General features: G+C 38.1%; 4 protein-coding genes across 15 annotated transcripts; 2 read left to right on the top strand and 2 right to left on the bottom strand.

Moving 5' to 3' along the window:
• Positions 1 to 50,588: 50,588 nt before the first annotated feature.
• Positions 50,589 to 103,847, bottom strand: TMEM200A (transmembrane protein 200A). Of its 3 annotated transcripts, XM_021540724.3 has the most exons (4): positions 103,603 to 103,847; positions 93,517 to 93,637; positions 92,703 to 92,797; positions 50,589 to 53,761 (listed from the first exon to the last, which is right to left on the bottom strand). In XM_021540724.3, exon 4 carries the CDS (start codon positions 53,743 to 53,745, stop codon positions 52,270 to 52,272), a length of 1,476 nt encoding a protein of 491 aa, XP_021396399.3. In that variant the 5' UTR covers positions 53,746 to 53,761; positions 92,703 to 92,797; positions 93,517 to 93,637; positions 103,603 to 103,847; the 3' UTR covers positions 50,589 to 52,269. The 3 variants fall into 3 exon arrangements, with proteins under 3 accessions (XP_021396399.3, XP_021396402.3, XP_021396398.3); XM_021540727.3 differs by lacking the exon at positions 93,517 to 93,637 and having other exon boundaries at positions 103,603 to 103,617; XM_021540723.3 differs by lacking the exons at positions 92,703 to 92,797; positions 93,517 to 93,637.
• Positions 103,848 to 135,031: 31,184 nt separating this feature from the next.
• On the top strand, positions 135,032 to 176,780 carry SAMD3 (sterile alpha motif domain containing 3). Of its 3 annotated transcripts, XM_085575145.1 has the most exons (12): positions 135,032 to 135,163; positions 135,257 to 135,364; positions 136,104 to 136,293; positions 140,047 to 140,160; positions 147,773 to 147,958; positions 148,261 to 148,345; positions 155,369 to 155,536; positions 168,217 to 168,420; positions 168,793 to 168,964; positions 170,586 to 170,668; positions 170,909 to 171,121; positions 173,311 to 176,704. In XM_085575145.1, the coding sequence occupies exons 2-12, from the start codon at positions 135,286 to 135,288 to the stop codon at positions 173,350 to 173,352; spliced, it is 1,536 nt and encodes a 511-aa protein (XP_085431271.1). In that variant the 5' UTR covers positions 135,032 to 135,163; positions 135,257 to 135,285; the 3' UTR covers positions 173,353 to 176,704. The 3 variants fall into 3 exon arrangements, with proteins under 3 accessions (XP_085431271.1, XP_085431272.1, XP_077637885.2); XM_085575146.1 differs by lacking the exon at positions 170,909 to 171,121 and having other exon boundaries at positions 173,311 to 176,780; XM_077781759.2 differs by lacking the exon at positions 173,311 to 176,704 and having other exon boundaries at positions 170,909 to 171,353.
• On the bottom strand, positions 173,146 to 250,946 carry L3MBTL3 (L3MBTL histone methyl-lysine binding protein 3). Of its 8 annotated transcripts, none has more exons than XM_021540729.4 (22): positions 250,792 to 250,946; positions 240,854 to 240,965; positions 228,147 to 228,258; positions 225,883 to 226,042; positions 224,747 to 224,885; positions 223,344 to 223,428; positions 221,097 to 221,188; positions 218,514 to 218,618; positions 217,240 to 217,375; positions 213,687 to 213,778; positions 212,993 to 213,144; positions 204,517 to 204,593; positions 203,117 to 203,202; positions 200,865 to 200,975; positions 199,127 to 199,241; positions 195,884 to 195,986; positions 188,249 to 188,395; positions 186,692 to 186,856; positions 183,017 to 183,108; positions 178,333 to 178,496; positions 177,498 to 177,560; positions 173,146 to 175,030 (listed from the first exon to the last, which is right to left on the bottom strand). In XM_021540729.4, exons 1-22 carry the CDS (start codon positions 250,866 to 250,868, stop codon positions 174,887 to 174,889), a joined length of 2,529 nt encoding a protein of 842 aa, XP_021396404.3. In that variant the 5' UTR covers positions 250,869 to 250,946; the 3' UTR covers positions 173,146 to 174,886. The 8 variants fall into 8 exon arrangements, with proteins under 8 accessions (XP_021396404.3, XP_085431267.1, XP_021396403.2 ...); XM_085575141.1 differs by having other exon boundaries at positions 250,702 to 250,842; XM_021540728.4 differs by having other exon boundaries at positions 250,561 to 250,795.
• A 430-nt stretch (positions 250,947 to 251,376) lies between these two features.
• Positions 251,377 to 283,120, top strand: TMEM244 (transmembrane protein 244). Its single transcript, XM_085576218.1, has 6 exons — positions 251,377 to 251,442; positions 277,899 to 277,984; positions 278,348 to 278,421; positions 279,497 to 279,622; positions 281,126 to 281,168; positions 282,008 to 283,120. Exons 1-6 carry the CDS (start codon positions 251,377 to 251,379, stop codon positions 282,120 to 282,122), a joined length of 510 nt encoding a protein of 169 aa, XP_085432344.1. The 3' UTR covers positions 282,123 to 283,120.
• Positions 283,121 to 288,358: the final 5,238 nt, after the last annotated feature.

Below are 288,358 nucleotides of genomic sequence, written 5' to 3'. Positions count from 1 at the left end.
AAAACACCCTAGATTAGTACACTGCAATCTATCAGCAACAAGAATAATAGAGCTGAACAGAAGATTTGGCCAGATTTTTCTCTTTGTGTCCTCATGACTCCATATTTATGCTGGTTTGTTTCAGGGAAGGGAATAAGGAGGGCTGTCAAGAGGTTACAAAAGAGTCTGCTCGGTACAACCAACAGAAAATACAGAAATACTCTGACTGAGGCGATGGCAGCTGGTGAGGAAGTGGCTGATTAAAGGTAAAAGATGTAAATCCAAAGCACATCAAACTGCAATACAACACAAGTTCTGAAATGCTCCCGGTGCCAGTCCCACAGTGCCAGCACAGCCCAGCACATTCTGCAGGGCTCCAGCACAGAGCCACTCCTTCACCACCTTGCCTCATAATAGCCCCTTTCTCTTTACCACAGGAGCAGCAACTCTGTTTGGCATACACTTGGAGCTTGTGTGAGACAATTGTGTAAATAACAAAATTGAAAATATATTTTTCCTTCAAATAAGCTGTGAAAAGACCGAGCTGTGTAGGAGATGAATGAAAACAAGGGAGGCTTTGCTGTTTTATGCACTTAATAGCATAGCAATCTGTGAGGGTCATGTTTTCTATCAGCTGAAGGAAATTGTATACATCTACTGCACACTATTTAGCTGAAGGCATATTGCAATAGATGATCCTATGGAGGCATCTATGTATTCTTTAAATGTTCAGTTATTTTGAGTGTTTATGGTAATTGCATGTCTCAGGTTCAGTTCTGCAAGATGAAATACACTATGTGCATGATTGAGTTTCTTAGAGTGCATCGCTCTAATATTTGAACATGGGGAAATGAGTTGCTGATTACTTTTCAGTCATTATGTTTGATTTTTAGGTTTTGTATATTTAATCATATCCCATTCATTTAAATACTCAAAATTACTTTGTGATTTAAAACATGCAGCCAGATATGTTGGTTTATGCTTTATATCATGGCTAATATAAAAAACATAATTTTCCTTCAGTACTTTTCATTTTGAAGAGCTGTAAAACCTTATCAGAAGAACAATAATATTGTGGGGTTTTGTATCTCCTTCATTTTGCAAGAGTAAAATAATGTGAAATCTCTTGGCATCATTCCAAGTAATGTTTTTTTCCAGAATATGCATACCAATGAATATTTTATTCTTCCAACATTCTTTTTTTCTGCCTTTAACCACAGTAGGAATGGCACTATAAGTAGAAAACATATGCCACCCACATAATAGTTCCTTTATTATCTTGATCCTAATGTCAGTTAAAATTTAGAAATCTTCAGTTAGTGACCTAAATTCTTCTAAGCAAATGTTCTGATGAGGACTACTAATACGGAAATAAGTTTAAGGAATTCTTCCAGTATTAAGCATGTTATGCACAAAAATGCAGTTGTAGTAGTTCAAATCGGGACAGATTGAGTTTGGATTTTTTAATCACCTGTTTCACAAAATGAGGAAAAAAGTAATAATTCTGTATGCGCCTTATGAAGTTGTGCCCTGTTAATTAATTAATTTTTTTTTAGCTGACCACAGTAAAATCACAAGATCATAGAATCATAGAGTGGTTTGGGTAGGAATGGACCTTAAAGATCATCTAGTTTCAATCCCTCTGCCTTGGGCAGGAGTGCCATTGACCAGACCAGGTTGCTCAAGGTTTGACCTGACCCAACTTTGAACAGTTTTAGGAGTGGGGCACTCACAGCTTCTCTGGGCAATTTATTTCAGTGCCTCACCACCCTCACAGTAAAGAATTTTTTTGTAATATCTGGGAAGAGAAGAAGACCTGAAGTGCTCAAGCTGAGAGCCATCACTACTGACAGACTCTGCTACCAGCTCTCATTGAACAGTTCCGTTCAACAGGCAGCTCTGTTATAATATAATGCACACATATCTGTGCCCACTGGAAAGATCAGGTGACCACAAAAACCTCTGCTTGCTACACAGCATGTATACAAGTTTTCTCTGTATTTTGAAGAGGAAGGCGAGTCCCACCCACATGAAGATGCTGGGGAATTACCCTGGTTTTAAATCATTGGAAGTGAGTAGCACCACCAGTTAGCCTGGACTTTTAGGGAGGGCCCACATTTTGCTCAGTGGCAGTACAGATGGTATCTACAGGAATAGCAGTAAGGATTTGTCTGCTTGCAGCCCATGGAATGATCAGGCTTGCCTAAACTGAAGGAGTGAACAGCAATCTCATGAAATGGTTGTGTTAGCAATGTGTTTGTATATCTTGTCCATTTATTACAAAAGTAATTCACTTTCCTAAATGACTGGAATTACAGCACTGAACTGAACATTGACCATTACATGACACCAAAGCGCTTCGAGCATTACGTGAAATAACTACGAATCTCCTTTGAAGCCTGATGCCATGACATCCTACTGCATCAGTGCCATGCTAGGTGGGCTCTTCTGCAGGAAAGAGAGTCCCCAGCAAGCGATCTGTGATTTATTTTTGTCATTAGTCAACCCCACCAATGAGCAGTCTGTGTCTCTAGGTACTTACTGACAGGATCCAGTGCAGTGTACCTGCTCCACAGGTGAGCAGCACAAGTGGCTGTTCAGATGGCAACCTCTTCCACCCCCAAGTACTCCCAATGCTTGGGTATGGCAATGGGACTGGGCAAAACATAATCTGAGCCTAAGAGCTTTTGCTGCCTTTCAGCCAGTTGGCTTTCCTGTAGGGATATGAAGGGCATGCTTGCAGCGCTGCTAGCATCTCATCATTCAAAGGACTGGGAAATCCATGGAAAAGACTATCCATGATATGCAATAACTCAGTCTCACATTAGATGCCTGCCAATGAATATAAATGACCACCCACATAGAAAAGCTGCCCAGCTCTTCACACTCTTTTCTCTCTTTATCATCTGCTGTTTTTCAGAAGGCTGACCTGTCTCTGTGCCAAAAACTGCTCTGGATCCCATGCTTACACAAATATTACTGTTCTCAACAAAATTACACCATCCATTTTGATGAGTCTCTGAAGAGACTCATCAGGAATTTCCCCATCTCCAATGACTTGGGAGGCCTGTAGCTCCTCCCTGTAAGTGTCCCAGCTGTCTGACAAGCCCCTCACAGGGACCACTCCTTTAGGAGTCATCAATATTTGCCAAAAAAACACCACTGGGGAAATATGAGACCATGTAACACGAATTTCTGATACAGAACACACAGTAAAGTACAGTCAACACAGTGAACCTGGAAGAACGTGGTCTTCCCCATTGCAAGAACTAAGAAAGGTAGCAGAGACTTATGCTACAGATAGAGCTGAATTTACCCTGTTATGAAGAAATGCAGCAGAGGATCACTTGCCTCGACTTGCCGGTATCTGATGAGGATGAGACTGTGAAGACAAAGAAGATTATGTCAGTATAAGAATCTATTTCCAGATATTATGGCAGCCAACGTTTTGAAAAATGCAGTTGAAACAGCCTGACAAAATATAAAACAAACAGATGCAAATGTTTCAAAGCAAAATAGAAGTGTAAAAATTGATACCTCAATTAAAGAAATAAAATTCACTTCATGAAGTAGAATTTATTATTGTAGGTTTGGAAGTAAACATACAGATCCATGATTTTGTGCATAAACACAATAGAAAGGTATTTTTTGTGTATCCTTCTGAACTAGAGATTTTTTGAAATAAATTTTTTCAAAGTAATTCTGTGTTGCTATTTCCTACCTGTTCTGCAGAGTATCTGAAGTTGTGAATTTATTACTAAGTACATATTGTAGAGCTGGCAGATCCCCATAAGCATGAAATCAATTTCTATGTGCAATCATAAATCTTAGAAACACTATCTTTATTAGCAAAACAAATAAGTGAGAACTAATTTTGACTTTGTGTATTAGTACATCATCTTGGTTCTTCTGTATTGTTTCTTTCCTCCCCTACATATATTCTTATCAGAAGGTAAGAGCATTGTCTCTACCTATTTTTGTTCTCTAAATGCCACCAAATGTTTAGAGGAAGGATAAAGCTTTGTGCTTAGCACAGACTGAGATAGGCTTGTTAGCTAGTCAGCTAGTGACAGGTATTGACACGATTCCCAGTGAAAATTCAAGATGCTGGAACAGAAGATGAGGTGGAGATTCTCTGTTTCACAGAGTTTCACAGGGTTTCACAGAGGAGAGCATAGCTTCACACATGCTGTGTAGCCTGTGCCCCACATACAGCCCCCAGTGAGATACAGGAAAGGCTACTGAGAAAAGATGGCAGTCAGGAGCAGGGTGCTACAGCTGCCACAGGAATTCATGCTGCCTGAAGCTCTGTGTCTAAAGGAGGCAGCTGGAAAGGGGGCCAATGGGCCAGATGAGTCATTTTCCAAAGGGCTGCATTGAATCATAGACTGTGGGCTGAGTGTTCCTCATCTTGTAGTGATGGTTTGATTTCACCACAGGCCACTGAAGGCTGGATTAGTTTTAGCTTAAAAGAAAGAGGACAAAATGGATATTTATGAACTCAAAAGCATTGGTGTTTTTCCATGAGTCACCTGATTGGTGGAGATGGCAAGGGCAAAGTGATTTTGGTAGTGCTTCCTCACTAGTGTAGAGAGGCTTCAAGCCAAGCTGGGCACATCCCTGAGGTCTGTTTATGTCTGTATTTTCACTGCCTTTGCTATACCTGCTCTGAACTAATATTTGCCTTATCTGTTTCCAAAGATTTATCTGAAATTGTTTATCAATCAATATATCTGGCCTTCAAGTCTAAATTTAATAGAACACTGTTTAATTAACATTTTTTATAAATAATAAACATTTCAGTTGTTAATGAAGCCAAATACAAATCACACTTTATATTAAAGAGACAGAATTGAACACTCCAAGAGTGAGCACTGCAGTGGGCAATTCTTGCACTGTAGTTGTAGATTTGTTGTCTTGCTTTCTTTCTGTACACCTTAGGTTTTTCTAAATTCATTGCCCAGAAATCTTTTTTAATGTATAAATCATAAAATCATAGAATAATTTACATTGGAAATTATCATTGCAGGTATATCATATTACATCCTCCTTGAGAAAAAAAAAAATACAATGACATTCTCAAATGTCATGAGCATAATTAGAGTGTTTGTTTTTCCTTCCTCTATGCACAGAAAAAGGTTTCATCAGAACAAACTGTTTCTTTGTGATTGTAATTGAGGTCTGTAAATCACATCACATGCTTACCAGGACCATCCCATTAATTCCTTGCACAACTAAGCCAAACATTAGTATCAGTTGCACTACATAACTTGACTTCATTTGGAACTATAATCTAGCTTTTGTACCACTTCACTTTCTCAAGACTGGTTAATAAAGTGAAGTTCTACACTAAATACCTGGTCTTGCTAAAGTAGTTCTTTGCCCTCCTACATTTATGCTGTGAAATCTGCAGCAGAAGTAAATACTTTGATTCACAGTATTTGTGCTTCAGAATTTGAAATCATAATTTTAGTCCAAGGCTTCACCAAAGCCATGGTGTTCTTCTGAAGATGTTTCCCTAATAACTCTCTAGCCCTCTAAACACCCATACCACCAACAGCTGTAGCAGAGACAAACAGAGACTTGTTCTCAAAGAAAAACCCCAGTCACCCCCCAGTTGGGGTGTTTGCCTGCTCCTGTAGGAAGAGGCCTCCACGTGAATACTTCACCAAAAGCTGAGGGCAAGCACAGATTTTGAGAACACAGGGACTGTCAATAGGCTTATGATACAGGACAGAGTTGTGCAGCCACAGAATTATGATGATTTTGATCACATGTACAAGTCATCAGTGGTGCAATGGGCCCTGACACATAACTTTCTCATAAGCAAGTGAGATGCAGGAAACACCCTGTCTATTTGACCACCTGCATAAAATTCTTTTAAAGAAAATTTTCCTCTGATTTGTCTAAAAGTCTGTGGGTGAAAGTGGATGCAGTGTGACGTTGGAAAATACAGTTTCAGCCCAATACCCAACCCACTTTGCATGTGGGTTGCTCACATGCCACTGATCAAAAAAGAAAAAAAATTAGTGTCATGAGCCAGCTGGACACATCTTTTTCCCATCTGTTCCATATTTATTTATTTTTTCAACATTTGATTTACTGTTTAGTGTTTATATTTCTCTTATTTGGTACTCAGTGGAGAACTATAAAAAATCATCAATGTTTCCTTCTGTTCCAATCATCCTGGAATTCCCACAGCCAAACATGGCTGCAAAGCTAAGTGCAAGATCTGTCACCAAGCAGAACAATATTTTATTTATGTGCTTATAACACCTTCAGTAGCCATATATTTCCAAGCTATCTTTACACAGTAGCTACAACAGTAGCAGAATGTTGGAATATCTAATTTGACTTGGGAACATTCTCTTTTCCTTTCAAAGAATAAAGAAGTTTCTAACAGATTAACAAGTAGTCATAATTCTAAACCTAATATAAGAGGAATCCTAAATCCTCAAACCCTTTCTTCACTTCCTGCTTCAAAAGACAAGCAACACAATGAGTTTATTCTTGGAAAATTTTAAAAACTGAAGGGAAGAACTGGAGGGAAATGAATCCTAATGCTGAATGGGTCTCATAGGATGTTATTTTCAGTTCTGATTTAAGTCAGTCATTGCATCTCTGGGAATTTTCAAGGCTGCTAACCTGCTTTGGAAAGCAATTTCACTGACACAACCTCAATAAATTAATTTAGTTTTGTTCTTGAAAGACTGTTTCTTCATACTTGTTAATATTTGTATTGTAGCTCTGCTGCTGCAGGGATACAAGTAAAGATAACTGGGGGAGGAAAATAGTTACCAAGTTATCATTACCTTAATAAGCATTTAATGAATCAAAAGTACCCCTTACAACCACCCCTCCTGGCAGCACAGAGAGTTAGAGCCAGATCATCTTGTTCTTACTTGGAACAGCTAAATCTTAAGCACTCCCAAACATTTCAGACCAAGAAGCCCTAGGAAGTCTACACGCAGGAAGTGGAGTTTGAAGGGGCTGCAGGTCACGGTGTGTGGTCTGTTACCAGCTCTGCAGCAGCTCAGCAGCGAGCACTGTCACAAGCTCTACCATTTTTCTGGGTCAGGAATATGATCTAAAGTTAAAAGTTACCAGCACTGCAGGGAAATACAAAGTTCCCCAGAAGGAGCAACCACTTGAAGTGTTATGCTGCACATCTAACTTTGGCCATGTCTGCCAAGCAGACGTTTCAATACTCCACAGGCTGTTGTTTTGAAGACCACAGCTATGCAGCTCTTGCCTGCTGCCTCAATTCCTAATATAGGGGTAAGAAACTGCCTGTGCACAAAACAATAGGAAACAGACCACTTCTTATTTGCAATCTTACTGTCATGATCAATAAACCAGTTCTTGTTTTGCAATTTCACTTGGGATTGTAAATATTTATTGGAAAACTGCAACAGTCATCCCAACAGGACAAGAAGGATGATGGAGTTTACACCAACCATGAGCACAGAGCAGGAGGTGGCCAGAACAGCTGATGATTTTGCTATTACTATACACTGCCTGAGTAGCATGAATTCATAACTACCAGTAATATATAGTTCCTTTTTGTTATTTGGTTACTTTGTTATTTAAAACATAGTTATTGAAATCATAATATCCAGTTCATTTTTTCTATGAAGAACATAGGGCTACAGAACAACCCAGGTTTCCTGCTTTTCATATTGTGCAAAACAAAGTGTATTGTACTGTATTCCTGCTGTTTGCCTGATTTCCAAAATTTAGATTTATGATTATGTTCAGTACCAGAGGTAATTCACACGTCTATAAACAATGGTCACAGTACAATGAATTTTGGATTGAGCACCTTTCACTTAAAAACATCTGTTCTCCTGTGTTTCCTAAAAGTTTGCATGGTGTCTATTTCATTAAATCCCTTCTGTTCAGCATTTCCTATTTTTTTGGACTTCAATAACTTTCTTTCAGAAAAAGAAGACAGACAGTGGCACTGTCTGGGAAAAAAGCCAAGACAGACCTTTTAGTAACAAACTCAATGCTCCTGAGATGCATGGGAGCAGCAGTATATGCACAGCCAGCAGAGAGAGCAGCCTGGAGAGCTCTGACAGGACTGAGCTGTCCTCTTGGATATGCCAGCATCAAGAGGCTGAAAATGTCACTGAAGATGACTGGCCAAGAGAAACAATGCTAAGACAATTCCTAACCATTGGATTGCTGCAGAGCCTAACAATAAAGAGAGCTGGAGGAGCTGGACAGAACAGAAATGATTATAGGGCACGTGTATAATCCTGGACATCTTGAGAATGCTCTGAAAAGGTATCTTTGGCAAGTGCTTAGGGCAGAATCAGGCCCACTCTAATTTGTATCAGCTGCCTGGCAACTGCACACAGCAACATTCAGGAGACATAAGGCTGGGCTCTCTAGGACCCTGCTGATGTAGCCAGAGAAGCAAGTTCCACTGATTCATCTTTCTGCCTCTAAGCTGATCTCTGTCACAATAGGAGGGGATGATTTCAAGAAGTTCTAGTTTTCTCCATCTGATTTCATAACACAAAGTCACATGATATAATCAAGAATCTGTTTAGGAATAGAAAAAATACTTTTGAAGTAAACCTCTTCCGCTTTGTTATTGGTAAAGAGTCATTATCTTTGTGTATGTCTATGGCCCAGGAGTTAATAACATTATATTTAATCAGCAGAAAGCACTTTTGCAATTAATTTAATTTGAAACAGTATCTGGCTTTATAACATTGATTTTACACTTAATTGAGTTGATTGTTACACTGCTATAAAAGGACCACAGCATTTTATGCATGATTGTTGTTGTTAAAGACAAAACAAAGACTTACCCCCAGTATAGTTGCTACAGGTAACTAAGACAAAACTACAGAAAGCTGCAAAAATTAAAATCATAGAATCACAGAATAGTTTGGGTTAGAAGGGACCTTTATAGGCTACCTACAGCAGCCCCTCTGCAATGAACAGGGACATCTTCAACTAGATCAGGTTGCTCAGGGCCCCATAGAAGCTGACTGTGAACACTTCCAGGAATGGGGCATCCACAGCTTCTCTGGGCAACTCAATCCAATGCCCCATTATAAAAAAATATCTTCCTTATATCCAGTTTGAACTCAACTTCTTCTTCTTAAATCACTTCCTCTATACCCACCTTTCAAAACTTTCCTGCTGATCTTTATGACCCTTGTTATGAATGCAAGCATGATTGGATTTGATGCAAAGTGCTGGTGTTTTCTTCATTCTATATTAAGATCCAGCACCATTGCCATAAAATTAAAGAAAAAAAAAATTAAAACCTGGGAAAACTGGCAAAAATAAATAGTTCTTCCATGCAAAGCCAGCACCTTTGCTTCCCTCCCCAGATCTCCCTCACAGACTAGCCTAGGCAAGGCTAATGTGGTGAATCAATGTGGCTCACCCTGAGCACAGTGGCAGAGTTCAATGTACCAGATTATAATTTAGGTAGTTAAATCTCCTGCACCCACTTTAGCCAACTCGTGTAGGAGGTGTGAATGCAGGTGCAGGGAGAAAAATCATCAGATTTTATTCCATGCATTGTTCTTTATATCATTAAGGGGAAAAGTTCTATTATGAATTTTGATGTAATACATTTTTTAAAGTACACAGACACACCCCTAGAAGAATGGAAACAGTGATTAGAGAGGGTACAATGACAGAATCATGGTAATAAAAAAATGTCTAATTTATTAATACTTTTGAAATAGCCTAAATAAAGCTCTACTTATATGATCAGGCTTTATTACCAATTTAGTAATTTCTGTTCCAAGCTGTGTTTACTCATGTGTAGGAGCATTTTTAGGATCAGATTCTTTTGGAAGCAGAGCCTTTATCTATGCTATGTGAGTACACAAATAACTAAGAGTCAGGCTGTCTCTGCAGGCAAAAATCAGTGTAATAGGATATGGGGGAAATCTGGGAGCTTGGAGACACTGTTGTTGAAGAGAGACAAGCCCCTTTCTTCTCCAGAAGATGAGGATGCCACATCCTTGAGAGGAGAACAGCAGGTTGCGTGGTGGCTGGGAACTCCAAGGCTTAATCTTATGTCTCTCCTACTTCATTTTCTGTCTGCCAAGAGCTATTAGCCACACATGCACAAACAAACCAGGAATAGTTACCCATGCTTTTAAAAAGCTTGTGCTTGAATTGCTTCTTTAAAAAGCATATTTATACAGTCAATCAAAGCCAACAATATCTCCCAGCCAGTCAGTCGCACTCACTATTTCTTGTAAAATACAGCCTAAATTCTCCCCTACTCTCCCCAGACACCCCTCCCTCCCCACAGCAGAGCATTGCTGGTGGAAGCTCCTTGCCTCTGCACTCTGTTTTCTGCTCTGTTCAGGCAATATTAGAAATGTTATGCTCCATCTTGTCACTGGGGTGATCTTTCCACAGAGACAATGGCATTTCTCTTTCATGCAACATGAAGCCATGCTCAGTGATGGGGTAAGGAAAGAAAGTTTCAGGTACAATAATTTCCCATATAAATCCACTCACACATCCAGTGCAGTAGAGCTCTCTGTGGCTGTATCCTGCAGAGTGCTTTGTGCTGAAGAGCATCTTTGTGGGGTCTCCTGGGCTCCTGAAACATCTGCTGCACTTTGATTTTTAAAATCCTTTACTGGGGAGTAATTGAAAAAGTAATAAATTCATAGGTAGGAAAACACTGAGCAGTTTTCAGGACACAAGAGAATCACAGCAGGAACTGACTGAAAGTTTGATTAGGCTCTTTAGTCTATAGATTTTGAAACTCGCTAATTAATACTGAGTGGTGATATAGATTATTTAATTAGCCGTCTCCAATGAACTGCAGCTGCTGAATTTTGTAATGGAGTTATTCCTGACAAAATAACATTGCCTTTCTTTCTTAGCTCTTAGGAACAGAGTTAAGGAATACTAGATTTTAGTGCAAGGTTGCAGAGTAGCAATTCCAGGGAAACAAGCCTTCTCATTATCAAAGGCACTACAGTGCAGCCAGTTGCCCTGACAATGTGTCTAACACTGCCATGGAGAAGCCCAGCACAAGGTATTGAGTGGGTGTTTCATACTACTTGCTTATTAAAAACTTAGGATTTGCTCAAACTTCCACAAGGTCTCCCAGTTAGTGCCAATTGTGGTGATACTTTTGACCATGTGAGTGCTTTTCCTCCAGGAAATGGGGTTCCACTCCAGGTTTGAGAGGAGTCCCAAGAATAGAATTTCTGAGTTCTGTTCAAATTATATATTTACTTTGTATTAAAATCCTTCAGATATCAAACTTATAAAAAATTTATAATGAGGAAAACAATGATAAAGAATAATACCTAAATATATTCTGGTCTTTAAGATTACTTTTCAGAAAACAGAGGAGAGCAGTTATAGGGAGCAGTTAATATTAGTGACAAGCTGCAAATACGAGAATTTTACGCAAAGACACTCCTATCACAAATTATTACTTAAATTACTTGTCTGTGTTCTAAAAGCCATTTTGACTAGCCATAATTGGCTCTTAGTGCATGTTGGTATCAGTATCTGTTATTATTAAAATAAATCAATCCTCCAACGATATTGTTGAAAGAACTTTTTGCATTTCAAAGAGGCTTTGAGCAGCATTACTTGGGTTACTTCTGAAATTAACACATGTAAATGATGAGCTTTTTCATAGAGACAGAATAAATTGGGGTCAATGCAATTTTTTCTCCATTATACATGTTGGGAAACGTAAGAATGAGGGAAGACTGGGAACCTTCAGATGGCTTGGCATCATTAGCAAATCCTTATTCATAGAAATTGAATAGAAGGAAAACACAGAAACAGACTGAAAGAAAACTCCTGCATACATGCGTGCTATTGTGAGTTGCAGAAATCAGGAGTGGCAACACTGGAGACAGAGCTCAGAGTCTGAGTGGCCCATAAGCAATCCCCAGTGTGTGAGTGAGACCAAACTGATGTAAGTTTACTCCTGCTAACAAATTTTGGTGGTTTTGATGTTTCTCCCTTGAAGTTTCAGACCTCTAAGTGTGGACTGGGAGGTAGTATTCCTGGCAGGCAAGAAGGGATATTTTTTTCTTATTAGGGCAAAATCATTAGTGAAACATTATTAATCAGCATCTGGGCAGACATCCTGAGAAAGGCAAAAGAGAGGCTTAGCTATGCAAGTACAAATTGCTTGAAAGATGATTCTCAGAACAAACTTATTCATCCCTGGAACTCCTCTGCCCTCTCAATCCAGGACCTTCATAGCAAAGTTATTCTTGTAAAACACAAATTTCATCCTAGTTGCAACTGCTGTAAGTGAGTACAAGTAGTCAGCATTTGGGTCTCAAGGCCAAAGGCAAAAGACCTCTCTATTTTCCACTTCAGCTTGAAAATAGGATGTCCTATTTATTGAGTAAGTAGGAATATCAGTGATAGCAAGAGGAAGGTGGAACCTTTGTCAACATTCAGGGAGAAATGTTGGACTTATCTTGTTCCCTTGTTCTCTTGTATTCTTCTCTTTTTGAAAGAGAAATAGCTCTGAAAAAAAGGTAGTTTAATGAATTTGGGCCTTTGCACATTCACATCACATACTCCCTCTGCATTTAAGCTAAATTTGGCTCAGGTGATTGTTCAGATTTTCTACGCAACTAGTCAAAATAGTAACAGCTGAAAAGGAAAGATGAACAAACATTTGTTCTGCAATAGCTGTATTGTGGGAGGATGATTCAAAGCCCCCTATAATATTTTTTTTAGAGTATTGAGGGATACCAGATATTTTCAGCTTTTGAAACATTTCCATTCAGCATCCTTCTGTTGGATTAATGGTTTGTTTTGATTTTTTCCTTACAGGTTGTTCTGAAAAAAGTTGTGTGATGTGCTTTGCTTTAGAAAATATAAAATCAATCAGAGAAAAAGAAAATTGATGTTTCCACATACCCATTATATGAACTGGTCAAGTAAGTGGATTTATGCTCTGTTAGTAGAGAAATTGGAAGTTCTGTTTTAACTCATTGCATACAAACTTAGACTCTACTAGGATGGCCAGTTCTTCACACAGAAACAGCTCTACAGCTTGATCTGTACCTAAGCAAAACATAAATTTGATCTTTTGGGCAGCAAAATACAGGTTCAGTCATTTTGCTATATTATACCAACCACTTTGGATCAAACTACTAAGTAGATTTTTGTCACTTTGTTTTTCTTCCAGCTACAGCCATCACAGTGGGAAAACTCTGTAACATATCATCACTGCTGGACTTCTTACACTAGATGTTCTGAAAGAGAAATGCTCAAGCTATTATTCCTAACCAGAAAGAGATCTCTTCCCATCTCATCTCATAGTAACCCATCTGGTTGTTTATGCTCTTTTCCCCACCAGATCCTTTCACTGATCTAATGCTTGAAGATCTCTGTCTTCAGATAAGCGTGAGAAGCCAGAGCTGCTGTTTATTCTCTGATGTGGATTTTGATGGGGTGGAGTAAAGTTCAGGATGTTAAGAAAAAGCTGGGAATATGCATTCATGCTAAGTTTAGGCCTAGTGTCCTTCTACTGATCTGTAAATAGAGGAGCTTTATGAGGTGTCCTGAGCATCCTTCTGCAGATTGTACTGTTTTTTTCCCATCTGGGTTTGCAAGGAGCTAAACTGGGTTTTGTGTGTGACTGAACAAATACATGGAATTGAAATCATTGACATCTATTAGGCATAAAGACATAATCTCTGACTGGCCTGCAAAGTATGAAAGGCTGGGAGAGCGTTTCATGAAGGTAAATTTTGCTGTGTTTTTTTACTCATCTTGAGGCATTTCCCATTGGTTACTTCTATTAGTACTCTGCATTTACTTGTAATCTATGGTGTGCAACAGCCTGAACCCAGACAAGGTGAAAATCACAACCTGCTCAAGAAGAAAATTATACACTGAAGTTTGGCTCTACCAACACATCAGAAATTTCCACAATGGCAAATCTTGCCTACAGAGTTTTTGATGATGTGACTCACAGATATCTCTCCCTTAAACAATCTGACCAACAAATATCTGACTAGAATTCTGTCTAGATGCTGATGTACTTTAGCATTCTCATTGTTGAGACAGAAGATGCAGTTTTATCTTCCTGTCATAAAGGCAGATCCCTGGAAAAGGGAGGCTGTCGGTACCTTGATCACAGAATCTGAAACAAGCAGCCTGCAAGAAAAGAGGCTGGAGCTCTAAGACTGAAAAGGATTCACACTCTGGAGGAGACAAGAACACATGGCATTTTGTTATGTTTAGGACAATGGATGTGCTGAGCATGTGTTTCAAATTCTTAATACACAGTAACAAACTATTTTAAGGACAAATATTGTAGCTATTTTCTATACTTAGAACCTAGTCGGAGTGCACTGAAGATAAAGAAAAAATGTTCATGAACTTTGGAGGCCTTTGGATCATGCTCTTTCAGGATAGCAAACATCAAAACAACAGGTCATGTGTTTTAACTGTGCCCAGTGCCAAGGAGTTTTTCCCTTTTAAGACTTTTTGGAGTTTTTCCTTTTAAAATAAAGTCATAGAGGGTATCCTTGGAATGAATTTCCCCTTTTCTAAAACCAGACAGTCTACTACATAACATAAAAGACATTTTCAGAATTTGAAATGGGTTTCACATGTGCTGAGATGCCAGGAAGGTTATAAAGAAGGCTGCAGTGTAGAGAAATCTTGAGGTATGTCGACTTGTAGAGCAAACAAGAACACAGTTGCAATATCATTCCTTCCTCAATCAAAGCAGTGTTTCATTTTCACATCTTGATCTAGCTCATCTTCTCTACCAAGAGAGGAGGAATGGAATATAAATAATTAAAAACTCTGCCTTTACTACCTCTGGAAATGTAGGGGGAAATCCATTGAACATGCCTCTGTATGACAGCTGTGTTTTCCTCAAGCTCTCTCTTGAAGGAGGGATATCTGCAAAGCAGTAATATTCAGAAAAGTCCTAAGACAACACCTCAGAACCATTTCACCTGAAGTTGCAATGGTTAATTTTGCTAGCACATAGGTCTGAAAAAATTCTTTCCAAAACAAAGCAACATTTCATGTCAGGTTTATGTAATATCTCTAGTATGTTCCCTACACAGATAGTTGTTTCACTCCATCAACATAGGCTTTTTAGGGAATTCTAGTTACCACATTAAAGAAGGCAGTGGAAGTATATTTTGTTGTGATAAATTTCTTTTTGCTGGTTAAGCCCTGCCATGTGGTCAGTTCAAGGAAATTGCAACTGTTCAAAGAGGAATTTTAGGGTTATTTAACTTTGAAAACACCACTAAATTAACATGTATTTTTTTCTTCATCTTGACATAAATGCACACCCACGTATGAGAAGATATATTAGCATGACACATTTATAGAAAAGCCAGCTAGACATATTTGATTGCATCAACAATGATTCCAGTGAAAACAAACTAAAAATCAAGCTCACTTCTATCTTTTGCCTGTGTCCAGCTAATTGCATGAGTTGAACAGAATGACAGTTTGTAGCACTTATTAAACCCATACTTTGCTTGATATCAAAGAGAATTGCCTAATGCAACTAGAATGTTTCAGGGAAATCTTGACAGTTTTATCAAGAAACAAAAAAAAATTGTAAGCCACTTGCATCCATCATCACCCTGAAAACACATAACCTGTAGCTTGTTATCATGATAGTACCTAAACCACAAAATTAAATATTAACTCAGAATAAATTTGGCCTGAAGTGAAACACACTTGCAGCAAGCAACTTGGATCACAGTCTTGCTTCATAAGGTTTCAGGGTTTGCTAGATGACTATATAGGCACCTTTTAAATTTTACATGCATTGCATCTGTTGTCTGTGGGAGTAGAAAATAAATGTTTCAAGGCACTTGGTTACCTCTGAGAGGCTTTTTGTTGAGAAGTTAGCCATGTATTTATGGTCAGTTTATAACAGCAAGACAAATCAGGAAAGAGAAAGCCTTAGAACAGATTTGTCTACTCAGTGTAAATTAAGAAACACAGTTAATTTAGTATACAGGATAACACAGTATGCAGCATTTCTAACTTGGTGCTGGTGAAACTACTAATTAGAAAAATCTACTAATTAGAAAAATCACACTTTCTAATTACAACTAATGTAAATAAAATGTACACATATTGGTTTGCAGAAGAAAACATCCTGGGTAAAATTCTGAAGAATTCTGAACAGAAATTGTTCTTAGTGTTATTCTGTTTTTGAAGGCTTGGTTACCAACTTAACTACATGAAGAACATATTTGACCAGAAATTGCATAGTTTCATCCCTGAACATGATGTCAAAACTGAAAGATTTCATCTGATTTAAAAAAAAATAAAAATCAAAGTAGGACACAATTCTATCACAAGACCTTGCAGTTCATCAGGCAGGAAAGGGAAAATGTCACTAAAGTCATGTCATGAGAAACAGGACATGGTTTGACACAAGGAGTGCAACAGATCATTTGAATTGCAAAGAATTAAGGTTTTAATCTCTAAATTATACACACTGATAGTGATAGGATTAGAGCTTCTTTCTTAGGATGGTGTTAGTTTTCCTGTTACTAATAGAATTAATATTAATAGTTTGCAGATTTCTGTCTAGGACTAGTGCTTTGTTACATCAGATGCTACAAACACACACAGATACAGTGATAGTGGTCCCTCAGCTCAAATTAGTCTTCTTTAACCTGTTACTTATATTATTTTTCTTGTAAGTCAGCCAGTTCCTCAAGACAGAAATAATTTTATTTTTAGGATATCAGAGTTGAACTCTTATCTGAAGATGTGTCAGTAAATTATACACATTAATTCTGATTAATATCTAATTAAGACCTGATCTAGCACACCATAGAGCCCACTAATGGGAATCTTTACTTCAGACTGGGTTAATGCCAGAAATTGCTTAAGACTGGCTTATACCTAACATTTTTTGCTAACTATACCTCTTAGCTGTTTCATGAGGTAAGTTTTTAACCAAACTCCATAATTAGTTTTCATCATTCTTTTCCCAGTTTCACTCTGTCTATAAGAATAAACCATTGAATGCTAGAAAATTACAACTACAGTTTTGATTAGTAGGTTTGTTTAAATACAAGACCAAAGCATAATTGTTGCTGATAAAGTAAATGTTCTGTCTTATTAATAGAATTAATAGAGAATATGAGCTAGGTTTTATTTTCTTTCAAACCAAAAAGAAAAATGTATACTTCTTTCCATTTTGTTCCAACAAGTGTGAATATCCTCATTCGCCCACAATGGTGAGTGCTGGCATGGAGAAGCTGCTACTGGCAGCTGGAATATCTACATGCCTAAAGATGTTGCTGCCAGAACAATAGCTTTCTTCATATAGCCATGAGAAAATGGAGTAGATTAGATTATGACACCTGTTGCTGAGTCCCAGCATAATTAAAAATCTCAGATCAAAACTTTTACTTTTAAAATTTTAAAATTTACTACTGGCTGTAGTACCAATAATTGTGAAAATGGGAGGAATCAGGTATGGTGTGTTGAAAATGCAAATGCTACAGAAAGTGGCCTGCAGGTGGCTGAACTATTTTGGAAGGCCTGTTGTAATAACTACTAGAGCTGGGAGGAAACTGCAAGCACTCAGGTCTGCCAGAACTGTTTTCTAAGTTTTATGGATCCAGTAAGATAAGTAAACAGGAGAAGGAGTCAAGAGAAGAGGTAGAGATGGAAATGAGGCAGGAAGGCTGTATGTATCTGCCACCCTCCCAGATGCCCTTCAAACAGCAGTCCACAGAAGGCAGCTCCCTTCAAAGCCTTGCAAACCATTCAGAAACAGCTCTTACTGGAACCCTGCTTCTCTTTCCTTTGTGTACTTGCAGTACACTCAGCTGAAAAAGTAAATGGTTTCAAATAATGGCCTGGGGTTGGCTGGAGTTCTAAAAATGCTGGTAAAATAATACTCAATGCTGAGCAAATGTTTAAACACAGAAGCTTAAAATCAGGAAATGCTCTGTTTGTAGTCAAGCATTACAAAACCCACTTAATATGGTTGTTGTGGTAAGGCAAACTTTGGTGTCTAAGAAGACAGTAATGAAAGCTAAAATTTTACATACAAGCTAATTAGCCAACATGGGATTAATAAATTCCAGAGTTTCAGAGACTTTCATAATGAGCTAAGGCTTAGACACACTTTGTTCTATTGTATGATCAATACAAGCACCAGCACTGTTTCAAAAATCACAGCAGTATTTATGTACTTTGAATTCTCATTGTCAAAATTTCAAAAGGAACTAATTCTGCAGTAATGAGCACAACCTGAAAAGTTTCTTGTAAATTAGGTTTGGTTTAATCTGGAGAAGTTAGAAGAAAGTATCTATGACTACTGAGGATGTAGTGTGGCTAATGGTGGTTTAAAGATTTCAATTACAAAAATATTTGCTCAGTTCCAGATTTTGGGAAACATTGCAGCAGCAACTTCCTAAAACCATAAGTGAAAATCTCAAGGATGAAATCTGACTCCCCAGGCCATGCTAAGCAAAATGCTAACACGTATCAGTTAATTCTGAGCACAGGCTGTGAAGAGCTGAAGATGATCCCATTGAGTCAAATGCTTTGCAATTGCACGAAAAGGATCATTCTTGAGCTCTGACAATCAGGCTCCAAGTATGGAATATACAGATCATATGAGCAAATATTTTCCACAGAAGAGAGTGGTTTCAGTACACAAGAATCAAACCACTGGTTTGAAAACACCAGAGTACTGAATGAGAACTGCGGTGTCCCACTCTGTTAAAAAAAAATTTATAATGGTTAATGAAAGCAGCAAGACATGGAAGCCACATGGACATGTGTGAGGGCCAGAACAGCAGTGCACAGCACAGTCAAGGAGCTGATACATGAAATGGAGAAAAGCAGAAGAGTCTGAAGGGAGTTGACACTCACTGGTCAATTTTAGTTAGGTTTGACTTGGGAGTAAGAAGTGTCCAAAGAAATAACTGCGAGTAGTAAAGAGAAGCTGAAAATTACTTATTCAAGTGCAGATGAGGGCTGCAAAGGAAAGCAGCCCAGAAATCTCCATCCCTGTGTATGGCAGAAAGTGAGAGAAGAGAGCTGAAGGAGGGGAAGTCAGCAAAAGGATTAGACAAGGGGAAAGACAGGTACTCTGACAACTTTCTCTTTGAGGAAAGCTACAAGATTCCATGCAGCAAGAGAGATAGAAACAGAAAAAGAAGGGCATAAAAGAAGTGACACAAACATAGAAGAAAAACAGCAGACTACTACTAAACAAAGATGGCTGAGACTGAAGCTGCCCCCAGCTGCCCCTCTCCCTATTGAGGGCAGCCAGGCAGGGCTCAGCCAGGGACCAACCCACCACTTCCTGCACACCTGACCTGGTCACCAGACACCCTTGGTTTTGCCAGTCTGGCCAGCAGTGAGAAGGACTTGATGACTTCCTAAATTTTATGCTCATTCAAGGAGCTTAAAGCCCCAGGTATCTCTGCAATAGTAGCCTAAACTAGTCACAGTGTATCAAATAAAATCCTATTCCTGAAGACATTCCAGCTTAGTCATCAGCCAAAGGTCTTATGCCACTAATTATGAAAAATATAGCTGATTAACCATTATCAAATAATTTAAATTGATATTTGAAGGTTTAAAATGTGCCCTTTTATCAGAATCAGGATAAGAATATATGTTGTTTTAAAAGAGTAGGTAAAAGGTATTCAAGTGTGTTCTGGAAGTCTGTTACATAGCTTGAAAGCAGAATAGACTAACTCATGAGTCTGTGTGTGGTATTATTACTCCCTGGATTACTATCATAGCAAAAAGCACATTTCTCCCTGGAAAGAGTGAAATAAATTCCAGTACCCTTCCTTTAGCAGAAGTGTAGGGTCCTCCATTACTCCTGGAGTCATCACTTCTTAGTCAAAGACCTGCAAATAAAAACAACAGTTATAAATGGGGTGAGTTTAGATGAATTTTGACTTTACCCATTGCAGTTCTGAGGTGGGACTTTAAGGATGTGTCAAGAAAATTTTGTCTAGAAAGCACTTTAAATGCAAAGCCAACCAGATTCTCATCAGGTATTTTTCTTAAACAGTTTTTAAAGGATACTATTCTTTAAGTTTTTAAGTGTCTCCTGTGAAGTACTAAGCACTGTTAGTTTTCATGGTCATCAATTATTTGTACCAGTAGAGAAATTCAGGACACTTCCCTCTCTAAGTGTGAGAACCCCGGCCTTGCTTTGGGGCCTCATGTGGTGGTGAAATTCCTCCTCCAACCCGTGCTTCCAAAGAAAAACTCCGCAGGCTTAGCTGTTCGGTCTCAAGGCAGTTTATTGCTAGTTATCTAACAGATTATGTTCTTGGACTGCAGCTATTTGATCAGTGGCCTGGGTAGAGGCACACACACACCCTGACATCCTCTCTATCTGCTGTCTTCTTCGTCTCTCTCTCCGCCCAGGGCTGCTGCTATCTTTTATATGATATATTACGTATAACATGTTTACAATTATTCCCCAATACCTACTACCTACGTTGCCAAGTGTTTTTCTACTCTAAACCAATCTGTGAGTGCCAACATCACCAAGAACATGGAGGTAAGGAAGAAGAAGGAGGAAGAACAGGATCAGTCCACTTTCCTCCATCTTAGAACTTCTGACCCCCATGTACAAAGTGAAAACCCCCCTGTACATGTGTTAAAACCCCCTTGTACAATACTAAAAAAATTTCCCCTCTACTTTGTAACTACTTTTACTATACTATCTAACCTTTTGTGATTGCTTGTTCCACCTCCAAAGTTGGTAATTCATTCCATGGCTCAAACTCAAAATCACAGCTGTTTTTCAGTTGTCTGCCAGGGTCTAGAATGCTTTTGACCAAGGTCTGGAACCTCTAAAAATGTCTGAGAGACATTTTGAGTTCCCACATCTAAGGACTATTAAGGTCAGTGAGCAGCAGGAGATGGGTGAAGAGAGAAACAAATATAGGCAGAACTGCCACTGCTGATCTAGGCAGCCAGGTAGAGGGAGTAGAAATCTAACTACTAAAGTAGTAATTGTTAAGAAACCTGCTGTAGTACCCACTTCTTATAATATTAGTGTTACAACTTTGTGAAAATATATGGACTTCACTTGACACTGCTAACCCTATGACTGCTGTGTAAAATATTTAACCATCTATTAGAGCCTCCAAGGCTTCCACAGTCAGCTGAGAACTTCAGCACATTTCATTCATAGTGTATGAATTATGCATATAGCCTAAACCTCTCCAAAATCTTATTAGCCTTCCTATAAAGGTCCTTCTTGTTATCAGCACCAACGTTTCCATGGGTTTTATATGTGATGAAAGTAACAATGCAGTGTGAAACACATAACTACCTGCTAAAATTGATAATCACTCAAATTTGTGCAAGTGAAGCCTGTATATATAGAAGGAAAAGAATCTTCCTGCCAGCTTAAGAGAATGCCTGTGTTAGGAGCTCTGTAACTGCAAAAAAATCACAATTTTTCATCTTCTCCCTTCTAAATGTGCTTTCACTCATAAATTAATTTCTTAGTCTGTACAATTATTATTGCAAACCTAGTGCTGAGAATGCATTGTTGGGTTTTAAGCAGAAGAAGTTATCATTATGTGTCTCCAGAAGAAGGCATATGTGACTAAAATGCTGGCCTGAAGCTAGATTGTATGTACATAGAAATGGATCAATAAGATACCCAGTGTATTTATATTTTCTGTCTTAAACTAGAAGTCAAATTAGTTAAATTGAGAAAATTAAGAAGCCAGAGAGAGGAGTAATGGGTTCTGCTTTCTGCTGGAGCACTGATTCACAGTGGAATACCACCAAATATGCTTGAAACCATTATATAGAAATGGCTATACAGCCATTTCTTCTCCAAAACAAGTCTTTACCCCTCACACATATGTTTATTATTTTACACCTGGCTAGGTATTGTAGACATGATATTTTTTTAATTGACTGTAGCTTCATGAAGATTTGTTGAAGTTCAATGCTGGCATGAATAAAAGTTACCCTAGGAAAATCAAATAGTGTTTAAATTTCAGCCAGTTGAATGTGCACATTTAGACATGCTCAGATAATTACTTCTAGCCCTTATCAGCTTTATCAGTAAATAAAAAGTATTCTGTAAGACAGTATCAGGACACAAAAGAATGGAAAGTACTGCAAGAAAATAATTTTCATCAAGAAAATATGAACAAATTATTTCTGCACCCAAGTGATCTGTTGATAAAATATAATCGTATAGAAACCATGGTTTGAGCACTGACATCAGCCTCAGTACAGTTTATTTTTATTAAAGTCACTAAGGTTTCTCATGGGTGGACCACAAAACCTATTTAAACCCCCTTGAAAGTAGCAGCAGACTGCTCTTTGGAGCATTTGAATCATCTGCTGATGGCATTCTTCGAAGAGAGAAGATTAATTCAACTTTCAACTTATAAATCATAATTACATGGAAAATGTTTATCAGCCTTTAGAACACATTCTCATACTGACATATGGTTGTATTTCTCTCAGCAGTTTCCCTGCTATTTTTCAAAATAATACACAGAATCCTACAAATTGCTTTTTGTTATATATTTGTCATTGATATGAGTTCTAGGATGGCATTAGGAAACACAGAACATTGCACAAAGATTTGATTTCTCTTTAATATCCTATGTATCCACTATTTATGTGATTTGAGCTACTATCAAGATAGTACTATTCCATTACTCAGCAAGTGAGCTATGAGGAACATATGATCAGATTGCTGGATTGCTGAATTTTTCTTTGGCATTTCCAGTATTTATCATAATTATACAAAAAACAAATACTATAGAAGACAAGCAAATAGTCTGCTGTCACTCAAGGCAGGGAGAAAATAGAGAAGATGCTTCTCTAGTAATACATTAAAGTGCAGATAAATGAACACAAGTATTTGAAGAATTAACACTGCATATGCACTAGCTTCCCAGAAATTGATCTCTGTGTGAGACTGATGTCAGAGGGTCATGATAGGAATTTTGTTGATATAATGTTTGAAGAATTTCAGTTTTGATCTGGTTTAATATCTTTTGATTGAACTATGAAATTGTTTATATTTCAACAATTTGCATGCAAATTATGACCAAAATTTTGATATTTCTTGCTTTGACAAGGTGCATCATGTCACAATTAGACTCTCAGATAAGCTAATGTTTGCTGTATAGGCACTGTTGAGAAGAGCATAATTTGTAGCAAACATAGAAATGTTTATGCATTTGCCTAATTTTCTGCTACAAGTGGCCCTGCTGAGGCCAATGAAGCTATTCTCATCATCAAAGTTAAACATGCACAAAAATATAAGTGTTAACAGGGATCCAGGCTGCACTTAGACAGGAATTGACGGGGGCTTGGGATGAGATTAGAACACAGGTGTCAAAAGGTATCATATTCCCTAGGCAGAAATAGTTTTGGAATTGCATTTCTGAATTTCACCTCAGAGATGTATTTGCAACAATGAGAACATCCTTTGTGTCGTATCTATGTCCTCAAGTACAACATTTAGCAAGGCTGTTATGAAGATAAATGACATGATTTTTAAAAACACAGAGGGGAAAGTGAAGGGACTCTTCTTTCTATTGTGCAAGAGGGAAGAATTTGTACAGTATTCTCTGTGCTGGAGATTGACTTCCCCTGATTTTGGAGGGAGGAGAAGATGCTTTGGCCTTCATAAAGCCAGCAAATCTGTGACTTGTCCTAGTGGAAGCTGGAAGAAGAGCAGGCTCTTGTGAAGAAGTTCTCTGACTACATTTTCAACAAACTCCTGCAGCACATGCATGCCTCAGTGTGGGATCCTATCTATTAATTAATTACGTAGCTAAGGAAATGTGAGCACATGAAGAATAAATTGCAAGCCTTAAATTATGCTTGGAGACCTTAAATTAGCAAAATCAAACTTGAATATAGATCCAGATATGGAACACATGGCTGGCTTATCATTGTAGTTTGCATCAGAGCAACTCCACTGAAATAAATCAATAAGACCAGTGCATCTAAAAAGGCCATCAGAAGTGATCTACCACCCTGTTCTGCCATGGCCACATGCAAAATTAGATCAATGGTTGTATTAGTGGAAAACATCTAGGTAGATGTAATCTATTATGATTCATAATAACATGTAGACATTCATAAAAACATTCAGGATAGATACTTTATTCTCTTGAAAAAATCCAGTCTTCATTCTTGCCATAAAATATTTTGGTAGTTGGAAGTCTTACCAAAAGCAAGGGTACCTGATAAAAACTAAATTTAAGAACTTAGGAAGTTTTTTAGTACAGGAAGAAACTAGTCGTATTCTCCTCCAGAGAATTCAGCTTTCTTTGATGGAATTAAATTTAAAATTTGATAGGTAGAAGAAAGAGACAATGCATGGACTTACAGCCCTTCCTATGTGTTTGCTTTTTCACGAGTGAGATTTCCAGTTTAATGAAGAATGATATCAGCCAGTTCATCCTCTTCACGTGTAACTACAGAAAAATAGAGGTGAAATGGACTGGAATGGAGTGGAATGGCGAGAGTAATCTGTCCTTCTGCTCTGTAGTACAAAAAGATACACCAACACCATTCATGACAAAAATTAAGTATCCTTTTCTTAAAATTACCTCCTGCTGAAAACCTTTGAGCAGTGTCCCTTGGATACAGTGCCAGGGAAGAAAGTGGGGAATTCATGAAAAAGCATCAAGTAGACAACAAAGAATTGAGCAGCAGAATTTTTCACCTGAAAGTGAGAACAGGTTGTGACCCTTGGTTGCAACCTCTAATGAAAAGAAAGGAGTTGATTAAGAGCATGATGGTAATTCTTCCTGAATATTTTCAATGCAAAGGATCTCATGAGAGCAAATGATCCAGAAAGAACTCAAATTTCCAAAAACTTGGAGGAGCACTGGTTTTGCATATCTATTTTCTATGCAGATTTCTAGGCATTCTTTTCCTCTTAAATGTAATACATATCACACTTGATTCAGTTTAACCTGTCGCTTTTTATTCCATCCATGCTTTCAGTCTTTTCTGATGAGGGTTCTCACTGCTGGGTTCATTTTAATTAGACTTCATGTTTCACAACCACAGATATGCAGCGTATGTTTGCTCCTGTTTTCTTGTATAGCTATTAATTTCAGTGAGCATGTATTTCCTTGTATGAGCATGTAAGGAAACAATTTCAGTACATGTAAGACATCTACCACTTTTCTCCCACTCAAAAATAATATTTTCTTGTCCTAGCAGTCCAATGTGATTTGTTCTTAAAAAATCTTTTTTTTTTTCCTCATTATCTGCTGATTTTCACATGTGCTTTGCTTATTTATTAAAGAATTTTCAAGATATTTAGTTGACCAGAGACAAAGCACTTCTTTTTCAACTTCTTCAGAGGTTAGTACGTCTAGATTTTTCCCTCCTTTCAAAAAGCTACCCAAGAGCCACAGTTGTTCATGTCACCAACTTTCTGTCCTGAAATAACCTCTACCTGTTCTCAGGCTCTTGTAAATCTTGTAAATCTCAGATCTTGTAAATCTTGTAAATCTTGTAAATCTTGAAAATTGTTAAACAATTTGAAAATATCTTACAGAAACTAACCCAAGGACCTGAACTTTTTATCCAAAGGCTAGCCTGGCTTTATACTCTTTTAACTATCACACTATTTATATAAGTTGACTGTCTATGATTAGTCTTTCAAAAAGATATCAACTACGTCAGACTTCTTTCCTTCACCCATTAATATCATCCATCCATTGTTGAATAGCTAGAAAAAGTATTTTGTCTTTCTGTTAAGACTTCAGGTACCTTAAAATTAATTATTTTTAGCTTTTCTTGACCCGTCTCTTTGCATACTCTTTCATATCCTTCCATTTTTCCTTTGTTTACTACAACCACTTACTTTTAAAATTCAGCTTTCAAATATGATGCTGCTTCTGATTAATTTGTAATTTCTCTTTTTCCCTGTGTGGCAATTGCATAGCTCTTGTACAGTTAGATTAGTTTTCTATTACTTTTCCATTGCTACTCTCATTGGGACATTTAGCATTTGCAGTTCTGGTGTTACTCTTTTCTGGAACAATCAATTTCCCAAAATCTGGTCTGTCCAGCAGCTTCACTCATGAAGAATTCAAGCTGAAAGTCATTATAGTTACTTTGGTATTGTAAAATGTCTCCATCCTCTTCTCACTTGACATATATAAGACCACACCCAGAAGTGTAGGAAAACCAAGGCTATTTTACTTCTGATTCTGGATGGGGAAATGTCTCCTAACTGTATTCATGAATGGAGAGAAATATTTTAATTCTTTTCGGTATTTGAAAAACAGATAAGTGTGGAATAATTTTCAACATTAAAAGAAGAAATAAATCACATTGTGAATATTTGCATTGTAAATATTTCAGTGCTGAACTATTGAAGTTTCAGCACTGCAAAGTTTATGGTATTTCAACCAAATTGAGTATTGTTGTCAATACTAATGCTTTATGTAATTATGAGATAAGAGCTCATTTTGGTAAATGTGTCATCTGTCACAAATCACTGTTAAATTTTAAACTTTTCATGTATCAGAAATGTAAATGAAATGAAAATGAAATGAAAAATTGATCCTCAAGAACACAAAAAATAACTGAATTTTATGCTACTTCAATGATAATGGTAGAAGTTCTTTCAGATCTGGCACTTTTGAAGGATTAGATCTTTTATAAAAACATGCTAACATACAAGATTGGATATTCACTTTTTATTCATTGAGAGACAGAAATTGAATGACACCACAAGTGTTACATGTGGTGATGCAAGCACAGAGTATTTTTATTTTATTCATAGAATACATAGATTCTATGATGACAATTCTTTTGGGGTTTTGTTTGTTTGTTTGTTTGGGTTTTTTTACAATCTTTTTTTTCACAGTCTCTTGCGAAATTAACATTTTATTTTTGCCTACACTGTAAAACCTTGGACTAGTATTCTACTCACAAAGCTCCATTTTTGTAATGGATTGCAAAAATTCTCTCAGCACCAGCGGATATACTCTGCTTAAGTATGAAAACTGTTGATAGTTTGTATTACTCAGAGTGCCAGAGATATAAGTAATGTATGCTTTTATAAGATTACAAACAAACAGACACGAAAAAAAGAATAAAGGTTCTAAATATTCCAAACAGTTGTCAGTATATCTGTTTATGTTCCAGTGTAACATGCATGACTCCAGGAAGTGTCCTATATGGTTTTCTGTTCTCTCTTAATAACAAAGAAACAAAATAAAATAATCTCCTTCTTAGACTTCCATCAAGGACTCGGAATAAGAATTTGAGAAATAAAGAGTTATTTTTTCTTCAGAGATGCTCAACTATATTACACCAGGTCATAATTAAATCAGTCGAGAGTGATATCTCTGGAACACCCATTTTAAGTCAGACTGGTATTAATCATCTCCAAGGTGATCCCAGTTTCTATGGGAACTATGATATTTGTTTGTGTTCCTAGCACTGGCTGGTCGCCCAAGTTTGGCAGCCTCCTTATAGTAATCCAGCAGATTAGAATGTTAAGTCTCCATCATGAATTTTTCATTACTGCTGTCAGCATGACACTCTCCTTTATAGAAGTAATTACTAATTAATAAATCCTGCTCTGTATTCAGATGGGAAAGGTTGCCTATGCTAAACCTGCCCTTTTGTAACCAAGATGTTTAAACTCTTTTCAATTTTGTCAAGCAAAGAATGCTCATTTTTTCACTTTCTAAACTCTTTCAAAAATGTTTAAACTCCTTACCATTTGTTTTTTTCCCATTACTTTTATAAATAATTTCCTGCTTCAATTGATAACTTTCCTATGTGGGGATGCCATGAGTTGCTTCCCTTTTTATTTTGATAGGAGGGAAGTGGACAGACCTTATAAAATCAGTTCCACTTGATTAATGCAGAAAATCTGGTCTCCCTTCACTATGAAGCAATATAAACTCTCAAAGACACCTTCATTTTCATGGCAAAGTACAGAGGTATCACAGTACCTGTTGTCCTTATACCTTTTTCCTACAAAGAAACACTTACCATGAAGAAGTTGCCCCTGCTCTTCTTATTGTCATTTCTTTCTTTTTTGTTAAAGGGTTGGGTTCAGCATTCATACCTAAAGCTTGCTCAAGCCTTTCTTTTGGTCTGAGCCAAGAACAGAAGCTTAGAAGTCTTCTCACTATGAAGACTTTTTGCAGTAATGGCCCAAATCAATAGGTGAAGGATCAAGCCTCAAGGAGTGGAGATATTGGCCCAGGATCCATTGTGATTGTTCATCAATCCTCCAGGGACAGAAAATTCCAGAGTTCCCTGGCTCTGAGAGGCCCCACTCAGGAGGAGGTTGCGGGTCCAAGCCTGCTGTGGGCCAGGAGTAATTTTGGACTGGTGTCTATAAGGGCTCAAGAAAGTGGGCTTTAGTCACAACACTGTTTAACCTTGGCCATACTTCAGGCTGGAAACTTTCTTTGAGAATTTGAGAACAAAAGTATTATCCCAATTTTGCTGTTATTCAGGCAAAAAAAAAAGTTTCCAGGGCTGTTAAAAAAAAAAAAACAGCTAACCAGGAGCTTTCAAGACAGCACAAGTTCCAGACATTCAGTGAGAATCACTGAATCATTGTAGCATCACAGAAGAAAAAAGTGATCAGTTAAAATTTCAGAGACACAAGGGAAATAGCTGATAAAAGCATTGCTCACAAAGCTTTTACATAATTTGTAAAACCCTATAAATAAACACAGAGTTCTGAGAATATTGTTCCTTTGCATATCACAGAGAACTGACATAAATTATTACCAAAACCTCAGTTTTATTACCAAGAGTATATAATATTACAGAGTTTATAAGTACATAATTTACATTTCTCCAATGATGTCTACCACATATTATGGGGGCTGTTCTTTACTTCTATCAAGTATTCATTAGCAAGATTATTTTATACTGTAACAAATTCACAATTGTAATCTTCCTTTTGTTTGCTTTGTTTTCTACTAAAATACTTAATCAAAACAAGTTTGATTTAATTTGCCCTTTTACTTGGAAGTTTCAAAAAATGAAAAAAACAATAGTCCTATTGGGACTTAATCCAAGGATCCTGACTTAGTCCAATAACAAGTCTAATGTTATGGTATAATGCATTTCACCTAGATGTAAAAAGTAAAAAATTTTGACATTCTTAATTTGGAAAGGCAAAGCATCCTCACAAGCACAATTCACAGAACTTTGTGCTAGCAACAGCTCAGCCCTTAGCTGCATGTACCAAATAAATGCCAAAGGTTTGTACCAAAGTATTCTCAACATCAGAACTTCAGTCCAATCATAGCTACTCTAAACTTAGGTACAGTATGTGAGCCAGACATGCAGATATGATCAAGCTAGAATTAATTAAGATCTGCTGTGTTTTAACCCCAGACAGCAAGTAAGCACCACTCAGCTGCACTCTGTGTGATCCTTAGCGATACAGAGCATGCCATGAATAAAAGCAAATGTTGAAAAGAAAAACAAACTAGCTTTCAAGTTTCTCTCAGTGGATGCTACAGTATACAAATTAGAAATTTGGATTATTCTCTGCTCAGCCTACCATATTTTATGCATGTGTTCAGTAAAATACAGAGTTTGAAAACTCATTTAAGAGGATAGCCTTCCTCATGAAAAATGAAAAAACCTATTACATGAATAACTCTTGTTCCTTAGAGAAGTACCAGCTCTGTCTAGTTTCAAGGGACTTACAGAAGAAAGATAATCCTGGTGTCACAGCTGTTTAAAAATTTATGTTATCCACAGGGTGTGACCACTCTCTGCACACCTTTCATACAAGGTAGCCTTATGAAAAACAACCTTTTCTTGGCACATCTTCAGGGAAAGAAGCAGTTGTGAAGGGGATGATACCTAAGCTGCTTAATCCTTTCATAATGAATTTACTTTGTGTGAAGTATATCAGATGAAAAGGTCTTCAGAACTGTCTACCAGCCTCATAGGTATGCCCAAACTCCCATATAAGGACCTGGCAGTGTGCCTTGCATCTCATAACAAGCACCTTTAAAGACAACAGAGCAGTCAGCCTCTCCAGGAAGCCACACTTTCTTTCCTCTGCCATCAGCAGAGCTTGTCAGCTTGCCTTTGTGCAACTCACAAAGTGGACACAGCAATTTCCAGTATCACATCAACAGCAGTGTGTGAGAACAATTAAATTCAGTATAGATAATTGAATCTGCTCTCAAGGCTAACATAGCAATACAAGGCAAATGTAAAAAAAAGCTTTGGATGGATGCATTAACATTTGGGAGTTACTCTTCTTCAGAAATGCCAGTATCTCCGCATATAGAAAAACTTGTGTATAAATAAGATTATTCAGTATTTGTTTTTCACTGCTTCTCTCTTTAAAATATTCTGTCACCAGGGCAGTCAACAAAGGAAATATTATGAAATGTGGGGTTTCTAAGGTATCTCAGCAGTTAATAGTTTGACTGACATGGGAATCTGCAAACTCTCATGCACTCTTTTGAGAATGCCAGCTCAGAGAAGCATTCAAATATCTAAACTATTGCACAACAACAAGCAATGAAAAGGAAAGTCAGGTTTCAAACTCCACTTTGGGCCTAAACACATAGGTACAAAGAGAATTTAACTGGGATTAGCCTAGTTTTAGATTAGTAATGGCTAACCAGGTGAATATCTACCTACCACAAGCTTGGGTATTTGTCTGGGTATTTCTTTTCCAAATCAGTATTTTACAGTAAAATCATACATTATGAAAGAGCTAGTTTGCCTCATTGCAGTAAAAAGGTTTTGAAGACAAAAGCTGAAAAACTGGGAAAATAAAGTGGAATATTTTTTTTAACTAGCAGGAAGCCTGTAAGAAATGTTTCTTTGAGTATAGGACTTTTGGTGGGAGGAGAAGGAGAAGTTAAGATTTAGTTATTATTTATTTCTGTTCATGACAGAAAACTAACTTAAGATTTGCTTTTTTTATTGTGCTTGTATCACCCAAGAACTAAAAAGATAGATGGATATGTCATTTCAGTTCTGCAAGTGGAACTGTGCCAAAAAAGTACTAGATGAAAAATTAAACTCGCCACAAGCAACCATAGTGGTAATAAAAATGAAAACATTAAATCTTCTGCATATGCAATAAGACAGCCCAGATATCAGGCTTTTGTTCTGATTTCTTTCTTCCATAGGGATCTTTTACTGTTCTCAGTAAAGTCAAGCATTACATTACAATTAATGCAAATTTAATAAAACATAAAAATTAAACTAAAGACAACCTGGTGAATTCAACTGCCTGCTTCACCTGAGGCAAGGTCCTCACCCCAGGATGTGCCTAAGAGACCCCCAGGTCTTCCTGCAACCTCCTAGATAGCCATGTTTGCATTAATTAATTATTATACACATTACATTCTGCAATGATAGGAAGCTACAAAAGATTTGCAACCTGTGAAGTACCTCAGCAGGTGAACAGGTCATGTTTCAACATCAGCAATTTTAAAGATTTACTTGAACTATGGCAAAACATGGGGTCGTATCTATGTCCCACATCCTTGCCTTTTAGGAGGAGAAAAGGGCTTGTCAAATTTTCTTGTAGAAAGACTTGTTCAAGGCTTACCTTCCAGGACTAAATTTTAGAACAGTAGTATGCTGCTGAATTTTGTGTATAGGTTTAAGGCAAATTTTTGCCTTATATATATTGGCTTATAGCTTAAGGTTGTACCCTAATAATCAAACTTATATAGCTAATTAATACTGCACTTTTCTTTCAGTAGAGGTGCAACTAGATGTAGAAATGGAAGATGCAGGTCACAGCTACAGAAACGTGCTTCCACTGTCACCATAGCAGTATAGGTCACTCTAAGTTCTAGTAAATAATGCAGTGCCATGACCTAAATACAGTATATCACCACTCTCTCACTACTCTCCCAGATGGATAAACCAAATGTGCTAGGTAGACAGAACTCTTGCCCAGTGCTATTCTCAGTTATTAGATTATCACATATAGCTGTAACTTGTAATTAGTTTTAAATTCCCACACTGCTTAATTATGGAGAGTAATTTCCCAAGGTTCCCTTCCTTATACGCAGAGAGAAATAGGCTCCTCCAGAAGGTTAGAGGTGTTTTATTTGTGCTGGTTCACTTACTATAGAGATTCAGTTTTTCTTTGAATTATTAAATGTAAAGAGGCATTGGGCAACTTAACCTCACTTTCAAGTTTGTTTCAAGCACAGCTAATATATGTCTGTGTGTTTATGTGGAAGGGAAAGGGAAAGGTTTCACTCTCCATAGCACAGCTGTGTCACAGTAGTTTTGTATGACAATGAGTGTTAACTAACTTCTGTAACTGTCAGCAGGAGCTACTGATTCAAGAGCAAATGGCAAATTTATGAATGTTTGCCCAGAAAAGTAACATCCAAATCTGTCTTTTCTAACCACTTTGGATCATCTGTAAAAAGAGGGACAGAAATATTGGTCAGTTGGGATCCAAGTCTTGCTTTCATCATTATAATATGACTTATTCTTACATCTCAGCGTTCTTATGACAGAGCTATGTTCAGGGATGATAGAATACATAAATGTCAGGCTGAATGCCTAATAAGGGAATGTTGTCAGTGATAACAATACAGTAATGGCACACATCACTGAGAGAAATTAATAGCATAGTGGTTTGCTTTTTCTTTTAATTGTTTTTCATTTTAATGAAAGATTGAGTCTCTGCTTTCCATCCAAATCTTTTCACAAGTAATTGGTGGATGCAAACTTCTGTCAGAAGTTAATATTTTCCTATAGCCCTCAAACCAAAGTAGGCAATAGAACATTAGGCCTGGCATTTGTAATTAGAACTCTAATTACATAAAACCTTTTTGCCCAAAACCAGCAAGAAGCTGTTCCTACTGCTTAATGGGAGTAGTGCTCCCACCAGTCAATATTCTGGTACAGTATTCATTTATGTGAAAAGTCCATTGCTGCATACTACCCACTGTCTACTGTTACCCACATGTAACTTGAGTGGCAAAAATCCATCCAGCACTTTACGATCCTCCCAGCTTCCTTTAAAATTCTGCCTCAGCATAGTGCTTTTCATTTTTTAATAAGTATGTTATCAAGAATAAGCTAATATCAGAAGCAATAGGGAGCCTCAGCTGCAAGGTAGCAAATTCCAATGTTCTTTATACCACCACATAGACTCATAGAATCATTTAGGACAGAAAAGACTTCTGAGGTCATCAAAGAAAACCATTAACTCAGCACTGCCAATTCCATCCCTAAACCCCAAGTTCCCAAGTGCCTTTTAAATTCCTTCACCAGTTCCTCCACCAGTTCCCTGGGCAACCTGTTCCAATTCTTGACAAGCTTCTCAGTGAAGAAATTTTTTTTAATATTTAATCTAAACTTCCCCTGGGCCAGCTTGAAACTAATTCATCTTGATATAGAACCATAGAACCATAGATCCATAGAATACGCTGAGTTGAAAGGGACCCATCAGGTTCATCAAGTCCAACTCCTGGCCCCGCACAGGACACCCCAAGAGTCAAACCTGAGAGCATTATCTAAACACTTCTTGAACTCTGTCAGGCTTGATGCTGTCACCACTGTCCTGAAGTCTGTTACAGTGCTTGACCACCCTCTGGGTGAAAAGCCTTTTCCTGATATCTAACCTAAACCATACCTGGCTCAGCTTCATGCTGTTTCCTTGAGTCCTCTCACTGATCCACAGAGAGAAGAGATCAGTGCTTCCTCTGTAATACCTTTAATGCATTAATCTTTCTTGCCTCTTTATATGTTTTTCCCCCTATTAAATTCAATTAAAAAGTCTTTTTATCTCACTCTCTCAGTTCTATATCACTTCATTACTATTTGTGGATCTTACAGCCTGAGATGCCATTGGCAGCTGATACTGCTCACAGTTAAATACTGTGTTACTCATCAAAGTAAAATTTTTCACCCAGAAGAAAGAAAAATGGAACCAAATTAAACAAATACACAGAACACAAAAACAAGATCCCCAAAAAAGGAATAGCTTGTGCTGTATGGGCAGGAGGGAGAGCAGGGGAGGTATCTCATGATGCTTTCTTCTCCACATTGAATTTTGCCTCCTCTAATTACCTAAAGAAACAAAAACATTGGCAAACAGCATCATAACCAGTGTTTTCTCCACTTCCTATGTTTCTTTAATCAGACATAAAAGATTTTTAAAATATGTATCTATAAAAGACAAAAAGAGAAAGTAAACTTTTCTCAGCACAAAATAAAGGAGTTTTCTGGCTTTGGGAAATTTCACAGAGTTGGCCAGGAAAGAAACATATCTTCCCGAGACAATAGGCTCTGTAGCAACCAGTGTGTGTGTGACAATTTTATGTTCTTCATGAACAATGTTTGAATGTATGTGAACTGCATCAAGCTCATGCTCCCTCTTCTGTGAGCATAAAAAAATAAGACCATATTCTTGCCTAGATGGCTGCACCAGCCTGTAATATTGGCCAAGAATGGCCCTAAAAAATATTTGCACAAGAGTAGAAATGTCAGTAATTTTGCCTTTACTATTCACAGGTACCCTGGCTAAAGACTCACAGTAAATCTTTGCACCTGCTATTGCAGATCTTATGTTTAAATTCCAGAGTACATCTTAAACAGTAAAATTTAACCGAGACCTAATTTTTTAAGGTATTTAGGTTCCTATCTCTCCTTCCTGCCTTAAAAAACTAGAGTGAACCAGTAAATTTGGCTTCACCCACATACAGGAAATTATGCTTATACGACATCAGATCTGTAAGCACATTTCCAGTGGTATGTCTCTAAATTCCAGCTGTGTTCCCAGAGGCTCAGTAATGTAGAAAAGCTTCTGATAAAAAGTGCTGATAAAATGGAAAATATGCCATTGCAGTTCTGCTATAGCACTTGCACATCAAACACCTTTCTATGGCCTCTGCTGTGAATAAGAAAAGTATAGCCCCAAGCATTTGTCTTATCAGCATAAATATTAGTGTCTGAGTCACTTAAAAGCTCATGTTCAAAGAGATTGCAGAAGGGGTACAAAATATTAATTTGTTTGAGAAAACACAGAATAATATAGGAATGAAACTTTTTTTTTTGCTTAAGATCAGCAGTTGGAATGCTATAGATGCTGTCTAGTCAGAGTTAGGAAAATTGGCCAAGAGGGCCAGCAATTAAATAGTAGATCAGTGTGTACATCCAGTTAAACTATAAGGTGACCTCTTGAGAAGTTCATGCAAACACTGAAGAACAGCCAGTAGTGAGAGGGAGTCTTTGAGACAGGAACCCAGTGGCTCCATTCCTAAAAGACAGAAAGGCAATTTGCCATGGGAACAGCTGATCAGCTGATCAATATGCTGTCAAGTCACCTATTTGATTGTTCCTCACCCAAGTCTACTTATCCTTTATCTTCTTCCATAAGAACCATTCTTTTCAGTGATGGCTGTCCCAAGAGCCAGTATGTACATTATCCTTTCTGCCCCAGGGTCTCTCAACTATTTATGTAATCTATGTGATGTCTCATATAGAAAAAGGAAATTTTCTTCTTTCACCCTCTTCTGTTCTTCTGCTCTGTGTTTTGATTTGACAGTCACTGAGTTAAATGGTTCTTAGTACAGGTCTCCATTCCTGCCAAATCCTGCCATCAATCACTTCTGAGGAAGGAAGCAGATCATTCTGAAATCCAATTCTGAAAGAAATTCTTTTTATTCTTTTTTAATTCTTTTTTCTTCCCATCTCTACACAAAAACTACAAAAACTACACTGAAACCAAATTTCTCTTCTTTTCTGCTCTGTCCTTTATGTTCTCTTGTAATAACACTGAAGAAAAACAGCGCAAAAAAAAATTATTATAGTAGGAATCTATTTAGATACATCTACAATAATGTGGCTAATTAAGGTGATATAAATTCATTCACCCACTTGCCAGCTCCATATGCAGCCACAAGACAGATGCAGACTCACTGCTGGGATACCTATAACCTGGTTCACATTAGATGAACATGTATGTTTCCTTTGGGTGCACATGGGTTTACAAGAATCTCCCTGTTTCCACAAGGAGCTAACCTCCCATGAGCTCTTACAGCTACTTCAATTATCTCCAGGCCCAGATCATCAAAATAAAGTCCAAAAAAATCAAGAGCCACCCTTCAAAAAAATTCAGATACTTTACAAATAACTGCTTAAATTAAAAAATTTAAGCTTTTTTCCATCATTTTCTCTCTTGTGAATATTCAGAATATGCTCAAACAGCAATCACAGGAGTTTTGGTAGGTCAGAGGGTAAAGAATAAAGGGATTTTCTAGGGTTTGTTTTCCCCTCCAGTGAGAACATCTTTCTGACAAAGAACAAGAAAATTAGTCTCCAAATAGTGCAAGACTTACAATCAAACCATGACAATTGGCAATATATTTACAGCAGACAGTTCTTTGGCACCTACTGCTTTCCAGGACTCTTTCCAGAAGTCCTCAACCCCCCACTTCCCAAAATACACAATTTCCAACTCTCTACTGGGTCGCTGTCTTTGACAGAGCCCCTTTAGCTCTGTTCTGGGCCAGCTTGTACCCCTCCTGTGGAGATTCACTCCTGTGGCAGCTTTCTTGCTTGCTCAGCAGCCTGCCCAGTTTCTTGTCACCAGACTCCCACCTGGTTCATAATCTAGGGCAGCCAAGACCTCAGGCACTTCTGCTGTCTCTAGACTTGAAATCATCTCCTGATCCTGATTTTTTTCAGGCTAAGCTTCTGCAGTAGTCTGTGGTATCTTTGCTGATTCTCCAGGCTTAATAGGTGGGAGAGATGTAGTTACTCACAGAGTAGTTATCCCTGATGTTTGTCACAAATTTTTTCTGGGTTACAAGGACTGGGAGGAGAAATATCCTACCTCCCTTTTTGTCTCAGTTGCCTGCTTTCCCTCCTGAGGAATGCTGCTTAACTTTAAGGAAAAAAAAAATTGACATTTTCTGCAATTGGTCAGTTTGTTCATTTTTCCATATCATCCTGATCCTGTCTGGCAATTTTCCCTCCATTTGCCCTGGCAGTCTCCTCACACAACAAGCATCTCACTCCTTGGCTGGCTGCTGCAGAACTTCATGTCCAGTTCTATTTGTTACCTGCTGTGGCATTTGTAGAAAAATGTGTATTGAACCTGGCTGAATGAAGAGGATGTGAGAGACCAGAGGATTCTCTCTGGGCAGCTTCTGTTCCCAGCCAAAAAAAAAAAATGGAAAGAAAAGCAAAAAAATTGTAATTATCCCTTTATTTAATAGCTTTGCATGGAACCAAAACCAGAAATTCACCTTCATCCTTTTCTCTTTCAAAATAAGCATTTCACCAAAATTTCTACTTTCCAGTTACTTTATTTTGATATTTTATCACTTACTTCTCTTACTTTCACTCTTACTCAATATTTTACTATTGTCCTATTTTCATCAAAAGAGTGAAGGAGAATAAATATATTGCATGTTTACTAGGAGGAAGCAAGGATGATTCCACTAAATAGGAAAGCCACTACTGGAGGGGCCAACCTCCTTCTTCATCCTGATATATATCCAGAGCTGTAGTCACACTCCAAACAATCCTGTAGTTTTTTTTTTTTTCTGACAGTTCAATGTCTTTTATATTTATAATTGAGGCTTGATGATGAAATTTAAGTCAGATTCTAGACCTTGCCCTGAACTGCCAAGGTTTTCCCTGGAGGAGAGAAACTGTTCTGCAGCCACCTTCCCCATAACTATTGTTGAGTTGTGAGTCAGGTTTTTCTTTCAGGAAATCAGACAGTGCCAGGGAGCTATCTGGTGAGAGGCCTAAACACTAAGCAGATAATTTTCCATCCCGCATACAGTATTTAAACCAAGCAAAAAAGGAGAAACTTTACTGAAGGGACTTCTGTCCCTTTAATATGAGATGTGAGCAATGCCCTGTTGTTTAAACATAAGACGTTTTGGGGTTTTTTTTTTGACATTGCTTTTGAAATATTGCCAATAGCATCAGCTCTTAAGTTTATGAGTGCTCATAAAAATACAATTCTATGGACCCTATAAAACAGTTTCACTTTCTGGAAGTGCTACAAAGCCAAATTTCTTCCTATGCTCATTCCTCAAATAGCAAACAGAAGTTATATCTGGGATTCTATAAAGAGATCTTTAACTGGAACTAGCATGTTTTCAAGCATGCATTGTATTTGGGGGCACCTTTACAAGGTATCTGTAGCCTGAGGCTTGTGGTATCACTATTGTAAGGCACAGGCTATGAAGGACAAGCTGAGATTCTGGAACAGAGATAGAATGACATGGAAAATAAATTAACTCAGCCATTTTTGCAATGGAAAGGCTTTACTGCAAGAAGGAATGTGCCAGACACACTGCTCTGAGTTTTATGCCATGCCCCTGATATTGTTGCATTGCCTTAAGTACCTGTTAAATCCTTTCTTCCCCATGAGCAATGAAGGATACTGATGTTCCTACTGAAAACATTCACAGTTTGAAAATGATGGGCAGAGTCAGAAGGAAAAGACAGTTAATTTAAGCACAAAAATTGGAATGGCAAGTGTCTGAAACAGGAAGGCTTTAGACAATCTGCTGGGCAAATGTTTCCCTCTCATTTTCTATCTGTTAAAGCCAACCTTTCACTGTGATGGGAAATACAGAAAGGTGACAGAGCTAAGAGAAAAAGAAATATAAACCTCAATTTTGACCAATAAAACATTGAAATTTTGTTAATTAATTAAATTCTGCTATATCCAACCACATATATGCTGTGGATGTTCATATACTTTTCAATATGTTATTTATGTTGCTTGGGGAAAGCAAATGTTGTTTTCCTTTGAGATAACATTTCAGCAGTTATATATGTCCTTTGTCAGTATTACTTGAGTAGGAGAAAAAACAGATGGTTCCTTCACACTGAAAAAGGCATGTACTGCATTCTGAGCTTTAGAATGATACCCACAACCTTGAGTAACAAAAGAAACCTGAAGGAATTTTTTTTAAATTGGACTATGTTGTTCAGACAGACAAGATTAAGTAGAAACTATGATAATTTCAGGGTCTGCATCCTGCTAGTCCTGTAGGTATTTCTGATACTGTTTAACTTTTCCCATGTTAAGCAAAAGTCCAGAAACTGACATTTTCTGCAATTCTACTGGAAAATAAATGTCATTTTAAGATAGATGAATCAGTTGTAGTATCAGCTACTGGATTTGCAGGAGATATGGCTGACTACCATATAAAGATTTACATCAGTATCCAATACTTTATCATAAAACACATATTCTGAAGTTTCTATCACCTTTGTAAAGTTCCCAATGTACCCGATGTTCCTAGGATAATAAAACATTACCCGTTACAACTTAGTAGCATATATGAAAATAACTAAAGTGTCTTCAATCTGTTTTAGACTCGCTTATCACACTGACATTACCACTAACTTTAGTTCTTAATATTAGAGAGGCATTAAAACAAATAGGCTGCTTCAGCTGGATTTGTATTCTGGGAATACGTTCTTTTAAATAGAGCAGATGCTAATGATGAACAGATATGGAGAAGCCAACACCTTTATGAGGAGATACTGCCATTTTAACTTTTCTGGCCAGCTCCAAAAATTTAAAAAGAAACATGTTTTAAGCAGTTGTATGCAGGAAGGAGGGGGCCAGAACACATTTCTGCAACAGGTTCTGTTCTATAAATAGAAAAATGAGAAGAATCATTATCCATATAATTTATCCATTCTCCAAAATGGCATGCAGTTAGTTCTGTCAGATGGCAATATTTTTGTCTTTCCACTATACCAAACTTATTCAGAATTCATTCAAGAATGTGGTTTTTGACAAGAAGCATAAGTCTTTCAAAACCATTTTCATTCAATTTCTACAAGTTTTGTGTCAGAATTTCATCACAGAGAAGACAGTTTTAAAAGTTAAATAACTTTTACTCCTCTGTAGTATCATTTGCTTCTACAACCTTGAAAATGTAAGACAAAAGACTACACTGTCTTAAGGGGGAAAATGAGGAAAGGTAATGACAACACAAATATGTTTGTCCTCCAAATATCTGCAGCTTTAAAGTGACTTATAACTTACATCCTTATCCTAGCAGACACTCATTCATAAAGAAATTAATCTGTAGGCAATAAAAGCAAAGCACTTCACTAAACCAGGCACTGGGCTTCTTAGGAGGACATTCAGTTAAACATTTTTGCAGGTTATGGCTTAGCTTTCTGAACACCTAGAAATTCTCCATCTTCCTTGCCATATCACCAGCCTGGGTAATATAAGTAGCTACAGAGGATCTGTCAGCTTCAGCAAATAGAATTTTCCACTTCAAGAAAGCCAGTGTTCTCTTCACATCTCACTGTGCTCAGGTTTTAAGTAACAAAAATTCTTTCTGTCTCCCATTGCATGTTTATTTATTCTGAATCTATATTTTATTAAATACAAAAGCTTTTCCTAGTTAGATAACATAAAGAAATCTAGCCTGAATACAAGGCAGATTTTCTTTTTTGTAGGTACTAACTGGAAAATTAATGTTAGCTGGACTACATGATCCCTGTATGTGTTTGCCAGGAGTACTCCCACATTGCTTATCCTGGCACCTGGATGAAAATACTTTTAAGTGTTGATATCATCAAAAGCAAATGTGGAAAAACATCCTTGCAAATAAGGCTATCTGTGGCTAACTAATTATTTGTTTGGTTCAGTGAAAAGCAGCATTCTTTTTCTGAACCAAGTTTACAACCATGATCCAGGTTTGTGTACCCCTGTCACAGAGCTTTGCAAGCCTCATACTTGTCCTGTCTCTGGTGAAGCTTATACCTTATCCCTATGAGATCCTTTGCATCTGCATTTGAAAAGTAAGGGCTATGCCTGAAGCTTATGTGGTTATCTTTTAAATAAATTCTAGTTTTTATTCTGCAAAGCATTGTTTTCTTACAATGCATTTAAATGCCTTTCAAGCTGACAACACCTACATATGCTTGTAAAGACTGCTATCAACACATCTGAAAAGTTACAGTGTTTCTTTGCTGTGATATGCATTCCTGACGTCAAGGAAGGGAAGAAGGGAAACTATGTGATTGCATGGAATGTACTGCTTATGTTGATAAATATTCACTCTGTAAGGAGTCTCAGCCACTGATTTTCTCAGAGATCTGACTCAAAGGGGTTGCAAAACCGTGTTGGAAAATCCAGTGGCCATTCCCTTTTTAGCCACGACACAGGCATGAGTTCCAGGATGTCAAAAGGAAAGAGTGATTACTTGTTGCATGGGGAATTTGGAAACATGTATATTAATGATGTTTTATGCCACATATTAAGGAGATCATGTCTTTATAGGGTTTTCTTGCTTTTTGTCAATAATGTGTGTGACGGTTTGCTCCTCCCCTGCTCATGCCATGATCACCAGTGAGGGTTGTGATGGCTTCATCCAGCTAACTCCAGACTTCAGGGATGGATGGCAACACGGCAGACAGGGACTATTTCTGGAATAGTGACCCAGATATCTTGCTGCCATGCAAATATGACTAGAAGTCAATCATCTCACTCCATAAATAGAGGACATCCCAGGGCCCGTTGAGTTCTCCTGCATGGCTCCACACCAAGATCTCACTGTGAGCAGGGATGTCTCTGCAGGCTACTTCTTGAGGTTGAGACATTCTTTGCCGTAACAGATTCTTGGTAAGAGATCCTCTTTGAAATATTTGCTAAGGTGATACAAAAGGACTGCTTGTGTACATATAATCCTTTAGACATTAACTGTATGCAGGAAGGAGGAGGCAAGACCAATTCTGGATCTAGCTGTACCTAAACTTCCCTTTGAGAAGGAGTTTAGAACATAAAGGGGCTCTTCTTGAACTCATCAGGATGGACCCCCTGACAGTTTTGCCTGATCTTGTCTCTGTAGTAAATAATCAAATATACCTCACCATTGAATTTTCTAAAACCATGGTCACCTTTACTATCAAACTTTATTAAATCACTGGTTTATATCAATAAACATATTGCTACTTATCTACTCCCTCTACTTTCATATGCCCCTAGATGAGGAAAGGGGTTCACTCCATCTGCAAGTGTGGGATAAGAACAGAAATATGTTTGCAATTAACTTGCCAGCAACAGATCTCTTTTTGATTCAGTGCACTAATATTTAATTTTTCTAGGGTTCTCCAAAAATGATAAAATCAGAGATGTCACCTTGTTTTTTAAAAGTCAGAGAATTTAATAATATAGTAGCCTGAATTCTTTGTAACTCTGTTTGGTATTATTTTAGGCTCCAAAGTCCCAGACTCAGGATGTTAGACTGCTTTTATGGTTCTTTAATCTCATTAATAGATTTCACACTTTATGAGTTTCTGCTTTAATGATTTATATTGTGCTTACTTCCATCGAGGCAGGAACAAATAAAGGCAGCCCATCATTTTGGACACACGTATCTTCCTCTCCCCATTCCCTCTGCACCCTGCTGTTTCCTCTGATGAGCAACAAAAGCAGAATATTCTGAAGATCAGCTTTCAGATCGAATAGCAAACATTGTGTGTATATACATACATGATTATGTCTGTAAATTCATATGCATACATTATCTAGCACATTATTCAAATTAAATAATTTAATTTACAAAAATAAATCTTTCAATATGCTCCAGAAGTCAGTAAGACATTAAAGGGCTAAGGGATCCTTTTTTTTTTCCATCTGCCTTAGGTCTGGAAAGCTGCTTATAACATGAACTAATTAAGATCTGCAGATCTCTGAGGAGAGAGTAACTGACTGTTATAAACACTTAGTCATTAAAAAGCATCCAAACCTTCCTTTAGCAACAGAATAGAAGCTGAATAAATGACATACCAATAATATATATCAAGAAAGCTTTCTGCTCTCTTTTCAGGAAGAGATTGTGATTTCTGCAAATGGTGTGCTCATTCACAGAAAATCAAGACACTGGATGCTTGAAAGATGACAAGAGTACATACAGGCAGAAAATCACAGAGAGGTACTCCATAGATTCACAGGGCTTCATTACCAGAACGGATATTAGAAGCTACAGCCTGTTATGTTTCTAAAAACCATTAGTCTATTAATACTGTCCAAAATCATAATTCATCTGATTCACTGTGATATTACAAAGACAGGGTGAGTTGCACAATCAGTTGAGGCCCATCTGTCCTCTGGCAGTCTGGGATATAGGTGAAACTGCAAATATCAGGGACTTGTAAATGGCTTCCAGAAATGCCCTGACTTGTCCTACCTGCAAAAGGAAAGTGCAGAGTAAAATCAGGTATTAAGATAAAGCATAAAAAAAACTTGCAAAAAACCTGTCAGTCTTAGATAACAGTGAGATAGGTAACAATGCCACAAGAATAAAAGCATTCATTCAAAAACTCAGTGGAAAATAAACAAGTGAGGTTTTTTAGTAGAATAATCAGGACTGTTTTCTGTGACAAGCAAGAGCCCTCCATTTCAGTGTTAGTTATATGAATTTACAAAGTATAGTTTAATGAGAATCTAATGTCCATTTTATTAATTCTTAACCCCTCCTAATCTGTTGTATTCATCTGACTCCTCTATGCAATAATCAAAGACTGCTGCCATGTAATAAAATTATAAATCTAATTCTCTTCCTAGTCCTCATAAAGAGATAATAAAGAACACTTGTTTGCTGGAGGTAACACAATATGATCACATCATATATGAGAGTGCTTCCTGATGTTAAACTGATAATGAATTCTCCACGGGTGCCAGATGAGTTTAACTGTATTGTACCCTCTGTGTGATAGAAGGTGATCTTCATATATTTCATTCACATATTTTTATTTAAATCAATGAAGAAAATTGAAATACTAGCCACTGCGGTCAGACAGTAACCACAACAATAATTGCAGCAACATTCCTTTAAGGTGGAATAAAACTAAATATAATTATTTCCAAAAAATGCTAAAAAATTGCACCCTGGAAAGAGTTAGGTGAAGTGCTTCTGTATGGTGATAAACAGCATTTATGAAAGCATATCAATGAAAATACATGTTTAATAGACTCAGAAATGAACTTCTGTGACTATACTGTGGAAACTATACAGCTTATTACTGAAAATACTATATTCCATTGAGTCTCCATAGTAAAATTATACTCTCATCTTGGATAACAGTTCTGGCTCAATGTTTTCAGAATTACATTGGATTAATATATTGTAAACTTTCAGTCAATCCAGATAAATAGGTAGAAGCACAGGAATATTTTTTCCTGTGGTGACTCAATTAAAAAGCAGATAATTGCTAACAAAGTTAAATATTGTCTTTAACTAGAATTTTTACCTTTACTTTGTATAAAACTTAATTTCCCAGAAAAAAAGGACCGAGCAAATGGTAGTTGTGACAAATGAGCAGAGATTTCCCCAGGTACAAGAGCCAAAAGATCTCTACAACAAACTATCACTGTAGCCAATACTAACTGGCTCTTGTTAAACACTGCGTGCACTGTAGACAAGATGCCCCCAGAAACTCAAGTGCTCATGAGTTAATTGCTCATCCAATTAACTTCAAATAGAAAGGGTAAATTACACTGGAACTTCAAGTTAACTGTTGCTCTCTTTCAAACAAATTTTGACAGTTTCAGAAGAAAACTAGTTATTGAAGTCAGCTAGGCTGGTGATTTGGGTCTCAGCTAAGACAGACCTTTTTTAAACAAGCAGCACAGAAATGTACACCTCAACTTTACAAAGCTCCTGGAAATAACTCCATACCCACATGGATTAACGACAGTGTCACCAAAATGAAATTAAAAAAAAAAAAATCCACATCTCATGTGAGGCAACACAATAAGAAAATATATACTGCAGAGCAGTGAGTGTGGGAACACAGAGCAAAGCCTGAAGTGCCATGTTTGGCCACCCTTTAACTCCTTCTAAAATTAAACAACTCATGCCTCAAAATCACTCAAAGTGACAGGTTTGTTCCAGATTAAGCCTATATGCTAAGTGATTGCCTCATTTTTTAAACTAGGGTAACTGTATTAGAAATGGCAAAGAAGAGGTCACCAATAGCAAAAAACAGTCCTGGAAATGGGAGATAGGAAAGTGTGGAAAATGGAAGAAAGAAACAGTGGAAATGGAAGCTATGAAACTCCTCACCTATGAGAAAGCTAAATTCAAGGCCTGGATGCTCTCACAGTGTGAGGGCACATAACCTCCAATAGAGTAGACAGAAGAAATTGGCATGTGAAACACATTGTAGCAAGGGATTTCAGTAAGTCAACAGACCTGACAGAGGTAAAGCAATTGTATGATAAAAGTAGGAATCCTTTAAATTTATTTATTTATGAAATTGCAGATAGAAGGAGAAGTTACCTATCCACTTGCAGACCTGTCAGATACAGGTCATATGGAAGGCTTCAGAAAAATAAAAAATCAAGAAACTAAAGACTAGAATGAAAATAGGAAGCAGGGTAAGATGCAGAGTAGATGTGCCACACTAAACTGATATCTCTTTTTGAAATAATAATTTTCTGGACAAAACATGCAGTAGAGCTCATCTGCTCTGAGTTAAACAAAGCACACGTGAAATCATTACCCAAGGGGGAAAAGAGAATTTGGAGGAAAAATATGCTGAGTATCAAATGAGGAGGTGGCAGATTGGGCTGGTACAGTATGTATAAGCCTTCAGGGAGATAATCAATGAGGTTTTTAAAGGATGACATGAAACTGATCTTACCAGATGGTATTATTATCAGATCTATGGAAAATGTACATTTGTGCTGATGCAATTCTCAGAAGTCACTGAGGGTGTGGCTGAGCAAAATGGTTTTTTGAGGTTGGTAGTGCTCCTTTGAAATAAATCTCCAAGTTGGCCTCATGTACCACGCTTCAGCTCATCCCAAAGAGCGATCTCACAGCACACACTGGACTCCCTTCAGAGGCAAATAAATGAGAAGCTGTCATCCAGAAGCCCATAACATATTCCAATCATCAAAGGATGTTCAGTCCAACCAGCCCAAGCATGAGCTAGTCAAGTAAAGTCTCTAAAATGCAACCAGGATGGACAGTGAGCCCTTGGCAACAAGCATAGACCCACTCCTGTTGGGCTGCACTGAGTAGGTAAGTGTTGCCATGAGTTGTCCAATGGGCTGGAATGAAATGGAATATAATAATAAAAGTGAAAAAAACATGTAATTTAGAGGCCAAAAGCAGATACAGTATTGCCTACAAAGTAGGAACCTACTCTGAGAACAAAAAGATCCTAAACAACTTGGATGGTGAATCACAGGGATACTTCTGACCAATTAAGTGATTAATTTCTTTAAAAATATGAAAAACAAACCCCTAGAAACATCAATGTATTTGCACAGTATATGAGATTATTCCTGGAACAATTTTTTTTAATATTGAAGTCGTTGGCTGTTGCAATGAAATTACAGTGATGACAAGAATTGCCAACTGATAAGGGAAATATATTTACTGGCAACTCATAATTAATCTGCAGTAGTTTTCAAAATTACACCAGTGAACTGAAAGGCTTAGTGGGATTCAGAAATTGATTAGCTGTTTGTGAATGCTATCCTGAATAATTACACTAGATGGAATAAAAACTGGTAAGGGGAAACAATGGCTTTATGTTTTTTCCTATGGACAATTCACAGTGGTTGTAGACAACTGTCCACTAAAGCATTATCTACCTGAATTAGAACCAATGTAACATACAAATTTTTATGTAATACAGTGAGAAGCTTTATTTCAATTTCAATGAACTTTTTTTTTTAATTTGGCATAGAGGGGTGTGGGTCTCAGATTCAGTAAAAGAAAGAAACTGAGAGTTTCTATCCAGGCAAAAGCCTGGGAAAGAGCTGGGAAAGAATGTAAATAATTCTTTATCTCTCTTGTTTTTCACATTGTTTATAGTTAAGTTCTATCACTGTGCATCAAGCACTCTGCACAAATGGTGGTGGGTTGTTTTCACTTCAGAACCAATGGATTTGGTCCTTGCGGAGCTCTGTATAAAAGAGCGGTGCATTTTGAATAAAAGGGAGTTTTACTCTCAAAAGCCTTCTGAATCAGAGCCTCTTCATTCCCGTCCTGCCTCGACAGAGGGGAACCTTGAAGATCATCTAGTTCCAAGCTCTCTGACATGGGCAGGGATATCTTCAACTCACCAAGTTACTCAGAGCCCCATTCAACCAGGCTTTGAACACCTCCAGGAATAAGGCATCTACAACTTCTGGCAATCTATGCCAGTGCCTCACCACCCTCATAGTAAACATTTTTTCCTAATGTTTAATTTTAACCCACTCACTTTCAATTTGAACATGTGTCCCCTTGTCCTGCCACTGTGTGCTCTTGTAAATAGTCTTGCCCCATCTTTCTAGTATGCTAGGTTTGGGTACTGGAAAGCCACAATTAGGTCACCCTGAGGCCTTCTCTTCTCCAGGCTGAATAATCCAAATCTCTCAGCCTTTCCTCATAGGAAAGGTGCTCCAGCCCTCTGATCAACTTGGTGGCCTCCTCTGGACTCACTCCAAGAGGTCCATGTCCTTGGGACCCTAGAGTTGGAAGCAGCACTGCAGGTGGGGTTTCACCAGAGCAGAGCAAAGGGGTAGAATCCCCTCCCTTGACCTGCTGGCTGTTCTAAAATATAATTATTCTATCTCATTTCCATTCCTAATGAGACTTAGAGTTGTAGTTCTGCCAACTTTTACTCAAAAAAGTAATACTATTAAGAAATGGGCTTTACTGAATTTGTAAAATACTTGAGGTTTATTTCAGATACTGAATCTTGAAATATAAACCAATATGGCCATACATAGAACATGGATGAATTAATAAGTGTCACTTGAAAGTTAAACAAAATAGCTGTGATAACTGCAATCAATTTGCTCCCGAGTTTAATTTGAAAAGATTTAAACAAAGGGCATGAATTTGCCCTTGAGTAGCTAAATCATACTAATTGAAGCACTCCTACATTGTAATAGGCTATTTATTCCATTTGCACTTTCATATATACATGCACAGTCTTGCTAAAAGATTTATACTTGCTCATCACAATACCATATTTGGTAGGAAAATTAATTAAAAAAAAATAAAAAAATAAAAAAAAAATAAAAAGAGTGCTGGGAAGATGAAGGCAGAATTTCCTGGAAAGGATTAGAAAAAAGCTCATATAAAGAAATAATTTTAAATTATAAAACTAAAGCAATCCAGGAACTCCATAAGCAGAATGAAACTCTTCTCAGAGAGAAGCTGCCGAAGCAGGTTAATCCTATTTCCCAAATTTCTCTCAGCAGGAACTATAGGACCAGCAATGTTGCATTTTAAGAATGAGCAGAATCAACTTAGGATCTGAGAAAAGAAATATAATATGGTTGAAAAAAATTTATTTAGGTAATATAAGAGGCAGGACAGTTGTAGATGTCTATCTCCAAACCTGGCAACCTCAACAATTCTGCTCAGTTAATAACATAAAATTCCACTTTCTTCCAAAACCATAACGAGGGTGCCAGATCACTCTTCCATCTTTTACACAGTTCAAGCCTTAGGGCAGCCATCAGGATGAGTAACACGGTGCCAAAATCCTTCTGCTGCTGAGAAAACTCATGCTTCCCATCCATTAAGCTGTGTACAATTGAGCAGCTGAAAGCATTTGTCAATCCCTCCTGCTGCACTCGGCACTGCTCTGCAAGAAGAGTTTGGTTCGTTGCCTCCCAGGGAGAGTAAATTGGAATCACCAGGGAGTAGTTAAACTATCAGCCTGTCAAGAACCCGAGCCCTGTTTCAAGGATTTTATCCAGCAACCGCTTCATGTAAAATACAGAAGCAATCCTGGAAGAGATGGTAACCCAGCATTGTAACCCTATCATTGCAGAGTGCTGCTTTTTACTTCTGGATGAAATTTACCCAAAAAGTGTGCTTTGCTCAGGAGGAGCAGAGGTAACCATCAGTCTGATCCATAGGCAGTGATTAAGAAGCTTTCCTAAGAAGTAGAAACTACATTTTTTATACTCTTAGGCAGAGGAAGGAGAAAACTCACTGTTTTATGATCTAAATGATATTTTTGAGTTACTACATATAAAGGATGCAGAACCATAATAGGTCCTCTGAATAGATGTAAGGTTTAGCTTCTTATTCTAGGAATAAAGTTTTTGGTGTAGCTCCATAATTGTTTCCTCTGATGACAAAATTGTCCTGACTTTGGCTTTCTTTTCAGCCTGCAGTGTATCTGAGAAACTCACTGTGGGACTGCACATCAATAATGACAAGCAAAATTTTAAAATGCCATTAAATAGGCATATAAATATCCTATCAGAAATAGGCTATTTATAGCCTAAAGACACAGTTTAAGACATGCTTTTTTCTTTATCAGTTCCTTACTTGCCAATAGCATATGGCTCTTATTTTTGCCACTCTAAGGATCCTCTATACCCCTGTGTATTGCAAAGGGTCCAGACATCTTTGCCCCACTGCAGTTTCTGATGTCTGACTATGTTTAGGCCTCTTGAACATCTACATGTTTTCCCAACCTAAGCTTGAGTTGGAAACACCTAAGGAATATGAAACTATGCAATGTCCTACATGAACTCTGAAGTGAGGTGATCCTTCCCCTCTACACAGCACTGGTGAGGCCACACCTGGAGTGCTGGGTCCAGTTCTGCTCTCCTCAGAACAAGAATGACATGCACATACTGGAGCCGATTGTGTGAAGGGCCACAAAGATGATGAAGGGACCTATCAGGAATGGCTGAACCAGCTGGGACTGTTCAGCCTACAGAAGGCTCAGGAGGGAATTGTATAAATACCCAAAGGAGGCACAAAAGAGAAGGAGCCAGGCTCTGGAAAGAGTCAGGACAAGGGACAATGGGCACAAAGTGAAACACAGGAGGATGCCTATGACCATTAGATAACCTCTTTGACTGTGAGGGTGACCGAGCACTGGCACAGGTCACAAAGGGAGGTCGTAGGTCACTCTCCTTGGGGTTATGCAAAAAACATCTTGACACAGTTCTGGGCAACCAGCTCATGGTGAGACAGCCCTGCTTGAGCAGGAAGGGGGGTTGGACAAGATGACCTCCACAGGTCCCTTTTAACCTCAACAGTCCTGTGATTATCTGAATGAAATACTTCATTTTATGTTAATATGGGAACATTTTTGTAGTAGGTCTGTCAGCCATGAAGTTTCTTTATATGGCTCTATTTTGACAGCTTTACCTTGGTAAACTCTTCCCAAGTGAGTACATTTTTCAGTACTTACTATCTGTGGTAAAATTAAAAGCTCATCCCCTGCTATACTTACAAAGAACTACCATTCCCACATATGATAGTACGTGTAAAGTCTTTTAAGCTGTGATTTAATGTAGCTATTAAGGAAATAAAAAGCTTACGTCACTCAAGTCTTTAATAGTGTTTTCCATTTTTAGAAAAATATTTACTGCCAAACTAAAAAGAGCATGATGTTCTTTTTACACAAAATTTCTTGTAGCAAAACCACTTTGAATAAATTTCACATTTCATCAGTAAAAAAAGCATTCAGCCTTTCCATATGTAGACATGTCACTGAAATCAACTGCTCATGAAGAAGGATCTTGTGGCGGGCTAGTAATTTAGGCACAATGCTGTGTACAGTTACATGATACCCAATTATACTTTGGTACATAAAATTAGAGATCACAGAGGAAAAAAAGGGTCTTACAACAGACATGTGAAGAGAGACATTTTACTGCAAAAAATAGCAAATGTCTTAAGAACACAAACCAGTGAGTTATTAAAAGCTTCATAGCAAAATATTTAGCCAACTCTGTTACAATATATAGGCTTGAGGTTCTAACAGTTAACACTATGCCTCAACTCACCGAGCAAGTAATGCTCCTGATACATAAACACTGCGCAGCTGAAATACAGAGCTGAATATTAAAAAAAAAAAAAAAAAAAAAAAGAGACGGTATTTTATCCTTGATCTTTCATAGTCTAAGTAATTGAGAAATTACAACATTTTAACAAGCTTGATTCTTTTTGGGAAAAGCCATTAAAAATAATTCCTGAGTAATTAGGGTAAGTGAATATATCAAATCTGACCAATGAAGACCAACACCCTGTTTGGGTGAGCCTTGCAGCTTTGAAGGGACATTCTCTAGTGCGGCTGTAATGGCAGGATTGTGGCCTAAACACCAATGAAATACATGAAAACCTTCTGATATGTACATTCCAATTCTCCTTTTCTTTAACAATACAACTGTCAACTGTGAAGCTTGCTTTGCTGAGATAAACATTGTTTGAAATGTCAATTCCTTTTGCACAATCTTGTAGTGCAAATTGACATAGCCAAGCCTTTGGTAAACCATCACACCAATAATTATGTGAAATATATAAATCAAAATTTAGGCAAGGGGTTTTCATACTATAGTATACTTATTGAATTGTATGCTTTGTATCAGTATTATGAACATATAGATCTAGTTATTTAGCATCTTGTTATTGAAATGAGAGGCAATATATTCATTCCCCATTATTGTCTTCTGATGAAAGTTACAATATCATCTTATTATACATCATGTTTCTAAAATCCTGTTGGCATTCATCATCTTCCTAAGATTTTAATTGAATCTTTCTATTTTGAATTTAAAACTGCTGCCAATCAAAGTGGTTTAGAGATTTAGTCCCAGAAAAAAATTCAGATTGCTTACTTAATATATGCTCTTCCAGAAATACAGGATTAAATTACAATGGTTGTAGAAAGATTACTGTACAAAGCATAGTTAATTCACAACACTGGTATTCAGCTTGATCAATTACAGTGAATTCACAAAAATGGTTTTATTATATCCACTCTTTTCTATCCACCCACCCCAGTATGTAAACAAGTTTCTCACTATGACAATGGCAAGACTGCAGTTACTGAGATGTACTGCATGTGAAAGACAACACCTAGGAATAAAGCTCTGGATTTCACAATTCCAGTAAGTGCTCCTGTTCACTTCCCATTCTAGACCACAGGATAGACCATAGAACCACTGCTTTCAGTCTCTTGCAGTCTTTAAATCAAGAGAACTTACAGGCAAATTAAGCTTTTTTTCCTAATGTAGTCTCCTAGAGTCAAATTGGTGAAAAATAACATGCGTATATAGAACAAAAGAGATAGTGACTTGGGAATAATTGGAATCAGTAGTAAGAAAATGGTCCAAGCAATGACAATGTACAGTATTGCAGCCGAATGTTACTAAGACAAGAAAGTCTTGGTATTACAATGATGAAGATCTCTGTTCGCACAAGCCACTTTTAATGGGCTATTAAGCATTTGGTTAAGAACAGGCTTGTACTGTCTCACTGAAAAATGCTTTTTTAAAAAATATCATATGCTAGCTTCTAAATTGCAATTTAAATATTAAAATCTTGTTTCAGAAGTTCCTCGCTTCAGGTTGTTACTCAAAAACTCATCATGTTCAAAACTCAAATTATTATGAGATCTTGATATCATAAGAAGCTTTTCCTTATTAGTAAAGTCTTTCTTGGCTGCTGCTTGTGGCACAAGTAACCTATCCATTGGGTCCTCCTTGTTTTCTAGTTTCATATAGCCTTTACTGTTGCTCCGATCCAGTCTGGGCCAGCTGGGGTGTTTCCTTTGTTCAGCTTGGACAGTGAGCGTAGACGGACCCCTGTCCAAGTCCAGGGATTTAGAATGTGAAGACAGAAGATGCAAAGATGTGTTAGAACCAAACTGCTTCCTGGCAGCACCAGGAGATAAAAGCTTTCCTGAGCTTGGTCCAAGAGTCATAGAAGATTTGAAGGGATCAGATGGTGTGTCCACAAAGGAATTGTGTCGTGGCAGCAAGGAAGCAGCTGGTCTGTAGGATTCATTGGTATCAGTCAGTGGAATGGCCAGAGAATCCATTGACAGATTTCTAGACTGACTCCTGGTGATCTCTGAATCCTCACTTATGTTGTCTATACTGGGTTCATCGATAACACAGTTATTCAGTTTAATTACTGGCAGTGTGAAAGCACTAATGGAAGAAGATACAATGGATTTTGTTTCACACTTTATAGAGTTAGTGTTTTTGTCATCTGAAGCCTTGCTGGAGTGAGGGTAAAGTCCAAAGACTGAACCAGACTGCTCAGCCAGCAGAGGTGGCAGGAGACTACTAGTGGTCCTATCTTCATTTAGGGTAATCTCATCTTCTTCAGCAGAACTATCCATTCTAAGATTACTCTTGAAGCCAGAGAAAGGCGCAACTGTGTTTGCAGCCAGCCGTGATGCACAGGAGCTCCCGCTGTGCTGGAGTTCTGCTTCCCCCAACAAGCCAGTGAAGGCACCACTCAGCTGCTTTTGTTCCCTGATCCTCAGGGTGTGGATATCTATTACAGTGGAGTATATGTCTCTCATGTGTATTATTTTTGTTTCCTTGTCACGGTTTTCATGCAGAATGGCATTTGCACAAATGAAAATGAAGATTCCAATGCCCATAGTGAAAGGGCCCAGCATTTTCATCTTATCCGAGTGCACGTGCTGTTCAAAGAAGCGGAGCAGAATGCTTCCTTGGCTTCTCGGGGTCCGGGTTTCATTTACAGATGGATTATCTTCAGATCCTAACAGCTGTTCCTTCTGGGGCCAGTATCCAAGGATGGCCATTGCAATTCCAAAGAATGCGATAAGCACTCCCAAAACAAGAAAGAATCCCGATGGAGAATAGAGACGGATTTTGCCCCTGACAATTACCACATCTGTCCTGGGCCGGCGTCTAACGGGTTTCTTCTCCTCAGGAACTGGTACTCCAGCAAGATTTACATGTTGCTGAGATCTGGCAGAGTCTTGCCTTTTTAAGGCAGCCAGTCCTGTTATGACTCCTCCGGTTGCTATCATAGTTCTATATTGTGCCCTGGAGAAAGAAAGAAGCAGAAATGTTGAGGAAAGCAAACGTTGTCTCTACAAAACTAAATAGCTTTTTGTTAATACGCAAATATTTCTTGATAATTAAAACACTCCTGACTATAAAAAAAGCTACTACTATAGCTCCAGTTGTGACATAGTCGCAGTTTCAAGATTCCCATGGTATGCTAAAAAAAAAAAGATTTTCCAGAAGTCCTTTTTCACTGTAAATATAGAGAATAAAGCTTCCATCAGTGATACAGACAGTAAAGCTAGTGCTCTTAGTGATATATCAGGAATAAAGACAAAATATCCGTAAGTCTTACCAGGTAATTTATCTCTGGACTGGTCTGCAGCAAAGTCAAGAATGTATTATTACCTTGTTGATAATTTAAGCACCTTAGCTAGTAGTTCTTTTTAAAACTTCTGAGACACAATGACTGTGACTACAGTTCATTCTACATTTCCCCTTCAAGAGATCTTTCCTGATAGATTTCAGCATATATTCATACATATTTATTACAGCATTTAAATAAGCTTTTATCAAGTCTATTCAGATTTCCTGAGTTTCAGCTAAAGAATCAGTTTTGCCTTTTTTAATAATGCTGATCTTCACATATCTAGATATTTTTCCTCCTTTGTTTGTTCCTCTTGGACTACAGGTCAAAAACCTCATTTAAGTTTTATCAGACAATAAATTTTCATAAATTTCAAATTAATAATTTTCAATTTTCTTAGTTTTATGAGGTAATTTCATTTCATTTTATCTTACTTTGGTACCTGGTTGCCTGTTACATGAGAAACATTAACCAGCAAGGGTTTAAAAGAGAAAGTCATATTTGATAGTTTTTTTATGAGCAAACTTAACAAATGGAACAACATAGTTCAGGATAATTCTATTCTAGAAGGCATTTTTTATTCAAAAATCATTTCTGCGCTTAATTAACTAGTATTAGAATTAATGAGAGCTGACATTATAGAGTAAAATTAAGACACTCTAAGTTAGGTATGAAAAAATTATGTCCTCTTTGGTAGTGTTATTATGCTCAGAGATAAAGAAAGGATGACAGCCTGTTGCAGAGGAAAAGGCTCTGTGTCAAAGCCGGGGGCGGTTTAAGAAGCAAAACCAAAGTGGGACTGAGTGAACAAATAGAAGTGCTGCAAAGCAGAGGTAAAGCAAATTGGTGACTGCTTGCCATTCAAAGGCAGTAATTTTCATCAGGTCTCTCAAACTTGTAATTTTGTTTTAAATTTTAGCAGTGCACCTCTGGGAAAAAAAAAAATAGATTTCTTGTGTTAGGAGAAACAGACAGACTCTGTTATGATATGACACTATCACAGATTTCCAGCACTGCAAGTAGGTGTCACAAGCACATCTACAAACAGCAATCGGCCCAATCCACTATTTATGAACTGGATTAGGAAATTAATAAGGCATTTGAAATAGGTGGCCAAGTGGAAGGAAATTGGAAACAGCAATTCAGATGACAGACAGAGAGACTAACAACCTGAACTCCCTCCTTGCACCCTCACTATTAAAGGATAGAAGGCTTCCTCTCTTCCTGGAAAATCTTTCCTTTACAAAGGAAAGACTTGAAAAGGTCTAGGCTGATATGTATACTGCATTTTCTGAAGTTTTGCAAGAGAAACCATAATATTATTCCAAAAATCCTCAGAAATTTCACTTGTACTCTCAGGTTTCATGTTCATAATCTCTCTGGGAGATTTCAGACTTTGTAATTAATTTCCTTTTTGATGCTACCTGGACAATTTCCATAATTCAGTACAAATTAATGTCTCAAATGCTTCAAAAAAATATTTCTTAAGATAAATTTTTTTAAATACCTCAAAGAAAATTATTTGACATTGATAGTTTTTCAAAATTTCTCATGTTCTTACATGTTTATTATGGGTTTCAGCATAAACAAAAGTTTATTATTCTGTAAAACAATGTTTTGAATGTCTGGGCACAAATAAACAGGACTTAGTCATTACAAAAGATGATGTATTTTGTCATGACTCAATTAAATATAATTATTTTTCTCTATTAAATAAATTAAGATAATTACAGCACATCTTTACTGAAATGTAAAATCATTTAACTATAATCTAGTTTGTTTCAGTAATCTTTTACAATTGCCAATCTTTTTTACAATCTTCTACAATTCAGTAATCTTTCACAATTTGTTGTGAACAAGGAGTTTCCACATTTATGTGGTATTTTACAGGCACACACGAACCCACTCTGCTCCTTCTCAGGGCTGCCAAGGAAGTGCCCAGGTGCAGCAGTTTAGTGCTAAATTTACACTCTGCCTGTTGGCAGGATTTGTTATGTTGTGCACTGTTCTGTGCTTATCACAGCCACCTGAATTACACCAAAGGGTAAACAGAAAAAGCTTACATCTACTTGCTAAATATTTTAAACATACCTCTAGCAAAACCTCCCCTCTAACTCCAAAAATCAGAGCAAATAAAAACATGCTTAAGAATTACATCTTGGGGTATCTTTCTGTAGAGAGTTCTTATTTGCAAATTTTTGAAGAAATTGGGAAAGCATATCTCAAATTCATTATTACCTATTACTTGAAGGACAGAAATGGATATTTCTGAAAGTGAGAAAGAAAGTAAGATCTCTCAAGGCACACAGCTGGGTTCCAGACCATTCTATGATTCTGTGGTTTCAGGGGAACATATTCCTCTGTTCCTTTTAACTGCATCAGAAATCGGGCTCAGGGGAGAAAAAAGTCTGGCTGCCAAAACATACAAGTTTATTTTGTGCATAGGAAGAGTCTTGTTCCTATTTCTTGAGTTCACATCAATATTACTGTACTTTCTTTTACAGAAAAAAAAATCACAAATAGGTTTGTAAATAATAATTTGTAATAATACAATTTTGATCTCTTCTGCATCTAATAAAATCAATATTTTTAAAATACATATTGGTATGAGATGGTTTCACTTCATGCTGACAGCTTTACCAAACCAATTACAATGAAGTGCATATTAATACGAAAACCATATTTTAAAAAATGCTGTATTTATAATAGACCTTGTAGATACATATTATTTATTCTGCAAATCTGTTAAGTTTTGTCACATACCAGGCATAATATAAGTTCTGCTCATTAAATGCTGTTTATAATATAAATAGATTGGTGGAGTTCCACCTTTCCATCCTTGAGGGAAGCCCACCAGGAGTCAGAGGAGTCCCATGCCTCCCAGTGTCAGGCAATAGGAGGACACCTGGTGGATGAAGGGGAGTAGAATGGGGTCCTTATTCACAGAGGTAATAAAAACTCCTCCAGACCCCCATAACCTACCCAGGTGCCACTTCAGAACAGGTAGGAGGCCCTGTATCTAGTGGGTCAGCCAGAGGACCTAGAAGAAAATGATCTGCCCAGGGAGCCTCCCAATCACACTTTGCCTGTCAGAAAATCACCACCCCTGACACTGAGAAGAAAAGAAGTGCTGTCATAGTGGGTGATTCCCTCCTGAGGGGGACAGAGGGCCCCATATGTCACCTGGAGCCATCCCACAGGGAGGTCTGCTGCCTCCCTGGGGCCCAGGTAAGGATACTGCTGAGAGACTCCCTGGGCTGACTCAGCCCTCTGATTATTGCCCACTGCTGATGCTCCAGGCTGGCAGTGAGAGATTGAAAAGAGCAGTGTCAGGGCAATCAAAAGGGACTTCAGGGCGCTGTGTCAAGTGGTTGATAGGGCAGGAGCACAGGCAGTGCTCTGCTCAGTCCCTTTGGTGGCTGCAGAGCACAGAGCAACTGGAAGGAATGGATTTCACAGCAAGTTCTAGTAGCTCCAACTAACTACTCATTCCACTGATATTTATTTCTCTCTTTGACCTAAGAGGCCACCACCTTAATACCCATCTTCCCTGCCTGATGACCTGTACTGCTGCCAAGTAACTTTTTTTTTCAGAGATGGCCTAACTATTAAAAATCTAATTAATCTTTCAGTAACTATTATCAACTCTCAACTTGCAGTAAGCTTTAAAGCTTGAAGCTTCTACTTTCAATGCCTGAAACCCAATGCCTTATCGAATTTGTTCAACTATTTTGGTATTATATAAGTTCTTACTTCTACCTACAACTTAGTCTTTTGAATTAATGCAAAATAATTTGAATTATACAGAGATCTTTCACTTAATTTTAAATTCCCAGCAAAGACAGGAAGCAAACTTTTTTTTTCTCGTTTATTCTTTGAAAAATGACTGAGAATTATGTGAAATAATCAGAACTTTACATGTTATTTCCCTGTAGTTTAACTTGATGTAAAGCTTTCTGAACAGTTCAATTCTTGTGTATCAGCAAAAAATTAAACATTACTGCAGTAATAAGTAGTGTGTGAATCAGAATCTGATTTCTATTACTGCAACATTTCCTATCTGATTTTTTCAGCTTATTAAGAAATTTATTTCCCAGCAGTATTTGATTTGTTATCATTTAAATTACTAAATTTTGAATTTTAACAAGAACACGAATTTTAATATCAGGGAAAGTTTCTTTCACATTTGATAAACCTGGAGTCCCAGAAATGAAGCAGGTGACAGACTGTTTACTCATAAAATTTTTCTCATAATCAAGAATGCAAATGAGAAAATCAAAATAGAAGAAATAACCGAGTAAACAAATGAATATTAAACTGTATTTAACACATCTATACTTTCTCTTGATGAACAATATACATATCAATATGTTATCTCTGCATAGAAGCTGTCATCTGGTACAATCTGTTCTATTCCAAAGGTAGAAATATCCAATTTTATAGGCCCAAAGGGATTAATCATTCTGGTAGAGACAATACAGCAATAGCCAAACAGAGAGTAGCTCCAGAAGAAGCAGGGAAAACCATCTCAAATTACAATTTTATTTAGCAGCAGTTTTTTATTTAGCAGAGTTTAACAAGCAGCCCCTTCCAACAGCCCAGCACACCAACAAAACCACATTAAAATGATTCTCCCTTCTCCTATCCACTCATCAAAAAATGACCTGGCTGAACAGGTTAAAAAACAAAGCAAGCAAGCAAACACCATCTTTTGCATTCATAATTATGGGGCATTTTAAGTGCAATTTCATTGGTAATAGTTGAGAAGAAAGCAAGTGGAATGTGGCACTAAAAATCTTCGTAAATTCAGCTGGCATTTCAAAGTCATGCTAGCAAAAGCCAATAATGTGACATTTAAGACATTAAAGCTTTGAAATCTCCAGGTGAATCCAACCCATTTGGGTTCAAATCCCCTTTAATGGTGTCTCTTTTAGGTTGTAAAGGGATAAGCTTAGGGACTAATCACGCCCTTTAAAACTCCTGGCTACCAATCAGATTGTGGAAACAGGCCAAATTGTGCACAAAAAAGGAAAGGGAAGCTGCCCACAGGTCAGGCAAGGCAAAAGCACCAGGGTGTCCAAGTGGCAGCAGTAAGTAGAAAGTCCACTGCAGACATTAAAAGTGAACGTTCCCTAGATGTTGGTAGACCATGCAGCTGTATCCAACAGTCTGTATTTGCTTTACAATAGTACCATGTTAAACAGTCAAATCTTTGCAGTCATAACTGAAAAATAAAAGCTTGCTATTAAGGACACATCTGTTGGGAAATCTGAGGTCTGACAGTGATCCAGTTATTTTAAAAATCTAGATCTGGCAATGGTTTTCAAATCTGCACTGTACTGGTTGAAGCAAGACTACAGGGCCCCAGCAGTTACCCAGTTACCTCTGCAGAATCTGTGAAAGACAACTAGGCATGGCACAGCAGAACTTTTTCATTGTCCTACCGTACAAATTTGGGAACTCAAACAAACTAAGAAGGGAAAATGAATTTTTAAAATCAAGTCCAGGCTTTAATGAGAGTTACAAGATCTCATTTTTATATGAATTTTTATAACTATACTGTGTCATTTTGAAGCACACACAAAGGGTACTTTCGCATTGTATGAATAAAGGGTCAAAGCTCCTTTCCATCAAAGTGAATTGGATGCAAATTTCAGTTGTAGCAAGTATTTGAAGGAGACACATTGAATCCATAGTGGATATATCAAATACCTATTTGCACTCAAATTCATTCTGTTTCATTAGTAAATGTGGACCATGGCATTCTCAATCATGATAATTATGACAGTCCACTGCCTTGTACTAAAGCACAGCAAGGAAAACAAAAAGAATGCCTGTGAGTAACCTAATTTCCTAACCTAGCTTTCCTCAAGCTCTTACACTGTCTGCATAACAACTCAGTGGAGAAGTTATAAAATTGCATCAAATCACAGCAATTACAATAAGAAAGCCTTGAACCTCTATTATTTGGAGGGGGGGAAATGAATCCCATACCAAACCACCAAACTAGTCTAACAAAACTGTATGTAATTACTAGTAAGTAATTCTCTCAACTGGACAGGGACCAGACCTTTCTTACAGAGATACAACTGATCAATACCCAAGTCATCACAAGGATTCTGTTTCTGTTGGCAGTAATACAACCCTCTCTGTCCTTTGGAAATCTTTCTCTGCTTCAGAAAGTTCCTTCCTTTATCCAGTTTGCACCTCTTGTGTGTGTCATTGTCTCATGTCCTAAGTTCACCTGCTAGGTTCTGGCTTCTTGATCTCTCCTCTGTTCTGGGGGTTTGTCCTCCCAGAGCCTCCTCTTCCTCAGGGCTGAATCCCTGAAGAAGGATTCAGCTTCTCAGCTCAGTATGTTCTCAGAAGACAGCTTCAGGTCCTGGCCTCCTTGAAGCACCATGCTGAACTTGCTGCAATCTGCAAACATCTTTCTTCACACTTTATTAATGTGGAACTTCTGTTTTTGAAACCACCTGGGTTTTTATTTGGGTCTAAACAAACGTGAAATAGTAATAAAGCAATAACTAGGGAATTTGAACTAAAAATTGTGAACTTAGAAATACTGATAAATATAATTGTAGGGTAAGTGATGTGCCTGTTACTCAGCTTTGGGGAGTGCTGTGACTCCATACTTTAAATCACAGCGAAAAAAATCCCTTTTGAATTACTTCACCACTTACCATATCTGCCATATGCGTTAATTATTCCAACTATTTTCCCAAGGTCAAATGTAAGGTGAACACCCAGCAATACTGCATAAAGATGAATGCCTGAGCTGCTTATCCTCTTTGCAATTATTTCTCCTTCAGCTTGATCCTTTCAGTGGGTCACCTATTGTAATTCTGTGCAAAATCAGCAACATTCAATACTGGCAGCATTACACAGAGCTCGTTAGCTACTCACAAAAGCACAGAACACACATCAAAGAGGGAGAGAAGGAACCTGAGTTTCTATATTTTATTTTCAAGATGCTGCTCTATGACTTGGCCTAGATTTGGTCTGCCAGCTTTTGCCTGGCCCAGTTGAACTCACTTTTAAATTTCCATCCACAACTATGTCTACTGGCACACTGCAGTAGAGCAGGTGTGACTCTAGAGAAGTCGTGGATTTTACCAATGTAAAACTCACGAAACACGAGGTTGCTGCCAGGTTTCCTACGTCTAGAGCAGTTTTCCAGTCATTAGAGTGAACCAAGAATGTTCTCAGGTCACAAAACACCTGTCTCACACAGGGTAAACCCACCAGTCTCACCACTGCCATGTGTGATGTCCTGAATTCCCAGCCATCTCTCTCTATCTGCACCATTTTAATTAAAGTCCTAGACGATGGACTAAAGAAACACAAGATCTCAGGCACTGCATGTACTTATTTGTGGAATGCTTACATAACCTCTGTATCCACTGTATTAAATTATCAGGAAATTCAGAGCTGTAGCTTGTTTTTGGAAGTGTGCACCTATAACTTCTTTACTTGTGCATAAAAATTACCACTTCCGATGCACATATACATCACATCTTGTTCCAAAATCTATTACAGACTGACAGCAAAAAGCAAGGAGCTAAAAAAATACCAGGGAAACAAAAATGATAAGTAGCTTTATACTATTTGAAGAAAAGTTGTTTAAAATGCAAACGATAATTAAAGTCTTTTAATTTTCTTCCTAGAAGAAAAAAAAAATCCTCAGAATAAGCACACAGAAAAATAAAAACTGGATAACAAGGTTTTACTGCTGCTTTTATTTTCTTTCATTATCCACTTTGTGAGAGTTTTTCTTCTAAAAAACAGCTAGGATTTTTTAGCCTTATCTGAGCAAGGTGACAACTGCCCTTAATGACTGAAGTGACAAAATCTGTTTCCAAGCTATTTCAGCACTTTAGTTTGTGTAAACCCATTTTATAGTGAAAATCAAATGGAAGCAGATATTGGTTAGTTAGCCAAATATTCATAATTATTTTAGATACTTTCATCCATTCAAATTATTAATGTTCATATTCAGTACATGGAAATCCTGATTTATATATGTCTACAGGTGAGAGAAGTAGACTATTTTAAACCTTTTATGCCATGCAATCTGTCGCTTTCAGTATCAACAGAAAGTAAAGCATTTTATTGAAAATAATCACTTTAAAAGCACAAACTAATTTAAAATGTGTAAAAGAAGCAGGTAGATATTTATGCATTCGTTTTAATTTGGGGTTTATTTTAGTTTTTATATTTTAGACATCACCAAGAAGAAATAGGAGCCTCTTTTAGAAGAAATTGAAAATTTTGAGGTAATACTGTAGCCTATCAACCCTACAACTGAAATCCAAAATACACAGAACTAATCTAAATTGTGAAGCAAGTTCACACAATGCAGATCAGAGACCAGTTGTCAACCACAAGTCATTAAGTAAATTTTATAAAGGTCTCTAGATGTTTCTGAAAGACTGAATGTGTAAAGGCAGAGTAAAGGATTTGCTCTCTGTCATCCACTGCAAAGGAAAAGCATGACTAAACACTCCAGGGTTCAGCACTCCAGATAAGCTCAGTTTCCTAATAAAACATGAAACAAGATTGGAAATGTTAGGAAATACTTTAATTTTCAAGCCCTATAATTGCTGCTTCTTCAATTCTTACACACAAAATTTTGAATAAGACAGTGACTGACACTTGGTGTAGAAGTAAAAAAACAGCAATGCTGGGGTGCTCTGGCTACCATTTCACACTCACATATAATCCAGCTTAACTAGCAATATGTAACTTGATTTAGTAAAAGGCAAATTCTCCAGCCTGGACACACACCTAATGTAAGAAGCAAGCACCTCTAAAGACCAAACACCAAACAAATGTCCTTATCTGCACTACATGCTCAGTTAATCAAGTTAATTTGCAGGTTCTAACAACTGTAATTTCCCACTGCAAACAAGTCCAATGACTGTAAGATGAAGTAGCACCAGGAACAAAATGGAGCAGGTATTTCACAGAAGGCTTAAATAAAATCCATTAGATATGAAATCAAATCTGTTTGCTCCACAACTAAGATGTCTGAGCAACACTTTTGCCCTGACCTAGGAAATACTTCCTGTTCTATAAAACATGCAAACTCAAAGGAGCAGGAGTTAGCATGCCGTGTGTACTGTCAAAAGACCTTGCACCAATTTTTTACACATAAATAATGCAAGAGTCTAAATAATGCAAGAGTACCCTGAAGAGTACTTAGTTATCTATAATGTGTAATTGTGTTAGAAGATCTCAGTGCATGATAGAGGTACAAAAATTACGTTAAGTGCTCAACAGAACTTAAGGACCTAGGACCAAAAAGTAACAGTGAAAGCCACAGACCCAGTCCTGCTACTTGTTCATTAAGCCTGGCCATTTAATTTTAAACTAGTGGCCAAGATACTTGTCTGAGAATTGAGGTGTCCTGAGTGCCAGGCCCCTCCACCAGTAGGAAACTTCTTTCCATATCATTAGTAAAGTCCATGCAAGGTGCCTTTAGAAGGAGAACTGGAATCTGGGGTCCCTGAGCACCCCAGCCATAAGGTGTGAGAATTTATATGGCCAAGAGAAACATTTGCCATGGCACAAGTGTGGTCCTAAGCTACCATCACCCTCACCTTGTCTGTCATTTCCTTCTGAATTTTCTTCTGAAAACACGGGTCAGCGTTAGGATGTTTCATGCACTGAAGACCTTCATGCAAATTAATCTACTGTGCCAGGTAGCAACACAAATCAGCCCCTCCAAAGGTCTCTGTTGTTATAGCTGGCAAGGTCACAGTACCGCAGCTGTCACATTTAAAGACAGTTCCAGCATCTTAACACTAATTTTTGGTGATTCAGAGGTACAGGTGGACTCTCAATTACAATACCATTATATTCGTTCACAGGGGTGGAAAAATCATTGTATGAGGTTTAGGTTATCCTATGTTAGCAAAATCAATTAGGCTATCATATCACAGCTATTATTAGGATACTAATAATGGAGTGAACATTTTCTTGGATCTCAAGAATCCCACAAAAATAAGCAAACTAGTTAGTATGATGCTATTTCTAGTATGTCAACAATAGTTTCAAATGCTAGATAAAAAAAGGGATAGTCAAGCACTATTTCACAGAGAATGGAAAACATAGTTCAAAAATACTTCTGGAATACCACATAGTCCAAGTTTTTTGACCATTTATGGATGACACAGAAACAAACTATTAGTCAATTAACAATAAACCTCAATTATGTCTTCAACTGCAGACTAGAATGATCCTGCCAGACATCCACATGGGGGCATCATCAGAACCTGTAAGCATCCACAGTTGCTACTCAGCCTATTGATGAGTAAACACAAGTTAGAAAGTGCACACAAGAGCAGAAGTTTCAAGACACAGATTACTATTTCACATGTGTAAAACAGCAGAAATATAAATATGAAGCCACTTCTGTTACACAAATTATCCATCACAAACAAGTTCTTCCATAATTGTAACCAGCTCCATTATTACTTGCATTATAATAATGCACTCTCTTTGTAGTATCCAAAATCAAGGGTACTGTGAACAGAAGGAACCTACTAGGAGCAAAGTAATCTACGAGCAGTGAGATACTAAGAGAAAGACATGCTGAAACACTGTGGGCCAAATTTTTGGAACTGAATCTTAAGCTTTGGTAGCAGAATTCACTTACATGGGATACATAACTTGCATAGTAACTCCCTTTTTTCTTTTACCATCAAAAATCTGTGAATATTATTGGGGGTTAAAGCCAAACAATTCTGTTATAGGTAAAAAAACACATAACAATTCCTTGGTAGTACATGAAGAAAGTTCAGCTAAACAGAATAGAATAACTGCTACCTCCTCACTTCTACTTGCTTCCAGAATGTCCAAGTGTTGCTCACACATGGGACTTCACATACAGCACATAACTTGTGACCCTTAAAAGGTCTGCCTCCCTCACCTCAGACAGCTACACTCCATACTGCTGCCCTACATTTTAAACATACACAGCTCATCCATGGGACTGAGTCCTCTGAAATATGGCTGAATTTCTCTTAGTTCATTTTACCTCTATGAATCACCATATGCCTGACCGGCTATTTTGCAGAAAAACACCTCCCTTCAGTGTTTCCAGTTAGACTGAGTTCCTAACAGAGAGCTTGTGGAACAGTAAGCTGCCAGGACTTAGAAAAATTAGAATATTTCTCGCACATGAGGACTGATCAACAGTAATGCTAGCTAAGGCGTGGTGCCCTAGTTATGGATCTATTAATGGATGCAGTGCTGATAATATGCTGGCTTGTCTGCTGTGTTGTGCATTTTCAGTGCCCTCCTTGTAAAGCCTATATATCTGTGATTTAATATATTTGACCTACCCTGTAATTGCCCATGTAATTCAAAACATTATCTCAGTTGACTCATGTGATCATGACAGATGTCAACACTGACTGATGCTAGCTAGCATTTTAGTTTAGGAGATGCAAACTATTATTAGCATGCATTATAGGTTCCAATTGCTTCACAAAGACTTGTCATTTTTTTGCTCATTGAGGTCCTCATTTACTTTATTGTTACATCACCTCATGCCATTAATGTTTTACTTACTTTGCTTTAGCCTGGATATAGTCATTGTTAATTAAAGAAATAAATATCAGTTTACATTAATGAATGTTCTCCTGATTTAGTATAGTAGTATAATGTACAGAATATTAGCCAGTAGTATAATGTACAGAATCAAGCACTAACAAATTAGGCACATTTAAACTAAAGTGAATGCATAACCATGATTGTTTGAGGCACCTTGTTAAAAACTGTGATACAAATATAGAGAGCATAAACTATTAAGAGATGATTCCAACAAGAACTTAAAAGTCCAAACGACAGAAAATATAGTCAGGTTTTTCCAGTTACTGTGAAATTTAAATTTCTGGTTTTAGAATCTTCTCAGATAATCAAAGAACATTTGTAGCTATCAGTCAGTCTGGCATGTCTAAACATTTAGCCAAATTTCTGAACACATTGCTGAGGAGAAAAGAAAGCAAAGGTCAGTAAAACTTAGTAGACTACTGAATGACAACAGATACAGTATGAGTTACTCTTTCTTTTAGGAAACTACTGCAAGACTGCCAACTCTGTGTAAAACAAAACAGGAAGAAGAAATTGGGAGAGGAAGATTAAGCTGAAAGTGTAGCTACAGGAAGCTGTCAGCAGCCCACCATAAAGTTTTCAGTTCAGAGTGTAGGGGAAAGAGTGAAATACATTGACACCAGTTAATTACTGTCAGTAGAAGGCTAGCAACACATTGCCAAATTACTTCAAATAGATTTATTTAGGCAGTTAAAGCAACAAGCAAAAGCAACACTAAAATTATCTATGCATATTTGAAGGCATTCACTAAAATTCACAGAAAATATACAGAACACTTTTAAACAAATCTTTATTTATGATTCCTCTTTCCCCACAGTTGTGTTCAAAAGTCACAATTTAACACATGTTACTCCTAGAGGAAATATGGCAGCAGTGCTAATGTAAGTATGGAGTAAGAGGCAGCTTTAAAATATAGCAGACATTATGGAACAGTCAGGACTGTCCAGATTAGTCCAACCAGAGCATGCCTGAAGTGCAACCAGTCTCCAGTTTTGTGAGATGTTGTCATAATGTGCCGATTCTGAACACAGGTACTAAGCTCTTTCACTTTCTTATAAAAACCTCAAGGGCTTTGATTCTGCAGAAAAGGCACTTCCTAGAAAACCATGGGTAAAGTAAATGGGTTAGACAGCTAGATTAGTGTGCATATGTATATATTTATACAAGAGTTCAAATTCATTATGTGACTAAAATGTGAAAAGAGTAATTACTATTTTAATGACAACGAAAGAAGTGCAGTAACCTTACAGTAAGCCAAATACCTGATAAAGTAAAAGGACAACTGTTTTTTTTTCTAAAACTGTGACCAAGAATTAGCAGAGCAAATATCAAAAGAAAAAGGTTCTCATGAACTGAGCTTGACATTTGAAATAGTGGCTGATAGAGCTGCAAACATTGAGGACCACACAAAGTGAATAAAGAGGTAGAGGAGCATGCAGAAAGATGAACTAGATCATGCAACTATGCGCAAACAGCCTGGAATGTCAAAGATAGAATGTAATTTAACCAAGGTAAATGCCAAAAAAATTAAAATAACAAATGCAAACGTGCTAGAAATCAAGGAAAAAAATAAAACCAACAAAGATACCTATGCAAGCAATGAAAAAAACATGACAGATGATAATAAAATCAAAAGGGAAAGTAAAAAAAGCATCTGGTTATGAGAACTGTTTGATTTGTAGGAAATATGTAAGGTCTGTGGGAGTTAACTAGTCAGATACACTTGCAGCTTCTGGCAGATTTGGCAGCTGATCACATCCTCCAGGTTCAGCTGGAGGACAGGATTTTACAGAACAAGATTTTCCTTTTCCTTTCACATCACATCACTATTCTTTCTCTATAGAAAGGATCTACCATCACTTGCCCAGAGGCCAAAATAATCACTTCACTGGTGCTCTATTTAGACTTCTCATTTAGACTTCTCCTTTACTCTTTCATTTTCCTTGTCCTAGGGCATCAGTAAGACACCAGCAAGAAGCAAGAAGGCTTACTGCAGTCCTCTCAGAAGTCATGGACTGCTCCATGCTTGTTCAGTACAGCCAACTAGCACAGCCACCGTAAGACAGAGTGGGTCATAAGTGCCCCAGCCTCAGACACTTACACCACCAGGTTGCCCTGAAACACATGCATGTGGGTTCTCAGGCTGCCTTGCCATCCCAGGGTGTGGTTGGAAGAGAGGCACATCCCAACTGAGAGCATTCAGGATTCCTGCAAACTCTGATGCTTCTGCCTTTCAAATAACTGTGAATTTGAGAAAAGGTTCAACACAAGCCTTTGGCAATTTTTCACAGTTGAGCTGATGAGTGGGTGAAAGAATGGGTCAGAACAGAGGGCACTCAACATTTCTGTGGTAGCTAAATTCAGAAGTTGCCTACTACGTAATTTGAAATATAATTTCTTGACTGCCAGACAACAGCATAGACCATTTGGTATTTTTGTTGTTAATATTGGCAAATGTCTATTTGTTGCAATGTTTTATTCAGTATCTTTGAAGGATCCTGCTGCAAATTGCAACCATGAACAAACATCCTGAGCACTTAAGATTGGCTAAAAGCTGTGTCTAGATTTTTCACATGGACACCTCCATATAGTTCCAAGTCACATTTTCCAAGCTATGGAAAGATGCTTGTATAGTAGACCTCTATTACATGCTTACTGATAACATGTGGCAGTCTTCTGCCACTCAGACAGAAGGAGCCTTCGCTATCCTAGGCATAGTCAGTGACAATAATTGACGCTGATGGTTTCCCAAAGGCTGTTATTACATGCCTTTGCCATAACAGGAGCACAACATTCAGCTCATCACTGTCAGACATGCTGAAAGGAGGGAGACAATGCTAGGAACTGCTTTATTTAAGCTGACTTAAATATCCAAACACAAACCCAACTGCTGTGTACTCTTCCTAACTTTTCAGTTCATTATCGACATACAGATCCAGAAATCTAGCCTGGAAAATCTCCACCTGAGTAGCAAAATAATGTACCCGTTTTACAGAAAATTTGTGCATGCACATTATATGGATCCAGGATCTTAGAAGACAAACCCAGATGCATCTGCCTGCTTTGGGACTAGTGAGACAGATCTCTAAATTAGCCTGGAAGAAATTACTGCTTCTCCAGCTCATAGGTCTTCCCAAAGAAGACTCCCTTGCATGGAAGAACCTTTCTTGATTTAAAATACTCTCACTTATATTGAAATCATTATAGAAATGTGAGTAAAGAGCATTTTTGTTATCATCAAAGATTGACAGAACAGTTTAGGCTAAAGAAACCTTCAAGATCTTCTAGTTCCGACCACTCTGCTGTGGACAGGGACACTTCCCAGTAGATTCGGGTGCTCAAAGCCTCGTCCAACCCAGTTTTGAACACTTCCAGGGATGGTGAATCTACAACTTCTCTGAACAACCAGTTCCAGAGAATCACCATCCTCATAGTAAGTAATCTCTACCTTATATCTATTCTAAACCCATCCTCTTTCAGTTTAAAGCAATTTCCCCTTGCCCTATCACTACACACCCTTGTAAAAAGTCCTTCTCCTGCTCTCCTGTAGGCTCTCTTTAGGCACTGAAGAGTGCTACAAGGTCTCCTGAGAGCCTTCTATTCTCTCAGCCTGCATTTACTGGAGGGCTGCTCCAACCCTCTGACCATCTTTGCAGCCTCCTCTGGACTCATTCCAACAAGTCATTAATCATTAACAAATGTTATAGCATCATCATCATCATCATCCCTTGATGCCATAAATACTCCATGTGATCCTGCTCGCAGAGGATCAGTATCTGTAAGTAGATTCTAATTTTCTTTTCATCTGAGGTATGATATTGGTCATGCAACTCCTAAAGCACTACTCCTAAAGCATCACATAAACTGCTTTCAGAGTTGCTGGGACATCCATGTCACTCTAAAAGCCACAAGTCCTGCAACCACCGAGAGTTGGCCAGAAATTGAGTTACCAATGTGCCATCCAGCTTGAATATGTGCAATCCATACATGATGCAACAATTCATGCATGCTACAGCACCACACTCCTATTCTATTCTATTCTATTCTATTCTATTCTATTCTATTCTATTCTATTCTATTCTATTCTATTCTATTCTATTCTATTCTATTCTATTCTATTCTATTCTATTCTATCCTATCCTATCCTATCCTATCCTATCCTATCCTATCCTATCCTATCCTATTCCACTGTAAATACACTCACAAATAAGCATAGTGACACCTGTTCTTGGTAAGTGTCAAACCACTCTAATTGCATCACACCACCAAGTAACACTTGTTCTGAAAAAACAGTACTGAAGAACATTGGTGAAGTGCAGTGTAGCCCACAGAATATTTGTATGAAACCTTCAATTTTCCAGCACTTCCTGATTATCATTTGATTTGAGCTGTGTGACCCAGCTAAGCATTAACATTGATTTTTTTGATTTAATTACAGACACTCTGGCTTGGAGAGCTGTGACAAGCTGAAATTCAAATGAAAAGAGCTTGGCCTGGCCTCCTCCTAATACATGCTGTGCTGATTAATCCAATCCTGTTCTGATTTTCTGCAGTACAGGATATGTTTATCTATTCCCATTCCTTCACAATGAGAGCTGTTCATAATTTGCATCCCTGATTTACCACTGATTAACCATATGCCCACATCAGCTTAGTGTACTTCAATGAAACTGTTATCACAGAAACCTGTTGCTGTAAAAGGAAGAGGGGCAGTAAGAACAAGGCAAAGGGAGGGCAGACAGGAACTTGACCTGTGTTTTGAGGAAGATTTAGATTTGTATAGGCTGCAAAATATATTCTTCACAACATCTTTATTCTTATCCTTTTCTCTTGACAGCACATGGTTGCATTACAGCTCAATTGTTAAGAACCTTTATTTCATGGATAAAGTAAGTAGATTAAATCCATTCAGTGCCAACTCTACTGGCTTGTGGAAGCAGTAAGAAAGAGATGCTATTCTGAGCTAAAAAGTACTGACTCATGATTCTTACTGTAAAATCATAACCAGATCCCTCCATACCAAAACCTACTCTTTGTCAATATCTCAACGAAGTCATGTTCAGGAATACAGCTATAAAAATGACATCATCATCAGATTATCACCAGTAGAATTTAACAATCTATTTCCTCTTTATGGAGCAATTAATGCATAAGAAAGCTGAGGCCAAAATTTTGAAAAGTGATTCAGAACCTTTTTCAGAAATTACCTGGGAATCTTCATTCAAAATGGAAACTGAGTTCCCAAATTATTTATGAGGTTTTGAGAGTAGGCCCTTAGGGTCTGAACTTACAATGACCAAAAAGTCCCTCTTTAAGAATCTGAGCATTAGATCTTCCCAGATTCAATCTGTTACCTGGGCCATGGCTCTTTTTCTCTGACCCAACAACACAGTCTTCAAATTCCTATTTACTAATCACTAAGAAATTAAGTTGTAACTGTTTCCCTAGGGCAGCTGTTCCTTCCTCATTTCTGCCTTATTCTCCCCATATGTTAGTCTTATAAAGACCAGGATTTTAGATTTTCAGACAAGCTTTTAACTGATGAATTCCCGCCTTTGCTATCTGTAGATCAATAGGGCTTTACTGCCTAATAGTCTTTGTCAATGCAAAAAGGAGAAAAAGCATATCCAACAAGAATACAGAGGTTATACTGTTCACTTCCCTAATGTGTTTATAGGAATCACCTTGTCATGATTTTGTCAAAATCTTTGCATTTTTCACTCTTTATTTCAGCAGTCCAGTCTGCTTGGGATCTTGAGTAGTATATAAAAAGCATATTTAAAATATGTTAAATTCTGCATAAATTCAGTAGTTCCTCCTTTAAATTACAGTAGGCTTTATAAATCAAGAAGGCATGTTTGTGTGTATAAAAAACAAGCCTATTAATATATAAGATGTCAGTAAAATTGCTATCAAAGATTTACCAGTCTTTCGCTGAAAGGATCAAATTATGAAGACTTTCAATTTTGCTCTTGGAAAAAATGCTTCCTTGTAGTTCACAGCCCACCTGTGAACTTCTGAAGAAGTTTACTATTGAAAATTATAGTGGAGGGGGTAAAATAATAATATATCATACATGTACATAGAAAAGAATATTTATTACAATGTATGGTATTATATACAGGCAGCAGCAATAGTTTATTCAAAAGCTCTCTCTTGTCAGCAGTATATGTAATTTGTGGACTTAGCATCAAATGATCATCAAATGATTACACAAGTGCTACATTACTGAATATGACCATGCATTCAAGACTGATTTGCTTATGCAAACAGAAAATAAACATATTAATAGTGTAAACAAATTATATAAGTTTTTATTTGCCTAAACAGTCTGCCTTACTGGAACACTGAGGCTGGCCTCTCGACACAGTCCTCTTCATAGGAATCACTTCACATATTACATTTAATATTCAACTGCTCAGAAATAATTTTGTTCTTTCTCTATACAAAATCTAAAAGAAACCTATGCTTTGTATCATGTCAACATTCAGAATAACTTCTACAAACAGAGAATCACAGCACATTCTGATTTGGAATAGACCCAAGAATCATTGACAAGAATCACTGAGTCCAACTCCTGGCCCTGCACAGGACACCCCCAAGAGTCACACGCTGTGCCCGAGAGCATTGTCCAAACCCTCCTTGAACTCTGTCAGGCTGGTGCTGTGACCACTGCTTTGGGGAGCCTGTTCCAGTGCCCAGCCACCCTCTGGGTGAAGAATCTTTTCCTAATACCCAACCTAAACCTCCTCTGGCACAACTCCAGCCCATTCTCTCGGGTCCTGCCACTGGTCATGAGAGTGAAGAGATTGGTCCCTGTCCCTCTGCCTCCCCTCATATAAGGATTTTGAAGCCTACAATGAGGTCTCCCTTCAGTCTCCTCCAGGCTGAACGAAATTACCTCAGCCACTCCTTGTAAGGTTTCCTCAATTGAGTGAAAATGTTTCTTTGATTATTTTAAAAATACTCTCTCTTTAATGCTGTTCTTAAAGCCAATCTAAAATCTAGGGATTAATCCCATTCTTATGAAATTCTCTTACTGCCATTCTACCTGTTTCTCAGAGCCTTCTACTCCCAGCTGCTGTCAAACAGTATAGATGGAGTCCTGAAGAGCACAAGTCAGTCTTACATGGAGCGGCTTAGAGAATTGGGGATTTTAGCTGGAAGAACAGGAGTCTCAGGGGTGACCTCATCACCCTCTGAAAGGAGGTTGTACTGTGCTGGGGGTCGGTTTCTTCTCCCATTAACAAGGGCAGAATGAGAGGAAAAGGCCTCAAGCTGCACCAGGAAAGCTTTACACTAGATATTAGGAAAAACATCTTCACCAAGAGGGTAGTCAGACAAGACTACTGAGGGAAGTGGCTGAGTCACCAACTCTGGAGGTATTTAAAAGATGTGAAGACGTAGCAGTTAAGGTCATGGTTTAGTAGTGGACTTGGCAGATAGCTGGACTCTTGGTTGGATGATCTTAAAGGTCTTTTCTAACCTAAACAATTCTATGACTGAAGGGTATCTGAAGATGTGTATGTTAGACTGTGCTCTCTGTGGGGCAGACATGCTGTAATTCACTGTTCTTTTCCAAGCTGTGCAGGAGTGCACAACTGGTGCCCAACAGGTTGTGTACATCACCACCACTCACATACTTTGCATTCTCTCAATTCAATTATTCTCAATTCTGAAAAATTTTTAGTAAACAGGTGATTTTTAAGTGTTTTCTGTTACTAGTTACTAGTTCAGAAATTAAAGCAAATGCTCAGTGAAGGTTGCTTTTTGACACTAATTAGTAAAATTCCTTGAAAATATGTAAAGTGTAAGTTTTGTTTTACTTCCAGTAATTGGACAAAAGCGGTTTTATTGGAACCATCTTGAGGGACAGTTCTAAAACTGTGAGATCAGATAGCATACTGTACTCCTCAGGGATACATTATTAAAACAAAAGAAAAACTTTCAGCCAGTGAGATTTAGATAATCTGTGTGTGCTAAGCATAAACACAGATGTCTTCCTGAGTCACTGCCTGCATCCAGGCACCCCAAATTAACAAAAATTAAATTCTATCATCAAAGACAAAACACAGATAAAGAACGCACTGCTTACTCTTGTAAGCCAAATATCATATACTTAAGAGAATATCTGTTGCGTAACATCAATGAATTTAATTAGTTTGTTTCAATAGTGAATTTAATTATGTTGTTTATCTGTGAACATTTATGCAAAGATATATATCTTCACATTTGCATCTGACATGACTAATGAAAGTACAGTGTTTTGTCTGCAACTAATTCATTTTCACTTAATATGGCAATGACTGATTAATTTCATTTTCTGGTGTGGAGGCTATCCTGGAACACAGTCAATGTTCCTTCAGAACCTCTGAACTTAATTATCTCCAAATAGAAGGCAGAGAATTGGAAACAATTTTTCTCTCTCCTTTTCTCTTTACTTTAGCTCTGAAATTACCTGCTGTGTATCAGAAGATTTTTTCAAAGATTTTGGCTAAGCAAATGCTACTCTTATTGGTGCCCAATTCTCAACAAAAACTTTGCATTTGTAGGGCAAGTAAAATTTGTTCTGGAAATGTCTTTTGGGATTACATTTAGCGTAATTTATTTAAACTAAATTAGAAAAAAATCACCTACATTTATAGCTCAGGTCTTAATTTTTTAAACTGCATATGAAACTATGATTGGCTTCTGTATAAGTTTTAGATGTGCAAGGAATACAAAATTATATTAAAGGATAAGGGCCATATACTTAAAAAGTTTGACTCAATGATCCTTGTCGGTCCATTCCAACTTAGAATATTCTGTGACTTTGTGAATCTGTGATATTAAGTTGCTCCTCTCACAAGAAATAGTATTATGAATGCCAAATTACTAGACTGGTGAGTGTAATAAATAAAAAGGTCTTTGTTCATCAAAATGAGTGTTAAAGGAGATAAGAATTTGAACTGAGTAGGGAATGCAACTAGCATAGAAGACTGTGTAACTAATTATATACAAGTTAACTTTTAGGCCAAGGACAATGTGCAAGGAAGATGAGGAGCCTTCATTCCTGTGACCACCAAGGGCAGAAAAAAAGACCCCCTAACAACCAGTTGCACTGGCGCAGAGTGCATCGAGAGAAAATACATCAACTGGAAAAAAAAAGGGACTATAAAAACAAAAAGGTCAAAGGGGGAAGGTGCGCCGTGGCAGAGCAGAGGCTCCCTGGCCGCCCAGCGCTGTTCTTTTGCTTAATACCTCTTGCTTAAAAAATTCTTGTTAATTTATTTATCTATAATTAGCCTCCCTAGTTGAATTTGTCCATAACAGTGAGGAGATCTCAAATTTTGAGAACACAAATTTACAGATGTGTCCTCTCAGTATGCAGCAAAGATAGGTCTTTTCATTCAATTTCTAATTGTTTCATCTTTCCGAGACTTCTCACATTAATGCCAAAACATTTTTTCATTCCACAATTATGGAATGTAATCTCAAATTCTGATACATGACTGAAAAACAATAAATCAGGTATGATGGCTGAGTCACAAAAATCAAGATGGCTGTGACAGCACTGCATGAAATCCTAATTACTGACATGAATTGCAAAATTTGCACTAACTTATACAAGGAGAGACCTTCACTTGTCAATTAAAAGATTATTGTGTGGATATTCTGACACACTCCTTTCACACACACTACCATATTTTGCAAGCTATAAACGAACACTACATGGAAAATGAGAAAATGTAGCATGCAAGAAGAAAATTTTTCGAACAGTGCTAGCTTTCTAAAATAAAATATTATTATTTCTAGAGGATATCCAGCAACTTATGCACCAACTCAGCATCCTGAATTTTTAGTTGCCCAGGCCTGGTACCCCAGGAGTGATTGCAAAAAATGGAACAATACAGAGAATTGTTTAGATTTGAATATAAATAGCTTTTCACTTTCTCAGCAAAATCTTAAGCAAGCAAAGCTAGTTCTGGGTCAAACAACATTTTATTCTGTGTGTCATTACCAGTTTAAAAAGTTAATTTTCAGATCAAATTTTAATTAAATATACTTTTGTGAGGGGAAAAAAAAAGTTTCACTTTCCAAACACTCAAAAAATATTTTGGTTGCTTCAACTTTTGTTTTCAATTTTTATTACTTTAGCCAAACCTGTCAGCTGAATGTGGCATGGATGCCCACAGAAAGAGAGTTTTTTAATCTCTACTGCATCTTCCGCAAACAGTTTTAATTAGTAAAAGTGCTGTTCTAATATACATGTAGTATATCCTGTATTTTGGCTCCATCCTATTTCTAATTTCCAATAATGATTAAATAAAAACATGATGAAAAGAAACTTTGCAACAACTCTTCTTTCATGTTATTGTCAATAATATGAGTTGGAATGAAATGTTTCACATATAAAAGTGATTTCTTTAACCAAAATATTTCAGGTACAGAATGAGTCATAAATCACACTTCTGTCAAAAGAAAGATACACTTCATCTAGAACTGAAATTCATCTGATTTTTAAAAAATCTATTTATAAAATGTGATTCTGATCTTCACAAATTATGTTGTTCGTAAGAAACTTTTAAACAATACTCACACCATTTTTAGATTCATACATTACCAGCTGTCACAGACTGCAGCCAGGCTTGCCCCCTGAGGTTTTCCAAATTCTTGTCTTTGCTACACAACATCCTACAAGCCTGCCAAGAGCTAAAAAGCTGCTGCCCAAATCAAGTATATTTATTAGAAAAGTTTAAGATGTTTATTGCCGCAACCAGTTATTTTCCCTTAATGTATCCCATTTTCTCTCACTGAAATCTACTCTTGGTTGCCAAAACTTTTACATATTCCTGCTTGCCGGTTCTATGAAGAATGGATTTTTAAACAGTAGCCGCAAAGCTATTTTAAATCAGGAAGCTCCACCAAATGGATATTCTCTATGGGTGATGGAGTTTCTGAACTTTATTTTCACTACAGTATTTTGTCAGACAACATAGTACTTCTCCTGAATAGAAGCTCAGTTAGGAAAACTTCCTTACAGGATATTAATCACATTTTTAGCATCTTCCTCTCTGCCAGGCAATAGACCACACATATCCTTCCAACTGTTGCCTGGGGACTTCTGAACAGCATTTTACTTTCATTGAAGTGACCCCTATTCCCCCCTTTTAGGGCTCCCTGCCTGGTATTACACATAGGAAGATAAGCAGAGAAACAGAACAGATGGTGGCAACAGATGCCATTGCTCATCACAGGTGAAAGGCCATGGCTAAACTCGTGATCCCACAACTCCCATGTTTCCCTCAGTCCCCCCACCTCACATATTGTTTCAAATACATCATCAAGAGAGGATGTTGGTTACTCTGCATCCTCAGGCCTACACATGAATCTTCCAGCTCACAGCAAGGCCAACACCTTGATGAAGTTTTGAAACCATGCTTAGAATTCAAATATAGCTAATTAAAATAAAACAAACTTTCAAGTATTTTTCTACTCCTTGTTTTACTTGCTGCAGGAACAAATGAGAGCAACGAGACAAAGGACACATTTTATTTTTTCTTAACTTTGTGTATCTGCCAATATTTTTGTACAGCAGGTTCTCTTTTTAATGTGGTAATTTAGACTGTTTTTTAATAGAGATTTATTATACAGCAATATAGAAAATAGAAATAAATGTGTTAACATATTCGGGAGCACTCAGAAGTCTAGCATTTGAAATTCACATTAAGCACTGATTTCCACTGTCCATTATCTCCCCTACTACTCTTTAATACATGAATAATACATATTGAAGTTAAAAGCACTTCAGAACTATTTGCACTGTCCTAACAGCCAGCCTTAAAACTGACAAAGAAAAATAAAATGTTTGTCTCCTGGGAAAAGACTTTATGATTACTGCATGATGCCACCTGCCAAAAGGCAAATGCCAAATTCCAGTTTCCAGTCAAAATGTCTAAAAAAGACTAAAAGCAAGTCTTAGCAGCCATAGTTTACCTAGTCCAATATTCATATCCCAGATCACAGATTTTCCAACTTCTGATGTTTGTAGACACCTAAACATTTTCAATGCAACCTCCTGTCCAATTTATACAAACCTTTTCCTCATCTTCCATAAGCATCTTAGAAGTCATTCACATACCCAGCCTCATTAAATTTCAATTAATTCCAAAGTTCACATGCCGAAAGCCACAATTAGAAATTCAGCAGCCAAATGAACCATCTTTTAAAGCTGAAAGTAATTAATTTTAGAAGACAAAGTTGTGAGGAAAAATTATGGCAGGAGTGGGGAAAGAAACCAAAATAAAAAAATACATAATTGAAATTTCTTTACTGTATGTCATAACAATTTCATAGAGATGCCCAGACATTGCAGCAAACTTCTTAACTTCTCAAGGCCAAATCCAATTGTTCTCATCCCACAGTAAGATCAGATCTCCAAACTCCATACGGCTGTAATGGATTGGCACAGAAAGTCAATGGCAAGTCTCATGTCAGCTCCAGAAGGCAGATCTGGAGATCAAATATCTCTCTCATCACCATTATGTCTCCATCAAGTAATTCCTTAAATCTCCATGTCTAACTGTTACTTTAACAGACAGATGTCTTAAACAGGCACACTTAAGCTATGAAGCAGATCTTCCACAGATGGGTCCAGATCCTCCATGATGACTGTCTGAATCCTGCACTCCCTACACTCCCTGCTAGGAAACCTTTAGCAGTTCCCAAGATAGTTGATTTCCTTCACCTAGAAATGGTTTCATTCACATGTAACTGTGGGAAGTGCTATGAGAAATTAAGTAAGATCTCTGCAGTGCAACAGTAAGTATACCTGATGAGAAAAAAAAATAAAAAGTAATCAGAAGAAACAAAAATCTCAGTATGAAGCTTTTACTCACAGGAAGAAAGCATCCATACAATAACCTTGGATTAGCCCTAAAATCTAGAAATGAATGAGATGTCTGCCTCTGAAAACATTTGTTTTCCTGGTGCTCATTGCATTTTTGAAATATACAGTTACTTTCCCACAAATGTTCATATTGTTCACTTATTCAGTTCATCTGTGTTGGTGATAACACAGTTCATAACTTATCATTTTCTCTAGTCTCAGAATTCAACATTCCACTCCATAATGCCAAATTAGAAAACACTTAGGCAACAAAGTAAAAAGTCCCTGAATGCTGTTTATCAAAACAGTAGCATCCGAAAATGAATTCAAATACAGAACATCTGTTGCCATGCTGTCATAAAAATTCACAGCTGCATTACAGACCTGTGGTCTACATTCTCTCAGGATATCTGCTGAGCTGGGGAAAAAGAACCCCAGCCCAACAAAGGAAGACAGGCTAAAAAATCTTCCCCCTGTAATAAAGGAATTAAAACAGACATGGCATCAACCTTGAGCTGAAATACAGCCATGTTCTTGAACAGAGATTTGCTGCCTAGAGCTGCAGCCATTCTTGCCATAATCAGTATTTTGCTGGCTGGACTAGATGCTGTTGCTGTGACTCATCAGGGATATCACCACACTGCAGGAGAAATCTTGCTGTGAACTACAGTCTGTTCAATGTAGGAGTATTACAGTAGCTCACAGAAAGTGTTCTGGGGCACTTACACATGCCAAGATGCATTACTTCTATTACAAACAGTTCAAGTGGAATAGACCAGAGCTACTCATTTGAGTAAGATTTTATTTACTGTTGGTACACATGAAAGAATTGGGTCTTAGCATCTCTTTAAAAAAATGCAATTTCCAACACATAGTACACTGCAGATTATAAAATCCTTGAGGAGGTTTGAGAAGTCATAGACTACTGCAAGTCCCACTAACTCTTTGTGCACTTGGGTCTTTGTGCCTCTAGCTCTTCTGCATCCTATCTGCACTACGTGCTTTCTTCGTACACTTTCCTCAATCTTTCTCACTTTTTTCCCTATTTAGGAAACAATTCTGGATTTCAGTTTTACTGGAAGGGCTGTAAGATCTGAGACAGAGATCTGTTATGCCAAAAATTCTAGGAGCTGGCACCAACCAGCTCTTCAATCTAGTGCAATGTTTCTCACACTGAACTCCGTACAATAGGCAACTGAAAATCCAGGAAACAGAACAAAAACATTTATAAAAACACACCAAAATTTAGCAAGATACAATGCTAATGAAGATTAAGAAACACACAGATAAGTTACGTTTACAAAGCTATTAAAACAAGTGACTGGAGCTCATAGCAATTAAGACGTTCCAGCTCCAGCTCAGCAGGGTTGAGTACTACCACCAGGGGAAGTGCACTTTGCTCTGCTGCAACCAAAACTTCTCAGTTCAGTCTTGCAGTGCCCTTGTGGAACAGCAGAATCAGATGTGCCAGGGCCAAAGTTACTGCAAGTTGCAATGGAACATGCAAACACTTTGTAAATCTTCATTAGTCATTTGTTTATATGCTAAAATATGACCTGTAGCAACCGAGGAGTTGTCATGTGCTCACACCTGCTGCTCTGAAATGGAGGGAAGCCTGGGGATGCATGGGGATGGACAGCCGCAGGACCAACATCTTACACCATCACTGCAAAACCTGCCACTGAACTGGGGTCAGAGACCAGGAACACTGTCTAACTAGCCAGATGCCTGCCCAGCCTTTGGGTAGGTTGAGAACAGGTTACAGAGCTCAAGCTGTCGCTGTCACCAACACCACAGCCTATTTGTGTAGGGCATGTGTAAAGTATCAACTTCATTAACTTTATCCAATCAAGGACCTCTTCACAAGGATAGTAATCTGAGAGGGGAAGTGATAAACAAAAGCACAGGGACACAAACTGTTAGACAAGGGATAAACAGAGACAATGCCAAAAACCTCCAGATGCTAATTGATGGGCCATTAAGAAACTGAGGGGTGTACATGAGGTATGCTTGTGCATTCACTCACAATTCTCAAGCTGAACTAGCCAGTGAGTAGCTCTGGGAAGTCGCAGGAGTATGAGGTGAGCACAGCTCATGTTGGTATTTTTGGGGATCCACAAGTGTGGAGTATCTGTGGGACTGTTTGCAACAAGCACCTAGCAGGGCCTGCTGGTGAGCAGAGAACCATGGGGTGGGTAAGGGGATCCAGGCAGAAGGGTGGACGGGCAGAGACGCCACACCAACGCTTGGGAGATCCACAAAAGCGCGTGTACTTTCACTACTGAATGTCAACCCTTACCAGTCGAAGAGGAGGAAGGGAACCTGGCTGTAACATCACTCCTGAAAGCATTGTGTGTGGATGCTGTTGAAGACAGTACCCTGTCTCTGGCAGCCTGAGCAGCCATGGGGCTGTTTAGCTCCATGGGCTACCTGTTTAGCCTTGCTACTGGTTGAACCTCTAAACAGGAAAGCAGCTGCTGTGTCCATCATCTGGGAAGGAGACCTCTGGGTTTTAGGGCACCTCAGGCAGGGCTCCAGCAGCCAGGAAAAACTGTCAGGCTCTGGAGCTGCTGGATGGAATGGCTACTCATAACATCCCATAACTATTTGCTTAAAGCTGATGTGTGGATGGCCTGCAATACTACAGTCAAATGAACACTTCCTAAGTAACAGCCCTTCTTTACATGACCCATACTACCAGCTTCCCATTTAAAAAAAAATTACTTCACATTCATGGTCTTAGCTCACTGGTCCTGGAAGACAGCTGAGAATTTTGAAATAAAACACAAAAGCAATCCATCTTATCCCCCCCAGCGAAAGAGAGTAGTAAAGTAAATATAGTGGTAAAGTTTTTATAAGTAAAAGTGAGCCCTAAAAATTAGATAAGCCTATACTTTGTTTAGTTACCTAGTTACAGGAGTGTTTCATGTACTAATCTTTAGTTGAGAAAAAAGGTTGAAAAGGAAGAGGTATGGAAGCCATCAAATTATAGTGTTAACTTTCTTCTCCAGGATTTCTGCCGATGCTTCACCTTCATTTCCCCATGCTCTGCATAATTTTCAAATAATTTGTTTTATCAGCTAGACATCTGAATGCCTGTATGTGCTTCGAAAGCACACAAAATGACAAAAGGTTAAATCTTAAGTTCAAGCAACAGGAGGTTGCTGTCAGTTTAAATGGGATCAAAATGTTATATGGAATTCAGAATTATTTTTTTTTATTCTCAGTAATTCTTGATGTGTGCCTTGCTGCTTTTCAAGATGATTGCTGCTACAATTTATTATTTATATGCTTAGGAGTATTTGGAGGTGCTCTTAAATCTTAAGAGGTCAGATCTTGTTTTTTATTCTTAACCGTTCAGGCTTCAGCATTAAATTGGCTTATTAAACAATATGATCATCATTATTGTGGAACTTGAAAACACTGATCTTTTTATAACCTTAAAAAGTAAAAAGTTCCATTTTAATTTACCCACAGGAATTATGGGAACTTAAATTGTTTTTTCTATAGTGATAGAAGTATGTTTTATGTTTATAAATTTAGCATACACTTCTACAGACAGCCTGATTTGTGAACGTCTGCTTATCTGCACTTTCTTCTTTATTTTAGAATCACAACAATTTTACAGCAAATTCATCAGAGTTATTGCATCTTGTGTGCAAAATAACATTATAATCTTACAAGCTAAATGAAGAATTTGTTCATAAATAAAATGCCTTTAATGCACCTAAATCTTGGAATTCCCTCCATTAAAATCAGTATGACTTTTCATGTGACAAATGTCTGCTAAAACTGGCAAAAATTTGCAGAGCTGAGGCCAGAATACTATATCTTTTCATTTTGCTGCTTGGCAGTTAGGGAAAAATTGTCATTCCACAGAAACTGGCAGATCTAATCATATGTGTAATTTCATATAGTTTTGCTTATCAAAGAAACACATAAGCTGTATGATTTTCTAAGCTTGTATTTTAGTTTATTTTGTAGAATTGATACTTTGACCAATCATAAGGAATTAATAGGAGACACATGGCCAAAAAGGGGGAAAATTATTTTTGTAAGTAGTCCTGCTGTGTAAAATTTCTTCCATTTTTACTTTATGAAAATAGTTCAGCTCTTAAGCTTTTAGCAGCAGTAACATACACAGTAAAATCAGCACCTATGAGCTCCTTTCAGTATCACAGACTATAAAAATAAAACACATCTCAAAAGAAAACCACAAAATCATAGAATGCTCTGAGCTGGAAGTGACCCACAAGGATCATTGAGTCCAACTCCCAGCCCTGCGCAGCACCCTCCCCAACAGTCACACCATGTGCCTGCAAGCATTGTCCAAACACTTATTGAACTCTGTCAAGCTGGTGTTGTGATAACTTCCCCAGGCAGCCTGTAATCATCCCCAATCATCCTCTGGATGAAGAACCTTTTCCTGATATCCAACCTAAACCTCCCCTGACACAACTTCAGGCCATTCCCTCAGGACTTGTCTCTGGGCACCAGAGAGAAGAGATCAGTGCTTCCCCTGTTATACCTTTAATGTACTGAATTTCCTTGCCTGTATATCCTTCCTATTTTCCTAGTAAATGCAATTTAAAAATAGCCTTTGCCTCACCTAACTGGTGACTGTAGAACGCAGATGTTGCCTCTTCTTTCCTGCAGGCACATCTGTGTACATGCTCCCAGCAAATGTAATACTACCTTCACTCCCCTGAACTTCCCCTAGATTTTAATTTTCTATTACAGTGCATCAATTATCCTGAGGAGCTGTTCATATTAAAATTAATTGAAAGGTGCATTCAGCAGTGTATTTTCATGCTCAGCAAGCTGACTGCGGTTAAGTATGGTATGACCAGAGAAAAATATTTTCTCTGAATATCTTTTTAATCTAGGCCTGTCATATGCTTCTGAACTCTAAAAGCCTTATTTTGGCTTGCTCCCAGTGTTCTCTTGAAATAAAGCCTGGTCTCTCTGTGGCAGATAACTTGTCTGTATGTTACCATACATGTTCACATCCAAGAAACAGGGTTGGTTACTTCCTCAGCTCTGCTGACGACCCAGGAAAACTCATGTTTTATCAAAGTCACTGTAAGATGTTGACTATCAGAACGATATTCAGACATTTATAGATAATGCCTCATCTTCCTTCAAAAACTCTTTCAGAGTGACAATAAAGGCTTTATCCAAAGCAAAACCTTTTGACACAGCAAGGACTGAAGTCCACTACGTGTGTTCAGCATAAAGTAGACCGCATGAAAAATAATATTCAACCAAGTAAAATAAGACTACATTACAGGGAGAATAAGGATTGTATGAGAATACTAACTCACTTTAGATTCTCACTGATTTCCTTAGCACTCTATACTTCTCTTTGTCTTTTATTTCATAAGTCACTCATTTGTTCCAAGGCCTTAGGAGTTTTACTCAGTACAGCACTGGACAGATTTTTGGTCAAGAAGCTGTTTCTTGTTAAGTTCATTAATGTATAAGTGCACCGTGTATAGGTTTTACAGAAGTAGAAAGAAATAAAATGTATTTTTTGTTCAGTATATGTGGACTAATAGATAGCTGTACTAATGTAAAGTAATGAATACGTGTACTAATGGACTACCTGTATATTAGTACAGATGTACTGATATTCAGTGCATGTGGAGCTTTCAGCAAATAAAAAGTGACCAAATTATTACTTTCAGATAAAACAAGGGAGTTTACAGATAAATCCAGCATGTATCATTAAGTATTTGATTTTACAACATTAACAGCACTTTTGCAAGTCATTGGATACTCTCTGCTGTCGAGCCTTTGAACAGACACTCAGGAACTTCTGTGCAGACCATAAAGAGTGTCTCCCCTTTTTATAATCAGCCCGAATTGCAGCCACTGGACATACTAACACCAGGCAAACAAGTGCAGTAAACTGAACTCTGAGCTACAGACAACAAAATCCAAAACAAAGCAGCATGCAATGGTGCGTGCTTGGGCCGTGAAAGCAGAGAAGCACATCCTGCTGCCTTGGATGCAAAAACTTTTCTGTTTCTTTTTGCAGAGGTGCTGTATTCCCCAGATAGCATGGTGCTGGTTAAGCAGCTAACAAAATCTCTGACACTGCAATGTGCAGATACAATCAGCTTTGTGTAGAACAGTTCATTATTAGCTGAAGGGCTCTCATGAAAACTAATAGCCCTGCCCATCAGGCACTAGTACCAAGGATTGCTGTTTGTCTGAGGAACTTGAATCCTAGGGAAAGTACAAGAGAAAATTAGTCCTCATGTCTGTCCTCACATTTTGAGAGCCACTTCTTTTTCTCCACATTCATTCAAGCAGAGTTGTCTTTTAGCATAACTCTACATGTGCAGCTGACAGAGCCCAGTTTCTAATGAACACATGATTAACTGGAATATGAGATGCACAGTTCTAGGGGAAGATCTTTATGAAAGGTCCACTGCAGACCACTTACTATTTTGTAATGATTTGACAATAAATAATTTCCATTAGATTTTGGGGAAGCATATTGAGTCAAAATATTTCTGATTGCAAAGACTTGTCATTCGCTAACACACAAACGATGGACTAGAGTATACAACTGTGAAAATATTTAAATAATATGCTATAAAATAAATCTTTAGATTTTCAGGAAACCTGCATAGAAGTAGACCATGAATGCGTATTTTTAATCACTATTAAAAACTTTTATGTCTGCTTTTATTAAAAACTTTTATTAAGGCTGCTGGATGTCTTTTCTGTAAAATCTCCCACTTCCTCTGCCAGCAGCATCTCAATTTAAAATATAATCACTGCTAATGACCACTACAGTCAGATATACTCCAGATGAAGGGCTTTCGCAGTTAAAATCAAACTGAGCATAATGAAACCTCCCATAGCTCACTGAAAAAAAAAATTGATTCAGAGTATGACTCACCTCTCTTTCTATAAGAATTATAATGAAGAAATGTTTATGAAAATATGTCATTCTTTGGTAATTCTTGTGTTTTCCCTACTAATACTTTTCAAGATAATCCACCAAAGATACTGAGCTTCTTCAGTATTTTGATTGTGCCTCGCTCTGCACTGACACTTTTGGTCTGCAGGAAAGATGAAATTTAGAACTAACTAGATAGCTGTAGATCTAAATTATTTCCAAATATTTTACTCTAAAAGATTATCTGAGTCTGTGATTTATAATGCATAAAACTGGATACAAGAATGAATCATGATGGCTTGACAGAACCTGGTCCAGCAGTTCCAGCTGATTCTGTCACCTACTGCAAGAATTGTTAAAAGGACTATTCAAAATGGCCCTGCCTCTCTTCTTTCCTGTGATACACTGTATTCTGTAACATTGCAAGGAAATAGTTTCCTCTTCCAAAGTCCATTTAAAATGCCAAGTTACCCAGTTACTTGGTTATTTTTTTTGTAAATTTTTCTTTGTAATTTTGCCAGAATTCAATAGCTTAGATCTTTTATGAAATTGCATCTGATGTTTTTGTGAAAATTTCACCAAAAACTGGTTGCTTGACTGCTAAATGAGATTGGGGGGAAATATATAGCAACAGTGACATTTGTATTTTTAACTGCTTATTTGAAAATCTGAAACTTCTTGCATACATATAAATTCTAGGCTGATTGTTGGTATAACTAGGACATGAGTTCTGTGATCTGTTCAGGCTCTACAGTAACATGAAAAAACAGGAGTGTAGCAGGCAGAGGCCCTGCAAGTCACTCTCCTAAGATAAGAAATGCCTAGTCACGGTGACTGGACGCAAGAAGCCCCTCTCTCGCATTCAGACCCTTGTTATCTCTGTGTAAAGCTGTAGGTCATATTCTCCTCAACCCTGGCCATTGGACAACTTCCAACCCCCTGTACCCTATATAAACCCCCTTCTCTGCCCAGTTCTGCAAAGAGCTGTCACTGCCCCCTTCACAGGAGCTAAAATTAAAAGACACTGTTGTGGACCGCATACAGCCTTCTCCTCTCTCTACCCCTATGTGTCTGTGAAGCATTTGCAAGCACCGAGCAGAAATCACTAAGAGCTGAATCTACCAGAGCTGAAATCACTCCAGAGGTGCTCGCTAAGTTTGGCTGTGGCTGGGAGCTCAGCTGAGGGACCCAGACAGGCTGAGCCTGACAGCCCAGCGCTGTCCGGACACCTACGGCAGCGGCAGCCGGGGGTCGGACGGACCCCCGAGCCCCAGGCCACATCACAGGGGATCTCACACACACACAAATAATGATCTATTCTGTGCAAAATTGTAAAATACCATTTAAAAAAATATATATATCACAAAACCTTTCTTTATGTAACATAGATTTTGCTGACTAACACATCAGTCCTCCATTATTAACCAAGACACCATATTTAAGAATGGGGATAATTCTGAATGTTTTGCATAATATTCTGTCAATCCTTCTCATAGAAATTATTTTTCTTTTAAAAAAGAGTAAGAAAGAACTGCACAATCACATAAAGTTATGAATCTGGGCAATAACAAAGTTTTCTCATCTTAAATCATGAAAATCAGACTTTGAGCCCAGTTCTAGACTCTGCAAATACAAGAGATTTGTTGAAGTCCAAGAATTTTGCCTAGCAAATGAGAATTTTAGAACAAACAAGATATTTATGTTATTAAATTATGTAAATGAAATTCTGGTTCCACTGAAATTAACAGTCAAACTCTCGATGATTCTTTGAGACCACATCATGGGTTGCTTTGACATGTAACAAAGTGAGAAATCTTACCCACATTTTGATCTAACCTTGCAAATCCACAAGCAACACAGTAATTCACCATAGTATTCTCAGTAGGTGCTAGTACAAACTTTTTCAATTTGTTAGTTATCCCATAAACAAGTCAAACCAATTTCTTCACCAACAGTGTGTTTGGTAATTTTTACTTTGTTAAAATAGCCAAAGCATTATTCTGCTTATGAAATATGGATTCCCTCCTTATCCTGTTTATTTGAGATAGCATTTGCATGAGATACTAGAGAGATTAAGTATGTTTAAAAATCGTATTTCATTCACAGTAAGCCAGACCACATTGTCATCTATTTTATTTCTGTTTGGGAAAAACTGGCATGTCTAACCTTCCTTCTCTCAGGTCTACCAGTGGGGCTTTCCACCACCTCACCAAGAACACAAATGTCATAATGATCTATCCTCATCAGTTCCTTGGCTAGAATCTCCAAATCCGACACTTAAGCTTAAGAGTGGACAAGAGTAACTGAGACTCAACCAACAGGAGTTGCCTGAAAGAAAGAGAAAAGGCAGTTTTACAGTGACACTTCCTCCTTTTGGGTCTCCTTCCAGCAACAGAGATATCAAAGGTGCTAGCCAGCAAAAAGGGCAATTTTCCCAGGGAAAGAAAGAGCATCCTTGCTGACTGTCCTGTATGTGCCACCCTCCCCTCCAGGCAAACTTCACATTTAGCCCCATAGTAGAGAAGGTGTCTCCCTGTCTTCCAGTCAGACTTGTCCCCAGAACCTCATGGAAATGCAGGACCTTGCCACCCAAAAGCTCTGTCACTAAATATCATGATGATAAAATATATCCTTGAATATTTAATCACAGATTTATTTTGTTCAAAGTTAGCCTGGCAATTAGTCATACAAGGGCTCCAGCACTAGCAACCAACTATTTTTCTGACCAGTACCATTTTCTAAACAACACAAGCAGTTAATTATTGCCTCTTACTGGCAGATGTCTCCAGATAGTCAGAAGTCATGCCAGGGCACAGAATTAATACCAAAGTCACACATAATGCTCCATCTGTCAAAAATATACTGGAAAGGTAACACTGATGAACTTCTTGCAATATTAGACAATACTGGTAATGAAAAAAATTATATTCCACAAACAAGATGTTTTAAGACAAAAAAAAAAAAAAAAAAAGGAATGTCAAACTTTCAGCTATTTTTCCTTCAATTCCCAGAAGTAAGGCTTAGGCTTTCCTGACAAACTGCTGAGCTAATGCACAACCAGGAATTCAGGAAGGGAATTCAACAGAAGCCACAACCTTCACAGAAGAGTTAAAACAGACAGTGAACCTCACCTCCACAGTCAGTAAAGGTGTCTACAGACTGCTTCACATCTAGAATGGCTCAAACTCGATCTATCTATCTATCTATCTATCTCTGTCCAACTACCTGCCCCCAAAGTGTTCAAACACGTTCTTACATGCACATAAACCAAAATCACATATTCTTAAATCACAGAACTATGGAATAATGTAGGCTGAAAAACCCTCCACCACTAGCTCCAAAGTTAGATCACATATGCAATTCACATTGGTTTTCCTATAAACTGCAAAGGAAGACAAAATAAAGACTGTTATTTCAACTAAGAAACAGTTTTGAAAATGATGGAATGATTTAGCCATGTATGTCATGTAAGACACACAATTCAAGTCTTTGTTCAAATGATGAAGAATATTACCAAACTGCTTGTATGCCACATTGTACAATAAGCCTTGCTCCTTACAAGTCGTGGCATGACAGCTGCCCCTGTACCTACAGGGTTTGTGTCAATTATCCCATCTTATATGGAAATATCTGAATCATACATCCAATAGACATTATGTCCCCTGCCATATTAGCTCAGGCATCACCAAAGGTACTGAATGTTTACCAGGCTTACCAACACCAATCCTACTTCTGCCAAACACAAACAGTGCATCAGAGGCATGAAGTGTCTGCAGAATTTTGCTTCTACTTAAACACATTTGTTTCATTCACTACATTGACCATGTACAAAATAAACTTTATCCAAGGAGGTGCATGCTGGAGAACTGCAGTATCTCCATGTGTTTATCCGTACAGTTGGAGGGAGCTGCCTAAAGTAAACAGCTGAGCCATTATGTCTGTCTATATAACAAGCTTACACTAAACAGTTCATAATAATATGTTTGATGGAATTTAAATCCCTCTAGAGAACAGCACTGTTTAGCCACAAACTTACCACTGACTGTTCAGCCAAAAAAAATATGTATATGCATGGATATTTTAGGCCAGAAAAGATCATTTTCTTCTGCATACATAAGCAGGAAATTCAGTTCTGATTTCTGTATCAAGTCTAAAACTCCTCCATGAATTACTTATTTCTGAAAGATAGTCTTGATTTTAACAGAGATTACTTGGCTCTTAGAATATACTTAAATTCATTCTTTTCACTGTTAGAAATGTTTCCAATTTCAATTGTTATTTTATTTGCAGTTTCAATATTTTGACTTGCAATACATTTTGGTGCATGATGTCTTCTAGGTTAATGGCTCTGCTCAAGTACCAACATTCACAGGGCCCTTTCCACTCATGATATATAATACTGATTTGATTTTGCATAGCACTTGTCATTCAAATGTCACAAAAAATCCTCATGGGTGTGTAAGAATGGCATACTTCCTACAGAAATATCCCTATTTTGCAGCCAGGCAAACTGAAGTGGAAGGCACTAAAAATCATCCAAAGGGATGAAAATAATATGGGAACAAGGTTTCTATGCATTTCTGGGAAGGCAGGGTCAGACAAGCTGTCCAAAGTCACAGACCAACTCCAGCAAAACCAGGAACAAACCCCTCACTGACAAGATTCTTATGCTTGTGCTTCTACAACAGTACAATTGCAATCTGAATACATCATTTGTAGATACTGTTGTATAAATTCCATGTGTAAAACTCTGTGTGAAACAGCTCAGAAATACACGACAGATTTAACATCAATACTTCAGTTGCAGCAACGGTACAAACTGTCCAGCACGGGAATGCAACAGCTTTTACACCACTTTAACAACTGGCTGCTCTTATGCCTTTCCATAAAAGACACTTTAAGCCTAATGAATCACAAACACCAATATTCACAGCAAGCCCAAATTTGCCTTGGCAGCTGCTGAAACTCTGACCTGTGGCTGAGAAAATGAAGACCTCAGTCTGGCAGTTCAGTCCCCAGTGACTGTGTGTCAATGGAAGCGTGCACACTCAGTTGCTTCTTTTCACATCTGAACCTGGGAGGAAGGTTTTTTTTCTGGATCAATGAATACTGCTGAGTAGATGGAAGAACTTAATAGGTTTTCCTCAAAATGCAGCCAATAGCTATCAGAGTGTATTCTGAGAGGAGCTTTACTAGGCATAGACCTCTTACTCTCACAGCCTTATGTCATACAAAGCAGCAGGTCAGATCACAGAAAATTAGTGTTTCCAACCCCAGGAAACAGGGTTGCAGAACCCTAAGGAAGAAAGCAAGTTCTCAACACATCTACATAACCCGTTCTATAACTCCAGTTTTAACAGCTCAAGCATATGGAGATGTAAAGTTACTGAAATTTTACTACTATTTTTGAAATGAGGTGTATGGGCTTTCATGAATGGTCTTTTTTTTTTTTTTTTCAGAATGAACATGTCACCTCCTGAAATTTACTGGCCCCACAAAGTATTCATGCCAATGCCTGTGTTAAGGCATTTCTAAAAGTCCTCTAAAAATTGTTTCTCCAGGACTATAAGAGACATCTTCCCCATTATGTTGCCATTAAGAGTTTGAATATCACTAATAAGAAAACTACACATCTTCTCAATATCTTGATTAACTTAATTAACCTATCATATGGTTCATAATATTATATTATAATAAAAGAAATAAGAAGGAAAAAAATCTCTCCTTCCATATCTGAACTTCCAAAGTTCATTCTACTTCAGGCATGTTACTCATATAATTTAGAAATTTAGAACACATACATTTTAAAATACAGCTGATAAAAGCATATATTCAGGGACATTAAGACAATGACAACAAAAAAACACCACCTTAACATGGCTTAGATAAACAAGAGTGTCATCTTTGCAGAAAGCATATATTGGAAGGCCTTAGGGGTTTCCCAGGATGGCAGCTTATTAGCAAAAACTGATTGTCATGGCTTTGAACTAAAGCGCTTCTAGCTGCTGAGAGCTGTTTTGGCCAGCTCATAATAAAGGCATAATTCATAGAAAACATTTTTGACATTTTTGGGCCATGTAGGAACGAGCACTAGGCCCAAGACTACCTAAGATACTGCATGACATCCTAACCTTGTTGAAATATGTAAGAAATCTGCCTGTGACTTCACACAGCCAGGATCTCAAGACATTACCAGAGCAACAGTAACCAAACAAGAATAATTCAATCTTTTTACAGTGTTCCTGAGCTCACAGCAGGAAAAGACAATTTTTGACTGTCGTCTTCCAATACTCAGTCTGTAATATCTAACCCTCCACCAGTTTTATGACATATATTAAAAACTTCATTAAAATCAAGGATTTATACTGATGCAAAATACAACAATAGCAGAGAAACCAAATTCTTACATCTTTGCTGATCTGTTTAATTTATACAACTCTAAAAATTAGCTTTGAAGGAGTAATTCAGTGGTCCAGTATGCAGCTCCTAGCTGTATGCACCCTAGATACAAGCAAAGCTGAATTAACATTTGATTCCTGAATCATCTGTGCTCTGATGTAGGAAAAAGCAAAACAGGAGATGTGAAGCAAAGGAGGATAGGATGCATCTCCTGAACTACAAAGAGAGAAGAGAGCATTGCATGGGCACAAAAAACCTGAAGGATTTAAAGGACTGTTTCACAGAGGAACAGAGTAGGTCAGCAATTACCACACCTTATATATAACACAATGTCCATGAGCTTTTTATATGTTTTACTAAACTCTGGTATCTTGTCTACATCTATACAATACAGGAGTGGCTTGGATTCCCATTATAAAGTATGGCTACAGCATTAAGGTGCTTCTGCAATTATTCTTTGAAGCAAACAAAAAAATGCACAACAAAAAAAGTAGGGCCTACAGGGCTCCATATAAAGCAAATCCACTACCTGGTTTTATTTTTTTTCATGAAGAGAGGAGCAATAGTTGCAGAAATTCCCCAGTCTTGTCCCAATATATAAATATAGATATATATAGATATAGATTATATATAAATGCAGATATAGATATATAGATATATAGATATAGATAGATACAGACACCCATATACAAACATACATACACACTCATATATGGAAAAGGCAGGTTTGCTGGAGGAAAACAGAAATTACTGTCATATCAGCCAGAGGAGCCACATTAGATTCGGACAAACATTCAAATAATGCAATACTAGCCTGTCTACATAGCCATGCTTTTTCCATGCTCCTTCTTCAACAGCTATCCAGACAGAATGTGGAGAGTTACTGCACTATAAATATGCAGTCTGTCTCTGTAAAAACAAACAAAATCCATACCAAGAATGAGCAATAAAAAAGTTTTACAATAAAGTATCCTGAAAACTAAAACACAAGCCAAATACAAAATTATTAACAGAAGCCATTCCTCAACTTCAATTTTATCATTCTCCCAAGCTGTAACATGAAGTTGTATATTCTTTTGGGTTTTGATGGAATCCAGGATCATTCCTCTGTCTGTTTTCCAGATCTCTGCCACGGCTCATATTTTCTGTTTTTACAGTGATCATGATGACTGATAATCCTTCTGAAAAATCTGTTTAAAGAAAGTTATGCTCAGCAACAGTCATCCCCTAGCTTTTACACACAATGAGCTTGGTTAATCACAGCCACATGGTTTTACATGTGATGCACGTGAAAGTGATTTTAAACAGTTTTTCGATCATTTATATTGTTTTAACCTCAATTTTTAAGGAAAAAGTCACAGTATCTAAAACAGTAAGAAATGTATACAGTAAGGATCTGTAGACATTTTCTGTCTCATCCTCTCATTGATGTTGCTGCCTGAGAAGGTAATTTCTTATCAAGATGAGATTTTAGGCACAGGAATTGTAGAAACCTGCCCAGTACCTTAACTTCAAGGTCTATGTGATTAAATGCCCAAAATCTCAGCTTTTGAAAAAACTAACTGCCTCAAGATCTAGATTAAAAAATCTTGAAACCCCATGCTTTGCTTAGCAAGCTCGGTGAATACCTGATCGTGCAGAGCCTCTGTCTACCTTCCATGTTGTGAATCAGCTTTATGTAGTCTGGAGCCTGGCTGGAACAGCCTCCTAGGATGCACTACCCACAGCACATCAGCCAGTAATCACAGTCTAAAAAGAAGAATCAAGGTGAAAAGGAAGACAAGAAGCAATACAAACATGCATATGACCACACATGACCATGCTAAGGACAATCTTTCAGAGCAATGCAGTTGTTGAAGAGAAGCTTTTAAGTTGAGTGTTTGCAAAGAGTTCTAAAGCTACTAACTTCTGGAGAACAGCAGGCACAGCAGATCAGACCCCTTTCTAAGGCACTTTAACTGCTCTGACACAGCCTCTGCTGTCACTGCTGATGACCTAAGCACTATTCCTAACCATGTTTTGTCTCTTCTTAATTGCTAACCTTGGCAAATGCAAACACCTGGCCTCATCATTCCTTGTGGATTAACTGAAAGATATGAAGGAAAGCAGTGTTATGATATTACTGCCACGTATCTAGCCACACTACATAAGACCCACTTCATCCAGTCACTCAGATAAGAGCCTCCCTACTACTTGACTAAATATATTATTTGCAAAAATTATAGCCTTGTTGCTATAGAATAATTGATGTTTGTGGTTGCTGCTGTACTACTGACCTATCCACTTATCTACATTCTGCCTTCCTAATACCATTATATTCACAGGTCTGCAATAGTCAAGGAATGAAAATTTACCTACAGTTGTTAACCTACAATTTTTTGCTAAAGTATAATACACTGTGTCAGTTTGTGTGAGTTTTCTGCTACAGCATACAGCTACTGAATGCCTGTAACTGAATCAAATGTAGGTGATCAAGCACAACAACGAGATTACTAATATAAAGCTAATCAAAGAACCCACATAATAAACATTACCCAGACCTCCAAACTTCAGGTCTAACCTGAGAAGCCATAGCCTCTGAGTCCTAGAAGACTTTCAGACACATAATTTTGCAAACACGGGAATTCCCAAGCACAGTCTTACTGTTGGAAGGGCAACATTTTCAACTAATTTCAGAGCACATGACTCATCAGAAAAATCTTCCAATCCAAATTTCCATAACATCAGCACCCTCTACAAGGGCCTTCTGAATTTCAGACTAGTTTAACCAGACATTCTCACCATTCCCATCTGAATTCATAGTCTGCTGTAGCAGACCTTTTGTAATTTCTTTTTTCCTCCCCATTTCCCTAGGAAATGCTTCTTCAACTGTGAGAACAGCCAGATTAGGGGGGAAAAGCTCCAAATTTAATTCTGAAGCCCATCTCTTCAGTCACAAGGTTTAACAAAGCCATATTTAACCTGAGGATGATGCTGATCTTGGCTTTTTAATGAGTTTTAAGCAACGGGTTAGGCCCATTTCCCAAGCACTCAACAGTCTCAGTTTAAAATTACATCCTAAGCACAAACCTGAAAACAAAGATAACAAACCTACTCAGAATCAAATTTTGCCTAGTAACAAATAGCATATTGGTTATATTGTTATATCAGTAACAATTAGAATATTCTATAAAAGAGATAGAGTTTTGCTTGAGTCCAAGTCTAAACTCTGGAAGGAAGGACTGCAGCAACTAAAGCTAACACAGACTACTTTCAGCTCCACATTTCTCCTTTGGAGTTTGCCTTCCTTAACACAGGGTAAATACCTGTCAACATGCACACTGATAAAAATGGTTGTAAAAGTAAAGATTAGCTACTCTTAATATTCTTTGGAGAAAGTAGGAAAAACCCACAATGGTCACATATCATGAAGTCATAGTATCATTTAGATTGGAGAAGACCACAGAGATTGTGAGCCCAACAATTACCTTAGTGCTGATTTCCAAGTCCACCACTAGACCATGTCTCTACATGCCACATCAACATGCTTTTTAAGTACCTCCAGGGATGGTGACTCAACAACCACTTCCCCTGGCAGCCTGTTACAATGCTTGACAACCCTTTCAGTGGAGAATTTTTTCCTAACCTATAATCACACAGCATGCTACAAAATCTGCACAACAAAACATTAACAGAAAGTTATACTACTTCATCCGGGCCCAGCCCCTCATAGTCTAAATTTGATTCTGTGATAATTGTAAATTTTTTGCAGGAATTTTATAATATATGTAATACCATCTAGTCATAACCTCCAAATTTCATAGGGAAAAATCAACCAACCAAACACTAATCTAACTGAATTTAAAAGTTCACAAGATTAAAAACATAAATAAAAAAGAACTATGGCCTCAGCTATAACCTCTTTTCATTACCATTTCAACTGTACAGCCAGTATGACAATCAAAAAAATTACAAACTGGCATTCTACAAAATGCAGCATTACTTGTCCTTAATCAGTAAACGCTTCTGTGTGTAATTTAATTGGCATACATACTGGTTGCAGGCTTGGACTGGACCCGTGTCTTTCTAATATAGTCTACTGAACTATGTTCCAGCAATATATGCAGATAATCCACCGTGGGCACCAGTTAATGAGGCCACGTCCTAGGAGAACAATATTGAATTAGAAAAAGAATGGCAATAAATTCAGAAGAGGCGTCTGAAAAGTAATTTGAGAAGAAATGTCTTCCTGGCAAAGAGCAAAGCAAATACTTTGTAGGGTTCATAGAGGGGTTTGGGGAAAGCACTTTGGCACTGAATTAATACAAAGTGACTCTACTGCTCTAAAGTCTATAAACTGTATTAACAGGCAAGACAGGGCTTCCCAAGAAGAGTCTGTTAGGCCTCTGGATGTTTATTATTAATATCTGCTAGCCATTTTTGTACAGGCTATTATTACCAGGCAAATAAATGTGACATTAAGAAGCTGTCAGCTAGACATTTATTTTATGTGTAAGTTTTGTGCTTGTTTGGCAAATCTCTTGTAATCCATTTGGGACTATGACCGCAGTATCAGTCAAGCTGGAAGTGACCACATCTGGTCCAATCTCCTTTCTCAAGCAGGAGAACATGGCATAGGATTGTGTCCAGACAGCTCTTCAGTATCTCCAGTGAGGGAGACTCCACACCCCCTCTGGGCAATCTGTTCCATCTCAGTCACAGCACAGTAAAGATATTCTTCCTCATATTCAGCTGGAACGTCAGTTTCTGTCCATTGCCTCTCATTCTAGCGGTTTGCTCCACCAAGCAGATCCTGGTTCCATCCTCTTGGCACCACCCTTTAGATATTTACACACACTGATGAAGTCCCCTCCCAGTCATCTCTTCTCAAGGCTGAACAGGCCCAGCCCCCTCAGCCTTTCTCCTAAGTCCCCTCCCAGTCATCCTCACAGCCCTCCGCTGGACCTGCTCCAGGGGCTCCATGTCTCTCCTGAGGAGCCCAGAACTCCCCACGAGGCCCCACCACAGCTGAGTAGAGGGGCAGGATCCCCTCCCTTGTCCTACTGGCAGTGCTCTTCCTAATGCACCTCAGGATTCTGTCGGCCTTCTTTGCCACAAGGTGGCCACTCTCTTGGTGGCCCAGAATGTTGTTCCACCATGTCCACAAATTCTGTGTATCAAACAATGCTCAAAATTCCATTTTCCATATTACTGAAGTTACTAGTGTGATAGCAAACTGGCATCAGATTTCTTTCAACATAATTAAAGCAGACATTGTCTTCTAAATACAGCTTTCAATACACTACTTCTATTTAAAATCTGTGTATATTTGGATCACTGTAGCAAGATAGTTTCAGCTGAGATGGAAAAACATTCTAAAAAGTCATGGATCTCGTGCTCATGATGTCCTTAGGCACGGGCTCTGGTGGTGTCTCTTTCACACTATCACAAGGATGCCAGGGACATTTGTGGTCAAGGTCAGCCAGCCCCCTCTCAGGCACTTAGCTGGTTCAATCCAGAAGCTCTTTCGAAACAGTCCATTTGGATATAACCATCTGAAAGGCCACACAGAGCCAGACCACTCTGGCTGACCTCATGGCCATAAAACATGTCTTGGTTTAATTAGTTTCTTTACACAGATATAGCAAAAACATATCACAAAGAAAAATCTGTGCAAGTAGGGTAGCTAAGTATTCACAATAAATACCAGTTAATTATCCAGTGTTTGAAGGATGTTCTCATTGTGCTTATTGCGCTCATTGGTCTTCTGTGAGACAATAACAAATTTCATAGATCAACATGATGATAACTTCTGGATTTAGAGCATTAGTCTGCTTGAAAATGAAAACAACAGTTCACCTAACTTTCAAGTACTTCAAAATGCAGTTTCTATCTCTCTAAGCAAACTATCCTTCTTAGCTCCCTTTCCTTTCTAATGTCTGTCTGAACTGATTTACTTATAGTGTATCTTCTGGAGGAAGTGTTTAACATCATTTTTGCAGAACATTTTACTTACACAACAAAGACAATTTAAGATGCATCTCAGTGAGACAGGAATTAATCTTTTAATTTTCTGGTCTGATTTTCCATGAGATACTTCAAAAAAGAAATACTGCCACATCTTTTATTCTTACTTTTATTCTTATCTCCATTATTCAAGATTCTTTCCATTTATAACAATGGATGTGGCATAATTTCTCTTTAGAAATGCAACTTACTATATCTCATCCTTTTTCTGCCTTCATTATTTTTTCTATCGTCAATATTTCCATTTTGTGTTTTGCTCTTTCTTCTTCCTTCCCTTCTCTCTCTCCTGCTTTCTTCCTTCGGTTGGTTTTTTTTTTTTTTTTTTTGGTCCATTTTCTGTAATCTAACTTCTTCCTAAAAAAATAATAGTCACACTTCAGATGAAACAAGCCAACTGTTAAATACACAATAATTTATAGCAAGAAGCACACCTCTGACAAATCTTGAACTGTATCAGGTTTATTCAGTTGACCCCATCATGACATCCATGTCAAGAAAGCACATTTGCAGAGCATGTCCCTTTTTCCAAGCACAGGGCTGCCTCAGAACTTATGCACCAAGTTTGTCTAGCAGAAGATCATGCAAAAGACAGCAGCTAAAGCAGCTATTATGTACACCCTGTGTGCTCCAAGGAATAGCCCTTGGGAAAGTTTGTTTGCTGTAGTAAAATGATGCCCCAACAAACAAGGCTGCTTTCATCCCTCTTTATGAAGGAATAAAGTTGCACAGCCCACATGTACATCACATAGGATGTGCTATGCCTTTGTTATTTTGAATTACCCAAAGGAAAGAAAACACCAGTATTTTGAGCAACAATTTTAAACCAGATGGATGGACAAATAATAGCACTTTTTCCTCATTTAATACACAGCAAAATGGAAGTGATAAAATTAACTAGATACAAACACATTCTTCAACAATGTGCAACTGATTACAGATAAGCAGAGTGATTTATTCAGACACATTCAGATGGAGAATGTGAAAAAAACCCTATATTACTGTTACCACTATGACACCAAATTAAACATACTAAGTGACATTTATAAAAGGCTTCCAATTAATGTGCTTTTATGGTGGTTTAAATTGACAGAAAATTACTTTTGGAATTTCCCCTTTAGTAAAAAAAAGAAGTATGACTACTATTGAAAAGCTCTTAAAAAACTTGGTTTGATATCACACTCACTCTCTGAGCTAATGCTACAGATTTATAGGTATCAAAGCACAAACCTCTACTACTTAAAGAATTTAGTGAAACTAACCAATTGTCAGAAGTGGTAGGCTATTAGCATCCAACTGCATCACTGCTTTGTTGAAAATGTCTTTCCCATTTCACAGCCAGCATGAATGTAGTTTTCAACTGACTAAAATTTCAGCACTTTTTATCAATGGGTTTTAAAACCACAACACTGCGCAACAGATACAGCACAACTGTATCTGTGAAACAGCAACTAGAAAAAACAAATTAATATAAAAAAGGATTTTTCCTCTTTGCTTCTTTGTTTTTAAATTAGTTCCTATGAAATGTAACCTATGCTATATTTTACATCTCTTGAGATTATTATTGAGTGTATCTAAAGCATTCTTCATTAAAGTGACAAAATATTGTTTCTCCTGATTAGGAGATGAAGTAAGAGCTTCATCATTCAGTTTAGTGAGAAAAAACTAAAATACTATTGAGACAAATATCTCCTTTATTTCTACTTATTTCAGTTGGAGAAAAATGGTCACACTTCCAACAGAAGGAACAATTCCAGAGGTATATAAATGATAAGATGTTGATGTAGACAGACAAGAGAATAAAGTGAAAGACCTTTCAGAATCTTTATATACAAAAAGGTAGTTTATTGCCTTATTTTCCACAAGTCTGTTTTTCCTGAAAGGCTGCTGTATCATTACATCTCATTTGCAATGCTCCTCAGATGCCTAGTTTTGGTTAGGTGGCTTTGCACCACCCTGTCACATTTTTTTAGGTACTAAAACATGCAGAAAAAAGGAATATTAACTTTCCCCAACTAGAAACACTGATGGATAAAGGAAATGACTGAGGATAAACATCCTTCTTTCTCAGGTCTTCTGGACATAGAATAATTTTAAAACAATCACAAGCATGTTCTGATCCTGCTGCAGATAAAAGGCTTCGAGTAGCTTTGTACTACAGCTTATCCATCCAATTTGGCTAGCTATGCAAAAAAAAGAAAAACTTGATTTTTAAAAGGCATCTATGAATCATATAGTTTAAAATCACTGATCATGTAAAAAAGTTCGGGAAGGAAAATGTAATTTCATTTACACAAAGAGATCAATATAATGTCTGAATTTCAGGACTAAATTCTGTCATCAGGTCACTTGGGCTCCCTCTGTCAAGATACCCCTATTTGAAGAGCAGTTACATATATATACATATACTTACTGAACGGACTGATGTGGAAATAGTTAATGATGGAATAGAGTAACAACACCTTGCTTTAGAGCTAGACTGAAGCTTTGGCATGAAAGTTTAGAACAGTGCTTATTCTCACACTCCACAAACAGTGGACACTGAGGAGCTAGTAAAACTAGTGGGTAGAACAACAGCAGTGTAAAACATCTCATCAGTAGTTTAATTCAGTTGTGTTGTCAGCATTTCATTCTTCATGCAATCAACAGTCCACTTAACCCACACAATTTCTGGGTAAGTAGGTTCTTATGTTTTACCTAGTGAAGAAGAAAACCAGAAACTTTTCCTTAGTGTTTTTGCTGTACAAATAACGTGCTAACCAAAACTAGAGCATAAACTCAAGCACTACTTGCAATTTCCATTTACTTCTAGGCTTGGAGAAGATATGCAACTCCTCTAAAAAGATTTTTTTACTCCTCAACTATGTATTAGTGCCTTTGAGCAAAGGCACTATACTACTAATACTGCCAAAGGCAGTTAGAAGCACAGGAAGCAATACAAGGATTCTGCTGATAAATGGGCATCCAACAATGGACCTCCCTAAATCCTGACAGTAAGGGATTTCTTCCCGTATCCATCATAACACAGCATCAGATTTTTTAACAAGGTTTCAGAGAATAGATTGGTTTTCTTAAATGCTTTTACATAAAACTGTAATACAAACAATAGCATTATACCTCATTTTCAGCTGCCTTTCCACAAGTGTTCCCCTTAGACTCTGTTTACCAACCTCATACAGAGGTCTGAAACATCTTAAGATGTCTAAACTGGCATAGGACACCTATGTCTTTATGTTTCACGTCTTCCTACATTACCCTCCTATCTAGCAACTAGAAAATTATTTGCAACTGCCCCTTTGATCCAGTATCATGAGATCAAACATGTAGACTACAAGTAACTGATCTGTTTATAAAACACAGTGGCACCAAATCAAATTGAGGTATCAACACTAGCTAGGACACGAAGTTCCCCTTCTACTACAGCCTCTACCACTATTACAGACAAGACTGATGATTCTACTGTTAATTTTAAAACAATGGGTTACTGTTCATGACAATAGGTTTAATATAGTTTATATCACAACTTTGTCTGGTTTCAGTAATTCTAGTGGGAGTTTTCACTAATTTTTCAGCATTTCAGATTTCTGGCTCATAAAATCTACTGAACAAAACACAACAAGCAGCAGTCTCCTCCTGCTGCTGCATTTATGTATTTCACTCCTTAACCAATTTTCACTTTGCATTTTCCCCTTTCACCCCTGAGAGGTGATGACAAACAGAGAATATATAAGCCATGAGATATGGCTGAGGTGAGCACCTGCACATAGCACAGGTATTTTGTGTCATAGATCCAGCATTGAGGGAAGTAGAGGCAGAACACACTGAGAGAGGGCTTGGTCCAGGAAAGGTCCAGCAGTGCAGTTAAGACAATGATGAGTTTCACTGAAGTTACCAGGACCTACTGCCATGTGCAATGAACTCAGACCTTGGGTGATCATTAGGGATGAAGCTGAAATTGTGTACCTGCTTGAGAGTGAGCAAACTTTTCAGCCCTTTGTCAGAGTAGGGCTTGCTTAGTCCATATTTCACAGGATTAGATTCCAACAGCACACTTTTTATAATCTTTACAAAGCTTCAATAAAAATTAGTTCCAATGAGGTTATATTGAGCAAAATTATTTCTGTACATAGAATAAAATCATTCTAGTGTGCTGAACGATTGCATCAGTAGTCCAATTTTCATTTAGATCACTGTTGTAATCCAACCAAGGAGCAACAAATAAAATGTTTCTATGCCAACAAAATATAAATTTATATGATTTTATTTCCCAAATTACTAGTTAAGTACCTCATATCTTTATCCATGAGTGGGTTTTCTATTTTCGGGACAAAACACCTAATTACAACTCATGTTTTGAATTACTAAAAATTATCTTACAATTATCTTCTAACAAGTATTTAGCTAGAAGTACATTTCCTGGCAACAAAAGTACACTAAGCCATTCCAAACTTGAATGACCCTTTAGCTTAATTATTAAGGAACTTCAGTTACATACAATGGAAAAATAATTTTCTGGTTTAAGTGTTGGAGTATTTTTCACACTTTCTACAAAGCAGCACCAAAACCACTAAAAGGAGGGGGGAAGAAAAAAGCACTTCATCTTCCTATCTGGACACTTAGTTTCTATCACATGGATTGTATACACCATCTACTTAGAGCAAAAATAACAGAATAGTTGCTAGTGTATCGATCTATCATCAAGGTAAACCAGAGAAACCTTTGCTGACAGGATTTTATTGAGCAATATTGCCTTAACGTCCTAAGAGCATTATGAAGTGCAAGTCCACTACATCACTACAAGTTATTTTGTAGTTCACGTTACACAGAACGCTGCACTAAAGGAATACTTTTGTCTGGGTACTTTTGCCTTTGAACAATAAAACCCGTATTATTTTTCATAACTACTGCATACAAAAGACTATTAAGTGTGAAGTTGATAGAGCTACTGCAATTCCAGATCGGCACAACAGCTGCACATGTATTGAATTCAAGCGCAAACACTAACAATGTTTATGTTAGTAGGGTATCAGGAGTATCTGCCACGCACCCGAGCTGTTCGCAGTACTTTTGTTTCAAAGTCTGCCTCACCAGAAAGATTATGTCTACCCGGTGAGCGATTTATTTAGCACCGACTTACATTCGCACGCAAGGGAATAAGGCAAGCCCCCCTTGTCATCCTCATCTCTCATCCTTTCAGATAACCAGCACACCACCATTTTCCCCGCAAACAAAGGTTAAGGAAAGCCCAGCTCCCGTGAAAATAAAGGCAATGGGACAACTCGCCGGGTGGGGAGCGGCACGGGGGTCGCAGCCCGGGGCAGCCCCCGGGGGAGCAGGGCCGAGCCGGGATCCCGAGCGGCGGGGCAGGCGGACGGCAGCACTGAAGTATTTCGGACCGAGCGCAGACAAAAGAGGGTGTGTAGCAGCTGCGCGGAGCGCGGCAGCCGCCGGCAAGCCAGCCCGCTTCGTTCGGGGGGCAGAAAGTGCATTTCTGGCAGGGAAAAAGCCACCCACGCACCCGAGCCGCCCCCTCTCTGCCCCTCGCCGCCGAGGGCAGGGGCGCATCTCCCTGTGCCCGAGCCACCGCCGCAGGGACGCGCAGGGCGCAGCCCCTCCACTCCCGAGGAGAGGTGACGGCTGCGGGCGCGATGAAGTTCGGGAGCGAGGGGTAGTCCCCAGCCAGACTCACCCCCGCTCGCCTCGCCGCTTACCTGTGGGGAGGTGCCAGGTGCCCGCAGCCCTCCCGGCGCAGCGAGCAGCGGAGCTGCGCCGTGCCCGTCAGACACGGGGCTTCTCCGGTGAGGCAGCGGCTGGCTCAGGGAGTGACAGGGCGGTGGCTCCCCTCGCCCTTCCCCGGCACCGTGCTCGGCGAGAGGCGGGCGGGGGCAGGCATGGCGAGCCGGCAAGAGCGGGGCCGGGGCGGTCACTGCCGGCCGGAGGAGGACGCCCGCCGCCCGGGGGCTGCGCGCCCCCCCGCCGCCAGCGCACGGCCAGCCGGAGGCGGCCTCCCCCGGCTCGCCCCGCGGCGACGGGCGGGTGCCATAGCAGCGCTCCGCGGGAGCCGCCGCGGGGGAACGGCCGCCAAGCAGCCGCCCGGGGGGCGTGGGCGGCTGGCGGCTCCGCGGAGCAAAACTTTCCCCGCTCCGCAGCAGGGTGCCCGGGCGGCGCTCGCCCCCGGCGGCGCTGCCGCGGAGGTGGGAGGAGACGGACCCCGCTCTCACAGCCGGCCCGACCGCTCCGCTCGGCGCCGCCTGGGCTCGGCCCTCGCCGCCCGCCCGCAGCAAAGTTTCACTCCGGCCTCATCTCTATGGAAACGACCCCCTGGTTTCCCTCCGCTCCCACGGGACGAGGCGGAGGCGGGCAGCTCGCACGCCAGTCGCGGCGATGGGAGCACGCCTAGCAGCGGGCTAAGCAAGTCTGGCCGCAGGCAGCGTCCGGGACGGGACGGCAGCCGGGGAAAGGGGCGGCCTGAGCCGCGGGACCGGGACGCAGCTCCTTCTCTACCTCCCGTCCCCGGGGAAGTTCGCCGGCTCCCCGAGGGAGAGCGCGGCAGCCGCGCCCCGCTCCCGCCGGGACCTCCCCGCGCCGCCGTGCCGGCGGCCCCGCCGGAGCGGCGCATTTGTAGCGCGCCCGGTTCCGCCCCGCCGGGCGCCGCGGCCGCGGCCGCGAGGGAGGAGTCACCGGCGGGGCGGCCGCGGCGGGGAGCGCGGCGGTGCCGGTCGGAATCGGCCTTTCCCGGCGGGGGTCGGTCCTCCCTGACGGTGCGGAGGGGAGCGGGGCCCCTCCGGGTGTAGAGACGGGTACTCGCCCTTCCTGACCCGGTGTGAGAGCAGGACGGAAACCGTGGGAGCGCAGTGATTCACCGCAGTGTGGGGGCTCTTTACCTCGGGTGCAATTACATTTTATGATTCAGCTTTTCATTTTTACGCTTATTTTGGGGAGTTTCTTCTGAGGCTGCCCGCCCACCCCTCGTGTACGGCCAGGGACTGCAAAGGTGATGTACCTGGTGCTCGCACCTTCCAGTCGGGTGAGGTAATCCAGCAGATGCTCTTGGGAGCGGGGAGGACTCCACATTTAGAAGCCAAACATGGCTTTTCGGGGGAAAATAAAAACAACTCTGTTCTTGGTTTGCATTTGATAGCAGGTTTTATTTCATTTCTTAAAGTTGATTGGACTTAAATGTTGCTGTTCCCTTTTATTCAATTTGCCACAATTCTACCTAATACATCTCCCAAAAAAAAGAAAAATAGTGAACTTGGTATAATCATATCTAAATTTTTCTGGGGAAGTACTTCCCCCAAGACAATTACTTAGGAGCTGCCATCCATCCTGCAATAATTCTTCCAATCATAAGTGACTACAATTGGTATGTGGTTGTACAGTGTGTTGTCAATTCTCAGTGTGTGCTTTATAAAGATTATAATCCTGATGGCTGCAGTGGCTTCTGCATTAAATACATCCTTCATTGTCGCCTTATTGTGGCAAGGAGACACACATGCCAGCAAATCTAGCAGAGACAAGTACTATTCCTCAGAAGTTTGAAACATTGCATTTCAGCTGTTTGGCATGTTTTGTTTCAACAAGTGAAGAATCATTTTCAAGTGTCAGATTTCTGTCTGTTCATTCAACTATTGCTGGATGGATCTGTAATTTGGTTTGTGTGTGATGTAAGATGTATGTCATGTCAACTGCTGAGAGGACAGGTGTGCAGGCGGTTGTGTGCTTCAGAGATGTCAAATTTTGAAAACCCAGCTGTGTATCACAGAAGCAATGGATGAACAGATGATACATGCCCACCAAATCCCAAGTAGATGTAATACCTCTACTAGTAAAAAACCAGAAATTTTATTTAGAATTTATGGAAAATGTCAATATGGAATAGATAAGGAAACTTCAGACTCCTGTGCTGTCAGTAGATGATGAAATGTTAACCAGGGATGTAACAAGAGCCACTGCTGGTTTCATCACTGCTCTTGTACTGTCTCTGGACGGCTGGGGCTTTCAAATCTAAAAGGCAAAACAATTCTTCAGTTCTTGCTACTGACCTTTCTTTTCCCTCCAACAGTGCACTTGGTAGAGTATTGCCGAACCTTTGTTGTGATTTAACCCCAGATGGCAACTAAACACAACACAGCTCTCCCCTGGTGGGATGGCAGAGAGAAGTGAAGCAAAGCAAGGAATTCATTTACCACTTCCCATGGGCAGCCAGGTGTTCCATCTCCAGGGGAGCAGGGCTCCATCACACATAGCAGTGACTTGGGAAGACAAATAGTATCCAAACATGCCCCTCTTCCTCTTTCCTCCAGTTCTGTATGCGGAGCATGATACCGTACACTAAGGAATGTCCATGTGATCAGTTGGGGTCAGCTACCCCAGCTATCCAGTCCCCTCCCAACTCTTTGTGCACCCCTAACCTCCCCACTGGTGGATTAGAGTGAGAAGGAGAAAAGGCCTTGGCTCTTAGATAAGTACTGCTTGGCAGTAATTAATCCATCCCCATTTTATCAACAGCACAATTCCCAACAGCTAGCCCCATACTAGCTGCAATGAAAAAATCATCCTCATAAATCCTCAGTGCCCATCCTGAAAAAAAACCCATGTCAAGTGATAGAATGTGTTTTTTGGGGACAGAGTGAATAGGTTGGAGGACTAATTTCAGTACTGTTACTAGGTGAGAAGCATCTCTAGGATAGACTTCCCCTTGCATTTGCTGTATGTGCAAAACTCACTGACGGTGAACCACATAATTTTTGGGTTTTTACATGATCTATAAGTTATATGTAGAAAATGTAATAATGGTAATAATATGTAATAATTTATATTAGTGTGAACAACACATTTTGTGGGAGATATCTGTGGATTATAGTGCAAGAGCTGCCCACCCTAATGACAGACATTTGGAAGATGTCTTTTGCAAGCGGATGAAGTTCAGATTTGCTACTTGCCTCTGTTGCCTGGAACTTTCTAAAATTCTACCAATGCATTCTTAAAGATGGGTAGTGTCTGCTCCTTATCCTAAATACAATAGTTTTATACTGACTTTAAAGTTATTGATTTAAGGAATTTGCACCCGATCTGCAGTAAAAAGGAAAGAAAAGAATAAGGCCCCGAGGCTCTTCAGCTCTCAGTCATCTGCACATCTCTGGAGAGTCAAACAATGTTAAGACCAATATTTCAGGCATTAAATGTCAACACTGATATTGCTAACACTCAGTAAAACAAACATTTTAGTACATTAATTATGAAAGTGGTTACTTCTGAGATTATAGCAAGAATCAGTAATTTTAGCCTCATAAGTGAAATTCTACCTTTGAAAGGCATGGAATATTTTTATTTGAAAGTTGGGATGTCAACAGTATTATACTAATTTCCCTTCCAGCCTACACCTTTCAGTTTATGCTATGAAAAGCCATTTATTTACTGTAATAAGCAAGGCAGTGGGTGGATTAAACTGTGTGTTCCATAAATTTAATCCAATTAAAGAGAAAGCTGGCATTCTTTTAGCTTGGGACAGGATATTTTTCTAAGATCCAGATCCATTTCTACTTCAAATTTTTAAGAAATTGTGACACTTGACTGTCTTGTGTAATAATAAGTTAAATGTAAAATATCCTGAATTGGGAACATGAATGAAACTGAACATTTAAAGGATCCCCACTAGCAATAAAGAGCTGTGGTCAGATCCAGACCATGATAGTCCAGACCATAAGATTTTATTTTTGCTGAGACTTACTGCGGATTGTACTGTGATTCTGTTATCTTACATACCTTTTTGTCCATATTATATATGAAAAGAAAGTCGGTTATCATCTGTTATCTCTTAATTTTTTAAGACATAAAACAAATCTTCAAACCATCATTTTTCTAATAGATTTGTTTATACTCAAATTTTTAGTGTAATTGACAAGAATATGGACTTTCTAAGGAGTGAATGAGTGTCAAGAATTTATTTGTGATAATTATGTGTTAATCAATAAATAATAACTGCAAAGACAACTCTGCCTTAATGACTTATTTCTGCCTCTAAAAGTACAAAATCTAAATTCTTTAATCTGTATGAGAGAAAATACTTACCAATCAAAGACTGAAATAGTTTCTTAAGTATTAAAATATCAAGGCTGTTCCATGTACTCAGGACATACAAGCTAGTAACCAAAATTCAGTCGTAAATTATCTGAATAATCCCACTGTCTCTCTTCAGACAAAACCCACCTTTCCTCACCATGAGAAGTCTAGAAGATGTGTCCTTACTGCTATACTGGCCATATACATGCTATACATTGGCTTGTACACTGTACTGACAGGTTAGCTCCTTACCCTTGGGGCCAGTGTCTATTACCAAACAACAAGATGGTTAACAGGTTTTGTTTGGGTTTTTTTTTTCCTCTGGTGCCACTAGGTATACCAGGAGTTCATTATCAATACCAGCAGAGCTACTTCAGTGATGTCCATGTAACACCAGTGTGAAACTCATTTTGTATTGCCTAGAAAAATCCTGAGCATGACTTGGCTGCTGCAATGCCAATGCCACTGTTTCTCAAGCTGACCAGTTTAGTTCCTTGTTCTTGTCTGTGGCACACTGTCTTTACTCAGCTGGAAGCTTTTCTGGGTAGATAGCATCTTCTCCATTTGCAGCTGTATGCCACCGAGGAAAATCAGTGAGATCCTGTTTAGCAGAACTATGGTGCAGATATTTGATAACAGCAAAGAAAGCCAAGAAACACAGGGCCAAGAAAATGTCAGAATCATACAGAGAATCTTGGCATGTGTCACTGTTTATCTTAACAATAGCTACACAGCATGCAATACTATGCAATTTGCCATTTATTGGCTTGAGCTTTACCTCAACCATTTTCTGAAACCAGTGAGAATACAGACAGAAGTGTCTACTTCCAAATGATTTGTGAGCTGTCAACAGCACTTAAAATGCTGATTTAACTTAATCCTTTCATACTTTCCAACAGTCTAACTTCTTTAAAAAGGATAGAAACTCAGCACTCCAAGTATGATGAAAGCCTATATCTATAAAAAATAAAGCTTTGGAAATCATGTTGGTAATTTCTTTAAGTAGAAACTCAAAGTTTTGTCCATGCTAGCATTGAGAGTATATATGCCTTATTTGTATATAAAAAGGAATTTTCTGGTATATCTATTCTCTTATTAACATATGAAGTATTAAACAAGTGCTTGAATTGAGTGGGTTTTAATCTGTCTTGAAGTGGTTTAAGAAATCAGATTTTCTTAAACATGTTCCACTGGCATAACAAAAAATTATTTTGGCTTTATTTGAAATGTTCATCTGAAGAATGCATTTTTATATTTTATGAATACCTGAATATGTTAGAAGGCACAGTGTTGGTGTCTAACAAAAATCACAAAAATAGAACCATTATTTATTATGCACATGTAAGTGAACAGGCTCTGAACTATACACAGAATAAAGGAAGTAAAATACTTGTGAAGTGGAACTCTGATGCATAGGATGGTGAGGATTTTTTTTTTTCCACAAAAGTTGTTTCTTTCTTGTCAGTTTATTATTAAAGTTCATGTAGCGTAAGATTGGCCTATGTCTGGGAGACTTTCTTTACTTGGCTTCCTTAATCAGCAGCACCATCTTGAAAGAAAGTTGAAAAGTAACATGAAGCTTTCATGTCCATCACACCAGAAACACTTGATAAATAAAGTACTAGTGGAATAGTTTTTTAAAGAAAAAATACGCAGACACTTTTTCTTCCCTGCATGTAAGTTTTCCTGATACTGAATCAAAAAACACAGTTCTTCTGTTGGAGCTTTCAAGTCAAGGCAAGCAGGTGGGATGCTGGGACAGCCGGTAGAGTATTCCTTTGTTGGCATAAGGATTTTCTCTGCATTTGAAATGCCAGAAATAGTGCCAGCAAAACAGAAGATGGCTTACAGGATTGCTGTCTTTTGATAATTTATTTCTGGGAAGATAGGAAAAAGCAACATACTGTGTGACTTAACTTACTAATTTCATAAGAAACTTCCCATGCAAGTGCTGTCATGAGCATCAGTCATACTATCTCCAGATAAAATTCCACTGGGAACTTAGTGAAGTTAGAAGCAAGTGAAGCAGGACCATCTTTGAGAAAAGTATTGTTGCTCTTCTGAATGAAAATCTAAGTAATGGAGAAAGTATAATTGCTTCACAATTTTGAATGGTGTCACTGAAGTATTTTATATGTCATATAGTAATTATTTGTGATCATTTCCGTTGTGGTGATAGTGAGTTTGGTTTTCATGCCATTCCATGCCATTCCAAATTTTTCTCACTATTGTTGGGGTGGAGAATACTATGAAGCACTAGGAGAGGTGAATAGATGACTCATTTGAAAACATATCCCTACCAAATGCATCCTTAGGGGAAGTATCCATTATTTCTCTGTCACATACATCCATAGCGAAAAAGCTGTATCTATGTAATAAATTCAGTCTTTTTATGTAAAATGTGTAAATAATTATCTACAATTGCTACCTGTGCAGTTCCTAAATATTATTGTTTCTAGACAAAATAGAAACTGGAACTGAACAACAGCTTACTTTGTTAAGAAAGCATGAGGGTCCTTTCTGTCGTGAGGGTCTTCCTGTGTGATGCAATTATGCAAGTCTCCCCCAAAAAATTAGTTCCATTGAGAGTCTAGATAGAAGTTGGCTTTTTTTTTTGAAAGTTTGAGAAGGTGCACAAAGCCTAAACATCAAGTCTTCTTGGAAATGTACTGTAAAATATCAGTCATCATTTCCAAGCTTTATGAAAAAGAGATGGTAGTTTGTTGTTCTGATACTTTTAATACTTATTTCTAAGAGACAAATGCTAAATAATTCTGTAACAAAGATAACCAAATATGGCAATTAAAGCAGACTACTTAATGACACCAGGAAATTAACATTTCCTATGAGGATAATTATGAAAATGGTGTTTATGTCCAATCCAACATTTTGGTTCCAACAAAACACAAATCTATAGTCTATGCTACTTGATATTTCAGGGACTTTACCCTGTGTAAAAGATTAGTCCCTGTGATATTTTTTTTTTTCACCAACCCTCTCAACATCTGGTTTTAGTCACTTTTTTTTTTTTTTTTTTTTTTATCTGGCGAAGATTTCAGCAGGGACAGACAGTTTATTACTTAAATTATCAGGTAGAGTTTTGGGGAAGGATTGCCCTGGTTCTGGTTTTTTTTCACATTTCAGTGGTGTTAGACGCTAGAGTATGGACTCAGGGAGCAGTGTTGTCTGACTTAAAATGACAGAAGAGAGTAAAACTAAAAGTAAATACAGTAGAATCAATAAGGGAAATATCCAATTTTTGCTAACATGAATTCCTTTAAATTCAGTACCCAAAATATTTCGCTTGATGAAGTGTGGCTAGAGCCTACTCAAGATGCAGACACCATAAAATAAACATTTCAAGACACAATTAACTTTAAACATGAATAAACATGTTTAAACAACTGAAAACCATGTGGGTTTGGACAGTGTTCTGAGTATTCTGCTAAAATGAATCAGAGATGACTTGGGGTCTTTGTGCTATAAAAATAATAAGATTGGAGTCTTAATTCTTATTCGAATTTTTCTAAAATATGACTATTTAATAAAATTTACCATTTTGTAGTTTTCAGAGTGTGGTTTAGCCCAGCAGTAAGGTCTTCAGATACTCTGCTTGTCCTCCTCAGGAGGTGTTCAGAAACAGTGCAGAAATGTTCTAAGCCCTGAGGGAAAGAAGACAGTGACTCCATGCCTTTTTGGTTTGGGTCTGCATGAGAGCTATTTCTGTAGTCATATGCCCCATCAACATAATCTATTGCAATAATTAACATTTTTTCCTATCACCTTAGAAAATATTTTGGGTGTTTTTTTCTGGCACGGAACTTCACTTAAAAATAGTGGATTATTAATACATACATACAAAAAAAATTATAATTGCTACTTGAAAAAAATACATATTTCCCTCCTTCCTCAGAAATATCGCACTTCATAGGGATCTAAGTGTTCCCACAAGAATCAAGCAAGATATACAGGAAGGTACATTGCTTTTAGAGGATTGTATACTGAAGCAATCAAACTGAAAGATATGTCCCAGCTACAAAAAATTTAAAAAAAACCAAAAAAAACCCAGAAAGAAATCTTTGACATTTTCAACCCAGTTTAAAAGGGCATTCTGCTGTCTGTCATTTATGTAGACATGAGTCAGAAACCTGTAAACAACATTTTTATTTATGAGCCAGTAACCCAGAATACAACAGATTCTCAGCATAGGTTATGTCAGGAAATTGTTTTAGAAGAGATGTGGAGGTAGCTACTATGTTAAAATGTAAAAGCGAAAATTGGGGGATAGGGAAAATCTCTGTGCAAAGATACCATTGAAGGCTTTTATTTATGTTTTTAATGTTCTCTGTACTGCTTAAAGGATTCTAAATTACTGTAAGGGATGATTTAGATATGAACATGTAATCTGCTGCCTATTTCCAGTAAATTATTGACATAAAATGCTTAGGAGAACAAGGAAATTAACAGTGGAGCCATTCACCCATTCATTATCGTGTTAAATTTCCATTATTAATAATTCTACTACAATCATATCAATCTACCATTCAGCCTGTTTTATCATAATACTGTCTCAAATCTCATTTATGAATGGGTTATAACTGAATAGTTATTTGTGAAAATGAGATCTGTTTAAATGGCAATTAACATAGGATCTTGAGAAAGGAAAGTCTGTTATTCATTATTTCCATACATCTCCCAGGATTTATTATATCAAAATCCTAAGTACAGCACTATTTTCTTCAGAGAAATAGTGATACCTTTACTGAAGTGCAAAAGATGGAAAGGGATCATGTCAAAACATATTAACCTGATAACAGAAGATCTTAGTTTTTAAGATGTTTTGAAGCGATTTTCCAACTGTATTTAAATTAAAGGAGATACTCTGGAACAAAAAGCTATATTTGACTACCTGGGCATATTGCTAATTGTTTCAGCACATCTGCTGATGAGCACATAGCAGGCTGGATGGAGCCTCTGTTAATGAAGTTTTCCAAAATTCATTCTTTGTGTTGAAATTAAGCACATGAAATTTTGTCAGAGTCTAGTTTGTCTGAAAATATCTTTTTTCTTCACAGCTTGACCAAAGCTGGATCATGTCTTCCTCAGGAGAGCAGTTCTGGTACAGTTATTTATACATAAGCAGACAGTTTTTTATGTACCCATCTGCTCTCAAAATGTCATTGACTTTAATGTGAAATTAGTGACCTGGATATGACAGAGGAAGGTACTGCTTAATTCTTACTACCATTTTATCTGTTAATGAAACCCATCACGTAAATGGCAGGGTAATGATGTTAACCTTGGTCTCATGGTGATATTCCAACGTGGATATTTACCTTTTTTTTTTTAATTTAAGTAAATTTCCCTCTACAGTTTTCAATTGTCACAGCACTCCTGTTCTCACCAGGGCCATTAGATAGAAGGTCTGTACACTGACTGACTGAAACATGAGCTCTTCCATTTTTAATTTAGTCATCAGCTGTGTTTCAACTCTACTGTTTATTTACCATGGGACTTGAAGCATCTTAATATTCCTAGAGAGGGAATCTTAAATCCCTATCTTTAGGGGGAAAAAATACTTCTGATTTGTAACACTTGAAGTTTGCTGCTAACCAGTTTAATTCAGCTAAAATCCTGTGATTTATCTGGGATGTTGATGCCTTTAAAAGCACTTCACAAGCTGAGATTAATGCCAGGAAGATCTCATATTTTTTCCTACTACAGTGTTTTTCCCTCTGGAGTCAGAGATTGTCATGGATGGAAGAACATGATAGAGTATAATTTCATTAGTGTTCTTTCATGTTTAATGCCAGAGCCTTTGTTTCCCTACCTTAGCATATGCAGACTCATGACAGAGGAAGAGTTCAAGAGTGCTGGCTCAGGATCATGTGGAGTAATGAGCTTTCATTATCAAAGACTGGGAGCTGTTAATCGAAGTATAAATTCTTCACACATACTATTAAATAGAGGACTTTGGGTTGAAAATTAGCTTTCTGGAATAAAAATAATGACTGTCACAGGCAATAGAAGTTTGATGTGCCACAACCCTTATTCCCTAACACCTGTGCCTTTCTGATTTGACCCTGCTCTTATAGGACATTTCTGACAAAAAAAAAAGTAGAGAAAATAACAGAACTATTCTTTACAGATGGCTTTATCAGGTCATGGTGAGTCAAAAGGGAATGTCAGAAATATTGGCAAAGTACCTACCTTTAGTTTGGTGATGATGCCTATGAAGTCCACAGAGATGTGAATTCTGGAAATAGGAAAGCCTTGCAGTGAAAAACATTCAGAAATACTTTTAAAATACTGGACTCCATTCAAATCATTCTAGTTTGTTGATCTGTGGAGAAATCTGGAATCTTATTTCCATAACATGAATGTAAGTCACCAAGAATCCAGTCTCAGGTCACATGTGCATAGAGAGTTTGTTGTGAGGCAAGGTAGGGCATAAATTTAAACTTTATTTGCTGTTTTGTACAGTCTCCACATAGATAATTCACTTGAATTTAAGTCCTCTACAGCATTCAGCTTAGTCCTCTTCTTCTAAAGGAAGGATGTTCTGACGTTACTGGAGTGTGTCAACATGCAGAGCTACTGCAAAATATATATTTATAGCAGTGTCCCTTACTGATTTTATCACATCTTGACAGTGTGCCATATATTGAGCTCAGTGGTGCTCTGTGACAGGACAGAGGCAATGAGCACAAAGTGAAACCCAGTAGAGTCCGTCTGGACATAAGGAAACACTGTTTTGCTGTGAGTTCTGGCATGGGTTGCCCAGGGAGGTTGTGGAGTCTCCATCCTTGGAGAAGCTCAAAAGCCATTGCCTTGGGCAAATGGTTTCAGGTAGCCCTGCTTAAGCAAGGAGCAAATTATCTCTGGAGGTCACTTCAAACCTCAACTATTCTGTGACTCTACAGCTATGACTTTTAGAAAATTTAAGTTTACTCATTCCAGGCAGATCTATCAGATGAGGGATGATATAATTGAATTTTGTCCACATTATATAATAAGTCTGATGCTTTTCTGGTCTTATATATTAACACATTTCATCTCAAGTTAGCAAGCCAGGGTTTATCCTTTGCAATAACTACAAAAAAAAAAAAAAATTATGGTAAATTGAATCTATCTTGATCTGTTCTCAAACACACATTTTTATGCCAATTGAAGTTAATTGCATTTGCTCAGCATGGATCCACCATGTTCCCTAAGTTAAATTTATCAATATATAATGCAATTACAACAATAAAGCTGCAGCCACCTTATTAATACACCTATTTGCCTTCTCATTTGGTTGTAAACTTAAATATCATGCTCCTATTATCTCTGCCCTTATTGTTTTCTCAAGTTCTTTCAAAGCCCAAACACCACTGTCACTACGGTGGTACCACTGTGTGGTAGCCAGGCTTACTGAAATAGTGTTCAATGCCTTCCATACCACTGATAATTTTGCAGAAACTTCTTCAGGAAAATTCTACATTTAAATATACCTTTAAATATCCCTTTCAAAGATGTAAGTACAACACACAATCCCATTGGCTTTGCATATAACAACAGAGAACCTTACCCATGATCAAGGACCTTTATTTATGCAGGTAATTCCCTTGACTTCAGAAATATTACTGGAATTGGGTCATGTTGCCAGGATCATAATACTGCGTTTGAAGTACACAGCAAATACTAACATGTGTTTATACAGTTAAATGGCTCATTGATTTTCTACTCTGTTCATTGTTTTCTAGATACACCTGATAGTTTCCTCATCTGAATTTCTGAATTCATTACTCTGTTTTTCCTAATCTTTGGGACTTTTAAATTACAGATTGATTCAAATCAAGCCTGCAATACTTTACCTGCAATTTAGTGTCTTGTAAAATCAAATCTCACTTCAAATACTCTTATTCAGTGATTGTTTTTCATTGGTGTCTAAATCATGTAAGTAATTTAAACAAGGATTTGTCTGTCATTCACATTTTGAGTTTGAGTGCTTTCCAATTAAATTCAGGGTTTCATGCATTTAACAATAAAACAAAATAATACATTTTCCAGCTGTCAATACTTGGAAGCAGATTGTTCCTGATTTCCAGTTTGTTTGTATTTTAAAGCTCAATGATTGTATGTAGAATTATTTGAAAAACCCTAAGCTTATAGGCCAAAAAGAGAAGGCAAAGAAGGGAAGAATTTAATATTATTTGTGGCTGTTTTCCAGTGGTAATAGATTATGTATATTTCAAATAACAGGGTGATAAATGGGCAAAGGCAACAGGAAAATTAAGAGCACAACAATAAGTTTATCATTTCCTAGCAGATGTTTACTGAAAGAAAAAAAATTTACTTTTCTTCAAATGAATGACATTTTTCAGAGCTACAGATTCAGAACCTGAGAGCAGGTGTGAATGTGTTTAATGTCGCTTAATCCAAATTGTTTATACAGCTTTAGAGCTGTTCCTTTTTTCAAGCCTTTTGCAAGGTGGGGTTTATCTGCTTTCATAACAGCTGGTAGAGGAATCTTGTTTCCTTGCCTTTCCATTCTCCAAAGCCAAAGATCCAGCTAATGGCTTGTGAGATACAGAAGGCAAGGCCGTGTCTAAGTCCTGATGACATTGAAGAAACTCAAAGAAACTGGAGAAACTTCATGCTTCATGCAGCACAGCAAGATTCTCATGCTCTTCAGTGAGATTATCATCAAGGCTTGACATTTTTACAGCTGGTCCTCTAGCCCAAACTCAGAAAAAGAAAGTTTGATGATAGTATCAATTTTCCTCAAGAAAATGGATTTGAACAAATAAATAGAGGTTTATGTTTTACACACCAGTATGTACAGTTTCTAAAAATAGATAAATATATTTAAGGGTTTTATTTTATCTTTGTTCTACTGGTCCTCAGAAATAATGATTTTAGTTAGTTGGCTGTGTTATGCTTAATTTTAATTAAAGTTACAGAGCTTTTCTAAATATACTTTTTTTTTTTCTGTTATTCCTTTCTTCTAAAATATATGCAAGCACTATAAAAATGCGAAATCTGTTACATTTAATCATGAACAGCAACATCTCCGGCATATCTCAAACATATTATATGTAATTTTAGAGATGTAGGTCTTCTACTTGCGAGTCTGAAAGCAAGCTTCAAGCCAGACTGACCACAACTGTAATTCCATCAGGGGATGATGCTGGGACTCTAAACAACAAGTGCACAGCTCAAGCAGTTTGTGAATGGCAACCAATCCTTTTGATTAAATACCAGAAATGGGATTTAGCTCAGAACTGTGTCACTATCTGTCATCCACCAGTCTTGTCCCTTCCCTAGAAGAAAGTAAATTGCCAAAGCACATAAAACAGCCTCAAACTACACTGCAAAGGTACTTTGGAGAAGGGAGTAAGAAAAGATGTTTGACTTAGCAGGGCAGGGATTAGTCCTAAAGTTTGGGATATAAAGTAACTAATCTCACAGTCATAATTTAGACAAAGAAAATTAGACAAAGAAAATTAGACAAAGAAAAGGTTTCCTAAGTACTGCACGGCTGGCTTGACCACGAGCTCACAGCAGCAGCAGTACCACAGTCATATGTTAGGTGTCTGAGAGTGCATTGCAGACCTGAGATTATTGGACAGTTATGGTGATCTGTATCAGGAAAGAGCTTCCTTACAGAGTATTTTAGTAAATCATCATTATCCATTCTGATGTTATAAATGTTGCCTGTAAGGTGTGTACAGAGGTAAGAAGGATCAATTGGTTCATCTGAATCTTTGAAGTTGACAGGACTGAATTATTTCTGTCCCATTGAAAATACATTTTGATATTAATTTTCCCTTCTGAGAATGTTTTAAGCCATTTTTTTCCCTCTAAAAAGAACAGGGGAAGCTGTCATTTACAATCTAACCATGAAATTGGAGATAATCTTGCAAACTGGTAAGATCCATTTTCAGTCTCATACAAAACCAGGAGACTTTGGTTTTGAGTCCACAGCATCATTAAAGTTTTGAAAATTGTCAGACTCAGAGGCAATTTTCTTTCTCTGCTTACTTTGTTGTCCCATTTGGCAGCACACTGTTTGCCCTATACCAATTGGTTCTGGAGAACACAGGCACTGCTTATACCATGGTTATACCTCTGCAATTTTTTATTATATTTTTCCCTTACTTAGGACTAAATCAAATTACTTCTAATACCTTTTAACAGCTGCATATTACATTTTCTTTTCTTTTTATCATTTTGAAGCTGCAATTCATAGTTAATCTGCTGTAGACTTGACTATAAGCTATGGTTGAACCATTTTTAGGAATTTCTTTTTTTCATGTTTTATTCTAGATTTTTTCCACACCATAATATATGCATGTTGTTTATCAGATACACAGCATAGCCTTAAATTAATACATGTTCTGAAATAACGACTTATTATAATAAGCTAATTTAATTAATATTGGCTTCCTAGTAGGCTTTTTTTCTGTCTGTTTTTATATCCAACTTGGCCAAAAATAATCTAAAACATACATAGACTATGAGAGATTTTTCAGAAAATTGCTAGCTATGCTGCCACCTAGTGAATCCGTACCATCTCTGAAGATACTTCTGTTCAGGAAGAGATTTAGCTCCTTTTTCTTGAAGGCAGAAAAATCTTAATTTTTGAAGAATGTTTTCAACAAAATATCAGTCTAGAAATGTATAAAATGCATTACAATTTTGTTTAAAATTTGGTTTGAAATAGCCAGGTACAACTATTGTAAAATGCTAGTGCATTGTGCTTGGGCACTGTAATTAATCATTATCATTAAATACCTTTTTCCTATAGGACTGTCCTACAGAAATGAAAAAAAAAATCATAATCCTAAAGCCACTGTATGTGTAAATATCTGTTTCTAATCTTTGTGTTCTCTCTGGTGGTTAAAACATCATCATTTTACCAGCCATCCTGGGTTTGTTCCTTTTCAAATAAAATCAAGGTACTTGCCATTTTCTTAATCAATATGAGTGCTGCTGTAGCTGCAAGAGTGAATCCATATGTTTGCTAAGCTGTTTATCTAGAAGTCACCTGCTCAAAAAGTATATCAGTCCCTGTTTGAAAACAGTTTTAAGGAATGCTTGGATCTTATCTAAGAAAATCACAAACTCGGTGGGCTTGATTTTTTTTTTTTTGTCTGTTGTACATCTTAGTGCAAGAAAATATTGAGTAAGATTATTATTTCTGGGAAACAACAATAGATGATCCACAATTAACTAAAATTTTGCTAACAGTAGTTAGCATTCTGTAAGAGCAACCAACCATGACATAATCCCTGTCATCTAACATTTAGAGTATTTTCATATAAGTGAATGTTATATAATGTCTATGCAATCTTAGTGCTCTATTCAGATCCTAGAAATATTTCCTGAAAATCCTCATCCTATACATTTATTATACCTATAATATATAAAAATAAGCCTAGAAAAATAAAGATGATTGATCATGGCACTGTGTAATACATATTTCTTTCAGGGCAAATTTTCTTGTTTGCAGCCTGTTAGGTCTGCCTTTTGTTTGTTCCTTGTCTCCATAAAATTGTGTTCTATTTTTTCAAATCTGCTCTGGCTGCTAAAGCTGGTGGTGATGTGTCCTGAGTCTCACATCAGTCTGTTCTGCCTGATGTGAGGGTAGTCCCACCACCCTCAAGTTAAAGATGATCTAAATCCAAGTAATTTCTTTCCTAGATGAGTCATTGTGCACTGTCAGTCTGTGGTTTTCATTCAATAAAGGACAATCAGAATAATTAAGGAGTAGGCTGAACAGATTTAGAATGTTGGGAGTTTTAACATTTTAGAATGCTAGGAGGTCAATCCAAATTTGGATATCATAAATTCATTTCATAATCCTCTACTCTATGGAGGATATAAATATGTATAATACTTCTGTAGCTCCCCAGAGCTTTAAGTTTCATTAAAGTGTGTATCAGACACATCTGTGGCTCACAATAAAACCATTTCATATTGGAGATAAATTTATCATCTATAATTATTTTAAGGCTGATTTTAAACATGTCTACAGTAAGTTAGCATTTAGAAATCAGGGAGTGCAAGTCAGCATGAGATTTAACAGTATGAATCTTGAGTAAGATTGGAGTTCATGTGAAATTTAGATTACCCATACTTTTCAACCTTTGTGTTTTATTTCCTAAGTGAGTTATCTTCATGCTAATGTACATGCTTCTATTCAACCAGAGAAGTTTGTTTAGTCTTAGGGCTGCTTTATATGGATCCTAATGGACCCAACTGTGAGTGCTTAACACTTTCTCTAGGGACAGATTTTAGGGAAACAGACAATTTTGAGTGTTGAAGTCTCTGGATTATTTGGCTGGCAGCAGTCACAGAAGGAATTAACCTATATGGTCAGCCTTGCTTTGGGCTGATCTTAGCAGTTGTGCAGCCCAGTGAAAAGTGTCATCAGCTGCAAAAGTATGTGTTCACAGTTCCCAAACCCAGCAGCCTGACAGCAGCAAGGCTGCTACAAGTCCAAGTCCATGTCCCCAGGGCTGGCCAGCAGCACGTCTGCAGTAGTGACAGGAGTACATGTGACCCAGTAGGTGAGCACACACATACACAACACAGATGCACATACACAGAGCAACACAGAATCCTGTTCCCCTCTCTGGATCAACTCTAAGTAGTTCTCCTAGTGGGAAATGTGTATGTATATATGCAGTGGGATTCCATCAGGTTGCTGGACTTAAACACATTCCACCGAGTATACAGCCTTGGATTCTCAGTCTCCCCAGCTGCTGGCACCTGGGATCCCCTTAAACAAACACCCCACAGCCTGCAGCACACACAGCATGAACATACACACACAGTTATTTTTTATCTGATCCACATTAAAAACTGTGATATTAAGAAATATTGAAGAAAGATCTTGTGAGCAAAGGCTGCTTTTTTCTATTCAAGATAGCTAAAAATAGAAATAGAAGAATGAAGAATTCTTGTGCAGTTTGTCCAACACTTGGGAACCTTCAATTACATAATGCTCTTCTAGTTTTAGCACTTCTAGACCTGCCACTTTCCAATAGGCAATTATCTGCTTTTATTTCTGGTAAATCAGTACAGAATGCAGGATGTAATACTAAATGCAAGATTATGTGACATCCTGTGAACCAAAGACATGGTTTATAATAATTTAATACAGTATGACATTAATTTCTCACTTTAGAGAGAGACTTTATAACTACTATTTTTCCCCCCTTTGAAAAGCTACTAATTAGCAGCAGTAGCCAAGCAAGATACACAACATTCACCAATATCTCAGCTGACTATTATTTACTTTATAATACATCCACGGTAATTTTATTAACGATAATGTCTTACACAGATATTATCCCTGAGTGGCAGTTCTGCAGGTGTTTATCTTCTAAGGATGGTGTGCACTTGGCTACATTACTAATGTTTCCCTGAAATACAATGTTACATATATTGATTTTGTTCTAACAGTACCCAGCAACACTGCTGCTTACAGCTGGTGTCATTTCTAGCCTTCCAAATATAGGATCAGGAGCACTTCCAGAATCAACAACATTTGGGCAACATTTGGCAGGAGCAGGTGATTCTTGTGTCAGTGGGATGTCTGAGTCTTTCCTGGGTGAGATGTTTGGATTGGCAATGGTAAATTTTCAGTGAGGATTTGGTGTAGATTCTTGTGCAATACAGTGATATGCTTGCCACCCTGAAGATGCCAGTCCTATAATTACCAAATGGTTGCATTTGGGTGATACTTCTGCAGATTCTTCTAAAGGAATGGAAAGATAGGATGGCCAATCATGTGAGAACATAGAACCAGTCAGACCTCACAGAGCCATGCACAGAGGATGCTGAAAGTAAGGTAAACTGAGGCAGAAAGAAGGCTACTGCTTTGCTAGTGAATCCAAGCCATTTTACTATTACTACTAATTCTGCCAGGGCCCCTAAAAGCTGCCTTTTCCAGGACTGCCTGGTAATGCTACTGGTAATGCCCAGTGTTACTATTCTGAGAGGAAAAGATGGACAAGGTCTTTGTGCCATACTGCTCAGGGAGGTGTTATTGCCAGTTTTTTCCTGATTACACTTGAGAGCTGGAAAGACATGGCAGAAATCAGTGTTGGTGCATCAGCTCACAATGTGGCATTATATAAGTGAAAATTCTGGGTAGGAGGATTTGTGGTTACCAAAACTTACATGAGTAAGAGATGTTCAGTGCCACATCAGATGAAGCCACATGAGGCAGGGGAACAGTTTCAGAGGAAAAGGATGGGGGAGAATTATATGCTTTCCAGCATTTTCTCAGACTATTCACACTTTCCACAACATCAAACTTCTTCATTCCTTAGCTGTGAACTTTTCTGTCCAGTCTCCTTGAACACTGCGGAATGCCAGCAACATGGTCCTGATGCTCTTCTCCTCAAACATGTAAATCCACAGATACTTCTGTGCTATGCAAGTTTTATAGCTCACTAAATAGTCCTCTTTTTAAACTCTGCTCCTGTTATTTGCGAGATGCTGAATGCCCAGTAAGAGTGGTTATCACCACAAGACAGGCAGCAAGGTGGGAGGGAGAAGCATTTGGCAGCCACAGTTTTATACCTTTTGTGAGAAGAGACATCACTGATGAAAAATGCCTATTTTGGAAGTTCTAAATGGAGCAAGGTAGATACTGACATCATTCACTAGAATGCGCCCAATTTTGCATTCTTCATGTTTGAAAGGCCAGAACTACCAATTCTGAAATGAGAAACATAGTGATTCTAATGCTGGAACTACAACAGAGTGCTTTCATGTGCAAAAGTTGCAGGCATGCACAACATTGACATCAACATGAAGAGTTACACCAACTCTTGAAATTAGAAGATGTGCTGACCTAAGCCTGTCACCTTTTCAGTGCCTTGTTATTTGTGCATGCTTAGGCATTCAATAAACAGAACACCAGCTGGAATGGCTGGGTTTTGTATGAGAGAGACACCCCACACACATACAGAAAGCCATCCAGCTGAAGCACAAAACTTTTGTGCTATGAAGCCCAAAGGACCCCTCACCATACTGCTCCACAGAGCTTTACAAGATATTATATAAATATCTATGCACTTTTAAAAGAGCATGGATCAAGTTTTTATATTTTTCTAAATATAATAATGATCATAATTTAAAGTCTGCACTGTACACAGGGCAGACAGGAAAAAGAGGCCACTCTTGTGAATGCAGAGCAAGCATATATCCAGCTTCCCATAAGCAAGACATAGTGCAGAACAAGAAGGAAATGGATTCTGTCTAGTGGCCTGGTTAGGTACAGAAAATCTTTAAATGCATGGGCATTAATGATTCCTCCATGACATAAGCAATATTCTAGATAAGAGTGAAAAAAACTCAATGTCTATTGAGAAAGTTAAACAAAGTTTTTAAAACAAAACCCAAATCTGACCAGATTCCTATCCCAAAATAGAAGTATCATCCATAAATCTGACAGATGAAGATTCTTCTTAGAGAGTTTTGTATGACAAGGAGACTGGTTTTTAGGTGACTGTTACCAGGCTTCATTCTGATCCTGGGATCATCTCCGCACTGCAAACCACAGGCAGAGCGTCACACAAATAAATCCTTTTCCAGCCCCACATAATAATAAACAAAGAACTAGGTGCTACTTTGTCTCTTTTTGTTCTTGGGACACTGTACTAAATTTTTTTCCAGTGGTTCCACATTTCAGGGCAGACATGACTTTGCAAGGCAAATACTGTTTCCAGAGCTTTGTGAAGACCATTGCTATGAAGATTTTTCAAAAGAACAAATCGTCACCTCTTCTCAAAAGACAAGGGTGCAAGTGGCTTATTGCTCTGTGTAAAACACATTTTGAAGGTGAGCAGTCTGGCCTAGTGGAAGTTGTCCCTGCAAATGTCAGGGGCTTGAAACTAGATCATCTTTAAGGTCTCTTTCAACCCAAATTATTCTATGATTTGAATTACTAACTTGTAAGTACTGACTAACTTCCAACTAATCAAAAGTACTAACTAACTTCTGCTCTGCCAATTTAACTTTACAAGTTAAAACACATTTAAACCATGAAAACTGATTTTTAAAAAGAAAAACAAACAAATCCTTAGACTCTAATGACCTTTCCTCATCTATTTTTCAAAAATAGACATTAAAGCTATAGAAATTATAGAAATTTCTTCCATGATGAAAGACTGGAGGATATCTGCACTGCTTAATATTTTGTAATAATTATTAAAAATTGGAACAAGAGTTTTGTAATAAATGCGGACAGAAAAACTTGATCATAAAGAGTAGAAGATTAGAGGTAAATTCAGAAAACTCTTTATAATCAAGTGATGAAAAAAAAAAAACCATAGCTATTGTTGCCACCAGCAAAATAAAGGCTTTTACAAAGATAAAGGAAAGAAGGTAGGTGCTTTTCATATGCCTACCCTTGAAATAGGTAAAAATCAGCTGTATTTGAATTGAAAGAGTACACTACATGCAAACTGAAGTGTCAAGACTTATTATCTGGTTATTTTTCCTTTAAATGTAGTAATTAGTTCCAAATGAATTTTATTTTTTTTTAAGAAGCAGTTTAGGCAGTTTATAACTTTTAAGGCATTTTGTTATTGAGACAGAAAAGGCTGTCTTAAATACCAAGACTACCACCCTGTCAAATTTAAGATCATCTTATTTTAATGTCTTCTTTGTAAGCACTGTAACAAGCCTCTAGAGAAATTATTTTGGCCTCAAGATTTTGGTCTCCAAAACTCATTTGTGCAGCATTGGTTTAACATTTAGGTTGCTTTGTTTGGAGTCTGTATTTGGACTTGATGACTCTCATGTGTCCCTTCCAATCCAGAATGCTCTGTGACTCTGAGATCCAAGTCTATTTTCTGAAATAGACTTCAGGTTTCTATAAAGTTATGTTGTTTTTTTCTTTTTAGCCTGAAATAAATATAATCCCACAGCTGACATTAACATACAGAATATTTGGAGAGAGACATCATACATGTACATTTTTTCCAGACATAAAATTGCTGGAAATTTTTTGTGCAAAGTTAATTAAACATTATATCCTTGGGCTAGAGTTGAATCATGTTTTTTAATAAAACTAGTAACTTGAACACCAGGAGCATTAGGAAGTCTGTTCTAATAATAAATTGTTTTGACTGAAGTTGATGTCTTAGTATGCATATAAATAAATTAATTAATAAGAGATCCCACTGAGATTATAGTGAAACAAATTAATACATCATTTTGCATGTAATTAGGAAAATGCCAGTCATCACAACAATAACTGGCAAATGTCCTGCATCAGAGCTTTAGCAGTTAACACAGGGCTTAGTTAACATTTAGTTCTACCAGTCTACTGGACCACTTTCCATGACCCCCATATATGTTAAGAGTAAGTGTAAGTAAAACAATGCCTTTAGCTATCACTGCTGATAAAACTTTAGAACTCATATCCATTCTTTCGAGCAATAGCTCATGTTCTTTTTATTGGAAAAGCATAACTTAAAAGAAAGATCTACTCTGGGAATATTTAAAGCATTTGTACTTGAGAAGTTAGATCTTTCTTTACTTTACCAGTACTGTAATTATCAGGGCATCAAATGCTGTTTATGCCACTGAAATATTTGATTTGTCCCAATGCAGATTATTTTAGTGTGAGCTGAACTTTTCAATAGAAGTATGGGAGAAAAATCTATCCCCACTGAAATGCTGTTATCAACTGTCATGATTTTTCGCCAAGGCAAATCAATTCACCACCTCTTGAAGGTGTTACACACTGAACTGACAGTCACAGGGATTTGCTGAACACAGCAACTTGGAAAAAGTTTTTATCTGTACCATGGAGACTACACAGGTTTATTCACTGTTGCAACACTAGAGTCCAAAGTCTCAGCTGTAATCCAAAGTGGCTTCTGATTGTAGCACTTCATTAAGTACAAACCATCAATTACATGCAGTACAGGGGCTAGCAAGATGCTTCCAGATCTTTGGTCCCTTGCTTCAACAAGAGCTGAATATGAAATATTTTTGCTAATTGTCAGAGTCAGTGATGTGGGAAATGTCAGCAGAACAATAACGCATTGTATTTTGAACAATATTTATGAAATAAGGCCTGGTTTTCTGTGGGAGAGGATACAACAGACAAGCACAAGAACATAGTTTATTTTTTTACCTGGAAGTCCATGAAACCCAACAGTTTATTATTGTTGACTCTTTCAAAAGATAAAAGGGCACTCTTCAACCATACAATATCAGAACTGGAGGAAAATAACTAGGAAGAATCCATTGTCAATAAAAACTGCAGTAAAATCCCTGTTTTGTTACCACTTGCTTATGTCAAATAAGGCTGTTAGCTCCAACAGTGTTCTATGATACTTTTTACTGTGCCAAAATTCTATAAAGTTTAGTCACTCTTTGATTTAATCAAAACCAAGAGTATAATTATTTTTACTTTATCCTTCCAAATGGGGAACAATAGCCAGTTATTTCCAAAAACTCCTACTGTAAATAAGACGCTATAGCAACATTGCACATATACACACAAACATAGGCAGCTGGAGGTCTGTTTTCTGAAATTTGCTGTCTGTACAGCAAAGAAGGATGATGTGGTTGTGAAATAGTTCTTAAACTAACCCAGTGTATAGCTCAGTATTTTAAAGTAATGCAGAATTAGCTGTGGCTTCTTTCCTAATTCTCTATCCTAGCAGGGACATGCATTATTAAGGTATTGGTGAAAAACTGTTAATCGGCATGGGCTCTGATGGGACATCTGAGGGTGTTATTAGAGATTCTAAACTCCCAACTACACTTAGGCAAGAATATATGAAAAGGAAATCTCTGGCTGCACTTATAAGCAAGACAAGATTTTCAAGAGTAATGTGAGAAATTCCAAATGCCAGAGACTGAAATAATTCAAGTTGCCTAGTAATGCTGATTTCCTCCTTCACCCCTTACCTATTGCTGAAGACTATCTCATCCACATCAAAATGGTAATGAAACCTGTCTGCTCGCTGGAGTCCAAGGTAAATACTGTAGGAGGATTTAAACCATGACTTTATACTTTAGTGTCCATGAATACATTCTCTTCCACTGACTGTTTGAGACCAGGGAGTAACAAGTTGCCAAGCAGCAGGAAGATGTGGCTGAAGCACTGATGGCCTAAGTGACTGCCCCAGCCATTTCCACTGTGAACATGTACATGGAGCCCCATGAAACTTATATCAAACCTATAGACTGTATCTCTTCTGCACTGAATTTGGATCTGATGAACAGCCAGTTTTCAGAAGAGTGAACACCCAGTTTTCAGAAGACTAAGCATGAGTGAACAGCAGCAATATCACCCTCAGAAGACAGAGAAACCATAGTTTTAGCCATTGCCAAGGACTCTGGGATCAACAAGACATTAATGAAATTAAATATCTGGAGAATCTCAAAGGCAAGTATAACCTACAGGAAAACCTACTTTCCCTCATTCAGGCCTTACCAGACATTCCTACCAATATGATTTGTAAGAACTGCTGCAAATCAGAGATTTGCCAAACAGAGATCAGCGCATCTCTAATGATGACAAAGATTCACTCACTCAGCATCTGAAGTTTCAGTCAGGTTCATTGTGAAAAACAGTCAATGGTGATTGAAGGTATCCTGCCTGCGGTGCCCATGATTGCCTCCTGCTTAGCTACACTGGTCTGCAGGAGTACCCAAACTGGGTACATCAGGGCAGCTCTTTCCAAAAGGGCTCTTTGTCTATGTCATTATTTAAGTTGGTCACTAGTCCAGTAGATATTTTAAGCCAAATTCTTACCAAGTGAGTAAAAGCACTAAGTAACATACAGAGATAAAATCCTGTATCAGATGTGGACATGACTTCATCTGGATATGATGAGGAGTCTGAAGCAGTGGGCAGAAATCACTGGTTTAATGTGGTATGTTGTGAGAAATAGTTTGTGCATAACCTAAATATCAATGAACTAAATAAATGCATTTACCATGTGAGGACATCTTTTTTGAATTAATACTAAATTACTTAGTTAATCCTTGAGAACACCTTAAACAAAAAGAGTCTGAAACAATGGATGCCAAATTAGTTAAACTGTTGTATAAAATCCAACAACTAGTATTTAAACTAGTGTATAAAATAGACCTATAAGACAGCCTGTTTTGGTTTTACCATCTAGCTCAATTACACTCACCTCACCTGGCTTCATACGCCAACATAATGCCTTAACACAAAAAATCTGTCACTGGAGTTGTCATTATTTAATTAATCATACAAACCAAAAAATGTGCATTGTGAAATGTGTTAAAACGTAATTATTAATAATCCTATTCATATTTATGTGATTAAACTGGAGGAGTACTGTCAGTGGTTAGTAACATATTGTTCAGCAATTCTCAGTCTGCTAATCCAGCAATCCAGAAGTGCTGGGTAACATCAGGCACTGCTTAGCAGTGGTGCTCCACTCAACGACTCAGTGATTCCTAAAAGAATTCAGTATCTCTTACCAGGAGCTGCAGTACACGTCCTGCTCAGGAGTGTCTTGCCCAGTTTGCTGCAGGAGGAGGGAAGGCGAGTGTAAAAGAGACAGCTGTGCCCCCAGCTGTCAGCCCACAACTGTTTGTCTCTAGGACAAGCCAAACAAAACCCAGAGATGTCTTTGCTTGGGCAGGTCAGACCTCATTCCTCATTCCTCAATCTCGCTGCAGCCATCTGAGAAGTGACCTCTGGGCCAAAACTGATTGTACACAGGCATCTGTGTTTACCAAGAAGGGCACTTTGCTCATTTCAGGATTTACTTGTACGTCTTCCTAGTAACTCTCACTCCTCTACCTAGCTGAGTCATCCTACTGATTGAATGGCAGGAGAATTAAAAAATTCTGGTGAGTTTCTTGTTTCTTTCCTGCCCAATAAACATTTCTGGATTTGGCTTGTAGCTCTTCTTGAGGTTGGGCTGCCTCAGACATTTGGCTGTACCTGATGATGGTATATTTCTCAGAGACTAGCCAAGACCCTTCTCAGCAAGAGGCACAGTCTTGACTTTGGGCATGATTGAGTCACTGCTTGATAAAATCTTACATTGACAAAACACGGCTGAAAAATCTAACTTTGAGTACAAGTTGCAATATATAATAAGAGCAATTAAAGTGTGTGAACAAAATTCATGTGATATTTTATAGCTCCTTTTGTGTACTGAAGGTGTAAGAGCTGTGTAGATCACTTACTCAAGGGAAAAAACATGTAAATGCCATGTATCCACATGGGAGCCCCAACTTATGTCATAGTTCAGTAATACAGACTCAGTTAAGGATATGCATCACTTTCTAGATGTTGCCTGGGCCAGAAAGGTTTCTGTATCCATCCCTTGGGAACAACAGAAAGCATCTTTGTTGAACATTAGCACCTTTGAGGATCTGCCAGTTGAACCACTTATAAAATGTCACTAAGCATTTTCCATCAGAATAGACATTGTAAGTTGTTATTTTCAGTTAGCATTAAACATTTTTTGCAAGGTCACTACCACTGGCTGCTGGTTCAGCTCTCTGAACTGGTTTGTGGCTCTACACCAAGAGTCAAGCAAGCAAATAATAGAAGATTGTATCCATTTTTCTCAGCAATTAGAGGATCAGCCTCAGTTGGTTGAGTATTCTGCATCTTACTAGTATTATTTACTAGAAAAGCTTGAAGAGTAACATTTCAAGAGGCACTTGAAAGAGAAAGTTTCAAGCAGAAGAGCCAGTATCATTCAAGTAAAACAATTTGAAGGAAAGGAGATAGGTACATGTCTCAATTTTTTTTTTTTTTTTTTTTTTTTTTTTTGGAGGTAAACTAGTTACTCACCGTTTGGGTTTTTGGCCTAACTTTACAAACCAATTAAGATAGAAATCTTTCCAATTTCCAATGCATTGAAACAGGGATCAATGTGCACTATGATAAATCTACAGATATGACTCCACCATCTATTTTCACACAATTGGCCAACCCACCAAAACACGACGTTTTCAGTTTAGCCTGCACTGTTGATTGCATGACCACATGACTGGTTGCAAAGAAGAGGGCTGGATTAGGGCTGCCAGTTCAGGCCAGTGGGGAATTGCAGACCAGGGCAACAGCACCCATGGTCTCTGTATGGGCCAGTGACAAGAGCTGCAGTCCTCTGGTAAGCCAGCAAGCAGTGACATGATCAACACAACACATGGCCCTGGTGAGAAAATTGTACTCTGGGGAGAAAAGAAATATCAGCAAGATTAAATTATTTATTTCTCTAGTCTTCTGGAGCAGTGTCCATGCCATACCATACCATGTCCATGTCTGATTGCTTTCTTTTTGACACATGAAATCTAATTTTTGTGATTCATAAATTTTTAACATTTACTTCATTTTCCCCCCTTTTCTCACTGTAACATTGTATTTTTATTTGATACAGTTTTATTAAATCTTATTTGTTTTGCAGGACCTGGTTTTTGGTAGCAGGTGGGCCGCAGAGATGGCTTCTCTTGAAAGCTGCTGGAAGCTTCCACCATGTCCAGCAGAGCCAATCCTTGATGGCTTTGAAGACAAATGTGCAGCTGGCCAAAACTGGGCCAATAAGAGAGGTTGGTGATGCCTCTGTAATGGCATATTTAAGAAGGAAATCAAAACAAAGTCAAAGGTGTTTCTGCTAGTCAGGGTAAAGGAGGAGGTGAGACCATGTGAGGGAAAAAACATGGAGACACAAAGGTCAGTGGAGAGGGAAGGGATGAGGTGCTCCAGGTCCCGGAGCCGAGATTCCTCTGCAGGCCGCGGAGAGACCACGGCGAAGCAGCTGAGCCCCCGCAGCCCATGGAGATCCACAGGAGATGCAGAGATCCACCCACAGCCCATGCTGGAGCAGGTGGATGTAAGAGGCTGTAATCCAGTGAGAGACCTGGTGGAGAGAGGGGCTCTGCTTCCAGGCTGGAGCAGCCTATCCTTGGATGACTCCACCCCATAGAAAGAGAGACCCATCTCACAGCAGTTTTGGGACTTCCCAGCCTGGGAAGGGAGTTCACATTGCAGTAGATATGGTAGGGCAGCTACTCGTGAGAAGTGGACCCACAGGAGAAGTTCATGGAGGACTGTCACCCGTGGGAAGGGACCCCACAGACTCACAGGGGAAGGACTCCTCTCTTGGAGCAGTGGAAAAAAAAATCTTGGTGATGAACTGACCCAAAAACCCCCATACCCTGTCAGTGGAAAGGAAGGAGGGCCTGGGGAGAAAAGGTGCTTTAAAGGCTCATTTTGCTTCTCATTACCCTCTTCTGTTCATAATAAATTCACCTGGCAGCCTGAAGTTGAGCCTGTTACGCCCTTGAAGTTCTTTTTTTTTATTCTCCCGATCCTTATCTAAACTCATGAAGTCTTTGTTAACTTTTTTCCTCTCCTCTGCCCAGCTGTGGCAGGGAAGGGTGAGAGAGCAACTCTTGTTTGTGCCTGGCATTGGGCCAGTGTCAAACCATGACAAAAAGATAATATAAAAAGTTTTGATTTTACAGGGCCCTCATTTCCAGAAGGTTTTTTTTTTTTAAAAAAAAGGAAGACTTTTACAGCTAAGTGTCTTATCACTTGTACTCTGTTGCCAGTAATAGCAAGAATGGAGTCTCATTTACATTGTTATTAAATCACAGTTAATTTATTATTCTACCTTTCAAATTGCCAAATAAGTTGCATATCTGTAATAGAGAGAACTTGGTTCTTGTGTTGAATTTTGCTGTTGAAGTGGGACAACTCGTTTTTCCAGTAATACTGCAGCTAGCACAAATGAAAATATTTTTAAAGTTCACATAGCAAAAACTTGAGTATTAGAAATATAATATTTAATCAGAAGCACATGTATTAAGGAAAGGGATTATTTTTTTATAATATTCTTCAGAGTTAATTCTTGCAGAGGGATTTGTTTACTTGATAAGCTCAATGGATGGGCATGTTCAGAACCCTTGTAAATTCCCTTAGCTCTGATCAAATTTTAAAAGCTTTGTCTGGCTTGTTTCCCGTTATCTACAACTGACTAATGGATGTGCATGTTTTCTTCCTAGATCTTCTTATATAGCCTTTCTCCTAGGTGATATGGGTTTTCTCTTGCATCTGCTGTATGTTTGCATCTCTCCTTGTCTTGCAGCTGCATGTGTCTTCATCTATAGTAGCATAGAAATGAGAACTGGTGTGTTGACTTTAAGATTTGCTCCCTCACTGATACTGGGATTTTTTTCCCTTTATTTTGGACATCTCTGCACTATGGTTCATGCTAGCATAAATGCCTGACAAATGACAGCAATGTGTTGTTGGCATTTTCTTCACGGGATGGGGAAGGTGACAGAAATGCTACCTCAGAGCCTTTTCCTATATGTTACTGAAAAGGTTTGTGGAAAATTGATGTTCTTTTCATGATAATTCATCACTGGATCTGAGATTACATTGTCTTGAATACATTTGTTTGAATTTATTTTAATTGTTTTTAAAAAGAGATTGGTAGTAAGTGGAAAGAAAATAATAAAGTATTTTAAATAAAGTATAGTGCATTTGAAGATGAAGCCAAATTAAGAGAGCATAAAATTGCACATGGGATATTTTGCTTATATCTTTGGTATGCACCAACTCCTACTCATCACACTTGTAACTCTGAGACCTGGCCCGTTACAGAATGTGCCACACAGCTGTGATGTATAGATGTGCACACATCACATGCCTTACACATTTCTTTAGCACTAAATGTGCTAAAATTAACCATAACTCCGACATTGGTGAAAAACCTCATAGACGCTTGTCAAAAGTTGTGCTAGTTGTCGTCTGTGGTGCCATAGGCTCTCTCATAGGTAAACATAATAACTGACTCGTCATATTTCAAGTGTTTTGATATATTGGCTTATTCATTTAGAAGTGTCACTTCAAGATTATGGCAGCTGTGGACAAGCTATGGAATAATTTGGTGCATGTGCAGTATGCATCTGCCAGCATCCTGCTGGTCAGGATCCCCATCTCTTGCTATTGTGTAACCCACTGTGGGAGCTGAAATCTGTACCACTGATAGGTCTTTAGCCTGATCTGATTTAACCCTGAGATTTTTATGCTTCAGTTTTGAAGACTTTTATAGTAAATAGAAGTGCTCCTCTGTCACATTCTAGGGAAAAGTAATTTTCATTGATTTCATTACTTAATTTCATTAACCAGGGCTAAATAAATCTTAATTATTGTTATTGACCCCAGGTGTATGAAGAAATGAGTCCCAGTGATTTGCTATATTACTAACAAACAGAGAGCATTCACGCTTAGAACTGTTTTTGTTGGGTTTTTGTTGTTCTGATTTATATGACTTGATTGAGGAATATAACTATTCAGAGGTTTCACCGCATTCAACACAGGCAACCCTTTGCTGGATAATCTTTTGATGCTACTGTAACAAATAAAATCATTAATGAAGACAAATACCAGCATCTGTGCTCAGTCCTTGTCTCCATAACACTGATAGAAGACTGGTGTGCTCTTTCTTTTGGTTACTTTGTCTATAGCAGAGGCAAGTAACTGAAATCACTTTTGAAAAGCATTTCAAAGTATTTAAATTTCATGACCCTTAATGTATATACGATTAAAAAAAAACAAAACTGCCTCTCAGCTATCATCACTTCTCTCCATAAAGCGTGCAGCCTGCATTTCCATGGGCAAGCGGCTATTTTGCTGTAGAATTAGCCACCCAGGGCTAAATGTGCATATTGCTGTGCATGGCTAGGGTTTGCTTGACACTTTTTGAAGTGTTGGTATCTGCCTCTCTGCTTTAGAATAATTGTTCCAGGGTGTTAGTCTTCTTATAGGGTGAAGAAGTGACCTTTCCAACATTTTAATGTATCTCTCTCCTTTTACACTGCTTGGTTGATAAGGGAAGTATCTTTCTGCTTTGCACCCGGTTTTATCTTTCAAGTTTTTGGAGAATTTTTTTCTGCACTACTCTTTGCAAGGAAGTAAGAAGTGTGACAGAAAGGTGTGATTTTTAATTTACACCAGAGTTCTCAACAAATAATGACTTTTCACACCCTGTTCTTGTTGCTTAGCCTGGGGGAGGAGTTGTATGGCTACTGTTGTCATATCAAATTAAACCCACTCATGTAATTCAGAAAGGCATTCCTCTTAAACTTAACCCTTCTAAGCTGCTGAAGTCGACAGGCATAAGAGTGTAAACTGAAGTGTGTCTTTTGGAGGATCTCTGCTACTGAAGGATGAAAATGGAAATATTTTATTCAAGGAGTTTTTTTCTTTTTTTGGTTTTCCTTTTCTTTTGAGCACAGATTCTGATGAGGTTTGTGAGGGTGAATCTTCATGTTAGCCTGGAGTTTGCTGCAGGCTTAGGGTATGGAAGGAAATGTTTGACCAACAATGCCAGACACTCATACGTGTGTCTGAAAAACTGATTCCGATAGTGTTGCTGTGCTGTAGATTGCAAGCACGGTCATGGAGCACTTGGTGATCCTTTAGATAGGAGAGCTAAAACACCTTGATAAGAAAATTCCCCTCAGAGAGAGTTTTCTCTTGCTGAGAAGTTCGCAGTGCGGAACAAGCTGTGCCTCTATAAGTTACCTTCCTCTGGGGAGGTCTCTGGTGCTTTGGGGTGTGTTGCACCCCCTTGTCATCCGAGTGTGTCCTTCAGGCAGGAGGCACACAGAATGTGCAGGATTCACCCAGAGGGTGGATGCACCCATCCCGGCTGCCCCAGAGCCTCTGCCTTCCCAGGGCGCACACTGCATCCTCCCAGGTACCACTGGAGCCTGGAGAAGAGAACCAGCAAACAACAGCAGGGCAGTCTCCTCCCTTCCACCTTTCCTGTCCCTGGCTGTTGGTAATTCAGGGTTAAGTGTTTGCTGGGTACCTGCCCTGCCAGGCGGTGCAGAGAGGGTTAAGGTGCTTGGTTGACTGTAAGCATGAATGTGACAGACTCTTATCTGATGGTGGGGCGGCTTGTTTTTTTTTTTTTTTTCCTTCTGTAAAATGTCAGCCATTTCCTGATGAGCCTGATGGTGGTGGCGAATTTCACACCTTTTTTCTTCTCTGTGTGGAAACCTGGGTGTTAATGGTACCGGAGCAGGTCTTGTTTTATAAGGAATGAGGCTGCCTCAGAACAGAGGGAAACCAGGGACGGGAGAGGAGGAGAGGAAAGGGATCCAAGAAAACTGCCACTTACAACAGGCATTAGCTGGATTGTTTTCCACTATTTTTATTCAGAACATGTAGGTATATTATTTCCTAAGTACATTTTTTTAATATGAAATGTTGGAGCTTGGCTTAGAGCTCAGCACAAAAATAATCTATTTTCATTTCAGAGAGAAATTTAACGTTGCAACAATTGAAGATGGAAAGTTGGTCAGTTGAGCAAGTCTGCAACTGGTTGAAACAGAGAAATTTAGGAGAGCTAGTTCCTAAATTCCGTGGTAAGCATTTTTATTGTTTGGGGGAGTGGTGCTGTTTGTTTAGTATATCTTGCTATGCATTTTATTGGCACTCCCTACCTTGTTTTGGTTTGGGGCATGTATGTATTTGCTAACCTCAGACTTTTATAGAAATTTATTAGGGTGAGAACTGACATATATCTGATAAATCAACATAAGTGTACAAATTTGCTACAAAGTCTGAGAAATCCTGGGGGAAGAAATTAAGCCTGTATATAAATAGACACACCTCAAATCAGAGCTGGCAGTTTAAAAGACCTGACAGGGCCTATTTTATGTTGTAGAAATCTTTTGAAATAATGCAAATGTAGCGTGCAAATGTTTTATGTTTGAGTATATAGACACTTCACAGAAGCGTGCACAAGAAACTGTAATGTGAACAGCCTATTGCTTGTCTACTCTGTTAAAAAGCTTGATTTCCTTCATCAGCAAGTAACAGTCTCCTGTGATTCAAGCAAGGCCTGACTTAAAGCAGTAAAATTGTCACCTCTGCTTCTGTGTGTTTCAGGCTTGGCTGTATGTCAGGGGAAGATATCTGGCCAGTGATTAAGACTCCTGGCACTGCTTGGGAAAGGATGGTGATAGCTGAAGATGACTGTCAGCAGTACAAAGCATCCTTCCCTTTGATCCATCTCCCATCATCATGTGTTTAGGCATATAGCATGTAACTGTAACTATAAAGCTATTTTACAGTAATTATTTTATCCCCTTCGATCTGCAGAAGAAGAAATAAGTGGAGCAGCTCTTCTGGCTCTTAATGATCGTATGGTGCAGCAGCTGGTGAAGAAGATTGGGCACCAGGCAGTGCTGATGGACCTAATTAAAAAATACCGGCAACAGAAGAGTGGGCTGGAACCCCTTACATACTGTTGTGAAACAGCTTCTCAAAAATTTCCAGAAGTAATCAGTGGGTGAGTTTGTTCATGGCACAGCAAATTTTGGTCTTGGTATAGTTGTGTTCTTTTCATGGCATTTTAAAACTGGAATTTAATAGCTCTTCATCTGTACCTGGTTTTTATATTTTGAGTATCTGTAACAAATGTGAAATGTAACATTAGATTCTTGTGGTTTTAAACAGGGCATCAACATTCCTGAAACACACCATTAATTAATTTAAACTTCCTTCATATCCAGTTCTGAGTTCTAGTTTTCATTTGAATGAAGCACTGTCAAACTTTCATTATAGCTAAGATTTTCTCTGTTTTCTGTATTAAGCTTTTGAAGAACTTACTTTTAAATGCTTGCAAATCTTGTAGTATAATAATGATTTAGCCAGAGATGGTATTTGTGTCACAGGGGTATTGAAAGTCAGTTTATCAAAGGAAACTCTGGATTTGGTCCAGATGTAAGCATTTAAAATCCCACAGTGGGATTATTGAAATTTATTGTGAAACTACATAGATTTTTAGAAAACAAATTCCAGAGAGATTGTCCTCAGTTGTTACATTCTGGGTCTTGTTTAGGCAGGTTTTCTTTCTTTGTTTGGGGTTTCTTAGGGGATGGAGGAGTGGGCAGAGTTTGTTAGGTGTTTTCGTTGCGGGTATTACTGTGAGGGGTTTGTTCATTCTCCCATTGTTTACCTCCATTCTGATCTATTGTAAATCTTTCAGGGTTATGTTTTTCTGAATATCTTGGCTGAGGAGAGAAATCCTGACCTCTAAGTGGTACCTTTTAAACCCGAGAATCCTGGCTGTCGAGAACAGCTTGCCATGGATCCAAAATGCTTTTTTTTTTTTTTAAAGGAAAGGACTCTAGCACTAAGGCTGCATTAGGCACGGTAGGATTAATCCCAGAGGATTAGAACTGCAGAGCATTTGCCTTCATCCAAAAGGAGTCCAGGTTGTGCACTCCGAGGTGATTAAAAGCCAAAAAAAAGCATGATAGTGATAACTGAGTAACTTCCAAACAATATAGAGCTCATGAGGAAAACTAAACTACACAGGGAGATACATCCTCTTGTCCTTCTGGAAGTATTTGTGAAACTCCTGAGGTAAATGCTCCTGCACTGCTGGAGAGAAGGGGATTGTAGGAAGAAGACTAAGTCACTGCATGTGAGATTTATCACAGGCCTGAAGCATGAGACCACAGCCAGTCTCCACTCTCTGCCTATTTGATTTATAGGAAGATCCTTCTTTAGAGGGTAGAGGTGTCCGCTGTGAAGAAGACTACCATGTATAGGTCCTGTACTTCATCCAAAGTGAGGTGGATATGCCCTGATTTCAGCAGGGGTTCAGAAGAAAACATGTCCTTATGTTTAGGGCAGTTAGAATGTGGCTTTGGATATTTAGCTTTCTGACTTTGTCAGGGGTATTTGGATAGCCTGTGTCTTAGATGTGACTTTCCCATGTGCTTCTCAGCAGGTGCAGTAGCATGAGTGCAACAGTTTTGCTCTGAAGTTCAGCAGACTCAAAAAAAAATTAAATGCTTAAAATACCAAATCTTAGTGAATATAATTTGCATTAAAATCTTCCCCTATCTAATCTCCTTTTTTGTGTCAGCAAGACAGAATAAAATTCAAACAAGTTTAAGATGCATTCAGTCATGTATTTTAGGATGAGTAAAAAGTCAAATGCACTCTGTGCATTTTGGGGTATAAAAATATGGAAAAACAGCTATAGTGAAAAGAGTGTTTTGTTACAAAATTGAAAGTTGTATCTTTATATGCAGATAGCTGTGACTCTTTTCTTAACACTGCAGTGCTTTTCTTAGTGATGTAGTTCAAAATTATTTTTGTCTGTTTGATACATCTTGAACAAAATAAGAATAATTTCTTTTGATCTAGTTCAAGGACTCATGACTTAAGTGTATGAGACACTGTTTCGAACAAATGTAAAATTCGTGGTTCTGACAGTTCACGGTGTATGTGAACTCACATTTCCTCCATTGCTCCCTGATGTTAGGCTGAATTTCAGTGAGTAGAGAAACCACGTTAAGGCTTGCATTTAATAGCATCCACAGCTGGGTGTGTTATCCCCTTGTGGTGCCAGAGAGCAACACTGAAATCTGAGTTTGCATGCTCCTAGCTCCTATCGTGCAGTGCTTGAGCCCAGGTGAAAACCAGCCATCATTTCTGTTTTGCAGAATTATTTCTCAGTCAGGCCAGTTCCCAGAGCTTGCTCACCCTGCCAGGACCAGTGACAGGGTGGACAGGGCATTGCTCAGGGCAGGGAAGAAAGGATCATCATCACAGTCTCTTTCTGAGTCAGCTGAAGTCACTGTGGAGCTTCCAAGAGCCGTCAGCAGTATTTCCCTGTTGTATTTCGCATATAAATGCTATCCCCAGTGCTTTTTGGTGCACTCCTGGCTGCCACCTCTTTATCCTGGTGTCCTTGGCTCATCCTGGGACTGTGTGAATTGTGCTGACCTCTCCTCCCTGACAGAAACAGAAACAAAGTCCTTGGCTGGACATGGAATTTGGAGTACAAAGATGAACACTTTCTGTGTGAAAGTAATAGATTTGGCTTATTAGAATGTGGCTTATATCTCCAGCAGTTTGGATTAGAACATGGAAATAGCATCTTGTGTCTGTCACTGGTTCAGTGGAAGTGTTCTCAGTCACACAGTAGAAACTGCTTATGTGTGTATGAGGAGCTCACACATAGATATTCCCAGGTAAATATTAAGCTCCCTTCCACTTGCACAATCAATTTTTCCTAAGAGCCACACAGAAGATACTAAGGGTTTTTTTTTGTTGTTTCATTTAACTACATGGCTGAAATATATTGTTTCATGGAAAGGGAGAGCTCCCCTTATAAATATGGCAAACTTTAATGTCATTTCCAATAATCTTTTGTGTGATGAGTGCAGCTGAGGCTGGAACAGTTTCTAGAGCATCTTTAGAGTTCAGATGTTCTGAAGAGATGAGGTCAGGAAAAAAAAAAAGTGGTTTATGATTGCCATGAATTCTTGGCAGCATAACAGTATCACCTATCTTAACTCTGTTTTTCTCCCAGTATGGAGTAAAACTGCTGATGTTGGCTTCCACCAACACATCTACCAAAACAAGAAATAACAGGAATGTGAGGAGGGAGAGAAGTGGGCACAAAGGTTAAACGGAAAGTAGTGAACTGGCTCATAGCAAAGTGGGTATCTAGAGATTTTGTTGCTAGTGCTGAGCTAGAGCTGGAGCAAATGGCCAGGAGCAGTGGACTGTAAGATCAGGAAGCATTCAGAGATCTTCTAGAGTGGCTCAAGTAATGAAAAGATGACTTGAAGCTTTTGATTTAACCTCCTGAAAATAGCAACTTTTCAAGATTCTAGGTAAATAAAAATGTATTGAAATGCTGTGTAATTAGCTCTTTTAGCTCACCCCTTACATGTTGCAATGGTTAGTTTTCCCAAAAATTAGGAGATGTCAGGTTATGAAGATGATGTTACTCTGAGAAGGCTGATTTTCTTGGGAATTGTAACTGTGTAGTAAATAGAATATAAGCAGGCAGAACTTTCTACACTTTTCCTTTTATTTTGTCAGAGTTTGATAATTAAACTGAGAAATTGATTAAGAGGCATGGGCATATAAAATCATAACATATTTGGTATGTTGATTTTTCTCCTTTTCTGTTTCTGCCACTGGTATTTTAGAACCCTAAACATCCTCTTTTCTGTAAGCTGAGAAAGACCTGAGCACAAAACCTGAGAGTGATTTTGTTGTTTTTTTATTTCAGGGCTACTGACAGACAGATGTTAAATTCTTCTGGTTTTCTGGTGGAGCAGAAGAAATATCTGTGTTCAGCTGAAAACCAAAAAGGACTAATTGATCATAGAGTGTTAAAGCAAAAGTGAGTTTATAATATATTCATTAAATTTTCCTTACCTTTTGACAATTACATAAATGCTTCATCTTGCTTCATTTATACTTTAAAAAAAAGTGATCTACTGGAGGTCAGGTTCAGGTATATCCAGGTGAATTTAGAAAACAAGAACAGAAATTTATTTGACTGAATGAAATAGCCTGATGGTGTGGTTCCATCCTCAGTCCTTGCTCACTGTTTCATGTTATCTCATGCAGAGGGCAAAATACAGGTTTGTCTTTATTTATCTGACTTTTAGGAATAGTATTTTACAGATACATTTTCAACAACAATCTGACAAATTAGTTATTACAGAGTGGAATATGGCTATTCAATATATTGTGTGCTTGAGGTATCATAAATATAGCACTTGTGAAGGTAGGAATGCTGATTCTATTAGCACACTTATTTTCCTTGCTTATCAAAACAAGCCTGCCTAGAAACTGGAGGCAAGACAATGTGATGAGTTTTTTTCTTTTTTTTTTTTTCTTTTTTTTTTTCTCCTTTGATTTTCTTCTTTGAGATGGGCAGTCAGCATTGAAAGAGAGCCCTATTCCTCTTTCAAGGCAATTATTTTCATGTTTCCAAAGTTTTGTCTGCTTATCATTATTCCCCTTTATTTCCACCTGCTACAGCTTCTCCCTCTGTTGTTCTCCCCTGTAGATATGATTTGATGCTTTTAAAAGGCCTGGTACTTCTGTTTTTAAAATAATATATCAAAAACTCCAAAGGTCCTGTCAGCATTGTTATCAAAGAAACAAACCCAAATCACTTGAACCCTAAGAATAAACAACTAATATGATCCTCCAGTATTTAGCCTTTGCTTCTAAAGGATGCTTATTTTTAATTAGTTTTCCTTGTGCTGTATAAAGAGTTTTAAATGGGTTGTGTGAGACAGAGTAGCCATTACACAATGTACAGTTTTAAATTATTGTTATTTGGCCAGGATTATACTTATAGCCTCTGTCTCCTCATTCATTTCATCCAATCTGAAAAAGAAAACTTAAAATTTTTGTTTGATTTGTTTGGTTTGGTTTTGGGTTTTTCTGTTTGTTTTTGTGTTTGTTTGTTTTAATTTGTCTGTGGTGTTGGGTTTTTGTGGTTTCTTTTTGGCTTTAGTTTTGTTTTCCCAGAAGATTCATGTAGCCACAGCTCCAATAACTGTATGGTTTTGCTGGAAGTGAATTAGTAGATGCTTTTATGGATTATTAATGCTGGTGAATTAGCTCCAATTTCTCTGTGTTTCTTGTGTAGGTAGTCTTAACAATGGTGTTAAATACACTCTTCTATATTACTAAATATTACCAAAATATCAAAGAAAACTGTTTAAACACAAAAATAAAGACTAAGTGGATGAAGAAATTGTATAATTTGTTTTCTTGTATTGAAAATGGGCATACATAAAACCAGATGAGGTTTCCAACCTACTCCAATGGAACAATGTTATGCTAGCAATGACAGAAGTAAAACCAGCTCATCTTTTTGTGAATCTCCCAAGAAGATTAATCTTGAAACAGTGCCTGTCTGTGAAGAGAATAAAATAGGGAGGACAGTTCAATAAATGCACTTCCCATATTCTGCTTTTCTATACTGGAGTACTAGCAGTTTTATGGCTTCTAACAGCCTGGGGTTTATCTTGTTGCTAAGACAGAGGCTTTTATTATTTGTAAATACCTGATACTGCTGTGGAAAACTATCCTTTTATTGGTTGGTTTATATGTTCTGTCTGCCTTTCCTCAACATATTTGCTTAGCAAAATGACATCCCTAATGTATCCCTTTTCCACTGTTTCCACTATGATGGTCCAGCTGTTTTCCCTCAAGAGTAATGTCCTGGTACATGTTTATTTGTACATTTATTTTTTTTTTTCCTATAAAAATGTGTTCTGTAGCTCTTGAGTGCTGTGTAACAGGTTTACTGTCTGAATGAATGCATTGGAGTAATTTGCTCAGAGCACAAGCAGGAGTTACCCTGCCAGCCAGCCTCAACAGGTTTGAACTTCCCTGTTTGCTGTGAGTTTGGAAGGTGTGGTCAGTGCTCAGCTAAACCTGGGCCTGCTATGTGTTCATATACCAATAAAGCTGTTGCCAGCATTGACAGAATCTTGATGCTAGTGCCTGCATAAATTTGAGCTGATAGCAATGACAACAAACTGGAAGATTTACAATTACCTTTACATTTGCCTTAATAAATTTGGCATCCGTCACTAAGATGGCCGTGATGGCCCGCATGGGTCATTCATTTCCTCAGTGGAGGACATGTCTTTAACTAGGCCAGTCTCACATCTTTTTTGGTCAGGCTACAGCAACTGCCCTGACTGCTGGGTAGCTACGTCTGAAGTGCCTTTAATTATGATATGTCATTCTGTTAATGATCTGTAGACAGCTCCTTGCTTTGCCTCCCCTGTTACCTATACATCACTATTTTTCATCTGTTTGATGTGCAGAAATATAGTTATGGTTGTGCTTAAAAAAAAAAAAAAGAAAATTTTAAAAGGAAAAGAGAAAAAGAGCTGCTAGCCTGAAAAATTGGCACCTAGTCAATTACTTCAAATGATTTTGCTCCATTTACACAAGAGGGCACATATTACTTTTAGATAACATACATATACACACAAATGTAGTTATAACCCTACAGTGAAAACTCAGCAGGACTGTGCTTTTTAATGTATAGCTTAAAAGTTTCTTAGTTTCTAAGCAAAGACCTTATTCTTGATATCATCATGTATACCAGACATAATTCTGATGATCTTTTTTTTCAGTTAGCTCATAAGGACATGAAAAGCAGACTTTAAAAAACCATGTTAAGTCTTTGATGGTGGTCAATAGTAGGAGAGAAGTACTGCCTGTCTATTTTGTTAAGAAGTACAGATGTTAGATGCTGTCTGATTATACATTTGGTATAACATACCAGAAAAACAATTTCACAATTTCATTTTTATTATTTCTGATAATTTCACTTAAATTGTTATTGCATCTTCATGAAACCTGTCTTATCTGTGAGTTTTGGTTTGGTGTGTTCAGGACCTGCAGGAGGTGCTTTAAATTTAAGTTTTTTATTTATATGGATGCAAGAATTTCTGCCACTTTTTTTGTTTTAAGTCAGCATTTCATGTCTGTTATTGCAGCAGGATACTTAAGGATACTATTCTAAAGGACCTAGAGGACTTGTAACAATACCTATTATCTGTTCTTGTTGTCTTAATGTTTTGAAAGTCAGGACAACAGGATTCATGGTTTTGGAGCACCTCAGGTCATCAGAGCTGAATTTATTGACATGGTGCTGTGAGTCTTCCTCAGAAGTTTGGAGGAAAAAAGAAATAAATTGCTGTCTTTTCCACACCAGAAATGAGCAAGTTTTACAAATGACTTGCAGAAGACACTAATTGCATTGCCTTATTAAGGTCTAGCAGAGTCATAACAGCAACACAACAAAAGTTCCAAAACCCCATAAAATTCTTTGAATACAGTATAACATATGGTGTGAAATATGAATAAACCCTGTTTCTTTTAATTGGCTGGATTTAACTGGCAGTTTTGTCAGTCAGATTCCCTAAGGAGCATTTTTTCTTCCCCTTTCTGTAACCCACAGCTGCTGCCCTCGCATGAGGTGAAAGTGCAAAGCCTTCCCTTATGTGATGTAGCTCCTCAGACTGTCAAAAAGCCTGGGCTCCTTCTAGAAGAAGGTTGTGTCTACATCTCACAAACTTTTTTGGAAGCAGGTTAATGTTGACTGTAACTTCGTGGCCATACTGAACATGGTGGTTTCTATAGAATGGGTACTGCAGGGGAAGGTGAAGAGGGAGCTGCTCTGGGAAATGGGCAGCTTTGGCACATCTCGGAGCTCCCACATCCCAGCCTTGCTGAAGTTAACACTGCTGTGGGTAACTTCTTTTTCAGTCTAAAGGATACCTGCCCTTATGCTTAGTGGGAGCTGAAAAATATAAGACATCACCAAGCACTAGGTAGACTGCAAATCCCAGGCTTGAGAGAATAACTGGGAAACCTTGTATTTGTGCTCAAAATTTGGAAATGACAGTGAAGCACGGAAAGAGAATGGCATGAGGATCTTTCAGGCACAGATATCAGAATTGTGAATAGAAAAATGGTGCCCTTTTTTATCTGACTATTGAGAGGAAGAAAAGTGGTTTTGGCATTTCATCTTCTCTCATAATGTCTTCCTTTTGATGGAAATAGCCTTTGCAACCTTAAATGTTGGCATAACATTGAAAGCATATTATACATGTGTTAGGGAAATGGAATGTTTTTTTACAGCTGAAGACTTTTCCTTTCTTTCACATCTACAAGTTCCTTGTTTTCTCCTCTGTTTTCTCCTTGAATTTGTTGACATGGATTTTCTTCCAGACTACAGCGCTTCAGACCAGAGTCTCTTGCTGATGTGTGCTGTAGATATGTGAAAGGTTACACCTTCATTTATGAATAATGGGAATCTACTGAGACTTCACCCACATGCTGAGTTTTATGTGGATGTACCAAAAAGGGGAACAACCCATCAAAGTCAGCAAATTTCTTCTTAACTGCCATGTCCTTTGACTAAATGGGATCTGAGCTGGTACAGCAATGGGTGCCTGACTCATGGACTTTAGCAGACAATAAGAAAAGCTTGTGCCACACAGCCAGTTTATGTGTGTGCTCAATTGGCCTTTAAATCGCATTTTCCTCTAAATGAACTAAATAGATGCAAGAAACTGATCCATCTTACCAGTATGTTCAAGAAGCTTAAAAAAACTAAAATCTTATTATGGTTTAGTATTTGATCTTCTTTCTAGATCTCTTTGGCTCTTTACACAGCTATCTTGATTGAGTTATTGGTATTGATATCAAGATTATTTTTACTGACTTGTTATAGCTAATGCTCTGTGCATCTGTGTGTTGTATGGAGCTGAACTTGGAGACATGATGCTGTGTTTACTCCCCACTCTTCTCTCCAGTGCAATCTGCAACCATCACTGAATGGTCTGGGTGGCACTGCAAATGTGTAACTCTTTGTCTTTTTGGCAGTAAAACGAAGTATTCCCTCGGATTAGGGATGGCAGGGGTTATATAATTCAAATAGATGGGTCTTTGAGGGCTCTTTGAGGTTTTTTGCTGTTTGTTTTTTTGGCTGGTTGGCTGGTTTGTTGTGAGGTATTTTTCCATCTGAAGGAGACAAATGGCTCCTCCCAAAATAATGCTGTTTTATAGCTTCATGACTCAGTAAACATGCTGTGCGTGAGCAGAGTAAGGTTACAATGGAGACAAAGAAGGAAATAGCTGTGTGAGACAGGACTGTGACTGAGCACATTAAAGTGGCAATCTACAAAAACTGAGTGGTTAAAGCTCTGTGAATAGTTGTCTCCTTGCTGAGGAAGTACTTCTTGGGATGCAGTTCCTTACTGCAGCTAAGCATAGAGAGACCAGCTTGGTTCATCTGAATTGGTATTTGTTTCACCTCATGAGAAGTCCTTTTAGGGACTTAAACTGTGAGAAAACGAAATGAAAAGAATAATTTAGAACTTTGTCACTGCAGATCCTTGTAACTTGCTGTAGGATTCCCAGTACCAGCGAGAAAGGGGTGTAATTAAGTCAGACATGTGACAGCAGAGAAAGAGGGATGCTGAAATTTTGCCTTAGCTAGCTATTGGATTGATTCCACTGTAGAATCAAAAGTCTCAAGAACTGAGAGACAAGGAAAAATGTAACTTGAGATTTTGAGATTTTTTTCCAGTTTCAAGATTTTGATCTCATTTCTGCCTCAGGTTAGCTAGAGGAGGTGTAGCCAGAAACAGGCTACGTATATTTGTACCTAAATCTCAAAACTGTGTGTGTGCACTGAGATTTATGTGTAGAGCCAAAACCTTCCTTGATTGTGGAGAACAACATTACAGCTGAACAGAACTGTTCTTTTAGTTAAGCAGCCTTGCATGTGAGCATTTCTGAGGATAAAGTTTATGTGGAGTTGTGTCTCTTTTCAAACAAGCTTATATTTCATTGTAAAATATTACAGCATGTGTTTAATATGACTTCCCAACAGCAATGAGTCCAGCTAAAACTAGTAAAATATTTAATCTCATGCAGTGTGGAGACCAGAGGAATTTTTGGATCTTGTTTGGAGAGCAGGGAATTATTTTGTGTTAGGTAAGGTAAATGAAGATAAATGAAACTTGGAGCGTTTTTGTTGCCGTGGCAAGTGTGAAGGGACTGGTGAATGGGAGAGTTGCCATGATTCCCTGATTATTAGCCATCCCAACTGCAAGAAAATTTTATTTTCTCAAGTGACTGAATGTAGTCCAGCATGCCCAAATCTAACCTGCTATAAACCCCTCCACTTTTTGGAATTGAAAACACCATGTAGTAATTTGCAGCCTGTGCACTACATCACTTCCATCAGGAAAGTTGGTGAAGGTACAGGATGCAAACTTAAAGGCTGCAGAGCTGCTCACTGATGCTACATCAAACATCTGCGCTTTGTTTGCATAGAAGGGATTTCCAAGTGATTTCAGGATCTAATGGGGTTTATTTTCCTTTGTGTATATTAATTTATCACGAAAAAAGGACATGAACATGTCTGTGTGGATAAATTGTCACTTCCTGCACAACTTTGCCTTCTTTTGAGGCTGCAAAGTACAAACAGAACTTCACTGCACCTTGCACCTACTGTTAACCATCTGTGTCCCATGAAATCTGGTGAGCTTGAAAAGACAGCAGCCCTGACCATTTTGTGCCTGTTTTACATGGGGAAATGGTAGTGTGTGAGTACTTCTACTGATGTTGGGAGCAGAATACAGTACTGAAGCTATATATTTTTTTCCCTCAGCGCTGCATTGTCATTCATGGTAGGGCTGGCGTTGGTGCAGTTATATCAGGGATATAGAGTTTTTGACAACCTACAAGATATATTAAAAAATGCCAAGGTGATGTGGCAGCATAAGCAGGTCAGGAAGTTTGAGAGTTATAGGACAACCTACTAAAGAAGGTATTGAGACTATAACTGGCTGTTGGGACCCACTTTTCACTGTGTTCTCTTGGAATGAGGATTTGGGCAGCCAGTGGTAATAACCCTACCTCATGCTCACCCCAGCTGAGGTGTGACTTCTGTATGTAGCAGTCATGGTGTTCTTATGACAGGAGCTGCTGGGCTGTGTCTGCTTTGTTTTCAGACATGAGCTGATGATAACTGCCTTCATCCCTTCCTTGCCCTCTCCTGTGGGAGGACAGCCTTAAGTAATGTCACATGTAGTATTTTATTCGATTAAGCTGTTTGTCTTGCTGGAGAGGAAAAATAAATGAAGAGACATAAAGGTGTTTTGCAGCACCAGCAAGCCCCCACTGACTTCTGCTTTCAGCCTTCAGTTAGGAAGCACCTCCTACTGACTGCTGGCTGTTACATTACACATTTGATATCTGCTTTTTAACTCTGTATGTATTGATCGCTGCTTTTGTAGATATTCTTTATGGAGAAACAAAGACAGCAGGCCTTGAATTTCTATAGCAAGAACTTTCCCTTGTGTTGTGTTTTTCCATGTAGTTCTCTTTCCCTCCTGCCTGCATTTCCATAGAAGAAAGATGTGATGGTGATCATACAATCTTTTCTTTTATAGAAAAAACCTGAAATCATTTTTTGCGAGACACGAGATGTTGCAGTGGACAAGTTCTTATGTTTTGCCAGACTTCCCTTATGATGTCAAGTGCATATTAGCAGAAAAAAAATGCCCTGATCACAGTATGAGGATAAGAATTATTGAATTTTTACAAGCAGACATGACAAAATACCTGGAAGGATCACTGTAAGTAAACACCATTCAATTTCTTGGGGGCATTACCTGTTTTCTGCAGACATAAATTTTAAAATTGATGTAAAGCTATTCTCTAATATATTTGCTTAAAAAGAGGCTAAGGCCTGACACCTACTGAAACCAATAGAAAGATTTCTTGCAAGCCTTTAAGCTGTGCCCTTTGTTATTTGGAGGGCAATTGGTTGCCTGAGAAATAGTCAGAAGTAATTTAATCTAGATCAGTATAGACTCCAGTGTTTAATACTGTCTAGAAAACCAAGTATTTCTTTTCTATCTCCATCTTGTTTGCACAGGTATCCGAACAGTCAGCAATATAACATTGTTGTCAATGCTCTGCTCCAGGCATACCCATTCCTTGATGAAGATGGGAATGGCTTTGTAAGTATTGTGGGCTTTCCCCACATAATTAATCACAAGAAAATAATCTAGTTCATAGGAAATCGATATCAATTTCTTATATGCTGGTTCTATTCAGAGCGCACGCACTTGGCTCTGTTTGGCAAATCACATTTTTATTTCATTATGTCAATTAAAGATTAATGCAGGTATAGCTGTACCTGCTACCATGCAGACCTGTCTGTAGATTAAAACCCTGGTTGCTTGTTAGGTATATTTTCTTTCTGGGCTGATTTCTGCCCAGGGATAAATTTAAATCTGTTTTTTTTTTCTATTTTTAAAAACAAAGAAGCCAGCTCTTTTTGGGAAATTGTCTGTATGATAACTAACATGTGACCGATGCTCTTGCAATGTATTATGATTGTTTGTGTGTTAGATATGAAACATGCAGTAATACTAGTGGTTTAAAGAATCTAGGTCTAATTTAAAAAAAAACCAAAAACATTTAAAAACAAATTTTGGAATATCATTGGGGGAAATAGCAGAAAGCAGTGGAAGGAGATGATTTAAATCTGAACTACATTTTTTTCACTTGTGATCCAGAATATCCGTCTGTGGTCTTGGACAACAGTGGTCACCTTTTCACTTCACATCATTGCTTTGCCATGTGATACTTTTATACCGTCCTGTAAAAGCTTGTGGGCCTCAGTGGGGACTGTTAGCTTTAAACATATATAAATATCTATCTCACATGCCATTACTGTAGAAAACAAAATAATTTTGGGAATAAAAAAAGAGTTGAGGCTTAAGGGTTACTATTCTAGTTCTGCCGTGAGCCCAGGCGTTGTTGAAGAGAAGGGACTGAAGAAAACAAACACATCTCAAAGAGAAGAGAGGGAGCAAAAGGACCAGAGAGAAACAGTTTGTACTCATTTTTAGTCAGGATACCTCTCTGAATACCCCAATGGTGGTCCTTGGGTCCTGAGTAATGTGTGGCTTCATCTGGCTCCCTCTATGATGAGGAGCTGAAATGATATTCAGCTTGTTCTGAAGATAATTTTACAGACTTTTTTTAAAACTGTTTTTAAACAGAGATTCTTAACGTAGGTTTTTAAAGGGCTCTAATTGCAGAAGGACCATAGGCTAAGTGAAACTACTTATAACTCTGTTCTTTGGGAAATAGTCTTTACTTACCACATGGATGACTGAACTGGTGCTGGCAGAAGTTATGTGATGGGGCAGAGATTTCAGAGTGGTTTTTATTTATTTTTTGATCTTTTCCCCCATTCTTACTAGAAAGCATTCTGGCAATAACTGCAATAAATAAACAAGGAAGCTGGAATTAACAGTTTGCAATATTGCTAGTCTACCACTTTCTGATCCAGCCCCCCTCTATTGCCTGTGTTGCAAGAGGAAAAGTTGCACAAAAGGTGTATGCCTACATTCTTAAGTTTGGAGGAGGGTGTGAGAATGAATTAGTATTTTTTATTTGGCTTACTGTTAGACATTCTGTTCTGCCTTCTTGATCATAAATGCTATAAATACATATTTTTTCTTGATCTGAGACAGTTGTGCGTTACAACAGTAACGGCTTAAAACAACCCTACAATATATGCATAGCTACTTATCACAAAACTTGCAGTAAAATTGAATTCATATACCTTTGAGAAGCAAATGAACAGCAAAAAAAAATTGACAACAAATATTCTTTTTCTTATCCTTGAAAAGATCTTCAGCAATTTAAAAAAAGCAAAATTTTTGTAGACTTTTCTTTTAAAATTACTCTAGCTGTTAAGGGACTATAATTATTCCTTGCTGTTCCTTATAATAGTATTAAAATAGAAGATGTAAAATATTGATTACTGAGAGGTTTTGAATACCTTTAAGTTGTTTATCTATAGTAATCAAACAGTTGCTGTTATTATTACAGTTTTTAAAATAGTATATTGAAAACATTGAAGAAATAGACTATCGATAAAATTCAGAGGAAAAGGAGACTGATAGGTAAATGTAGAAAAGGAAAACTAGCATGAGAGTAGTCTTTCAAGCAAAAATGCTAGTTACATTCTTTGTTAAACAGCATTTATATGTAAACTTCTGTAGAGGCAGTTCATTTAATGTGGTTTTGGTGTTGACATTGGGAAGGGAGGAATAGCACTCCAAGTTCTTATTTTTCTGTGGACTCCAAAGACAGCCTTAGGTGGCGAGCTGTGCACAAATGTCAGTGTTTGATAGACAGCCACCACCTTTTTGTGTCTTGTAAGGCTGGAGAATGGGAGACACCAAACATGGCAATTCAGCTGGGCTGGTTTCTGAGAATAATGGTTTCCAGTAGTGGTAGCACAATAAAGTTATTTGGGACTATTTAGAATACCAAAAAGTCTGTTTTCAATTATTGGACTTTCTATTTCTTTTCAAAGTTGTTGGAAAAATAACTTGTGGCATGCATTTTAAAAACCAAAAGGCCTAAGTGCAGTTTGGAGTACCAAGGTCTGTGTTCCCTCGGGTGTGCTGGAGCTCACTTCAGCTATTGAGTATTATCTTTCTGCCGTGTAAAATGCTCTATACCACTGTGTTGTTAATGACATTCATTTACTGCTTGTTATTTATTGCTGTGCTGTATCTCAGTTCCTAGATTCATTTTAACTCTAAAGTTATGCTTAAAAGGAAAGCAGTTTCTCAGCCTCTGGGGTGGATGAGCAGCCACAGCATTTGCTGGGCTCTGCAAAAGGCTGCAGTAGTTCTTAAAGAGATGTCCTGAGAAGGTCTGCCAGTGGTGGGTGTGATTTTAACCTCAACTCACATGTCTTGCATTTTAAAGCCCTTCACCAGAAATCCATGTGTTCTGGCTGCCAGAAGGGTGCAGCAGGAACTGTTCTGGGTTCCTCCCTGGCCAGTGTGCATGCCTGTGTGTCTGGGCAGGGGCAGGCAGTTGGGCTTCCTGGATGAGGAAAGGGAAAACTCACCCCATGAGAGATCTTAGGATTCCGGAATTCACATTTTCATCTGGCCAAGCGCAGAAAACCAGAATGTAAAGAACTTGATGTTATTGATGTACATGGATGGAGAAACTTTGAACTGTAAGTCAGCACTTTAATTGCAACATTTTTGCAGAAATTTAGTGACATGAACTGGAAAAGGGAAAGATTTCTGGCAAACATAGAGGAACAACAACGAAAACCAAACATAAGAGCACCTAAATTACCACAGGATTTTTGTGACAGGAAAAAAATTACTTGCAAAACTTTAGGCATTCCAGGTTTTGTGTGGTTTGTTTCTAAAATACTGGACTTTTGTTTCCTAACATACTTATTTACACCTCCAAATTATTTTAAACAAATAATTTAAACAATGTGTATGTTATGTAGAACTATAGTCTAATATTTTCAATCTCATACTGTTGCAATTAGAGGTTATTAAAAGTTTGTGGTTTCAAGATTTATTAGTAGATTATTCACAATTCTGTTTTCTCAGTTAAAAATTTTTCCATTTAGTTTTACAGTGTGAAAAAAAAAATACTCTTCTGTGCCGTCAGTCCTTTTCAAAGAATATCCAATTCGGTATCGTCAGGACAATGGTTATGACCCTAAATAAATTAATTTACAAATAAAGTAATGAATAAGCCACTTATATACTATGAATTTGAAAATAATGTTATTTATGAGGTCAGTCTAGAAGCAGGGATTAAGAATTATCTAAAATTCTAAATAATGATTTAGAAAAAATTTTCTACTAATAGTAAAACTCATTTAAGAAGTGGGGTACCTGGAACAAAATTAATTCCAAGATTAACTTTTGGTAAGAGTATTTTAAAGTGACTACATAAGGAAGTTTTGCCATGGTATTTCCTTCTATTTACAGAACAATGCTATCCTAAACTAACATATGACATTTAAAAAAATAAAAGTCTTAATTTAATCATGGAATAGTTTATTAGATTTGTAATGTGTATTGTAACCAGTACAGCATTTGTAAGTTACAGACAAATAGCTTATATAGAAAAAGTGAAGGTCATAAACACAGCAGTTAAAAGCAAATTGGCATTACACTGTTTCTTGACAGCTTGCAAGATGTTCTATCTATCTGTGCTTGTCCATTTTACAAAGCTTAAACCCAGCAATTTGGAAAGAGTAATTTCCCTTATTCCATTTTATTTCAGCCAACCTTTTGAAAATTTTATGTTTCCAAGAAAACATGACAGGAGGAAGGGAGAGAGAAGGCTCTATGCTCCACACCACTTGCCCTTTTGAGTAGGCTTTGCATAAGCAGCTCCCTTGAGCTCATGGCTGTGGAGTGGTGCCTGTGAAACTCAGGATGCTGATGTTGAGATGCTTAATTTATGTAACTGCTGTGCACAAAGTGATTATTTGCTAGTAAATTACTGATTTCAATCTGCATGTAATCCTTTCCCTCCTATGTCAGACACAGGCTAATCCTCCTACTCCTTTACTAGGAAGGTAAACCTTCCTGGGGTGGTATTTGGGCAAAGCTGGGGAGAGCAGGAAAATTATAAGCAAATAAAGTTGTTGGCTCAAAAATGGTAACAAAAGCATCTTTTTTAGTGCACACATTACCCACAAGGGAAACCATATAAATGTATGTGCCTGCAGTCTCATTCTGGAAATAGGTATGTGAGAGGGGACTTGCCTAAGTTTATGACAATCCTATCATAAAAATAGTTTTATTTAAAATTCTTAATTTATTGGGGGGTCTGGGGAATGAAACAGTTGAAAGTTTTGAAGTTTGTGGGATATTTAAAGCCTTGTATGGGTGTCAGCATATTCTTTCAGGTGAAAGAATAAGCAAAAATATCTTCTAGCCAAATAAAGGTTTTCAAAAGAAAGAAACTATGTGAAGCTCAGCTACAGGGATGCTTAAATTGTCAGCTGCTAATATATTCTGGTATGATCATGTTTTAAAATATTGTAACATCTGTTAAACACTTCAAAGCAGCATTAAACTAAGGACTTTGTTTGCTTTTCTTAGCAGCCTTAAAATAGCAAGCTAGGGATAAATTTTGCTAAGCATACAATGATGAGGTATTTGCATCAAAATGTGTAAGGCCAGAACTATAAATGTATTTAGGGACCTTAATGGTTCAGGTGAAAAACAAGTGGGATTTTCAAGGCATGTAGTCATCTTACTGCTTCTGAAAATGGTGCTGAGGTGTAACACTCGTCTTGAGGCAGTGACTATGCCTTGTGAGGAGACTGGGTGAGCTGTTGTACTCTATTTTCAGTCATTATCTTTAGGTTAGTGGTGATGTGACTTCTGTTCTGGCAGAACCCTAAGCCTGAAGTTTGCATACTAGAAATGCAGATGGGTTTGCTTTCTTTCCAGTTCTTGGGTGTTGAAGTGTGACTGGCTGTGAAAAGGTACTTTGGTAAGGGCACGTAGGAGGTTGGCAGAGTGTCCCCCTAGGCGGGGCACTCCTGCCCTGGTAGGCTCTGGGCTGCTCAAGAAGAGCTGAAGTAGAGATCACAGGGATTGTAGTCTCTTAGCTCTTCCATCCTTATTTTTCACCATTAATGGAGGTCTTGCTTTTAGGATTGAGGGGCCTGTAGGTCAGCTAGAACCTAGGGAGTGGGAGCAATAAACTCAGCAGGAGAAATGCAAGGTCACTTGCATTCACCACCTTCACCACCATCTCTTAAGAGCCCTCCTATGAGTGAGAAAGGCAGGCATGTCAGCCTCACTGCAAAGAGAGATCTGTACTACTTAGTCTCCTTCTACTGAAATCTGGTTTGCACCAAGTTAACCTTTCAAATCATGTAACCTTGATTAATAAATGACACCATTTTGGTAAGAAATTTAGGGTAATCATTCTTCTGCTTGTATTGTGTTTTAGCATGTCAGTGGGTACAGGCTTGAATATAGTATTAAGTGAGTATAATATTGGAGTAATTTTTAGAAAATGAAGTAACAGATATTTTAATCTCTCCACATCCTTTCATTTGCAGTCACTTTTCTGACTGATTTTTTCCCTGTGACTCTTGAATACTCCCCAGTAACTGGAATACATAAGGGATTTTGAGGAATGACAAAACTGTTCAAAACTGCAGGTTGTGCCTGCAGATGTGTTGAACAGCCTTTGCTTAGAAATTGTTTCCCAGGGTGTCAATGGCACGGCTAGCTCCTTGCCATGGGCCATCAGCTTTGGGCCACATGCAAATGGCCATTGGTCCTTAAGGATGCATGAGCAAGTTGCTGTCCATACAACTTTTAGCAGTGACTTTTCAATAACTGAATAAAGAAATACACAAGGGTTACAGAAGTGCTGGGGCCATGTAAGCTCTGCCTTTGGCTGCCAAGGAGTGATGAATGGCTGCATTAAACAGGACCTGCATCTGCTTGTAATGCAGAAATGCCTTTAAGTTGCACTTTACATACCTTGAGGTGTCTTACAAAGGCTAGGACCTACTTAAATGATTCTCTTAATTCAGCAGTTTTGAGTTCAGTTGAAAAATACCCTTGATCCAGTATAACTGTAGGCTCCCAGCAAAAGGTAGTGCCATCCTTGTCTTTCCTACTCCCTTCTGTTAGACACAATAATCATACAACTGTGCAACCAGTTAAGATACTGCCAGAGGCAAAGGAAAAATAATATACTAAACTGAGAAAAAAACCCAAAACAAGTCACCAACCCCCCATCCCCCTGAAAACCCTACAGCACAGTTTCTGTGGCATCTGTGAGCTGATCTGCTTCACTGCGTAGTTTCACCACCCAATGTCATGAGTGGAGCATAAAGTAAGAGCTGAGGAATGGACAATAGTGCAGTTTATCTGGTAGCCTAGATAGATTCTCTAGCCCTTAGATTCAATTACTGTTATCCTCAGCAAGCCACAGCAGTGCCATTAGCCCAGCTGTTGGGTGCTGTAGAGCTACCACAGGTGCTTTTGTTTCCTTCCATCCTGAAGCCAACAGTGGTGCTGCCCTATGAGCCTTTTTCTGTTTAATGGCAAACACTTTTTTTTCGAGTTAGTTAAAAAAAAAAGACCTGCTTTAGGCTGGGGCAAATTCTTGACAGATATTTGTAATGACAGCTGTTTTTTCCCCCCATGTAGTTGCTGTGGAAACGGGCCCTTAAAGATCGTTTCAAATACGTGCGGAGACCCATTGAAGATGATGAGCAAGTCCTGAGGAACAAATGCAAGTTTGGCCACAGGAGAGGACAGAGCAGAAAATCTTCTTTTGTTGAAAATACTCTTGATGATGTCCAGGGGCAGGTAGAGGTAAGATTTTTGGTGCTTGACTGAGTTCAGTCTTTCAGCTCCTCTGTTGACAATAAGGCCACCAGCCAGTAAAGGGGAGAAATTATCTCATCTCATTTAAACTAATTTTGTATAGAGTTTGTATTGCCAGACTCTTGACTTTTTAGGTATTAATAACAGAGGAAACCTGATCTAGGACACCTTGCACATTTGTTCGCATTTAGAGTTGTAAATTGGACAGAAAATAGTCTGATTTTTTAAATGCAGTATTTCTATTCTGCTTTTGATTATGTATCTCCAATTAGAGTGAAAAACAATAGAGAACTATGTCTACTAGCTGAAGTCTCTGTACAAATAAGAATGCTAAGAGCTATTTGAGCTGGTAGCAAAAATCCTACTGTCACATTTGTTATATAAAATCTGCTTGTGTAGATGTGTGATGTACACAGAGATGTTTACAAATCTGTGCATGCAGTTGCTGTGTAATCCTTTAGTTGGAGAATTCAGAGCATTATCACTGTCCAGTAAGTGTCTGAAGCGTACTAATTAATTTATACGCTTTCATTAATTCATTAAGGTTCCAGCTTTGCCAATACTGCACACACCTCTTCATGCTGCAATTAAAACATGGTAAAATTTAAACAATTGTATAAATGTGATAAAGAAGATATGTAAGTAGATATTTAGCTTATCCATGTTCATTCTGCTGTTTACCAGACCCTGTACTAAGGAAACAAGAGTGGTTTATTGGATGCATTTCTGCATATATTACCCTTGTGATTGATAGTAGCTTTAGTTTCCTATACAAAATGCAAATATACATTTGGGTTGGTTTTTAGAAATTTCAGTAATTTATGTTTATTGCCTTTGGATTAATATGTTCGGGAATAAACACACCCCTTCTTGCCTACTTTAGCTGAAGGGTTTGCAGCATGTGTGAAGTAAGAAACCTGTGACTTTGGTGCAAAATAATAAACAGTCTCACTTTCAGTAATGAAGAAGTTATAAGCTCCAGGTTTTGTGTGCACATTAAGAGTTTGCCATCCTTTATCTGCTGAAGCTTGGAAAGGACACATGTGGGTCATTTCTGTCTTATGAGCCCATTGAGAAGGGCTTTGGAGTGATCCTGTAGAGACTGCATGCTAAACTTCATTTATCTGTAGAGAGGGTGTAACTGCACTGTGCTGTGTTTCTGCAGACCAGGAATCACCATAATTACCACTCACTTTAATTGCATTGTCTGAGGCCACCACTGGTCATCCTTGTTTGATTTAGAAAGTAAAGACAAATATTGCCTCTCTAAAGGCCTAGACCTTTATTGCTAGCCTGAATGTTGTAAGAAAATTAAGGGTTAAATGTAAAGGTGGTGAGAGGATGCTGAGTATCACTAAACAACTTTCTTTTCTTTCTCTCATTTTCCCTGTATCCTGAACTTATATATATAAATGAAATACAAATATAAATGCAATAATCAACACTTGTGGGCCCTATTAAGGATTAAGAATGTATTCCATAATTTGGAGGGAATCATAACTTCTTTAGTTTTATATGTGTTTCTACATTGAAAGCAGTGATGTCTGACTCTGAAATCCTAAATTATGTCACTACATATCTGCAAAATGGAACAAAATGTTTAATAATATTTTTAACAGAAACAGTGGGGATTTTCATTCTGTATATTTAGGAACACATATAAAGGCACTTTCCTGCCCATCCTTAGCACTGATTACTCTATGAAAAATATAAACTGTTAAAGTGTCTTAATCTCAAAAAAAAAAATTATCTAGAAGCCAATACCACAGGCAAACCCAAATTATATGCACATTGCCATTAGCCAGATCCCCTTATCTTCATCCTTTTTCCAAGACTGGAAGAATGAATCAGCCTTGTGTGAGCTAGAAGCCAGCACATCAAAATTAATTGAGATAAAATGGGGGAAAATGAATTCCAGGTTAAGGAGACCTTTGGAGAATAGTTAGTGAAGGATTCTTAGTCCCTTAGGGCCACCACACTCTCCTTTAGATAGGCAGAATAGGACATTTAGGGCATTACAGGTCAAAGCTGACTGGCAGAGCTATGCAGATGAGAGAGCACATCTGCTCCCAGCAATGACCTACTTACCAGTCACACAGCTGACTTCTGTATCGAACTTTAGTTTCTGAGCAGTCATAAGCTGTCACTCTGTCATATGTGCCTTGTGTCAGCAAAGTCTTGGATTGTTAATGGCATTAAAGTGATAAAAAGGTTATTTACTAATAGGAAACATCTCACTGTTATACCTGGCATTTCTTTTTATATGAGAAGAATAATAAAGTTATTACTATTAATAAAACCCTTAACCAATCTTTTTACTTCTTCATGTGAAAATCCAGCTGCTTGCCAGGACAAGCTTCCTGTGATGTTTTTGAGCTAGATGATGTCTGCCCCTTGGACTGCCCAAGCCCCTTTACCTTCCAACCAGGCATTCTCCCTTCAAAAGCAGCTGGAGCATACTCGGCAGGGTATACTCCCATGCAGGGCATTGCTTCCAGGTGCAGCATCTGTCTTTCTCCTCCAGTTTCTTTAAAACATCTGCTGATGTATTCCTCATTACAGAGCATTATATTCAAAGAAGATTGAAGAGTGGTTACTCTTTTTTCTAGTGACTAGCATCATGTGAAAGGTCTTGAGGAAGTGCAGGGCAGTAGAATGATGGTAAGTAAGCACATAAACCCAAGCTAGAGATGTCTTTCACTAAAGGAGATTTTTATTTAAATTATGCTTCCTACAAATATCCATCAGGTTGCACCAGCAGGGAAAGAAGCTTGGACTGTGCCTGGCAGACATTAATTTGAGCCTCTGTGTCTGAGGGATGTTTAGAGTTTTATCAGGAAACCCTCCATAAACAACAAATTTTTTGGTTATGGTGTGAGAATCTTTCTCAGTCATTTTCCACAGTCAGGCAAATATCTCGGAGCTGCAGTAATCCAGGGAACAGTGTTTTGTAATGATAATGACCTTCATCTGCTGCAAATGGAAGGTACTTTCCATGACAAGGGTGATCACACTGTTAAAATACATAAGAAAAACAAGTCTTCCCTCTGCGGCAAGAGTGCGATTAGTGCTAAACCAGCCATTCGGCAGCTTGTTCTGACTGGTCTCATTATTTTTTTAGCATCAAAACCCTGCCCTAAGGACTTGTTTGATTTATGGTCTTTCAGGCTGTGAGGGAAACCATCTTCTGCCATTTGTAATAGAAATGGTCCTAGACTTGGGGGAGCCAGAAGAAACAGAAAGACAGGATCTTTCTAGTCCTTGGCCAAAGCCTTCTCAGAAGGCAAAAGGTGATGGAGAAGGAAATGGGGTTAGAGCTGATGATTGGCTTACATACCTTGCGAGATTATGGCTCAAGCACTATTTTAGTTTTGACAGGGGTAGTGACCAAAGGGCAAATTTCCCTTTCAGAACTTTCAGTTTGGAAATCTTGCCAGTCTCAAACGGTGCCATTCATGGAATGTGTGACTTCACAATCAATTCAGTTAGCTGAATACAGAAATGAAAAAGCCCACAGATATCCTGCATGGCTCAACCTGCCAGTTGAGAAAGGTGTGTGTTTCCCATAGGTCCAGTATCATATCCTGCCACTCCCAGGGGCTTCTGGGGTACCCTTATGATATCTCAAAAGCCACTAAATAGCTGTATCTATGCAGCTGGATTAAGCTCCTTCAATCCATCCCAGACATTAAATAAGAAAATATCTCAGCAAGGGGATTACCAAAGGTATCTTAAGCTTCTTGAACTGTAAGGGAATATACCAGGCTACTAGTTCTTGATCTTAAACAAAATAGAGAGAGAGTACAGTCCGTCTTCTAAAGCCTCTGATTTCTTACATCCTGTGACAGCCTGTTTGTAAGGTCATCTGGGTTTCTCTGAAGCTGTCACACAAATAAATTTGGAGTTAGGTGTGAAAAGGAAAAATAGGATCTGACAAGATGTCAGCTAAGATAGCAGTAGATGTTTGCAGATAAATGGGAGTATTTGCCATACCCAGCAGAGCTGGGAATAACAAAATGAAAACAATTTATAAAAGGGGCACCATCACACCATCTTCTTTCTGTGTCAATGGGATAGAGAAAGAAATGCTTTGATGAGTACTTTGACTGGGAGAAGTGGAAGGATTCTGCAGAAACTTTTAACTCACAAAGTTGGACGTGTACTGATATTCCTGTACAGGGAAGATAAGCATGAATTTTGAAACTGGTGAATGTGTAAATTCTGTGCCAAGAGAACTAAATGAAAAGCAGAGAAGACCCCTGGCCCAGGAGGAGCACAATTTGTGCTTGCTTTGGTGGTATCATGCAGTACAAGAATGGTGAAATTTATCCTGTTGGTTTTATCTGGAAATTGTAGTTTCTGATGAAAGGAGGAATCAGGACTGAGTGAAGTCTACCCTGTAAGATGGAGTCTCTTTTAGCTCAGAATAGGTAAATCAGGCAAGGTAGACATTTCCTAGGGATATATGCCTTTCTTTGAGATGATAACTAACATCATGTTTGTCAATGGTCTTATGCCACTGCAGGAGTCAGAAACTTGAAACAAGATTCCAAGGGCTCTAGAAAGAAGAGGATTTGGAAAATGATGGCTGGAGAAAAAGGGAGGAATGAGAAAAATAAGGCAACAGCAAGGGAAAAAGAAAACAATGTCTGTAAAGTTCTCAGAGGATGAACAGCTTGTGTATGAGATGCAGAAATTCTCTTGGCTCAATCTTGTGGCACTATTGGCAGGTACAGCATTAGATACCATCTATACTGAGAATGCCATGCACAAATGAAACAGGGGTGATAGCACCTCTCCCTCTAAGATTAATGGTCTCCAAATTAAGCATTTGAATGTTTGCACAGCTGGAATGTGAGCATGTATATATAAATAATCATCAATGGCTGTACCAGACTGTTGTAATGTGATTTTTCCACTAAAACTTCAATGTGCATATATCAAACTTTGAGTGTGTAGTGTTGCTTAGTTAATATTTTAAAATGCTTTTAAATCAAAGCAAAAGCTTTAAATGCAAATCCCCGTCATACATTTTGCACTTCACCTTCTTATTTGTGTCAGCCAGTGTCTTCATTGTTCTGTGAGTTGTCAAGCACAGGTTGTCCCTTGGTAGAGGAAAACAGATTTTTGTCATTTTGCTTATGCAGCTTACAAAATCAGAAAGCAGTTTTTGTGGTCAGAAATAGACTGACTTAGGTGACTTGAAAGATTTTTGGCTAGCACTGGCATGTAAATCTAGCTCTGAAGTTGCCTGCCTGGCTCAAAAGAGCAATTATGTGTAATTAAAGCAAAGCCTTCCTTAATTAAACATCTCATTGTACTACAAGTCAGTGTGGAACCTGCTGATGGTTACACGCTCATTGTGCTTGAAAGCAGCCTGTCCATGCTGTTTCACCTTTGTGTGCAGTGTTTGGATATGAGAGGTGAGGCATGGTTTTGATGTCTTCTCAATCCTCTACCACTCATCCAGGATGAGAAGATGGACCTTGAGCAGTGCCCAGTTTAAGCCTGCCTTCTTTGATTCATGCTTGTTCCAGATCAGTCTCCAGTGTTTGGGGTTTTTTTTTGAGCAGACCATCACTTTCTAATTGTCCATGAGTGTTTTGATCCCTCCTCCTGATATAAAACAGCCCAATATTCATCATAGTAAATGTCATTCCAATGATCCTGATTGTCACCACAAAAAAAAAGGGGCTGTCCCTTACAACAGTAGTAGCAAAAAACTGTTCTATACATTGTGCTTTTATGATGCCTTGTGTATGTATGTGTTTCAAAATCGCAAGACCCAAACATCAAGACACAGAGATTATGCTTACTTAAGTAACTGTGAAAGCTGTTTCTCACCCTGAAGAAGTTATAAGAGCCAATTAATGGAAAAGATTATTCCAAACAAGAATCCTAACTACTGTCAGACTTTCTTGTGTAAGTACCTTGAGTGTTGATGCTAACTAATGTAGGTAGACCCAGCAACCACCAATGCTCTTAGCAATAACGTGACTTGGAATATGCATTGGCATCTAGCAAGGAAAATTTGAAATGTGTTTTTCAAAGGAAATATTATTAACAACTGCTCTATTGACAAAAACAATAATAATGAAAGATGGAGGCTGTTCCAACAATACTACCCATCAGCTACTACATCCCAGTCCTAATGTATGGTGATAAAGGACTTCCCATTCAGTGTTGATGCCACTGACCTATGTGCACAGCACCACTGTTCAGGAGATGGTTCTCATTACCATCACATGTTTTTTACATTGCTTTCCAGCAAGCAGATTAGTCTCCATCCAAAGGAGTTGCCTCAAAGAAATACTCCCAGAGCATCCCAGGTGAGGAACCAGGATCACTGGTTGGCAGTGAGCAGACTGACAGCATGCAGTAGTGTCCTCATATATACCTCTAATTCCTCTTCTCCTGTTTGAATTCACTCTCTCAAACTGAGGAGCCAATAGGTCCTGTTGGCATTCTTCAAGAAAGAGATCTCTATTTAACCTTAGCAACAATTAGGCTGCATTTACCATTCAGGAATTGGTCTAAACCCATGTAAAGAGCAATGAGTTGTCTGCTGTACACACCAGAGGCACTTTCATCACTCTTTGGTTAGGCAGACATGTTTGGTGTTACCATTCATGTCCTTTACGATTTATGATGCTGGCTTTCAACAATAACTGAAAGCTTAGACCTTGGAGATCACATCATGCATGAGAATTGCTCCCTCCCTCCTCGCAAACTGATGTTGCAGTTTCACTGCCTTGGCTGTGACACTGTTTCATAAAAGTGCCCTGCTAGCTGGGGTGTTTTTACAAGAAGGTGCTAATACAATCTTGGGAAGAATCAAGATCCATCAGAAAGACATTTAGGAATTGGGCTTTTATTTGGAAATCTGCCTCCAATCAAATTACTGTCCTCTTGCTTCAGGAGATGGGAGGAATTAGGAATTTGGAGTCTAGTGGTTTTTTGTTTGCATGTTTTCTTGCTTTAATGTGAGCATCTTAACACAATCTGCTTGTATATGGTTCCAAGTAGAACCGTGATAGCCGGTGGGGAGTCACAGTCAAAAGGCATCTGGAGTTTAGGCAAAGAGCCCTACAAACTGTGTGCCTCCCAGACTTGGAGTCTTCAGTCACAGATACCTGAGATGCCAAGAAGTCAAGAGTGTTTGCTGGCATGGGAGCTAAGGGATGGGCTCTCTACTGCTGTCACCCTTTGAGTATGAATCCAACAGCATGAGTAGGAGCCTTGGCAGGACCATCCTGCAGGCTAGGGTTAGATTACTCTGACAGGTACTGCGTATCCTCTGCTTGCCTCATTAAATTCCTATCCACATCCTTTTGCCTTTTTTCTGTTCTGCTGCACTTCCCGTAAGCTTGTGATGATAAGGCAGCTTCTTATTTAAAGACACTGAGATAAATTTTTGTTCCAGAAATATTTTTTTTTAATATTTTTTTTTTAAAGAAAGGAAACCCTTTACATTGTAAACTAGGCATGTACATTGCTAAACAAGACAAAGTTCTGTACACAAAAATAATTAAATATCACCAATTAACATTCTTATTGTTGCAACTAAAATGGATGTTACTGGTGACACAACTGAAAATCTGGCCAGAGGGGTTGGGTGACCTCAAGAGGTAAAGATTCCTCTTTTAATGAGGCTATTTTTTTTTTTTTAGTTCTGTCTGGTATACATGCTGAACTGTTAGCTGTGGCTTCTTCAGATATTGAGACAAGACATCCCAGCTTTGGTCTAGATAGGGCTGGTTTTGCACATTATCAAAACAACTGAGCTTTAAACTTATGGTCAAATTTTACTGGAATATTGCTGTGCTATAACTGGCTTTTTCACTATGATGGTTGAAATGGAGAGGATCTAGAGTCCTCCCTAAATAAGCAAGTGGTGGGCTGATAAATGAGTTCAGTAACCAGCTTCCCAAACCTAGATTCCTGCCTGCTGAGACAACTTATTTCCACCAAAAGAAAGCCACCTCTCACCTTTCTGCTTACCTTAAAAGCCAACTTATTCACAATCAAAGAAGTTGGGAAGATTACAGATAGTGATTGCTTCAAGGCAAGGCAACCAATTCTAACACTGACTTCTGCTTGTATTACTCCCAGGTAGCAGATGATTTACACTACAAAGTTTGGCCTTCCATTGCTATTTTCCCCCCCAAATAAATAGCTATTACAGCAATTCTTCCTTATACTACTGCCATATTTCTGTTGGTAGCTTGCCATTGCTACTGATGAAAATATGAAATGGTCTCCTTTAGCTAATTAATAATATCATCAGCTAAACTAGCTCTCAAAGACAGAGCTGACCACAGGGAAAGTCCATCAAATCAAGCAGTGATTTGATGCTTGAAATTTAGGTTTTCTCCAGCCTTGACAAGGGGGCTGGAAAGAAGCTGGCGTAAAGGTCACAACTTGATGTTTGTTTCTAAGCAGCCCAGTTAGTCAGTCTGTGGTTGCAGCACACTGGGTCGAGTTGTTTTGCTTTCTTGTCTCTGCAAGTGAAACACTGAAGGTGACAGGTCCTCAGGGAATGAGCCAACATATTCCACACCAGCTGGCTGAAGAAGTTCCTGCTTTATGGGCAGGAGGCCTGAAGGCAGACCCACAGGAGAATCCAGAAGTGAAAGAGCTGTTTGGAGTCAGAGACTTCAAGCTAGCTCTTTCACAGCATAAAACCATGAATATGATTTTAAAAACCCTAACACCTGCTCAAGTTTTTGTGTGTGAGAAAGCATGGATATCTTGAGACTGACAAGAATGGGTCATCCCTTGGTTCTGTGCACTTATCACAGTGAAGCAAGGGACAGCCTGTCCAAGGGCAAGTTAGCAGGTTAAGGAATAGCTGAATGGCCCATTTGGGAATATGTGAATACTAGGATGGTACTCATAGTAGTAGCCAATAAAAATTTCATACCAGAAACCATCAAAGGCTGATGCAGGAAGTTTGCAGAGATGACACACCAGCAGCAAAACAAAACTCTGATGACTTTGAGTGATCTGATGGACATTTGCACAGAATTCTTTTTTGTGGCTTTCTGTCTCTTCTGCACTGGTTGCAAAGGCTTTCTCATCCAGGGTGAGCAGGAAGCCTGATGCTGCTAAGAGACAGGAGTGCTCAAGATGCACTCCCTAGGTAGAGGATGGCTGGCAGAATATAAAGCCATACCAGAAAAACTAGAGAGATTTTGCAAGGACTCTCAGTAGGTGAGTCCAGATGATGACATTACTGGGACCATTCTTCATGGCCAGTATCAGGGCATCTGTTTCAAGACTGGCATGTCAGTAAAGGGGACAGAATAATTCACTAAAATGAGCAGTGACACATTTCCAGAATCATGTACTTGCACAAAATTTTCAGTGGTGTCCAAGGATAAAACAGGCAATTTTTAAATTGTGATGTACAATTTTTCTCATACTAGATAATTGGAGGTAACTAATTTGATGCCAGTTTTTAGAGTTTCAGGAGATAGCTAGAGAACATATGGACCAAGAAACCTTCTGTCTTCACTGGCCAAGTTGGCAAGAACTGTAATGCAGACCCGAGAGTTTAACACATTAGGATGGAATCAACAAAGTTTCGGTAAACAGACCTAATTCTTCACAAATTCATTAGTTCATTGAAGTATTCAGCAAGTATTGTCTGAGGACACAGGCAACTAGCTGTTATAGTTTACTTTAAATTCAGAAGAGATTTTAGCACATGCCTTTCAAAGGCTCTTAGAGGATATAATCTGAGGGGATAAACAGGAAGGTCCTTGAATGGATAAACAATTAAAAATTAGAACAAACAAGGCTATGCAGAAATGGTTGGGGTTTACAGTGGAAAAGATTGTGAATGCTTAGTTTAAGCAGTTCAGTATATTTCTAAATTACATGGAAAAAGTAGACTAGTTGGCAGATTACATTTTATGATGCTACCAAGGATACTAAAGACCAAAGAATTGCAAGAGGACCCCATTCCAGGGGAAAAAAATCCAGCAGATAAAATTCAGTTCTGATAGATGGAAAATAAGGCACAAGGAAAAAACCCAGTCCTAACAACACATATGGTGATGGGCTCTGAGCTTATTAGTACCATTCACAAATGCTATTTTTATACTAGGCTAAAAAATATCTGGCACAATGCTAAGCAGCAGTCAAAAAAAAAAGTTGATTTCACAGAATAATTTAAGAAAGGAACAAAAGGCAATGCATTATTCCACTGTATGCCCCTGTGACGTTCCAGTATATCTCAACAAGTACTTTAAGTTATACTGCACCTATTTAATGAAGATTACACTGAAATTAGAAAACTTGCAAAGACAGTAACAAGGATAATTGAAAGTATGGACAAGCTTTCATCTGTGGAATGATTAAATAGCTTAGGACAGTCTTGGCAGTGGAAAAGAGGTGTCTGAGGACAGAATATGACACATCTGTAAAACTATAGTGGCATGGAGATGGTGAATAGGTTTTGAATGCAGTATGATAATTAGGAAGCAGAGGTAGCAGAAGAAAAACAAATAAATGCATTTCCTCTGACAGCGTATAGTTAACCTGCCACATCTAAGGCAGGATTTTGTGGAAGGTATGATTTTATGAGAGTTGGAAAAGTGACTGGGAGAAGTAATTTAAGGAGAAAAGAAATCTACTGAAGGCTGTATAACTGTAAAGAATGAAGGCTATTAAATATAAAGTTTGGGAGTCCACAAAACCCAGTGTAGTGAAGTCATTTATATTTTTACCTAGCACCTCTCCCAGTCAGGTAGGGGAGGGTGTTCTACTAGGGTGTCTCCACACCTCTGCTCCTGTCCTCTGAGGAAGAGGCCAGGAACGCCTACGCAAGCTGGTCACAACACTCTGAAAACCCAGGGCACTGGGAATATTTCTCTGTCTGCTCTGGGGTGTCCTGACCCCCAGGGGAGCACTGACTTTGACCCTCATTCATGGAGAAAACTTCTAAAGCCTCAAGGTAAACTAGAAACCACAAAAGTGTGAAATAGATTGTAGAGATTGTAGAGAGCAGCATAGTATGTCACATGAGGGAGAAATTTAGGTTTTAGGATTTTTAGTATGTTATAGATGGGTTCAGGATGGAGGATGTAGGGTGTTGAGTTCTCTTCTTTTTCTTTCTTTTTGGGTTTAGGTGGTATCTTGTAATTGGGTAGAAAAATCTGCATTGAGGGTCTTTAGGGGTCAGCTATTGGGTTAGACAGGAAAATAATTTAGGTGTCACTTCTTAATTGGGTAGCTTAGTTTTTGATTAGACTTAAAAGTCCTTGTAACAAGAGATTGTTGGCCATTTTTGTGCTGTTTTTCCTGCACAGAGTCTAATGCAGACTGTGTGCTGAAGTTTTGATAAGATAACAATAAACAGAAGCTCAAGACTGAAGAAGTCCAATGCGTCTCTCATTCCTGACACAGAACTGCTCCAGGAGGGTCTCCCCTGCCAGGGGAGCCCTCAGGGAGTTGCCCAGCTTGGGCAAACTCATACAACACTACAGCTGTAACACAATGAAGACTGAAATCTCCTATTAGAAAGAGCACAGACTGTGGTAACACAGAACCCTAGCAAGGGCCAGGGAGTCATATTAGCTAACCATCCTGCATGCAGAACTTATTTTCTTCTGTAATGCTATTGGTATCTATGGATATATACTAGGAGAGAGGCAGGTTTTTCACTGTGTACTCTGTGCAACCATTCTCGGACTATCACATGCATGGTTTTAAAGAAGGATGTTAATTAAAATGGAAAGTTTAATTGCACATGCAGAGCACTGCAAAGTGGTTTGGGACATTGTGCGTTTCACACCTCTATGTCAGAAGTGTTCTGGGAGTATTTTGAAGTGTCTCAAGTCCCTCTGGCATTGACCCACAGGCCACCCACATGTGTAGTCACAGCTGCATCAGTGACAATACAGATAGGAAGAGCCAGTGGCAACGCAGCCTGAGGATGGTAACTGTACCAACTGAGCATCTCTATGTCCCTCAGCTTGTTTCAGTGAGCAAACTCATTGTGTCCACTGATGGATAAGCTACACACACTCAGGCTACTCCAGTTGGTGTATTGCTTTGGGTAGCCACCCTCCTCTTAGTAATTACTGGCTTTGGAATTACATCAGGGACAATAATGATAATTTTGAGGAAGGTTGTTAACTATCCTCATGTACAAAAATGTACTAATAGTCAAACTGCTCAAATAATTGTTTTCAATAAGAGGTTTTTTAGTTCAGCTGGTCTCCTTGGGAGTAAAAATTCCAGCTGCATAAATGGGAAAGTTAGTTGTCCTGCTTTTAGGACCTGTATGGTTAAGAGGAAAATACTAAAATTCTCTTGATAATACAGGTTAATATTGCTAAATACTGAGCTGTTGTTAGAACTGACTACTCATTTCCAATAAACCAGAAACAGGAACTGAAATTTCATGAATAGTCTCAAATAAGCAATTTGGGCTTGGGGGACTTGGCTGACAGGTATAGTTTTATATGAAAATAGACCTTAGTCTAACTTAGAGTACCAGGGTGAGTTCAGAGAGCTGGAATTGAAACCACACTACCCTTTCTTCTGAGCTCAGCTATGCTCCTATCACAAAGGTCACATCAAATAACACGAGCTAAAAAAGCTAAATAATCAGAAAAACACGCTGATTTGTTACAATGCTGTCCTTAATTCCTTCATAGGAAGAACCTGTTCATCTTAAAGACAGTACAATGGATTTACATATTAAGTGGCTCAATCGAGAATATATGAAGACTCAGAGGAACTGGGAAGAAGTGGATAACAGAATGAATGCAACAATAGAAATACGGAGAAAGATGATCAGTGATAAGGCACCTTTAAAAGATATTCTTAGACTATTTCCTTTCTTAAGATGCCCTTATCAGGTAACAGAGCTGTTTTTAATAATGACATTGAATCCTGTGTTACAGATGTGATACATCTGTAGGCATGTATTTCACAGGATAGTTCCACTGAAGTATCCATCAGCAATGTTCTCTTTAATCTAACTCATAATGAAGCTAATCCCATTTTAAAAGGTTCATTAGCTCAACTCTGAGTTAAATGTGCCACACGTACCACCAGTGTCACTGTTTACTTGATGTATTCCTTCCCTGCTTTGAAAAAAAAATTATATCACCCTCTCAAGTTTATAATCTTATTTAACTGAGCTAGTTTTATCCTGTCTTCAAAGTGCATGCATTATTTACAGTTTTGGTTTTGAGGTTTGCAATACCAAATACTTGTTTTTCTTTTAGCTTTTTAGGGAGTTCCAGCTTCTCACACACATGGACATTTATAAGAAAACGGTTGAGATTTTGGAGATTTATTCAGAAAACATATTGTCCTTGTATGTGCTGAAGAATAATCCAATTAACATTATGCTGCAAGAAAATCTGAAGCATCACACAGAGGAAGACATTCTGAAATGTCAGTATAAATCTCCTATGCTCTGAATATCAGAATTTTGTTGTAGCTAATTGTTCTTACTTATGGAACTAGACTACTTTCAATTGTACTGCACACACATTTCAAAAATGTTATGGTTTCTTTAAAAATACAGAGTGATGGTGAAGCATTGAGAATAAAAGCGACTAAATTAGTAGGAAAATTAAGTCAGTCAAGTATTGAAACTTTTTTTTTCACTGAATAAAAGACGGCAGGTCTGATAACGTAAGTAATTACCTTAAAATAAGTATTGCTAGATGAGCAGAAGTATGTATTTCTAGATATGAGTGCTTATTATTTTCTAAAAATACCCACAGAAAACTAATTTTCTGCTTTAGCAATAGCCTCATAAAAAAAAAGACACATTTTCCGTTACAAGTCAAGTTTCTATGGTTATAATCTTTACTCCAGTAAAATTAAAGTAGTTCTCACTAACCATTTCAGGTACCTCATCTCTGCAGAGACACACTGCAGGAAAAAGGGCATACAGCCTGGTACCTCTGGTGAGGTCCAAGTACCCTGGCTGTGGGGAGCAAACACCTGCTGACAGCTTCTTTCAGTCTGGGAAGTCTGGGGAGTGTGGTCCTGCAGGGACAAAACTTTTCAAGCAGTCGCTCAGAATTGCCATTCTTCCCCAGCTGCTGCTGCCTGTGCCTGTGCTCTCTGAGAAGTCCTCCTTAGACTCACTTTCTGTCCAAAAGGCATAATGCCAGGTATAAATCGAAGGTCACACCATATGAACACATGCGTGTCCTATAGCAGTTCCTCTCCATTTATTGCCAGGTCATCTTTGAAAGAAGCAAGAAGTGTATTAAAATTCTGGGGATTTCCTTCGCTAAGATTAAAAACAACAGTACTCATGATAGATGAAAATTCTTCAATGAGTAGTCTAATCCAGAAAGCCTTTATGGACTTTCTTTTCATAGCTTTGGCCAAGGAAATCTATGGATATAGTAAGTAATTTCCCCTTTTCTTATGCAGCATGTCCACAGAGATTTTGACTCATACCTTAGTAAAATCCCAAGGCCTTTACTTTTCTGTTTTTCTCTCACAAACAACTTGGCCTGGCACCTAGACAATAAATGCATGGCAAGGTAAGTTCAGTGAAGCACATGACACCTGCATAAAAGAAGTTCTATAAATAACAGCTGAGCCAGAGGGATAGCAGGTACCAGGTGCCAGGAGGTTTTGCAGCACCAGCTGGTACCACAGCCTGCAAAGCAGAGTCCTGGAAACAGGACTCCCCAGACTTCCAAATTACTGGGGAGAGAGGAGTTTGGGGAAGGGCAGTGAGAGCAGGAAGACTACTCAGCTCACAAACTCAACTAAAAGCAACTCAAAGGCCAACTTACTTACTGTGAGGAAAATTGAATTGTAATATTGAGTAGCAGAGTCCCATGAATTATTTGACACAAATGTTCATTACCAGCTGAGTTGCTTAAATATTGACTGTGGTACAAACTACTCTTCAAAGTGGACGGAACAATAGCTCCACTAGTGAGCTGTTAACTATTATTTAGGCTGGAGTCTGTTTTTCAAGGATGATATTACAGTGCCAGAAAGTTTTCCTTTGTAATTTAGTAGAAATCCTTGCCTTTGACAGATATGAAAATGACTGCTGCATGTTTACTCCTGCCAGAGGTCTTTGGAGATGACTCCAGTCTGTTTGCTGCAGTGAATGAGGAGGTAGGAGACAGCCAACAAGCAGCCTTGGTTATCTCTTCCTTTCATAAACTGCACATCACCTGGCCTTTTGGTGGCTCAGCTTAGTTCTGGGAGAGGTGACATTAGCCTACCTTTTGAATAGAAATACTCACAGAAATACTACCAAACTTCAAAGCAGCGTTATCAGGCTTACTTCATTCTCTGATCTGTTCATTGTAGCAATGTTGTGGCATCATTTGAAATACCCTTTTTTAAATTTAGGTAAAGGCAGTGACACCTGTGTTGGAAGTGAAAAATCCCTTCAACATGAATTCCTGTGAGTTTGCCCTGTACATAGAAAGGGAAGAGTTAGCCCAGCTCAATGACTGCAGCATGGCTCTGGCGGCACTGGTGGCTGCATTCCATGTGTTTGATATCCCATGCCCAAAGAGAATCCACAGGACACTGAACTTCCTGGAGTCCCTGGTCTTTGAGGTGAGGAACCCAGCATCCCTGCCCACCCTGTTAAAGACAGGGCTGGAGGAACCCAAGAGTCCAGTATCTAATGGTGCACCCAGCACTCCTCTCAGAAGTATTTGATATTTTATCAAAATATATCCCTTTGTGCCATTCTTTCTAGTGAAAGTGTATGTATATTTAAAAGTTATGTTTAGTAATGCCCTCCATTTATTCTTGTACTGGCTACTTCTAAAAAAAATTAAAACTCAAGCAGTTTCATTATTTTAAATGTAGATTTTAGAGCAGTCTAGAGATAATAAAATTTTCTAGATTACTTCATGTGTTATGTATTATTTTTCTGTATGGAGCATTTGAAAAATTCAGATATTTTGATTGTAAGAACTAAAAAACATAATGAGTCAATATAAGCATTTCACTGCTTTAGATGGTAATAGTTAATATTTTGAAATGGCACAAATTAAACATTTACTTATTACCATTATTTCATAATATTATGATTGCTGAAATATAATATAATAATATAATAATTTTTGTGGTTTAAAATGGTGGGCCTGATTTTCGGTTTGCAGGATGATGACTTTTTACTGTTTTCTTCTTGCATGAAACATTCTGTTTTAACATTAATCTTGAATTTACTAAGCAGGGATCCTAACATGAGCTCTCAAAGTAGCAAGAATTACTTATCTGGGATGCTGCCATGTACATTGGTAACCACAGCTTTGGTGCTGAAGAGCGAATGCCTCATTTTCTTTCCGAATTTCTTCCCCGGAAAAAATCAGCTTTCTCCACATGGTGACTCTGTCCACCCACACAGAGTAGAAGCCCTCTCCTCTCTTCTTCCACAGCTTTCTCTCTTTCCCAACACTCTATTCCTAAATCCTGTCTGAAAATCCCAGGGGATACTATCTGGCAGTGCACAGCTTTGGACAAGTGCCTGGTGATAAGAACACCAGCCAGGACCCATTGCATTAATTAGAAATAAAAACTGGCTTTTTATTAAAACACTGTTTTCTATTAGAGACCAATCTCCCACCAGTTCCAAAACTATCAGCATAGGCAAAGTAGCACCTGTGGTCATGATAATTCTTTAAACTCTCAAACACACAGCCTGGAAGATCACAGAAGCTTTGTTAAATTTTGGGTAGTGTGACTGGTTAAATTCTGGCTGGTTAAGTTTGGCAGGGGTGACTCCAAGGTGTTGATTACAGTGGGAGATTCTTCAGGATGAGGGGGGATGGCTGCATTTGATGGCCAAATTATCCTGCTATAGGCTTCACATGGTTCCCATGGAATGCAGGGAACCTTTATCAGTGAGGGCTGGGCTACCACAGATACAAAACAAAAAACCAATGCCATTTCAGAGATTCAGTAGGTCTGATGAGTGGTTTTAGAATCCAAGTGAATTTGTTGACTGTACTTTTTGTAACAGAGGTGGCTACACTCGGCTACCTCATCACATGGGATACAAAAGTAAGGATTATGTATGTCCTCCTTGTACGTGATAGCTGCATGAGTAAAAAATTGTGTTCAAGTGCAGTTTATTCTACATCTTGTAAACAGTATTAACTTAAATCCACTTCTTAAACCACAGTAGTTTGTAAGTAGTTGTATATAAAAATTCAGAGAGGTGTTATCATCCCCAGGTAATCTCTGTTGAGCTGCAAATCTCTTTGTTGGTTATCACTGCAGGCTGTAGACCTGGCACACAGGACAGACACGGGGTAAAGGAAAGTAAACTACATGGAAGGAGAGAATGAAAGAAAACAGAAGAATTTGGCTTTTCACTTATCTACCTGTGCAACTTCAGTTGTTGCTGGTGACAAAGTCCAGAGCTATAAATGGCATTCTGATTGTAAATGGCCAGGAGGATGTGAGCTTTGGGAGTAAGTGCTGAGGGAGAGGGCACAAGCCATAGATCAGTTGCTCTTTTAAAACTCCTGGCTGCACTGAGCTACAGTGAGGAATCACTCCACACCACATCCATCAGGACCAGCTGGGTTCATTTGGGAGTCCTGGGCACACACAAAGGTAACAGAGGCTCCAGTTCAGGTTTTATTTGTATTGTAGTACAATAAGAGTGCAATTTGAACGTACACATATTGAACAAAATGTAAAAATATTATTTATGTAATGCTATGGGAGGAAATTAACAGAGCAATGCAACTTACTTAATACTGACCCTGTTTCACCTCGTATTATGGCAGGTACCAGTCACCTACATGATCTGGAAGGGACACAGAGAGTGAAAACTTAAGAACTCCAGCCAAAGAAAAGCCTAGCAAAATCTGTGTGAAGATGTAACATTCTCCAAGCTCTGTGCAATGGGAATGTTCTGCTTGTTCGCAGCTCTACAGCTGAGCAGCTGCCCACTGCAGCACTAAACAGAGGGCTGCCAAAAAACCTGATCCAACTCTTCTCTCTCTTCTTGCAAAGTAACATTCTGGAGCAATCCTCAGTACACAGGTAGCTAGGCTTTCTCCCATATAAAGTGCATCTGGTCTACATCTTGCGTGTATATATACCCCGTGCAGCGACTTCCCCTCTAATAACCCTCCCAGAAAGGAGGTCGCCTCACCTCAGTACCTGCTGGTGGCATCTGCCGCCTGCTAATGACCTTGTGAATTGCATGTATTTTACACCTAGCATGTGCCGGTGCACCACAAGCATGTAAGTATCCTTTTCCCTGTGCTTTGCCTTTCCCCATATGCCTTATTCATTTACAAATCAGAGTTTCCACCTAGAAAGTGGTGAGAAAAATAATTCTCCCACCCCTGGGAAAACAAACCTCTGTTGAATCTGAAACCAGGGTAGCAGTCCTTGCTTGAGCACAGTTTTTCTCCATTGTTGTGGTAACTATGCTGAAGACTGGGAAGTGCAGACATGATTGAATGTAATTTCTTTTCTGCTAATTTCCTTGCCTCAAAATACCCCTATTTTCTTCCACGTTCTGAAAAACTGTAGCAGACTCCATGTAAATGGCTGGGAGTCTATTGTGCAGCATAAACAAAAATCTTCTATGAAGTCAAACTTTATTTTTCAGTTGCAGCCTTCTCTATACTGGTCTTTTGATAAAATACATTAAAGATGCTGGTGGCAAAACTCACGTAACATTTTTGTAATCGTGCAAAAGTAAAAACATTCAGTTATCAAAAAAGCATTATAATTTCAACCCCAACAAGGTTTGTTTTGTTACAAGCAAACAGACAGTTTTATTATCTGTAAAGTAATATGCTGTAGCATAAAGTGTCACATATGTAACATTAAGTGTTTCATTTTCAAACTATGGCACAAATACACATTAGCCATAACAGTCTCATCTGGCTACCTGTAGCCTAATTTTTTGGCTGATCAATTTTTATTTTGATAAAATGAAGTAAAATCTTCCAAAAAGTAAAATGGGTACATGAAGTACGATTCAAGAATCCTTAGAAAATATTAACGTTCCCTTATATAATACAGCATAAATAATTAATGAAGGTTTTCTTGATGTCCAGAGAGAGTTAGGGATCCTAACCATCCATGGAGAATTAGCGCCATTAGTTTGGTAAATAAGACCAGCTGACTCGGTTGTTACACAGTACCTTCCCAAAAGCTTGAACACTTCCCAGAAGGATTCAGATGTGTACTGGCTCCAGGAGAATATAAATAGTCCACCAGTGCTGAACCTAAGTTTCTTCCTTTCTGAGAGTCCTTACTCAACACTTCCAGTGAGTCTTTGTGCTTTGAATAAAACATGAGCTCCAGTGGAGAAAGCTGGTTCGTGCACATTTTCCATTATCTTCAAAGTTCATTGTGCGAGTTTTTCTCTGCAGCTTTGAACATCAGAATGGAATTAAAGATTTTTAGGGCTGGTCCCAGTTTAATGCTCATTATTTTGACTATGTCTGATTGGGTCATTAGCAGGAATGCTTCTCCATCAATTTGCTTTAAAAGAAAAACACACAAAGCTATTAAGAGGTCTGACAGTGCAGAAGTATAAAAGTTTCAGAAAACATGAAAAGTCCCAGTAACTTGGCTGAATACAAGCACTTTCAAATGCTTTCAAGAGAGCTTTGATTTCAACCTTTAGACAAATCAGCTAGTCTAAGAGAACAGGATGATCTTCTTTATGCTCTAAAACAACCATCTGGCTAATTTTTAGCTAAACAGTTCTCATTTTCATACTGACAATATAAAACCTATTAAAAAGTAAAGTGGATAAATTAAGTATAATTCAACTATACTGAAGCACAGCAATACTTTTAAACATCTTAGCTATTCCTTTTATGCAAGCAGCCATAGGAGAAGCTTCTGGATCTCACTCCCAGCTACAGAGCTGGAATCCCCTTCAGGCCACCACTTCTTTGCTCACTAAATAGCAAACTGAAATGAATTTGATCCTGGATGAAAATAAGGGCCAGGCTAATAAAACTGCCTCTTTGACACAATCATAACAGAACATTTCAAAATACTGAATATTTTTTCTTTGTGTTGTTGATATTTTGCTAAACATTACAAATGAACATTCTCCTGTAAGCAAATCACTCTCGAAGCAGGGGTGCTAAATCCCATCAGGAAGAGCCCCCAGGGTCCTCACTTTAGGGGCTTCAATGGGGCCAACATTTCCCATGTAACCTTTGGATCACTTAGGTATCTATAGGTAAACTTTCAGTGTAAGCTGGATAGCTATACATAAAATGCAACTGTGGTTAGACAGGAGCACTGTTTAGCCTTAAAGATACTAACCTGAGATAAAAACAGACTAAATTTCTGTAGGGCTAGGAAACAAGTCTTCTGACTCAGATATGCTGCAAAGTCACACCAGCACTCTAAGTTGAGGAACACTGCAGTCAGAACAGCACCACGTGGTAAGCAACAATTACTTTCTACTCATTTTGTACACAAAGCCAGACTTGGTGGGCTCAGAACTCGAAGTGTGTGAACTTGGAGCCCCCCAAATAAAAAACTGAAGCATCTTAACAGAAGCAGGCTGAGGGTTCATTTCCATAGTAGAAGTCTGAACCAGCATCTTCTACCTACTGATGTCAGCCAGTCCATGCCTCAATGACCTCACTGACCTCAGTGGGGGACACTTAATTTACTAGTCACTGACAAAGCCTGAGAGGCTGAATCCTAAAGAAGGGAAATAGTTTCTCACACCTCTGAGAATGAAAATGTTAGGATTCAGCATCTCCAGGGCACTTGCTGGCTTGATTAGCAATATGCCAACTTTTATTTCTAAATTCATTGATGAGACACCCTAAGTGGCCTAGGGGATGATCGAGGCTTGAATAGTAAAATGCTCAACATCTGAGCTAGTGCCAAATGCCCAGAGATGCAGCCTCTCAGTCCTTGGATAAGCAGCTATGATAGTCATTACAGTCTACAGCACAGCTTGAAAACTTCTGTTGCCGGAGATTAGCAGGGCCATCTGTATGCATTTTCCTCAGGAGCTGCCTTCCCAAGTCTAAGCACCAAAATTATTCTTCACTTGAAAGGCTGGCTGACTCTGCCCATTCAGGTCATCTGGCTGGGATAAGCACCTGAACACTCCGACATCTTTGATCAAACTGCCTTCTTGAAGTTAAGCATTAACAGGAATAACAAACCTCTGAGCAGAAAAAAAAAAAAAGACAACCTAGTTTATAAGGCCTAATGTATCTAAAAGCCCTATCCATTCCTAATGACAACTTTGAAAAAAAAATCTTCTCAGATGACAGAAATGCACACCTGGCATGTTCACAGAGTGAGTACATCTCCTTTGAACCTCAGAACCTTCAGATCTTCTCAATTCCCGCTCAGTTAAATCACATTCATAAACTGGCTACATCAAGAGGAAGAGCATCAATAGCTAAATGTGATCAGACAAGATGCAATGAGTTTTAAGAAATTGTTATCTTGAACCACTGTTCTGCTTTATTTAACTTATTACCATCCTGGAGAACTAAAATAACATACTTGCTTATAAATCTTGCCCAACCAGATGAAGAGAGAACAGTAGTAAATCACAGTTTGTAAGTAATTTCAATTGTCACGAACAAAGTTGAAAAAACACCTGGCTGACACTTGACTGTTTTTTTCTTTACTTTCTTCCTACTTCATGACCTGAAAACCAACCTAATCTTCCATACATTTGCATCTGACTTTACACAATGTGGCACTGAAATGGGTTGCCCAGGGAGGTGGTGTAGTCACTATCCCTGGAAGAGTTTAAGAGGCATATGGACCTGGTGATGGTTGATAAGGTTTAGAGATTAGAGGGACAGTGCTGGGTTGGAGGGTTAGACCTAGTATTTTAAATATATCTTCTAACCCTGATGATTCTATGATTCCATACACTTCATCCTACTAATTTATATGTATTTCTACCAAGCTTTGTTGTCTCTGTCTTTTTGAAATAAAATTCACGCACCTCATCTTTAAACACCTTGCCATGTTCTTCACATCCTGGTAAGCTTCGTATAAATTCAGAGACCTGCCACCAAAGCATACAACAAAAGATTCAGTAAGACACATGTTTTCTCAAAATAGTCTGTAAGGCTGACAATCATTAAAGTCTTTTAGCTATTGTTTTTACAGTCTCATATTAGGAGTTCCACCTTCTTCTGTAAGTGCATAGGGTCATACTTCTTTTTTTCTCTGATTAAATGAGATCAGACTGCCTCAGGTGCAGAGAGCAGTCACAGGTACTTGTGAATGTAAAGCAATGATAGGATTCTGTCTGTCCAAGCATTGTTACATACCTGAACAGAGTCTCTAATCTTAAAATCAGGTATTATGGCCTGACCATATCCATACAGTTCCTCTCTGCACTATATTCTCACTCTCCAAAGCAGTGTGCCACATCCAAACTATGCACCAGAAATAGCTCCTTGCTTCATGCAGACCCCTACACTTGGGTCCATTCCTCCAGAATGTTTGTGTGGGGACTAGATGTTGGTAGTGGAGACCATAAGCACTCGATATGCTGGGCCGTACATTTAGCACTTCTCTTTACAATACCAATGAATATGCTTTTATATATATACACATATTTACCTGTATCAATACACATATGAATTAATACTTCTGCTTCTGGGGCTGTATGGCAGTGGAATGAGCATTTTGGGGATCATTTACATTAGGACTGGCTGAGTCTAATCCTCTGAGTACTCATGTATTATTCTTAATCTATGGGGATAATCTAAAACTCTGAATCAGCCTTCAAGGACAGTGGTAATAAGATAGAAGACAAAGAGGGAACCTACCTCATCTGTACTCCACTTAGAAACTTTACTGGCTGGGATCCCAGCTACACTTGGAAGGAGCTTGCTCTGCTGCTCCCAGCGCAAGGGTAGGCCAGGGATTTGCAACTTAGAAGACACAATAACTGGTTGAGAGAGAAGCCTCTGCGTGCTGGGTTCTTCAACATCTTCAGCAACAGGAAGCAAGAAACAAGAATTAAATCCCTCAGTTGATGATGAGATCAGTCTTGGTAAAAGCACATTAATTTCTATTCATGGGCCTCCTTACACAAGCTGTACTGTTTTGCTTGACTAGAAAAATGCCATGAATGCCATATCAGAATTGGAAGTGCCATGACTGTTCTTCCAGTAGTATGACTATCATTACATTGACTCTCTATAAATATAACTACTCCTACATGGAAGGATTCTCTTTCAACACAGCACAATTCCATGCCATCAGAGCTGTTAGCATAACACACCAAAGGTCAAACAATTTTAAATATTTTGGTATAATAAATAACACATTTAATAGTAGTACAGCAATACAAAAATTAACTTAATTTTGGGGTTTAGCTGTTAGAAAATCAAAAGCAGCACTGCACTGCTACAAAATTCCAAGTGAATCAGTTATACAGTTCCAACCCACACAACATTTATGGCTCATCCACAACAAAATGTTTTTCAGTTCTTCTGAGGAAAAAACGCAAATCTCTGCAAATTCTCTGCTTCCACTTTAATTGAATGTTTTGTTTGGAAAATAACATTAAACTCCTCCATGCTGCATTTTATCTCACTCATCCATAATGGAAGGAATGATCTCCCATCCCACTGTCCCCAAAGGTAATGTACTGGTGGGAGGGTGTCTTCAGACACATGCTGCTGTTGTCTGGAGGAAAGCAGCAGCTGCAGATGTGTGCAGCAGGAAAGAGTGAAGAGTCATACCTTGAGTGATGTCAAACTGCACATGACATCCCTGTTCATTTAGATACATTGGCAGTGTGAAAGCAACGTGCCTGCTCTCTGAACTCAGGCCCAAGGGCTTCCCAATTGCCAACAAAATTGTGGAAAACCTCTGAAATTCACTTCTTAAGGAACAGTCAACAAAATACTCTTAATGCCTAATGGTTCATGCAGTTACAATGACAAGGTACTCTTAGTGACATGATTCATGCAGTTACTCACAAATCCCTATGTTATTTTTGTTTGGATTGTTAATTTCTGTTGCAGTTCCATTCTACTTTCATTTTTGAGAAGCTGCTATTAACCACACGTTCTCCCAACCCTTACTGTTCTAGTTTCACACATTTGCACCAATTCCCATTATGGATTTTTGCCAGCACAGTGGGGCTGATCTATAATACACCTAACATAGGATGTTATTACATTTGCTTGTGTTGTTCTGCTCCTCTAGCCTAATTTTTTGTTACTTTCAAGATTTATCCTCATTTCATATTAATGCCTATTATTCTAAAGTTGACTCTTAAGCCATCACTGTCAGCCCATTCATTCATTTTTTTAAAAAGACTCCTTAACCATTATATTCTCATTCTTCAAATAGTTCCCTAAATGTCTTTTTACACTTCACTGTTGTTTTACAAATGCTCCTTAGAGCCTCTAATACTAATAAGAATCTCAATGAGGAAGGAATGTGAAAGGTAGCAACTCTGCTGAATGTAAAGCATATTTTACTGAACAGTATCTTTCTAATTGTTTTCTCAAATCCCCTCCCCATCCTTACCCTCTGATATTTTCCTTCTAGACAAGGTCTCTCAAGAGTTGAAAATGTTAAGTGTTCAGCTATTTTTTTCCTTTCATTAACAAAACATGCATATTGATAGTGCCACATAAATAGCAGACTATAATGCTGTGTGAAGAAGATACCACATAAATCACACCATGTATTCACACATTTAAATGTATGTATGCACACAACAGCACACAGGTACAGGCACAGTGAGCAGCATTCTCAGTCTCTGTAGTATCTCCAGAGAGCACAAATGGAGCATGTAAAGTGCCAGTTTACTCAAGTAGATGGGAAAAAAAAAAAAAAAAAAGAAAAAAAGGAAGTTCCTAGCCCTGAGGCAGATATAGCCACAACAGCAAAAAAAAAAAAAGAGAAATTTCGATTTAGTGTGGGTAACCTTGTAACAGGAAGCCAAGAACACACCACTTTAGCTACAATCTACATCTCTAATACCAGATAGTTGAAAGTTTTCCCTACCCACATGCTCTGGAGTATTTCTCACTCTGCACGCCCTGCTTCCCATAGAGAGGCAATCTGTCTTTCTGGGCCATAGAAAATATGAGATAAATTCCAAGTTATGTCTCAACTGGAACATTTAGGAGAAGAGTAACTTGAGTGGCACCAGAGGTTAGCCATCACAGAGCCACGAACAGCTTCTTCAACCACTTAAGTGAAGAAACAAAATCTGCTTGCCAGCTTCACGAGATAGCAGCCAGATGCACAAAGTTCAAGCTTTTAAACCTAAACCATGGCTTCTCTGCTGACATTTTGCTTCACCATCAGCCCACCTGCCTTTACATTGTTCTTACTTTATGCCACCTTGTTATCCTTCTCTCTGATAGTTCATCTCTGTCTTCTTAGCGAGTTACCACAGAACAAAATATAAACTTATATTTCATAGAAGGTAAGTGGCAAATATTTTCTAGCATTATTGAGATACCATTAACACTGCCCAATGCCTCCTGCATGTGTGTAGCTCATAGCATATATAATGTTTTTAAGCACAAGATTTATGCCCATAAAAAAGTTAGTATAAAGGGGCAGTGATTTTATTGGAGTTCTTTAGCTCCAAATTATCTTTTTTCAAACAGAGGGAAGACAGAAGTACACATTTGATAAAGCTATCAGTAGGGTCAAGTGAATGTGGCAAAAGTAGGCTGAGGAATAACAATGCACCTGACATGCCAAAAAATCAGGGCAACAAGCACAGGTATCAACAGTGACAGTTCATAAATTCACAATTATTTTATCTTGAGCTTTCCATGACTATGATAGCAAGAACCTAATGATCCATTTTCAACGTACAGCTTAAATGTGCCATCCTACTTAAACACATAATAACATTGTGTTTAAAAAGGATAACTTTTCCAGACAATAATATAAGAAAATTTTCTTTTCTATTTTCCTAAATAGAATAGAAAATAGTTCTATTTTCCTAAATCTAACTATGTAAGAACCTAGCAAGCAGAGGTTGTTGGCGAAAAACAGTCAATTTTGTCAAACTCAAAATGCTTCACAAAATCAGGCCAGTTTTCTTATAATTAAAAGAACAATACCAGACAATTTAAAATGCTCCCAATTATTTGAATTTTTTTTGTTTGTGTCAAATAATGTAAAGGTTAACATCAAAGCTGCGTGTTTCCTTCCTGCTGAAACAAAATAGCTAAAAATTACTAAAAAGTCTCTTCTATTTGCCTTAGAGACTTGCTTCTTTTAATGCTTAATTTTCTCTAGAATTCTGAACTACATGTTTCAAAACACAGCTTTTCCACAGCTCCTACAATAGACGGAATCTCTCCGATTTTACACGCTCACCAGAGTGCCTCAGATCTATCAGAAAAGTACTGGCAGATAAATAATGTCTTAAGATTAAGAAAATGAATCAGGTGAATATTTAAAAATAAACCATTACCTTAATTTTGTCTTTATGCAAGCTCTACTAGTCTCAAAGAATTCCCTGCATTTTACAGAAATGAGCTCACTTAAAAGGCAAGACATGTAGCTCTTGAAGAGTTACCCAAGCCAATTACTCAATTTTGATGAAAACTTTACGAACTGTTGTACAAAAATTTCCTGAAGAAAATAATATAAAAATACAAGGAATTAAGATTAAGAAATTAAGATACTTAACTTGCATTGACCTTGTATCAATTAATAAAATTATTGTAGCAAAGCTGCATGGCAACAATGCACTGACTCAGTCTAATAACAAGCCGGATACTAAGGTTCACATGTGAAAAAATTACTAAATATAAAACTGATATTCTGGATTTGTGCTGCTTCAATCTGTAAAACTTATCTGTGAACAGCCAAGAGTTTTGCTACAGCAGTACATACAGTCACACAGAATCACGGAACAGAAGGAAAGTCCACACTGAAAGAAATCTTTGGAGACCATATGAGAACTTTCCTGTCTCACTAATGAGAAATCACAATCTGGCTATCACCCTCAACAAGACTGAGGCTGGGTTAAGTAAGTCACCTTAATTTTGCATTATATGTGTAATGTGTAAATGCTTCAACTTTCAATACATTTTTTAGGCAATAAGTTAATTCTGTACCTTTATAATTCAGACTGGTTTAATAAACTATTTGAAAAGTCAGTGGAAAAACATCATTGAAATGAGTTTTTTTTATATTGCTATTAATTTTGCACTCATCTTTACACCTGTAATAAAGTTCTTGGAAAAGCTTTGATGATTACAAGATAATCTCCCCAACAGAAAGGGGGAAAGGCTGCTGAATTTTGCCCTTTCAGGAACATCCCTTTGGAAGTTCCCTTCTAAATTTGTCCCAAACCAGGACACAGCACTGAAAGTGTTGCTGTCAAAAAATTCTTGGACACAGACAGTTAATATGGAAAATAATTTGCAATAGAGTTTCATGAAAATTTCAAGGGACATCACACTTGTTTACTTCTGCAGATTTTCATCTGAAACAAATGAAAAACTGCCAATTTACCTTTGATTTCATTTGAAATGAGCGGCTTATTTTCTGTCTCCTCATCTTCACACTCTTTGTGCTTTATGGCATCCTTTGTTTGTAGTACTCCACTGAGGAAAAGAAGATGTTCAATTTTTATTAATACATCATGAGAAATCATTAAGCATGATGACATCTTTTGCTAGCAATACTATTGACACACCAGGATTCCCACACAAAGGATGCTGTATCATTATAAAATAAAGAAAGGAACTTATTTCTGACTTACACAGAATGGCATGACTACTGACATGAATTTTGCAAAGAAGGCTCAAGAATAGTGTAAACTAAGATTAAGTAAACAATAACAACACACTTGATTTAATAACTGAAACTGAAAAATACACAAATGGAGGCAGTGGATGTGTCTGTATCATAAGATGGGAAGAGTGAAACCCACATTTATAGTTGCATGTCCTACAAAGCCTGGCTGGTTATGCAGGCCATTTTCAGGAGCTGTCTGAAATAACACTTACTCCTTTTCCTCTGCCCAACATTCATCTCTACAGGGCATCAACGTCTTGTCAGTACAGTTACTGACACCCTGTTGTGCAGCTGCTAATGATCCCAAAAATATCACTGAAAATATATATATTCCTTTGCATTTGCTTTTGCATTACTTCTTACCCAGCTGCTCCCTAAGTTTGCCAGACCAAAAATTTGCAGAGAGGGAATGTCTTTCTCCTGTCAAGAAAAACTGGGCAAGAGATGTGGAAATAAGGGAATTTCTCAAGGTGGGGATGCGTGGGGCGTATACATTCCCATCTTAAAGTCATCTCTTGGGAAGTTCCTTTTCAAACTCTGCCTTCAGAAGGTATTTCCAGATGTATTTTCTGGTACATCCTGGTTTCTTACAAATGTGAAGTCATATGAATTTGATGACATTATGTGTATACTTTCTTCTGCTTTTTAAGAATTTCAGAACACTTTGGCCAATTCTTACTAAGCCATCACAGATACTCCAAGCACTTGGAGATGCTAATTACAAATGAGCATTTTCTAAAAATTGCCACCAGACAGAATGATTCTTAGAGTCAAGACTACAAGAAATCCCACTACTATATGAGCTGTTGCTTTGCTATCTACCACAGAAGGAGCCAACAAGAAGACCTTAACAAATGTCAAAATCACAGATGAAAAGCAGATGCACAATTAACACTTTGTTAGGCATCAAGATTAGTACAAATCCATAGAAGAAACAGACCTATTTAATTCCACTGTTTACATTTATATTGTTGAATATCTTTTATACATTACATACAAGAAAACATTTGTGGCTAAATTAAGTAGGAGCTTCAGGTTCACTGACTTCAACAGAAAAGTAATTATCACACTACTAATGGTGCAAAATTAACACTGCAGATCAGGAAATCCAGCCTTTTTAGTATGACAGGACAAAAATAATAGTATAACAACCAATACCAGTGGAATGCATACAGCAGGCACAACCTCTTGTGCCACAAAGGATTTCTTCACAGTATTTTCCTCAGAAAGACTTATTCACTTAAAACTTATTTAACACAGGAAACTTTCTAAAATAACACGCTAAAATAAATAGTGCAATTAATTCCAAAGGCAAAGGAAATGACAGCTGTAATTTTGTTAAGGAAGAGAAATGACCAAATCCTGTGAGGAAACAAGTACCTCCCTATTTTCTTGAGGGCAATTTTCATAGCAGCATACATACAGAAATTTGACCTCATTAGTTAAATACGACTGTATCATGAATTGAAAGTTTTGAGTAAGAGGCTGGAAGACAAATTGAATTGTTTTAAGAGCCAGTATAATTTGATTCCCAAGTCTGAGTGTTCAGCTTCCCTCCCTGTAAAGATTTCCAGTATAGAATTTTTATTACAGTGAAATTCTTTTGCTCCTCTGAAGATATTTCAAAATTGAATATGCTGTAGGCATGTAATTTTTATCATGACTTTTAATCTCAGGAACATTCTAGAGGGACGCTCTGCAGTACTTACGTACATAATTGTATTTTTGCAAACCAAAATTTTCTTGTTTGATGCATAGAGAGGCAAAAAAATAACGAGAGAGAGAAAAAAGAAAAGGAGTAAGTGGAACCAGAGATTAGCTGAGTACCACTTAGATTTAACATGACAAAATAAAACTCATGTTTGGGATCATTTGTGGTTGGATCCTCAATGAAAGACTTCTATGAAACAAAAGATTACCTTTGAATACAAAGGTATACACAACTGAACTAAGTCAAACATAATTAAATCCACACTATGAGCTCAGCAACTAAAGACCACACAAGTGTGTGTATCTATGTCTTCAATTATGCATGTGTACTTTGAATACACATCTAAAAAATCCACTGGGTATTGCAATAAGCAGATGCTCAATATTTTATAACCCCAGCAGTTCATATATACCTAATGCTGTGAACACTATTTTTCATGCCTTTTTCAAAGGGAGATTATTCAACTGAAAGTCCTCCATGACTTTGCTGGATACATAATGAATGAGGAAAGCCAGATGATAAAATGCAGCCAGTCATCAATGTATTCAAACAGTTGAAACACAAGCTGCAAACTCTTTGGGTAGTTCAAAGCTGGCACAAGACTTATTCTCTTAACGAAACCGACTCAACACAGTGAACAGATAGCACAAGTATTGGTTATCTTAAGTCTTCTAAAGGTAACAGCCTCTAAAAATATAAAAGACAAAAGATTTTTTTCTTCAATTAATCTTGAGATAGTCTGTAAAGCCAAAGTATTTTTCTAAAAAAAAGTGAATTTACTGTAAGTATGATTAAAATGATGAATTACAACTATTTTTTAACACAGGTTATTTCAGAATTACACTTCCAGCCATATTATTTTTTTTAATGTTTAAATTCACTGGAGTATGACTAGTGAATGCTGTTTATTATCCTTAGTTGGAAGGGACCCAGTAAAGATCATCAAAGTCCAACTCTGAACAAAATATTTCCATTTCAATCATCAGCTTTACTGTGGGCTATTTACCATAAAATACCAACTCTCCTGTCTCTGTCTCTCAAGACACTACTATTGCTAACACAGTTCATATATTATGAGCACAAAATGAAGCTTGTGTAAATATGTAACAAATGACACATCATCTTCCAAGGTGTCATCTATTTCTGTTTGAAAATAGTCAATAAAAGAATGTAGTGGTACCGTAAGTAATTAAAAATGTAGGGAATCCTATTGCCTCACATATCCCCATGAAAACACTGAATTATGTATTTTTAGCTTCAAAGATACTTTCCAAACTTGCACTGGAGAATAACATTTATGGTATAAAAAAGTTCTCATGTCATTTTCTGTCAAGAATGCATGCCAGATGCTGAAAATTAAATAATTATTTTAATTTTTCCATGTTTGTACATAATTGTATATATATAATAATTTAGACACAAACCTAGGAAGGAGAATCTCAATTTCCAATAATTGTATTATATTTTTCCTCTCCTCTGACATGTATTTCTTTTTTCTTATATATATTGTGATACTCCCTTCCCCTCTATTTCTAAGATAAAGAGAGATGAATAGCTTCCACCTCCTTCCCCATGGCTTCTAAGAATTCCACACACAAATCACTGGACTGCTTTGCTTTGTAAGTTGCATTTTGAACTGACTCCAAACACTCAATACTTTGAAAGGAACTGAGAGTTACCCAGGTGCTTTCTTTTCTTTCACATTGCATAACAGGGGCTTCTTGCAAGGAGAGTTATTTTCTGCATCTTCCAACTTGGTTGTTTCTGGTACAGTTTTCCCTGATGGTCGATTGTGAGGTGAAGATTTCATACCTACATGACCAGGGCTGGGGCATTTTCTGTCACTGTTTAAAACAAATTAACAAAATGTTTAGAAGTGGAAGCAGCAATACTGTTGTTTAATTAATTTTCTCTATGCACGAAATGTAAACTGAAATTATTCAATTTTTATTTTTTTGGTTAAGAAATACAGAGTTTTTTTACTTACCATTAAAAAAATTGTATACCTGACATTTTCAGAAATCAAAATAAAGAACTCTGTTCTCCTTTAAGTCAATGGTAAAATGATTAGGCAATTCAACAGGAACAGAATTTGTCTAATAATACATGTGATAATAAGTTATCCACTTCAAATATTTGTTACACAAGAACACTTTGAGGTATTATTTTCCTCCTATACCTTCTCTCCCATAACATATCACTGTGCAGCCTTTAAAGTGTTCTATGCAGCCTCTTAATTGGGACAATGAAAAATCACTGCACTTGACACAGTCCCTCCCACTGAGGACTTTGCTCAAGGTGCTAGTGGATTCACTGTAATGGTACGCAGGCTACCTGCCAGGGAGTAATTAAGTCACTTCAGATTTCTAAAACCCTACATTTATATAAAACAATCAAATCAGGCAGAACTCTTAGACAGCAGAACATTTTGGGTTTTAAAGCACAAAGCTGAAACTGTCTCTGAGAATGCAATCTGAAATACCATCTATTGAAAATATGTGGTCATTACAGTGGGAACTGGAAATCTTCACATCTTCACATTTCACATCATTCACCCTTTCACATTTACATTAATGTAACCCTTGAAAAGAAAGGAAAGCCTCTTCCTTTCCTTTTCTTCTTAAATTGTCTATTTTCTCCTATAGCCCAAAATAAGCACAGGAATCAGTAGCCACAATTTCTGAGATAAAGTAATCATGTGAAAATAATCATCTTGCTATCGCACTCCTTTATTTTTATCCAGTGTTCCTGTTTAAAAGCTCCCAGACTTCACCATTATTCTTGCAAAACTCAGTCCCAGTAATTTGATTCCTCACTCCCACTGTAATGACAGAATAGTGGCTGTTCTTCAAAGAGCTACATTAATTTACAGTCACATCAATAATGCCACTACAGAAAACAAAAGGAACACAAAGAAATAATTTTCTAAAGTGAAACCAACTGGTCAACATTCAATTTTGAATTACAATTAACCACTTAGTTGCACTGAAGATGAAACTGAACTTTTGTTAAACTATAGACAGTAAAAACAGTCTCAATCTTTGACAGCTCCATGCCCTTTTTGATAAGGGCTGAAAAACTGAAAAAAAATATTTTTCTTCCCTGTAAATGAAAATGTAGATAAATAGGCAGGCCTTTCTGAAACCATTCAGTCATTGCACAGTTATAAATAGAATTGGAGAACACAGAAATAAAATACTGCTGTTAGTCACGGACATCGCTTCAATCATAATTACTTGATTACAGGAGAGGTGGATCTTTCATTTGTTTCCACTTTTCTGTTTCTGGGGATAGGACTGGCTGCAGGCATCTCCCCACTCAATCGGTCAGGTAAGAGGCTCTCTTTGTTCAAGTTCATCTCTGAATATGGACAGCTGACTGCACTGGAAGTTGAAGAAGAACAATTATTCCTTATTCTCAGACACTTTACTGATTTCAAACAAAATGACATTGGAATTTCCTGGAAGTAGATGCAATAACTTAATATAAAGAATATTTTTAAAAATTTAGTAAGTAGTTATACTTTAAGATGTTAATAAATCCATCAAATAAAAAAACTCAACTTTGCATTTCCTTTTGACAGCAACTTGTGTAACACAAATTGTATTAATTTCTGTTACAACATTCACTGTGGAAAATTGCTTGATAAATGTTTAGCATGCTCCTTCTTAATTTTAATGGTATTTATACATACAACACAGGATGCCTTTGACTATACCTGTGTCTCTTCATATAGTCTTATTACCATGGTTATTTATTTAAGTGATGGAAGATATTTCCATTATGTTACATCTACACAAAAGCTGCATTTCAAGGGCAAAACATGAAGAATTACTGCAGTGAATGCCCCATCTTTGCAAATGCTATTTTGTGATACTCCATTAAGAGACTGATATTTTTACAGTCTTTCTTAACATTGTACACTCCCTATTTCCCTGCACTCCTGCTAGGGAAATAATTTGACAATGAACATTGATACAATGACTTGTAAATACTCCTCTAAGAAATGAGGAAGTTGTACCAAAGTCAGAAAACCTGTGTTTCCACAAGAAGCAGGATAGGGAAAAACAGCAACACAAACCAAAACACATGGGGCTGAACTAGGACTTTTCCTTAGTAGAATGCTCTGCAGTGCTCAATTGATTAGTCAGCCAGACCACATACTCAACACATCAATGATAATATCCTACACTCTAGTATATACATGTTACAATAGTGAATAGCATCACACTCAAGTTTTCAAAACTATGTAAGATACAGGACAGACTGTAATAAATATGATGCTCCTTATGGCTCATGAGCTTTGACATTATATTTTGAAATTACACTTTCCTACTCACCTGCATTGTTACAATGACTTCCATAATTCTAAAAGGTAAAAACCCCATGTTTCTACAATTTTGCTTATTTTCTTTTCAAGAAAGAAGCTACTGTAACTACCTGTCTTTGCATAAATCACTGCAATGTTTCATTTGTTTCACTGAGAGTTACATGCATGATTTCCAAAGAGAACAGTCTAATATGAACAACTCTACCTTGACAGCCATGTGCCCTGTCACCTCCAAATTTCAAAAATTAATAGAAAAACACAGCTTTCACTATAGTTTTTTTTCTAAAAGGCACAGTATTAAAAAAGAAAAAGACCTTTTAATTTAAAATATGCTGTACACTCTCCTCTTCCCTTACCAAGAAAGCTCTGAGTTCAGACTGAGTACGTAACAGCTCCTATAATGGGGTTGGACCAATATTGGTAATCTAATTTTGATGTTGCCAAGATAAACAAAAAGTTGGTGGAAATTTACATTTCTATCAGCACTTGCATAAAAGGAGAAAATTCCTTAAGTCCAAGTCAGTCAGCCCTTGCTGGGCTTGAAGACAGGATATCGACAGTATATTTGATTTCTTCAGTTGGCTCATTTGAAAACAAGACTGTATCAACTTTTTCTTTTTTTAATATTATATTATTATTTTTAAATCCTTGAGTAGCTATGCTGAACTTGAATTATGGAGAAAAAAACAGAATAGCTTTTGCTTTTCTAATCAAGATGAGATCTCTGTTAAGGCTATTCCACGTAGATGTTGTTCCATAAGAGTCTGTACAGTGCTAAAAAGGGACAAGCAGCCATATCCCCAGGTGATACAATGACACAAGTCATCTTTTTGCCTTCTTCTGAGGAGCTTTTTGTTTGCACATCCAAATCAGTTAGATTCCAGCCACCCAACTGGCTATAAAACACTAAACTTGAACTATGGTATGCTTTTGTTAATGAAATTTTTAAGAGACACAGAACAAAATATACAAATAGTAATTAACTTGGAACATTCACCTTTTATTTCTACTTTCTCTTAAGCAGAATGGGGCATTTTATTTTAAATCTGTTTATATACGTCTATTTACATTTATTCTCAACCTACTGGTTTTGTCTGTCTTAGGACTAGCCTCTGCCAGATGACTTATGCTGCTGCATCTATCACAATGATGTCTTTTTTCCCTTTCAAAAGAAATACAAAATAAAAGATAAAGGCTTCTGCTCAGAAAAAGGTTTTAAGGCACCAGTGCTAGTGTGATTTAAGTTCTTGCTGTGACAAACACCACTGTGATAAAATACCGTTTTCAGAAATTCATTAATATATTGGTTAATCTCAGTTCTGCCATTGCTATAGGACAAAGCATGTAATTTTCTTTTGGCTTCCTAGGCTCACAGAAATGATTTGAGCAATGTTTCTGAGAAGTTAAAGGGCTGTCACAAGGAAACACTGAATACTACCAATGTGGTGTTTAACTTCAGTTGTGTATTATTAAGCAAGCGTTACACTCCCAATGAAATCTGAAAATATAATTGTCAGACTCCAGCAGCTTTTCTGTTTATCAACACCACTAAAAGTTTTTAATTAAAAAAAAAAACCCGAACCAAAACAAAAAAAGTACCCTAAGAAAAAGCCTAAAAATTCAGTCCTTTATTATAACTTGCCTGCTTATATACTACCTTTCCCTTAAGTATTTTCTGGAAAAACAGAAGTTGAATGACAGTTTCAGTCAACAATAGTTATAATATTAACAATGCTTTGGAACACTAGATTCAGATGACTTTTACTCTGTAATTAATCATTCAAGTGGCTGTACAGTCTTTAAAAACCTCCTTGATAGTCTTTTGATGTTACTGTTCCTTGACTCAACAGAAAGAACCCATGTGGTTTCCACTGTTAGCTTGGTTCCAACAAAACACATAATGAATGAACCTTTGTATGGCTTTGGATCAATCAGTAATTCCTCCTGAATCTCAATGCCTCCAGCCTTCAGTTCACTTTAACTTGTCTATTACAAAGAATGAAAAAAAATAATCTTGTTATTCCTACATAATAGAAGTATTCAATTTATATAGGACTGTAAGTTTTTAACACAACTCATCTCAAGAGCTCAGAAATCTTGGTGTTTAGGTTATTTAATATTAAATAAGGCTTTTTAACTCTTCTATCACCTTAAACCTGAATTTTTGCTCCAGCTTACATTCTGCTTTAGCACATCATTTTGAAAACAGCACAAGTTCAGAAGTTATTTTCCAAAATGATCAGATGTCCTTGGCTTGAGGGTTCCAGCATCTGCCAGAGGCTCAGGAAGAATGTCAGGAAGCAAAAGCAGCAGGTACTTGATGTGAGACCTCTGCTATTCTTCTGACAGGGCTGTACAGCCCCTGGAACTGCCCCACAGCTTTGGAACCAGTCCAACACGAAGATCTCAATTATCATTGGAGCTGCCTCAGTAAACCAACATTCATATTAATACCACCTGGCAAACACACGAGTAGTCAGCCATCTCCAAATGCTGAAGGATCAGTACAGCACAAAAATTAGCTGTCTGCAGGGCACCACTGAAATGGCAGCAGCCTGGCTGGCAATATGAGCATCCATGACACAGTTTTCCAAGGAAAGGGAGCAACTGCTTCCAAAGTCCTGCATATGCTGAGTAAAAATTGAGCGTTAAAATAAGTTTCTGTTTTTACTGAATCATGAAAGATGAAGAGAGAAAAAGGCAATGAACCATTCCAATTACAGGCCTGGGATTTTCAAGTCAATAGAGGTTTTACATTTCTAGCCCTTTCTAGAATTGTCAGATGGAAAAGAAGTAGCATATCCCACCTGTGTTTATTTGCAACTGTTCTTCTATCACACTCAAGATCTATCTCTAGGTGCAGTTACATATCTATCTCTTTTCTGTAAAGTTCAAGGGTAGGAGGATAAAACTGGGCTGCTGATAGTGATGGACCTTAGTCTTCTCCAGACGTTTGAAGATGCTCCTATCTCATAGCAGTATGCTATGAAATTTTCTGAAGTACAGAATCCAGACAGAATACTCTCAGCTGCACCTAATATCAGAAAGGAACATAGGCCAGGATTCTCTCTTAAACTAAAGAACAGTAAGGCAGCACTCTGTATGGTCTAAGAATACGAAGTACTTTTAAATCTAGATTATTAGTCTTTATGAACACTTGGAATATTTTGTAAACCTGTATCAAGACACAGACAGATCTCCTGGTTCAGCTGTACTGGTTGGAAATGTGACCAGGTTACTGCTGAGCACTGCCAACAGATGAAGCCGTATGAGAGCTGTATGAGGGCTCCAGACTGGACCAATGGATGGATTAGACTGTCTAGAGCAGCCTTTTTTTTTGCTGATGGATTTTGTTAAGTGATCTCTTGACTTCAAACTTTATGAAAACATTTTTAAACTAGTCTCAAAACAATCAATATTACCTATTCTCTTTCAGTACGTGTTTATCATCAAAGCACATATTTTTCAGGAGAAAGCTGTTTCAACAGTCTAAATGTGAATCAAGAAATAAAGAATGCTTTAGAATGGATTTGGCTGGTACCAATGACCTTGAGACTGGCATCAAAAACCACTGAAAAAAAGATGTGACTTCCTGCTGAGCTGAGGTTTCCATGTTTATACAACATGTGTTCTCTTACGACACAGCCCCTACCACAGCACTTCAACTTACACATAACGCATGGGAAGTTTGAAGATTCTGGCAAAAATCCTTACTCATGAAGAATTGACTCAAAACTCTAATGAACTACTTACAACTGACCTCTTCACACTCTTGCTTGAACTTGAGAATTACTGCATGCATTAAACACCAGGGTATACAATTCACAGTAATAAATATGCAGGTGATCTGCACAACGCTAACAACCTGTACGTCAGGCTGTTTCAGCTGAGCCACACGTAACCCTAGATCAACTGTTGAGAGATACCAAGCCCTTAGTAACATCAACTTTTCTAAAAAGTAAATGCTTTAGCACTGCTATATAATTAACCACCAAGGCTTTCATCTGATTCCTAAGGAACAAGCTCTCAAAATTATTTCAGAACTACTTAGCATTTTAAATTATCATCTTTTCTGCACACAGGCATTTATGCGTTGCACCTCATCACAAAAAACAAGATAAGCATGGATAAATTCATTTAAAGGTTGACAAGAAAAAAGAGCCATGGGAGTCCTACCTGATGTGGAAAATAGTACAAAATTCCAAATCTCTTGGTTAGTTCAGGAAAAAAGTGGTGGTACAATGTTAGAATTTTTGTGGAAACCTGGACCCTCAAGTCTGTAGGCTCCAGAAGAGAACAAATTTCAATATTTTCCACAGAAAAATGTGGAAAATATTCTAGTTTTGTTCTTCTTTACTCAAGAACAAAACTAGAATATAATCACAGAGGGCAAATCAATAGCTAATGAATAAGATAGTTACTGGTAAAATATATTTGCTATGAAACAGCAAATATCTGTCTTATGTTCAACAATATCTCCTTGGTTATATTTTTATTCCCTAGAACTATCAGTTAATGTACAAATAATTGGATTGCTTAGACTACAGTAAAAAAAGCACAATGAAATGCCATGAGTTTGTTTCTTTTCTCAATATTCAGGATGAGTAAGTATTACGACCTTTAAAAAGCATGGAAAAGGTAGCTATAAAAGCAAAGGCTGCACAAAATAAATAGACATTACTCTTACTCATCCTTTCCATCTAAAACATTAGAACTTTTATTGCCAATGTTTATTTAGAGACATCATAAATGAAAAACTGTTCAGACAAATTTACTTCCTTTCTTTTTTCTTAAGTTTCAACTTTGGACTGAAACCCATGGTATGCCCACCTCGTTCTAAATAATTGAGATAGCACTTGATAAGGAATTGGAATTTATTGCCTCCCAGATTAAATGCAATAATAAATCACACAAGACTCAAGTCTACTAGAATTTGAAATCAAAGGGGTTTCAGATAAGCAGTCAGAAAGCCTTTTAGGCAAATGTAGTTTAGTTCACATTTCCAGTGGACTAATGCTATGAATACAGAAGGTTACAATGCAGTTATGGACTGACTTGACTGTTTAAGGAGTTACCCTATTTGCTGAGTGAAATAAAGGGAAAGTACAAAAGGGAAGGTAGAAAAACTGGGAGAAAAAACCCAACAACAAAAGAAAAATAACAGACAGAAAAAGACAACCAGAATAGGGTGAGAATAGTCTGAAAGACAGTGATGTGGCATACTGTGTCATGGCAACTCCATCCCAGTTCATGCTGCGACAAGTTTTGTCACTGAAGCTATCCTAGCTATATCCCTTCCTGGATAAAACCTGGGGATAAAGCCTGTCCTAGCATCAGGAGCTCTTCTGCTCCTAACAGCACAAACAATGCTTCTGCAGCAGACAGGGAAGAACTTGCAGCAGAAGATGCCTTTTGCATATCAAAATGCAGTAATTCAGTAAGTTTTACCAGCCAGATATCTTTGATAGGGATTAGTCAGGACCTAAGCACATGGTGATAGACCAACAAAACCTTGTAGTGTAATTTGAGTCAACAGGACATAACTGTCTCATCAAAAATGTGAAAAGATCTTGGATCAAGGCAGTTTGAAAATATACTTTAAAAAAATGCATAAATAAATAACCAAAAAACAGTGCACTAACCACATCAGAGAGAAGGAAGAACAAAGTGGTAGGACATTTGAGAATTCTATGACTGTGTAATGGAAAAATTACAACTTTTGGAAGCTCTAATTTGCTAAAAGGTAACAGGATGATATTTATTCTAAGTCTCAACTTAACATACTATATTATTTGTACATCCCTTACTGAAACAGTCTGGATTCACCCCACATTGTAACTATTTTTAAAATAATAAAATTTCAACTTGGGAAATGTTTCCCATTTACTCGGTCATTGTGTCTCTGTCCCCTCCATTCCATTCTCCTGTGCTAATATCGACTACTCTCTAGGATGGGATATCCATATATATAATATATATAATATTTCTGTATTATACTTCAGATAGATGTCCAACTAAGCATCTTTAGAAACACTAAATAGAAGCAGCAAGTTGTCATTTGGGAATACGTCAATTGGAATTTCCTTTCTAGCATTGCTCCAAGCCAACAAGCAAATCCTTACCCTTACCAACCAAGCAGAACAAAAACACCCAAGCCATAATAAAATCAGTGGCCTCATATTTCAAAATGTTCAAAAGTTATTGCTTTATTCATATCTGTCTGTAACATTTTGCAAACTGGACAGCAAGCCGAGGAATCCTCAAAGGAACAAAATACAGAGTAACTGAATCTACCAATTGTGACAAAAAGTAATGTACAGCAAGTCTCATCTCAGCACACCCTGGTGAAATGAAGTTACAGATTGCAAATGTTTATTTCAGCATGCTCACCATGGCAACTGAAATAACTGCATATTTAGGTCTACAAGATTTCCTATTTTTTTTTCCAGCTTGGATTTATTTCCTTATGAACAACAATTTAGAAGAACCATCTGCACACATCCCTCAACTGAAAGAATAAAATCAGTTTCACAGAACATACCTATGATGGCCGATATGTCTTGCTCTTTTAATGTGTCCAACTCCCTTACATCCTGCTGTGGGACACCCTCCATGCTCTAAAGCTTCAACCAGTTCCAAGGGACCTGCATGCCAGGTGAAATCACAAATAAGATTTAAGAAAATTATCTAATACTTAAAAGCTATATAGTTATGCATGAATACCAGTGCATTGTAGCAAGCATGAAGAAGTAAGTAAACAGAAATACTTTAATAATACATTCTGTAAAAGCATGACGGAGTTTTAAACAACCTAATCCACTGGAGAAATAATTTTATTCCGTGCAAATAAATCTCTACAACAGAACTACATTTATATAAAGAACATAAATCTTGGAGGAGATGCATGACATCAAATTTCTCTTCTACTATCTACATTTAGTTGGAACCTGGTTGTTTTTTAAGAGCACAGAAAAATTAAGTTACCCTATCCCTGTTCCTAAAGACAGGGATATGTCTGTAATGTGTACTGTCCTTATACATTAGCTGATGTTTTCCAGTAAAAGAGATGTGAAAATGAAAGCTGAAAATACTACTGAAAAGAACAAGCCATCAGGAGATTTTTGACTTTTTCACTTCTCTGAATTTATGTGTCTACCTGATTTTCATCAGCCTGTAACAATGATGCCTGCAGAGACATTAAAGGATGCATGCCAAAAGGAGCTTTGAGGCCCAAGCTAACATAATACATAACCCACAGTTTCACAGCAAGTGAGAGACAGCCGTGCTCCAGTACGTGACACTGGGAACACCCTGCTGTGCCTCTGCAGGAATGCACTGTCCCCCTCTAGTACCAGTTCTTCTTGAACAGCATATGAACTTGTATCTTCCCCTACAGATAACAATACAGACATGAAAAAGTCCATTTAAATATTTTTCCAGATGAAAGATTCTTGCTCGCAGATGGATAATGAAAGATAGAATTATTATGTATAATTACAGCAGTATAAAAGCTTTTCTTACCAAGTGTTCCAGCTATGCAAAAATTACAAAACTATCACTACACTGAAGTCCAAAGACTTCTATAGCCTTTAATGACTGTAATTGGTGAGAGAACAGGGAATTTTACCTTTTCTACCTTTATATAGAAATCATGCAAGTGGCTCAGAGGAGGAGTTATCTGAATAGGGACATTTCTGTAAAGAGAAATCTTGCTTCACTGATGTCCTGATTTTGAAAAAATTAACTCCCTATAACTGTTCTCTCTTCACTTAAAAAATTTGAACTCTTTAAAAAATGTAATTTTCTAAATTACAACTAGTTGCCCATGCTTATGTGAGAAGCTGCTGTTTGCATCACTGTGAAACAATGTTAAAATCAACACCAATACTTGGCTCTTAATTCCCTGACTGCTATCAGAATGGTCATAATCCTTCATGATAACTTAATTACATCTGAAAAGAGTATGAATATATGAATAGTGGGAACTGCTATAGACTAATATTGCTAACATTGCACAGCATTCACACAGAGCTGCTACTGTGAAAGGCAGGGATCTGGACTTCATTGTTGAAAGTCCTATCATACAGACTGAGACAGAAACTGTCGTGCAATATATTTTCTTCCCTCCTCGTGAAACCCCTCCAGAAGTCTGGAAATGTCTTTTAACTTACCTGAAAGCAATATTAACATTTTAAAAGTGTTCTACATGGTAATAAACAAAGTCATATTGTTGGATTAATATTTTATTCAGTAGTTATTATATATTATAAGTATTTGTGTAGATTATTATTTTGTCCCTATTTAACAGATGGTCAACCTCCTCTCCTGTCATATCATCCATCTTAATTTTTGTATCTTAACAGAAATTTACTTCTACCAGTCACATCCTAAAAGGGATGAGCAGTGCCTCCTAAGCCACCACCTAGAGGAGATGACATGTTACATAGGCACCTGTACCTTGTTTCTTTTAAATGTCTCCAAAAAAAAGAATTTACATTTTTTATACTCCCACCTAGACTAAAATTTTTATTTTACATAATAGAAATGTTGTAACCTTATTCAGCTCTTCTGGCATTCGATACAATTTTTATTTATGTGACCACAGACTATTTTTCCCACTGGGCTGCTCATTCAGCACACAGGACAGCACATCTCAGATTAAGAAGCAGATATGCAGCATCCTGTCTCCTCATTATTCACTTTGTGCTTTTGCACTTATGGCACTCTATTCAGATTCTGAAGGCAGAATGATTAACTTCCTAACAGGCAGTCATCACTGTACTGCTGGAGTGCTCAGAAAAATAATGAATATACTCTGATCACTCCCCAGATAGGAATAATTTCTTCTTGGCATTTAGAGACATTGAATTGAGGTATTGTGATTTTTAAGGTAACATATTCACACTGTGTGTGACTTACCTCAGTTATTTTACATTAATTTTTTTCCTGAGTACTTGGCATTGCTCAGCATTTCTTATTTTCCAAGCACAGTTGTTTCTGACCTTGTTATAGCTGTGTATACTCAGCACTTGTGCAAACCATACCTCAAAGTCACTACATAAACTAATCTCAGAGAAGAGCACACTCTTAAAAACTCATCTGTTCAAAGTTTGGCTAAAGTGATCTCACTGTCATTATCCAGAAACACAGTGGACTAGGCAGAGATATAGTTACCAAAAAGTCTCTTCCTCCTGCAACCTCTCTTACTTCTTCAATAAGTAAAACAAAATCCCCAGAGAGGACAAGCTGGTAAATCTAGTGTTATGATTGGTACCATGCTTCTGGTACACTTATTTTCAAAGTGGGCACCATTAATCCCTTTTTGCTCAGCTGAAGAAGAAAAGGAAGTTCACTGTTTTTGAGGATTTGCCACAGCATTTGAAAACAGCGCCTTCTCAGAGCACTCTGGACTCCTTTGAGCCAAAAAGCAGAGTAACCATCAAGAGAGATGTGAACAAAGGATCTTAAGAGTGATACCCCACACCCCTACTGAGTGCCACAGCAGTTTCAGTGCTGGCTCTGAGAGGGCCAGGATTTTACACAACAGATCTTTTACATCACTTCTGGTTTTGACTGTGGTTCTTGTAATTCCATTGTAGTAAGGGTCAATAAACTACTAAAAAGTGATTAACTACTGGCTGTTGATTTTGCACTCAATGTCACATTTGCAATTATTTTGCATATCCTAGTGGCTTCTTTTCTTTGAATGGCACTGCCAGGGAAAAATGATAGCACAGCACACATGCCTTTTAACATCATTACATTACAGTGTGGTTTCCCTTACTAAGTGGGGGCTGAAGAGGGTGTCCAGTTTTTGTACACCAGCCTGCAGGATGGATATCAGGGCTGTCAACATCAGTCCAATAATCATAAATACTATCCCAGCCATCAAAATGAACCTAAAATACAAAAAGGAGAATAGTGCATTTTAGATCAGGAAAATTCTCCATAAAATTAGTTTACCTGAGTAGTCTCTAGAAATGACATGTCCAGTAGAGAAGTCACTTTCAGAGAACTATTTAAGTTACACAGAAAGTACATGTATTTTACATTCTGGACTCAGGCATACTCTCACTAAAGTAAACAATAAACAACCACATGTCATATGGTTGTTTACTGTGTTGTCAGGCTCAAATCCCAGAAATAATGCAGTTCTCACATTAGTTCTCACATTAATACTTAAATTAAAGCATGAATGTCTGCCTTTTTCATCTCTCAAAAAAACACACAAAAATCCAAATGTTTTGAAATCTCTTGTTTGAACTGGATTTAAGAAGAGCAAAGCAGTAAAGCAAAGGACTACAAAAAATGGAATTCATCTATAAAAGACAAACAATCCCTCCATCATACAAGCAAAAATTTTACTAAAATCAGGCTATACAAGATTGAGTTGAAACTGCAAATTAATCATGTGACTTTGCAGGACAGCCCCAGTATGGGTTATGCATACATTTTTCACATGAAAGCTAAGTATCTTCAAATCTTGCATGACCTGTGGACCAGTAAATCCCTCGGATCTCTCACACGCCCAGGTGTGGATGCACGTACACACAGAAACGCACAAACAGAGCTCTTTCAACAGATACTAGAGTCAAATTACTGCCCTAGAAGTACAAATCCTGTCATTTAATGCATTAGACTGGGGAGTGGGATTTTTCTTTATTTTGGGATGGGATTTTTTTTGTTTCCTTTTTTTTATTTTGCGTGTCCAACTTGAAGTAGAAAATGTATAGGTGTGAAGATACTAGTTCTGATGACTTCCTACCAGCAGTTAATTCAGATAAATCAAAATGAAACGTCAGCATCTCCTACTTGAAGTAACAGGTATGCCTACTAAATCTGTGCAAACTGCAAACATACACATCTTTAATTTCTAATTGGATATCTGGTATACCTTAGCCCTTCTAATACTTAAGGCCTTCAGAGTGGAGACTGGTTTCATACAATGAAAGAAAATTAATTCAAGTACACAAATTCTGCAAAACACATTAAAAATACCTTAACTTAGCTTAATCCAATCCAAAGCCCATAATTAACAGAAACTTCAGAATTGCAGAAATCACTGAGAAAGGACAAAAGATCAGGGCTCTTTCACATCTCACATATATTTCTCTTTTCCCTTTAGAAACTTATAGAGACAGATTCAATTCACCTAAACCAAATATTTTACAGTCCCTAATACAAATATCAAAGCAGCCCTTTGACACTTGTTATTAAATAATCACATTTCTTGACAGAATAGACAATTGTCTCCCATCAACTATTCCCAAAGCAATTTTCCAATATATTCAACTCTGCTCTCTAACTATCCACCTCAGCACAACTAAGAGGACAATAAAACAACCCATTCCAAAGGAATTATGCATCTATCAATTAGTGAAATGCAAGAGCAAAAGCTCAGCAGGACAGAGCAATACCACTCATTTCTTTCTATGGTTAATATTACAACTATGGGATTTCAGTTTTACAAAGTCCTCATCATTTATTTAAGTAGGATAGTACAATAAGACAGAGAAACTTACTTTTATTCTATAGTCATCAGTATCTACAATGGTTGCTACTCTGATAAATACTGGATTTCTCTTGTCAACCACTTCAAGTTTCATATTTTTCTGAAAGCCATGAGAAGGTTTCTAGAAAAAAACAACAATACTATGTGAAATAACAAAACCTCAAAAACTGATGCAGCTATAAAATAGATATAATCCATCAAAAACTTTATACCTTTATTTTTTCAAATTTGCCTTCCCTCTATTAGAAATTCAAGCATAAAAACATAATTCAGTGTTATCAATATAGTGCAACAAAGTAACCACTTTGGGATTCCAGGTTTTCCTGGAATGGACTGGATTAAGCCATCCAAGTATGTAAATGGGTATCTTTGGTTTGAATCAGTTTTTTTTCTAAATTCTCTAGAAAAGTTTTCCTGGAGGTTTGCACCAACAGTTTCATTACAGTATTTAATAAGGCATGACATACCACCTGCCTGAAATGTCTATGAAATTGTCTACAGAAGACATATTTGTGTTTTCTGGTATGTATTTTTGTTTCATGAATCAAACCCTTTTTCAGTCTCCTACTGAAAACATAACTAATTCACAGCATAACAGTAACAAACAGGACCAAATGCCTGGGTTTGTAATACTATTTTGATAAAATTAGTGTCTTTGGTAGGAGTATCAGATTTTGTGTTTGTCATCTGTAGTTATGAAAATTAAAGCAAAATTATTTATATTTTAAAGGAACACATTCACAAGACAAGTTATGAGGTTTATTCTAATTTTTGTGAAAATAATGTATCTGTCACTATAGGACTTGCAGAGTTGGTGTTTTTCCTTCAGCTGCAGTTTAAGTACTCAATTTTCTCCCACAATACAACACAAAACAGTGTTACTATCTCAGCTATAACCAAATAAGTTCTTAATCCTTGCTTGAGGTATGTGTGCTGAGAATGTAAGATTGAGAAACATTACTAAAACAGACACACTTTGGGGTGATAAACTGCAGGTCATGAATAATCTCTGGTAATCTACTGACCCCAGAAATTAAATAATAATAAACACCACATTTGTTTATTAATGTTAATTTGTTAATCCAGCTCTTGGCGAAGTTGAGAATGAGCATCTCTAATATGAAAAGCTGAGGCAAACAGGCTTCAGAGTGCTGTGAGACAAGGGCTGGGAGCTACCACCACCCACTGCTGCCTCCCAACAGCAACCCAAGATGAACAGAGGGATGGAGCATCTCTCCTATAAGGAAAGCCTCAGAGAATTGGGTTTGTCCAGCCTAGAAAAGAGATGGTTTAGGGGTGATCTAATTACAGCCTTTCAGTATCTGAAGGGAGCCTACAAGATGGAGAGGGGCCTTTTTACAAGGGCATGTAGTGACAGGACAAGGGGAAATGATTTCAACCTAAAAGAGAGTAGGTTTAGGTAAGATATTAGGAAATGATACTTTACTGTGAGGATGATGGGGCACTTGAACAGGTTGCCTAGAAATGTGGATGTCCAACCCCTGGAAGTGTTCCAGGCCAGGCTGGATGGAGCTCTGAGCAACCTGGTCTAGTGGAAGGTGTCCCTGTCCATGACAGGGGGATTGGAACCAGATGATATTTAAGGTCCTTTCCAGCTCAAGCCATTGTGTGATTCCTTTCTGCAGTAGTGACCATCACTGAAATCTTAAGAGCTCAAAAAGATGGATCACTGAAAGAAACTAGCAAGTACAAAGAGAAAGGAAAAAGATGTTGCTCACAAACACCATAGTTAAGCTGGGGAGCTTCCTATGGATGCTGCCCACGTGCCCTAGCTGCAAGCTTGCAGAAGAAAAAGTCTGCTAAAGGGCATTGAAAACAAGCCCAAGACAATTGACTAGATGGACAAGCAGACTAATCTCTTACATTCATTTTTACACTGTGTCTATTGCACCATATAAAATGTACAGAAATACAGATCTGCAAAATATGTCATCATGACTCAGTACCTATCTCATTATTTGTAATAATTAGGCAGTAATTTTCCATAGCAAATTACACCAATTAGTAATATATTTGTAGCATTTAATCCCATTATAATAATTAAAATAATACATTAATAGTTATTTATAATAATCTGATTTCTAACAGTGAACTGCAAACTTACATAAAAATAAACCACCTATATGCAACTAATTAATTGGATACATTTGGAAACATAGGAACACCATATTTGTATTATCTTCTTAAACAAATTAATTACATGAACTTAAAATCATGAAAGAAACTTAAGCATTTTCTCACCACTTTAAAAGCCCTTGCAGGTGCAGGTAATGAACTGGTTTCTTCCAAATACTTCTCCCAAGAAAAATGCTTAGCATGTGGATAATCTGGCACAGACGAAAGAAACATGATCAAAATTAAACACAGCAGTGAAAAAAAATGAAGTTAATGTCTAATTTACAGAGTGCCTAGCACTTTAACAATACTGTTTTGATTAATACATGGGACTTATAAAATAATTGCAAGAAAAGCTGTTCTAAATTGTCTCTGCTAAATTCACCATACAGGTTAAAAGAGTCAACAATCCTCTCATGCACACTATTGAGTAGCTACTGTACACAACTGCTTTGGATATGAGGATACTCTGTGATTCCCTCTACAATATAAATAATGTGGACTGGAAAAATCTGTCCACTTAACTGAGGAAATGAATTCAAGTAATGAACAGTCATTCACTGGTAAACAATCTAAATCAGTGATAGCTTTGTACCACAGTTGAGCACACTGGACTACTTGTTAGTCTTTTAGTGAGCAATTTTTTATTAAGTTTCTAACAAAATAGCCTGGGCATTTATGAATAATCTACAGACATCATCAAAGAAGATGTTGCCTTTCTCAGAAAATGCCATGTTTATAAACACTCTAGGGAAGAAACACAAAGACAGCTTGGCTGTTAAAGAAAAGGCAGTGCCTGTCCTTCAACTTCACTCTGCACCACAAGTTTCACTTGAAGTTTAAATGTTAGTATTCATAAGCTAGAAGAGAACAAAACCAATTCTAATTTGCTTTACAAGGGATTCACTGAATAACAGGCTGCAATTAACCTCCTGGCAGACAGACTGCTTATGACTTTTCAAGATTGCTGGCTATTAGAATTTTTGTCCAAGTCAGTTTTAACCAATTAAAACTTTCCATGCTCAAGACACCAGATGCCACTTTGTACAACAGGGTATTTAGGTCATCCAGCCATACACAATCATCCTGAAAAATATCTCAAGTTTCACACTAATGAATACACTTCCTTCTTTATCATCTCTCTCATTGCATTTTCCTTCATTTCAAAGACTCCTTACAAGTTTGATTCTTTAATCCCAATAATACAATTTTTTCAGAATGTGAGTTTTACAGTACTTGTCAGCCATTCAGCCAAAATTACAAACTTGGTCAGATTTCAAGGGATATCTTTTGAGTAGATGTCTCTTTACTAAATCAGTATATATTTGCATACTGAATGCCAAACATCTATTATACTTCTATTTTCAATATATTAAGTCCTGTAAAAAATTTACAGCTCTGTAAATATCAATTCCTCATTACAGAAAAAAATTCAGAAGAGGTACCAGAAACCTTATGGTAAATTTGAATGATGCTAACTGACTATAGCCACCTTAAATCTTTCAGACATGTAACAATTTACAAACCTGGCGGGGTGATGAGAGTTCTTTTATGTTCTTTACACCATCCAACAGGATGAATATGTGGGCTAGCTGCTTCACACCTGGAGGAAGGGGAGAAAAAAAGGACCTGAAAATGCAGCTCTTCAGACATCCTATTATGCTTACAAACCAAGACCTACAAGAGAGACTTAAATTCCTAACAACCCACAACACCTTCAACTTAAACTGCAAACATAACCTGAAGACACAAACGCATCTATCACAGACTTTTAACCACCTATGCAAGCATAAGGCTTTATTTACAATTTTGCTGGAGATAATGAAAATAAAGTCCTTTAAATTAATGGTACATCTCTTTTGAGAAGCTGTGATGATTCTGAAAAATTCCCAAGCAGAGATTCTTGGTAGAATCATGTTGGCTAGTTGCAAGAATACCATAATCTCATCAAAGCCAGATGGAGTCTTGCAATGCCAAGATCAAAATTTGAAACCACAAACTTAAAGATCTTGATTAATGGTCTAGGTTGAACCTGGAGGCGGAGGAGAAAACCACATATAACTGCAATGCAGTGCCAATAGCAAGCAAAAATTCAAAACTGGATTCTGAGTGACTTAAATGGAGGTATAAACATGTTACTGTAACCCAGCAGCACATAAGAAAAGTAAGTCTGAAAAAACTCTGGGGGAAAAAAAAAAAACAAACTAAAAACCCAAACAAAAACAAAAACAATAAAAGAAGCATTTTAGGCCCCAAGCTACATGAAAGAATTAGTGATCCAACACTGCAAACTGCTCTTAAAAAACAGACCAAACTCTCTTACTCAAAGGGTTAACAACTTCCCATATTTTCTGTAAAGTGCATCCTATTCTGCACTACTGCTGTTGCCTCTGGCATGCCAATAGAGCCACAGAAGACTAACAGAGGCAGGGTGAGCTACATGTGCTGGCATGTGTCAAGCAGCAAGAGATTGCTCACAATTTATCTTTATTGCATATTAGGATATTATTTCATAACATAACATATTTTGCACAATAAAACACAGTGTACATAATACTACAATTATTATATTCATACTCAATATTATTAGTAAAGATAAAAAGTAAGACTGGTCTACAGAAAAAGTAAAAGCTATCAGGCTCCGCTGTGAAACATGCACCATCCCTACACGTGCATTGATACTTACTGAAGGTTTTTGAGTTTGCCAAACAATTGACAGTACTTTATTAATGAAATACATTGTATTTATGTAGCCAAGATGACTAAGAAACATGCTGCTGACACAAAAGGCCAGCATCACTCTGCATGGCACTGCACTACACTGTGCAACCACACCACTTGCCTCTATTTAGCTGAAAATTCATGTATTATAACCATATAATACCCATATACATCTGCCCTTAAGGACCTCACTTCTCTTAGGAGCCTACCCCACCTAAGTTCTTCTTTAGTTAAATAAATTCAGTTTCATAATACACCACCTCTCTCCTCCACTATTTCCTATCCCTAAACGTGTTTCAGAAGCTGACATCAAATATTTCCAGCTATGCCCCGCCTCTCTCTTCTGGAGAACCCCACCAGCATTTCCATCTCTCCAGTGGCCACAAGGTCAGTGTCCCACTCACTGCAAGGATCCAGCAAGGCCAAAAAAGTGAAGCTTGAGTAAGTTGAAGTAGCTAAGGCCTTCATTCCCAGTTCCCCAGGGAGAGATAAAGAAACAAACCTTAAGCACCCAAGCAATTGTCTAGATTCAAACACCCTGTCTGCCTCCTGTGTTTTCTAAACACTTCTCGAATACTTAATGAGAAAAGAATAAACAGAGCATAACCATGCATGAAGACACATGCTTCATATAATAACTGAGCAAAACACCACACCACTCATGATCTAGTTTCTATTTAATCCCTCTCTGAAGTCAATGTCTCCATCATTAGGCTGGAGAATAATAGGCAATCTCTCCATTGTACCTCAATCCGAGCTACTAATGCAAAGTACCAAACATGTGGGGCTGCTCCCTCTGAGTGTTATAAAATAATCGTTATCTATATCTACCCAGAAAGGAAGGGTGCATGAGAGAAGAAGAAACTAAAGGTAAATTATGCAGGCACTCCACAGTCTTAAGATTCAAAACACCAGGTCTGCAGATCTGGGACACAAACAAACTTTAGAGACTGCAAAAGGAAATACAGCACAGAAAAAATTGCAGACTGGACCCTGGGCTATACCACATTGCAGTTTTCAACCTTCACTGCATAAAAGAAAAACGAAAGAGTACATTATACTTGAAATAACTTTTTTTTTTTTTTAATCTGAAAAATATTTTACATGTTGTCTAAAACTTAGTATGGATAATCTTCAACAGAAATGCAGGCTTGGGGTGCTCCAGAACATGATCTCACAACAAGGACTCATCTAACCTTCTACCTAAACAGAGAGAAGCACTAATGATGAAAAATACTGGCCAACATAACATCATTATCTTGTGGCTATATCTATGAAACAATTCTGCTAGTATTTCTTTGTAATGATGCCAATCAGATAATTCCAAGCAGATAAAACCTACCCTAGACAGACTCTGTAATGGCTCTGACAATAGCCAAGGATTTTAATTCAGTTCATGAATACCAGCATTTTTGTCCTTCTACAATATCTAAAGCTATACTGTATGTATTCAGTATTCATAGTATCACACCAGGTACTCTCTAAATCACTGAAGTTGCCATCAATAAAAGGAAGCAAAGGAAGCAAGAGACCTTTTGTGATAATTTAGCACTGTTAAAACTGAGCACCTGATTTCTAGAAATGTTTTGCCTCCAAAAATAAGAAAAAACTTGTGAGTCCTTCATGCTTCCTCTGGGCTCTTCTTTTCTCTTTACAGTAACTCTGAAGAGAAGCTAACAAGAAGATGGGGCAGCACTCCTCTCTTTGATCCCTCTCACACTGGGAATTTTACATGTATGAGGTATACTTCTTTACTGAAAAGACATATCCTCTTACTTCCTAAAATGTTTTGAAGTAAAGTTCACAAATTATTTTCAAAACTGTTGCAAGTTAAATTTGGGAACAAGTCCCATGGTGAGGATCACTATGGTATTATCAGTATTATACTTAAAATAATCAAGCAGATGTGTAAAAAACACTTAACAGGACAAACCTTCTAAATGCATTTGGCTTGGTTTGATTTCTAAAGCATAGTCTGAACATTCATTTTAATAAAACTCTGAAAAATGAATGCCACTGCACACACTTCTTGGCTTGAAGATTCAAGAAGAAGCAAATGACCAAGGAATGCTGCAATAAAAGATGCATTCCTAGAAGATGTTCTGACATTACAGTGAGCATGGAACACAAAGCAGCCTGTGATTCAACAGCATTGCAAAATAGCACTATGAAACATCTACAAACTTTGATTTGCTTTAAAAGAAAAATCCAGTCATTACAGATAAGCCTATGAGCAGCTTCTTCAACTGCAGTAGACTCCAGAAAAAGGAAGATCCTTGTTCCAGCAAAATTGGATCACACAGTCCATCTTCACCTACTGATTTCACACAGCCTTTTAGCTTCTAACAGTTAATTTAGCAATAGAAAGTAGAGATCAGTAAAAGTCACACACAATTTAAAATAAAGCTATTATGCTTTAATATGTGTTATTCAATGGATATACATCTAGTTTGGAAGAACAACAATAGTCCATCAGAAAAAGCCCCAGAGAGTTGTCAACTGGAATGTTAAGGCTATGCTGACCTTTCACAATCAATTTGCCACATCCCACAGCTTTTTATCTACTTTGTTCCAAAACAGAAGGCAGATTACCCAGTTCATGCTTCATAAAACATGATGATCCATGAATTGTGAGGATGCTTACTAGGCCAAAAAAGGTTACCAACACTAGCAGGAGCTGAAGGATTTTGCACCTCAAAACATACCTACACCTGGACCACAGCAGAGCACCAGCATTACCTTTTGCTGAGCAGTAGAGACGTGACAAATGCACACTCGAGTAATAAAACAAGATTACAATGTCCAAACAATTCATGTCACTTGTGAACCATTCTTTCTGTTGTGTGAGAACATGCAGACAGAAAAAGAAATCTAATATCCATACTGGAAACTGAAGCTAATCCAAAAAGCTGAAAGTAGAGCCAAAAGCAGCAGAGTGCACCAGCTGAACCTGTAGGAGAGCCACGCAGAGGGACAGAACAAGTGACAGCTTGCTGAGTTGTGGGCATCTTAACTACAGAAAAAACATCAAAGCAGGGAAGAACTACATGATGTAAATGGCCAGGAAATAGTTCTGCAACAAGGAAAACCAAGGCCAGCTGACAACGTGATTCCCCAGTGTGTGCACAACTTTGCCTGAAAGGAACATATGTAAGGTTCAGCAGTCTTTAACTCACAGCAGGAGGGCACATCCTAATGGGGGAGACACACATAGAAGACAACTTAATATTGTTATTGACTTTCACCTGTCCTGCTAATTTTTCCCTCAAATCTGTTTCAAATACACAGTGCATCCTAACTAAATTAAGAGAGATGGATGATAATGCTTGCTGCTGAAAAAGTTAATACTCAATTATTTCAGCAAAATATTTTCTTAAATAGGTTTCCATCTGATACTCTGGACAACTGGACAGCCATTTTTAATTAAATGGTCAGCATTGTCTTTACAATAAGTGCATGTGTGTCCTGGACAATGTGTTACAATAATTTTCTGTTTTGAAATTATTTCTGGTTTTCCCTTTTGGGAAACAAACCTTTTAATATTTTGATATTCATTTAATAAGTGTAGATACAGTCTGTAATGAAAATGTTACCCATCAGAAACCACTCATACACAGATGCCCCATACACCCATAAATAATAATGTGCCCTCAAGAATACTACTTATACAAGTTCTTGATTGTGATGTCAGTCACCCAACAGAGAGAGAAAAAGAAGAAAACCATAAAAACTATCCTGCAGCCCCATCTAGTGCATAATTGAGAATACTTCATCATTGACAAGTATAAAGCTGGTATAATTTTAGGTCAGGGCTTCTCAAAACGTAATCCAGGAGGTTATAACATGCATCCAGAGGTGGTATAGTACTACCATAAAACACTACAATATTTTCTATTTAAAGTCTGGTAAGAAAGCTGCGTGGTGATTCACAGGAAATTTAGGGTCAGATAGTGTTTCATTCTATTTAAATAGTTAAACGCATGCACTGTGACTCATACTTTTTTAAGGTTGTTTTATCTTTTTTTTATGATCTATCCCCTTCAAAAAGATGGTTCCTTTCAAAGAGCGAGTGGAGCCAAGTTAATTATCTCAAAAATGAAACACGCAGAGTGCAACTTTTAAGGACTTGGCTGCTAGGAAAGTAGTAAATAGTGATGGAGAACAGGGCTGGCCTCCTAATCTCACAACAAAGTCCAGTCTGTTCCAAAAGTCATACAGATCAAAAAATGGTTCCAAAAATCAAAAGCTATTTTATTTTCACAGCAAGCTTCAGAAATCATTTTTCTATGCAAGACAGACAGGAACAGAGCAGAGAATGGCACATGGGCCACTGTATTTTAACACACTCCTGGTACGCTGATCCCAAAATCTGCCTGTACAACCTTCTCTGCAGGGGAAGTTCAGACCAAGCCAAGGATGAGCGAGGGTACCCAGAGCCCTCTGATGCAGCAAGTCTGGGATGCACAGCCATTGCACCACTTCTCCTGTGGACAAACAGCAACAAGCTGGCACAGCTTCACCTCTTTCATGAGCCCTGGCTGTGTTTCCATTTGGACACAAAAAAAATAGGAAGATAAGACAACATCAATCAGTGTGTAAACAAATCTGATGTAAGGGAACAGAAGAATATAGGATGGACCTGTAGTTAATTCATAGTTACGACATACTGAAAGATTCCCCACTCCATTTCCAGGTTCAGACAATGGTAAGAAAACTGAGAAGTTCCACTGAATGACAATGCCTTCAGCTTTCAAAGCAATATTATGTTTCATCAAAAGAGATGGAACAGATGGAAAGGACCTGGAGGCTTATGTTGTATAGGTCAAACCTCTCCTTCATTAAGTAAAATCTTGAATTTTGTTCACTTTTGTCCAATCTAAAAGCCACTATCAAAGGAAAATTTAATATTATTTATAATATACTGAAAGTAGCATGACCATGCATTAAAGAGCTGCTGTAATGACTAATTCTAGCCAGGGTACTTACTTTCGACCAAAAATGTATTTTCTAATGCTCAGAAAGAAAGTAAAGAAGAGTATCTTCAGGCTGAAAGCCTGAAGCCTAAAAACCCTTAGGCAATCATAATGGGTTTCTGTTGCCTGAAGTCAGTAATATCAGTCAAATCTCTTTTAGGTATCCAAAAATAGGAAAGGTTTTTTTTAACCTCAATGAGAAAGTTCAGTCTACTCCAAATAAAACACAAAAGGTATACAGAGAAATGAGGTACTTGTTTGAAAATAACCAACATACACAAAATAAGTAATTTCACCTTCATTATTATTCTGAGATTGAAACTTACATGCAAGCGCTAGGAACCTGTGAGGTTCAGTTCTGGGTAATCTCAGAAAACGTTTTAATTTTTAGTTAGAGACAGCAGTTGGTAGACATGAAATGTATGCACCTAAGATATTTTAAGGTCCTTACAAACCTGATACCTAAAATTAAAAATGAGAGTGGGATGCATTCAGGTTACATTTGCAGGCTCTCTTTTGGTCAAACACTCCACTGCTATTTTCATTTGCCGCTCTTTTCTCTCATTTTCTTTCTTTCTTTCTCTACTCACTATTCTCAATGCAATGCTGAGAGGTAGGCCACATTACTGATATTTTAATTTCCATGTACAGTACTTCCAGGAGCATCATCTTGCTGTTTCCAGAAAGGTATTTCACAATTTCACCAAAAGAACAAAACTGAAGTTTGATGTCAATGTAAACACAGCTCAAATTATTTCAGAAAACCTATAGGAAAACCTATAAGCTTTCAAATTCAAATTTTCTTCATCCTTTTAGGAGGGTTTTATGTCATGTATTCTACATACAAAATTCAGAAAAACCTCTTCAGGATGCTATAACTTTAACTAATACTATAAATGTAAAGCTTGGTTATGTACTTGAAAACTGCTTCTGCCTCCTCTGAAAAGATCGGTGGACAAAGTTCCTGTTGACATTGGAATATTAACAAGTCTGAAATTCAGTTTGTCTGCTATATAGAGTGCAGTATTTTAGAAATATGCCTATGCTACCTCTGAACAAACTAGGGGTTATATTGCACTGTGTTTTCCCTAAAAGCTTTGCCTAACTGCCATTTTAATTATTAATTAATGTCATAGCTATTATTAGTGAACAGTTAAGTGCCAAGATATTCAGACTAAGTTTCCCCAGTTTCCTGATGCTTTGTAGAGAAAATATATGGTTTGTGTTACTTCTTTGTGAAAATAATTGCTAATCTTTCTGGTCTTTCACTTGTTTGGTCTATTATCTTGATATTAAGTTCTTGACTTCACTTAACTCTCTGCTCACGACTGCTTCAAAAATTCAGTTCTACTTCAGTTTATCTGTCACAATGGCCACAAAATTATTATTTTAAGAGAGGGACTCACTAAGTTTAGAAGTTACTTTTATAGTTTTGTGACATTCTCATTGATGTAGTGCCAAAGTAGTCATCAAATACAGATGAAAAAATTTCTCTTCATTTATTTTATAGGCTCAGCTATACAATTAAGTTGCCACTGTCAAAGTCCAGCCATAAAAGGGATCCATAACAATGTTCTACCTTTTGTGCAGTAACTTATTCTCCAAAGACTGTAAAGTAAACTACATTGCTCCAAATGATCTGTCAAATGAAGATCCAAGAGCAAAACAAACTTGCACTGTAACAGCCTAAATCTTCTTCACTATCTTTATACTCCTAGTACATCCTGCTCTATCCACTGATTTTCCTATAGATACACAGAGCCCCTCCCCCATAAAACGTGCACAAAGGTCATATCTAACACAGGTCAGGATAACAGGATTTCAGTTTCCACTGGAAGATAGAACACAAAGGACTAAAACCAGGTTTTGCCCCTATCCTGATGCTTTATAGAATATGACTACAGTTCAGTTTCAACATAAGTGGATCAAGAACCTTATGAATACATGCCGCCTTACAAGTAAAACTAACTCCAAGTACACTTAGTCTCATTATCATGGTGTATATTCTTCACTGAAGAGATCAGCCTCAGAGATAATATGTAACTGAAATCAATCCACAACTCCAGATGCAGCAGCACACATGAACACACATTTAGCACAACCTCAGCATTCTTTACGTGCAACTTGACATGGGAAAATCAATTCCGCCAGTCTGCCACTGAGACCTACTTTGGTGGCCATACTTAAAAATCCAGCAAAAGTTGGTATAGCAATTGTATCACCAGTCTGGAAAGTATCACAGAAAACAGCACTTAAAGCAAACACATTTCTGATACATCTTACTAGGATACAAACAAAAACATCATACCAGTAGTCATAACTCTCATCCCAGTTGTCAAAATGAACCAGAAAACGATTGTCCACCATGTCTGTTACCGTGGCAACACAAATGAAAGTCGGGTTCTTCTTGTCTACGGCTTCCAGCTTCATCCCCACTCGAAATCCCGACGGAATCACTGTCTACATAGAGGAAGACATTTAACTGAAGATAAATACTGTAAATCCAGAAATCTCCCCATCATCCATAATCGCTATATTCCTGTCATTTCCAAATTTCCCAATTAACTGTCCCAATAGAGTGGCAGAAACCTAATTAGCTGACATGAGCAATGCTCAAGCACCAAGACTTGGGGCTTATGACAGAAAATAAGTCCTAAACATGCTGCTAAAATGAAATGTATTAGTTTCAGCTGTCTTAAATATTCCCTCTGAAAGAGACCATTCTTGTTGCACAAGATTATGGTGCAAGACAGAGTACAAATAACAAATCTTTAATTTAAGAATGCATCAGAAGTTTTAAACAGATAAGTAGAAGAGTAATGAACTGGAACTGCAGAGGTTAGCTGTGCAGAGGAAAATGTTAGAATGTTATTCATTCTGCTGTAAACACTTTTGTTTTAAATTTCAGACTCAAGTCTGCCATCACTGAAATATGCTATGAGTCTCTACCACACACATGAGCATACTCACAATTACACCATTAGTAACAAGTGAGTACTTACTGCATTCTGGTTTTCAAACAGTGATTTAGGAGCAGCTTGAGCCTTGCATGCCTTTAAGTAGGAGGGCCAGATGAATTCTTCTTCCTTATATCCTAAATGAGAGTTGTAAAAGAAGGGCAACAAATTATGGGTATGAGACACAGGTGCACGAATCATTAAGAGACCAATTTTATACTTCTGTTTCTTCCCTTGGAATGAACATCTCCAAGAAGCCCAGGCTAAAAGTCACCTCTTTGTCTCTCCCCAACAAAACCTCATCTTATCACCACCTGTCTGCCTCACAGGTACTACCTAACTTCCCTTTGTTGTCACACAGAGCCAACAAGTGTTCTCCAGCTGCTTCTTCAGTCTGTTGCTTTTACTTCAGAATCAGAAAAAAGACCTACAGGTTCCAAAGTTCTTCCCACCATGCCAGTCAGTCCAAGGAAAAAAATATCCCTCCTCCTCCAGACTTTGCCATATTACATCATCAGGCTATCACTAATACAGCATCATCACTACTAGCTTTAAAAGAACCCCCCTAGATTATAGCAAACAGCTACTTACACTATCAATGCTGCAGGACCCCTTCTCAATCTACAGCATAAAATGACCCCTGTATGGACATTATACATTTTTCATTCTGTGTATACAACACTTAAAATTAAATTTGTATTTCTATTAATGTTTAGTTTCTTAGGGGGAAAAAATTACAAAACATTCATAATATCTTGAACTGCATAAAATAATCTTCCAAATACCATCTGTAGTTCTAATCTAAAAAACAATGCTAGGAGTTGGAAGCAAATAGATTTCCTCCTTCATTTTTCTGTTATGTAACAGTTGTAGAAACACCTCTTTTAATCAATATGTTACAACCCAGAAAAGACCAAAACCACAATAAATTTCAGTGAGTGACTGCCTTTACTGAAATGTGTCACCTCTTAACTACTTGAAGTATTACTCAAACATGCCAGAGACAACTGCTTTGTTTAACCTGAGTTTCTCATATTATCCCAGGAACCACAAGTTTAAAATCCTTCATCTTCTCTGCATAGGACTTTCTCACTTTCCATTTTAAATAGTAGTCAACATAAATTAACCTAAAAGTTCAAAGAAAAATACCTTTTTTATACTCCAATTTTCTCTTGTTTTGATACAGTACAGCTGTGTATCACGCTTTGAAACCATTTTTATGTTGTATGTATATTTCAAATGTATGTATGTTATATTTCAAATGCTGTATCATTTGAAGCCACTTTAAAGCAATACAGTATTTAGGCTTTTCATTTTCACTTTGTAATTCTAGAGAGTATTCAAACCTAAGTCCAAGCTCACAGCAGACAATAAAAACTCCACCTACTGCATGAGTGAAGGGATCAGTTAATGGGACTAGGACAAAGCCCATGGGAAAAAAAATGGTTTTAGTACACTGTGAAGCAGTTTTTGGGCAGTGTGGGTCTTCCTGTCACCAAATGAGAAAGGGAGATCTTAACCTCCTAACTCATCTCTCATAACAAGACCAGAAGTCAATTTGATTTATTCACTGCAGATATAGACCAGTCGATGCAATTTTTACATGCATATATATACACATGTATATCCATCCTGTTGCTGCAGATTTTGCCTGTGTGAGATAAAAAAGTGGCTACCTCTACACAAGATGAATAGTGTCCTGAACACCATGTTTTTTAATTTCTAGGAAACCCAGTTCAATTTTGCCTCTTAGCTCTCCTACACCTGCTGGAAGCCCAGCAGCAGCTGCCTGTTGCCTCTGCTGCCGTGGGGGTGGGAGACATTCCATCACAAGGCCTGTCTTGCCCAGCAGCACTAAGAGTTACCCATCCTTCCCCTTTTAAAAAACATGGATAGAAATACATTTCATAAAACATCTAGAATAATATTCTTCCTGTCTCATGTCCCTCACTCCCCACCCCCTGCCCCCCCCCCTCCCCACCCAAGGCAGACCACCAGGTTCCAAATTGCTTAGGGTTTATACCATGAAGGTCATAAATTTGTATTTTATCTGGAAAATTAAAGGCTACTAACACAAACCTTTGAGTTCTTCTCTGGGGTGCTATTTTATATAAATACTGTGTCCTATGTCATAACTCTCATTGGCTTTAGCCAATGTAAAATTTGCAATGGGCACTACAGAAATCATTATTAAAATGTTTTAACACAGGAATATACAACCAATCTGTCCAACCCAATTAAAACAGAACCTACAACTGGCATATTATCCTTCCTCTTGGAAAAGCAGAACCCCACAAAGTTCTAGAGGAAATCATTCATGATTAACAAAAGCTTTCTAAACCAGGCATGTAAGATGTAAAAGGTGACAAATCCTCGTCATAGATGCCAAACTTACTAAGCACACTGTAATAACATCAGGAAGGCTGTAACTGGGAAATACCCATTTGCTACATACAAGTTATTACATCAGCAAGGGCCAACCTTCTAAGAAATTCTTATTTATGTTCAAGAAATTGCTATTGCTACATGGCCAGTTATGCAGAACTGTGTCCAAGGCAAGTAGCACCCTGTAGCCAGAGTGGAGCTTGCAGAGGACTCAGAAGAGCAGCTCATGCCTCTCAAGGCTCTCACAAAGAAATGCCATCATCTCACACACTGGCAGGCCCCCTGCCCCTACACTTCCAGTGGCTTTACTTTACTCTCACCTTCCACACCTGAGCCCTTATATCTACAGTTTTATAATTCTCTGGAAGCACATCCTCTTGAATTTGTGCATGTCCTCATTTTCCAGCCCTTCTAAATCACATTATACTACCCTCATTGTGTACGCCAAAATGGCATATTCATTTATTTCTCACTTTCCAGACTTCAGAACTTGCTCCCTTCATCCTCACATATTCCCGCCATATTCCAAAAGGACCACATTTATCTATTTTTCATAGTACAGTTCAGTGCAGATGCCCTCCAATTGCCAAAAGAAGTTACACAATGTGAAATGGAAGTAAATTATGCAAATAAATTACACACATTTCAATACCTGTAAACCATTTAAATAATCCATGTACAAATTACACTTCCAGGCTTGCAATCTTACCTTTTTTTCTCCCTATTGATCTGTTCATTCCTCTTTTTGTCTCTATTTCATATTTAATCTTTGTGGAAATAGGATAGTCTTTATTAGTCTGTACCAACATTTGTACAATAACAGTGATCATTATGCAGTAGCAAAAATGTCCTAAGACCTTCCACTAAAGGATCCTCAGCTGCCTGTGAGACCTCAGTTTAAGCATATTTGTCACCAGTATGCTGCCGTTTTCCTTGCAATAAGCTGGGGTCTAAGTTTGCTGCTCAGTTTTTTTCCTTAATGCCTTATTGATGACTCTTATGGTCCATTTTGTTTTCTTGGTTTCTCTGAATTTCCACTGAATAAAAGGGGCATGCTTCCGAACTTGAAATTTTAGGCAAGTATTTAATTTGCCATTTGCAAAAACCCTTGACTAAACAAAGGAAAACATTTCTGCCAAAAAAAAAATTACAGCATTACACAGGTACTCCCAATCTTAGAACTGCGTAAGACGAGATTTAAACTAAGCAATACCTTTAGGTGGATGAAGCTTGTGACCTGTTTTTTCACACCATCCAACAGGATGAATGTCTGAAGAATCAGCATTCACCCAGAAATCATAACAATCTGGGTATCCATCAAAATGTAGTCTTATTCTGTAGCCACAAACCTAAAAGCAAGAATTGACAGCATACAACACTATTTTTTAAGACCTTTGCCCGACACATAACCACTTCCATTCAATATTATATATAATAACTGTATGTTTTCAGTCAGCTTTTTATTTCTGCCCAATCTAGCATTAGATGAACAAATTCATTTGATAAAAAGGAGAGAACTAAAAGGCAAAGCTATTGTCAGTCTGAGAGCCTCCTCTTCTGGTCAAAAGAATTTAACTGAAAACTGGCTATTGCCAGTAGTGCTCAAAAACTTGACAATGGCTCAAGCCAGCATCAGAGTAAAACATAAGCCCTACAGAAGAGCATGAATACATCTGATACAACTGAGGACAAAGTGTAGGTAATGCGGTTCTCAAGCTATTCTGATTAACTGATATGCAAGGGAGCAGTGAACAATAAGTATGTTCAAAAGGCTCTCCAGAGAGATACTGAAAACTGTTTAAGTAAAGATGCAAAGTCAGTAGAGGTATTCCCCAGAACTTCATTATTCCATGAAGTAATAAGTCAACCACTGAGAGGAGGAGAAAAAAAACAGGACACAATACTGTCTCTGCATGGAAGTTCTCCACATTAAAGCTATGTAAAAATTAAAGTAAGGTATGTTTAAAAGATATACAAAATACGCCTAAGGAGCAGGTTCTCTGTTGAAAGCAAAGAAGCTGCTCATCAGAAAAACTATTTCATACCCACAGCAAAAAGAAAAACTGGTTTTATATTTTTACGTTAACTTGCACAGGTTGCCAATACAGGCAATTTCTGCAGTCATCAGCCTGAAAAAGTTGCAGCACATCAGCAACACAAGAAACTTTTAGGTAATTGTATCAGTGAATGAAGCAACTGCAAATACTATCAAACTTATATAAAACTGCTGTGTATCAGTTGGCATGATTCTTTTCTATTTAATTTTTCTTTTAAATACAAACTACAGGATTGCAGATGAAGCCACATCATCCAACTAGTCTAAGACTGTTTTCAGTAGCTGTGCATGTTAAATATATGTATAGCTGCACTGACACTGGATATATTCTTTACATGTCTATCATCCAGAAATAATACAGCATATATATAATATAATATAATATAAATAATACAGCATACTATAACCCAGGACTGTGGCTGCTTGCTTACCTCAGCCACTGTGAGAACACAGTAGATTGACTGGTGCTCAGGATCCACACCCTCCAGCTTCATCCCTACCTTGAATCCATTCTTGTTGTATGGGAAAGACTGATACTGCAATGGAAAAGAACATTTTCAATACCTCTGAAAGTATACCAGAGGAAGACACAATATCTTTATAAGGAATAGAACAATCATTATTTATTATTCATGTTTCTGAAGGAACTAATAAATCCCTTTAAGTTTCAAGTTTTCAAAAATGTGGACAGAAAAAGAGAAATTGATGATTGCTTGAAAAACACAGTGACTTGAAACCTGAAAGTATGTAAAGAAGAATTAGCAAAAGTATCAAGGCAAAGATGACAGCATTTGTCTTCAACTCTTTCCATTAATTTACAGTAAAACATCTTAGCAATTTGATTATTTAATTTTCAGCCCGTACAGTGACACCTTCCTGGTGGACATCATTCTTATAATAACCACAACAATGACTGTTTTGCCTTTTCAGTTCCACATCTCAGGCCATGAAAGATGAACTGAAAGGCAGAAATACTGAACACTGTTTGTATGTGGAGATGGCCTATCTGCTGCCCTATATATGCTGAGTCCAGACTATATAGTCTTCCAGGAGAATTTCTACATCGCAGGAACATGACTACCCTTACATTCCATTACAATGAACCCAGAAGAGTATCTTTCAAAACACTGAAAGTGAAAACAAGGCTAAGCAGGATGGATCAGCCACCTTTTCAACCAGCAGGCATCATCATCCCTCTGTTAAAGAGGATGGAAGGGAGCAGATATTAAGATTAAATTGGAGGAAAGATCAGAAAAATAAGTAATCAAAACTGAAGACAGTTTTCCACAGGTTAGAAAATTCACATTAAATTTTACGTTACAGAAAAAAAATACAGGAAAAGCATCTTAAAATGTCTCCTTTTTCTTCTGTTTCTGCCTAGGAGACACATACTCCCGAGTCAGCTGCAGTACCTCTGCAGCCAAAGGGAAGAGAAGGGTACCAAGTGAAATACTCAGAGAGGTACCACATACTTCAAAGGAAGGGAAACCTTGTGAGACACAGCTTAGAAATCACTCTAAGGTCTAAGGAAATGGTAAGCACCCTCCATCATCCTGACTGTTCCTAACTAAGGATACAAAACAACACAGTGAAATGGTAAAATAAAAGGAATAAAATAAAAAGAAAGAAAAAAAAAATAAAAGAAAGAAAGAGTAATTCTCAAAACCCAAACAGAAATTGAGGATTCATGATTGGTTGTGATATTTGGTTTGGGCTTTTTTTTTAACCTGTTTATGTGGCTTGCTTATTAATCTGTAAAATGGAGAAATATTACCTAGCCAATTCTGAGTGTTATTAAGAATTCTCTTTCTGCAACAGGCTTTAAATATTGCACACTAAATCAAGCATTACCCAGGGGCTAAAGACTTTGAAAGAAAATACTAAATTAAGATGCACTGGATGAGAAAGGTACAATGTGGAGGAAACATCACATAACTCTAGACTTTAGCACCATGTGCAGTGCCCTGCAAAGCCTTTGTACTGCTACAGCATTTCATGAACCTTCAGACAGGCAAAGCAATGCTTTGCAAATCTACCTTCCCACTTGGGCACTCTTTATCCTGATTGTTTTCTTGCTAATTTTTGAACCAGTATATAGCACTATCTTCACAACTGAAGGTAGTCGGGGGACTGATCTTCTTGCACCTATAAATCTATGGATTCTGTAAAGCTAAATCCCAGTTCTTCACTTTTCTAACTCATAGTAACTAAACTACCAATTAAAAAATACATGGCACGTGTAAGCTGAAAAGCTAATTCCCACAGAGAAGATTTAATAGCTAAAGTATGAAGTATACATAAAGAAATGGATTCAAGAAACAGACTACAAGTAAGAACAGAATTGTCCAAGAAAAAGTAACATATAGCAGGAATACAGCAGCTGAGACACGTTCACAGGTTTTGCAAGGGAAGATAACAGCATGGAAATCTTGTGGATTTGGATACAGAGCTCTGTTCCAAGCAAGAGAGGTGGCACTAATGAAAGCACTGAAATGACAAAGCATAGCAGGCAAAGGACAAGCAGGACATGATGATGTGACATCCAACCAGATGACAGGCCAAAGGAGAACAAGACTAGTATCTGATGTAGGAACAAAATATAATGTCAGCAGAAGCTGAAGAAAAGACAGGTAATATAATCAAAGCAACAAGACAAAAGATGACCTTTGTACCACCTTTCTAAAGATACTTAAAAAAAAATGATACAGCATGAAAAAGTGTGGGTATGTATCACATTTTTTAGCTTCAGAGACTAGGAGGAATGGCTAGAACTGCAGATTTTGGGAGAGCATCTGCTTTCTGCAGTCTGATTTGACAGTATTCATCTACAACAACAGAATTCTCTGAAAAAACAGAGATAATTGCTTTCATAATTGCTGACAGACACAGCATTATCTTCATCATGCAGATTTTCCCGAGAAAATAATAAAATCTTCAAATTATTTTTGTTTATTGATTTCCTAGGAATTTCATGATCTTAGGTGGTTTACTGACTTAAATTTCAAAGGTCATACCTCTTTAAAAAGCTTAGTAGGTACTGCAATGGCCCTTTCTTCCTCCAGATAGGATGCCCAACACCATGCTTGCCTTCCTTTAGAGGGTACAGCTATAAAGAAGCATAAAACAGGGAAATAATTCTGTAACTGTTAGTATCTCAAGAAGACAAATTCACAACACAAGTTCATAACATTCTTAAATTTACATTTTATGAAATGCGCTCATGGTGTTGTTCAGAACTTATCTCAGAAAAAGAAGTTCTGTAGGCTGAAAGGCACCAGGAATGTGAAGGTTCCTAGTTTGTCCAGAAACACTTCCAGCAGTTCAAACCTTGATTAGTAACAAGGAAAAGCTCCTTCAGGTGGCAAGAACAATTTACAAAGTCTTGCTCCAACATGTTTTTCCTTATTGCTCCTAAGAAGCATTAAGATATACAGTTTGCAAATGTGTAAAAAGATGAGTAAAAATGAGTTAAAATAGCTCAGTATTTTAAAGGGTTTCTTTTTCCCCCATGTCCTTCTTTAACTGGAAAGCATTTTCAAGTGGATACTGCTCATAGTAAGTTTTTTTTTTAACCAGGGTTGAAATACTCTATTCTTTAACAGTATTCAGACTGTTTCTCACCTACTCCATCACTTTGTAGTTTGATGGTTTTGGGTAGAAAGGCAGTGATTTAACAGTATTTTCTGCAAGCCTTCAGAAGTGTCACCAGTGCTTTTTTTCCTCAGGATGTCATTAGCATATGACAGAAACCTCTAGTTTCAGGTTTGTTCACACAGTATGAACACTACACAGTAATTGTAATATTGCTTACAGTCCATCTTAATAATGGCTACAGTTACACAGTTTTCAGGCCTTGAAATAAGGCACTACCTGCACTAGCAATAGCCAGGAACTTCAAGAATAGATGGCTGGAGGCTGGCCACGTATATTTCTGATGTCATACACCTCTACTCTGCTCTACTGATCTCCACTTAAAATGCCTCCTCTGCACAGACAGCTTAGCATTTCAGACCATAAGCTCACACTGTCAGAAGGATTCATCACAGTCCACACTGTGATTCTGGCTTGATCCAGACTGTGGGCTACTCACAGGAAAAATAAATCGTTTAAATAACAGTCTGGCTTAGCATTTTTATTATTAAAAGATGAACCATAACAATAGTGATGCCAAACTCTCCTGAAGAAAGCTTACAATAATGTAAACAAAAGACAATAAATTTCAGAGTGATAGTGACCTCTCAACACCATTAGACCACATTAATTTTATTTAGGATTTACCCAGTTTTTAATTATTCTATTAGAGAAATTAATTGTACTTGTTTCTGAATACAAATTGGTCTTTGATACCAGTTTATATATTTATACTGATATTTTCTTAAATAAAAATTGAAAAAAAAAATAAAAACAATAGAAGAAATCATTATTTCAGTGGGCAGCAGAGATTTCCACAAAGCATCAGCTTTGTGCTTGTGTCTCACATGCTTCTTATCTCTTCAGCCTTAGAAGCAACTGTAGAAACATTTCAGGAGTGATGCTGTCTTGGGAGGGGGATCTTTCATAACATTTTTTTGTTGCATCTTCAACCAGTAGTTCATCTGCCTGGTGTACATCAGAGCTAACTGGAGTTCTGTGTTGATTAGTGGCCTGGCAACCTCTGTTAATGTCTCCCCACCTACCATAAGAAGCACTCTGTAGGTCTGTGGTTGGTGTACCACTGAAATATAATAGCAGCTGATTCTCCCATTCTTCCTAAAACTATCTATCATACAAATGGCTTGAAAGAACAGCACTCATTTAAAATATGTTTTATTATGTTGCTTGATGCAGTATATGTCCCTTTGGATTGATTATAGCAATTATTCCTAAACAGTTCCATAAACGTGTCTATTTCCGGCACATAATGAAGATGCAAAATTGATCCCCAAGGAAACAAAAGTAAACTTTCACTTCTGCTTGATACACGTCTTTCAGCATCTGGGAACTCAATGGAGCTGATTCCCTCTAAGACTGGCACTATTTAGAGGGATGAAAAGAAAAAAACCTAAAATGCACATTAGTTGCATTTACACTCACCAGATCCTCCCCTATGCTTCCTTAAAATGTAATTGCTGTAAATAACACTGTCACTGTCTTTTTACAGTAATGAAAAAAATTCAATAGGGAATATAAATTCTGTGAAACAATGCTGGCAATTCCCAATAAGATATGGATATTACCTGAAGAACTGATGGTTGAGATTTTTGTTTCATAATCGAACTTACTTTGTTTCAAAACTGTTATCTCCCCTTTTCTTTTTCTCCTGGCTCTTTGCGAGACTCTCAAGATCCTTCCTTCAGGTTTCTCCTCCTAAATTAGAAAGAGAGGAAAAAAACCGAAAGTACAGTAACCTCATTAGCTTAGAGGTCTAGTATGATAAAAGTCGAGATACTGAAGTTTAAACTGTGACTTCATTTATTGGTTATTGACCCAGCTCTCTCCTACCTCAAACAAACGTGCAGATGTCTAACAGAAGCAAAGTGAGCCATCAGTGACAAATCACAGCAAACACAATGAAAATGGCAGGCAGAAGGACTCTCACCACTTGGCACTCAGCCAGCCAGCCTTGCCTGACCCAGAGACAGACCATGAAGCCTTCATCAGACCTCACTGAGACACTGATAAATAACAGTATCTTTGACATGTTCATGCTTCCAAAATTATTTAAAGGAAAATCTCTCACAGCTTTACTCTGGTTTGGGTTTTTTTTCCAAATGTACCATTTCTTTATTAAATACAAAATGGCACTGTGATCCTTTTAATTTTTTTCAGTTTTTGTATTAACAGTTTTTTGAGCACCTGAGCAGATGAGCAGAGCAAGTACTCATCTGGGAGGGCAGATGCATGGAGACAAAGAAGGTATCCCCTGACTTTTGCATAAGATACTGCTATACAGAGAGCTGTACATTTCCTCCTGACAACTCTAGTGTCTTCATCCTTTTGACGATTCTGTAGCAGCAGAACTACTCTTCTCCCTGAAAACGGTGCTACCCTCAGTAGTGCCACAGCTATTGGGAAAAAACACATACTACAAGAAAACAAGCAGTATAGGAAGACACTGTGGGGCAAGTTTTTTCTAAAATGAAGAATAATTCCAAAGGGGGAAAAAAACCCAAAAGGTGCCCCAAAGCAATTTAAACTGCAACACAAAAGCAAAACAAATTTTCGTCTATGATTTTTAAAAGCAAATTGCACTAAGAAAATCCAAGGTATTCCCTTCTTAACTGTAGTATAGCTTTCTTAGAAAATAAATTATTGGTCTATAGTTATTTAGTCATATGCAGAATGACAAAGTAACAGGGTTGTTGGGAAATAGGTACTCCTGTTTTTCAATGCTGAAGACATGGCAAGTCAATGTTAGCATAATTTTTCCTTTAAATTCTTTTTGTTCTGTTCTTTAAAAAGAAGGGGAAAGAGACCAAAAACAGCTTTTATCAAATAATTGTCAATAATTACAATTTACTGCTGAGGCATAATTAAACTGGCAAACAAACCAACTACTTATTGTGGCTCTGACAGGGTGATGATGTCTCTTCTCTTTGTGGACTGATGGAGCTACTGACATTGCAATACAAGACAAAACTCCCACCCAAATACTTGCAGGAATGGGTTGATGATGCATACTAACAATTTCATCTGGATTCTCCTTCTTCTCCCCATTATCCCGGGACTCTTCTTTGAGAGGTACTTTTGCTTTTCTTTTCCGAATGCCTTTAGAATCATCTTCCCCATTGCATTCCATGCTGGGATTTTCCTCCTTTGGCTCTCTATCACGGAAGTAACACAATGACACAAAACCAGTATTATTTCACCTCTCATATTCATAAAACAAGTAAAAAAGCAAGTAAATGTGTAGGTCCCATAGTACTATACTGAATATATTCTTAGAAATACTACTGAAAATTAAGTCTGTCTAAAGAATTAATCTGAGAGACACACAATAGCAACTGTAAAAGGAAAGCTGTCAGCTTATGCTGAACAAGTTTTACATGTTTTAAACAGTGTGTCTTTTCTCATGTACCATCAAGTCTCCCGGAGAAGCAAACTGTGAAATGTTTAGGACTGCAGGGCAGTTTAGAGAGAGGAAGGCAAAGGTAATTGTTAAGTCTGACAAAACCAATTGGAGAAAGCTGGTATGTGACTGTACAAATTGCTAAACAAGAAATCAGAATGGACAACTTTGAAGCAATTAGCTAAAATGAAGGAAAATTTACAAAATCATAAATGTTTAAAACTGCCATATCTAGCAATATGCCATACAGAATGGACACACTAACACAAACATGCTTTTATGATGAGATGAAATGCACTAACTGAAAAAAAAGGAACTAAGAAACTGTAGTATGCTCATGTTTTCACTCACTGTCAGCTATAAAACAGCTCTTGCACTTAATTATAATTAACTTACCACCCCAACCATCTCATTACTGATTATCTTAATTCCAATGACTGAAACAGGGTGGGAGTCTGACACTGATTCATGCATCCCATAGACTGTTTTACTGCTTGCATCTGACAGCAGAACACAGCACACTGAGTAAAAAAGACTGCCTTCAATGTCAGTGTTAGACAAAACCAAATGTTGTTAAGGCATTTACACAAAAAAACAGTGAAAGAACATTATAAACCAATCGTGACATTAAAACTTGTCTGCTGAGTATCTCCCTCTGCCCCACCATGAACATTTTATCCCACTTTAACACTTCACTCTTGTGCTGCATTTATGCCAAATTATTTGTTTCTATGCTTTATTATAGTACCTACTTGTTTTTTACTTGTTGGGCACATTTCTGGCTGCAAAATTTCCCTTCAGGAATAAATTCTTCTATGGCACCATAGCGGTAACAGTTTTCACAGAAAACAAGTCCATCCATTTTTGCAGTTTCCTTCAACCTTGTGGGTATCCCTGTCTTTTCTGAAAAGGCTGCACAATGACAAAAGTTAACTTTCTTAGGCAGAGGTAATACATTCCCAAACATCCTTAGCGGGCCTTGCCAAGCAAACAGCAAAACATCAGCCACACCACTCTTGTCAGAATGAAGAACTACGAGTTAGTGCTTGTATGAGGTCCACATTGCTGACAAGCAAGTCAGGTTTTCACACTGCAACAGGAGAGAGGAACCCACTATTCTATGGTTCTGTCACAACTTGTGGAAGGACTGAATTTTGTGACAGGCACTGACTGCCCACAGAGTCATCACTGTTTAGAATCCATGACCTCATCTCTTGCTGGTATGCCTATACCTAAATTTGGGAGAAAAGGGTTGGGGTGAGTAATCTTTAGATTAGTTGAAATTATTTCTTCAAGAAAATTGCTGACTACAGCCTGCAGCAGCAGCTACTGCTCAACCCGCCTGAGGTCCACCAGAACTGAAATGTCACTCAACTTGTTACAAAGCAATCACCAAATACTAAGTTACTGATCTAAGCTGCAATTTCCCCACAACAGCCTAGGAGAGGCTGTATCCCTGATTGTGCAGTTACTTTCCCTCACAAGCAAGTATGAAGCACTGTCGCATACCCCAGCCTCTAGAGCAGGTTGTTGTCTTCATACCTCCCCAAAAGGCAAACTTACACACTATTTATGTTGCACTATACTGTCTTTGAAAGCAGAGTCAAATGAGCTCTTGCATGCAGGCTATCTCCCCCTGAAGTATATATAACGTATGTTATATTTACACACCAACATCATAAGTGGTTCAAAACAACTATTTCTTCTCACAATGGAGAATTTTAGCAGTGTTTTTACTTCTGGGGAGCAGTAAATTAATCAAGGATGGTGCACTCGATATGTTTATACATCCATAAACAGAGTTAAACTCAATAGAAACAGAATTTTTTGTTTGGGTTTGTCAGACTGGAGGGGACTGAGAGATATGCTTAGATCTCTCAGTCTAAGCAGAAAGCCTGTTGTGCTACTACACTGTCACAGTGATGCTACTCTCATCACAGACTTTAAACCTGAATTAACTATCACTGCTTGTTACAGAACACATTAACAGTGGTCTGCAGCTTCAGACCTTGGGGGTTTCCTACCAGTGTTAATGTCCCACATGACAATTATCAACACTGAGGGAGCAACAAAGGAAAGCTGTCACTGCTTCTCCTGCTTATAGGGATGATTATGAAACAAAAATTATGATGTCTGCTTTTCAAAGGCGTTACAGAATACATATTTTAAAAGAAAGTTGATAAAATGTAATACCAATGAGGAAAGAACTAGCTAGGTGTAAATAATCACAAAACCAGTTGTGATACTCTATTTCATACTACTCCATCATTACCGGAGTCAGTGTAAAAAGATTGCAGTAATTTATGACCATGTAAACCACATTTCCTTGAGCAAAACAGGTGTTTCTTACTTTCCTTGAATAAAACAGGTGTTTCTTATTTCAGTATTTTAAATCCAGGAAACACTTTATCTGGTAGATATATGCAACTCTTAAGAGTTTTACCATTTAAGATAAACATTAACTGTTACTTCAGATTAATTTTAATGCTCAAAAAAAGCATAGTTGGCAGGAGCAAGGCATCTGTGGGGGTACACACTGCACATCTAACACTGACATCAGTAGTGGCAACTGTGCTGACCATACCAAGGCAGCTTGCAGTGCACAAATCAACTCTAGGCCATTGGGAATGTCTGTGGGTAGTCTGTGAGAACCAGCTCAACAAAAAATTAAGTAATTTAAAATTCTCAATAATTAAAAGAAACTTATTATTTTGCAAATTAAATAGAGGGAAAATACAAATTCTAAATTTAAAGAAAATTACTGTAAGGAAAAAAAAATGTGGCTGTAATTGAACTTCAGATGTTTAACAGTGGAATTATTTTCTTCCAACTTGAAATTAATTTATTTTCATATTAATTTACACCCCAAGAAACGGGTTACTTCATAAGAGATACTTTGTCCATTAAAGCAAGTAAATTGTTTTTTTTTTTTTCTTTTCAATGCAAGCTTTAATGAAAGTTGATGCATTAAAGAAACTAGTCTACCATAGAAAATGTTTACTGCTTCTTAACTGACCTTCTTGAGCAGTTGGAACCATCCAGGTTGTGGTAGCAGTTGCCTTTTTAACACTTTCCATCTCAGTTTCATCTGTAATTACTTCCAGGGCCCCAAATTCATTGACTCTAAACTGTAAGACAAAACAAATGGCACAGAGCATAGTAAAAATTTACTAGAAGTCACTTGAAGTATCCTCTATTCAATACAGTTTTTACATGCTGTCCTCATCATATTGCCTATTTTCTGTGTTTCTCCTTATCCCCATGGAATTCAAAACAAGCCATTCTTGTTTCTATCAAGCCAAATCTGAATTCATTTTGAAATCTATAAATATTAATTTGCAATAGATGCTGATCCAGATGCCTCCAATAGCTAACTTACACACACATATAATAAAAAAAAAAAACCCAGTAAGTAAGAAATTCATGGGAACATCCCCTAGCCATATGTTTTCCACTGCCAGCAAAATAACACACTCCAGACACTGAGTATTCTTTCTGAGGACAAGGGAGCTGAATGAACATCACACACCAAATGCTTCATAGAGCACAGAAATTTAAGCATTCTCTGAAAACAGAGTATTTCCCCACTAAAAAGCACACATAAACAAACATCTCAAGGCAGTTTATGAGGTGTTTAATTACACGCTGAATGTGATACTACTGTCAGCCAGACGCAAGGCTCAACAATGCCCCACATGCTGTGCTTACACTGGAGCACCACGAGTTAGAGCTGTCCTGCTGCCAGAAGAAAAGTTTCCTCCCAATGCTGTAGTGATTACAGCCCTACCACATGAAAATAATTCTGCTTCCCAGTCACTGTGTGGTTTGCAGGCCCAGCTGGTGACATGGGTTTAGCTCAAGGCAGTGTTTTGTCCCTGATGCCTGCTCTGAACAGTGAAGGGGTACCTTTGCCACAGAGAACAGGTCTTTATCAGTGTGGTGCTCTTACCAACAGCTTACAGGGAAAATTACACCTGAGAGAGTCCTTCAAAGCTCCCCAGCATCCACCAGAGAGGATATTCCTTCAAGGCCATAGCATGAAGCCTATTTCTGTTTCTCTGGTCAGGCAAATTTACCTCGGGAAAATGCGAATGGGAACAATTGCCTGGCACTGCACTGATCCTTTCTGTGCCTCCAGAGGCTGTTGAATACATAACACCCTCACTTTGGACCCTGCCATGGTACAGTACTGAAAATAAGCCATTCTGGCTGCTAGCAAAGGTGACCCCTATATACACAAACGTATAAAGCGTGCTTTCACTAATACAGTCCTTCCAGCTTTAGTATTTGCAAAGAGCCAACAGGTCCTAAGAAATGTGAACAGCTAAGAAATAGGCTAGAAGGTAGAAAAGGAAGAAGAGGCCCTCACACAATCATAAGATGTCTGGAGCTAAGATTTTTCCTTGTGATCAGCTGTGCTCACTACAGATATGAAAGCATGGACAAACCACTGATAAATCCATCTGGACTGAAACACCATGAGTTCAACTTTGAAAGGCAACTGAATGCACTAAACACCACGTGCTGATGCTTCAGTTTGTGGAGAGACATTCATGCTGTTCCAAGCACAGAAAATCAGTAGAGTTACTATTCAGAAGAGTCTTACAGCTGACTTATGCACTCAGTCTTGTTCCTATTTTGGTTAAGCTCATTTTTGCTATTTGTGCTTTGCTGCCTCTGCAACAAGTGGATGTCAGAGAGAAAACCCTCCTTGCTTTCAAGAGCTCCAACTCTGCAAGAGCTGTCTCACAGCAGGCAAGCTGTGAACATGAGCCAAGACACCTGCAGGTTGCTGCAGCCTACCAGCAGGCTGGGCACAGGGAGGTTACTGGGCAGCACTTCGAAACACTCTCCCACACCTTTGTAAAGTGTCAGCTGGATCTTCCATGTGCAAAAGGTATTTCTGAACAGTTCTGGGATACCTAAATACCTGGAATGTTTCTGCATGGTTCAATCAATGGCCAGCCCTGACACCACACACATGTTCCTCCTCCACCGGGGCCTATTGTGGAATGCAAGGACATCCCCCCGGGCAATGCAGTGACCTGCCAGCCCATCTGGCTCCAGAGGGCTCACTGCTGACTGATAGGCACCAAACAGTGGAAGACAGATAACTGCAGGGAAGGCAGCTCCCAGCCTCTCTTTCCCTGGAGGCTGTTAACAGCAGCAACAGCTGAACCATTAAGGAAAAGCTCCTCAAGGAGCTCCTCAAAGCCAGGCAACCACGCTAAGATGGTCTCAGTGATGGGGAGTGACAACTTGCCACTGCCTTAGCGGGCAGGAGGGCACGACAGTCCAGCTGGGCACTGCTTCACTGATCAGTGTAACTCCTGGTTACTCCTGTAACTCCTGCAGCCTTGCCTTTATCGGTGTCAGAGACCTCCAGCTCCTGTTTGGAGCAAACTTGAATTCATGACTGCTCTCACTCCTTATTTTCCCAGCAATAGCATCAGCACTAGTGTATACCCCAAGCTCTTTGTGGCTAACCAGAGCAACACCTCAGACCTGGGAAGTAATACTCTGGTTTTAGCTGGGGAGGAAAAGACATGAACAGCTTGTGACAAAGGTTAACTGCTTAAAAACAGGATAAATAGATGTACAAAGCAGCATGCTGCACAAAGTCATCACAGGATAATAGCTGCCAGAGCAACATGCCAACTAGTGTATACTGCTGGAAGCATGACAAAAAAGGATCTAGATTAATGGTGGTTTATGTGCCTATGAAAAAATTCAGCTCATTTGTAAGCCTCTTCTACTTGGAGTGTAGGCAACAGAAAACCTAAAAGTAAAGTTTTCATCATAATATTTCCTCCAAGCCAAAATACAGTAAAGGCACTTCCCTAGGTGTCTTGACAGTTTGAAATGTCACAGCAGGTGACAGTGCTATTGAGCCAGCTTCTAAGGATAGATCCATAGCTTTCTGAGAAATAAAGATTTGTTGTCAAGTCACAAAACTACTTAAGTAAATAAAGAAATTTGTGTTGGATAAAAGGATTTCCCTTCAATCTGCCTTCATTGCTTCAAATGGTGAAACTCCCCTTGATGCAAACAAAGACTATAAAAAAGCATTTAACAAATAAACGCACTAGACTGATTTGTGTCACTTCAATGTTTTAAAGAGAATAAATTATTAGACTTATTGTGTATAAATTCAATCCACTTGACTTTTGTCAAATGCCTGTTGGCAAATTTTAAGTAATCTCTTAAGGTGATTCTCTGTCCCATGCTATGAAGCCAATGGTCTTAAAAGATCAGACAGCAACAGAGAACAGAAAGAAACCCTAACAGCTTTCCTGAACAAATTCACATGAACATAAACAGGACTAAATATAGCATCTGGATAGGAAATTTGATTTCCAAACTTTCATGTACAGGCAAGTAATGAGGGGAAAAATACACATGTTCAAGTAACTGCAATTCTTTTAATGCAAACGTATTGTAACTGAGTTGGCAGGAAGAGTCCAGCTGCTAACAGGTAAGTACACAACACAGAACTTACTCAGCTACCTTGTCTGCAGTTTCCACAAGGATCAAGAACAATAGCTTCCATTTAAACATCACTAGAGAGTCCTTCCACTCAGAGCTGAGATACATTTTCACATTCTCGGGAAATGATGCCTTAATATACTAAAACTTGAGGTTTTATGACTATTACTTTTATCCCCAGGAAAATTTTAATATTCATTCAATAGATAATGAACATACTGAGGGAAGCCAAAGCTTAAATAAATAATAATCAAACATTATCAATACTTTCTGAACCATTTCTGTCCATCCACATGCTAAGTTTTTCTACTGGGACCAAAATTACTTTCAATAAATATTTTCCAAAAGATTAAAACTGTTTGAAAATTTACACAGGACTAAAACAAGTACCATAACCACTAATATGAAGTCTTTGTCTACTACAAGCAATAGTATCATGCAAAGTATTTTATAAATGTTTCAGAAGAAGACAGGTTTTCTGTTACTAGTCCATTCCTGAATTTCCGTCTTAAAAAACTTCCTTTTATATTTTAATTTCCATGTACTCCTTGTCAGTTTGTACCCTTTTTTTCTGAAACCACCTTACCCAATGGATTACATAGCTGTGGTACCCTAACACTTACTCTCTTGCTATATGATAGAGCAAGGAATTATGTACCTCCTCAAACTCAATTTTATTGTGCTAAGCACAAGGAGGTCCTTCTGTTCTTACAAAAATGTTCTCCATCTTCCTGTTCAGCCTGTCATTCTTTGCCCACCATGTGCTATGCTGAACCACGGAAATCCCAGGGAACACAACAAAGCATAACTCCAGTGGGTTTAGAGAATTTCCATTTCTAATGGAAGTTCTTTGCCTTATCCTGCTGGCTGGAAGACACTGTGGTTTTATGTAGGGCTAATTGAATGCTAAAAGGGCTTTCAGTTCTCTTTTCCACATTTCATAAAAGTACTCTTGAGCATTTGTCTCTGTGGGATGAAAAAAAATTGCAAACAATGAAAAATGTCTATCATATTGTAGATTAAGTATTAAAACCTCAAACCTGTTGGGAACAAATGCATACAATCTAGTTTCAAATTAAGTCCCCACTGTTACATGTGTCCAATTCAGAGCAACACAGATCAGACTATCAGTGCTTGCTGTTACTCATGCCCTCTTAAGAATGTAAAAGATCTCATCAGTTCCCACAGGTATCAAATCAGAATAAAATTGCTATTGTTTTATATATGGTAAAATCATTATTTGGGAGGACAGACAAAAAAAAACCCCAAAAAAAACCAAAAAACAAACAAAGGAAGAACAATCGAAGTGCAAAGAAAAAAAAAAAAAAGAACAAAACCTCTACATATGTTAATGCACAGCTTTAATAAATTAGAAAAATCAGCCAACACCACCATCTACTGGGCAAGACAAGGACAAAGAGTTCATTGCAATAAAGACAATTGTTGCTCCATTCTGACAGTAACTTCGGCAACAAAACATATCTTGACACCACAACAGTGATTGTGAACATTCTCAGAAGAAATCTGCGAAGTTTTTAATATCCAAAACACAAGTACATTGAGTAAATGTTCAATACTCTTGATGCCTATGAAGTAGCTAAGCCTAAAGTCACAGAATTCCACAGCAGTTTGTCAAGAGGACTAACACCTGGGACTTCAATGATACAAGAACTACACTGATCTACAGTTAGCAGAAAGTTATCATTCTTGGTGTTAATCACAGTTTAGTCACAGTGGTTTCAGTGTGATTCCTCAAATAAATAAGAGCTTTCCTGGCATTTTCCAGTCTTTTTAAAGTCAAGGAATTGTCTTCCACCATTGAATTGTCCAACCACATCCTGCTACATGCTGAACTATTTTTAACATATTACTTAAGTTGAATAAGTTATTAAATGCCAGATCCTGTCCATTCAACCAGACCTCTCTTCCCTGTTTGTGTGATACACTCTTTACATGCACAATCACATACTACTTTTTCCACAGAACCCCTGCCTCAGGCAAGGACTGAATAGCATTCAGAAAAATGAGGCAGCTGTTGGTATTTTTATACTCTTTTTTTCAAGCAGTAAAGCCAGTCTTATTTACTCTACATGGTTTGAAAGCAGAATGACTGTTTATTTTCTTTTTTAAAAAACCCCAATGCACAACAAGGAACAAGTATCTAAAAAAGCTTTAGGCACTCTAACAATTACTGTTACAATGCGGTGTAAAGTAACTCCTGAAACAAAATCTCTTCTCAGCTACTTACAAAGGAAAAAAAAAAACACCTCCCTTTGGTAGCTCTTCATCCTTCAGAGTACTCTGTTCCCAGCTTATTTTAAAGCTCTCAGTAAGCACGTGACCCCTTACACTTGCCTCGTCACAAGATTTTGACTCTTTTAGGGATACAGAATATTGGGGACATGTGCTGTTCCCACACCTGCCAATTCTGCTTCTTCAATCATGAGAAAGCATCCTGCCTGCACACTGCTACACTGCAAGTATGGCAAAAGACAAACTAAAGTGGGACCACAGGGTATGTAGGGCTCCCTAAATCACAGTCAGCAGAAATTAAATTCCTCACCACGACCAAGGGGCAAGGCCAGACCCACTCTCACTCGAAAGATGCTGTCAGCAAGAAAGGCAAGCACTTCCACCAATCTTGGACTAATTTTAAGATGCTCCAGTAACACTGCAATAGGCTAATCGTGAAGTAACAAATAAGAGAGAACAATTTGCATTCAAAAAGAAAGGGGTTTTTTCCTATCTGGGCAGGCACAAGCAGGAAGGAATTGCTATCAAATTATATCATTCCAAAAATAAAAATAATAGGAGCATTCTCTCATCACTGCTGAACAGAAAGCTAAGGTACCATCAGAAAACACATCCCTTTAGCAAGAGAGACTGACATTTTCCCAGTATATACCAATACCTCAGTCTTGTCTACAGTAATGTTTATCTACTTTATTCTTAGACACTCCTCAGGCTCTTCCAAACCTCCCCCTATCCCACTTCAAGTGCTCAAGAATTATCTCAGTACCAGAGGGCTTCCCACTGATTTCTCTACACTGCAAACTCAGTCTGCCTTATTATCTCCACTTGAGTAGGAAATTGCAGCTAAACAGACTTTCTTAAGGTGACACATAAATCAGCAACAGAGCCAGAAGTCAAGGCCTGCCAAGATGACGCTTATTGATCCAGAAATTGACCTACAAGGCAATCCTGGCTCCAAATTATTTTGGCCAGAATATTTCTAGATACAAAACACTAATATCTCATGGGAAGCCCAAGCTAGCAAACAAATAAAAAATGGCTACCTGCCAAAAATTTGATTCCAGTGAGTTGTTCAGCATTGCGCAGAAAGGCTGCAAAAAGTGCAGTGCTAAGTGTTCCTGTGTGGGATTTACCTGCAATAGCCACAAAACTATTCTTTTTCCTTCCTGAAGCCCTCTGCCCGGTTGCTTGCAAATTTAACAGTATCTACAGAAAATGGCACCAAAAAATTTGTGGTAAAATACTGTGTGATCACTTAAGAGACGACTACCATGAATACACACAGGGGAACCCAAATAAAGATCCAAAGGCAAACTTAAATCCAGCATTTCTTGCTTTTGCAGTTTTAATTATTTTAGTGGTGAAATTCCCTTTTTTGGTCTTTTCAATAAAATTCACTCATTTTATGATATTGCCAAGTTTTAACCAGAACTCTATGGCAATGAAACAGAGCAAGAGCGAATTAATAACATTAGATTGCAACAGAATAAAGTTAATTTCATGTGGAAAGGACCAGGCCACTAGGTAGATCTGCTGAAGCTCACACATGGTCAGAAGAAGTCCCCATGTAACTTGCTTTCTGCTCCCTACGCTACTCCTTACCACCTTCCCTGAAGGGAGTCCATCTTCTCTCTGGAGCAGCAGCTTCCCAGTGCCCGCAGTGATTTAAGCAGTGACACTGATGCTTCCCACGGACACCACTCTCACGGACCCTCCCTGCCTCTCCAGATTCAAAGTGCAGCCATGCTGCCATGAGAGAACAGGAGCAGCATTGCACTGCAAAAGCACTGTACGAAGTTATTGCCCAAGACGCTACCGATGTTCCCGTAACAGTGTGAGAAAAGTTGCTCTAAAATCATTAATTATCCCAGGAAAGCTGGATTGCAACTTCGGAACAGGCAGGTGGAAGGATGTACTTCACTGCCTTGAGTAGCTGCAGCACCCCTGCATTCAGACAGCAATCCAAATCACTCTTACCTTCTTTACAGCACTGCTGGAAATAGCAAACACCACTAGCCATTATTCTACCATTCATATCCACTATTCTATTTGGTGTCCTACAATATTTGCTGCCCAACTTTATTTTCTGGTTAATTTCTTCATAATTAAATTTTAATTTTTTTTCCTTATGTTCAAGCATAATTTGCAAGCTGGAAATAACCAAAATTCTGTCCACACAGAGTGTAACTGCTCACTTTCCAAACACAGCACTAGAAAATGCACTAGGAAGTACTTAATAAACTTCTGTCACTACAGTAGGAAGTGACTGTAAATTATTACAGCTTTTCTAATTTAATGAGTATATTTAAATCTTGAAGCCATGGTGTTACTATGTGCACTCGGCACAGAGATTTAAGAAAAAGAGAAAAAAGAAGAGTGTTTCACATTTACATTCACACCATGCAGAGTAACTGGTAAGCACTGATGTTTTTCAGATGAGCATACATTACTTTGCCTGCCACATGAAGGCATTCTGTAATTTGTAAACTATTTTAAATTCTACTGGAATTCCAGTTTTCTGTTTTATTTAAACATCTTGAAAGAACTAATATACAATGCTAAAATTTTTGTTCACAGTCTTTAGTGCATCATACTGTACAATTTTTAATTCTCCCCATTCCCTGTGTAATTTGAAATTCTAGCATTTTCCACAACTACTCGCTACTTATCTGTCACATAGTATGCTCAAAGCAGCATTCAAGGAGTGAACACTATTTTTGCTGAAGATTTTTCAACAAAATCTGTATAAGAAAGTATTTCCACAGCTTTCTCCAACTACAAATGACAAAACCCTAAGAATTAAAAGCGCCTGAAGTCTTAGGAAAAGAACATTTTCAGCATTTTACTGGTATAGAAACAGATTCAAGAATAAGAGACTATGCCATGGCTGAGAATGGAAGCCTGGTATCTCATTTGGCTTCCTCATTTTGATTAGACTGGGGAATAACAAAAAGAAATAATCTAAGTATCTATTCCTGATTTAGATGTTCTTCTGCACCATAATAAAAGTTAGATTTAAGAAATTTTAAGAAAACATTGAGGAAAGTTATTTTTAAATGTTTCAAAAACATTTTGCTCTACTTACTTAGCTAAGTATTTTACCAACTTTTCACCATTCAGGAACTCATATTCACAAAAATTAAGTGGTTCTAAAAAGAATTGTTGCTCATATATACTTGCCAGATAACCCCAGGCTGGATTTTAATAAAGCACACAAGAAAAGGGATATCTTAAAACATGCATACATTAAAATAAGCATGACATGTCATCATGCAAGCAGTACAGGCAAGCAAATGCTATATTACTTATACAACTAAAAATAAAGACTTCAATAAGGTAACTCCCTAAAATGTCTATAATAAAAAAGCAGCATTTCAATATTTTGATATATATTTAACTTAATGTTAATCTGCTGATAACAATACAGTTTGCCAAATCTGACTGTTCAATTTCCCCTAACATTTTAAGAAGACAAAAGACTAAACATGAGAAATTAAGCAATACTTTGTCTACAACAGATATTTAAGCTATTGCTTATTATTTGATATGTAATGCCTCAGACACTCTAATCTATTACCAGGCTGTAAAAATAGAACATTTTTAGTTTAAGTATCTTGCTATTACAGTGTTTTCACCAGATTCTTCAAGTACATTTCAATGTAAATACACAACAATGGTTTAATACCTTTAGTAGAACAAGTCTATTACAATTTTTGAAAGATACACACAAGCTTACAATAAGTAACTGCTACGTAAGTTATTTATTCATGTAAGGTCATTTATTCATGCAAGTTTTTATTCATGTAAGGCCATTTTCTTTAGGTTCAGGACACATTAGTAAAATACTCTGCGACAAGAAGAGTTCAGGTAAATAATCCTCATGGACCCTATTCTGAGAATTCCACAAAGAATATAACATATTTTCCATGATCACATTTACAGTTTCAAGTAATTAGTAATTTTTAACCATTTTAGCCATCACTATTTAGAAGCAGTCCTGAAATATGAGTCATTATAATTATAACAAAAAGTCCTTAGTATTTTAACAGCTCAAATTGTTTTTTGTATCTGTGTGAACACCTAGTGTCATTGAATCTTGATGTTCCCCGGTACAGTGATCTTCTTGGGCTAATTCTGCATTGTTAGAAAACATTCTTCCTTCAGTCAGTCAAAATGGCTCCATTTCCATTTCAGACCTTTCATCCATTCGATCCCTTGCTTTTGTATCTAACAAAATGCAAACAAGCAAACAAACCCCCAAATAATAACCCAAAAAAGAGCTGCCTGGCCAATACCCTGCATATTTCACCATTCCAGGTGGACTACTATTGTATTTCTGAATGCACCTCCCCTAATGCTTGGACCAAAGAAAAAAATCTCAGTACAAAACACAAATATGTTTGTTTCCAAATTAAAACAAATCAATTTAAAAAAAAATAATAAAGAGCAGCCTTAAAATTAAGCTCATGATTTCCTGAAAAGGACATAGTTAATAATCTTTTGTATGATTTCTTGAAGTTACCCTGAGCTACCTCCCAGCTCCTTTCCCTCACTTTACATGGAAAGTTTCCCATGCTTCTACTCATTAGTGACTCTAACTTTGCTTCAGTTTTGTATGACATAGGGCAACCACAACTGAAAAAAGCACAAACCAGTGATTTATATGAGATTATATTTTCCTGCACTGTTCCCTTTTGTATTGCTCAAATATTGCAATACTATGGTTCCCTTTTACACAATGTTGCATATTAAAATAAAAGAAACTTTTAAAGCCTGGACTTAAAAATACAGAACTGGTCAGGGATGTGGATGTCCATCAGAGCATTGGCTATCATCATCACTATGACATGATGAAGTCTGAAATCCTGAAAGAAGCCAGAGAAACAAACAATGAAAGAGCACCACTGGACTTCAGAAGAGGCAGAGATCTGCTTGGCAGGATTGTACAGAAGACTATTTTAAAGGGTAAATAGGCCCAAGAAACCTGTCTCTCTCTCCAAGGACTTCACACCAAGAGAATGAGGCATGTCAATGTACAACTAGTTAGGCAAATGTGGATGAAAGCCATCATGAATGAACCAGGGACTCCTGACTCAGCTCAAAAAGGAAAAGGAGCTAAGCAGAACGTGGAAAAAGAAACTTCACAGACAAGGTATGTAATGATATTGCTGTAGTATACAGCCATGGAATTAAGAAATCCAAAACTCAGCCAGAGAAATGAACTAGCAAAGGCAACAAGAAAGGCTTCTCTATGAGTACAGGCAGGAAATGCAAATTATGAAACTGCAGGGAATGGCTGATGGCAGGGTTGCTGGTTTATCTAGACCTCAATAAGCTGAAGAAGATGGGCCAACAAGATGCCATGAAGGTCCACTAAAGCAGGCACCTGAGACAGAGCATCTCTGTGCACTAGTTCAGATCAGGGGCTGACTATCAGAGCAGCTTTGCAGAAAACCTGTGAGCTGAATGCGAGTCAAAAATGTTCCCTGGCAGCAAAGGTGGCCAGGAGCACCCCAGGCTGCCTGAGCAAGAGGGCAGCCAGAAGGACAGGGGAACACACCATTCTCCTCTAGTGAATACTGATGAGAGCATGGGCAGGCTGCTGGGTCTGCTAGGAATCTTTCTACATGAAAGGCACTCCCATACTGCAGCAAGTCCACCAAACCAGGTACTGGCTGGACTGCAGCAGATGACATTCAAGGAGCTGAGTGAATCCATTTGCTCAGTCTTAAGAACAGAAGGAGAGATTTTACTGCTGTCTTCCAGCAGTTAATGGGAGGATATGGAGGGGATGGAGCCAGGTTCTTCTCGGATGTGCACAGGAGAAGGACAAGAGGCAGCAGGCATAAGCTACAAAAGGAGAAAAATTCCAACAAAGTATCCATAAAAAAAAAAAATTACTATGAGTGTAGACAATGCTGGAACAAGCTGCCCAGAGACATTGTGGTATCTCCAGCCATGCAGATAATCATATCCTGAGCAACCTGATCTAACCCACCCTGAAGTCTGGGGTACTCAGTCTGCATGGCAGCCTGAAGTCCTCCGCAAAGAAAACTATTCTGTAAATTAATTCTACTGTTCTGAGACTAAAATCTAAAATTCAAACAAACCCACAAAGCAAACAAACAAACTACCTAACACCAACACGAAAACATATTCACAACATGTATGTCCCAAATTTCAAACATTTTAAAAATTTTTACTTCAACAAGAGAAATCCTACCAGGCATCAAAAGATAAAAAGTTGTTTTAAATGCCACATATTTTCTTGTGAGATTCCTTTCAAACATAAACTACAAGTAAAATACATTAGTTTGAATTATACAAAAATATTGACATTAATCAAGAGGAAATAGGCACAAGACAGTGTCTAATATCAAAATTGCAAGCATAGCAAAGGACACCTTCTGATGACAGATAAATAAACTGAAAACAAAAGAGTTATGATTTACTTCAGGAAACTCAACCAGTGTGAAAAATGTAAGCAAAATTACTACTCCAATATAATTCAAATTTCTAAACTGCAACCAGCTCAGAAGCACTGACTTTACTGATCTCTGTAGGCACCTACATGACAAAAGCATGGCAAAAATAAACTATTTTTAGAAATAAAAAGACCTAAGAATATAAGACCATGACAGTCAATGACAGTATTAAAATTCTTAGTGAGACAGTAATATAATGCTCTAAGTGGACTGCATTTTCACACTTTTGAGATTTCTTTGGGATTTTGTGCATTTGATTAATTCTGTCTGTATAGTGAGGCAGTGCTAATTTATGCCTTCCTACGGGGATGATGGCTGTCTGTGCCAGCACCACAAACTGAATCAAGAAACTCCAGAGCTAAAACCTAACAGGCTACAGTCTCTTAACTCAGAACTGCAGATTCATGTTTTATTCATAAAAGCAGATACCTACACACCAGCTTTTCAAATACATCTTTTTGTCATTTAATATTTTTATTGAAAAAATTACATCTCTTACCTTTAGGTCACTTCCTGGCAAAGTACCTATGCCATCCTTCCAGTCCATTGCACTAAATACATCAAACTCCTGACCATTTCCACTAGATGCAGATTCATTCATGATGCATGTACTGGAAAAAAAAAAAAAAAGTTATCTGAAAATTCTGTAAGTGGTTTAATGCTTGTATCACCAGATATTTCTTCTAATGCATTTCACAGATTTGTATCAAATGCTTCCCTCTGCACACTGGCCACGTGGACAACTGATGACAAAGGTGATAATATACATGATGTAATAAAAGTAAGGGGAAATCTTTCTGAAACTTTGAAAATAATACTTGTTTCACAGACTAGGAGGCAATGGAGCTGTACTGGAGAGAAAAGAAAAATTTCAAACTGCAAATAAATTGACACAAGGAAAACATGTCAAGTACACTTAAAAACATCTGTTCTAGGAAAGGCAAGACATGACTGCATGCCTCTAATAAATACATTAAGCACTGATTAACAGAACTGTGTTTCCTTAATACTGGATAGCATGCTGATGTGAATGCTTTCCCTAGGTTCAAATTAAAATTTCAAAATTAATTTGAAACTGTCAGTTTCCTGACAGAGGTCTGACTCAGGACACTTGAATATTCTTTATCTGTTTCCATACAGATAAATTTTGAATTGCATTTATTAAAACTTATTTCCATGTAGAGAAGCACATATATACACCAGAGAAACCTACTGCTTTGCAAGAATTTACTTTACCGGATCCCTCTGTTTCCGAACAGTGAGAGAAGTTAATATTTACCTCCATATGCAAGAAATAATGCATCTGGACATCCCTCTCTGTGATAAAAAATTTGACAAGCAACAGAAGTGCATTGCACTTGCCTCTGACCCCTGGCTTCAGCTCACCTGCCACAAAAACACCATCAGTTGCACTGAACTGTAAGTGTTTCTAGCAGCCAGTTGTGAGCACCACCAACTTCTTCCTTTCCACTTCTCACAAACCCAGCAATCCTTAAATCTGTGGCCTGGCAGCACCTAATTTACTATTTGTGCAATGTGTAATCTGACTTATTAATTTTGTTTCTGAAGAACGGCTGCACTATTCCTAGCAGCTGAAATAAAGTGTGGCAAAATTAGCTGTCATTGTTCATGAACTATTAGCAAAACCTCACCACTTTTGAAATTTGCACTTTCTGAACTTTTTGCAATGTAAACTCTCTGAACTTTTAAATGAACACTTTCTAAGCCTCATACCCCATATGGAGATTGCAAACTTTTGCTGCAAGTATCAATACTTGAAATTCAAATAGACAGAGAATTTCCTCAGAGTTTAACCCTGTTTTCTAAAACGTAATTTCTAACTTAGGTGCCACTCTAATCTGCAAATACTCTCTGGAGATCTTGACTTTTCACAAAAAAACAAACAAACCCCCCCAAAAAACACAAAAACAAAACAAACAAAAACACCAAACAACCAAAAAGGTGTTATTTGTTCACTCTGATAACAAAAAAAGTTGCAAACCAAGCAGAAGTAAACTCAGGTCATATAGAAGCATTTTATTGAAAGGCTGAGGGGAAAAACACTTAACTTAGTTGCATGAAAAACAATTGAATTTACATTGTATTAATCAGAAAAATAGTATCAATCACTGTAACATCACCACTACAAACACATACTAGTTTGGTTTGGGGTACATAATCTGAAATCCCTTTCATTTCTCCTTGGTTTCGTCTTCATTTCTAGCATAAGTCTAAAATCCTAAGCAACTCACCCCATGAGTTCTTTCATTACACTACATCAACTACACAGTTATCAACAAGATAACAGGAGCTGGACCTCAGTCAGTATCCACTGCTAAGAGTAAAAGCCTTTGCATTCTCCTTTATTTCATATGATAGGCGGGGTTCAAAGAATGCTTTTTTGAGCAAACTTCACATCTTTCACATGACAAGTTTGAAGTAAGAACGAAATGGTTCAATGTGTCTTTTCCTTTCCCTTTAAGTAATTCTCTGCGAGAAAATATTGAAAACCGTAACAAAAACATACAAAAATTAATTTTAAAAACCATCAATAAATCTAAACAAATTCAGTGCAAACTGAGAAATTCCCCAAAGCCATAGATCTCATCTTTTATAATCACAGGCAAAATCCACCACCCTACCTCAGGGCAAGCTCCTGCAACACAACTTGGAATCTCTGCTTGATCTGAGCACCAAGTACCACTGCAAACCAATTCAAGCAGGCTTCACCAAACTGAATTACAGCACAGTGGCAGAGGCACAGGCCTTTCCTCAAGAATACAAACTACTCCTGCTAAGGAGTAGCTGAAAAACGGGATCTCTCCAGGCACCCGTGAAGTTTTAAGGACACAAAACATGCTGGTTCAAGCACATTGGTGGAACAAGCTCCCCAGGATTAGTCTGGCTAAGCAAACACAAAGCTGTGTTCTGCATTAACTGAAGTCTCTAAATAATTTTAAATTATCATTCTATTTAGAAGACACTTCACTCAACCCTCCTGTGGTTTATTACAGAAAATATGCTCCAATGATTTCTGTGGAAGGTATGATAGAAGCTGGGAAAAGACTTGGAAGGCTGTGGAGAAATGCTACCTCTCAGCAGCTGCTGAGAGCAGGGAGCATCGGACAGCACAGCTGCTCCATCAGATGCTGTCATCTCCCTTAGTGCCACTCCCATTACTGACATGAAAATTACTTGGGGGCTGGAAAACTGAAAGAGTCTAGCCTACTTAGGCAGGGAGTAAACCATGAAAGGTAATGAAAAATTTGGAACAGAAATGTTCAGGGCATACTTGTCTCAAGAAAACATACAAATTCTGACTTAATTGCACATAAGAAACTTTCCTCAGGTAATAAACTGCAATAATGATACATTCTGAAGATGTCTAAAGACATTAATTATTGCTTTCCTTTTGAAATTAACTGAACGTCAAAGGCACAATCTGTGTATGTTTCACATTCTGCAGCCTTCAGAAGTGTTTTTGGTGGGAATGAAAAGGTCACAGAGCAACGCTGCGAGAAATTAATTTACAAAAAGGAAACATTTTTAACAAAGTATCTGTTTCCAGATTTGCCGAGTTTGAACAGATGAAAGTAGGCCTTTATCCCTCTTCTAATGATAGTAAGAAACAAGATACAGACCAGTAAAATTGTTACAGCACTGAGGTACTAAAAAAGGAAGAACTCATTGCAAGAGCTACATCTAAATCTCAGAACAAAGAAAACTAAAGAATGTCTTATCTACTCCTTTAATGTTTTGTTTTTAAAGCTCTGATGTAGTTCTCTGAACTAGTATAACTCCTTCTATAATGATTTCATCTGGTATCATTGCTGCTGCTGCACTGCCAGAAAAGTAGTAAAAATACTAGATGAATAAGGGACCTGCCAGTGAATGCCATCTAATGTGAAGGAAAGGACATAATAGTAAGTACTTGGAGCAGTCATCTTCTAAAAGCATCTCCAAAATCTGCCTTTAGGGATGGAACTATCTTGGTCCTGACAGCCTTAAGAGAAGTGTGCTGCATATTAATATTTCAACATTAGATTTGTTTCAGACATATGTAATAAAGCCATTAAAATAAACAAGCTCATTTAATAAGATTAAGACACATCCTTTAGAAAAACCTTAAATTTTACCTATAGGTTCAACAATAAATGTGTACCTCACAGAAGGGATACTTACTGAGAATAACAGCACTAAAAATTGGATGGTTTAATCTGGTGAGAGACTGTCTAAAGATATAAAGGAAAGAAGCAGGACAGAATATGCCAATTAGACTTACAAGTAGTTTTTGAAGTAATTATAGGGTTATGTAGTGAATACATCAGAAAGTAGTAATAGGAGTCTTTCTTCCACTCAGTACTTTAAAAAACTACCTGACCCCTACCCGAATTTTTAACATCTAAGCTGCTAACTGTGAAATGCCTGTATGATTTCTAATCAGTGCAGTCAACTCAATACTGGTCACTGGGCAGCAGAAAGAGCTCAGCAGTAAAGTCACCATCATCGTTGCAAGGCTGGTATAACATGTCTGCAGTAATTTGCCATTTCTTCTTATGCATCTCTCTGTATTTCTGAGGATTTCTGTAGCTGCCTTGACAAGACAGCCTAGCAGATTTGCCCCATACTGATCCTCTCCCCAACTGACAGCTCCTATGAGGAGACCCAAAACTGGGAACACAGAGCCAGAGAAGATCACAGCAAGTGACACCAAGAGTGAGTTCCAAGAGAAAAAAAGATCCCAAGAGAGACAATATCCTTCTGCAGGCAAGCCATGCTCCCTCTTCCCCACTGGAGTGGGTGACACTAGCATTGATGGATGTTCAGAAATAAAGGCAACAGGTTAGCATTTTTGTCCTAATACTGTATACATTTACTTTAGACATCTCCAAGGCTGCCTGGTGTAGAACTCATGAGCTAAAAGGACACATTTTCTCATACCCAGTAAATAAGGAAAACAAAGTGGATCTGAAGGAAAAAACTCAGTGTACCAGAGCTGCAAATACACCAACTTCTAGACACCAGGACAAGTATCCACTTGGCTTAGTTTTATTTAACATGTAAGAATGTGAATATTACCAGCACTGACTTGTTAAGCTCCCAAAGCCACATGAAGCAAAATTACTCCTTGCAATGTAAATTCCCTATATTTGACAACAGTAGTGATTTTGAGCTTCATGACACCAAAAGCAAAGCCAATTGACTATAAACCACTGGAGTGAGCCCTGCTTCTCTCTTCACAGTCCTCTCTTTGAGCTGGGCACACCTCATACTTGTCTCTTTCTCACCCTTCATATTTTTGCACCAGACTTTTCACTTACAGAAAAACAACCACAAGAGGAACAGTGCAGGAAATGGTAAAATTCTTTGATGCTACCCACCACATTTTAATATGTGTTTTTTCTTGTATTGTTTAAAGGTTTAATTATTTAAATATTTCATTAAAATAAATATTTTCAGATGCCCATTTTCCTCAAAAAATCTTATTTTTCATTGTTTGGAAACTACTAGTTCTGCCATGTTTCTATTCTCTGTATCAAAAAGTTGAGTAAATTTCACTATTTTGCCTGTTGCTCATGAAGTTTATTACAAGCAACATATTTTAAAGATCAGAAATAGCTTTAAAGATCAGACACAGCATTAAATTCTTTGCCACTCAAAGGTTGTAAGAGGAAAAGGACCAGAGTTCTTATTGATGATGTTCCCTTAGCATTTTTTACTCTTATTTTACCCACTGCTACTCTTCTGACTACTACGTGCTCCAAGGCTACTGTGTATGTTCACTCCTGCTTCCCAATATTTTGGCTTTAAACCTTTTTTTCCCTACAGGAAGAATCTAGCCACAAAAGCATTAAAAAATACTCTAAAACCTGGGTCTGGACCAGCACTTAAAGGAGGTTCCTGCTGTCCTCATCCGAGTCTGCAAGGTAACGCAGTTATTGCTGCACCATTGCTGGAGACTGGGTAACAATTACACACAGCCTTCATCTACTGCCTCATTTTCAAACAGACACACATTTCAAACAGCCTCATTTTCCACAAGACACTACAACAATAGTTATCCAATACCAAAGCTATTCTGTCATCTAATGAAACTTACCATGTTTATAAACAGCCTGTACCTCACACTAGAAAAGCATTTCCTCTGCAAAGCTTTCATGGTCCCCTTATTTGTTATTGTCTGTGCAGGCCTCAGTGGAGATTTAACAAGATTTGTATACAACAACTTTGAAAAAGACTTTCCTATGTCTTAAATTCTCTTAATTGCTTGAACCAGGCACAGAAAGTTACAAAACACTTCTCTGTTTATTTGTTCCTTCTTCCTTCCCCTATGCAGACACCGCCTGCACCGAATCTTCACACCTCCTATCACCTGACCTGTTTCAAATTGTTATTTCCTACCCAAAGTTAATACAATATACATCTGAGCATCTCTTTTGTCTGACTCATGCCCTTCTCTTCCTCATCTGCCAGTTATTATCACATCCCATAAGCTCTGCTGTTCATAAACAATTAGTTCACCTTTTCTAGCTCCTAAACACATGCAGCAGGAGGCATTTATAGACTCGCCCTTCTCCCCCATTCATAAAGAGCTGCTGGCATCTCCCATTGTGATGAGCGGTCCTACTACTGGAGCACTAACAAGCTATATGACTACACATTTTCTTCAGTAAGCATCATGCCAGCTCATCACTGATTCCTTACACCCATCACTCACAATCTATCATCCTCCTTACCAGCAGTATCAAAAAACAGACAAGATAAAATTGAACAGCCCACTAAAACTTAACCATCTCTCTTCACAGAACAGGTGATGTCAAAAAAAAAAAACCCACAAAAACTCAACAAGTTATTAGAGGAAAAGAAGTCATCACAAGTTATTGAAACTTTTAAAGTAATACTCCAAAAAAAACCTCAGTAAACTGAAAAGATACGCCAGAGTTTATTACCATTGGCCAACTGACAACAAAGACCATCTGAGACGATTGCTTCAGCCGCCTTCACTAGAGCACCAGTTCAGGAGATCACAGCCAAAGCTGCTGAAGTCTCACCAGGAAATAACGCCTACCCGGCACCACCCGGATAGAAGTGGAAAGCTCTGCTGCCTTCAGCCACTACATTCAGGGAGTTTCTCTCGTACAGATGTTCATCACAGACACTTCTGGGAACATGGTAGCCTTCTTGGTAAAAAGCATTGGCTCCTGAACAGCTTTAAGATTTGCACTAAGAAAACTGTGTTACAATGCTGAGCACAGACATTTCCAAAAATGACATAGGCTAAACTTTTTATATCATGAGCCTTATTTATGCTCACCACCTGATTTTTGGCACCCACGACTGAGCATCCATTCATGAGTAGAAACAGCAAAGATATCAGTCCAGTGCCACTCAACTATACGGAAGAAATAAAGAAAATAGAACAAAACTGAAAACGTAACTCCTGCTGCCTTTCGCTGTAAAGCTTTTACACTGCGCTGCTAGAGCACAGGTAATTAAAAGACATGGAAGAGGCCGTGACCCTCACGCCCCGGGGGAAGCTGCCGCATCTCCAGGGGCCTCGCAACGCGCGCACCGCTCCTCAAGCCGAAAAACCCCGGGGGCTCGAGCCGCGCTCCGGAACGGGACAAGCGGCACGGCCGCAGAGCGCGCCCCGCGCCGCTCCCGCGCAGGCCGTGCCCCGGCGGTCCCGGCAGCGCCCGCCCGGAGCCGCCCGCGCCGCTCCCCGCCCGCCGCCCCTGCGCCCGGCGCGGCGGAACGCTGCGGCGAGGCCCGGCGGGCGCGGCCGCCGCTCCCCGCGCCGGCAGCCCGCGGCCTACCAGCAGAGGTCCCTCCTTGGCCAGTTTTGCGGCGTGTTTTTGCTGCACTTGAAACTTTCTGGAGAAAACCCGGGCTCAGGTCCGCGTCTTCCCCAGGCTCGGGCAGAACCGCCGAGACAAAAGCGCCCGCCCCGCTCCTCGGGAGGAGCGCTCGGGGAAAGCGGTTCTCGAGTGTCTCCGTTTCCCTCCCGAATTTGCCTTTTTATCCTTCGCCCCCGCCCCGGGCAATTAAACCGAGCGGGGGAAGAGTGCCCCCCTGCCCCGGCGAGGGGGCGGCGGTGGGGGCGAGCGAGGTGCGGGCGGGGGTGGGAGAGGAACTGGGTGTTAAGTGTTCCTGAGGAAGTTGCACAACGAGAGAGGGACTCTGCTTGTTTACCGGGTCCCTCGCTTTTTTTTTTTTCCTTCCCACCCCCCCCCCCCCCCCTTTCGCCTCCACCCCCCGGGACCGGGATCCGGGAAAAGGAGGTTGCCTCCGAGTGAAAGGAAAAAAAATTTTAAAAAAATGTTACCTTCTCCTCCCTCCTCCCCTCCCCCAGCGCGGAGGAAAAGGAGGAGGAGGAGGGGGGCGAGCTCTCTTTTTTCTAGGGGGCTGCGGGGACTCGCTACTCGGCCGCTCGCAGGCGATGTCCGGGCATCCCTCGGCAGAGAAGTCACCCCTTCCCGCGGGAGGGGCCGGCACACGCCGCCTCCCCGGAGGGCTCGCCCCCGCCCGGCCCCGCAGCCGCCAGCGCCCGGCCCCGCGCTGCAACTTTTTCTCTCACGCTCTCGCGTGCGCCCGCTCCGACGGGGAGGGGGGAAAACCAAGGGGGTGGGGAGCGAGCGCCGCTGCGGCCCCGACGCGGCGCCCCCCGCCCCGGGCGCTCTAGCCCCGGCAGCCTCTCCGAAGCCCCGGCCGGGGGCGGGCGGCCGCTCCGCGGGAGCGCCTTCCCGTCGGCCGCCGCTCCCTCCCCCCCTCCGAAAAAAAAAATCGCTTTCCGCCCCCCCCCCCCCCCCACCGAAAAAACACCGCCCCACACGCGCTAGCGAGAACAAGTGTGCCTATATCCTGTTGTTATATGCACCGGCTGCGGAGACGGGGAGGGAGAGACGGGCGTGTGCGCGGGGGGCCGCTCCCCCACCCCGGCCGCACTTCAGGCGAGAGCGCGCAACTTAACAGAAAAGCCGCGTCCTATTCCTTGCCCCTGCCTGCCCCCCCCGCTCCCTGCCCCCGTCGTCGGCAAAATACGCACTCACGTGTATGTGCGCTCACTCACACCGCCGGCACCCCGGGGCCAGCCCCCGGCAGCCCCTCGAGGCCGGCCCGCGGAGCCGGCGGCGGTGACAGGCGCCGGCCCCCGCCGCCGCACGCAGCCCGAAGCGGGCAGGGGCCGTTCCCCCGCCGCCTCACATGTCTGCCGCAGCGAGCGCGGCGCACGCACCGCACAGAGGCAGGAACTGAGCACTCGAGCAAAAGACTTTTTTTTTTCGTCTCTTAAAAAAAAAAAAAAAATTGCTACAAGCTTGCCTTTTTTTTTTTTTTTTTTTGTATGTGTATGTGTGTGCAAACTTTCCCCAAAATGGCGGAAATTGGGAGATGGTTATATTTTAAATATCTCTCGCACACAATCACACAAAGTGCAGGAGCGACGGAAAATACAAACTCTCTGCTGCGCGCTGGTAGAGGCCTTCGCACACGGGGACCCACGGCACATTCAACCGGTATATCCCGGCAGCCGCCACCTCTCGCCGCTTCCGACCAAAAAACCCTTTTTCGCACCCCTCTCCGCTGCGCATTGCCCCCTCGCAGCCCGCACTTCTCCCCGTCCTTCAGCCTGTGCGAACAAAGAGCCGGGGCTGCGGAGGGGGGGCTCGGGTGGCAGCGAGCCCCCTCCCTCCGCTCCGCTCCCTCCCCGCCCGGCGCTCACATGCACACCCGTGCCCCCCCACCTTCTCCCCCCGCCGCCCGGCCGCGGCACCCGCATCACATTGTTCCCAACAGCACGGCGGTGCCCCGTAAGTGTCATTAAATGCAGCCAACTGACAAGCTCATTGGTGGGGCAAGTCTGCAAAATGTCTCTCCCCTTCCCTTCCCCCTCCCTTTGGAACCCACTCCCCCCCCCAAAAAAAAAAAAAAAGAAGGGCCCCCCCAAACACATTTCCACAGCTCCCTCCCCCGTGTATATATATATGTACATACACATACGTGCGTGCGTGCCTGTGTATGTATATAAATATACAGCGCATATATATATACATGTACTCCCTTCATGTGTTTGGGAAGAGAAAAAGAAATACCAGGCACCTCTCTCTTTCTTTTGTTCCTCTTTCACACTCGTACACTTATGATTTAGTGAGATCCCCGGTGCCCCGGCCGCTCCCCAGCCACTTGCGAGTCACTTGCCCACTTTACCCGGCATTAACTTCCATCCTTTCTGCTCGAGGTGGTCGGGGAGAAGCCCCCCTCCCCTTCCCCAGATACGTTTCGTAAGGGAGGGAGAGGAGGTGCGTCTCTCCCTTTATCTCTCGCGCTCTCTCTAACTTTCATCCTCACCTAGGGGGAAAATTAAAACCCGTCACCAGCCTTTGCCATCGCGGCTCCCTAAACGGCTTGCGGATCAGATCGGAACCCGCCGCTCCTTACCCCCCCAAATTCTCTCTTTCTCCGTCTCTCGAGTAGTCCTGACAAATATGGTCCAGGGCTGCGGGCACAGTGAGCATGCGCCCGCGGAGCCAGGGCTGGGGAAAGGGGAAACTGCCGCCGCCGCCGCCGCCGCGGCTCCTCTTCCTCCCTCGCCTGCGCTGCCGCTGCGCCCCGGCCGCCCGCGGCCGGCACCCGGCAGCCGCCAGCGGCGGCGGGCATCGCCCTCGCCGAAAACGCGGCTGCCGACGAGGGCTCCGGCGGAGGTGCATCCTCCCCCTGATTTACTGCCGACGCTGGAGGAATAATAAGGAGACTTGTGCAGCAGTCGCGCGCTATTTTGGGCGCTTTCAAAAATAACGCCTTGCACTTTTCGGGGAGGGGGAGGTCCGGTCCTCGGGGGTCCTGCCAGGTCCTGCTAAGGTTGGGTGGTGGGCGCCGGGGAACCGGGGAAAGCCTGTCTGTGGCTCCTCTGCGCAGAACAGACCTGGGGCAGAGGCAGAACAGCTGGGCACCAGTAAGGAAAGAGCGGGTCCTGCGGGAGAGGGGCTGCCCTCCGCCGCGGCCGGCGAGGGCATCCTCGAGGAGATGGTCAGAAGCCAGGCAGCGCGGAGCCAGGCTCCTCCTGCGCTCCCGAAATATGGGGTGCCTGCGGTATGGACACATTCCTTGTGATGGGCCTCATCTGGTTTACAACCTAGCCAGCTCACCAAATAAAACTAGTCTCAGATGTGCCACCTTCTTGAATACTCTCCATCGGTGCCCTGTATTCCTAAAGACAAATAACATCTTCATTTATTTTCTGTCCCTCGTTCAGAAAACAGTGAAAACTGATGGCCCTTGTTGCTTCATGGGAATGCCCAGGATGAACTTCACCTGCAAGGATAACTGTTTGGAGAAGAACATTACACAGCACAGACCTGTATGAGGCCTAAGTGTACTGGGAAAGAGGGAGGATGGAGGATTGTGATCAGATGTAAATATGATACTTTTAAAACTGTATATACATCTATGTATGCAGTTTGAGGCAAAGTATAAAAGAACACAGAACACAATCTTCATTATACTAATCCTAAATTTTTTTTCAGACCACACAGCATCTCCCTAAAGTACTTCTGTCCTGAAGACAAAAACTGACAAAGTAAATTCTGAATTTTTGATAGTTTGGCATATTATTATATATCTCTTAAAATAACTCTCAAATCTCAATACATCTTTTGTTAATCCCAGTAGTGATCAATGACCATGCTTTGTCTTGCTTTTATATATGCTCCCTTCTAAAACTACACTTCCAACTTTGGCCAAAATTACTAGAACAGAAATAATGATAAATACTAATAGTCAGCCAGTAATAGGTATTAGCTGAATATCAATAGAAATAAATACAAATGACAAGACTAAGTACAACCTTTTTAGGTATTATGGATGCATACTGTATTACCCTCTGATCCCCATGATGGGGACAGCGTTGCACTGGACACAAGATAGAAATGCTCCATCTCTGATAAGACTTCCTAGCCTCAGCTTCTGCTCAGTAGAGAATTTACTTTCAGAACGTGTATTAAAATATTTAAGAACCGAGCTTGACAACTCCGCTCCCTTAAACTATGCCCATGTTCAAACAGTTCAGACAATCAGGCTTTTGCCCTACTATCTTGACAGTTTCTGTCTATTTAAATGATTTTTTTTCACAGCAGTAAAAAGGGGCTCATAATTAAGTATTTACAGAATTGGTGCCTAAGCAAAATACATTATAGTTGTTTTATTATGAGCAATGATGATAAAACACCCCTTCAGCTCAAATGGCATTGCATATAGGATGCAGTTTTCATCAATAAACATATGTTCATTAGAAATTAATTACAGAAAACAGTATTAACCTAATTGTAATAATTAGTGATAACATGTATTTTAACTCTTCTAAAACACAGATGCAAAAAATAGTGGATGAGAAAATTCTTACTTTCCACCAGTGAGCTCTTACTTGAGGAAATTTATGTGTTAGAAACAAAGAATAAACTGTAACAGAAGTCATTCAGCGCTTTTTTTAAAATTATTTCCCAATGTTCCCAATGTTCAATGTTGTTGAAATGTTTTAAGTCAAACAGTTGCCAAAGAACTAGATTATTCTATTGTAGCATTAAATTAGCTGGGCTCTGCAGAAGATACTCAAAGAATGGTGCAATTTGGTGTACTTTCAAACTCTTTAGGATGCTTGACCTGTACTGATTATTCTCCAGATGATATTGATGTTTTGGGGGATGGTATAACATACCCTGCTAAGAAGATACATTTCTAAGAGTACAACTGAACTAGTTATCTGCCATTATTTTATTTATGCTTGAAAGACTTTGTCCCTTTCCTCTGAAAATCTTAAAGGGAAACATAGTCATATGTGTGACTATAAGAGGGTAGCCCCTTACAGAAAAAAAACCTCCATGAAGGATGTATATTGGAAGCTGTAACTGAAACCAAGGATTTGAAACAGCACATAGCTGCCTTATGAATCAAATTGATAACACTTTGATTAAAATAAAAGGACATATGAAATTAATAAAGGTACCTTCTGTTCTCTGTCTCTTCTTCGATCCTTGCCCTAATCATAGTGTGTCAGCTCATGATGTATAATAAACCCATTATTTTGTCAATAAAAATTTATTGGATAAAAATAGATTAAACATTATTCACATATGCTCTTTAAACATTAGTTCTGTTGCCATTTTATTTAATACTAGAATTCCATCTGCATTCCAAAGGCAGAGAATTTCAAACACTTGTTTTCTATATGTAAGTATGGCATTTAATATGATTTTGGCAGTATGTTTAATGACAGATTTTGGAGTAGCTAAATTTGATCTCTCTCTGAGTATTCTTGTAACTCGTTGAATAGGTGTTTGTGCTGTAGCCAAATACTGATTATTTTTATAAGGGCATGTGCATGAACATCCATCTACATGGCTTACAAAATCCAAATCTTGAGTACCATTTAAGGGGATGAGAGTAAAGTAATGTACATTATCCATTCAGTTTGCATATTGGGTTTGTGTGATCTAATGGCTCCTCAGGAAGTATCTACATAAACCGAGAAAAAGAGAATCCATATTTACATTTTACCAAAAAATTTGACATTTCCAGGATCTTGATTTCTATGATTAACATGCCTTAAAGATGGCCTTATTAATCAAAAATAGCCTGCATGGGACTTTTTATCACACTTCTAATAACCTGTGCAGCTCATTGTGTGACCTTTCTCACCAGTGACGGTTATCAGTCTGTCATGTGATTCTTCCCCAACCTGGAGGACAGGAAAGAGGGTTTGAGGGCAATCACTGGGGAAAAAAAATATATTGTAATATTATGTAAAGCTCTAAGCCAGGAAAATGGAAGTCTTAAAGCTTTAAGAAGTTGAGAATGAAGAGAGAATGTATATGTGGTTATTTACCAATTGAAGCGAGCATATTGCAGTCCATGCTGAATCCTCTCAATAGTACTGTCTCCCTGTCCAGAGAATTTGATGTCCACACTGATGTCCACAACTTGACTTATTATCAATGGAATCAACTGTTTCTGCCACTCATCCTGGAATATTTATCAAAGTTGATACAAATGTCATGCTAAACTGGAGAGCCAGTAATACCTCCTAGTTTTCAGATCTGTGTGCCTGCCTGACTGGATCCTAACTCCCTACCACAGTGAGACTTGGGTAGGAAACAGCCTTTTTTTTTTTTCTGGGAAGAACACTTGAGCATGAGTACTTGAAAGGAACTGCAGTATTTTCCAAAGACATTTCAGCCCAACCTGCTTTGGATGTAGGTGTAGTGCAACCTGGGAGAACTTGTTTCTGAAGCTATTGATGAAGCCTTTGAAAATTCCTGCTTTCACAAAGTTGCAAGACTACAGAGCTTTCCGGAGTTGGTCTTCATCCTAAAGAAATTCAAAGGCAGATAGGGAAGTTATGGGTTTGTCAGTTCAGGAATGAATCCAGAGCCATGTTACATATTAAGGGTTTGGGGAGCATTGGACCAGAATAATGAGTTGTAAAAACAGAAAAAGTAATTTGCAAGCATGAGTCCAATGAAAATTAGGAATATTGATGAGGACTCCTGAACCAGAAGAAGGCTGAAGTTAGAAGCTTGGACATGTGAGTTGGACATTAGAGGAGAGCTTGGAGCAATGGCAGATCTTAAATGAGTTGAAGGAAGCAAGGAGGAAGTGGCCCCAGAGACAAGAGGTATGAAGACACAACAGGGATGTGTGGTCTGGAATGGATGATAGGCCCAAAGAAATGGGTAAGAACAAAGGTCCTGAGGGAGAGGAAAGGAGGGGGTAGTAAGAAAAGAGACACACCACAGAGGAGGACAAGTGGTATGGAAAGGGGCAAAGTGTAAGTGGGTCAAGAAGAGAAAGGGGGAGGAGGAAGCCTGTGCTGGGCAAGGCTGGAAGTAACAGGAGATTTGCAGTCTTTAAAAATGGACTTTCCTAGATGTAGTTTTAAGGGATAATAATGAGTAATATCGTGGTTATGAGTGGGTAAGAGGGTAACCACCATGGCTTGTTTTGGCACAGAACTGTATTCATGCATGCTCTTTCCTAAGGTATGTGGGCACACTCTGCATATGAGGACCATTATCATTTCCCATAGTAGAAGACTTTGACTCCAACTGTGCATAAGATTATAACAGCCTTGCAGCAAAGCATTACTTTGGACAGTCTGTTCAGGCTGGATACTCCAGACCTGTCATCCAAAAGCTAGTAGTCACTCTGAGAGCTAAGGCTGTATTTTTAATATGCACAAAGTAGGCAAGTTGATGAGGCAGCACAGAATAAACATCACTCTTGGGAACAGAAGCTGAATGAGAAAGGGTTGCAGTCTTCACTTCTTAGGTGGAAAGCAATTCGGTTGAAATAGGCAACAAAAGCAGGGGTTATGTTAATAATTGTTTGTAGAATTTTTAGGTCTATAACTGCTGCTTAAAAATATCTGGAAGTGAATAAATAGCTCATCCTGTGGGTCTACTTGGACAGCAAAGCCTGACACCATGGGGAAAAGAGGAGGAAGTCCCATCCAAGGTCCTTAAAATACAATGGCAGGGTGAGAACTTGCTCTAACTTGCTCTCCCTGGAGAGCAATAGAACAGTTTTCAGAGCAACGTGTGTCAGACTTAGTGACTCACAGCCACATGTGGATATTCCTAGTAAAATATAAATTGGTCCAGCAGTAGATGAAAAGGAAAGAATCCCAAATATTGTTTGTATTAGACGTAATAGCAGATGACTCAAAATATGCAAAGACTCTTCTTTCTTTATTTTCAAAACTTTTTATCTATTAGTGTGTTCAAACAAGTAAATGACACCCTTTTTTTCCTTTATTTTTCAGTACTGGTGGTGTCAGATTGCATATACTGGGCAATACATGCTTGATGTATGTGAGATAATGCAGAGGTTTTCTCTGAGCAAACAGATCTCTCCTTGTAGAAACTAATGCAAAAAAACTGATGCCAACAGTTAAAGGCAGTAGAAGGGAACCAGAAATGCAGCAAACATTGAACAAAGTGTTTTTGGACATTGATAAGAGGTTTTCCTTACCTGAGAATTCAGAATTAGGATTGCAGCAGAACAGATATCCACTAGGCCTGCCAAACGTGACTGCAATTAAAGCAATAGACAAAGCATCTCCTGTTTGCTGTTAGGTCCAACAACCCACGTAGAACAACAAGAAGTGAGTCCTTTATAACATTTTTCCAGTGCTGTTGTGTCCCATGGACACACAGCAATAGCATCCCCCTCTTTGACGAGCAACAAAGAACATTAATGGAGCCTGTTTCTGCAACTGACAACGAATGGACTATTCAGATTCTGAGAAATTTATATTCCATTGCCAATGATCCTGAGTCATCAGGCTTTGTGGAGTCAACTCATACATTTCCTGTGCTGGCATAGTGGGCATTGTGCTCTCATTGATCTATATATGTAAGTGAATATGTAAATGTAAATGTAAATAGTAGCTTCAGTCAGTAAAAGGGAGTTTTTATTCTGGACTTTAAAGCTATGTGCTAACCCCTCATGCTAGGAAATCAATCTGCCAAAATCTCATTTATTATCTAGAATATAATGACAAGTGCGAACTAATATTCTTAGTAAAATAATTACAGACAATAGTAAGAGGTGGGAGTACCTGTTTGCTGTAGAATTCAAGGTTCGACAAACACGTTTCAATGGAGAACTCCGTCTCCTGGCTACCACAACAAAGCAGGCAGGATATTCTTTCTGCTTTGAGCACAGAACTGTATACGTTAGTAGTCTGTGCAGGCTGATGTCTATTTGTGGAAGAACCAACTCATGTTGGTTTACATTTGCAGTTTCCCACAACATGATTTGATTTCAATATCCACTGATAACAGAACTGATGCATGCTCTTAAGCGTTCAAGAGGAACTTAACTTCAGAAAAGATACTTTTGCTGAAGCTAGTTCATTTTCACATGTTCCAAGATAAGCTTCACGTGGCACTTTACATCAAGCCCTCCTAGCTTCTTACCCCCCGGGTAATTCTTGCAAATCAAAATACTCTGTGCCTTAAAGTTTAGAAAGAAAATGATGCAGCATGGGAACATCAACTGTATAATCATTAATATCATTATAGTACTGTACTGGGGAACATATCTACCCTTCTTTACATAACCTCCAAATATTTAAACTGGAAAAATGAAGTTAAACTGTAGGACTTTTAGATTTGCAGTGCATGAGCACTGCATTCACGAGTGTTGATGAGTTCTCAGGGAACATTTAAAAGTTCCAAGAAAACACAGAAGACTTTAGGATCATGGGCTAAAAATGGATGATGGACCTTTCTGGCTCCAAAGAGAAAGTCTTTTACCCTCTCACCACTCATCCAGGGATGCATGGATGTAAGTAGCAGTTTCATAAATATATTTGTTCATCCTGAAAGCACCATGCATATTCCTCACCTTACAGAAATAATTACAGTAATGGTGTTGTGTAAGTGTACTGCTAGGCACAAATCTTACCTCAAGCTGTTATCAATGGCTAACTTATGGCACCTCTGTTATGTGCTGAGTTTGGAGCTAAGACTTTAAAGAAATCCAGTGGAGTGAAGAATGTCCTTTAGGGTGGGACTCAAATATGTACATTAAAAGTTTATTGCTTTTATTAAATGTACAGTGAATTCAGATATGCATCTTACAATACAGCCTATGTGAATATCTGAATTGCAATTCTCAGCTCAGAAATTTTGGTTAAAAACTGTCTTGTACATTATGATGATATCTTTCCATTCATAATATTTTTGACTTCTGCTTTGGATGAGATAGTTGTAAGCAGCAATCCAATGAAAGGGAGACACCACCTAAATATATCTTAATGAGCAAGAATAGTATATTCTCTCATTATATATATATATATATATCTATATATATATATATATTTACTTATTTATTTATATTAATCTACTTAATCTTTGGTAACTAGTAGGATTGTTCTTCTCTATGGAATTTAAGCCAAGTTTCAGCTGGGGACAAATAATTGCATTATATAAGCACACATAAAAATAGACTGACCCACATCTATAACAACAGGATCATATTGTAATAAAATGCTATTTCTTGTATAATTTCCTGAAGGCAGAAATCACCTATATAGATGGATTTGTGTAAGGAAAGCCATGTTATATTTGCCTTATATGCTTGTTTACATTCATGTGAGCCAAAACATGAACTGTTTCTTTTTTGGTGCAGTTCTGTTCTGTAATGAAGATGGGTATTCAGGCCTGAGTATCATTATTTGCATTAGTATCAGAAGATTGGTATAAGATCACATGATCTGAGAAGAAGAATCTACATACAAAAAAGACTATGCAAAATTAAGATTTTTTTGTATTTCTGGGATAGGCCACAGTGCTGTACAGTTTTGTTTAGGTTACTACAACCCATCAGAATAAGGCTCTACTGAACACAGTTCTGCACACATCAGGGAATCAGCAGCTGCAGATTTAAATAGGATAAGAAACATTATATAAACTTACTGCACATGCTGCTTCTCCTGTTGTAGTAGCTAATATGTCAAGACATGCTTATAGAAACAGACACATGCATATGTGCATGGCAGACAAGGTAGGTGCTCGGCTGGAATTCAAACCAATGTGTATTTACAACTGCTGTTGCCACCCCTCTCTTGCACAGCTTGCAAATTCAAAAGCTGACATGGTATATTCCAAATATTTTAAGTTGTAGTTCTCTTCAAAGCTAAAAGATAGAAGCATAACATGGTAATTGTGAATATTTAATACTTTACAATTCTCACAGACTAATTTTATCAAACAATATTTGTTCCTAAACCAACAGACTGTGTACAACAAGAACACCTTTCTTTAACTATAGTTGGCATGACTGGTGCTCAAAGCCAACTTATGAATCCATAATGCTTAGTTAACTCAGAACTAGTTTTCTTCACAGTGAGAGCATGATATACTCCAAGGTAATGAATATTTTCATATCAATTTCTATTTTAAATTCTTAATTTTATTGTCTATAGCATTTATTTATTTATTTATGTCACAATAATTTTTTCAGAATTCAGAATAACAGAGAAATTCTCTCCACTATCCTTTCATAACTGCCCCGTAATTCTAATAGGTAAAAAAATAAATGTTGGTAAAAGCTAAGTGTGGAAAATTTCAGCCTAAAAATACTTCTTTAAGTAATGAGTCACTGAAAATAGGGAATTAGAATGAAAACCATTTCTAACCTTGTTGCATTTGCCTCCTTGTAGCTCAAATATAGAGTTCACAATAGGAAGGGTGTGTGTGTATGTTTCTGCAGCCTAGACCTGGTTGCTTAACCAATAAACATAACATAACATAAATCTAACCAGTCAAGTACAACATAGAAAGAGGAAAAACTGTTTTGTTTTTTTTCACTGCTTAGCTTCTCTACATTAACACAGATGTAAAAGTAGCCACTTGAGGCAAACTTAGGCTCTAGTTGCTACCTGAGCTTAGCTGAGAGAGTTTCATTTCATCATGAATTGACTTAAACTTATTTCAGCTGACTGTTAATAAGAGCCTAACTCAAGACTTCTCCATGGTGTAGAACCCAGATCTCTTTGAACTAACCAAGAGCACAAGGTAATCTTGCGCTGTTTATTGAAGAACCATCCAAACTTTTTCTTGCTTCTGTTCCAAAGTGGACCGAATTAAAAAAGAATTTTGCATCAGAAATTTGCACTGTTTTAAAAGAAGTTCAACATTACAGTCACTAGGGCACTGATACCTCAAACAATGTGACTGCCTTATTCTTTATGTATCTGCATGAGATTGCAATGGTGTGGGTTTTAAAGTAAAATAAAATTCAGAAGATAAAATGCATTTCTAAATCCACTCAGTGACTGGTCAGTCAAAAGCCCACAGAGATCAATAGGGCAGTAATTTGCAATGGGAAGTGGGCTCAAAAACATTTATATAATTTTGAAAATTTTGCCCAAGTCTAAAAACAATCTATTTTTTCAGAGCCAAAATGTCATATGCTTAGTGGATCATCCTGGAGCTTCAGGAAATATCTCTGACATTGACTGTTAAGAAAAATAAAAAGTCATTGTGTTTTACATATGTTTGGCATCAGGAAAGACTGATCTCTCAGACCAGAGCTATGTGAATTGCAGCAATTAAACAAAGTCATTGTAGCCTTTATACAAATCTGTTGAGTGTAGCCCTCTCTGCAGACCCCAGTGAGCAACAGAGATTTATCTGATCTTACAACTGATATTTCCTATTAGACTTACTATCAATAGCTTTGTGAAACCTTAACTAGCAACTTCCTAAAAGGAAACATTTCAAAAACTGATCTATAAGCAAAGTGAGAATCCTGCTGACAGATTCACCTTACCAGGGCATACCATTCACTGCACTGATTTAAAATCTACCTGAAATTAATTCTACACCTGACAACCGTAAAGTATAGGAAATCTAGTTTAAAACATAGTTTTCAAATTGCAGAAAGGAAGAAATCAAGTGAATCAAAGTCTCAATATGTGTCCTTTTTTTTATTTTAATGTAAGGATGACCATTTAACAGCAAGGCTATTAAGTTGCAGATCACATAACAAAAGTTTAATTTTCTTGGCTATATCTGTTCTCAACTTCCAAATGTTCTGGTGCTCCATGTCAGCTCAAATGTTCCTTTGTTGGTCATCCCTCAAAACTCACCCAGTGTGATGCAGCATAATGTCAGTCCAAGCAACTTGCAGAGACTTTGCACAATTGTGGAGCTTGTGAGAGAGCAGCTGAATTTTACCCAGGTCAGGAATGCACAGCTGGGAGATTTCCCCAGCTCCAGTAATGCTCCCATCCCCACTCATCCACCCCAGTCACTCCAATCACATGTAACTGAAGAGATCCTGTAGACTCAGATGGCAAATTTAAAATGTCTTTGTCATCCATGTATAAAAGCCACTGTGGACAACAGATAGCTCATTGGGCATGGTTAAACAAGACCTCCCTTTTTGACTCCTGAACCCAGACTTTGCCTGAAGTTCATCTGCTTAGTAACTATTCCCAGCAAGCAAATACAAAAGTATTTTTTTATAAACCCATTGGCGGGAATCACTGCTTAACCCAACATCTCCCATGCCCCTCTGGCAGTTCAAACACATGCTGCCTTGAGTGTGAGGATATGATATTAGTCACCTGGTCTTTTACAAGCAAAAAAAAAAGAGTAAACTCTTGACACACACAGATCCAATGCAGGAAGTATTGGTGCTCTTGGACTCAGCAGAGTCTGAGCAGTGAGCTCTTCCAGGCAGCTCTTCACTGCTGCAATAGGGAAAATGCATCAAAGGAGTCACACAGGACATTTTATAGTGACATCCACTGGATGGCAAGTGATTAGATTCTTTGAAAATTTAGATTATATCATTGAGATATCATTGAGGTAAAAAATAAATGTCATATTGAGTCTTGTCAAGTAGCTTAAAAATCAGCAGTTTTGATTTCAAGGTGAGAAAACATTTTGCTTTTTCAACATCATAAACATTCATTCATATGAATAGAAGCTGAATGAAAAAAGAGTCTTTGAACTGTCTAGAATAGCTACTAAGAAACCTAGGTGAGTGAGGAGCAGTCTAAATTAAAACAGACAGAAGTATGACCTCATCATTATTATGCATATAAGTATTACATATATCAAAATATGTAACAGTTTTCTTATATAGCATAAACACTTTGATTTTTGCAAACTGCTGAAAAGGTGGGCCTCAGCCTTGAGTAATTGTGTGAGGATGGTAAAAAGGTACTTGGAAGGCACTTTTTAGGCATACATTTTTGTTTTAATACTATTCATCTTTTTAAACACAAAACCTTGAAGTTGGTTTGAGGTTTGTCACCTTGGAAGTTATTCCACTGGAGACAATTAATACACCATGCTTCCAACTGTATATAGTATTACTGAATCAGATAGCACAGTCTGTAGTGACTTCTAAACAGCTCTTAGAGTAACTTTGTCAAATGAGTTTTGGGCTGAAAAATTTCTTACTAGGTGCTTTTTCTTAGCTTTATTATTTTCTTGTTTGTTTCTCAATTTAGATATAATAATGTAAGCTTTTATGAGGAAAGAGGTAGACAAAAAGAGTGTCATGTTGCCCATGTTGAAAATGTTCTGTGGTTTTACATTAAATTTTTTACTCCATCCAGTTGTTGAGGTAAAAATATTAAATTTGACAGGAGTAGAGAGCTTTTTGCTAGAGAATTATTCATGCTGCTCCTCTTTAAATCTATTAATGTTTGAAAAATTTTATTATGCAAGTGTTCAGAAAATACTAGCTAGATATTTAGCTGAAAATTCTGAAAAGTCTGTCTGCTGTGGACTCACTCAAGGCTGCAGTGACTTAATTCTTCCTATGATTGCATCCGAGCTCCACAAAAAAGTGTGCCTCTCAGGGACCTTTCTGTTGACAAGGTACAGAGGAAAAAACAAAGTAATTTGAATACAGTGTAGACAAAAGTGAAATTTAAGAGTTAGTGGTTATGTATGTGCAGAAAGAAATGGAAGGAGTGTGATGAGCAAGAGGGTGGGACAATGAATTGTCAAGGATATATGCAGGAGACTGCGACTGGGAGCTTGTGTCGAAGATGAGGTTTAGAGGATGACAAACAACCATGGTGCACAAAGGAAGAGAAATGAGGTTAGCTGAATAAAGGGCCAGGACAAATATGTGTGAAGAAAATTAGATGAAGGTTTCAAGGGAAGAGGTCAAAAATTGACACCAATTCTACCAGGTATTAGATAGTGCAAGAGGGCTAACCTGTGGTTTGAAAGTTGGTCAATGGTTAAGTAGAACTAATTGGGTAGGGAAGAAGTCAGCATTGTAAAAGGCATAAAGAATGATATTCAAACAAAACAAAACAGCATTTTAAAGCTGCAATGCAAGGTTAAATGTAAACTTTTAACGTGGGCAATGACACTGCTTTTGAAACTTTAATTTAAACTATTGGGCACAAGCATAATGATATGTTCTTATGGCATGATGATAGACTATTTCTTGTACAGAAACCCAACCTTACTCAGGGAACCCCATTATAAGAAATCTCCTCTGGGTTTCTACAAGGCTATATATTGAAGGTTACAAAGCTCCTGCTTCATTGACTCTGGCAGTTAGAAGGTGTGAAATGCATTAAGCAGTGGATTGCTAGAAGGAAAACCACCTGCACGGAGATGATGAAAATTAGGTTCTTTCTTTGCCTCTGACAGTTTCCATATAATACTAAACAAGTAATTTCCAGATGGCCACTAATTGTTTATTTTCAGAGAGCCACCCAAAGATCTGAGAACTAGTTTCAAATACTGTGGGTTAGTCATAGTTGAATTCTACTGGAACAATGCTTCAGACATAATGGATTGAGAAGGTGTGTCCTTGACACATTGGACATTGGATATTGAATAATAGTGTTGAGTTAAAATTTTGGCTTTCCCATTCTATGGCAGTTAATGCTTCTCACCTCAAACTGTTCTTCAGGTCCAGACCATCCTCCCAATATAGAAATATAGTTTAATTTGTGTATTCCAAGATATTTCAAGTTGAATATTTCAATAAACAACTCTCTTATGTATGCAAAACTGCATGGATTCATTTGCTTCAACATGAATATCTAGTTCAGTTCCTACAGGGCTTTTGGCACTTTTTTGATTAGCTTGTGATTCATCTCAAAGGGTCAACTGTGCTCTTGAATTAAATACATAAGGAGAAAAAAATAAACAGTATTGGAATGAGAAAATCAATGTATCTTGCATTTACTGAATACAAACCTATGTAGTTAAGCTTTGTAACTAAAATAGAACCTCCACTTTTGGACAGAAACCAGAGTACAGTTTGGAGTTAGAGTAGAATATCATGTAGACAAATTAATTTCAACAGAACAATAGTTTGAAGCATTCTATACACTTTATTTTCAAACTCAAGAAATACAGACTGTGATTCTTTCATACACAAGGAGAGTTCATTAAATGACAGAAAATGTAGGAAGATAGAGAGCCAAAAATGTGGGTTAGAAAAGGAATATTTTTTGTAGTAGCATGGGAGGATGAAACTCATAAGAGCCTTTTATATCTTTTAGTGACTCAGGTATTGCAAACTCAGATGACTGCCTAACAGCATAACAGTTGGCTGTCCAAATTCTCAGGCTAGAGGACTGAAGGCAAAGGGTTTATATGAGGGAAATCTTAAGTGTGCCTGAATCAGTTAAATCAAGCTCAGGGCACCCCTATTCCTGAAGTGAAGTGATGTTCACAGCTCATGATGCTGCAATTAGAAAAAAACAAATGCACACACACACACACACACACAAAAAAAAAAAAAAAAAAAAAAAAAAAGAAATTCACTAAGTGCATCAGAACTGTAAATACCACAGAAAAATTTAAATGTAATGCTCACTCAGAGTATTAAATGGTGGAATCTTAACCTAGAACCTGAGAACCTGTAATTTTCTTAAATCTGTCTATTTTATTTTTTCTTTTTTCTTTTTTTTTCCATTGTGAGCATACGCAATGTGGCACCTTGCATTAACAGGTCTCATATCACCTTCCTCTGACCCAAACTTCCAAAAAACTTCATACTACAGGAAATATTATTCTCCCACATTACTGTAGATTGATGGCATATGCATAGAAAATCTAAGGCCTCCTAAATTCCACAGAGAAATTTTAAGCAAGAAATAAGAAAGCTCCTGAGACCCTGCTCTATTTCTTAATACAAATGTTAGCATAAAAGAGACAATACTTCCCCTTCTAAAAAGGTCACTCAAAAATAAGCAATTATTTTAATTTTAAAAGTGTATGAGAATGTATGCTTACAACCTCAAAAAAATTCCTTTTTCATCAGAAAAGTTAACAATCTGTTACAGAAAAATTACTTCAGCCTTCTAGGCTGTGAGAATGCCACTGCATTGGAATTACAGATCTGATATACTGCAGGAGTTTACTCAAAGCAATTTTTCTTCGAGCAAGACAATATCTTATACTGAAAATGAGTGCATAAAATTAAAAAAAAATCTGAGACACTAAATATATTTTTAAACATTTGTTTAATTTTATTTAAAAGACTCCCTTCAAACCATAAAAGTGATTATTTAATGTAAGAACTGGATTCCCTTACCTTCTACATGGAAGAAAAGCCTGTGAAGGGGCTAAATTTTCAAGAGTAGTTCATTCGCAAGGGAAAAACTCAACTGTATATTCAGGTCAATGCTCTGGGATTTTGGCTAAAACCTCTAAATTCAAAAACATTGTTTTTGTCACTGCAATAAGGTGACATTGCAAGTTCCTGCAGGTATGATCTTTTGTTTTCACAGCCTACAGCCAGAAGGAGCCATTAGACCCTGTAGTTCTAGCTCCTGTAGGATACAGTTAGGTTTAAGCCAGACCTGTTACTGTATTATGCTCAAAATTAAGCTGTTAAGTTAGATGAACAAGGTCGCAGTGCCCAAAAGAGTAAGAGATTTGTTAGCCACAGTCAGAAAACAGGACATGGAAGGTAACACTTGTGCTCACTGTGGCAAGATCTGAGAGCCCAGTAGGTGATGTGATCTCAGAAGATGAACCACATTTTACACAGCACAGGAAGAAAAAGTCCTCTGTAGTGTTTGGCAAATCTAATGTGGTAGTTACTCTTTTCCACCTCCAAGTCTAGTAAAATCTGTATATATAAAGGGGACACATTACAGAGGACAAGAAAAGTGGAGATCCTGCACACTGCCTCAAAGCATGAATTTGTTCTGCCTGAGGTACTGTATCCCAGTGTGGTTGATCTCTGGTACTTAGAGGACTATCAAGAAATTTGGGATAGCTTGCTTATACATTGCTAATTGTTCATGAGGCAGAAAAATGCTGTGCTGATTCTTTCTGGCTAATAACTAATGGCCCTGTGCAAGAGATCCCATTGCAATTATTGCTTTACTGAGCAGCTGAAATTTAACAGGCATGCAGAGGGTGATGCCTACCACATCCCTGAAGCCTGGGGAGGGTGGCAATAAACATCACTTCACTGGACACAGACCTAGCAAAATAAGAGAGAACCGCACAACTATTCAGTCAGCCCAGTGGACCTACTACATTTTTTTCTCAGGAACTGGATTAAAGCAAATTTTTTAAGAATAAATCTAGCTTGAGGTTCTGACATGTCCTAAAACCTCTGCATATTTTGTAAAGCTTCTGATTTGCTGCGCCAATAGAAATTAAATTAGAACCCAAATTTTATTTTTGATATTGTGGCACAAGTAAGCTACACTAGTATTTGAAAAATATTCCAAGTCAGAATTGCCAGCCTATTTCCTTAAGGAAGTGACAGTACCACTCCTTATCCTTTGTTCTTAAGAATTAAATCTCAAATAAGCTAATCCACAAAACAATATGTGAAAACTCAGATTTCAAATAAAAACTTATTAAGGAGAGATACCAATATCAGTTAATGGCACTGCAAGAACATAATATTTAGATATATATTTATATATACACATCTGAATTTTAGGAAAGTAAAATAGGCAAGCAAGATAGTATTGTCTAACTCCTGCTTTTAAAAGGGATCTCTGTCTCTGACTGTTGATGTCAGACCAATGAACAATAGAGAAGTATGCTAACAGATACAAGGCCTATGCCAATTGTCTCTAATGTAAGATCACAGAATATTTATTTCCTTGCATTATGATAGAAACAGTGAAGTGTCACTGGTGTGAAATGGATATAAACAAGATCTTGAGTATGTTAATGTGTTAATGAGTTTTTTATAAGTGACCACAAATAGCACTTGTGTATGGAAATGTGCAGCAGCTGCTTAGAAAATTATGAGGGAAAAGGAAAGGATAACATCATAAGAGGTCCTGCCCCTAGCTGAGGCTCTGTGTGAACTGATGGATGCAAAACTCTCCAAATCAGAGATTTGTGGCACATGAAGGATTGGGCACTGTAAAATGTGAGCATTCACATGGGTCCTGTACAGCTGGGCGCATATGAAAATGGATTTTGGTTTTCAAGTCTCCTCTGTCTCTGTTGGCATGTACCACTCAATATCTCTTGAGTCCCATGGAACATACCTGGTACCTAAAACTGAATGATGGGCCTGAACTCTGGCATTTTTCCTGTGTGATGTGAAGTTAAAAGGTTTAGTACAACAGACTTGATTTAAACAAGCAAACAGAAACAAATATGATATTTACTTACTGTAGACGATTTCAGTACCTAAGGTTAAAGAGCCATCTGTTTCTCTGGTGTAATTCCACTGGTTTCAACGGAATCAGGGCAGGATAAATTTGATGCAATACGTTCACCTGGTCACCTAGCACACAGCAGAGACGTTCCCTTTGTGTGGAAGGCTGCACACAATCAGTTTGCCATCTAGTGGCAACTATTTTGAACACAGACAGCAATTAAATTGGTATGTGATTATTTTAGATAGCGGGATGTGTTAAATCAACTGACGTGAATGAAAACACACATTTTCAGGTAAAAACTATTTTGAAGCCTCAAAAGGTAACTGCATGTATACCCAACATTGTACATTCAGACAGGAAAATTATCCTGACTCAAGTTGTCTAACAAAAGCATTTTTGATTTTGCTAATACTTTCTGCACAGCATGACTGGGTGTAGATCACCTGCAGCATTTTACATAAAAGAAGATGGAACCACATACTGATGATTAGAAACCTTCTAATTCACCCATCTCCTACGCCTGTCAATCTCTCTCTGGGATTAAAAAAATGCTGTTGCTGAAAATTTTCACACAGTCAGACTGGCCCTACCTGAGTCGTCTCAGTAACTGGAGCTGCAGCTGCTTATGTGGGAAAAGCAATGACATGGCCAAGTCAGACTGTTTGTATTAAGATTATGAGTTACTAATAGAAAGACTAGTCACAGCTAGAGATCAAATGCCATACCTCCAAACCCAAAGCAGCTACCAGAGTCTGCTCAGGAAATGCAAAAAAGATGTCCTTTTTGGTGGTGGGTGGCCTGGTAATACTTATGCATTTATGTGAGTGGGTTTATTTTCCCTACTTTTAATGTTAATTCAGTTGTTCTTAAAAGTGACTGGACATTTATCTACTTGTAGTACTTAAATGACCTTTGTTACTATACTATTCCTTGACTATTAATACCATATGGATTGTTACATAGGAAATGTACCTGACAGAAAAATTCTATTATCCTTTTATAATTGCTTCAAGCTCAAAGTGACAAAGACTTCTGCCCTTCTTTTTGCACAAAGATTTCCATAAATTTAATAAGAAACTTTAAAAAAACATTAAAACCAGTGTCAGAATACAATGTTCCTAGACCTGATTTTAAGATAGTAAAAAGATATGAGTACTGCATGTCTAAATTATACTGAGAGCCTACTGTATAATGATGGAGATTTAATACTTAAGAACCAGCTTATATCAGTCTGCCTAGAAAGCATGCCACTAGCTAGCAGTGCCTAGTCTCAGTGAGTGACAGGAACCAAAGAGTGACAAAAGGTCAGCTATGAACACAGGTCCTCCAGTTTTAGAGTACCCTGAATTGGCAGGGGAATTCCCCAAATGTGGGAAACTTGAGCAACATAGTGCAAAAAATTGGATGTAGGGAAGATTTTCAGCTGCTGAAATTCATATTAGGATGTTATTAGCTATTATCAAGCAGAAAATGATTTAATAATGAATTCTGTTAAACTGGAGTTGTACTAAAGAGCTGTTGACATACATTTTGGAGATGTCATAAATACAAGTTATTTTGTTTGTTTTCTGACAAATATCAGCTGGATTTAATGTCAGAGGAGCATTAAAACTGAGTAAAAATTCTTTAGATGTCAATATTTATCATGTTTCAGAGCTTAATGATATGTCTGCTTACATTGTAGTCATCAAAAATATAAATATACATGGATGTTTCATTGGGTTACTGTATGCATCTGTACTCAGCTTCCTATTCAGTGATCACAGACAAATGCGCAATTCATTGAAAATAGACTTTAGCCCCATTTACAAATCTAGTTGTGATAAAGTGACTTGCATTCTGTTCTGGGCCATGAATCATGGTCACAAGAGTTAATTAAAGTTTTAATGGCAGGGTCAACAAGGTCAAGTGAATGAGTTTGTCTATATGTAATTAGGACTGAACAGAAGATAATGAAATGCAACAGGTGTAACCTAACATCAGAGAGCAGAAGCTGTCTGATGCATTAAAGTGCTTGACCTGAAGATTCAAAATTGCTTTTGGAGCAAAAGGTTGGAGAAAGTACCTTTTTACTTGTAAATGGAAGAAATTTCTCTCTAGAGTGAGACAATGCCCCCGCACCATCTCTACTCTCATTTTCAAACCTGCTGAACTCAAGCGTGTGAGTAATGCAACTGTTTCAACAGCACACATTTTCTAGGCAAATGCAGTGTAAATATGACTGCAGAAAAATCAAGATAAATGAGAAAATTTTGCAGGCGGGAATTCACCCTAGATGTGGTTTATTCCACATCAGATTGGTTTTAGAATTCCTTTATTTTCTCATATTAGAAGGATGAGTTCAAACTAAAGATGGCAAATAACAAAAATCACAAATTCGTGGCATTTTCAATCTAATAAGAAAATACATAATTTATCCTGACTCCTCTATTCATATATCTTTCTCACAAGCTTGCTCCTTCCTAAACTATTACTTTCCCTAGGTACTGATAAACAGAAAAAGCATATTTCACAAACAGGACAAAATGCATGCAGAGCAATTTACTGCATAATCCTAAGAACCCAGTGCAAAAGCACTGAGGCAGGTGTATTTAAACTTCATCTTCAGAGAGCAAAGGGAAATGTGTGAACATGTAAGTGTCTCAATAGCCTTTCCCCAGCAATGCCCCAGCTGTAAATTAACAGGTTTATGATAGCTATTGGCAGTGCAAATTTCTTTCTGCTATCTTGCCCATGCTGGAATCAGCCCTTCAATCAGAAGGTGCACTTCTGCAAATGAAAAGGGAGTTCAGTTTCCATTCCAAATAAATCCCAGTATGTCTCCTAAGAGCACCAAAAAGAGATCATTTATTAGTGCCACATATTGCTGTGCTGGGGACACCTTCCTAAAACAACTAAAAATGAGACTGGTCATGTTGTAGAGGCTCTACAGTTACATCTACCCCAGTAAATTAAAACAGTGACATCTATGACAGTTACATCCACTACAGCAAATTGAAACAGTGCCTGGAAACATTCCTGGGCATAGAAACGGGATGGCATATTGAATTAAATAGTAACAGGAAAGGTTCTTGTCCATGCTGGCTAGTATAGATGGGGAGGAAGGCCCAGGCCCCGGTCATGCTTCCCATATGGCTTGTGGGCAGCCATTCTGTCTGCTGGAGTGAGGGCACAGCACTCCTGCCATGCCTCATGGCTCAGGAGCATCCACGGCACTGCTGTGTCACCAGTATATGCAGAGTGGGGGGCTACTTGCTGCGATTTCACACAAAGTACACGATTCATAGTTGAACCAGCCATACAGCTGATAGTCCCATTAACTGCTCAACCCTTCCAAAATCATCTGCAATATCCTCTCCGCTGGATTTTGGCTTTTTTAATGGTGGAAAACTAGTGTTAGATGATGTAATAACAACCTGTTGGAATATCCATGAGAGAGCAGTCAGAGACAGTGTTAGAGAGGAAGCTCAAACAGAGCCATGGTGGGCTAATCCCAGGCCCACCAAGGAGAACCACTGATTCATCTCTGCAATCCCAGGGGAGCTCTGACATTCAGTGGCAGGCAGGAAGACAAACTATAGACTATGAAGAGCAAACACCTAGGTTTTTATCAGGAGAACTTCAACCCCTTTGCCCAAGTGTGAAACCCATCAAGATGGAACTTCTCTCTGAATCACCTCTCAGGTTAAAGGGGTGGGGCACAGTATGGGATGCAAGGGAGGAGTGTTTTTTGGGTTTGCCCAATATTTGCAATGAGGTCTTTAAGGGTGGAACCAAAGGCTGGAAAAGGAGGGATTAAGGTGATTGGTGAAGGAACAAGTGTGGCAAAGTGTATTTGAGTGTGAGAATCTGGGCCAGAAACAGGAGTGGGGCTGCAGTCACAGGGGTGAGTATGTCCTGGACTCAGCCACTGGACAAACTGGGATAAAGATGCCAACTACTGGGCAGATCATGTGCTGATCCAGCCTCTGGAGCTGGGTCACAGCTATCTTTCCATGTGTATAAATATGTATAAATCTTCTCACTAATGGGCTTCCAGCCTACTCAGACAATGACAGGAGCAGAATAAGACTGCAGCTGTTGTCTGTGTGTGTGTGTGTCTGTGTGTGAGCTCTGTGGTATCCATGTATACAGGTACATATATGCATAAATGTGGCATGCATGCACATATATATATGCTCTGTGTGCGTGTGCTTACACACAGCCTGGCTACTGTTTGATCTTGGGAGCATGGAGGTGTAGCAGCCTTTCTTATCTCCAAGTATTTGATCCCACATTATTTATTTTACTCTAACCATAGCAGCAATTTCACAGCCCCTCAGTTTTTGTGGGCTTAATCCTAAAGGGATTTTTCAGTGCTGCACTGTACTTACCAAAAATTCCCACTAACACTAGTGGAAATGCCAGAATTTCTTCAAAATATAGGCTTGTCAGCAAATTTAGCTTTTCAGCAGAAAGGCCAAATATTGATTTTTTTTTTTTTTTTTTTTTTTTTTTACAGACAATTAAACTTTCTTCTTAGACATACAGTGGGGCCAGAGTGGAAAGTTTACATTGCTTCAATTTTGTTATAGCTTCTCTCTGGATAAACAGAAGACTTCATTTTCAGTTCTATCAATCCTACAGCATTCACAAACAATAAAATTAATTTCTAGTTTGAATAAATAAAGCCTATTAAATTGGTTTCTTTGCCAATACTTTCAAGCTTTATACTGAACTTGGTCATGAAGCCAACAGTGTTAGTTAAAAAAACAAAAGATGTTTACTATTTTTGCTATTAATTAAGTCAACTCCTTGGATACAAGTAGCTCATTGGGGTTAATTATTTCTGAAAATAATCCAATTCATTTTCAGTTTGCTAGTCAAAAAAAAAAATTAAAACAGTTTTTGAGTTTAATTCTTTTGGTGCTATGAACATTTTAGAATTTGTAAGATTTAACACAGAGATTCAAGGAGAACTTTTCGGAAGCTGAAACTTCCTAAAATTCACATCTTATTTAATCAATTATATTGTAAGTTATTTTAGACAATATTACCAGGAATGGGGGCATTGTTAAAAACAATTCAACAAAATTTGAAATTAATAATAGATTGATACATTCAAAGAACATTCCTGCTTACATCTAATTCTCAGATTTCTCACCCCTTAAAATGTATCCATCTGCAACAGAGGTTGAAGAAGGAAAGAATCTAATTGCTTGAATCGTCATGGTGGCAGAGTCTAGACCTCACAGAAATCTCTCCTCCCATATTGGGGGTCAAGCTGTCATACTGAGGTTGTACAATGCATGTGTGACCAGTGCCAAGCTGTAGGGCCTGTCCTTCATAGGACACAACTAAACTATCTTTAGCCTTGACACGTTCCAAGCAAAGAAATATTAGTTCTCTTCCCTGCATTGACAGATTCTGCCAATCACTTCCAGCCACAAAAATAGTGGCCACCATTTATTTTTCCTAGCTCTTCTGTCCTGACACACAAGTGTAGTTCTTCCCTATCAGCAGATGGAGACAGAGTACACATGTTTTGATGCCATCCTCCAGTAAACTAAAAATTTCTTACCAGAAAATCCAGTCTGCATCTGTTTGGTTGAGTTCTCTATTTTTGTAAAGATTTCAGGATACTAAATCTAAAATATAATATAAATAAACTAATCTAAAACTTTTCATTTATTATCTTCTCTGATTTTAAAACATTTTTCATGTTTTGGAATTACCTAAGAAATGTGATTCCTGGTTTAGCCTTACTTTTTAAGGCACTGAGCTGTAGTGCAGTAACACAAATTACCTGTTCTTTTCCATGAGATATTCCTGTAATATTCCTGTATGATACAGTTCTTCAAATTGTTGTTAATTATTTTTGCAATGCTATTTGACAGCATCACAAATTGTAGGTGTAAATGGTAACATTCCTAAAAAAGTCAAAACCCAGAAGAAGAAACCCTAAATAATAAGCTTAGGCACCAAACTTAGCTGTAAGCCTTATAAAATTTTTGTCACAGTTCATTATTACATTTGACTTTGGTACAGGTGGCAGATAGGAACTAGGTATTGCCTTGGTACTATTAGTTGCCATTATCATATTCTAGGGAAGAATTACTGCCCTATAGAAGTATCCTTAATTTTACTTTCAAAATGTGTTCTCCATTCTGTGATTTTCTGCTGTTATGTTTTTTTGGATCTATCTTAGATATTGTCCATTGCATATCACTACAAAGGGAGTATATGTGTACAGCCAATGTCAAAAAATAGTCTTTACTAACTATTGTCAAGCATTTGAGGGTCAGGTACTGATATCCTATGTAAAGGAACTGTTTCCTGTCCGTTTCCACAAAGCAAATTAGCACAAACTCCATGGGTTCAAAAGTAATGGAGTACTATTTTTCCTCACAGACCTAATAAAATTCAATAAAGTAATGACAAAAAAAAATGTATGTGTTTAAAAGTAGGGCTTGTTGAAACCCAGAGTCGATAATTTATTTTAAATTCCATTAAAACTTCTCTTTTCTCTCTCTCTGCTGAATAGGAGTTATAATTTTTTTCCTGCAGCTGATCCAGTAAATTTTAAGAAAATAAAAAATACAAAAGGTCATAATTCCATTATCTCAACGTGTAGCTAATAGCATCATCTTTATAGTTAACATTCACTATTCAGTGACTTATTATTTTGGATCACACACACTTTCTGCCCCTTCTAAGTTTGATTTACTCCTGTTCATTGGGCTACCACAACTTAAATATTTACAATCTTGAAGAAAAGGTGCGACACAAATGTTGCACTGTCTTCTCTCAGGGTATTTAAAGTTTTCAACTGTGCCATAAGAATGGGAAGAACCTCTAAGTCAGCCCAACAAATCCATGCCTACAGCTTCAATTCCATTTCAGTCAAACTTGTTGATTTTGTTTCTATCATCAATCTTTGACTAAATCCATCCTTTGTGAAGAAGTCGGTGAATGTAAACTCTTGTTATGTTTAATAGTTATCTGAGATTAATGCAACCCACTACTTTTTCAGTTATCTTGCTAATTATAGCTACTGAAAAAAATTCTGCAGATTAATTTTAGGTCATGGCTATTTTCAGCTGATTTTTTGGGGTAGATAGTGTGCTCTTTGAATGAAGAATTTTGCTCTTTTCCAAATATTTTTTAATTATTAAAGCAAATATTTCTTCATTTATTTTCTAACCCTGAAAATTGCAACAGTTTAAGCAACATAGTTTAGGGTTTTTTATTTTGTTTCAGTATGTTCCTTTGCCATCACTTCAGTCCGGAAAATAGGACTTTACTGATGTACAGATTTTCATGCTAGTATTTTTGCACATGAAGGAATTTCACACAATACTACCAGTAATTTCCCTGGCAGTATTCACAATCTGGAGCGATCAAATCTATGAGTGAAAGCTCTTGTTTGCCGAGTGCATACTGCATTTTAGAGCAGATAACATTTATTTTGTATGACTAAAAAGGCATAAAAAACCCTAATGAAATTTGCACATATTATGTTAGTGTCAGCAGAAAAAGAAGAAGTTCATTCTTGGTTCAGTTTCAGAAGCATCTTTTTTTTCCAAATAATACAGCACACTGAATCATAATGTGCCTGTAAAAAGTCAAATTTGAATCCATTAAGGAGTTGCTCACTAGAAGTTGGATGTGCTCTAAAGCACATTAAATTTCATTCTACTGAAGGAACAAAATACGGTTCAGGAAAAAAAGAGTCATAACACAAGTCTGGAATTTCTTAAATTAATTATACCTAATTTAATGTGAATCATACTTGATGTAATAAAGTGATAGCCAGAAGAAAAATGTTAACAAAGAACATTGTGAAGAATGTACCACTCCACATCTATAGTCAATAGAATTAATGCTAGAAAATGTAAAAGATAATTAAAAGTAGGAAATTATAATAACCCCAAGGAATTGTGATCATATGAATGCTGGGGAAAAAAGCAATTAAAAGGGGCAAAAGAATAATAATGTTGTGTCTAAATAGCCAAGTTATGTTTTAGAAATGCCTTGGCTGACTGAAGCTACAAAAGTACGAACATTGCATGAGCAAGCAGGATTTTCTCTTTGCTCTTTAGCAGCTTACATTTAGCGCACAGATGTCTTCTGTCTCAATTCTGTTTAATCCAATCTACTCACCTCACCCCACCCTGTCCTATACTTACCCGTTAGAATGTTTTTTGGGGTGAAAACCAGTTGCTTCTTCCTGCTAAAGCTGGCATATGGAATATAGCAAGAGCACTTCCTCTCACTCATCATGTGTCCATGGCTCTCAAGGTCAAAATTGCTGAAACCAAGGTAAAGGGAATTGAGTTTATTTGGTGTTGTATTTGTCACCAGATAGTATTAGAGGATTAGACAACTGCTGTGGGGCTGAAATGAGCTGTTGCTTTCATTCTTACAGACTGTTCTTCAGTGTTCTCTTCCTAAAAAAACCCCTCAAATTAAAAAGATACTTTATCCTGTAGCGCTGGCAGCAAGTACTGCAAAGTACATCTTATAAAAAGGATTTCAAAATATGTGATATTGTTCCACTTATGAGATAAAATTCTTGGAAGTGTTATAAAATTTTACATTTGATGTCACCAGTGATTTCCGAAGATTCTTCTTTTAAGTTGTTTTGACATATAATGAATAATCCCGTAGATTTTAACATGTGAGTATTTCCAAAAGATCTAGAAAGGGGAAAATAGATTGAAAATAAAAAGTACTCTCAGATTTAAAAAAAAGTATGTTTAAATTTCTGTGGCAATGTCAAATTTAAAAAAAATTAGGCAGGATGTGATAAAACTGGAAAAAAATTCTGTGTCTTTATTTTTGTGTTGTGTGCATTTCCTTGCCCTACTCAAGTGAGCAAAGTGTACTATACCTAATGCCTCACTGCATCCCTAAGACAGGGACTAGGAATATTCTGGGTACAAAGAGAAAAATACTGTGTCTTTGAGGCCAAAGAAAGTTGGTCTCTGACTTCAAGGCTGGGAACTCACCTACTGTAATTACAGGTCAATAGGTCATTACCTCACAGCCTTCCTTCAGCTCTGTGATTTTCCCTTCAGTCCTGTCTCTCCACTTTTATTGCTGTACCAATCTCCATCCAGGGCAGAGAAGGCTTCACAGAGGCCGTGGCAAGAGGAGGGGCAATGAATAAAGGTGAATCACAGGAAAAGTGCATCTTCTCAGAGCAATGAAACAAAAAAGATTCCCACCAAAAATGTGCCAGACATTAAACTTCCAATGCTTGAAGTTATGCTCAGGGGAGTAGGAGGCAGCATGGCTGCCAAACTTACATGTGACAATGTAGTTGATCACCATCACCACAGTGATGGTGTGCACTGTGGAAAGGAAGGGATCAAATGAGTTATTTGGCCAATTTTCATTTAGAATTAGAATATAGACAGTGCAAAGGGGCTATATTTAGCCCACAAATCAATGTGGCTGAAGAGATTAATAATTCTCAGTTTTTGTTTGGCTTTGTCTGGATGTAGGGGGGGAAAAAAGATTAAGACTATCCTGGACTTCTTGTTATTGACAAACATCAGTTTCTGCAGGCATGATGGTTAATCTCCTGTTGCATTAGAAACTAAAGCTCTTTGGTCTCTCTTCTTGTGGGAGATAGATGCAGTATTCAATATTTAACACTTTACAACATTTAGCAATATAAAAATAGGTGGTTTGATATATTCACAATGTTCCTACTTCTGTCAATGTTGGATGCTTCTGTAAATACATTACTTACCACACAACCACTCAAAGAACTAAGGCCAGAAATTAATATGAGAGTTGAAATTTCATCCTCAGAAGCATCTATTACTGCTTAGTAGGATGTCTTATTTCCAGAGGGAGTTACAAGCCAAGATGTCCTTCCTGCATCTTTTGAATTTGTCTAGCTAGAACTTGTGGCTGTTTACTTCTTGTGTCTTTTCTGATAGATTAAAGACCCCTTAAGTACCTGGTATTTTCTGTGAAGGTACTTATCCATCATAATCAAATCATCCCTTGGAGCTCAACAGATTGACCTCTTTAGGGCTGTAGCCCTAATGAAGAAAAACCCCAAACATTTCTAGCTATACCTTTTTAGTTTCTTCTCTGTATCTTCTTAATTTCTTAATAGCCATCAAGAAATGTCCTTCTACTTTTAGGAGCAATTGTAAATTGTTTATATAGTAGGAATACAACAATATATGATAGAAATAAAAGCCATGCATCACAGCCACATTAGGAGCTGAAATGTACCAAAGAGCTTTTAGCACATTTATGTAATCAGCAACAGCAAAAATTCTGCCTAAATATTTTCTTTTACAATTTTTTTTCACATTATGCTTGATAGAAATCTAGAATTATTTTCTAAGAATGCCTGATGTTAACATGGCTTTAGGTTTTACTGTTTTATGCCCTTTTGCAGGTTGTTCTGGTGAACCTGTTGATATGCATAATAGTTTTCTACACTGTGTACTATGTGGTCCTCTCTGTGTGCTTTGCAGTATTCAGGTAAGATTTCCCTGTCTTTAGTCTGATATGCTGGCATACTGCAACTCATGGGTGGAGTTATGCCTATTTAAAGAAAGCATCCAGGCTGAGGAACATAATTTTTAAAATTCAGTTAAATTGTTATACCTGAACTTTCTTTCAAATTGTCAAGTGGAGACTCAAAACTAATATAAAATATTGGTTCTAATATTCTTAAACAGAAGTGAGCAAGGGCAAAACCACAACTCAGAATGGGACTTAGAGAGCTTGCAAAAATCCAGAGTATTCTATTTATCCTATTTAAAAACACTCATAATATGTCATCTAATCTAAATTCTAAATACTAAAACTCTCTGTTTAAAATTATTCATTTTGTTTCCACAGGATTAAAATGTTGGATGGTTTGGCACCTTTTGATTTTAAAACAAATCCCTCATGGATTAACCCATATTATTTAGGTAACTGAAGTTTCTTTATCATTTTTTCCCCCTCACTCAAGAAAATATATTGCATATGGATGCAAACCTGTCTTCCAATGGATAGTATTTTATAGCTGTTTTAGTAATACCAATGATTTCTGTATTTTAATTACACTGCAATTAAATGTTGATGCATCTTGCAAGCACTTCTCATTTCTGTACTGCTACTCAATTTCCAAGTGATTTTTAGGCTTTTTGTTGAGTTCTTCTATCTTGCATCATCATAAGAAACTGCCTGCTTTTCCAGGGTGCTTCATTTTCATTGCAGAACAATTGCCTATTCTCCATCAAGTTCCTTCACAAAGTAGTTTAATTTGATTTTCATACTGCAGCAATGCAGCAAATTCCATATGAATCACTGGATTCTGATCAGAGAAATGGGTCACATTCAACTAATGGCAATTTTGCTTTGGTAATGCTTGAATACAGTGGGCATTAAAATATCAGAATTTGATTGTAGCTCAGTCCCTAAAAGTATCATTATATGTCCTAATACAAATTTCTGCAATTTTTCTGAAGCTCTCAAAATATATCCCTTTTCCTAAACAGCAACTCCCAAAGAATTACATGCCTACATAAAGTTTTACCAGATTTATAATCTATTTTACAAAGGCAAACCTCATAATTGTCAGTAAAATACATAAAGCTCAAAAGTAAATTGGTCCATAGCTTAAAAGAGAAATAAAAATGCATGGATATTTGCACAGTATTAATACTGATTTCAGATGAAGAAAGAACATTTATGTTATGCCAATGGAAAAAAAAAAAATTAAAGCATATTCCATTAGAATTACTTTGCAGGGCCAAATGTAATTACTGTATCTCAACATGATTCCCCCTCCCCCCCCTCAAATTTTATCAGTTAGTTTGATGCAACATGTTTATATGCCAAAGACAGCAGCTATTTCATACCACCAATTAGTATTTCTTTCTGCCCATCCATGAAAATGCATAACTATCTCAGGTATTTTATCTTCTTATTGATACTGTTTGGAATATGAGAAGATGTCTTTCAAAACCGTGTTTGGTGAAAATATCCTTTTTTCTTTTACAGTTCTTGTGATATCCTTGGAAATAACTTTCTTTCTTTGTGGTCTGCTGTTTGCTTTGGTTGTGGAAGAATGGGTTTGGGACTATGCTGTAACAGTTACTATTATTCATATCATCATAACTTCAGCTGGTAAGTAGGTTTACTGCTAAATAGTATCACATAGTATCACAAGTTGAAGGACAAATCCATTAGGATTCATCCAATGTATTACTGGACTAACTTAATTTTCCCTAAAGCTAAATACATATGTATCTCTATTTTCCATCCATTGGACTCATACCTCTATTTAAATTCTCCCATTTTAAACTTAATTCTGAATCTGTTGCAGAATTTTAAACCGTTATATTCTTATGAAAAATCAGGAGTTAGTTCATATTCTAACAATTAGTACCAAACGGATCCAGGCTAGATACAATTTCTGCATCTGGCAAATGTGGTTTTTTGTGTTTTTGTTTTTTTTTTTTTTTTTTTTTTTTTTCCAAAACAAGACAGTTTTGAACAAGACATTAACAGTTGTTCATGTCTGGATATTTTAAGAACTACTCATTATCACTTTAGCTCAACTTCAGAGTAAAAATGGAGTTTTTCTTCAGCAAAGTCAGTGCAAAGGTTTTAAGTCAGATCATTTGAACTAAATCTCAATAAGGAAAATCAAGCATTTTACCACAGAAACCTTTTCCCCCCTCCGCGAAAATCTACCCCTTAAAGGAAAGAAAAAGAAAATAATTAGCTGCTGTAAATGAGACCCATCATCTCTTTTTGCTAACACCTAGTAATCTGGTCCCTCGTATCATGCTGTTTAGCAGAATGCTTCTATGGCTAATTAGGAAATATATTTTAACTCCATCCTTGCCAGACCCTATCTGGGGATTCTTTTCTCTTAAAACAATGAAGTTAATATGTTTATTCTAGAATGCAGAGAAAGGAAAATATTTTTTGACAAATTAGGACGCACTCCCTACTGTATAAAATTAATCTTCCATTTTCCATTGCTTTGTCCATTTGTCTTTTAGCACTTCATACAGACAGGAGATTCCCCAGTTCCCTAACAAATTAAGCCAGAGACCAACAGAGACTCTATCTAAAAAAAATTAAGCATAATTTCTCATCTACTAAATTTGGTTTTCTCGGATTTAAACTACTGCTATTCCTCATTAATAATTTTTGTATCGAAATCAAGGAATTTACAAAAACTACCAAACCCCCCGCCCTGTTGGTACATAATTTTTACAGGGAGTTAGCTTCTGTCATTCTATCGGATGATGCGTCTTGATGTCCCAACAGCCCCAGATTTATCATTGTTTCCTTCAGATGGCCAACCAAACCTCTGCTGGCTGGCCCTGAGCTGTCGGCACATGCAGTGTGCTTCCCAGCCCCCCGCAATACCCCTGTCAGCTTTCTCTGGGGGAGGCAATGTGGGGTCAGAGAATGGCCCTGCATTTACCCACAGTGGGACTGAGGGTCAGCTTGGGTGTGGCCAGGGCAGGTGCTGGTCAGGACCTAAAGCATTTGTCATTTCAATACATGTAAAAAACATAACCTATGAAGCATAACCTATGAAGCATACTGCACTTCTTACTTGTGCCCATTCTTACTGTTTTAAAATTTATGTTTCTACTTTTCCTCTTGCAGTTATGTCTGAATTCCCCTTGATGTTACACTGGTGGCTGGCATTAGGTATAATTTAATTCTTTAAAATTTAAGTTGCTAAAATCTGTGTAGAAAATTAGTGTTTATAAACTGTTTCTATTAAATATCTATTGCCTCAATAATCTGAGAATTGTCAACATTTAAAGAAGTACAGGCATTTTGTTCATGCTTCTTTTAATGACACTGGTAAATAATGCTGTACTAGGATTTTCTTCACCTTAGAAAAATCCTCTCTTTTAAGGCCAGAATATGCTCATCTTACACTAGTCTTGCAAACAAACAGCAGGCACATGGCTTGAAATAAGTCATGATTAAGTCCTGACTAATCTCAATTAGTCAGGACTTAATCATGATTTATTTAACCTGTAATGAGTTGAAATGTATCTCAGTTCAGGTGTCAGAAAGACAGTTGTCCAAAGTCATAGCTTTTCTTGATACCCTTTAAAATCAATAAAAAGCCAGGTACCTTCAGAGTCAAGATTTATAAACATGTGTAAGTACTTACAATAGATGAGATGAATTTCAGTCATCACATTTCCTCAAAGTGAATGGTAAAACTACATTTCTGAATGTTTAATTTTCTGTAAAACTAGAAGCATAGATTTTTACATGAAAAGTAGATGCTCTTGAAAAACAGTAGTTAAGGGTAAAGGACTGGCTTTTGTTCTTCTTTCTTATATTATGGATAACAAGGATGAACCACTGCAATAAATTCCTAAGTGATGGGGAGAGATAAATTCCCTGTCCTACAACAGATTTTGCATTAGCAGTTGTGGAGGCTGATATCTTTGTAAGTAGTTAAAGCCTGTCAGTTTAAAGTTTTATCATAAAGTTTGTATTCCACTATAAAAATTAATACAAAACAACCATATTGTTTCTTTCAGGTTCTGGAGTAATTTCAATGATTTGTGGAGGACAGATTTTGGCATATTGCTTGTTCAAAGACAACTTCATTTACCCAATTCTAGATGACTTTTGAAAAGAAGTATTAGAACTTGCCTTTATAGCTATGTGAATTCTATTGTTTCATTAATCAATGTAATTAAAATGAAGTCAGCAACTCTCCAATCGTAAGGTTAATATTTATCTTACAAGACCTCTTATATCTTATGTTTTTTGGCAATTTCATCACTTTCAGTTTGTATGTACATTTTTCATTATCAAGTAATTAGATACACTGTCTCTTTTTTAAAAATCAAGAAGCCATAAGGAGGATTAGAGAAATGGTGCAACATTCCTGCAAAATCCTATAAGTAGAAGGAAAACATTTATTTGAATGTAATGCTTTCAGGGTGCCTGTTACCTGTTGTATTTTATGAAATGCTGACTCTAATTTAGACTGCTGTCTGACCTCTCACAAGCACTGAAGAACTTTAAAATTATCCTATCTGGCATACATCAGTGTAGGTTTAAAACAGTCTTTACCGATAAACTCCTGGCAAAGAAGAATGGTTGGACTCCACACACCTCTGTGTCTCATTCCCTCTTAAAGCTCTCACTTAGAAGCTGCCCAAGTCAACGGGAGGCAGAGGTACAATCCCTAATGCTGGATTTACACCTTTTCCTTCCAGGGGTGCTACAGGCAATGTTTTCTACAAAAGCTTCAGGCTATTCTCACTTCCACTAATGACCTATGCACGGTCTGGCTGTGCTGAAAGGCAAATGCCACTGACACACTTTTCTGCATTTCCTTCTTTCTCCCTCAGCTATTGGTGGCCAAAGTGGGAGTTTATGGGTAGTGGTAATTAAAAGCAACAAACAAACTGTAGTAGTGGCTTCAATTTACTCTTTATGTCTTTAATCATAATAAAGTTGTAACAGAAAATTTGTGAGAAGGCAAATTAGTCTTAAATATGAAATCCAGTGATTGGATTTGAACTGCAGTTTGTTCAGAAGACTAAATTGCTGTTTGCACAGGAGTACTAAATGTTGCATTTGCCTTAATCTCACTCAACAGATAATGCCTCTGAAGAATCAGTCCCCTGTTGATCTAATCAAATATCTTAACATTTATTGCAAGTTTTGACATTTTCAAATAAGTTTCAGTACTGAAAGTACATGTACAGTGGGAAGCACCATTCAGAAGACTCCCAAAAGAAGGAGCTTGTTTCTCATGAATGATACATATGTAAGTCATTTTAGAGAGAAAGCCAATATGTAAATCCATAGCACTGAACAGATGTAGACTTTAGAAGTTTTTCAGCATAATATGCTGCATACTGAAGTCAGAAGGGATAATTCTGAGAGTGAATAAACAGGCTTGCAAATCTTCAGAAATGTGACTGTGCAGATAACTGATACTATAGTTTGGAAAATGTTTGGGCACATCTAGGTGTGTTTAATTTCAGAATTATAGAAATGAATGGGAAGAAAGTAAGGTTTACTGAAGATTTGTACCCCTGTTCTCTTCATCACAGAGTTTGTGTGTGTAGGTAGTGTGCCATGTGGCAGAACATGAGTGGATTAGATATAAAGTTAATCCATGGGCGGAACATGTTTCTGTTTTTAACCTGACAGGATTTTCCTCTGTGTGTGTCAGCCCAGCTGTAGCTTTTAGTTGTTCTGCTGTCCAGTCTTAACATTTTTTCACTTTTATTTTCTATTTAAAATTTTAAATCTCCAGCAAGAAATGCCTTCTGACTAATATGAAGAGTGCTTTAGTCCCAGTATTTCTTCAAAGCACATACAACTAAGCCAGTGTTAGAAAATCAATCACAGCAAGACCTCTGTCAAGGATTTAAAAGCATTAGACCAGCTACTAAAGGGTTATTAGGTGTTTGCATTACTTTCAGATATGGAATTGTGAGACAATTTCATCATTATTTATTTCATCTTTTCCATCACTTCTATGTTGCGTCCAATGATAAATATTACACCTAATGTGAAAGTGTAGGCAAATTTCATATTGTGCAAATAAATACTAACACAGGAGCAACATGAGCTGTATCTCTGTGGCCATTACCTGGTTAGAAGCCTTCAGATGGTCAGCCTGGTTAGAAGCCTTCTAATACAGTGTGATTCCAAACTGAGGTACCAAAAGAGTACTTTTGAATATGACAAACCTGGCTGTTTCTGGAACAAAAATAAAGTGTCCCACTTGAGCAATTTGCATGTGACTAATTGATAACAATCAACCGTCAAAGTGGCTAAGAAGAGCTGCTGGAAGAGACAAAGGGCATTGTATATACTTCCTGGCAGACCTGCTGAAGAAAAGAGAGCTGCAGAAAGCAGAAGGAAAAGAGAGAAAACAACAACAGGGACATGTGTTTGGAAAAAAGGCATGTGAAAGCAAGAAATGAGAAGACAGATTCAGACAAGATTGGTGAAAGAATAAAATCTGAAGATTGAACTTTTAGCACTGGAGTCTCATGACATGAGACTCGTATGCCACTTGTAAGCAGCAATCTGTTTCTCTGCTGATGTACACATGATTCTAGAACACATGTTCTGGTCTCCACAACCAGAGTTACAAGTGGGATCTGTGGTGTTATGCTTGTGGCTCCTGCTCCAGGATTTTCAGAATTCTTTGCTGCCTGACTCAGCCAGTAACGGGAATAATGTCTAATGTAGTTGTTGTGGGTTTAGTCTTATTTAACTCCTTGTGACACAGTCTAGCAGTCACAAGTTTGCACATACCCAGGTATCAGTGGGGGTGTAAACAATCTTGAAAACATTACAAGCAGAAGGAGACTTCATCCACTTCCAGGCAGAGTCTGCAGGGAAGAGGGTGAGAAGTTGCAAACAGAAATCAGTGGAACAGTACACAAATAGCATACCTTAATAATACCATACTTAGAGTAATTTTAAGATTTCTTTTCAGAGGCAAGAAACTTCTTTTCATCATGTCCAACCACCTACTGAGACAGATTATAGTTCTTGGTTCGGCCCTCTCTCTTTCCCTGCATTCATCCTTGCTCCAAATGGTCAAGTGTCTTTCTTGTAACAAAGAATGTGAGTGAAGTGGGAGGGGAGAGGTGGGGGCAGTTGAGACTCTAAACATGCATCCTTAGGCTAATGATTAGGAAAGTGGCTAATACCAAAAAAACCTCCACAAACCTGGCTCTGGGAGCAACAAACAAACTCAATCACATAAAACCCAATCAAATATCAAGCTAGAGTACAGGAAACATTGATTTTTGGTTGGCATTTTTGCAAAAATATAGATTAAATACTTATCATTTCCTAGTGTAGTAAAGAGCTGACAAACTAAACCTGTCATTTTTCCAGCTCTGTAAATGGCTTGATCAGCATTTCCATCTCTTTTGTATGCAAACTTTAAAAAGTGAGCAAAACAAAACCTTACACTGCTCATTATTTCTGTGTTCCTAAAAACACCAACAGCTGGGGCACCAATAAATACAAGAAAACACAGTATGAAGAATACTGGATTACCAGCAATGTAGATGAGTCACCTGCAGTTTCCTGTGTTGGATATACATGCACAGGATTCCTGTGCCCCACAGTCTTTTGACCAAGTGAGCTTTGTTAAACTGAGGAAAGATGTGAAAGCCTTACACATTCTTTATTTCATCATCTGGTATGTATGCTGACACACCATAAAGTTAGAGCCTTGTTATTCTCCACAGGTATTTAAAGATTTATTTAAATATTTTTTTTATTTTCCAAATGCGATGTACTTGGAATATTTATTTCTTGGCTTAAGATCCTGTGTAATCATCCACCTGCTCAGTAATGTCTAATACTCTAATCTCTCCTTTTTTTCTGAGCTAATCATGGCCCCAGACAGCATGTACTCTCTCATTAGATGTCAGAGAGGATAAAGGTCTTAGGAATGGTTATAAAATTTGATGGTGTAATTAATGCCTTTATTATTGGCTTTAAAACTTTTAGTGTGAGGATATGTCCCAACCTCACCTCTACTCAAGGAGATTGATATGGATGCCTTTACAGCTGCTCTTCAGTTACACCAAGATAATGCTGCCTGTTTTGTAGGGCAAGATTGCTCTATGATAGACTGAGGTCCTACTCCATCCATCCACCAATTCAAGGGACAAAAGGAATACCTTGAAGGCCTCTCCCAGTTCATACACTCAGGTTTCCTCTACCAATAAGGGTGAAAGAAGGGAAAGATATGTGCCTAGGTGTTGTCCTGACATGTACCATGGCATGAGCTTGGACTGGGGATTTGGGAAGCAACACTATGACACCAAATTCCACATTGAAAACCTGAGGAAGGGCCTTGGCCCCAATTTTTTCAGGTGGCTAGCCCCTAGAAAACAGTTGCACTCAGATGGAAGGATGAATGGTTGAAACTGGAGCCTGTAAGGAAGATGCAAATTATGTTACATCCTTGCTGTCACTGCCCTAAAATCAAATTAGTTGCAGCCATTTTTATTCCTTACATTCCAGTGAAAATAAATCTTAATAGGAGATAAGGAGATTTCTGTGCATTTGCAAAAAGATCTGTAACAAAGTGCTGATACTTGCTTCCAAAGCAAAGATTTCTATTAGAACAACACTTTATAAAAGAACCACAGTATATAGATGCTCTCTCAGAGTGATCTTGTCACCATATTTTCAACACTCAAAGGAGAAGTGTTTAAAAAACCCCATGGGTTATGGCAGAATACATTAAAAATTGCCAACATCCTAGCAGTCTTCAGAAACTTCTCAATACAAATTACCTCTAGATCAACAGCTTTTGAAATATAATGAAAAAAGTTCTTAATACATTTTGTAAGCCTTGATGGGGTTACACACACACAAGTACCATTAAAACTGACAGAAAAGATCCATGTGTTTGATAGTCCATATGGTATGGACTGAAAAAGTTTGTAGATACTAGCAAAACTACACAAGCAAATTCAACAGCAAATTATATTGACATTAATTCAAACTTATTATTTAAAATAATCTGAATTATAAGGAATTGTTTTAACACAAATTCTCTGTAAAATTATAGCAAATCCTACAAAAGTCAGAGTACACTCTGAGGAGAGAGAAAGACAGGCAGTGAGTGGCAAAGGCAGAGAGAAGGTGTTCCAAGAATGTAGCAGCTTCACTACTGCTTCAGTAGGAGCTTCAGTACTGAGGAAGAATGAAAGAGAACTTAAAGGTGATGAGCCAAGTTACCTACCTCAGAGCAATTTTCCATTCTACTGGGAGATGTGCTGGTAGCTAGTGCTGGCAAAATTTTCAGTAAATAAATTATACACAAAAATTCATTTGAAGACACCCAAAACCATCAGTGAACATAGTTGATTGGGTTTTGATTGAAAAATAAAAAAAGTAAAAAAAGTGAAGAGTGTCAATGTTGGTTCATTTCAGCCCCATTAGATCTCAGTTCAGGACAGACCCACAAAGGTACAAGCAATGACAGTGGAGCCATTCAGATCTAAAGCAGTGAACTCCCTAGATCCCCTGAATTCATCATTCAATTATTTGGTATGCTATGCTTTATTGCAGTTTTTAAAGCATTCAACAGTTGCTTTAGAAATAAATTTTATTTCCTGAACATTTGCCATTGAAACATTTATAGAAAAATGAAAATTGTAATTGAAAAGCAACTACAGTTTTTCCATTGTCAGGAAATGAAACATCATCAGGTCTTCAAGTTTTGAGCAAATAAAGTCAGTTTTGAATAAAAATAAAGTTATGTTGAACTGAAATTTTCTCACAAAAATCTGCTTAGACCAGAAGGCAATTTTATTGAAAGAAACCTTTTTCCCTCAAATGATAATGTTTCAGACCTTATTTGTTGTATGTATTTTTAGAATGTGTTATGTATCACTAGATAACATTTGCAGACTGTTCCAGTTGCCGAGGTAACTATGTTATTTTAATGATCAGCAGAGAGGATCATTATGTAAAACATTATGTTAATTTCAAACACAGAAAGTTGATGTCTTGCTGTTACCTTGAAACTGCACCTTTTTTTTTTTCCCTTAAAGTGCATTTTTCCATAAAAATTAATGGTATAGCTAAGTGCTTGAGTATCCTTTTCAGAGTGATTCAGGATGGCTTTGAAGGAAAATAAGGCAAAAAATGATACTTGACAACCAACTAATGGCAGATGAAGAAATTCAAACCACTGTATTATTTTACAGGAAGAGTACAGGAAAATTGTTTCAATATATTCTTAATAATCATGGACAGTGTGCAGGAATTTTAGGAAAGCACATCTATAATTTCATTTTTAACTTAGAAATATATTATTGTTTAGTTAAGGAAAACAAATTATAAAGCATATTTGAG

The sequence above is a fragment of the Lonchura striata genome, chromosome 3 (assembly GCF_050655825.1).
Source record: "Lonchura striata isolate lonStrDom1 chromosome 3, ASM5065582v1, whole genome shotgun sequence".
In the NCBI taxonomy this organism is placed as follows: domain Eukaryota; kingdom Metazoa; phylum Chordata; class Aves; order Passeriformes; family Estrildidae; genus Lonchura; species Lonchura striata.
Note: the sequence above shows the minus strand (reverse complement) of the source record. Positions and strands in the feature narration are given on the sequence as shown.

What these genes read in the sequence shown, in the direction of transcription:
- TMEM200A (XM_021540724.3), bottom strand. Translation starts at nt 53,745, where the DNA reads ATGATAGCAACCGGAGGAGTCATAACAGGACTGGCTGCCTTAAAAAGG.
- SAMD3 (XM_077781759.2), top strand. Translation starts at nt 135,286, where the DNA reads ATGGAAAGTTGGTCAGTTGAGCAAGTCTGCAACTGGTTGAAACAGAGA. An exon ending in CATAGAGTGTTAAAGCAAAA is followed by an intron (nt 140,161 to 147,772) that starts GTGAGTTTATAA and finishes TTTCTTTTATAG; the next exon opens with AAAAAACCTGAAATCATTTT. An exon ending in AGAGGAAGACATTCTGAAAT is followed by an intron (nt 168,965 to 170,585) that starts GTCAGTATAAAT and finishes TGCCTTTGACAG; the next exon opens with ATATGAAAATGACTGCTGCA.
- L3MBTL3 (XM_021540729.4), bottom strand. Translation starts at nt 250,868, where the DNA reads ATGCTCACTGTGCCCGCAGCCCTGGACCATATTTGTCAGGACTACTCG. An exon ending in CTACTAAGCTTTTTAAAGAG is followed by an intron (nt 218,619 to 221,096) that starts GTATGACCTTTG and finishes TTTCCATTGCAG; the next exon opens with TATCAGTCTTTCCCATACAA. An exon ending in AACTCTCATCACCCCGCCAG is followed by an intron (nt 203,203 to 204,516) that starts GTTTGTAAATTG and finishes CGTCTGTGCCAG; the next exon opens with ATTATCCACATGCTAAGCAT.
- TMEM244 (XM_085576218.1), top strand. Translation starts at nt 251,377, where the DNA reads ATGGTCAGAAGCCAGGCAGCGCGGAGCCAGGCTCCTCCTGCGCTCCCG. An exon ending in GTGTGCTTTGCAGTATTCAG is followed by an intron (nt 277,985 to 278,347) that starts GTAAGATTTCCC and finishes TTGTTTCCACAG; the next exon opens with GATTAAAATGTTGGATGGTT. An exon ending in TTACACTGGTGGCTGGCATT is followed by an intron (nt 281,169 to 282,007) that starts AGGTATAATTTA and finishes TTAATACAAAAC; the next exon opens with AACCATATTGTTTCTTTCAG.